Below are 288358 nucleotides of genomic sequence, written 5' to 3'. Positions count from 1 at the left end.
TGGCTCTCAAATTCACCAGACGCGAATACGATGGATTATTCTCTTTATGGTCCTTTACGGAGAGCAAGGTCCGAACTAAAAGATTTACCAGTCTCGAGGCGCTGAAAAAAGCCATTGTGCGCGAGTGGGCTAAAATAGTCGAGTGGGCAAGTCACATTCGGACAGCTTGCAATTCATTTCCGGACTTCCTCAAGGCCATAGTTAAGACAAAAAGTGGTCGTATCGAGCAAAAGTATATCGACGCTTAATTTCGTATTATTTTCACACATTTTTTACTTTGAATTGAATAAAAGTAATTTTCCAAACTAAATTTATGGCCTTTTTAAGTAGTTACACTTCGAGTGCCGGACCCTGTAAATAAATAAATAATTATACTCGTTGTTAGGCGTCCTTTTCAAGTCGTCACCTGTGTTTCAAAATTTCCCTCTTAGTTCTGAAATGGAAAGCTAGAAAAAAGATTTTTTTTTTAACTACTTCACATTTTCCCTGCTGGGATAAATATCTGCCTCTGGATTCAAATACAAATATCGCGACTGCCTTTTTATGCGCAATTTTTCTAGTTTATGTCAAATCCAAAGCGATTCATAAGCGTTGCTACAGTCATAACAATCCGCATTAATATGACATAATTTTGAGTGCTCCGCAAGTCTTTTACCCACATTTTTGTTTTTGTATTGCATAGATGTTTTTATATTTTTTCACAGCAAATTTTTACTATCCGCAAACGGAATGCGAAGTCATAAAGAATGCCTGGCCTTCGCAGAAATACTAAACGTGTATTTATGGCACTTAATAAAAATGTTTGTGAGCGAGACTTTAGTATGTACCTGAAATTCCGTTGATTGCTTATTTTCGCCAAATTTAATGAAGGTCATGTCAAAAGGCAATGAGTAAGCCATAATTTATTAGCATTCAACAATAACTCGCGTAATATATATTTGATCTTCGAAACGGGATAGAATATGAAATAATTATTTTTTATTTCAAATGATGAGCAAAGGCAGAAGTAACTCGAAAAGGGTTTGGAATTTGTGTTTATGGTTTGGATATGGTTTGATTTTATTACTTCTGATTTTTAATATTTCTTTTATGAATTTGCTAATATTTTTGCGTTGAGGCAGTGGTTTTTACGAAATGGGTAGCTTAAATTAAAGTGGTCGGCTAGATTCGTCATTGTACCTAATTCGATAAAACACGGATCCAGTTCTTCCTCTCATTTGAGCCAACGTGTGGAGTCGACGAATCTAAGTAATCGCCAGATCATCAATTTCGCTATATCACTCGGATTATTGTGAAAGATGCGTTTATGGCTAGCTTTATGGTGGCCGACGAAAATGCTACAGAATTGCTATTTCTTGCAGCTTCGTTCGCTAACTGGTGGCCTGTTAAACTGAAGTGCTTCTGTACTATTACCAGATGAAAAGCTTTTTGTTTAGGTCTCCCCTTAAGAACATCTTCGGCAGTCGCTGCACTTTTGCGGTTGTTTACAACAAAGCCAATCATATTCAAAGCTCCTAAACGCACTTAAGTTTAAGCTTCCTTCAAAGTTTATGAATGCTGAGTGCCCACATGAATTAGGTTCGTGGGAATGAGGCGGAAGTATGTTGTTGTTGTTGTTGCAGCAGCACAATCATTCCCCACACATTTACGGGGAGTGCTGCTGGAGTGACAGTCCTTGGCCGGATATATAGTAAATCCGGGTTCCTCCGGTAACGTAAAACCCACTGTACGCCGGAGTTATGAGAGCGCCTGCTTTTGGAAGTCCCAGAAAAGTTTTCCTTCTCATGCAAATATTATATGGACTGTAAACAACTGTATGGGATCTTTAAAATCAGGAAGAAATGGAAAACGGAAGAAATCTTTTGCTCGAAACGTATTTCCCGGGCTGCCTAGTAGGCTTCACTCGACCCGGCTGAGTTAATATCTCTCCTGAGAATATATGTCTGCCGAGAATAGCGAGAGGCCTCTTGTAAAGTTTATACCTGGGTGTACCTTTTTTTTTCATTTTGACGATTTTGCCTCTTGGCATCAGAGGATGTGGAAGTTTGTTTTAGATTTGATGGCATGCTGAGGCCCATAGCTTTGCCACCAACTGTCTCTTGACGAGAGCCCAAGAACTCATCCTCTGAGATAGTTTACAACTTCCTCAGTTTGCTAGTGTCGGTCAGTTTGGTATATTTTTCCATCCGTTTTGCCATTAAGTCCGTCGACTTGTCCATTCATTTTATATAATATATATGCCAGTCGTTTTGTAGGTCTGATTGTCTGTCTGTTTGCTGACGGTTGTTCATTTTTTTCTGTTTCTTACGTTCACCTGCTCCGCAGTCGAGCCTTGTGCGGTGACCAACGAGCATATCGGGGAAATAACCGGTCGACCATGATAGCGCCCCATATCATGGCAAGGCCTCTACTAGAACCTGAGGCGGCCTGGTAACATGAGGGCTCCGTTAGAAGACATCCTTATTAATCCTCCGGCTGCCAAATCCCTTCAATAGGCACGGGTCTCATCACATCTTACGTTAAGGGAGTTTTTTAAGGAAGTTTAAAACTTCGACCAGGTTCTAATGGAGTCTACATCTGTCTACTCAAGCGGGGAACCAAACATATAGCCCCGGTTTATGGTAGTCTAAGCTATATAGAGCGTCTCTACTGCTGGGTTACATACCCATCAAGTGGACAAAAATTAAGTTAGTATTTTTGCCGGAGGCGTGAAACCAGAGCAAATAACTTCATCCTTCTTTCTGTAAGGGATTGTGAAAATCTTGGATCAGAACATTAGAAAGGTAAATTTGAAGGACCCACCTCTGCGCATGAAAGAATTTGCCCATCATTTCGGCAGGGGTTGTGCTCTAGCATTTCATCATCCAGTTCGCAAAAACTGGAGCTGCTTTTTTCTACCAATTTTAATTTTCTGAAATAATAACGAAGGCTACAAAGGCTCCCTATAGAATTCAGTTAGAGTTCGTTAGTTCTCTCTAACCAGATTTAGGTGCCTTGTCGAGGCTTTTTTGAAGGGAAGGATAAACTGTCTCCCCTGCCTTTGTCCTGAACTCTACATCCAGTGTTTCGTGAGTTCCCTGTTTTCACAGTCTTTGATAATTTCCCTTACGCCGGCTTTGGTGGGCTCACAAAATGGCCAATGGAGTTTTCAAGTAATGACTGGGTTTACTAAGGCAGTCCGCCTGCTTATAGCTTTCATAATTTTCATATCCTGTTCCCCAAAAACGGTGTTCTTTGCTCCCAGGGTAGTGGTATAGTAAAGTATTCTTCGAAGGCATACCCTGCTACAAATTTCTATTCCACGGATCTCCGCTTGGGAGACTGTGGGATAACAGCTTATGTCTTAACCGTATAGATCTTTTAAAGTTCGGCCCAAAGACAACCCACTGGTTTTACCATCCGCAAGTTTCGACCTATTTGTGAGCGAGGTTTTCTTATAGTTCTTTAGTTTTTATTTTGTGTTTTCAAATTACGCCCGCGAATTGAGGAAATCATAGAAATCAAAAATCGAGGAAACGAGCTTTAAAGTTGTAGTCCGATCATCGTACTTGCCTGATGCTCATTTGCTTTTTAGATATGTATCAGTGGACACATTGACAATTAAAATCTGTAGCTCTGAGCGTGTATTCTCAAATATACTCAAAATTTTTAACTCCAATGTAAAGTCGACCTTACTTTATGGTTGTGAAACGTGAAATGCGACGCCAGCTGACACAAGCCTATTACAAGTTCTAGTAAACAGATGCCTTCGAAAAATTGTCAAGAAATTCTGCCCAAATATTACCTCAAAAGCTGACTTGTGGGCCAGAATCCAGCAGAATCTAATACTTTTAAAGATCCGAAAGAGAAAATGGAGCTGGACGGGCTGAGTTTTACGCAAAGGAAGTGGTGACTTAAAAAGACCGCCAGTGGCTGGAACCCTCAAGGAAGCCGAAGACATGGAAGACCAGTGAATACCTGGAAAAGACTGCTGGAGCCAGAAACCCGCGTCATGCAGCTTATCTGAAATGAAGTTAAGAGATTGGCGCAAAATAGACCCAAATGGAAGAAATTCATTGTGGCCCTATGTTCCACAATAGAACTCTTGGAATCTAGGATGATGATGAAATAAATTAAAATGTAATATTTAGAAAAATTGCATGGCTATCTCTTTGTGCTTAACTGACTGAACCCTGGTTGGAAAATATTAGAATAATGTGAGTGGAAGATGAGCTGCTTAAGATTATAAATTCCAGACTCTGCATATTCCTGAAATCCATTCAGTCGAAGCAAAAGCCCTGGAAGCGAGTAACGAGCACAACTATTTCACTTCGGGCCCATATCTTGCTCTCTTTCCACTAAGGCACCTTTGCTTCGTAACTGCATTCATTTCACAATTACTCATACTTACAAGCCTTACATACCTACCGCGTGTTGCAATTGCAGCCACTTGGCATAAGTTAATGAATTTCCATTTCGCATAATACATCTAACTAGCAATTGCGGCTGTGGTCATTGTTGTTATTGTACACGTACTGTTTGCGCTTTCTTGCTACAATTTTGCTACATGATTTTCTCTTTGTATGTGGCGTTGCAATTTATGAACCCAAGCAGGCGCTGAGGCAAAGTCAGCCCACATTTATTAGCGTTAAAATACGAGCGCGGCACAAAAGCGGCAACTACAACAGCAAATCAGTGCAGATTAGCAACAGCTGTTTGAAAGCATGCAACACAAAGCAAAATAAATAATAAATAAATGTAATTTAGGAAAAAACCACATTTGCAACACACTTGCACACAGGCCTACATACATATTTGCCTGCAACACAAATAACTTTGCATCTCCATTCGCAGTTACCACCACGAAGCGATTATGAAAGCGTAGAGCGCTGATTAGCCACAATGGCAGACCGATTTTATGCAAAAGTTGGAGAAATTAGTTGTGCAAGAAAAAAAAGGTGAATAATAAGAAATGTAGGAAAATTGCAAATGCATGGGAAAAATTTGAAATGCTCAGCATAGAAGAAAATTTCTTAAAGCGATATTTCTTTGGTTTCGATAGCGTCTCGCCTTAAATTTAGTAAAATGTATTAAATGCAATTATGTACTTTGTATTTCGATGTCAATGACACGCATCCACATGTATTTATGCGCTTATTTATTCATAGGCGCATGCAAGTGAGTTGAAGCCTCGCCGCTTGCGTGACAGTCAACCCCGCGATAGCGAGACAAAAAAGCCCGTAAAGGGTAGTTCAAACGCAAAATTGTTTTGCAAGAAAATATAAAATAAATGAAAAAGAAAAAATGATAAATAAATGAAGAAGGAAAAGAAAGAAATAATAAAACCACAAATAAAAAAAATACAAATAAAAAAATTTACAAACAAAACCATGAAAAAAACGAAAAAAAAAATTCAATTAAAAATTTTAAAAAATTTAAAAACCTCTAACTAAAACAAAAAAAAAATAAGAGAGAAAAAGAAATAAATAATAAAAATGTAAATACAAAAATTAAGAAAAAACATCTTCAAAGAAAAAATCGAGAAAAAAATTTCAATTAAAAGATTTAAAAAGAGTTAACTAAAGAAAACAACAATTAGAAAGAAAAAGAAAGAAATAAAAAAATAATAATAAAAAATCATGAAAAAAATTGTGAAAAAAATTCAATTAAAAATTCAAAATTTTTAAAGAGATTTAACTAAAGAAAAAAATGAGAAAGAAAAAGAAAGAAATAATAAAAATACAAAAACAAAACAAAAAATGATGAAAAAAATTGTGAAAAAATGCAATTAAAAAGTAAAACATTTTAAAGAGATTTAACTATTAAAAAAAATAAGAAAGTAAAAGAAGGAAATAATAAAAATACAAAAAAAAATTAAAAAAAAAATCATTAAAAAAATGTGAAAAAAATTCAATTAAAAATATAAAAAATTTTAAAGAGACAAAAACAATAATAATAATAAAAAAATTAAAAACAATATCATGAAAAATTTGTGAAAAAATTCAATTAAAAATTTAAAAATTTTAATGAGATTTAACTATAGAAGAAAAACAAATAAATAAAAAAATTAAATAAAGCAAAATGAAATAAAAAAAGAAGAAATATTTGGCGCGTACTCTTCTCTTAGGTGTTTGTCCGACCTCCTCCTCCTATTTGTGGTGCTTGTCGTGATGTTGTTTCACAGATGGGGGTACCTACAGTTTAATGTCGACTCCGAACGGTAAATGGTTTTTATAAGGAGCCTTTTCTTGGCAGAAATACACTCCGAGATTTGCCATTGCCTGTCGAGGGGCGACCGTTATTAGAAAAATTTTTATTTTTATTTTGATGTTTCATACAAAGAGACTCGAACCTATGTACTTCGAACCTATATACTCCCATTCGACTACGTAGGCTGCCCACAATTTACTCAAATCAAATAGCATTTGAATAAGTAAAGAAAGGATCTTCTTGTCTAATATCAATACCTATCTTATCGTATGTCAAACTCTAACCTAAGTTCAATTTCCTTGAGCTTCTTCTTGATCGGCACCGCTTAAGCACTTTTGGCCAATTTTAGAAGAGCACACTAGTCTTTTATTCCTCTTGCTAAACGGAGTCAGTCGGCCTTATTAGCGAAATGGTTGTTGCGTGACTTCTATATGGCAATACATGGGTCCGGAGCCTGCTATGTGAGCATGAAACACCAAAATGAAAGAAGATGTTTTTTTCTTGTAGTAGGTAATGAAAAACCTCTGATCTTATATGTGCCATGTAAAAGCTCTTCATAAACAAAAAAGTGTAGTGTTTGGTTTACTGGTCATCACCAATCTTGCCCAGCGCCCGTCGGTCATTCTGAGCCGTCTCGTCTTCTTTTGCGGCTGCTATAAGTAGCCGAGTATTTCGCACATTTCTCTTATGCTTTCATTTCTCACAAGATCACGTTTAGTACGACCGGTTATAGCACAAAGATTTTGCATATCGATAGTTGAGATAGTATGTAAGAGTCTTATATGTATTATTTTTATATTTTATATGATCGGGCTAGTTGGAAACATCAATTGAAACCAAGTTCTTTTTCACTTGATCTTTGCAACACCATGGGAGACCTCCTCTTTCTCAACTGCTCTTGCTTACAGCGCCCTCTGAGAGCAGAAGCGAGAGCCGAGTGGCGAATCTCTAGCCTCTGTGTTGTGATTCTAGATTTTCAGTATGAACATTCTTTGTGATATTAGAGTTTTGCTGCGCGGAGGTGTGGGCGCATCTTTTTGCAACAAAATAATGATTCAAGTCTATGTTGCATCCACTAAACTTACATACATCACGATTACTGGAAACGTAGAAACGTGTCTCACTTCTACCGCAACATGATCGATTGGTCTTCCGATTTCCAATCAAGGTACAACTTGACGGATTTTTTACGCTAAAAGCTGACGCTACAAATTATCATGTTTAAGTCCAAGACGAAATCGATCCGATTCTGTCCATTAACGAATATTTCGTCCAGCAGGCTTAATTTTCTATCTTTTGCACCAGAAATCTCTTACTTGGCCACTTTGGCATTGAAGTCGCCAAGCACGAGTTTTATGTCGTGATGGGGTGGCGCTTGTAAAAATGGTTTTGTCTCATCGTCCTTCTCTTCTGTTCAGGCGTGAGTATAAGTGAGCGAGATATTGTTGAATAATCTCTCTTTGACACGTATGACAGCGACTCGCTGTTCCAGAAGAAGGAACTAAAGTATTTCGGGGTGCGTTCTTCCAACAGAACCGATATTGAATTTTTACATGGCAGCTATAGTAGATGTCCCATAGTAAATTGGGTCGTCCATCAAGTTTTTCAAATGGTGGTGATTTCATCTTTTGCTCTTGCAAAACCTTCAACCAGTCCAACCGAAGCATCTTTTTTATTAAAGGACATTTCAGGTGCATCAAATCATAGTTCTTAAAACGCTTGTCATGGTCGTTATGAAAAGGAGTGTCTCATCCTAGATTTTTATTCTTATTTTCATTGTAAATTTGTTGTAAGTGTCGAGTCACTCTGAACGAATTAAATTGAGTCTACACAAAGCGGGCGGTTAGCTCGAAGGCTCCTAGTGAATAGGAGCTGCCTGCTCTAGTGGACCTTTAAATCGAGTACATGGGAGTGGCTCTGCTAAAGCTGTCTCTCTTTCTGCCGTGACTTGTGGATCCATGTGAGTTGATTTTCCCATCTCTCACAAAGGTTACTTACATTGCCCAAGGTTGCATGAACGTGGACCAAGAGTCGAGATTGAGTATAGTTTTGGAACTGTAACGGTATTCCCTGGATCATGACTATACTTCATTACACCTCAAGCTTCTTTGAAGCGACATACAAAATATAGACTACAGAGCCCATCTGTGGGCCCATAAGAACGGTGAAGAAACACCAATCCTCTCCTTTAAATGTACCAAGAGCGCCGCTCCGTGCAGAGTTACCTATATCCCATCAGACGCATCCCAAGGTGGTGAATAGGGGAATGTGCAAGGTAGGTGGTGAATAAAATACTATTCGCAGACCAAAACCGAAATGTGTAAGCACTTAATTTCAAAATCCCCTCAGCAACTGACTTTCCAGTGAGCGGCTATTGGGCCAGCGTCTGACTCTGAATGAGCGGCTGTATATGCATGGGCTTGGTAAATAACGCAAAAATCTAGGCGCGACGAACTCATAGTGATGGCTTTCTGGTCAGCGTCTGCTTCCGATATAAAGGGCGGCTGTTTCCGGGTTAAGCGAGAGTGATAACTCGCCGAAATGGCTAGTCGGCTAATTCCCTCAGTTGCCTTCGTCCTGATGAAATTTCAAACAATAACAGCATGCTGCCGGAAACGGCGAAGAACTGTCACAACGTAAACACCGGAGAGCTACCGGCATTGACATAGACTGACGATTTTGGTAAAAATGCTCGACAACGAGGGAGGAACAACCGTTCGCAAACATGTTTACGGATGTTTCATAGTTGGGTGGAAGAGTTGATGGCACAGTATTCTGCGAGGAGCTCCCATCAAGCTCAAATTTAGGCTTCCGGACCTCTGTAGTGTCTTCCAAGAGAATGTAGCCGCAATCGAATTCTTAACAATAATTCGAAAGGAAACTTGTATTTGTAATACCCTGTATTCGAATGCAACTTCAAGTTGATGCAACTTTGCTGCACACCGGCGACAGTGACAGTGACAGAAATGCATGAAATAGTTGGAAAAACACTTTGAAAACATGCAAGTGAATGTTGTGTAAGTGCGTGTTTGTGTGTGTGATAGGCGACGCATACGCATACAAATCTACACAATTGCACACTTAAATCTGAGGAATAAACAGGGATTGCAGCAGCTGTTGCTGCAACTTCGTAACGATTTTTCTCCCAATACAATTCCCACCACACTGGCTGGTGCAGCGCTTGTTACACGTCGGCGCTTCGTCATGCGATAATTTAGTTGCTCGTACATACATACATACACACGTATATGCCTACTGTACTGTAACTGCAACAACTGTGTTTTTATGTTCTCCATGCAGCTTTCTACTGCGTCAGTGGCCGCTGCGGCAGCAGTGCACTGGCCTCTTGATGGGAGCAGAGCGAATACTCACGTGCGTTACTGGTTGACTACGTCGAGTGTTTGCGCAAACATGCAAATACATAAGTGCACTCAAACTTAGTAACATACACACGCAACATATACATACATATGCACACATATACACACACACAATACGTGTACGCGCATTTGTAACTAGAATTATTCAGTGATGACAGTTAAATGGCCGCTAGAAAAATGTACAAATTCTGTGCTGTCTACCTTCCAACCAGCTCCTGTTGGGTGTGCGTGTGGGTGTGTTCCATGTGCATAAAATTCGCGCGAAAATATTGTCAACTGCCAACTGTGCAAGCCTACTGGCTGGCACGCAATGATTTGTGTGCGTGGGCGTTGCAAGTGGCACGTTTACCTGCAAATGCAGCAATGCACCGCATCGATGGGAGCAACAAGCACACGTACATACATACATACATACTCACATGCATACATACATACATATACATGTGCATTTCACTCCTCTGTCAAACTAAGCATGCAGGTTTGTTTATGAGCTTGTATCCGCGTGTGTTTATGTGTGTGTGCGTGGTTTTTACCGCTAAGTTACCGCATTGTTAGCGTGACCATCCCATCATTAGCCAGCGTAGTTGCGGAAATCAATGCAATCAGCAAAATGCCAAATATGTGGCAGTGGTGGTGGTAAGCGTTTTATTTTATTTACTCGCAGGCCTTGAGCTGTATGAGTTGGCGGAAAAGTCCAAGTCACTGAGCATTTGCATAAATTAATGACTTGACTAAAGTGCGTGAAGAATTAAATGACTGGTTGTTTTTGGGGCGTAAGAAAATAAAGTGATTTCCGTTAAACACGAGGTGTGGCTATTAAGTAGTAAAACTGTCGCTATGGAATATCGTATTTTGATTTCACACACACACAGGATTACCTCAAAAGTCGCTCTAGGTCCTGAGGGGAATTATTATTTGGACCATTACTGGTTATTCTTGTTATATTCTAAGAGGTACGGCCTCTACATGTACAGGCCTAGATGCATTTTGTGCCCCAGAAGGAGAAGTGCAACAGGGAGTAGAGAAAACACAAAGAAGATCAAACTGGGACCATCCACCGGGTTGATCGCAATCAAAATCAATGATGGGTAGCCTAAACCCAAACCAATTTAAGGGGTCCCGGTTGTCTAACATTTTCAACAAATTGATTCCTTTTTTTTTTGACATGTCGAAATTATGATATAGGTTTTCAAGAGTATACTGTCAAATTTTTGGAAGGATATTCCCAGTATTTTCGATTCTATAGCCGTTTTAGCAGATAGAGTCAGATTCGTCATGCGGCCACTCTCAAATCATTAAACTCAATTATCTCAAAACTACTTTTTTCGGCCTCGTGTTGTCAAAAAAAAACAAAACTATTCAACCGAATCGTCTGAAATTTTAATACGAGGCATGTTTTTAAAGTAAGTACTGTTTCGACATGGTTGGCTGGTTGGTTTAAGTGGTGATTCTTCCAGAATCCAACTAGCGCTTCCGCACCTTTTTGTTGCCACATCCTCGTTACCAACTTGTTTACCAGTTACATATTTACAGCATGATTATATCCAGTCTGTGCAGTTCAGGAACCTTATCAGGTTGTTGACATCTAAGCCAGACAGCTGTTCCAGACTCTCGAACAGCGGTTTACCCAGGGTTAACATTCTGTCGTTTCGACATAAAAAACAACAAGTAAGTTTTTTCCAAAAATTATTTATTCACTTGAAAGGCGATACTTTACTCGACTTTTCTACATAATTCCCATTACTATTGAGGCAGATCTTATCTTGGGACTAGCTTTTGTATGCCATCGTCAAAGAAGAGTGCCGCCTGATTAGACAATCACTGCTTCACAGTCGTTTTCACTTGGTCATTTTTGGCACCGAGCGTGAACACAATTTGCGATAATTTAACCGTTCGGACAAAATTTCGTAAAGAACACTTCTTGAGACAGCAGAAAACTTTTCAGCTAAGGACGAAATCGTGAGTCGCCTGTGCTCTTTAATTTTACAGTCCACTTGTTAAATCAGATCATCTGCAATGACTGAGGGTCTCCCACTTCGTTCCTTATCATGAATGTTTGTGTGCCCATATTTAAAGGCCCTAACCCATTTCTGCAGCATTTCATTACTCATAATGTTTTCACCATAAACTTCACTGATTTGGTGCTGAATGTCAACTGATTTGCAGCCGTGAGCACAGAGAAACCGTACGCACTTCACGGTCCCCGGGATTCTCAATAGGTGGAGGCATTTTAAAATCACGCAAACAGATGTAGACTCGATCGGATGGTTCCGTAATGGTGTCAGTGGCCTCCCAACAGATATAGCTACACGACGCGCATGCACTAAACGGCGTAATTTAAAAACTGTACTTACTTTAAAAACACGCCCCGTATGTTGTTTATATCATCAATGGCTATCGCTCGTACTAGACTCTTGTTATTATTTCAATTATTTCGTTTTTTTTTTTATTAAAAACGACAAAAAAGTGTGATTTATAGAGTGTCAAATTCCAAATCGTGCCATTTTGTCAATATTTTTTTTTTATTCTAGTAGCGAGGAATGATCGACTTACCTACATCAAACCTTATCATTTTAGTTCCTAGTCAATCAGCGATCGAGCAGCGATCAAGGCACTGGCCTCAACGCGCATCAATTCAAGATGTGTTAAAGAATGCAGAAGGCCGCTCTAGTTTATTCAACAACACAACACCACACTTTGTTGGGTTCCCGGCCACTCTGGAGTGGAGGGAAATGAAACAGCGAATGAGTGTGCAAAAAAAGGCTCCGAGCTAGACCTTCAGCGAGTGGTAGAGGACATAAGCATTTCTCTAAGCGACCTGTGCACTGCGACTGACTTGAGCATAATCGTGGAAGCCAATAAAAGGTAGTATCTGAGTACTAACTACAGGGTCTCAAAAGCGCTCTGGCCATAACTGAATCATAAGAGGACACCTCCTCTGTGAATGTCTTGCACTTCAAAGAAGCCGTACCAAATATGGTATACTGGCGATTATTTCTTCGAACACCTGGGAAATTTGCAAAATGTCTCACTGGAGGGATTAGTCACCTTCTTGAAGAAATCTACGTGGCTTAAGCAGATTAGTTAGGGGGTGGAAATCAAAGGCAGGTATATCAGGTCCACGGAGTGTCTTGTCTTAGACAAGCAACCTGGCTAACCTAACTTAACCTAACCTAACCTAAGAAAGTACTTGAATGAAACTTGCAGGATCTGTTTCTGTGCACTGAGTCATAAGCAGCACAAACATCTTGGCAAACAGAGGAGGAAACGAAACTTAATAAAAAGAGACAACTCTATGAAGGGGGCACAATAGATATTTCAGGCCGCTAAATTTCCTCAGAATAATAATAGTATTAGTAACAATATCCAAAGCACTGCCCAGAATATAGTATTCAGAAAATTCAAAATGAAAGTTTATTCCTCAAAAGTGGTTTTATCGCTTTCAAGGTGTTCCCCATCAACCGCAACGTACTTCTGCCAGCGTCTGATTGAGCTCTCGAAACATTTCTGCAACTCTATTTTCGATATAGCCATCAGATCCCTTTTCCATTTTTCCATTACTTCCTGTCGACTGTTAAAACGCGTTTCCCTTAGTGGTTTTTTGACTCGACCAAACAGTAAAAAAAAGTAATGCCCACGATTTTTATGGATTACAACGGTATCGTACACCATGAATTTTTGTCAGAAGATCAGGCAGCCAGTTAAGACAATTATTTGTGCGTTATGACACATTAACGTGAAGCAATTCGCAATGAAGAGATTTGTTGTGCCTTTATGAGCAGTCAATTTTTGTTCAAGAAGGAAATGAATACCATCCAACAGCCATGGAATTCACCTGATATGGCTCTCTGTGATTTTTTTCGTCTTGGTTCATTCGGATCTCTCCACCAACTCGCCTGATGTCTGTATTGCGTGTCGCACTCATAAACCCACAACTCGTCCCATTACTGGAGATGCATTTAGCCTTGGAAATTATAGAATATTATATCATTTTGGAAAGCTAAAGAGATGCCCCAGCTTTCAAAGTAGTTTGCAGAATAGCTTCCATGCAAAACAAAAAAAAATATGATGTCGAATAGGAAACACTTGTGACAAATCGGGAATTCAAAATTTTACCAAGCTGATATTTGTAGCTGTTCTTGGGTTTGGTTCAATTTTTATTGATGACCTTCAAAGGACCAAATTTGTCGCAAAACGACCTAAATAGTAACATCCTTAAATACCTAGTAGAACTTTTCCGGTGGCCCTGTATATTAGATAATAAATATAGATAATAAATGTACAGGGTATTAAAAAAGAATGTATGACATTGGAGAAGATAATAAGTGAACAAAAGCCAGGAAAAAAGTTTCAATAAACGCGAGATGTATGACAAGTTATTCCTTTTTTGGTTTCTAGCACAAATGTAAAGTACACCAAAAAACTTCGACGTCACAAATGTGTGAGCTACCGCATTCGAAAGAGAAGCCTTCATAACTGACGTTCGCTGGCATTTAGCGCGTGCATACTTCTTTCATAAATAGCAGCGTCATTCCAATTACTTGATAGTCACACCTCGTACGAAATAGCAAATAGCCAATCATGTTTGACGTAATTCTATTGAACTTGGGCGGAGCTCGTTGGCACAAATTACTTTAAGGCGCTGTATTGCATAAAAAAACCAGGTACTTGTAATATTTTGCGCAACAAAACAGTGCACGACCAAGTGGCCAAGTCAAAGGAAATTTAAAAGGGTGTGAACTATAATTTTGCTAAGTTAAATATACAGCTGCTAAATAGTTGCATGCACGCAATGCATACCTTCTGGTGCAAGTTCGTTAACAATTTTTTTTATGAATAGTAAAATTGCCTATGTTGCAGGCCTTACGATGGGTTTCTCTGTCATATCGATAAAGATTTTAGCGTACTCGTATGTTGCGTACTTATATATGTCCATTGGCTTTTTAGGTCTCACTTAAAATCTGCTGTTTTTTTGTAATGTATGTTTTTTCACCTTTTATTTTGAATATCAAAAATTAATATCAGTGCTAAATTTTGTAATAATCTGACCCTAAATTTCAGATGTAACCCTTTGCCTAACGTTTCCAAATACAACAGCTCGTCAACAACTACATCAAATTTTTGTATATACAGTTGTCGGAATCTATTGCTCAAATAAGTTAGTACTGTTCGTACTTTCCCTCCTTATTCTGTCATTAGTCTTTTTAACGAGTTCCATTTGCGCTGAGGCTTTTTCACTTGTGACTCTAAGAGCGAAAGAACTTCCTATCTCATCGAAAGTTACAGAAGCCCACTAGACGGAGGACAAGTTGACGATGTAAACAAATTTGAGTATCTAGGTAGCATCCTAACCCCCGATGGTGGTACAACGGCTGACATTCAGCGTAGGATATCCATAGCGACGAACACGTTTGCGGGGATGGCACGAGTGTGGTCTAACAAAGCGCTTAAAAGAGACACTAAAATCGGTATATTTAATGCTTGCGTAAAATCTGTGTTACTGTATGGTAGCGAAACGTGGCACATGAAACAAGACTCAACGAGAAAACTACAGGCATTCGTAAACAGATGCTTGCGACGCATTATCGGTACCTGGTGGCCACGTACTATATCTAACCCTCGCCTGTGGCAACTGACGAACCAAAAACCTATTGAAAAGGAAATAATGCACAGAAAGTACAAATGGATCGGGCACACCCTCCGAAAACAACCCGAGGAAATAGTCTACTCAGCCTTACAATGGAACCCGCAAGGCACTAGAAACAGAGGGCGTCCCAAAAAGACTTGGCGTAGATGCGTTAACCAGGAATCCAAAAAGTCATTCAATGAATTAAAATTCCTAGCCAGCAATCGGAATATGTGCAAATCTTTTGTAGATAGACTAAGTTCTTAGTACATATACCTATATGTATTGTAATACCTGAACATGTCAATAATAATAATAATACCTGGAACTTCACGGAATTTGGATATTTCGGGAATATTGTCCTTATCTTCCCAAATCCATTCTTCGGAAAGGTTACTTGAAGTATGAAAAACAACACTGTCACTGCACTTAGGCGTTTTGCGTGTTTTGTTCTGGAAACTATAATGGAAACTTCGCGATGTACATTACTATCATTTTGAGCATCCCATGAGTTCTTACTTTTAACTTCAAATTCATCTAATATACCTTTCACTTCACCCAAATCGCAGCCATCATCACGTTCTTGGGCAATTTTTAGAGTTTTTTCATGCGTTATTTATTTGTTATGTTTAGTGATATGAACTTAATAAAACAACCTCCCAAAAGGAGCAAAATGAATAGCTAAAAAACTACAGTACTATACAAAACTCACCCAAGAACTGAATAAGGAAAAATTGCAATTGTTTTCTTTAACAGTTACCTTTTCAGTTTCTCAGTAAAGAAAAAGGAAACTGAGATAATTTATAAATATCATAACGGTTGGTTTTAATTTCAAGTTTAATAAATTCACTAATACTACTATTGGAGCATTTAAATTTGCGACGGCCATAGCCAGTCAATGTCGAAATTTACATAGAAAATACTGGTGGGCGGCATCGCCGCTTAAGGAGTTTATAAAAAAAGCACAAAACCGTCTGTGAAAAATAAATGTTAATAATAATGCAATTTTTTCGCAACCTCAAACTTGCACCTTCTTGTATCAAAATGCAATGGGCTATAAAACTGATTTTTCTAGAAGTTTTTACTTAAAAAGTGTAAGTTTTCATGAAAAATTGTTGTAGTTTTTTTAAGTTTGTACGAGTACAACACTTGAAACTTAAAATTAATATGTTTTTTTGTTGCAGCATGAACTATGTATGTGTCAAGAAAAAAAAACAATTTTATAAGAAATTAATCATCTTCATATTCGCATTACAGTCCGGGGTAGATCATTGCCCTTTTACAATACGGCTCCATTCTTCTCGACATCCCGGCTTCCCTCTATGTTGTGGGGTTCTCATATTCCGTATGCCATCTTCTGCATCTTCTTCTCCTTCTTCGCTCTTCAGGATTTGCTTCAGAATCTTTTTTGTTCGCTCTTTCGCTGCTCATTCTTAGGACGTGTCCATACCACCGCAATCTTTGCGCGTTACATCTCAACCCGCGTTTAAAATACTGCGCTCGTGGTTTTACCCTATACGGTATGTACCGTTTTCTAATCATATAGAGCCGAGTATTTTTCTGAGAATTTTTCTTTCAAATCGCATCAGTAAATTCATGTCCATAACTTTAAGGGCCCATGTTTGACAGCCGTAGGTGAGAACCGGTCTTATTACGGTACACTAGACAAGGCTAGTTTACTGGGGCGGCAGCCCTTGGTCGGAAAAAAACCCAAGTCATTCCGGTAACGCAGAACCGGCTGCCATGGGAATGTATTTGAATGAAATTGAAACACCTGATCCCAGCCTCACACCAGCATGGCTTCCGAAAAGTGCACAGTACCACCAAAACATTACCGTCATAAATACTCAGATTAACGGGGGGCTCAACCAAAACTGCACCTGAGAGAGGACTGCCCTAGTAGCGTTGGACTTAAAAAAGCCTTGCAACATTCCAAACAGAGGAAAATAAAGTAAGGAGTTCCGCAGGGTGATGTCCTTTCACCCTTGATTTTTAGCTTCTAATATCTCGAAACTCCCCCAGCCTTTCAGAGGGAGTCTCCCTGGTCACCTACGCCGCCGACTGCACGATAATGGCTTTGGGCAATAACACTGATGGCCTGTGTGCCAAAGTAAACGAGTACCTCGCCAGCCTTTCTCGCTTCGTTACTGTGAGGAACCTACAACTTTCCACCACGAAGTCCCTGGCGACCCGCTTCACCACCTGGCCAAAGGAGGTCAAACTGCAACTTAAGGTAAAAGTCGATGACACACCAATACCGACAGTAAACAACCCCAAAATCTTGGGAGTTACCTTTGACAGTTTGCTCTCCTTCTCAGCGCATACAACCGCTATTGCCACTAAAGTCCATAATAAGGTCCTCAAGTTGCTTGCCGGCAGCACTTGAGGCAAAGACAAAGAAATGTTCCTATCGGCATTTAAGGTAATGGGCTGGCCAGCTTTAAACTATGCTGTGCCTATCTGGTCTCCTGGTGATTCGCAGGGGACGAAGCTACAGACTTGTCAAAACACTGCCATTAAGACTGCGATAGGATATCTTTTGATGTCAAAACCTCAACATCTACACGACGAGGCCCATATGCTCCCTGTAAAGGAGCATAGAAAACTACTCAGCAAGCAGTTCCTGTTATGGTATTACCGTAAGTCCCATCCATGCAGATACCTGCTCGAGCCTGAGCCGCGGACGAGATCCAGTACAAACTAACCGATAATTACTGGATCGGACAGTGTACAGACAGACAATTAATGATATTCATCAGGAGACTCTTACCACTTTCTTAAGCTCCCGATCACGGAATGCCATCATCGGAGTTCAACCATCACTCATTGCAGACGAAGAGCACCAACTTCCCTGAGAGCCCCGCGTAACCTTGGCACAATTAGGTTGTGGATACTGTAGTAGGTTAAACTCCTACCTATCCGGAATTGACCCCGACATACTAAACATGTGTTCGGCATGAGAAAGCATCGCGCACGACACTAACCACCCTTTCACATTCCCCATCAAACCCGCTCATCTAACGCCACTCTCCCTCTGGAACCAACTTGTCGAAACAGCAAGTTTTCTGGGCCTACCATTAGATGAGCTAGATGAAGATAATCGGTGATTTATACTACACTGACAGGGCAAAGTAAATTGCTACAATAACAGCAACAGCAATCGATCTTATTATAGTTTTGTACATCTGGAGCTTTCGTTCCTTTGATTTCAGAGAGGGCTTCATAAGTTTGATATGGCCAAAGTCTGCTCTGTTAGCTGCCTGAATGCGGTCATGCATTGATAAGGATGGATCATTATTTAGGCTGAGTACTACGTTCTACGTTTCAATTCTTGCATGAGCTCAAAAATATAGCTTCCGAGTCTGATGTGATTATTATGAAAGGATCAAACGCTTGTTTAAAGTCTATAAAGAAACAGTGTAGATTAATGTTGGACTCATAACATTTTTGGAATATCTGCGACATAATAAAATATTGACGTGTTGTCGAGCGTACAATCCTAAAACCACATTGAGAATCTTCTACCATCTCTTCTGCATAAAAGTTTAACTTCTCATATAGTATGTTTGATAGAATTTTGTAGCCCTCTATAATTTACACAATTTAATTTGTCTCCTTTTTCACAAATTGTATACCATTCTTCATGCATGTTTTCTGCGCTTCAAATTTCAAGTATTAATAAAGAAATTGAAAGTGGTCAAAATTTTGCAGTAAGTCGCACTGCAATTATTTTGGACACTACGAAAAGTGTTCGATATCAATAGCGCCGTTTTCGGCAAACAAATCGATAAACAACGGCGGCCACATTTTTTCTGTCAAAGCGACATTATATGAAATCACTCAGGCTGATAGCCAGGTTACTAGTGCCTTTCGTATTGTGATAAATTATTCATAATTATATTTCTGAAAAATAAACAAATAAATAAACTAAAAAAGGATCGAGATTTTCCATACCGAGTTTGAAACCTCTCATTCCAGCTTTTTGACCAGGACTTATCCACTGAAGCCGATTTGTCTAATCATTGTTTTGCAAATCTAAGGAAATCTTCTAAAGCAATGGATTATTCCCATAGAAAATATTTTACTAATATTTTCCAGCTATATGCCGGAATATACAAGTAACAACTACTTGTCGAACAGTAAATAAAAACAGAAAAAATTTAAAAAGTATACAAAATTTTTACACATAAATCAGAAACTTGAATAGAACAGAAAAAATTACAAAAAAAAAAAAAACAAAAACAAAAAACACATTATGCCATATTTCCGAGTTTTAAGTAGCTATTAAATGCAGCCCTAAATGGAGCGCACACACAAACGCACTACAACTCACGCACCGGTTAAGTAAATGCAAATCACAGATATTCATAAGACGTTTTCCAGCTGCTTACTAAACTACCTTTTGCATACATTTCCAGTACATTTTTGATTTCCTCTTTTTTCTCATTTCTCAACTTCATCCTCATATTTTTCATAACATTAACAGTTGTTATCTGTCACCAGACACAAGGACTTACTCAGGCTCACTATTGCCAGACTTTTATTTATTTATTTTTTCCCACAGATTTGCTTATTTGAAATACCTTAGCATGCATCAAGGCGCGTTGGGCAGCTGTACGGTTTACTTTTGCCGACTATAGGAACGGCTGCTCCTTTGAGCTAGGCTAAGTAACCAAGGAGATCCAAAGCAATAACAACAACAGCGGCAAGCGGTAAATAAACTAAAATAATGCGGGAAAAAAAACAAAAAAAAAATCAAAATAACGGCATAACAAAAGAAAGAAAGCAATAAAAAAATACCACAAAATATGAATGCGCACCGTGCGCGTACGTACGTGTATGTGTGTGTGTGTATGCTTGATTGTGCAGCACCTGTAAAAGTGGTGGAATAAAATGGCAAATGTGAAATATGAGAAGTTTGTTGACACGTCGGTATTTCCGTTGCGCCATCACTAACGCCTGTTTTGCACTTAGCTGCCGGTTCTTTTACGCTTTCGTGCATTTTTTAATCTTTTCGAGTTTTCTGTTTTTTTTTCGCACACTCGTAATTTTTTCGCTTTTACTCGTCGTTATGTAGACATATACAGGTATTTGTGTGTAAGTGTATGTGTGTGCATGTGTGTGTGTGTGGCTAGCCTTTGATTTGTATTTGCTTGTGCTTATCCTCGTCTATGGACAGAGAAAATGTGACGAGATATGAAAATGGCGCGGAGGCGGAAGAGAAGACGGAGGTGGATAGACAGTGGAAAGCAGTCGTAGGAATATTTGTAGCTCAGCTCTGTCAAATTCTTGTGTGAATCGCTATTCTTATATGTATGTGCATGTGTTGGTGCTGTGACGCAAGTGTTTGAATTACTTAAAGCGCAGAGTCATGCACACACACACGCACACTTACATATATATTTAAGTACACATATGCGCACATTCAGATGCTTAGTCAGTCACCGCCATAGCATTGCTGAGGTGTAAATAAAGCCTTACTAACCAACACATGCTCAACATTGTTTTTCCTCCTCCTCTCCTCTCCGCGCCGCGTCATATCCTTTTTCCTTTGCATCGGCGGCGGGCACTTCTGCTCAAGTTGTCTGCGCCGCTAGACCGTTTGAGTCTACATATCTCAGTGAAGGACACGTATGTATATGAGTATGTATGTAGGTGTGTGAGTATTTCCGTATGTGTGTGTGCGTATTTGCGTGTGTGTGTGTGTGTGCGGGTGTTTGTTTGCTTGTCACTTGCTTTCCTACAAAGTATCATTGCCGCCACTGCCAAAGCTGCCGTCATTCGTTTGTTGCTATTCAAGTGCCTCTTCCGCTTTTAGCCCTCAGTGTTGATTTCGCTCCCTCTTTGCTATCTGACGGCGGCGTGGCGGCAGTTACTTTTTCGTTGCCACTGTTTTTCATAGCCTGCTTTTAGTACGAATGCATGAAAATACAAGTAATCGTACCCTTTGCTTAACAATCATCCTTAAGAATATACAGTCAGCGTCATTGGTAGCACCGCATCATTTGAAACAACATTTTTTTCTTGCTCATGAGCGATCATATCTTGTAAGGGAATATTTTTAAGAACTTAGTTTTTCACACTTTCTCTTTCAAGTAGAAAAATAAATTTATACGAACATATGTATATATGTATATAGACCGTAACATTTCACAAAAAAAAAACAAAAACAAATGTTTTGATATACCTTTGAATCCAAAGTACTTTTGTGAGAAAACCTTGAACAAAAAAATGTTTTTTTGCCCAATTTTTTCTACATTTTTCAGCATGCCATCTTGATCAAAAAGTTCTTGGTATATATTGACCATCTGTGCGATCCTTCTGCCAGAAAAATGTGACACACAGATGGCGCTCGAAACAGTAATCTCCTACCCTGTCTCCCAAGTCTTGTCGTGGCCCTATGCACCCGAGAGGAGTGAACAAGGAAAAAATAAATCATATAGTACTCGACAGCAACTCCAATGCCAGTGTTTCATCCAACTCTCGAAACATTTCTGGAACTCTATTTTCGGTATAGCCATCAGAGCCGCCTTTGATTTCTTCATTACTTCCTTTCGGCTGTTAAAATGCCGAAGTGGTTCTCCGTAGTAGTTTTTTGACTCCAGATAAATTCGATGGCTGTTGGATGGTATTTGTTTTGTTTTTTTCTTAAAAATAAGCGAAGAATGATGGCACTGTGGGACGATGCGTTATTATGGTGCAAAATCCAAGAGTTGTTTCCCCGCAAACTCTTTCCTTTTTGGTGAATGGCTTCACATAGATCTCTCATAATGCCTTAAAAATAGTCCTAATTGTATTAACTGACTGATTTTCTGGCAAAAAATTGTGGTGTACAGTACCGTTGGAATCCATGAATACCGTGAGCATCGCTATCTTTTTGGACTGAAGCGACGTGGTTTTTTTGGTCTCCGTTCATTCGGAGCTCTCCACTCACTCGCCTGGTGTCTGGATTGTGTGTTGTACTCATAAAACCACGTATCGTCTCCAGTAAAACAAAAAATATAAGCGCCACATGGATGTTGTTCCAGAAAGTCATATCTTAGAGTATGATTTCTCGATGCTTTTGTCCCGGGGATACAATTTGTTTTTATTCAAATCCCTCCTTCTAGTGCTTTTCCACCAGTACTTCCAGATACCATCACTAACACCCACCTCTAGGCATTAACGAAGCAGATACCCGTTCATCTTGAAATCCGACGGCGAAAGTGGAATGGAGCGGTCAAACAATGCGAAAACCACATAGCAAAAACCACAAAAGCAACCCCAGACTAGAACTCGCAAGACAGTCGGAAATGAGGTGGGCCAACAGGTAACACGTGGAGACGACTAGTGGAAGCAGAAGCGCTACAAATAGGCCATAAAATTTATGGAAATAGAATTCAAACTCATTTTGCGTCCACCCTATTCTTCAGACTTTGCTCCCTCTGATCCCTCGGAGTTACTATGTGATCCCCAATTCGAGTTAAGGCTGGCGGGAAAAAGATTTTATTCAAACGCGGAGATGATGGCAGAGACGAATGGGAATTTTGCAAACTTTGACGAATCTTATTTTTCGGAAGTGATCAAAAACTAGAACGGCGTTTGCCGAAGTGTGTAAGCCTAAAAGAAGACCATGTCGACATATAAAAAAAGGTTAGCCCGAAACAATTAAGTAGTTTTTATTTTTTCACGGACTTTTAAAATGACCGTCGAGCATATTTTACAGTTTTGTAGGCATTTGGTAAGAATATATGAATGCAATTTTTTTTTAATTTAAGAGTTTTAAATAATCAATAACAAGTTTTCACCCATATAACTTTTTCAGCGAACTTCACCTGTTCTGTACGCGTATATGCAGAGAGTTATTGCAAAAAGAACAGGCGCGAAATAATTAAGAACTGGTGTGTGGGTGACTAATTGCAAATAAATAGTAAAATAGTTAAAAAACACTTTTTACTTTATTGCGTATTTCCAGACTACCTCGGGCGCGTAAAACTTAGTTGCAAAAAAAAAAAAAATTAAATCAAGGTGAACCGCTCGCAGTGTCGCCTAGCGTATTTCGTATTTACCTGCCACTGAGATTTGTTAACAGTTGTTTTGTCGTGTTTGTGTTGGCCGTTGTTAGGCCATTTCTCGTATGAAGTATTGGTGTATGTGCATGTGCAAGTATGCCATACGTAGCTTAAATTTAAATGTGTATGTTGTATATGTGTGTTTTTGTTTATATATGTATGTATATTTGTATATTTAACCAAACTTTATGTGCGGCGTAGCCAACTTTATTTGCCTTTCCATGGTTGGTGCGCACAGTTGGTTATTTATTTTCAAAATGTTTAAGTAGATATTTATTACATTTCGTTACACTTTGTTTTGGTGTTATTGTGGCATACAATAAAGTTAATACAAATATAAATTCAGTTTAATGTGCTGGGGTAACATTTTGCAGCGCACAAACAAGATTACGAATATTTCGCTAAATTTATTTTTACTTGTAAAACTTTTCTTGATAAAATTGATTAATTTTGATTTAATTTTGTTGTATTCAATAGCAGATTTTTACACATTTAGTTGTTTGCCTGCTTTAGGCTGATTAAATTCTCTATTTTTATGTAAAAAAAATAACCAAAATAATCTGAATACACAACCTGGTTGTCAAACATTGTTTTCGTGCCATCTGGAAATATATTTGATGCACCCTAACGGAAGATTTATAATTTTTGCTAATGGCGTCATACACCAATCATATTTGGCACTTGTGAACACAGCTGCAGCATACAAAGAAGCAATTGGGGGTGTTAAGATCAAAATAAAAATTTCCATCACTTAAAAAAATATTTGGGTTCGTAAACAAGTTATTCAAAATGGATGATTAATTTTGCGCCATCTTGTATTTTGTAAAAAAAATTTCTCAAAAAAAAACAAGTTGATAAAAAAATGCATACAAAATTAAAATTCAAAAGAAAAAAATTTAAAAAAAAATTTTAATTTATAGAAAAAATTGGTTTTTAATGAATTTAATTAAATTAAGTCGAATCGCAACGAATAAAGAAAGACATTATATAAAAACAATTTTCTCTGAAATAGTAAGGAAGTTATTCAAAATGGATGATTAATTTTGCGCCATCTCGTATTTTGTAAAAATATTTCTCAAAGACAAAAGCTTATAATTTTTTTTTTTAATTAAAATGTGAAAGAAAAAATTAGTAAAAAAAAATTTTGATTTAGAAGAAAAAAATGTTTTAATGAATTTAATTAAGTTTCAATTGTTTTGAAACAAAATTTTCTCAAAAAGTGTAAAAAAATTATTGAAAATGGATGATTAATTTTGCGCCATCTTGTATTTTGTAAAAAATTTTCTCAAAGAAAAAAAGTTTTTTTTATTAACAAATTAAAATTCAAAAGAAAAAAATTGAAAAAAAAAATTTAAATGTATAGAAAAAATTTGTTTTTGATGAATTTAGTTAAATTTAAGTCAAATCGGAACGAATACAGAAAGACATTTTTTACAAAATTTTCTCAAAACAAGTAAAAAGTTATTCAAAATGGATGATTCATTTTGCGCCATCTTGTATTTGTAAACAATTTTCCCAAAGAAAAAAAGTTGATAAAAAACATTTACAAAAAATAAAATGTAATAGAAAAAAATTAAAAAAAAATGTTTAATTAATAAAAACAAATTTTGATACAAAAAAATTATATTTAATTAATTAAAAAATTCATTAAAAGAAATATTTCAAATTTGATTTTATTAACTTTTTCTTTTTTAATTAAAATAAAAAAATCCTTTTTTCATTAAACATTTTTTTTAATGAATTAAATTAAATTAAGTCCCATCGAAAAGAATGCAGACAAAATTTTTTACAAAACAAACAAGAAAAACTAAAACTCAAAACAAACTTAATAAAAAAAAATGTTTGGTTTTAAATTCATATTTAATTATTTTCCTTTTAAAATAATAAAACAAAAAGTTTTTTTATGAATTAAGTAACATTTAAGTTACATTGGAACAAATAAAGATATTTAGTCGCTTGAAAATAAAAAGCTCTATTATATTTGGGTGCAACCCATCGCGTGCTTTCAGCAAATTTTTCAAGATTTTTTCCATCGTGGGATTTCTAGTCTCTGGAGATACGAAGATGTGCTGCTCCATTTAACTGCCCTTGCAAGATTGTTCTTCTTAAATCCCTCACTGTCCCTCATTTGATTTATATCAAATATTTTCCTTTTGTTTTCGTGCAAAATTTCTTTCCAGAGTCGTCAAAAACCATTGTTTTTGGCCAATAATTTAATTTTCAACTAAAAAAATTATTACTCAAAAATATTCTGCTCTCGATGTAAATTAAAACCTACGTTGCCCGGAAAGCTGGAAATTTTTTACCTACTTGATTAAAGCTGCAGAGGAAAATATTATATTATGATAAATTTACGTTTCGGTTGTAACCTGTTATTTGTTTTATTTAATAATTTTTTTGATCACCATGGAATAAAGTCATAAAGTAAGGAAGTTTATAGAAATCGGATACCAGTTTTCTTTAATCGCATGAATTTATAAAATTTTATCTTCAAATCGATCTCCTTTTTATTTCTTATTCATTTTCTTCTTATTCACTTTATCTTTCTTTATCGCGAGTTATTATGGGAACCGTTACTCGTATAGTTCATTAGTATTCATATTAGTATTCCGCTGTGTATCTCTTCGGACTTTATGGTGCAAATTATTTTATTTTTACTATTACCAAAGATTTCATTTCATCTGAACTTACTCAAAATCTTCTCCGAGGTCACCATTATAAAAAATAAACAAATTTTCTAAATTTAGTATAGTATATCTCTCAAGCCTCGAGGTATTATAGAGAAAAAAAGTTTAAAAGCCATGGGTTATATCTTTATATGTTAAAAATTTATATTTTAGATTGCGAATAAACGAATCTGAGCATGGTTTACAGAATAATATCTGATAATGAACTCAAAGGCTGCCGTCGTAATCGAATCGGTTGGAGTGTGACTAATATTTGGAAGTGCATAGATATGAAACCTAGGGCATAAAACACGAATGGATAGAAAAAAGTGTTGTCGACCTATCCGTTAGTTCCCTCAGAGTGTATTTCTGCTATGAAAAACCTATAGGTAGGTCTCTTACATGCATTCATATGAAAATCTCCAAAAAATTTAAAAAAAAATTGATATCTTAATTCCTCTTCAAACTATCTTTACGATGGGAAATAATTCATTTTTAAAAAATATCTCGCTTAAAAAACTTCAAAATTAAAAAAATTTAACTACCCTAACTCCCCTTAACCCTTTGGGGCACGAGTGTCGGCATATAGCCGCCCAAATAAGTTCATAGCTACAAGGCTCACGACGTCTGTCGATCTGAGCGATATGATACGCATATGTAGGTATAGTAAAAGAGGCACGTTTTCATTCAAAGACATTAGGGGACATAAGCGATGAAGTCTTATCTTCCTTATAATGTAAACTTGCGATGTGAGACGACGGTAAATCGTCCAGATCGAATTTCAGTTCTTCGATTCAGTCTGTCAGTCTCACTGCCAAAGAAACCAGCAGGCTTTTTATATATTTTATCCTATGCTTGAAGACAAAGCGATCTAGAGATGACTAGTTAGATAGTTAAAGTTCTGACAAATATTACTTTGAATCTGATAAGACGGAAGATGAGGGCATTATTTCATCAAGTGGAATTGAAAACCGTGCAATAAGGAATCCACTCAGGCATTTGAACATTAGCAGGGATAGCAATTTCTTTATAGTAATTTTGCTCGCCCGTTGAGCGACTCCGTCTCGAAAGGGGTAAAATAGAGTTAACGCCTGGAAATAATTCATTTTCAAAAAATATCGCAGAAGTTACTTGACGCAATATTTTTGAGATAACATTAAATTAAAAATTAAAAAAAAAATTTAATATCCCAATTCCTCTTCAAACTGAGTCTACGTTTGGAAATCATTCATTTTTAGAAAATATCTCACTTGAAAAACTTCAAAATTAAAAAAAATCAAATATCCTAACTCCCCTTAAAATGGAGTTACTGCTTGGAAATAAATGAAATAATATGCATTAATTTAAAAATCTCCAAAAAATTAAAAAAAAAAATTAAATATCTTCACTCGCCTTAAAACAAAGTTTACGCTTGGAAATAATTCATTTTTAAGAAATACCTCACAAATTTTTAAATTAAAAAATATGGCATTTCCTCCGCCGCTGCTTTACAGAAATATGAATCATGTACACATTACCACAATCAACAATTTTTCATGTTCTACTAAACAACATTCTACGATATAAATCAGAAAAAACGAAACACATCTCCACAAGAAATAACATTTTTATCATCATCAGCATTGAAACATTGTCATCATTATTATCTGCAAAGTCATCAGTGCTGTCAACGCCTTTATCAAGACGAAAAGCCATGCGACGAATAGCAGCAACAATGACAGCACAGCAAAACAAGACGCAAGCCGGTAAAAACAATAACAACACCAACGCCAACGACAGCATCAGCAACATTAGCAGCAAAGTTTTAAGCGAGCAGAAACGAGCTGAAAACAGCAATAATGTGAAAAAAGGAAAAATAAATAAATAAATAAAAAACTGTGACAACGACCACAACATGTCAACTATTACAGCCTGCGGTACATTCTACGAAACATCAAACTCAGCAATGCCGCCGCGCGAATGCTCAAAGTTAAGATAATTCCCAGCAAATGGGCGAGAATGAAATGCAAGGGAAAGGGTACATACACCAAGTACCTACAAGTGCTGGCGCATGTGTATGTGCATGTGTATGTGTGTATGTGCGTGTGTACCATATATAGGTACATCTTTGGTGCCTCTGTGTTGTACGGTAATATCGTCTTTGCACTCCTTTAAAGCTCCACAAACGAGCTGTAGCGACAGCCAATGTCGCCGCAGCTTCTTCTGTTCTTTCTGGTACTCGTACGCAATTTCGCCTGCAGCTGAAAGCGTAAATAATAATAAGGAGTGGTAAAATGCTGTTAAAATATGGCAAAGTATTATTTTGCGTAGCAAAAACTGAAAGAGAAAAATCAAAAAAGGAAACAGTAAAATGTAATGCGAAAGTGTTCGTGAAGAAGGCGTGTTCGTGAGCTGTTAAGAATAGGCAGGCAGGCTGACTGCTGGTTGCTGGCTTACAAGTTCTAGTTGAAAATATGATGCTCGTATATTTAAAGACGCAGCTGGATTTCAAAAGTCGCGGTTAAGCTGCAAGCGTGTGTGTGGGTGTGTGTGCACACAAATGGGATCTTTAGCAACTTTGCAGAACAGCCACCCACTTAAGTGCTTGGCGTAATAACCAGTCCATACTTATGGAATTCACGAAACCCCGCGTAACGCACACACACTTGCACATTTTTGATTTTGTCAAAAGAAAAGAAAAAATAATATAATAGTAATTTTTATTTCTATACTCTTCCAGAGCTCATTCATATCTATGATATATCACACCTAATTTCGTACTCGTCTAAAGAGCAACGTACACACACACCTACACTTACACACATGCACATTCATTCATATGCTTACATATATACACACTCACTCTATACGCTTTCCCATACTCATGCACACATGCAGTTGTTGCCGCTTTTAGTAATTCACCAAAAAATGTTAGCCTACATCTGGGCGTTGTTTTTTCCACTTTGCGCACACAGCAGCATAAATAAGGCAATCTCTCTCCAGCTATATTTGCTACTGTATCTTTTTGCAATTTATGAATGATTTCTGTTAGCGCACTTATTATTTTTTTCGTATTGTATTATGAAGCTAAAAAACAGCAACGGCAGCTGCGCCAGTTCAAATGAATCAAAGAGATTGCAAAAAATGCTATTTGCTTCTAATGGAAGTCGCTGGTAAATGACTAAGAAAAAGGTCTCGTAAAAAGTGATGCGTTGTGTGTTTTAGCTTTTTTTGTTACATTTTTATATATTTTTTATTGCTGTTTTTGCTTTTTCCTCGCCCTTCCGCAATTCTCTAGACGGCTTGCAGTAACGTTTTGGCTTGGAATTCGCTGCGTGAACGCTCAGTGGTCATTTGGCTTATCTTTGGCCCAGTTTTATCGCAAATCCATCACTGTCATTTTCGTTTATATCTTAACGGTTTTTTACATACATACATAGGTACATACACATGTGGGTTTGTAGCGGTGAAAGTATTTTTACTTATAAGATAACTTTTTGCTGGTCTTAAAGTCAAATGCTAGTACTGAACGTTTTTTGTCTGCATAAATTTAAGTAAAATTTTTGAATTTATTATCCTTAAATGAATTCCAAAGAAATACTAGAAAAACCATACGCACAATGAATAACTGCTTTATTCTTATGCTGAATAAATTTACTCAACCAACAGAAATCCTTTAATGCTCCACCTGCTGCTGTGCCATCTATGACGCGCCGATGTTTGAATAGCTTCGTATGATTCAGTGTACGAGTAACTGTAACTTCTTTTCCTATCATTAAAAGTGTAAAAGGTGTGCAAACTATAGAATAGATAGAAAAAGGTTTAAAACCCACAAGTCTTTCCATAGAAAAAAAAAGAAAATCATAACTGAATTGAGTGAAAAAAGGCATGAAAAGATGTGGATGAGTTGCGCAAATAATTAAATACAATCAAAGTGGTGGCAGGTGGCACAACAGCTGACATATTCAATACATGCATACCTACACCTGCAACAACAAATTTTGTTATAAATCGTTGATCCTGTAGGAAAATGAAACAGTTAATAGGTGAGGTGGCGTGAAATGATTAACAGCAGGAAAATTTATTTCGCTGCTTGGGGCTTAGTAAATTCGACAAATTTTATTACGAAAAAATACTTCTCAGTCCTATTTTTACTAAATATATTATCGACTGTGAGGGAGTTCTGACGCTTGAGACTTAATACAAATTTTTCACATACCTCAAATCTCAAATGCCGATACCAAAAATAGCAAAATCTCAAATATCTACGAGGTGCGTTCAAAAAATAAGGTGCATTTTCATTTTTCTTAAAAAATATTTATTTATTCATGAGTTTCTATTTTACCTCCTTGAAAGTAGTCCTTCTCACATATAATAAACTTGTGCCAGTGTTTGGTCCACCCCTCGAAGCACTTCTGATATGCGCTTTTTGTATGTCCTTGAGCTCTCTCAGCGATTCGGTTTTTATCTCCTCAATCGTCGCAAAACGCCATCCTTTCATTGGTCTTTTCAATCAGGAAGAAGTTGCAGGAGCCCAAATCTGGTGCATACTGTGGCTGAGGCATTATAACGTCAAATAATCTCTCACAAGCAATGGTGAGTGAGCAGCTGCATTATGATGATGCAAAAGCCATGGATTTTTTTCCACAATTCCGGGCGTTTTTTTTTTTGGATTGCTTCACGTAAACGGTAAGAACTCCTGATGCCCAACGCCATGGTAATCGAAGAAAATAGTGAGCAAGACCTTGACATTTGATCGAACTTGGCGTGCGTTTTTGGTCTTTGCTCTCCTGGACTCTTCCATTGGCGCGATTGGGCTTTGGTTTCGATGTTATAACCTTAGACCCATGATTCCTCATCAGTTATGACACTTTTAAGCAAATCTGGATCATCGTTCACGTCATTCAACAATTCCTGAGCGCTGCTCATGCGACGTTGTTTTTGGCAAAAATTCAGCAGCTTTTGAACGAACTTCGCTGCCACACGCTTCATGCCCAAAATTTCTGAAAAGATTGCATAGCATGAGCCAGCCGATATGCCGATTTGTCGACATTCTAAGCAACTTCTCTAATTGTTATTTGATGATTCTCCATTACAATTTTCTTCCTTTCCTCAAAATTTTCATCAGTTGTTGATGTGCTGAGACATTCAGAGCGAGCGTCGCCATTCACGTCTTCTCGATGTTCTGTGAAAAGCTTGTACTACTTGTAAGCATTTTTGTCACTCAGAGCACTCTCACCGTATGCCACTGTCAACATTTGAAGTATTTTTGAGCCTTAATTCAAATTTGATGCATGTTTTTTGATCCATGTTTTTCGATAACAGAAAATCGCCGAACACCCACTTGCCTTATTTATGCCTTTCATAAACAAACTAAACGTGCTATACTCGTATTGCTAAAACCGTGAACATATATTCGGGACGAGTGTACCAACATAAAAAATAAGCATCGAAAGTCGAAGGTATGTAGCCCGCAAAATTTGAAAATTCACCATATTTTTTGAATACACCCCGTACATCCTTTCAAAAATTGATAATTCCCAAATTTTTATCAAACTTCATTCTCCACTCGATCTCCAACTTTTTAAAAATATGCCTGTTATTCTCTAGTTGTTATCAAACAAATTTCTCAAATGCATCTCCAATCTATGAAAAATTTATAATTTTCAAGTTAATATTTTCCTCCACTTTTAACTGGATCTTAAACCTTTGAGAAATTTATAATTCCTAAGTTGATATTTCCCTTCATTCTCAACTGGATCTCCAACCTAGTTGATATTTTCTTCCTTCAGCCTTCCAACCTTTTAGAAGTTAATATCAAATAATTTTTATCTGGATCTCCTAACCTAGAAAGAGAGAGAGAGAGAGAGAGGGGGAGAGAGACAGAGATACTCATTAAGTTCATATCTGTCTCGTTCTTCAATTAACATCTAGGATTCATTTGCCAGCTGAGCAGAGGCTGAGGTAATAATAATTAATTTTCTCCAAGGTCCGTCACATTTGTTGTTGTAATATTATAATAAATATCCGTAGGTCTGATATCATGCGGCACTTTATATAATATATAGTATATATATTTTTTCCACCGTAGTTTTTAGGCGGAACAAAGCAGCTCAGTGATCTTTTTTTCATGATAAAGGCCGTCATCAGTTTATCGATTTTCTGGTTTTGCTTGTTTACTTTGGTTTCGGTAAGCAGAGTTTTAAGATGGGTAGATAATTGGTATTCCGCAACCGAACTTAGCTCTGAGATTGCCTACCATCCCTCCAAGCTGGCAAAGGGGGGCGAGGCATTTCCAATGATAAGGTTATAGCACCTTCTACTTGGGCAACAGAGCCTTCTACTTGGCCAATTAAACAGAGGACAAGTGAGTGAGGTTGTCAATTGAAAAGGAGTGGCTCCTCCACTTTATCACTTCCTTATTAGCCGGCAGACAGTATAGAACACGTTAAATTATTTGATTATTGAATGCTTCCTACAATAAGTCAATCATCTCGCATACAGTTTGTCTGGCTGAGGCATCTCATTGGAATACTGCACGTTTCCAACTCAGCTCCCTTCAATTTGGTGACAAAATAGTCAGTGCTAAAATCATAGATCTGCAGCGCTCTGTTTTGTTTGAAATGACATCTTCGGAAAAATGTGCGCCAATAGTCTTAATAGCCTTGGCTTCTCATTACTTTCAAACAATTTTGTATAGCTGTGAGTTCCAAGATGGAAATGAGAGCTAAAAATATTCATAAATTTGCAAGCGTTTTTCCATCGCAAGTCCATTTCTGGTGGCCCGACAAAACGTATTGGGCACAAAAAAGCTATCACCTGCCAAATTGACTGTCCTACTTACACTAGAAGTTATATTTGCCAAGTCGGAAAAGAAACCACTAAAAAAACACCCTTTACATATAAATCAAAATATCTCTACTACGCACATCAAAAAAAAAAAGAAAAAAACTCTTTTTTTCTGAAAATCTGTCGCCTTCCTTTGAAATCTTCTACAAACATACAAAATGCAACCCCTGCCGTGCAATGAGTTTAACTCCCAGCTTACTCGCAATCTGTGCACTTCCAACTAATGATGATTTTTGTGCTTTCGTGCTTTCGTTTGTGTTAGCGCCAAGCTTTCACACGCTAGCTCTGGCATCGCATTGCAAAGGCGGCCTAATGAAGTTTCTTTCAATTTGTAGTGTAAATTTCATAAAAGCAAACGGAGATAAGCATACAAAATGAAACACTGCCGTTGATTACAAAAAAGTTGCCAGATGGCGCGTTGGATGTTTTTTTTTTTAATTTGTATTTTTTTTAAGTAGCGGAGTACTAGTTTTAAATGTGTCCGTACCTGAAGTTGTTGGAGTTGAATTCGTTTGCTGTCATGCGAATTGTGGCAAATGGATTTGTGTATGAGCCCACTTGGAAATGAATGCAGGTGTGATTCAGTAGAATACTTTTACATATCTACCTAAGTCGAGCATTATTTCCATACAAATTTCTTCCTCATTGAGGGAAGTCGCTGAATTGCTTGTCAGATTTCTAGCACAATTTTTTCACTTCATTGAATTATTTTTTTTATGTTGCACGGCTCCTGAATCGTCAACAATTTGTAATATACATATTTTTTGTGTGCTGTTTTTGTTTTCTCCTCTTTTTTTTGTCTAAAAATTTTCTTTTCAGTTTTTCTTTGTGATGTTTACATGTGAAAACTACTGGGTTTTGAGCGAGTTTGAAACCCTTCTAGTTATACACCAGTAAGGCAGTTACATATATTAAGAGCAGATTTGCTTCTGAAATTAAATATTAATTATTTCTCATGTGAGGTCTTTACATTTTCTTCCTTTTTCATTGGTTTTTCATTGATTCAAATTTTGGGTGAATCGTATTGTTAGATTTTAGCTGTAACGATATATCTTAGATATATAAGTTTTTACTTCGGTATTTTTTTAGACCCGAAAATCTGGGTATTGTATTCAAATATTCGCCATATATTCGGGATTTGTAATTTTTAACAAATTACATAAAAGAGATGCAAAAGAATTCCATAGCAAAATTTTGAGACTGATCCCGATATTCCGGGATTGTAATAAAGAGGTCCCGAAAATCCCAAGATCGTGAAAATCGAAAAAATGTACACACATATTGCACTAAAATATTTTTCACTTCCACTGTTACCTTCAATCCGTTTCATGGAGTGGGGATCAAATAGATTCCGATTTGGGAAGGTTCTCAGAGTCTTCCATTTAAGGACGACCCAATAAACTGACGCCGAGGACTAAAGCTTCAAAAGATATTCTGCCGTACCTCTCACGAATATTCCAGGAGTCAGCGCATTGCCCTCGAGACGAACGTGAAAAAACTACAATATTATCTTTAGGGCTTGGACTTTGTTCGTCGAAGGAGTATTTTATAAGTACATCTTAAATGCCTATTCAGTCTAAAGTGTCAGTTGTTGATATGGTCGATATTGTTGGCAATTATACTAACGATTAAGTTCTGCTGCAAGAACTTTGTTCACAAAGATGGGTTTAAAAACATTCCACGATTCAGAGATAGATGCTTTCAATTTCAATGGAGCTGTGTGTGTATGAGGTAAAAGCCATTAAAAAATGGTCATTATTCGAGTCTTATCCACATCTTTAGAATTCTCATTTTATGTGGACCTCAACTGAGTTTCAATCGACAGAGGATTGGATTCAAGCACCATGGATGGACGCTGGACTAATTTTTCAAAGTTAGTGGTTCCAGTTTTGCATATTTTTGACTTATTTTGTATATTTCACAATTTTTTTACAAATATTCGGCTCAACAAATTTTTACTATCCACTACTACAACTGGCCCGTATCGGGGGCAAAGCTTTAGATGTTCTCAAATAAATGCAGTTTTGCCCGTTAGTCTTTTAATCAGAATTTTGGAATCATACTCAAGCTAATGGAATAGATAACGACACAAGTTTGGAATCAGGAATCAGACCAAGATTAGGATAGGTATCTCTGGCTGATCTAAATAGAACTCAAATAGACCACAAGGCTCTGTTGTGTTAAACATAGTTCGTGATATATGTCCTTCACGAGATCAAAAGTATACCGATCCTAGGCAGTTGTAAAAAGATATGCTTAGATCAGGACAGTAACAAAGGAGGTGTTCTAACATATCCCTTCCTTCACCGCATAAGCTACACGCGTCGTTGTGGACCATATCCCATTTTAGCTGCGTACTATGGAGTGAGAAACTATTCCGTCAGTACTCCAACCAATATTTTACATTCCTTTTTTGGGAGAGATAAAATAAAGTTGGATATTTTCGTAATGCAAGTTCGTAGCATTATTTTGGCAGTCCTAAGGGAAGTCAAGACCGCTCACTTAGTCTTTGATTTCAGAGTTAGTTCCTCGTCTAGTTCCGTCTTTAAAGCTGAGAGTGAGTGTATGTTCGGTGTACTCATCCTAGGCAAGCGGGTGCTTGCCTTAGCCAACTCGTCGAATCTCTCATTTCCCTCTATTTCCTTGTGTCCTGGTATCCAATAAATTGTGAATTGTCATTTCTCGCAGGCCTCTCCATTTTGGATCTACAGAGTTGTTAGCATTCCAAGCCAGTCATTATTGTTTCAATAGCCGCTTGACTATCGATGAAGATGTTTGTGCGAGTGTCGAGGGGAGTAAATTCTAAGGCTAATTAAAATAAAATAAGCTACAGTGATTATGAAGCCTGAAAGGCTTTTGGCGATGAAACTCCTTGCGTTATTTCAGATCCATCTTTAAAGAAATTGGCGCAAGACCAAACTTATCCGAAACTTTTTGAAGTGCTACATCTCAATCTCATATTTTTTCAAGTTACATTTTTTTAACTTTCATAATATAAGGACTTAAAAAAAATATCTCACGTTCTTGCATATCCTAAAATAAAGCCGAGAATTGCATTCTTGTTTTTTTGTTTGCACTTGACACCGAAGTATTTTCGGTGAAGTTTCTGCTGCAATTCAATGTATTCGAAAAAAGTTACTGTTGGTAGTTAACTAGATAGGTTGGGCGAAGAAGGAGCGAACACAGAACTCGGTTTCCTATCCATTACACCGTCCATCCATTAGCACAGTAGTTGGTACCATCACCAGGTACTGTCTAATAGTAAACCAAGGGAAGCGTAAGCGTCTTCAGTCTCATAACGTCTGTCACAGCGGTAGTGTAGGAGGAAGTGGGAAATGTGAAACACTTTGAGATAAAGACAATAGCAGATGTGCTGCTCTTCTCAAAACCTGACTTTACTGACTAAACTCTTACTCCTTTGGATGTGTGGCGACGTGGAATTTTCAACAATCGAAAATATTTCATCGCTATACAGAGGCGACTTATGCCCAAACCTGCGGTAACACAATGAGACTTTAGGCCTAAGTGGGCTTCTGTACATTTTTATGGAGAGCGACAACCACCACAACCAAACGTTACCTATCCTATTGTTAGTAGTAACAGATTTCTATGAACTACTGAACTACAACCGAGTGCTTAGAAAGCCACCTTTGTTTTTCCAAAGTCCATTCACCCAAGCCTTCCGGCACAACTTAATTTTCTTTCTACTCCTTTTTTATACCATTTATTGGTCTTATGTTCGACGTCCACTGAAAAAAAAATTTAACGATAGAAAATTGGGTTTCATTCAAACAATGGCAAACATTCACGTTAATTTCTTCCGCGCAGAGTTTCGCATTAAAACTTTCTGTCAAGACGTGGATTTTCTCAACGAATCAGTTTTTTTTTTTGGTCACTCTATGGCTGCGGTATCCAAAGGTCGGAGAATTTTGAAACGTCTGATACGAATGCCTTCTTAATTAAAAGTGCTCTAGAGGAGGAGGAGTGAGAGTCTACAGTCAGATCTGTGGAATGTTTATTGTGTATGCAGTATTTCGACGCTGGGTTTGCGTTCTTTGTAGCACAAACAGGCATGTGAATCTTGGGTTGATGACGTTGACAATCTTCCTATATATGCACACAAGCCTTCCGGCACAACTTAATTTTCTTTCTACTCCTTTTTTATACCATTTATTGGTCTTATGTTCGACGTCCACTGAAAAAAAAATTTAACGATAGAAAATTGGGTTTCATTCAAACAATGGCAAACATTCACGTTAATTTCTTCCGCGCAGAGTTTCGCATTAAAACTTTCTGTCAAAACGTGGATTTTCTCAACGAATCAGTTTTTTTTTTTGGTCACTCTATGGCTGCGGTATCCAAAGGTCGGAGAATTTTGAAACGTCTGATACGAATGCCTTCTTAATTAAAAGTGCTCTAGAGGAGGAGGAGTGAGAGTCTACAGTCAGATCTGTGGAATGTTTATTGTGTATGCAGTATTTCGACGCTGGGTTTGCGTTCTTTGTAGCACAAACAGGCATGTGAATCTTGGGTTGATGACGTTGACAATCTTCCTATATATGCACACATAATATTTGCTTATAACTAACACAAAAATATGTTTTTCGACAATCATAGTAGAATTGAAGAAGCTAGCGGTCAGACAAGGCTGGACCAGTAAAAATAAATAGTTTTAATCGAAAGAGGCTTGAGGCACGAGCCATTTCTCCAGCGACTGTTAAATTATGTGGTACCAAACGTGAAGAAGTCTCTTTGGCGGTCAAATATTGATGCAATATTGAACGTACAACACATATATAGGCAAGACTAATACCCACGTAGGCCTCAATACCAGGGTATATCACATGAAATATCAGTTCAAGGACAGCATCAAATTTCTGTCTAGAATGGTAATTTATCACCAAAAAGTGAAGCGAGTTTGACGGCACACGCAAACAAAGTACGCAAAGCAAATCATCTTGCCCCTTTTGTGCCATTGAACTGCTCTGTCCAAACATAGGTGTACCATTTTAGGTAGGCAATTTTTTAATGAATTGGCAGATCTCAGTACTGTGGAAATCAAGGATCTTTAAAAATTTGTGAAAAGGAGAGATAAGGACAACTTCCCCAAGCGGAATCACAATGGGGCATTAGCCTGAGTGTATCCCACAGGACAATCGCTTAATCTAACCTAAGCTTAACGCACACTGCTGTTGACGCATTGATAATTATCAATTATAATCTGCAAGATTATAATCTGCTTTGAAAGTCGTAGCAAATCGCTGCATGAAAATATGCACGATTTAATTTCATTTTCTGACCAAGTTAAATGTTTCAGGTACCTGTAAATTAGACAAATAGCGCTCGTATGACAAAACGTTCTGAGCACGATTACCATTAAAAATATCGAACTTTACAATGGCATTACCAAATTGGACATACTCACATTGGTGCTGCCATATTTCAGAGCTTAAGTAGCAACCTAAGTATGATACAGTTTTCACCCGCTAATCCGCTCAAATTATGTATGATTTCCAAAAGCAACTGTAATAATTTGTTTTCTGCATTTACTCCCCGGCCCAACTCAAGTTACTCACTACCTCTTTTTTGACAAAAAAATTCCATTTCTATGAGCGCGCAGTGTTGAAGTAACACAATAAAGCTGCCGCACGCCATCAAAGTGGCGGTTGATTCAAAGATTACGGAAATAACAAAAGCAACTGGGCTGCATTAAGCACAAGCACTGGGCTACTCTTGTTTCACCGCCTTGCGCTGTAATGGCAAATTGGTAACGTGAAAGTGGGTCGATTGGTCGTACAAATCTGCTAGTGAAATTTCTCGCCGCCAATAACAATAAAGGCCACCTACAATCGCTCAAGTGGCGGCAATTGTAACGAAGGAATGACTACTTACTTAGTTACTTGCTTACACATATTTACATACATACATACAGACATTCTTACTAATGCTAACAGGCTTACCCAGTTACTGTCACTGCCACATTTTTACCCAACCTGACGAGCCAGCGCGCAAATAAAGCCAAGTACTTGTGCACTTAGTGTTCGTTAGCGAACGATGCCACGTTTGCCATTTGGCCTGATTTTATAAGTGGTTAATTAACTTTTGGAACTATTTGATGCAAATGCCGCTACTCGCCACGAGAAGAAAAACGCAATTTGAATAAATAGAGTACATATTATTGTTGTAATTTCCACGCAAGGGATGAGGCTTGCGCTGGCATTTCGCTGAGTAAAACTTCTACCAGTTGGTTAATCCGCATGCCGCACGCATTCGCGTCTAACCCGACACCTCCACACCCGTGTGCGTTACCCTTCGAACACCGAAAACTTACTCAAGTATAAGAAGTCATGTTGCAAGCAGCATAAATTGTTGAGTGTGGCATGCACCAGTTAGCGCGCTACAACCGCCGCAGCTACCACACGGTTATTTATACGGCATAAGGCATACGGCATACTAAGTATGCTTATAAGTATGCATGCATGCACTTATAAGTGGTTGGATGTAAGTCCAAGTTGTTGGCACAAGCAGCGAGCTGTGAAATTCTCAAGCTAACAATTGTTTGCAGATTTTTCTCACGCGTTGGCTGCTTGAAAAAAAATACTACACAAAAAAAGAACGAATGGAAAAATATAATCTAGAATGAAATATCAACAAAAAGTTATTATGATTATACGCACAGCTAACGAAGGCGCGAAATAAGTGGGGGATTATTATAATAAGTATTTTATTTTTATTTTCATATTTTTTTATGTGGCTCTCAAGTACCACATTTTTGCACTCGCACGCCAAGTGGAGAGTAATTCTGTAGGCCAACAGAGTGGCATACCACGAGGGTGGGTCAGTAAGTTGCTGAAAATATGAACAGATGGCACTGCCAACTAAAATCCTATACTTTGCCTGTCTAGTTGCAGGGTGGTTTCATATGTAGAAGTCCATGCAAGTAGGGAAACTACCTAATTGCCATTCACTTGGGAGTGGTCAGGATGATTCATTTGGTTCAAGCAGCTCACAGCTTCCGAGATTAGCCCAAATATCCTCTGGGTAGCTTCCGAACACCCGTTTGAGAGCGAGCTAATGTGAAGAGGCGAACATCTCAGGATAGTTGGTTGTGCATTGGGTTCGGGACCAACCGCGTAAAAATCCCGGCCAGTGAAAAGGAAGCCCCGGATGAGAAGAACCGATACTGATGACAACGATTACGATTCCCGGTCCCTTAATAGGGAAGGTGCCTCCGTCCGACTAGTTGATATCCCCATGAGAGTAAAAGCTTACATCACGGCCTTTCAAGAGATGCGATGGACGGGCCAAGGCAAGAAGAGCAACGGACCTTGCGACGTCTACTACAGCTGCTTGTAAAGCAGCGCAAATTCAGCGTTGGATTTATAGTGAGAAAGAGACTTCGTCGCCAAGTACTTACGTTCACTCCGGTGAACGAGCGTCTTGCAATAATTCACATTAAAGCGAAGTTCTTCAATCTTTCGCTCATTTGCGGGCACGCTCCGATAGAAGAGAAAAAGGATGCGACCAAAGATTGCTTCTATGAGCGCTTGGAGCGGTCCTATGATCACTGCCTCCGCCATGACTTAGAAATCGTGCCAGTGACTTCAATGCTGGAGGCGACAAGGAGAGAATTTTTGGTCTATCAGATGGAAAATTCAGCCTGCACATTCGAACGCCCAACATCGACTTGGATCATTACCTAGTTGCAGCCAAAATACTCACACGCCTCTGGGCAGCAAAAAACGTATATCTAACTACACAAAGAATGCCCGACATCGGAAAGTTGCAATCGCAACAGACAGCCAGAAGATTCACCACCCACACTCCTGCTCTCGGATAGTACTAGGAATGAGCAATGAAGGCAGATTTCTCGTTCTTTACGTAACGTCCCTGAAGAAGAAATCGGATATCGGCGAGCCCGAAAAAACAATTGGAATGACGAGGAATGTCATGCTGCCGCAGAAGGAAAAGATGCCGCCTATAGAGCCACGCTGCGATCGGGTGCAACGCGAGCCATGTGGGATCGCTACAGAGAGCTTAGAAAGGAAGAGAGACGTATTATCCGAAAGAAGAAACGAAAGATCGAAATGCATGGCGGTGAGGTGCTTCAGATGCTGGACAATAGGAACAACGCCAAAAAATATTACCAACAAGTTCGGCGGCTTACAGAAGGTTTCAAGACCGGACCGTTTTTCTAAAAGAACAAAGACGGCGATCTGGTGACTAACATCCAAAGCATGCTCAAATTATGGAGGGAACACTTCTCGAACCTACTTAATAGTGACAGCTGCGCATGTCACAGAGAATGTGAAGATCCCGATACCCCAATCGTCGACGACAGAATTGAAGTTTCGCTACCAGATCATGACGAGGTGAGAATAGTGATAACACGGCTAAAGAACAACAAAGCCGCGGGCGCCCACGGACTGCCGACTGAACTATCCAAACATAGCGCCGAGGAGCTGGTAAGATGCATGCATCAGCTCCTTTGCAAAATATGGTCGGATGAAAGCATGCCTGCCGATTGGAATTTAAGTGTGCTCTGCCCAATCCATAAGAAGGGTGATCCTGCAATCTGTGCCAATTACCGTGGGATTAGTCTTCTAAATATCGGCTATAAGGTTCTAACGAGCGTATTGTGTGAAAGCATGAGGCCCACAATCAACCAACTGATTGGACCTTATCCGTGTGGCTTTAGACCTGGAAAGTCTACCATCAACCAGATATTTACAATACGCCAAATCTTGGGAAAACCCCACGAAAGGCGAATCGACATACACAATCTTTTTGTCGACTTTAAAGCTGTGTTCGACCGTACGAAAACGAGTTATCTGTATGCCGCGATATCTGAATTTCCAGCGGCTACGTTGACTGGGTCATGTCGTTCGAATGGATACAAATGCTCCGGCTCTGAAAGTATTCGATGTGGTACCACTTGGTGCTCTGCGTTCGAAAGATCAGTTAGAGAAGAACTTAGCTTCACTTGGTGTGTCCAACTGTCCCCGGTTAGCACGAGAAAGAAACGACTAGCGCGCTTATTTAAACGCGGCCAAAATCGCGTAAACGGTTATCGCGCCAAACAGTCAGTCAGTGCCAATTAGAGCATTCTCTACTTACATTTCAGCTAACTTATTGGACTACCCTCGTACTAAAAGTATGACATATAAAATTTACCTTAATTTTCGTGCCATAACAAATCAACACAATTTAAAAAAATTTACGTCTTACTTTTAAGTCTACTCTAAGTATTATAATAATACACAAATTGTTCTTTTCTGGGTGGGGTGAGAAAATTCTTGTAAATTTTTCACGCCACTAAATCAACACTTTTTGCGTTTTTATTAGGTACATAAGCATGGATTTGCTTTAGTACATATGGTGCTATAAGCACATTAGGGCGATCCAAAAAAAATAGTTTTTTCTTGATATTATCCCTAAGTTCGTTATGTGGGCGAAAAATGGAACACACCTTTTATTTATTTTTATTTTTTTTCAGTTTTCTTCACAAATGTCGAAACAATTATTTAAAAAAAATCTATAAGAAATGTAAATATCTTTTTATTTTAGTAAATTTTTAATTTTCTTGTATATTGGGGGGGTTAGGTTAGGTAAGGTTAGGTTAGGTAATGGTGGTAGTCGGTCCGTATGACGAACTTACTCACTTAGACCTTATAGGTCCATTATGATACCACTTTTCAACACGGGTACCTTGTTTATTTATTTTCATGAAACCATTTTGAGACTTTTTGAAGCGCAGGATTGGTCTAGTCCTCACGCCAGACAGTTCTGTAAGAGAATTGAAAAGGGAAGTGCTCAACTGTTTCTTCATTGACCTAATTTTGATTGATACCTCATTTTTATACCGAATTTACGTAAAAGTGCATTTTTGTTATGAAAATTAAAAAGTAATTTTCAAAGTAAAAAAAAAAAATTATTGAGTACCTCATTTTTTTCGGTCATAAGCATTTTTAAGGTGCGGCAGGAAAAAAAATGTATTAGTTTTTGGGTCGCCTTTATATATATTTGTACATGCATACATACTTATGTACATATATATATATATAGATGCCTAATACACATTTGTCAATATATATAAATATACAAACATACTTACACGCCTAATATAGTTTTAATTTCCTCACGCTTGTAGCTACAACTTCAATATCGGCCGCTATTCATGTTTGCTTTATTTATTTCAATTGTTTTCGAAAATTTATTTGTGGTGGGATTGGTCAAGTCATGTTTTTGAAGTTGTTTAGGTAAATTTTCAAACAATTGCCATTGAACAAATATTTGTGTAGTAGCCAATAAGCCAGATTAATTCATATTGCCTGAGTCTGGTAATGGGAATGAGAATGAACATTTTTTGATTTAGACGTTTTTTGCCAAGCGCACGCTGGATCACTAGGTCGCTGTAATATGTGTAGCTCTATTCACAAAAACTCTATTCTCATTAAGCTCATAACGGAATCGAGATACATATATACACATGCCTACCAAAATATGTAGACATGCAGAATGGAGCGATTCCATGACAATTTTTTCGCCTCCTTTATTAATTACGCCTGTCTTATGACACTAAGTCATTCTTTTTACAGCTTTTGGTTAAATATTTGTCTGAGCTTGCAATGTATTATATGTATATAACTTTAAATTTTTCTAGTTATGAGCTGATGAGTTAGTGCTGGCCGTTTTGCACGCCTGAAGTTTGCGCTTTCTGTTGATGGCAGTTGTCGCATGTTAGTATTCGAATGATTCGCTAAACGGGGAATGTGATTTGTGCTGCGTTTGGGGTGGATTTCTGCTACTGGATCGATTGAGGTCGCGATGGATATCTTCATTTGGGTCGTACGAAGAATTATTGGTTATTTTTCTGAGTATTTTCGATTGTAGTCGTTGGATAAATTTGATCTTAGTTTTACTTGCAGGCCCCCGATTTCTATGCCGTATGCCCAGATTTGCACGATCACAGTTTTGTATATAAGTATTTGATTCAGCCAATACAGCTTCGAGTGCCAGCCAAGAAGCCAATGTAGCTCTCGGAATCTATTTTTTACCCCGTTTCTTTTCAATTCGATATGTTCTTTCCAGAGAAGTTTGGAGTCAACAGTCAACCCAAGGTATCTCGTTTTCGTGTATATCGGGATTTGTGAATTGCTTAGTGTTAGATTCTTATGCCAAACTTTCTTGTTAGAGTAAATTACATGAATTATTTTGACACTACTAAAGCAACTACTAAAAAATTAATAAAAAAATGTAAACTTTTATAAAGGGTTTTCCAATAACAGGTGTTAGGTGTTAAACAGGAGAGATGATTAACGATTTTTTTATGGCCGGAATTGGATGGTATTGATCTCGACAACGTTTATTTTCAACAAGACGGTGCTACGTGTAACGAAACTATTGACCTTTTACGGGAAAAGTTTCCGGACGATGTTATCTCTCGAAGAGGTGATCACAATTGGCCACCAAGACCTTGTGATTTAACACCCTATGACTTTTTTCTTTGGGGCTACGTGAAAGAGAAAGTCTACACCAACAGCCCAGGGACGATTCAAGACCTCAAAGATGGAATTCATGAGGCTATCGAGAACATAGAGCAGCCACTTTGCAATTCAATGTTGAAAATTTTACTATACAGTTTTATAAGCTCAAATATCTTCGGCTCTTTCTAGCATCAAAATTTTTTTTTTCTTTTTAGGTTTTAGAAAGTTTTGTGTTCAAAAGTTTTGAAAAATGAGTTTTGTTGTCATTGTTAGAAAACAGCCTTCTCGCACTTTTTTCTCATCATTTAAATTTTTTTTTTAATATTTAGAAAAAAAGTTTTGTTTGGAAATTTTAAGAAATTTTTTTTTTTTTTAATAAAAATTTTTGTCAAAAAATTGTGGATAGAAGAAAATTCGTCGTCAAAAATTTGTTGTCATTTGTAGAGAATACCATTCTCAAATTATTTGCTCCGGTTATTTCTATCATTTAAGAATATTTTGTTTTTTTTTTTTAATTTTTAGAAACAATTTACTTTTGTCAAATAATTAAAAAAAATTATGTTGTCACTTTTAGAGAACAATTTTCGTACATTTCTTTCTTATCATTGTCATTGTTGGAGAACAGCTTTCTCACACTTTTTTCTCATCATTTAAAAATCACTTTTTTTTAATTTTTAGAAAAAAAAGTTTTTGTCAAAAATTTTGACTTAGAGAAAATTCCACATCATTTTTGCAGAACAACCTTCTCACACTATTTGCTTATCATTTCAAAATTGTTTCTTCTTTTAATTTTTAAAAACATTGTTAAAAATTTTTTTTTATTCAAAATAGTCAACATTTTTTCTTGTAATTTTGTTTAGCTTTTAGAAAGTTTTTTGTTCAAAAATTTTGAAAAACGAGTTTTGTTGTCATCGTTAGAGAACAGCCTTCTCACACCTTTTCCACATCATTTAAAAAATGTTTTTTTTTTAATTTTTAGAAAAAAAATGTCTATAAAAAAATGTGGGTGAAAGAAAACTCATCGTCATTTTCGAAGAACAAACTTTTCAATTCGTTTAAAAAAATCTTCTTTTTTTTAATTATAGAAACATTTTTTTTTGTTAAACATTTTTTTTTTTAAATTGTCAAAATTTTTAGTTGTTATTTTTGAAGAGCTATTTCCTTACACTTTTGTCTTATAATTTAAAAGTTGTATTTTTTAATTTTTATTTTATTTTCTAATTCTTAGAAACATTTTTTTTCGTTAAAAATTTTTAGCAAAAAAATTTTCTTGTCATTTGTAGAGAACACCTTTCTCAGAATATTTTCTCCAGTTCTTTCTATGATTTAAAAATATTTTTTTTTGTTGTCACTTTTAGAGAGCAATTTTTCTACACTTCTTTTTTGTCATTTAAAAATTGACTTTTAATTTTTAGAAATACATTTTTGTTATTATTTTTGGGAAAGGACTTTCTTAAACTTTTTACTTATCATTTAGAATTTTTGTTTTTATTATTGAGAAAATTTGTTTTTTTTGTTAAAAATTTTTTAAAACCTTTTTTTTTTGTTAATCTTTTTGGAGAACAACTTTCGTAAACTTTTTTCTTATCATTAAAACACTTTTTTTTTCGTAAAAATGTTTGTCATCGGTAGAGAAACACTATGTTGAATTGTTTCAAATTTCTTTTCCTTAATAGCTTAAACTGTGCTCAGTAATTCCGGAAAGTTTCGTAATGAAATTCTTATAATTTTTGGAGTCATATTCAAATACGTACAGTGAACCGATTTTTAGAAAAAATTTACGACAATTTCCAAAATACTTCGACCACTTCAGATGAAGTCGTGCAAGGATGATTTAGCAATGATTGCTCGTCCATCCAGATGTTTGTTTAGTAGAGAGCTCAATTAAAATCTCTAATCAAAATTAATTTAGAGAGCGCTCAACTGTCTAGCACATGGACTTATGTTATTGATAAGTTTATTTGTGCCACATTTAATTTTAATATTTTTTTATGAAATCCGGATATGCAGATTATATTCTATTGAATTTTGGTACAATAAGACGCAAATTTTACAAGGATGATAGATTACAAGGTTTGCTATTAATTGTAAAATTGTGAGGGGAGCTTTGACTGTCTCGTCACTTGGCAGATTCAGTAGCCGAATTCTGCACGATCATTTCATCCGCTTTCGCACAGTTGTTATTCAGATGGCAAGGAAATTTAATTTTTTGATTTTTTTCATGTATCGATAGATAAATTTTCCGAAGTGACGTCAGCCCATCGGCTGATTCTGTAAAATTCGTTCAGAGCCGAATAATGGTCTGCTGAATAGCACACTTCTAAACATGTTGCCACCAAGCAAATTTTTGAGTGTATGAAATGTTTTTTTGATTTTTGACAATTTTTTTTCTTCCACATAAAAATATTTCGAGCATTCGTTATATGGAAAATATCCACTATCTTACACAAAGTGAATCCTCATTTTCTTCTTCTATCTCGAGAAAGGCCTTGATGCCAAATTGTCACCGCGTTTTCTCTAACCTAAAGGCTTCTATAGAACTTTCCAATAAAGGCAGGACAAAAAAAGATATAAATCCATTTTTGAGGTATTAACGAAATAATTTTCTTACTTGAAATGCCACGTATGCCAATATGTATGGCAGCTGATATCATTCAAATGTCCGCCAGAGTTTTGGACTGTACCACAAATACGTGAAATCCAAATTTCAATAACTTCATTGCATGGATCCAGCTGAATTTGAGCAATGCCGAAGTGGCATGGTTGAGGAAAAAAAGGGATGCACATATGGCGATATTACTACTCGTCTCTCAGTCCGTTTGACGGAATCAAGTTTTGGGCTTATGTAATTATAGAGCTTTACAGTTATTTGAATTCAAACAACTTTTTCCTTTATACTCACTTTCCCGCCATCTTAAACTATATTAAGTACAAATCAAAAATTAATTGCAATTTTCTATATCTCATTTCAGATCAAGGCGTCATTGCTGGTTGTTGGAAGTTAAATAAAAAGTTTCAATAAAAGAAATGTGTATCAATAAAATTTAAAGTGAAATTCAGTTATGCAATGAGCGTACCGAACATGCACACTTATAAGTCTATATCTATGTAGTAGTAGCAATCAATCGATCATGAAAAGTTGTTGTTAGGTGGTGAAGAACTATAAAGGAAATATGTAGTGGTGATGCAAAAATATAATCCATTGGAAAAAAGTGTATCGAAGAAATGAAATAAAAATATTTATGTCAATAACTGCATTTGTGTGTGTATGTGTGTAGTAACGCAATAAAAGCTAATCAAAAGTGTTTTTTAGTCCAAATGTAGCAGCAATCGCGCTTTGTGTGTGTGTTTGGCTGTATTTGTGCATATGAAGTAAAAAGAGCAGCAAAGAGCGAGAAGTCAGCAGAAAAATGAATTGCCTCTGTCGACCATCGCGGATTATGTCCGTGCGGATTAATCTGCTGGACGAAACGGATTTCATACACGAAATAAAGGTGAGTACGCATAAAAAATGGTGCCTACCTAAGAGAAATGCTGGAGCTGTTTTAAACGGCCAAGTCGAACCTTGAAATATTGTGGAATACCGTTAAGTGTACAGCCTTAGAGATTGAAACTAGATTTTTTAACTTTGAAAAATTTTTTTTTAAATTAAGGCAAGGGCTGAAAAGTTCCGCGCCTAATGCATAAATGGCACTAGTTTTATTGCATTCACCTCTTTTTCATCTCTATTATTGTAGTACTAACCTTAAGAAGACAGCTGTTAAAATTTCATGATGTTCTATTATTAGTTTGTGAGTCATTGTGCTAAGAGTGACCCTACTTCTGTTATTCTCAAAACAATGGAACAAAAAGAATTTCGTGTTTTAATTTTACACTGCTTCTTGATAGCAAAAAATAGAAAAAAAGTACGTATAGCGAAGTACCTATAACAGAAGTGAAACTTTCAAGGCAACCAAAGAAAGAGGGAGAGACCCGAGAGAGAATGAGAGAGAGAGAGAGAGAGAGAGAAAGGATATATATCTAAATAAATTCACAACATTTGCAGAGAATACAAATACACAAAATTTACAAGGGTCGACCGGTGTAGGTAAATGCCGAACACAAACCGTTGCAACAACGCCCATTACTCCGAGCGTTTATCACTCACACAAACGCAGCGATTCCAGGACAGCAGCAATGGCACAAATTACCGCAAGGCAATACCAATAAATCCGACGCCGGAATGGATAGCACTTTATAGTAAGCAAAAGCACTAGCCAGGAAACGGAAATAGTCGTCAAAAAGTACGCACCACAAAAAAAACGCCAAAAAAATTGGGACCAAAAACGCCCCAAACAGTAGGCACCAAGAAAATATAACGCCCAAAAGTAGGCACCAATAAACAAGTGCCAAAAAGTAGACTGTTATTTCTCAGTAGAAATTAGCAACCACAAGGAAAAACTCAGGAAGAATAGCCTAAAGTGTATCTAAGATATATATAAGGTATAGCTCTCTCTCTCCTCTTCCTCTACGTTATATCTTTTTTCTCTCTCATGGAACGAAAATGCCCAAATGTTACAAGGCTTTGAAATTTTACTCTCCATTCTCGCTCTTCCATCGACGCTTTAGAAGTTTGACTTCGGAAATATTGTTCAAGCGAATCAACGGCTTAAAAAGTGTTAGGGGGCTCCGCTCCAACAGAAATAACAATAAAACGATGAATTGTAGAGACACCGATGATGCACAACGCAGGGGACGTCTAAATGAGGCAGCAAGCATCAAAAAAATTAACAAAATCGTTTCGAACGATCGTGAAGTGAAGTTGCGTGAGTGATCGTGAAGATATCAAAACAAGATCTTGGCTTTATATTCTATGAGCATTTGACTATGATAAAGCTCTGTTCAAAGTGGGTGCCGCGTTTGCTCACTGTTTTGTTTCATCAAGACAACGCACCGTGACACAAATCAATTCAAATAATGGCAAAACTACATGAATTGAACATCGAATTACTCACCAGATTTGGCTCCCAGCTACTACTGACTCTTCGCATACCTAAAAAATTGGTCGTTGGTTAGAAATTTCGCTCGAATAAAGAGGTCATCGCTGAAGCTGAGGCCTATTTTGAGGCAAAAAAAAATCGCTCTACGAAAGAGGTATATATTAAAGCGGCGGTGAAATGATTGAGTTGTTCTAGATGGAAATTACGTTGATGAATAAATGGATAAAGCGAATTTTGAGCAAAAGAACGTGCTTCCTTTGTTAGGACTTTTCAGCCCATGTGTTGAGATAAAATTAAACAAGAACTCTTCTAAAGTTGTCAAACGAGTTTTTTCGATATCATTTGTGGGTATCCCCTGCCTGCTATCATATTAGTAGCCTTCTCATGTCCTAATTTTTATGCAAAACTGAAGTTCACGCCCCTTTACTTCGATATCATCCCACGTGGACTTTATCAACATTTTCGAGTTGGCACCCTCAATTGACAGATCAGAAAGTTGAGAGCTGCTTTTACGCGTAAGATCGCACCGACATTGAGTAAATTGATGGCGACTGGTTCCTACCCATGATGAATGTTCAAGTAATAGTTTTCTGATTTGCTTGAAATTTGTTTTTACTCAAAAAATAGTGCGTTTACTGAGCAAATGCATTCTTGACTTTCATTTCTATAAAAATTCGAACAAATTTTATGAAATGAGTGAATTGCCATTCTAAGCGGCTGTTAGATGCTGTTATATTTTGAAGTAAAGTCTTTATTGATCCCTGAGTGCATCGAGAAATTCAACTTGCAAGGAATGGCAAATCGTATCTGGCTCATATGGGCTAAGATAAGTGAGTCGGCACCAAACAATGGGGCCACCAAACTATGGGCTATGATCAAAGGAGGTTCAGACAACTCATAACCCTCCTTGAAGATCAACTCAGCGTGCTCACGGGCATTCTCACAGGTCACGCCAGATCGCGTAGTCATCTGCATACGGTTGGAATATGACCCGCTACCTCCGGTCGTTCCTTTCACCAGTCCTCGGAGACTCCAGACATCTCGACTGAGCCACTATAGCGCAACTATAGGTTTATTAAAATAACTGAAAAGAAAATGCGTTCGCACTGAAAGTGACGGTCGCATACAGCGTTAAGTGGTGTGCCCACTAAAACAATCCTTCCTACGCTTCTGGGGAGACACCTTTCCCGGGACTACTTTCTGTATTACTTCTGCCTTACGACAGGGCCAGGAATGGCCAGCTTCATGCTATAGGCTCGCCTTCTTATGACTCTGTCTGTGAGACTTAGCTTTGTTTTATTGTAACGATATGTATCTTTTTCCCCGTAATAGGTCTTCAATGTATCCTTTAAACGCATTCCTGCTGCCCTCGCTTTTAGCCGTTTCGCTGTTTATATTGGGCGGCGCGATGTCACCAATCTGGTCGCTCAGAGTACCTCTTTCCATGTGTGATCCGCGTCATCGCTCGGTGCTTCGCAGTATATGCAACTGAGGTCGCTAACTCTACTCATGCGGTGTAGGTATTTCCGGAATTATCAGTGGCCGGAGAGAAACTTAATCATGCAATAGTTTAAGGAAATAGCCCGAAATTTCTTTGAGCTCATTTGCCTATTGTTGGAATAAGTCTCGCCGTCCATCTGTAACTGGATTCAGTGCCCCAGCGACTTTGTCCACGCTGCATGGTTTGACATCTCTGTTCCGCGACGCTAGTGTTAGCGTGTTTTTTCTTGATATCTAACGCATCCATTTGTTTCCGGGCCATAAAGTCGACAGTTATCTCCGCTGGTCACAAAAGCTGTTGCGCCCGAGACAGTGCTGAAGTAAGCTGAAGCAACTTTGAGTGCCGCTGTTCGTTATAGAGCTTCCACTGCTTTGCGCTTTGCTTGTAGTTTAGCGCATCTTCCCATATTTCACTGCCATACAAGAGTATTGCGTGTGAAGTCGCCATGATCAGCCTTGTTTTGCTATATCTTCCTCCACCGATGTTTGCCATTAGCCGCGACCTACGCTGCTGTGGTAACCACGTGCCGGACCTGGGCCCAGAAGATAAGCCTGCTATCAAGTTGAATGCCTCGGTATTTTACTAATTTTTGAGTCACTAGGTACGTGTCGTCTATTGGTAAGCTGACCTCGTATCAGCGGGATGACTCCGGTCTTATGTTTGGCGAGTTCCAGTCCTTAACAAGACTTGTTTCAGCATCCTCCTGGCGTCCTCGCTGCCTTGCGCTAATTCGCCCGCTGTATCGCCCGCATATCCCATGAAATATGTGTCTTCTAGCATTTCTACGCTCTAGGTCTCATTCTAGCTCAGTTTACAGAGATCGGGGCCAAGGGTAGATCCGTAAGCTGGGCCAGATGTTGCCGCTTTAGTTTTTTGACCATTTGGTGTATCTGACCGAAGTTAGCGCTCGCTCATGTACCTCAGAAGAATGCTTAGCAGGTACGCGGAAACTGAGTTTGTATGAAGTACTGCGATGAGTAGAAGGCAAAAAAAACCATGACGTCAAAGGGAAAACCTCATTTTGATTCATACATTCATTCAAGTTCCGTTATTCAAATGTTCAAAATTTTATAGTTTCAAACTTTTTTATTTTCATTTTAATGCCTTTGAATCACACAAAGCTGAATGCATGCAAATGTTAGCAGTATTTTATGTAACTTTTAATTAAACACAAGAAAATAGAGAGAAAAAGCAAACAAATCATTTGTAAACTTTTAAGTGTGTGAACTCAAAGTGTGAAAAATTATAGAAGCGATTTAAAAAAAGAAGAAAAAAACCCACATCAACCACAGACAAATACTCGTAATCAATAAATATTCAAACAAATAAGTCGGTGAACCGCAAAAACCCGCACGTAGACAGTCAGTTATATACATACACACATACATGTATACATATGTAACACTTATGGTGCATTAGGCAAGGGGTGCGCAGGTGTGTGGGTTACGGGCAGAAACATGTGCCTGGTTAATCACAAAATGAGCCCACAAAATTCGAGTTTGAAATAAATCGAAATGCCAAAATCAAATTTGTAGCAACTCACTTGGCTGGGGCTGCCTGGCTCTTTAGCTTGGCTGATTGGGCATCACCGCCTGTCAAGCACGCACACACACTCACACGCAATTGTAGCACCTATGTGTGTGTGCATGTATAGTATTTTGTTATTGCTGCCAGCTTGTTGTTATTATTGTTATGTATGTACACCCGTATGCCAAAGTTGCCTGCCGAAAATATGATTAAATTCCAATTTATTGCGTACACCCCATGCGGTCTGCCCCGGTCTGCGCGTCGTGGAGCCAAAGCGCTGCCTGCTGCCTACTGCCTACTGCCGAAGTGACCTACCAAAATACAATAATAATCTTTGAATTATGGTCGCAAATTGTGTTTCGTGCACCATTGATTCGGTGTGCAGGCAAGCATTGCTGCGAGTGTATGTGTGGGTTAGCTAGCTTACATAAATATAATCGATGGTATCAATGGTGTTTGATTGTGGTTTATGAAAATGAAATATTTTTGTTTCATTCTGTAAGCTCAACACACACACACAGATTTATTCACTCATTCATTCATTCATAAAAATAGGTGCAAGCAAATATACATACATACGCACTTATATTATATGTATGTGAGCATTTTTGTTCTATAAAATATGTGCCTTTATGTCAGCTCATTAGTGTGTGAATACCCACAGCCAACTCTATATTGAAAAATTCATCATCATTCAGGTGATTCGGTAAATGTTACTAAATTAGAATTCCAATCTCAATACCTGTTCAAAGTTCACAGTTAGACTGTCAGTAACTGGTGTGGTTAGTGACCCCGCCGTAGCTTTCCTTTGACCCCAGGCTACTTTGACTTCGCCCATGGCACAGTAGGAGCCGAATATATTTGCGGCAATGCGCATAAATTCATCAAATGAATGGCAAATTGTTAGGCTGCAACTGGCAATGAGTGTTGGTTGCTTGAAGCTAGTGACTTGGGGCTGGCTACCGATAATTGCTGTTCACCTGGCTGTGACATATGCAATCAAGACGCACAAATATTGAATTTCACTTAAATGGGGTAACAAACAAAAGAAGAGGGTGAAGGGAGTAGCTTAATCGAAAGGGGGTGCTTGGCATTTTATGCACTGAATTTACCTGTAAAATAACTATTCCAGCTACTGGGCCGATAATACAAGTATTTTTTATCAGATTTTCTTGATGAACTGATAGAAAAATTGCACAAAAACTTTCTTTAAGGTGGCGACTACATTATCGTCTGGATACAGTGTCTATTCTGCCAGGACAAGATCAGGTGACGACAGACGTATATATTTTTATTTTCCCATAGTTCCTAGATGAAACATAGAGCCTCAATAAACAAGTTATAATTCCGTTTGTTTAGAGCTGGATGTTTAATTTGACTCCAGAAACGGCAGGCTCTGTCCGCCTCTGCTGCTACTTATCGCCTCCATGTGTCGGCTGGTCTCCCGCATCTACGTCTTCCTTGCGGATTCCAGTCTAGCGCCTCCCTTACGATCTTATCTCGTGGTTTGCGCAATGTGTGTCCGATCCATTTCCACTTGCGACGCATAATTTCTTTGAGAACTGGTGTTTGCCCGGTAGCCGCCCAAAGATCATCGTTGCCTATAATATCAGGCCAGAATGTCTGCAATATCTTTCTTAGGCAACGGTTTAGGAAGAATTGCAATGATTGTGATATGCTTGCTGTTAAGTTCCATATTTCACATTCATTCAGAACTGCTTCACGTTGGCATCAAGTATTTTCAGTTTTGTGTGCCTGGAGATGTGGGTTGAACTCCTTACCTTGTCTAGCATGCCAAATGCAACGCATCCCTTAGATATTCGGTTGCGTATGTCAGTTGTTGATCTGCCGTTTTTTGACATATTCTACATCTTCAAGCGGCGTGATGGCAATTTGAAGGGCTTGCGTTTCGGTGGTGTTAGTCCGCATTACTTTGGCCTTTGCTATGCTAATTTTTAGACCTGTTTGTGCTATTGCATGGCATACTGCTTGTAGTTTAGCTGATGCATCTGAGTATTTGTGTGATAGTAAAAAAATGTCGTCGGCTAGGTCTTCAAGCCGGTCGCATAAGCCCCAGGAAATGCCCCTGGTGACCGCACACGCTTTTCGCATTGCTATGTCCAGAAGTATGTTGAACAAGAATGGAGATAGATAGAGGAGCTAGGCGACCGCTATTATAAACATGTTTTTCTTTATTCGATTCGAACTGATGTTCTCTCTGTGAAGTCTGAATGGTAGTCACGCACCAACCTATTCGGCTAGGGCGGCCGTCGGTCTGCTAATTAATTATCATAAAACCGTCGATAATTTAATTGCATCAATACAGAAAACGAATGGTATCTCAGCTTCAAAGGTATCTCATAACCATACCACCACTTCAAATAGCCACTCTCGTGAGTGAGTCTAGATGCTTTACTTTCTCAGCAATGAAAAGAATGGAAGTTGAATTTCCCAAACAGCAATGCTGCTATCCACAAAATCAGGGTAGAGTCCCGTAATTCCCAGAGGAAGTGACTGGAATTCTTGACAGACGTATTTGTTTCAGAATATTCAGAATAAAGTATAGTACTACTTTGCGTTTCACGTCAAATGGATGCCAAAATTCATACAAATTGCATTGCGTGAAATATGCATGAAATTTCGTATGTATCTCATTTATTCACACCTATTTGCGAGTGAAGTGTCTGAGTTTGAGTACTACGTAGACGTGGCATTTGTAAGCCCAACGCCTTCGTAAAGATTGTAAGTAAACCTTCTTTATATCTTTTTGTGTCAGTATATGTAGTTAGGTAGGTGAAATGGTTGAAGTGCAAGTCTGGTACTCCTCAAGTAGCACTAAAGCGTCATTTTGATACCATTATGAGATCCCACGCAGATATCTACTCCCAGCCAGAGGTGCTGATATAATGTAGAAGATTGGAGGGATTTCGGTTGGCGCTCTGATCCAGGCTGTCGAAGAACGGAGCTCCCAGTGATCTTAATCGTCTAGCTGCCAAACCCGGACATTTACAGAGAAATTGCGCAATATGTGTAATCTATGCAATTTTTAAAAATTCTTTTCTTACCAAAATTTGCCAATAGCTTCTGTGGTTTAGCCACGTCTGTTTGTACTCAGACGATTCTCAGTACACAAATCACTTTTGATCAGAAATTGCTTTTTTCTATGTTAGAAAGGGGGAAAAACGAATAGTGACTGTCATTTCAAATGGTGGTAAATTTTCGATATTTTTCAAAATGTTCAATTGATACATTTCTCCAATCGAGTTGTTCTATAAAATATGGTAACGAGAACGATCTTATAAATAGACTCAACTTTTTTATGTTCTTTTGATGGGAAAACTAGCTTCAAAAAAGTTCAACGATTCTGAGGGAATTTTCCTTTGAGCCGGCTAGTGAAAGATGGAAAAGCAACCACTTCCTGATGTGTATTCTCTATAATCTTACTATTCGGCATTATACTTATTTTTATAATTGCCTAGGGTTCCACAAGGGGCCACAACAATCTTTCTCCATTTGCCTCTGACATCGGCATCCCCCTGACAGTTGTTAAAAAGGAACTGCCCAAATTATTTCTCAGGAAAGCGCACAAAATATGGAGCTACATTTCTTCACGTGCTATTGCGAAAATCCTTTGGCCCCAGTACAATACCCGCAGGACTCAGAAAGTCCTAAGCACTCCTCGCCCTTCAATTTCCAAACTCGTAGCTATGTTTACTGGCCACTGGACGATCGACACACATGCGGAAGAGCTAGGTTTAGCATTTAGTCCCCATTGCAAAAGCTGTGGGGACCTTTCAGAGAAGGAGACTGTTGAGCACTTTCTGTGTTAATATCCGAGCTTAGCTGCAAGACGATTAAGGTCACTGGGTGCTCCTTTCTTTGACACCATGGGGCAGTGCCCCAACCTAAATCCCATCAATCTTCTCCATTATATCAACAGCTCTGGCTGCCTATTGAAGGTCTCGTAATGGTATCAAAACGGCGCTTTAGTGCTACTTGAAGAGTGCCAGACTGGCTTTTCAACCATTTGACCTAACTACCTCTGACAGAAGCATTATTTTTTTCTTTTTGATATTCTTTATGTCCGTTTCAAAACTTCTGCTGCAGGTCAGCGAGTGCCTACCTCTTCGTTGGTTTCTTTGTGAATACCAATCAATTGGAGTGCGTGTGATCCCACTTGATTCTCTTCTAAGAATGTGTCAGGGTCAACACTATTTTCTTTTCAGGACTTTTCAGATCGTTTGTGCTGGAGTTTGACTTGGTTTCCAAATAGAAATTTTTTTATATTGCTGTTTCCTGTGATTATAAATGAACGCCTGTTGTTTCTTAGGCCTGCTTGGCTTTTTTTATGTGATTCGTAACATCTTATTTTGAGCCACCTTTTGAGGATATTAGTGCTACCTAGAAAACCTAAACGAGAAATATGCAGAAACGCATATGCATGTTTTTTGAAGTTACACAGCATTAATGAGGAGGATACAACTCTTCATGTTCTCTGCTACGGCTCTTCTCTATCAACGATTAGAAGCACGCTTTGATACGAGTACATGGAAATACATTTCTTAGATGACACAGGCCCTCAAACATATTCAGAGATTCTTCGAGAAATATCTGATTAAAAGTCTAAAATGTCATACAAACTTTTTGCCAATATATTTTAGTACAACTATTTTCCTTCTAAATAATTTTTTATAAGAAACAACGATCTTTGTTTGTCTCCGAGATAGTCGGTGTTCAATTTGTAGACGGCATACTATATTTCATAAATGTTACTTACATTAACGGGGATATTAAGTGTTCAGATTCGAATTCAGCACGTCGAGAACCCTCGGAAAGTTTTAGTTTAGTTATCGGTTCTGAAAGTCAGGCAAACTTTGTCAGCCTGTGGAGTCTATGTAAGGTGGCGAATAGTAATTCAAAAGGCATGAAGAAAGTCATAAGGGATACAGATTGGGTCTGTAAGGGGACTACCAAGCCGTATTGCAGTACCAAAATAAACCTGCACCTTTATCCTAAGTGTATCACTGCCTTCGGTGACAGTCACTGCAGCTGACACTAACTAGTCTAGTGCGCCAATTTCGAGAATTTTGTAAAAGGAGAATTACTTTAAAGAAATTTTTCTTCATGTGTGCACGTGTGGCTTTTGGTATGTTGTAATCAAGAGTATCAACATCAAAAAATCATTATGCACTCAGTTATGCTCGTCACTGTAAATTCGCCTCCATCCTAAGTAGTTGAGGTGATTCCTTACCTGTTTGATACATTTTTTTATTAGTATTTTATTAATATTTTTTATGTTTAATCACTTAATTGATGACTATGGCTAAAATTTTGTTTAATTTAGTATTTTTTTAAGCAAAACATTGTTCCACCAGAATCACTAAGCCACATTTGTACATCGCCATTGTTTCTATTCGCAGTCTGAAAATTTAATGCTAAAACTGGTTTTGCGGTGACAATCAAAACTATACACCTACGCAATAACAACAAGCCCAGCAAATTAAATACCAATGAAAACAGTAAAGCACGCAACAACAAAAGCCAACCACAAAGCAGCCACAACAATTTTCGAAGCATTACAAAATAATTAATCTTAAGTCGCGTACGAAATTAAAAGCCAAGCATTAATTGGAATTAGCTATGGTTGTATTGTCACACCAAAAGCAACCATAAAAGCCACCAAAGGTTTACATATAAACGTGCGTGTACAACCTGCATACAAAGTGGCGGCCATACAAATGAGAACAGTTGGTAGGATTTGCGTTTGAAAGGTTATAGGGGCTACAAAATATTATATAATAATATATTATATAATTATATAATAAGATTCAGCGGGTGGACTACATTATAATTTTTAAATCATAAAACGTTTTTACCTTATTTTGATGCAAAATATATCAATTGTAATGAAAATTAATTGAAAATTTAATATTTTCGACTACAAATAAAAGTCAAAACAAATCAACAGTTCAAATTTTATATGCTACATTAACTCCGCTACAAACAGTAGCAAATCAAAATGTTGACCAGTTTTGACTTTTTGCGGAGAAAACTCGCAACATCGTCAGAGTAAAAAAATTATAAAAAACCCAACGAATCGGATGAATGTCAAGCAACAGGTCCTGCTTTGTATGTTAATGTAGCGGCTCTGCCAATTTTAACCCGGAGATGCCTATTTTAGTGGGAAGCTCTTCGCAAGAGCTATAATATCACTAAATTGGGGAAAGTGCAAAGGCCTGCATGCATTGGCATCACCTGATCATGTAAAACTTGCCCCTGTGCTGCAATGAATGTCGTTTGTGACTTACTGCCCATTGACTCTTACATTATATCCATCGAAGCTCAAAGTGCAATCCGGTTGAAAGAGGTTGGCCTCTGGAGGTAATCTCTCAAGGGACATGAAAACATTTTTAACAACGCTTTTCTCTGAACTTCGTACAGAGCTCTATATCCGCAAACTGGAGTCTGAGGGTTGTAACAGGGCAATCTTTCCAAGTAGGCAGAATATGAGAAGAAGGAATGAGGAGAAAATCTGTACCGAAGCTGGCATTTCTGTCTGTTCACTGACGGCTCCAATATGGAATTGGGAGTCAGAGTTGCAGTTTGCTCTAAATCAGCCAATTTATCTATTTCTTTAAAATGCCTAGAGTTTCTCAGGCGCAAGTCTTTGCGAACCCGCAGGCATGCAAAATGCTTAGGGAACGTTGAAGCAAGGGAGATATTAAAAATTTCTCCGATAGGCAAGTCGCGATTAAGGCTCTGACGACGCCAACGTGCAGATTCAAACTAGTTAACTTCTAAAAGAAGTAGATCAAAACTTTTCTCAAATTTTCTCTCTCAAAAGCCATCCTACTCGGTCATCGGCATCTCACTGACTGTTGGTAAAAGCAAACTCCGCAACTTACTTTTCAGTAAAGCGCAGAAGGCATAGAGCTGCATTTCTTCATGTGCTATTTCAAAAATCCTTTGACCCCAGTACAATAGACGGAAGACTCAGAAAGTCCTGAGGGCACGCCAAACTTTTAGCTGTGTTTACCGATCATTAGATGATTGGCACACACACGGAAAAGCTAGGGTTACCATTTAACCCGCATTGCAGAAGCTGTGGTTACCTTTCAGAGAAGGAGACTGTAGAGCACTTTCTTTGTAAATGTCCGGGCTTGACAACTAGACGATTAAGGTCACTGGGTGCTTGTTTCTTCGCCAGGCTGGGGCAGTTCGCCAACCTAAATCCCATCGATCTTCTCTATTATATCAACAGCTCTGGCTGGCTGCAGATATTTGCCTGTCGGAGGTCTCATAATGGTGTCAAAATGACGCTTTAGTGCTACTTGGGGAGCGCCAGAGTGGCACTTGAATCTTTTTTCACCTACCTACAAATTTTCAGTACTCAGACACGAATAGTTCGCGAAATGTGTGATTAAAAAATTGGTTTGTATGTGACGTGCCCCGCCCATTTATTTTAAATTAATTTTGCTATGCCTATATCTTTTCGCCAATTGCCAGCAATAAGTTTACAAAGTTTCATTGCAATCTGATGATTGGTTTATTTGCTTTTAAAATACGTACACACAAATAAGAGTTAATTTGTATATATAAGATTTATTTCGAACTGTTTTCTAACAACTTTAACAAACTATTCTAAAAGAAAAAGTAAAAAAAGTAAAAAAAGGTTTAAAAAAAAGTTAAAAAAAAATAAAAAAAAAAAAACCGCAAAATCTGCTAGTTGTGTGCTCACATTTTTATGTAATATAGCTGTATTTTTTTTTATAATTATATTGTATTACATTCAAACCACTGTACTTATAAATATGTTTGTATTCAAAGCATTGTTCTAAGTGGCGCAAAATTAATCACCCTATCGGAAGATTAATCATTTTGGCAAATGGTGTCGTGCTTCAATCAGATTTCACACTTGAGAACTGAAACAAGTAATAATAAAGGCCAAAATAAAGATTTCCATGATTCAAAATCATTTTTTTTTATTTAGTAAAAAAGTTACCAACAATATTAGGTGATTAATTTTGCGCCATCTTGTGTAACATTGTACACACACATACAGTAATATATACAAGCACATGTAAAAAAATAACAGTAAAATAATAGAAAACACTTGAAAGTACGCATTACAATACGAGTATTCCAAGATATTTATTTATAATAGAAATAGGAAATTGAACTACTTGATGACGCAATGATTTGCCAGCTAAGCCGCTGTCGATAACACATAACTGTTTGTATATATAAATGTACTGTAAATTTATATAAATGAATATGCCAAGCACCTGCGCGCATACCGCCCTCTTTGCACGCCTACATCAGTCCATCAACAAGAAAATATTTATAGACACATACATATAAATGCACGTACGTATGTATGTATGTACACCTAAGCTCTGCGCAGCTCCCTTGCATTTATTGAATTTCAAATTAGATTCAATTGGCCACAAAGTCTTGCGCCCAGCCACCTTTGCCTCTTGCCTGCGGTGCGGCTATTTTGTCTTTGTTCTGCGCGCAGAATTGCCGGGAGGGGGGCGCACTCTGATAATATTTATATATGTATGCATGCCCGCGGCAAGTCATATTTGAGTTTAGCCACCCAGGTACTTGACAAGTTCAAATGCCACTTAACTTCATTCAATGCCGGCAGTTAGGCGAGTTGAATGAATGCCAGTTGTGTTTCTTATTGCGGTTGTGCGTGTTTTTCATCCACCTCAAAGTTCAGCCTATGCGTGCGCTCTCATTTGTTTTTTTGTTTTTTGTTCTTTTTTTATTTGCCTTTTGGAGCTTATTCTTGTTAACTTATTTTATTCAATTGTTTGCAGCCGCTGATTTTCTCGGCCGCCTATTCCTAATTCCAACAGCTTTAAGATACGGAATGAGGTCTCCTGCCTGCCTGCCTGCCTACCTATCGCCGCATAATTATTTATTAACATGAAAAACACTTTGCACGTACCAGCTATTGTTGCCACAATGACAAGTTGCTATCGCTATAAAATATAGTGGTGTTGTTGTTGTTGCTTTGGTTGCCAGCTTGGTTTTTGTTCGTCTTGTGGCTAAACTGCCTAAAATGGCCTATCAGCATCACTTGAGCGCTTCTGGTCGTCGAAAAGGGTAACAAAGTCGAAAAGCACTTAGCTCATAGAGATGCTTATGCAACTACACATAGGAAATATGCAGATGTGTGCGTGTATACATTATATAAGTACATGCATGTGTGTGGGTACAATGCTTTGGTGCTCTTAAGGCGGATTTAGAGTGTTTACCTTTTTTTAGAGTGTTTTGCATTTAGCCAAATTTTCTCAGCGCTCAGGCGGGTACAAGGTGAGCTTGCTTGTGCTCCAAGCTTATCAAAACAAATGTTTGAAGGCTTACAAATATTTTCGTAAGATGTCGCAGAAACTGAATGTGTCTTTTTGGGACGTTAAATTAAGTACATGAACATATTATTTATTTTTTATTAGGAATTTCTGGTTTTAGTTATATATATATAGATATGCATACAGTGAGTCTTAATAGTGTTCATAAACAAACTAATTTCTCTTCTGTTTTTATTAAATTTTGTAAAATAATTTAGAGAAGCTAGGAAGGGACAGGTACCATTACTAAAGAAATAAAATTCTTTAAATAAATAATAGGGATAGTAGCATGTAATGTCGATATTTGATGATAAAGGAATAAGTAAAAAATTTGAGTTCATTTTTCGGTGTGTCCCCCCCGTTGGGAATAATTTCATATCTTTAACAAAATTTTTTTTTAAACATTTTTTTGTTTGTAATATTATTTTTTTGTAGTGTCTTTTTGTACTATATATATATATACAGGGTGATATGAAATGTTACCTATTCAAAACATCATAACTTTTTTGTGTGAAATTAGTTTTTATTGATTTCAAAGACAAAATGGTTCAAAAATGATTACAATTTTAACATATATTCACTTTAGCTCGATATGGCCACCTTTTGCTTTGACTATAGCCTTCAAACGGTCAAAAAAGGAGTTGTATGCTGCACGAATGTGATTTTGAGGTATTTTGGCCCATTCTCGTACTATATAATCGCTTTTTTCAGCGCATCCATACTGGCATATTTCTTAGTCCTCCCCCCGCTCTCCAAAATGGACCAGATGGAATAGTCCATCGGATTTGCGTCTGGTGAATTCGAAAGCCATTGTGTGGACGAAATGAAGTGTGGAACCTGATTTTTTAACCATTCTTGGTTCACACGAGCAGTTCTTTGGCCATTTTCCTTCCACTTCGACGTGGATTTCGTTCAAGTCGAGCTTTCACTTTCCGAACCATTTCTGGCGTTGTTGCGGTTTTTTTTTTGGTCCACCTCCATAGCGTTTTGCAATGCTACCAGTATCATTTTTGTTCACTTTGAATTGACTGAGCTCACGAACAATGGCTGGTTGTGATTTTCCAGCCAAATATTACACTATTTCGTTTGAATTCCATCACAGAAAAAAAATTCAATAAAACTGAGACGCAAATGCTTTTGATGGCTTATAAACAATATATTGAACTGTAATTAGAACAATTTGGACGTTGATGTCATGAGCTGTTTTACAGATACAAGCAGTGTAAAGTTGGTAACACTTCATATCGTTCACCCTGTATATATAATTGGAGCGTAGACCCTCCTGCTATTTGTAGTGTGTGTTTCGATGTTGTTCCACAAATGGACTACTACTTTGTACTACTTTTTTATTTTTTTAATAACACAATTTAAATTTTTTTTTTTTTGATAATATTAGAACTCCCGTTTGTGCAAGAAAGATATGGCATAGTTAGTCTGTTGATGCGCAATAAAAATCGCGTATGGAGTGGCTCATAATTTGCATCCAAACCTTACAGAGACTATTTTTCACAGTTTCTTTTGTCAGAAGTCATTACTAGTGCTGTTGACATACAGTTTTGCATAGAAATTTCATATGGAAATGACTGTAAGATCGCAATAAATAATAATAATAATATTCCGTATCTCTGGATATTTTAAACTCTGCATACATTTTTGATTTCGTAAACATAGAAAATAATCGGAATAGATAACAGATTATCAAATTTGTAAGGTCTAGACTCTTCATCACTTTTCTGCTAAGCGTAAAATTTTTTAAAGAATTTGAGTATCAAATTGAAGTTTTACCCTCATCATGATCTCTTTTGTTTTGTAAACACAAACGTTTTTTTTTTGAATACTTTAAGTTAAATGAATAAAAACTAATTTTAAACTTTTTTTAGATAAATATTTTTACTATTTTTCACAATATTCTATATCGGTATAAATTAGAGTCGGTTTCTGATTTTTTTAACGCAAAATGCTAAGAGAAATTTTAAAATTGACGATATTGCAAATATTTATAAAAACTAATTTTAAAGATTATTTGAGATCAACTATTTTTATTATAATACATATTTATAATACTCCACATTGCTAGAAATTTTGGACCACTCAACATTTTTTTTTTTCTCGCAAACAGAAAATTCTTAGAAATTTAAAAATTGACGATGGAAAGCGAACTGGATAAAAAACGCTAACTTAAAAAATGTTTAAAAACAAATATTTTTAGAAACTGGTAGAAACTCACATACCCATCCAAAAGACTTAAGACCGATATCTCTTTCTTCTTTCCTATTGAAAACTTTGGGGAGGTTGATAGAATTTCACTTAAGCCTAACTATAGATAGAAATCTTATCTTTACGTCACAACATGCCTACACGAAAGGGAAATCGGTAGAGACAGCTCTAAATAACCTTATTTACACGACAGAGAGTTCCCTGCACAAACAGGACTGTACTTTAGCTGCTTTTCTTGATATTGAAGGAGCCTTTAACAATGTTGAAGGGGGAGCAATTGCTTTTTGCATTTGGTATTTACATTGCTCTGATAAAAGAAAAATATATACGCGGCAGCTGCTGCCAAAACGGTCTAAACAAGTCATAATAAAAATCTCTCTCAACTCTCTCCCTCTTATCCACCTTTAACTCTGTCGAACTGCATTGTATCTACTACTTTCCTCAATCTTCGTAAAAGTAAGAAAGCGGTGTTTTCCTGTATTTCATTGAGACACTTAAAACTTTGAGCTTAAAACTAAGCCTCTAACAGCCTACCTGTGAAGCATAAACAGAAACGCTTACATAAGTAAGTAAAAAGTTAACTAAGTACTTACGAGCAAGCGATAGTTGAAAATTTGCTCTACTTTTTCCAACCAAAACAAGCAGGCTAACATACACGAATAAGTTAAGAATGCATGATAAATTCCCAGACGACTTGTGTTGCGACCCAATAAACAATTTTGTTTGGGATAAATATTCAAGGAAGGCGTGTTGCGAGTGCTACAGGTTACTCGATGCAGGAGAAGTGTAAGACCGCACTTCGCGATGAGTTGGGGTGTTTATTTATTCAGGTACAAGGTAGCCCAATTAACGGTTTATTTCTAGAAACTCAAAAATTAACGAAAACCAATTTTGTTCGATAAATTATAGGTTTATTCGAAGGAGCAAGGATTCTCATTTCTCATGGAATAAGACAGGCTCATTTACGAGCAATGCGCAGCCGCTTCGCCTCTAACTGACATAATAAAAAAAAATGCTCACATCTCTCCGGAAATTTGCAGGACTCATTTAAATAAATAAAAAAAAAATATTAAAAAATAAAAGTAAAATAGTTCTCTTTTAAGACAATCCAATATTTAATCTGATTTTAAACTTCTTCCAATGAAAAGCTTCTTTTTAGCGCTGTCCAGTAAGACATTGCCTCAAGGATTGAAGGAAGTAGCAATGGCTTGAAAATATGGCTTATATTTTTATTAATTATTTTTTATATTTTCAGTAAAATTATTATTTTTATTCAAAATGGAGGTTGGTGTTTTAATCGTATTTTTGAAAAATTCTCGTTTTGTTCGAAATTTTTTTTAATGTGCTGGGCTTGATAGAAATTGTTGCCCCTTTAATTTCGTGTGACGGGTTTTTGTTTCATTTCAATTACAGCAGCAACAATTCATTTACTTTTTTGTACCCAAAGGAGCCGCCCACAGCATTTTCAATACTTTCATTTGGTTGGGTGATTCATTGGTTCCAAATTATTCGTCTTAAACGCGAAGAATAATAAAATTGAAGATTACGCAGATTTTCTGATCTCCACAGATTGAAAAATAGAGAAAAATCCTAAAGTAGCAAATTTTTGTAAAAGAAAAATGCTGAGTTATGCTAGGTTAATATAAATGTTAATAAAAATAGAAGTAAAAAAACTTTTTTATTAACTGGAAAATGTATAAGTAGAAAAACCTTAATACTTTTTCAATGTCAGTAATTTGTGCCGTTTAGTCGTAACAAAATTTATGTGCTGTGCACCCTTAGTAGGTTCCTGTAAGTCAAACTATTAACGAGTATTACCATCGAGATCCCATGTGAAGTCATCTCAGTATTTTGAACGTTTTCGTAAATTTTTATCAAATTGGTTTTGCTTTCAAACTTGAGTGTAATAAGAAGTTTAATATAGAGTCCTTTAAAGAGATATACACATGTCTTGGATTCCTTTTAAAATGTTTTTAAAATTTTTTATTTTACTTCTCAGAATAAACTGTACCTTTTAAAAAACAATTTTTCGAAAAAAAATTAAATTTGTTCAAAATTTTTGTGAAAGAAAAAGTTTTTGTATTGTATGAAAACAAAGCCCATTTCAAACTTTTTATGTTAAACATTTTTGCGAAAAGAAATTATATCATCATTTGTGAAAAGCACCCCAATGCAGGGTTTTACTTTTTTTTTGTTTTTTGCTATAATACGTTATTACAAAATTCTGCGCTAGTGAAGCGCATAAGCGTCGCTACGTACATTAGAGAGCAGATTCAAAGTATGTTTCGCAAATTCGAGGTACGTATTTGCATATAACTCGAAAAATTATGGAATTCCCTATGAAACTTTCAGAGCTTACTGAGCGCAGTCTCAGCTACTATTGAAGCAAAGGGGGAAAAAAGAGAGAAATTTGAGAATTGTTTCTCAAAAATGCCAAAACACCATTACTTGCCAAAATAAAGAACGAAACTTAATTTTTTTCCAAATTTTCCAAAAAAAAAAAAATTTCCAAATCTTAAAAAAAAAAATTCCAAAATTCCAAACAATAAAATTTTTTCCCAAATTTTCCAAAACGAAAAAATATTTTATTTCAGTACCTTGTGTCTTAAGGAATCAAAAACTGTTTAAAATCAGAGAATTGTTTCTCGACAATGACAAAAAAAACATTCTTTCCCAAAAATTAATAGCAAAGTAAATAAATTTCCAAAAAAAATTTATTTCCAAATTTTCCCAAAAAAAAACAATTTTTTTTTTAATTATTTTGTGTCTTCATTAATTAAAAGAAGTCTTTCAAATGAGAGAGCCTCAAAAATGGCAAAAACAACATTCTTTTTCAAAATTAGAAAAAGTACAAAAAAAATCCAAAACAAAAAATGTGTTCTAAATTTTCCAGAAAAACAATTTTCCCAAATTTTTCAAAAAAAAAAAATTATTTAATTAGCTTGTGTCCTAAAGAATTAAAAAATTTAAAATTAGATAATTGTTTCTCAAACATGGCAAAAACAACATTATTTTCCAAAATTAAAAAACAGTAAAAAAAAAATCCAAAAAAAGAAATTTTTTCCAAATTTTCCAGAAAAAAAATTTTTCAAAACAAAATTTTCAAAAAAAAAATATTTAATTTAATTACCTTGTGTCTTAAGGAATTAAAACAATTTTAAATTTAGGGAATTGTTTCTCAAAATTGGTAAAAAAATATTCTTTCCCAAAATTAAAAAGGGTAAAAAAAACAAAATTTGCAAAAACAAAAAACTTTCCAAATTTTTCAGAAAAAACAACTTTCCAAAAAAAAATTATTTTACACTTACCTGGTCTCTTAAGGAATTAAAAAACCATTAAACTGAGAGAATTGTTTCTTAGAAATGGCAAAATCAAATATATTCTTTCCCACAAAGTATAAGAAAAGTAAATAAATTTTCAATAGAAAATTTTTTTCCCAAATTTTCCAAAAAAAAACATTATTTTTTAATTATCTTGAGTCTTAAGGAATTAAAAAAGTCTTTAAAATGAGGGGAGTTGTTTTTCAAAAACGACAAAAAAGAAAAAAAAATTCCAACAAAATTTTTCCAAAAAAAATTTTTTTTTTGTTCCAAATTTTACAAAAAAAATTCTTACTTTCAATTAACTCGTCTTTAATTATTCTATACCAAAATTTTCAACATTAAATAGATAACAAAATAATAAATTTTTTTAAAAATTTTTTCAATTTACTTCTTATTAGTCGCAAGCCTACAAATAAACCAATTTTCAGAAAAATTTGCAACAATGTCAAAAATATTTGGATCACTCGAATATTGGGATCGCTTTACTAAAAAAAAGAAAAATTAAAATTAATTAAAGAGCAAACATTTTTATCCTCAAATGGTCTTTCTGAAAGTTTTTGGGTACGAGGAATCTGCATCTTCAATTTATTGGGCGTTGTAGTGAAAAAAAGCATGAAATATTTCACATTTTAGTAGTTTTTTCAGCTAAGAGGGCCATAAAATTAGGTCATAAATACTCCAAATAAAAATATTAAAAAATACTCCAATTATTCCCGCAGCGGTACTTTCTATCTCGTTCCTTATCGCTCTATAAACCGTTATTTATTTTCAGTCTGCTGCTTGTTATGAGGAAATGATCTCTTTGAACAATAATTTCTACTTAAGAAAAATATAAAGTAAAATTTTCTGTCAAAACACTCGCTTTTGATACAAAATTCGTCATTTGAATTGAATTTCAATTACGTTGCAAATAATTTCATTGTTGAGTATTTCAATTCCCTGAAATTTAACTTATTATTATTGCCAAAAATATGCATATCCCTAATTGCAGCTATGACATGGAAATACTCCATCTCACATTTTTGTTATTTGGGTGATTTTACCCACTCAATAAGCGCCCTTTTCTGCGCTTAACGAGACTGAAGTACGCGAGTGATGTAATTCACTTGACTGCGTAACTTAGCACATAGGCGCAGCTATGCGTAGTTCATACCCTTCATGCGCCCTACAGTCAAACTCGCTATTTCTGAACTGCCTCATTGCCTGTTTGCCTTGCAGCCGAGGTAGCTCTTCTTTTAACTTTTTCAAATGCTAGCAACTGGTATACTTTAAGAAGTGTCAATTGGCAAAAAACGTCTAGTCCAATTTGTGATGTAATTGAAAAGTTTTTGATTAGTTGAAAAAATGAAATAAATAGTGGTAAATTATAGTTTTAAAAATATTTTATTATAAATTAAAATATTATACAAATCCAATTCAAGTTATTTTTTATTATTTTTATTTAATTTTTTTTATTTCATTTTATTTTAATTGAATTCTTTTTTCCACTTTTGATTTTTTATTATAAGTTTTTGATGCGCTGAAAATATTTGCACACGCATCTCTAAATCGCTCTTTTGCAACTGGTACCATTTTAGTCCCACTCGAACTAGTCTCGCTTCTGCCATCAAATACCAGTTCGTGAATTAGAATGCCTGAGGAAATGGCTTGATTTTTCACCGCAGCATAGATGTGGACGCCTATGTGGCGCTATGTCTACACCCACACATGAAAACTATTTTATGTAATATAGTTTTGCAACTTAAAGTGGATTAAATTGATTTAACGCGCCAAGCTCGCTGCTAAACTGAAGACGACTTGAGCATAGCGTTGCCGTAAGTGGCACATTGGAAAATTGTAATTTAGCGGAAATGCCAAAATACCTAAAGTAGGACGTTTAAGAAATCTTAGTCAGTATTTTTAGTCGCAAGCAAAATGTAATGCCTGCTGAGGTGCCGCAAAGCTTACGCATGAAAATTTTCTTTAGCGCTAAACTTTTTTTCTAAGAAAAATTCGCCAGCACTGAGAAAACCCATAAAAAGTAGAGAGACCGTTGAATTTCTTCTATATTTAAATGTAGTTACTTTGCATAACACGAGTACATAGTGCCTGTATTTATGTATAGGTATTTGTAAGCAATGAAATTACCATAAAAGCCCTCATAAAGATCTAATAAATGGAGAAGAGCAAACCTTTGAAGTTATCATTGCTTTCAGCGAAAATGAAAATCCTTTGAAGTCTTACAAGTGCGGCCGGTTGATGGGAGTTGTGCGCAGCTGTCTTTACGAGTTTGTCTTTGAAAACTCTCTCTCACACTCAGACACATATACACACAAACACACACGCACAAAGGCTAATATTCGCAGCATTCTTTTTTTTTTGTAATTGTTTTGCTCTTTCAACACAATCAAATTGAAAATGCAAAGTCTTAACTTTGCGCCACACCCACACGCGCACGCATACACACATACCCTCATTTTTCATACCTCAGCCCCAAATAGCAAACTGGTGTTTAGTGGGTTAATTATCAATGATGTAATTAACGAAAATGCGCGTTTGTTGTTGTGGGTTCGCTTAAATGCCTTTTGCTATTAAAATTCATTAAATTTTTTAATGCAGCGATGCGGGCGGTTTTTGCTTTTAATTTGATTTTTTTCTTGTTTTTTTTTTGTGCTGCAAACAGAGAAAACCAATAGGCAGTTAAATGTAATGAAACATTTGCATTTGTGTGAGTGCGTGTGTATGTGTTCGTGTACGCGTGGTTGCGTGTCGTTCACCTGTGCGTATACGCAACATTAAACTTTCTATGGTTTTATTTTTTTCCTTTTTTTGATGTTTTTTCTCTCTGCCTTTGGCACTCGTGTGCGCCGTTAATTACCTTGGTTTCACTCTTTTTAAATTAAGCATTTAATTGCCGCAAAATTTACTTTTTGCCGCGTAGAAAAAAAATAAACTCAAGCACTTTTAAGTGTGCGAAACGAGACATTAAATGCCTTCAATTAGCATTTCTTCAATGGTAAATTGTAGTATTTGTTTTTTTAATAATTTGTTTTTCAAGCGAAGCATTTTCAACTTTTTCCACTTCGCTTGTAACTTTCAATTTGCTGATTTCGTCAAAGAAAAGTCCAACTTATTCACAATCTTCAATGTCGTCTTTCATTTTGCGCTGCATAATTCGCTTTTTCACGATTTCTGCTTTTTGTTTGCTTTCGCCATCAAGTGACTGGGTTAAAGTCAACAGGATGCAAAGATAATTATAAGGAATTTAAAATAAACTTTCAAAGTATTCTCTCCAATTACTACTCTTTCAACTCTTACTCTCGCTGCCTTGGACATTTAATTTTTTGTTCTATTTTTTTTTTTCTTTCAAATAAATTCTTCCTTTATAAAATTCCTCATTTTCCCTTTTCTCCATTTACTTTCTCCTGCAGCTAATTAAATACAGCTTAGAAGTAATTTGAGAATAATATGAAAATATGCGCGCGTACCATAACCAGCATTGCGCCCGGAAGTATGCTACAAAGCTGAGAGTAAAGCAATCAGAAAAGGACGCCGTTGACCAAATTGTTGCTATTTTTAATTAGCAAAAATATTTTCAGCATTATCAGGCCAACTAAATACGAATGCAATCGATGTAGTCAAGTGGGTTTGTTTGTGACCAACATTTAGTGGGTCTCGAGTCCGATACTTAATGGAGAAGTGAAAGATAAATTAATGAAATTTTTTTTTTTTTTTTTCGAATATCAGTTTTGCTCTGGCAGGCAATTTCAAGTCAGCGCGAGTGATTAGCTCATGAAAAATCTGCTCGCTATAAAATATCTGTTGCACCAAATATTTATATGAATACATACACATAAACATATATATATATATAAATGCGAGCGCTAATAAATGATAAGAATGCACATAACTATTTCAAGTTGCTTTTGAAATTCTATGGCGTCAAAGAACTTCATTAACGAAAATGCAAAGCAGTCTGAGAGCATCATAGCGAGGGGTGGGTAGTGAAGTTGTGATGTTATGAACATTGCTGACTCAAAGATTGGTTGGAAAAAACGAGTTCTTAGGTACTCCTTTATACTCCATCTCATACTTAACCATCTGCTATACTTAAACACACACAAATTTTCATGGAGAATGGGCACCAGCTCTCCGGAAGCAGATGAGGAGCATTTGCCTACTTCCATTCCACGAGAAAAATACTTGGAATACTTTTTTCCTTTTTTTAAGTTTAGCTCATAACCAACTTTTGTTTTGGTTTATAGTTTTCAAATATTATACAATTGTTTGAAAAATTCCACGAACTCTATATCTTAATTCCACAATGTTTAGTAAGAGTTTTTAAAAGGATTTTTGGTATGCAGTTTTAAAACTCGATCAATTTTGGTATAATAAAGTTCAAGTTTGAAGTTGCCAAAAAATATATATTTAAGTTTTAATATTTTAAAATTTTTGCCTCATCGTTATCTATAGTTGTCCGCAAAAACAGCCAATACACCAATTGTGATACCATCACCATATTTACTTAATAGCGCATCTTTCTCCCTACCTACAATCAGCATCCGACTAAGAGAAAGAGTGAGTTAAGCATTTGAGGAAACATTTATGAAACTGTGAGCTCTATCCAAAATACTTCTTATGTTGCATTTTCTGTCTATTATCCATACTGGTGGAATAGCTAAATAAACTCTCCAAAGGAAGAAAAGCAGGCTGTTCTTTGACAGAGCGGCAAAAAGGGCTTTTGGCAAGTATTTGAGACTTCCCTGAGACCTTTGAAAAGGGGCATAAAAAAGTTCGAAAGAAATTCGCATTCTGTGACGGTACACCTGTCATTATAAGTCGGCTTAAATCTCTGGGTCCCTACACTTGCTGATCAAGGTCAAGATGCTTACCACAAATCGAATGCAAAGCTCGACCAAGCACCAAATAAAGGGTGTTTGGACGTAGCTTTCCATCTTGTTTATCAATGAAGTAAATGTTTTCGATATTGATTTAGATTTTAAATAAATTAATTTATTCTTTAAAGAGTAGATTCTAGAAAAAACTCTTGATATCAGTGATAGCTTTGCTACTAGTGACGATTATTAAGATTTTACTCTATGTAGAACCGCCTCAATATTTGGTAGAATATTTCCATCTATTGTTTCTTTTTAATACAACTAGAGTTTCAGAGATGAGTGAGCCTCTACCCTCGATATAAAACAGAAGCTAAACGAAAGGCCGAAGTCCGACTACCCTCAAATCTAAGGAAAAGTTTGGTTAGTCTGCCCTGATCCCAGTGGGCACAAAACTTTCGAAAAACGAAATCCTGCCGAACCAAATCCTGCGAATCCAGTTAAAGTATTCCACAAGAAAATATCTTATATCTTCATAACTAATATCCACTAGTATAAAGCACATTCTTTGAGATAAGTCGTATTATTTGTTTGTTGGAGGAATGCCATACTCTCTAGGTGATACCTGTTGTCAATCTCTAACTGACTATTAAAACTTTTTTTCCGAGAATCGAACATCACTACAACTACAAGATTAGACTGTTCAGAGACAGACATTAAATAACATTCAGCGCCGAATGCCGTCATCGAACTCCAACCACCATCAAACGCAGGCGAAGCGCTGTAGCTGACTCGTAAGATCCGTGCTGTTTTGGCAAAATTACATTCTGTAAATTGTAGACCCCGCCAAACTCAATACAAGTCTGGCAAGTGAAGGAATGGTGCGTGACTAACATTCGGTAGTGGCGAGGTTTAAAACTCCAGGCAGTAAGCACCACAATGAAGAAAAAGTTTTTTTTTATAGCGATGGCCCCTCGGCAGGACATGGCAAACCCCTGAGTTATTTGTCCCATGAGTTCGGAGTTCGGCGTGATACTAACTTCGTCCCATAAAGCCCACTGGCCTTACACTCCTCTTCCACTGCACACAACCCGTCGAAACAATATGTTTCCTAGGCTTAACGTTAAATGAGATGACGATGATGATCGGTAATTACGCCGTACTGGCAGAGCTTGATGTGCTTCTACAGCAACAACAAGAACATCAACTTCTTTTCCGAACTGAGATAATAGAAATTGAGAGCATACTTGAACACTTCACGAAATCAGGAGGCGGGTTTCATATTTTCGTACTCGTGTTTCATTATTTTATATCTATTTTTTTATAGTTTAATGCTTTTGTTACCATCTGAGAAAAAGATCCTAGAGAATTTTAAATTTTCTTGTACATTTTTTCATGTTTTCCTAGCATTTTGATCATTGCTCACTTTTCCTCTTTACAGTGCTACCAACTAGGACCAGAAAAGCATAAATTGGCAATAAAATAAATAAAAAATAAATAATTGGCGCGTATATTTTTGTCATAGGAATATAAAGGGTTAGATTAGATTAGATTAGATTTGGTGAGCTTCGGGCAAGTCCAAGCACTTAGTCAGTAGACCATTGTACTACACTCGGATAGAAATCAGTAGAAATAATAGAGATAGGAAAGATAAAAAGTGGATGGTAAGACGGATCAATTAGTCTGAGGTCACTCTTCCATAAATCCCCTTCATTGATGAGTTTTAAGAAATCCGGAAGAGGAAGAGTATGAACTTTATCCATACTCAGTATATCGCAACCCAATATTCTAAGTCTTATCTTCAAGACAGGATAGGCATATCGGGCTGTCTACGACCTCCATAGTAGCTACACGTTGACCACAGACGTTGTGCCCTGTGATAACACCCGCCAGTACTCTCAGGTCCTTCCTGCTGAGTTTTAGGAGAAAGGTCGCTGTTTTCCTGTTTGGTTCTTTCACAAAACACTTGCCCACTCTGCACGAGTTCAACTCAGGCCAACGACCTCTGTGGGTAGACCTCATAAAATCACCAATCCATAGTTGAATCGATGCGGAATTGACACCTAGAAAGGGTTCAGGGCCTAGTGGCATACTCACAGAGCCTTCATTTGCCAATTTATCAGCTAACTCGTTCCCTGTGATACCGCAAAGTTTTCCAGGCACCCAAATAAGACTAACTTTGTTGTGTTTTGCAACACTGTTCAGTTTTGTCTTAAATTCACTGACTAATTTCGAAGAGCAGCGTGGGTTAGTAAAGGATTTCAGTGAAACTTGACTGTCACTACAAATTCCAATACTATTGCCCCGCTACTTTTTCTCAATTAGCCAGTACGCCACATTCAAGACGGCATAGACTTCCGTAAGGAATACCCTGGCCATCTGTCCTGTGGCAAAAGAGTACTTAGTGTCTTTGTCTAAGTACCACACAGATCCGTTACCATTACTGATTTTGGATCCGTCGGTGTAAAAAGTGTGCTGATATCCCGTTAATAGGTTCTCTGGACTTAACCATTCATCTCTCTCTGGGAGCAAAACATCATACTTCTTACCGAAGCTAACGACAGGCACCCGATTGTCCACCGGCATCGAGAACAGTGTGCAGCGCTCCAACAACTGGTGGTATATCTGAAAGTGGCCAGTGCTTACTTCATTTCCCCAGACCCGTTTAACTTGAGCCTGTACCCCGCCTTCATTGCTTCCTTTCGAATTTGAAGATCCAGAGGTTGCAAGTTCAGGGTGGCATTAAGGGCATCACCAGATGTCATACTCATGGCACCTGTGATACCCAAGCTCACACTTTTCTGTAACAAAATTTTGCTTTTATACTTTGATCTTTCAAAATGGATCTGATTTAAAAAATCAAAAAAAAAAGAACATAGTTTTACGCCGACTCCGAACGGCAAATCATTTTTATAAGGAGCTTTTTCATGGCAGAAATCCACTCGGCGGTTTGCCGTTGCCTGCCGAGGGGCGACATCAATTAGCAATAGTTGATTGACTGCTGAGAGACAGGTTGCTTACTTTTCGAATTTTGTTTAAATGATCTAAAGTAACTACTTCAGGAATAAAGTTTTGCCTTATATTTTACTACTACCGTCCCGTTAGTTGTATCATCGTTAATAATTGGTATAAAAAAGTCATGTATTCGTATACATTTTTCATATCAATACTCTAATAATTTGCAGCTGTATGTATTGCATGTTAAGGGAAATTTGGTTCGAATTGAAGATGAGTGTTGATTCTTCATCAACTTTAAGCATTTGTTTTTCTTTATTCAGAACTTAGTTTTTACAGTGTTGCCATTGGGTTTATATTTGGTGTTTACCCCTTTACTCCATGAATTAATAAGGCGTTTGGAAAAAAAATTTTGCCCATGGCGGAAATAAAATCGTTTAGTTATGAGTATTAATTAGACGTATTAAAAGAAAAATATTGAACACGTTTTTTATTTTGGCTTTTGTTTAAGGATCCCTATATAAAAACTAGTTTTAAAGTATAGAAAGCAGTTAAAAAGCGGTCAAATTATTATCCGAAAGGAAAGATGACTGCATGAAAATTTTTTTGTTTTGCCAAACCCAACTTACGGTTTACTCTGTTTTATGTTTTACGCTATTTGAGAATGAATCACTAGCACTTTGATTCTGCTTTTTCACCCTCTTGCACAAAAGTGAGGTTATTTTGAAATGTCATAAAATCATAAAAAACTTTCAGTATTATATATTTGATGTACTTAAATAGTTTGAAATATTTTATAATTCTTAATTTGGAACTAAAATTCAAGAAAAACTGCAGTACTATAAATGGGCTCATATGCGTTAAAGGGTTAATAATTCCAAATTAATAGCTATCAAGTTAAAAAAAATTATAGTGCTTTAAGGGGTTAGGGGCATTTAGAGGTTCGCAAAAATGATGACTTTCAATAATGTATTTTTGCTAGTCAGTTGCTTTATTTTACAAAAATAAAAACATTGCATTAATACATCATATTTCGACTTGACTTCAGCAGAATTTCAAGAAAAAATATTAGGTGCGCAAATAAGTTCTCGCTGTCTTTTTTTTTTGATGAAAATACAACTTTATTCTGAAAAAATGGTTACAAGTGAATCATTGAAAGTATTACCCATCGCTGACTACTACTTTTTCTCATCTTTCTGGTAGATCTCGTATACCGTCGCGTTAAAATTGTTCACCTTCTGAGGCTATCCATGGATCAAGCAATTTTTTGATGACTTCTTATGAATGGAACTGCTGGTCAGCTAGAGCTTGGTTTATGATGTTTAGGTTAGGCTAGAATCGACTAGCACACTCTGCTGGCTGTATCTATTGACAAACAGCGAGCACTTAGTTGCGCATCTAATAGTAATTGTAAAAATTATCGCTGTTTGTGTGGAGTTCGTTTCTCCAGAAGTCCATTGCGGTGATCATCACAAGTCCTTGGAGATTCATCTAAAATAAATTGGGCAAGAGAAATTAGTTTTATAAATAGATAGTCTTTTGCTTGATCGAAGCTTTTAGCTTTTTTTCAAAACTAACAATATGCCGGCCTCAGGAAATATTTTTCAGATTTTCGAGAAAAAACCGACAGCTAATTGCTAAAAACAAATTGAAATTTGGAAATAAAAAATGCACGAGTTTTTTAAGTTTTTCTCGAGCAGTATACATATTATTAAAATCTACCAAGTGGTTTTTAAGTTACAGTGATCACGCATTTAAAGTTTTCCTATCGCTTTATGTAGAGGAGTTTAGAGAATTATTTAATTACTTATACTGTGCCATCTATTCCTGGGCCATATAAGGGTTCTTCAGCCGTCATAGCAGCTTCCAAAATATCGATTTGCTTTTGCCTACGTAGCATTCTACCTTCTCGATTGTTATCGTTAGCACACTTATCTGCCACTTTCATACGTGCAGCATACGAACGCTCCGGAGCGCCCGAGTGCCCTTTTGTTAATTGTTGAATAACTCGAAAAGTATTAGCCGGTTTGACTTCAAATATTCACACAATATTTTTAGAATATTATACTTTAAGAAAATTCAGAAAAGAAATCCAATTTTTTGAAAATTCTGCCTACCTCTCATCCCTTAAGAAAACAAATAACTACTGCCCGATATTAAATCATATTTCAATTTTAACACTTTAAGAAGAGACATGAAGAAAATTCTTGTTCAATGCATTGCAAATTTTTTACACAATTCCTTCTTTCTGTTTTCAACATTCTTGTTTTATATTGGCTTTTATTAATAGAAATACGTCATTTCGTATTACGGATGAATTCCTTATTTTTTTGTTTTTTTTTTCGTTTATGATTAATTCCTTTGATGTCTACACAAATACATGCACACGCATGTAAATAAATATATTGGAAATAATATTGATGTCTATGTCAGGCGAAAACGAATTAACGTCATTTAATGCTGCTTAAATGACGGCGTAAGTAAAATTAATCTTGCCGCGTGTTGTTGTTGTCCTTTTTGTTGCCCTTGTTGTTGCTCTCTGTGTACGGTCATTGGCGCTTAATGTGCGTTAATATCGTTTACGTGTACACAAATACACGCACACAAACACTTGTACACATGTACACAAACACACATACATGTGAGTACAACATTTTTAAATCAATTCAACTGCAAATAAAGTATTGAATGACACGCAACAAGCAAAGTTTCGTATAACACCGAGCGTGCGAGTGCGGTAAACGCGTGAAAATTTCAATTATGCATTAATTATGCGCAAGAACCGGAATATTGCATATTAAATGAGTTCTCCGCACTCTGCGAGGCAAAGCGTAATGGGCCCCGTGTACAGTGGCAGACGGTGGAGTAACCACAACAACAATACTAATAACAACAGTGACAACTACAACAAATGTATACGGTTGCAAATTAAATGCTGTAATTGAGCATAATTAATTTCTTCGATGTCCACTCTTTGGCAAACTCAGACTAATGGAAAATAAAAAATGAATGAAATATTGAGAATACCGACGAAAATTCATTGTGTCGTATTTTTTGTTGTTGTATATGTTTTGTTTTTTTGTATTCATGTATGCGTAAGCATACATTTCCTTAAATATTGATGTTACACGACATAAATTGCTTTATTTTATTCATGAAAATAAAAAATAAAAAAAAAGTTACATCGGTGCGTGAGCGTTAAAAATCTATGCCGTGCGCTGTGAGAAGTAACTTTACATGGAAAATAAGCCGATTCCTTTTGAATTCGCTAATAAAATTGTAATTAGATTTATTATTAGGTGGCTAAGAGGTCATCAGTGCTCATGGATTTTATTTATTACTTAGTACTAAAGTACTTATTTAGTACTAAATTTTATTATGTGTTATCGAGTGTACTCTGCCTCTTTTTGGTTCTAATTTTAGTACTAAATTTAACATATGAAAATTAGTACTAAATTTCTCTTTATACTAATTCCGAAACAATCAGGAGATGCCTTTCTCGAAAAAGGTGAATTTTTAACACCAACGACGATTTTGCCTGACTGCAGCTTTTTGAGCCAGTTTGGCCCTACTTATAGTACTAAATTCATCCAATAAAAATTAGTATTAAATGTTATACTAAATTTAGTACTAAATTTTATTAAATGTTGTCCGCCGAGTTTTTGTGCTAATTTTAGTACTAAGTTAAGCATACGAGTATTAGTACTAAATTTCCCTTTATGTTGATTTCGAAACTTTAACCAGAATCTTTTTGTGAACGAGGTGAATTTTTGACACCAACGACGATTTTTCCTTGTGCGTCCTTTTTGAGCTAGTTTAGAACTACTTATGCTACTAAATTGAACATATAAAAATTAGTACTAAACTTTACTAAATGTGGTCAAGTACACTCCGCCTCTTTTTTGTGCTCATTTTAGTACTAAAGTTAGCATATTAGAAGTAGTACTAAATTTTCTTAAGTTAGACCTGATATGCTCCACATTCCTTTAATGCTATTTGCAGAATAAATTTGAAAAACGAGAACTAGTACTAAATTGCGTTAGATGAGATCTGGTAAGCGCCACACCCTTTCAAATGTTGGCCTCATCTGCGTCATAGCGCCGTAATTCGGCCATCCGAATGACTCGATGAAAGGCTTCGGTTGGTATCTCGCGAATAAATTTTAGTAATGTTGGGTTCCAATACCACAATCGCAGCTGGTTTATCCACAAAGCATTTGGACTACACATACTCCCTCAAATAAAAGTCCACGATCACACGTCTTGTTGGAACTAAATGTTGTGGAGACCACGGCCTTCAATTTCCGGCATGAAGAAGTCGTTTATCATGGTGCGAAAACATTCGTCAGTCGAATGTTATATTGGCGCCAGCTTCGTCCTTGAAGAAATATCGACCGATGATTCCTCCAGTAGGCCGCACCAAACGGTTATTTTCAATGGCTGTAATGGCTGTTCTTTAGTGCCGTCGGGCTGCTCTTCCGCCCAATAAGCGCGCAATGAACACTTTCCACAGTATTGACATATTTTCTGTATCGTCTAGACGGCTGTAGCTAAATAATGTGTTGTAAAGAGTTATTTGGGCTACTTGACTCGTGCTGTTCCAAGGCTGATAGTACTTCATTAAGTCCTATGAAAATCATTAATTTCATTTTCGACCATCGAAGGCAGTTATGATCAGATACTTGAAGAAGAAGGGATTTGTAAAAGGCCATTTTGTACCCCTCCTCAAGACTTTGGTACCTTGTCGCGATGAGGGAGCTTAGTAAGAGCAATAATCCTGAGAGCAATGCCACTTGGTAGCATTTGAAATAGGTTAGGGGCGGCTACAGTGGGAACGTCTCAGTTTCTGTTGTTGTTGTAGCAGTTAACTTTGCCCTGCCAGTTTAGTGTAAATCACCAGTCATCTTCGTCTAGCTCATCTAACGATAGGCCCAGAAAACTTTCTGTTTCGACAGGTTGGGTCTAGAGGGAGAAGGGTGTTAGATGAGTGGGTTTGATGGGGAATGTGAAAAGGTGGTTAGTGTCGGGCGGGATGCTTTCACATGCCGGGCATATGTTTAGTATGTCGGGGTCAATTCTGACCAGGTAGGAGTTTAACCTGCTACAACATCCTAGATCGTAATTGTGCCAAAGTTACGCTCGACTCTCGGGGAAGATGGAGCTCTTCGTCTGCAATGGGTGATGGTTGGACTCCAATGACGGCATTCGGGGGTCGGGAGCTTAAGAAGGTGGTAAGAGTCTCCCGATGAATGGCGTTAATGGGCGGTCTGTACACTGTCCGATACAGTAAATTCGGTCGTTTTGTCCTATATCTCGTCCGCGTAATTGAGAAGATGCCCCCTGACGTGCCTGGGAGTGGGCTTTGGCTAAAGCAGGTGTCTGCATGGGGGTGCTTACGGTAATACCTTAATAGGAACTGCTGGCTGAGCAGTTTATTATGCTCCTTTACAGGGAGCATATTGACCTCGCCGTGTAGATGTTCAAGTTTGGACATCAAAGACATCCTATTGCAGGCTTAATGGCTTTGTTTTGACAAGTTGCGAATCAATGGTTCCAGGCAACACAGTTGCAGCATAGTTCAAAGCCGGTCAGCCTATTACCTTAAATGTCGATAGGAACATTTCTTTGCCTTTGTCCCAAGTGTTGCCGGCAAGCGGTTTGATGACCTTCTTGCGATTTTGGACTTTAATGGCAATAGGTTATATGCGTTAAGAAGGAGAGCAAACTGTCGAAGGTAACTCCCAAGATTTTGGGGTTGTTAACAGTCTGTATTGGTGTGTCGTCGACGTTACCGCGGCAGCCGGTTCTACGTTACCGGAATGACTCTGGGTTTTCCCCGACCAAAGGCTGCCGCCCCAGTAAACTAGCCGTGTTTAGTGTACCGTACCCCACCCCACATCTATCTCAGCTTCTGTTCATCAGGTTAGATACGGCTGAGATCGGTTGTCGGTCTTGAAGCATGCGACTAGCTATATAAACGTGGTTAAAAAGTAAAGACTAGTTGTCCGAAATTTTCACTACGTATCCCACTGACGCATAGGGGATTGTGGTGCAATAGTGGATATATACATATATTATTGGCACGTACACCCTTTCTGTTCGGGTGTTTGGCCGAATTACTTGGTGTTTAGTATGAATTACTCACCCAACTTCGCAAAGGAAAGAGGCATCTGGCAAAGTGTTTTTTGATCTGAATCCAAGCAAAGGGTTGCAGAGCCACAAAGGAAGAAGAATAGAAGAGAGTTGTTGTTGTTCTTCTTCTTCCTCCGTATCACCTTCTCTTTATTCTTCTGCATCTTCTTCTTCTTCCTCTTTCTTTGTGACTCTACAACCGCCGTCGCTTTGTGCTATACTCGCTTAATAAGCATCTTTAGGTTGTCTATCTTTTACCAACCAAGCCACATATCGTACACGTCCTGCTATTACATCAAATTCATTATTAATATTTGTATCACGAGTCAATCCATCAGCTGCGGCTAAGAAACGGTTATCTACATTATCCACTCCGCATCTGTGCGCTTACCATTTTTCAGACTGATCGAGTAATTTGTCAAATATTGCTGACGCCAAGCTTCGCTGTTTCACTGGAGCAGTTGCGGTACAGCGCCAGCATATCTGCCGTTTACTCTATGTATGAACGTATGTACAGGTATGTGTATGAATATCTATGCATGTTTGCCTATATCCGCAATATGCAGAAATTTTAAATTTCCAATAATGTAAAATTTATGCAAATATTTAACGGCCGCAATTTTTAGCTGATTTTTTTCGCATTTTTTTTTTTTAGAAATGATGGCAAGAAGAATGCAAACTACTTTGTTGTAATTCGAAATTCTTAGAAACCAATGGAAAATATAACCAATTAGGTGACGCCTTGTTAACAATACGGCAAATTCAAACTCATACCCATACACACAAACCCACTTACAGTCGTGGTGTATGCCACACCAAATATTGAATGCACGCTTAGATGTAGACCAGTGCTATTTATGTACTCTCCGTAATGACGGCTGCTACAAATCACGACAGTAGCTATTTTAGCCGGGGGCATCTATGTAGACGCCAACGACGGCACACATCGTAAATTTGCAATTATCAACCCTTCGAGCATTTCAGTGAAACTGGTAAACGAACCATAAGCAAACATGAGGTGGCCGACAAACTAGGCGCCTGCCAATGTTGGGATGCTTGCTCTCTTGCCCCTTTCGCACAATAACCGCAGTATGAAGTTGCACTTTGAAGCGGTGGTTTGTTGTTGTTTACTGCTGTTTCACTTACTAGCTGAAAAGTCAGTTATTTTTGCATTTCAACAATATGTGCGCACAAGTTGAAATCAACATAGCCGGCTAAGTCAACCAGTTCGTTGTTAGATGGAGAGACATGCAATAGGGGTGAAGACGGGATTTAATGTTGGGGCATGCATACACATGGCCAGCGAAAAGTCATGCTGCTCAGCACACATTCTATAGTTCACAAACTGGTATTTGATGGAAGAAGTCCTATTAGTAACAGAAGGACCAGACTTGTACCAGTTACAAAATGACCAATTAGAGGCGTATACAAAATAAATATTCTTATAATATGTTGTTGTTATGTTTTTACAGCTTTTATTTAGTTACAGACTAAATAAAGAATTTAAATTTGTAATTTTGGAGAATGAAATCCTTTTAGAAAGAAATTATTAGCGATGGGAAAAAAATGTGTGTGCTATTTCATTATTACATATAATTATTGTTTGCTTAAGTGCCGATTAAGATGCGCATTGTGCCAAGTGTCATATTTAAATTTATAATAAAATATTTAACTTTTACAATTCGTCGAAAATTGGCTATTGACGCCATAAATTGGACCAGATTTTTTTTTTATTTGTAATGAACTAGTTTCTTAATTGGTACTAATGCAAAGTTGGGTAGTTCCTGGATTGGTATTTCGTTAGAAGAAGTTAGACTAGTTCGAATGAGACTAGTATCGTACTAGTTGCAAAATGACCAATTAGAGCTGTAAGCGAAAAAAACCCGTCTTCAGTCGCCTAAGCATGTTTTAAATACTAAGAATGCAAGCAGTGAGCATTGGACGCATATAACTAAAATATTGATGGTGATTGTTATCTAAGCAGTTACTCCTCAAAATATCTAGGTATTGATTATTTAACTACTTAAAACCCAATAGATCGAAAGTTACCTATAAGATAACAGACTATTTAAAAGAGGTCATCATGCCATTACTATGAATAACATAACTGAAGCTTCATTAAATATATTATTCTAAAAATTAATATCATAGTATCATATTTCCAACAAAAGAAAAATAAACAAGAAACATTTCTAATGCTTTATTGCATAATGAAATATTTCTGGAATTAATATTTAATCTTTTAATAATTTTTTTTTACATCATCAACTCGTCGAAAACAGGTGTTTTTCGGACTAGCATTCCATGTGCCTACAACAAACTAGTTCCCTAACTGCTCTAACGCTGATGCATGCACTGATTTGTTGGTGAACTGTTATTTGATGAAAGAAGTCGTACTAGTTCAAAAGTAACTAGAGTTGGACTAGTTCCAAAATGTCCACTTAGAGTTTGTATGAAGATTAAATATGCTTCTTATTTAAGTCATGCAAAACTGATGATTTTTTCACACACATGCATTCGACTAAGAATTTTTTTGTCTTTTCATTAACTAGGCTCACTAGTTTAATAGCTGGTATAAGGCTGATGCGTAGACTGACATAAAAAAAATACAATTTCCAGTCTTTGAAAAAATATATAAGAAAAACTACTGCAGTTGCAACGCATTTCGGTAGTAATATAGCCCTGAGCTAGTAGGTTTGACTGCTGGGTTGCTTTTGCTGCATTTATGCTTACTTACTTCTATGCAAGTAACTAAGTACGTGCAAGCACATGCTGATGTTCTTGATTTAGTGGACGTGCTACAAAACCAAAATCACGTAAATTTGCGTTCTACCTCGACCAAACGTGTGAATGCGGCTGAGAAGCTGTGATTTTTCTAAGGTAGAAATATAATTTACTAGTATGTATGCATGTACGAGTAGTACGCGTAAAAGGTGTTTCACGTTCGTCAGTATATGGTTGCTGGCGTCATCTCTCAAATAAACATCCTGCCACGTCACCAACAATTGTTGACACTTCTACTTGAGTTTTTAAGAAGCATTCCATGGTAAAATAGGATTTAAATTTCGTTCTACTTACTGCAATTTTTGAGCATCTACCACCTGCACAGCTGGTAGTGAAATATAAAATTAGCCTAAAGTATGTATTAAAATGTATTTGGAGGAATGATTATAGTATATAAATATCCTTCATCATCATCATCATATCATTTACAGCACCTTTACTATTGCGCTCCATACGTCTTGGTTCAGTGTATGGCTTTTTCGTGCTTTCATGCTACTCAGGTAGTCCTCCACATCATCTGCCACCTTCGTGGTAACCGTCCACGTTTTGTGCTGCCCAAATTGGGAGAGTTAAAAGTCTTCTTTGGTCTTCTGTTTGCATCCAGGTCCTAGCCATCGAAGACGTTCTGCTTCACGAAGAGCACTATGTTTTTCTCATTTATAAGTTTTTCGATCTCATTGTTATGTTTTATGCGATAAGAGTGTTAAATAATGATTAGATAATGCTAATGATTGCTAATTAACCTTCTTTTGTGAAATTCTCTAATTCAGTAAACAATTAGAATTAGTTCAACTAATTCCCATTAGATAATTGAAATTTTTATTCCAATGGTAAAACTAATTGCAATTAGTTGCCATTAGCAAAAAAAATTGGTTAACCTTTACAATTAGAATTCTAATTGACTTCTGCTAATGCAATTAGATATTCAATTACCTCGAATTAGAATCAATTATTTTGATATTTTGAAAAACAAAAAAAAAACTGAAATATTCATAATATGAATTTCACACATAAATATATTACCTACTTATGTACATAATATGTACTACGTATATTACATACATGAACATCTATTTAGGGTATGCACTGTTTATAAACTAGAATGACCGGGTATATTCGCTTTCAGCAATACGAGCTTTTCAAAAGAAAAGTCAGTCAAGCGACTCCGCCTTGGACTATTAATAATGCCCGCAAAGGGAAATAGCCGCTCCACAGTGCCTGAAGACGTAAGCGGCATGTTGCAAAACAGTGCTAATGTGGGATATTTGGACCATACATTGGAAGTTTTATCATCATCATTCAAATATTGATGCATCATATTCGAAATAAAATGCATGCTTTCACCCTCCTCCAGTGACTTACATGATGTACGTTACATCATTATTCGTTCACTTTAATAATTCTTTGCAAAAAATTTATTTTTATCAAAATAATAAATTCTAATTCGAGCTAATTAAATATCTAATTGCATTAGCAGAAGTCAATTAGGTTTCTAATTGTGAAGGTAAACCAATTTTTTTTGCGAATGGCAACTAATTGCAATTAGTTTTACCATTGGAATAAAAATTTCAATTATCTAATGGGAATTAGTTGAACTCATTCTAATTGTTTGATGAATTAGAGAATATAAACCAATTGCACTATTGCTAATTCTAATTGGAATTTAACATGTCATAAGACCCATCAAGGAGAGATCTGCTGTACTGCTTAAGCTTACTCATAGGTACTTGAATTCTTCGTTTTTTACAATACGTGGGGCCAGACTTTCAAGTTAACCGTAACGACCATGGTTTCGCGATCTAACCAAGTATTTCGGCAAGATCGTCAGCATAATCACAGATCTGAATGCCATTAGAGATAAAAGTAGCGCCAGGGTCGATACCGTCGACAACAAAGTTCAAAACTAAGTTAAAATTAAAACATCGAAAGGGTCAAAGCTTTTTCTTTGTAACATCACTTTAGATATTACTGCTGTTAGAGTCATAGTAACTGACATTTTTACATATAGGCAAATAGTACAAAGTATTCAAAAGTACGATAGGAATCGATTTTTTCCATCCGCTTTTCTACTTGCAAATGATGAAGTTAAGTCTGTAAGAATTGAATACAAATATTCTTGCATTACGAAGTTCGTGCCAGATATAAAAGCCAAAATGTCCACATAACCATCCCAACTTAAGAAATAAAAGAAAATACAAATAATTCGCGCGTAGGTGTTTGGCCGAGCTCCTCCTCCTATTTGTGGCGTGCGTCTTGATGTTGTACCAAAAATGAACGGACCTACAGTTTTAAGCCGACTCCAAATGGCAGATATTTTTTATGAGGAGCTTTTTCATGACAGAATTCATCTGCAGGTTTATCCTTGCCGAGGGGCGACCGCTATTAGATAATATTTTTCTATCATTTGCTGTTTAATGCACGGAGATTCGGACCTACGCACTCCCGAATGGTAGTCAGGCACCAACCTATTCAGCTACGGCGGGGGCTTAACTATAGGGGTTTTCAGTAAGAGCACTTCAACTTTTGAACTTTTTTGAATAAAACACAAACGGTTTGACTTTTTTAACTAATTTTTTTTTTTATTATCGAGTTTGAACATATACATTTAAGTATGAAATTCGATTCCTTTTGCATGACCACCGCGTGCACGTTTTACGAAGTCCAATCGTTGAACCCAATTTTCGACCACTCTTTTGCATAAATCGGCCGAAATTCCAGCAATTTCGCGTTCAATATTGGCTCTGAGCTCACAAATCGTCGCCGGCTTGTTACAGTAGACCAATGACTTCACATAACCACAAAACGGGACGGCTTGTTAAATGGACCGTAAAATGGCCGTAATGCTCTTAAAGTAGCAGCAACAGAACGATTATTTTCATAAAAAATTTGCACGATTTGCAATCGTTGCTCAAGTGTGTAGAGTTCCATGATGAAATGTATACTAATGAAGTTTACAAATGACAAGTGAAAAATAAAAAATATTTCGTCGTTCGCCCTCCCTATTGGAAAAAAGTTGAAGCGCACCTATTGAATAACCCTATATTTTAACTCTAACTATTATTAAAACAAAAAAAATTTAATGTGATATTTTAGTAAAGGAAAACAAAATTTCAAAAACTTTTATAATAATGTAGACACCGCTTTCATGTTGAACTTGGTTTTGGTCTAATATTAGACTTTGTTTCCAGTCAAAATGTCTTGGTCTTTGTTTTTGTTCTTGTTCTTTGTTCTCGGCCCTGGTTTTGGTCTCGGTCACTGCTTAGATCTTCGTCTTGTACTTGGTCTTGGTCTTGGCTCGGCCCTTAAACTCAGTTCCAAAATTTGTTCTTGGTATTTTCTTAGTTCCATTGTTGTCAATCATGATATTGGTTTTGTCCTCCCTTGGACTCGATCTTGGACTATGGATTGAGTTCTGTTGTTTTTCTTAATAACGCCCTGTGACTTGTTCTTTGTATCTAGGTTTGGGGTTGGCCTCGATCAATTTTTGATCAAATTCTGTTCTTGATCATGGCTTAGCCTACGCCAATCTCTTGTATGCAATTTTTGTATGTTTCTGTACCAAGTCTTCGGCTTCTATTCTAGGACCTTGGACTATATTTTTGATCTGTTACTGTTAGTGATTATGGTTTTAGTGTTCATCTCCCTAACGGTTGTTGTTGTTGTTGTTGTTGTTGTTGTAGTAGCATAAATATTCCCCATACGTATACGGGGAATCCTGCTGAAGTGACAGTCGTTGGCCGAATATAAATTCGAGTCGTTCCGGTTACGAAGAACCAACTGTCGTGGGAACGCCCTTACGGTCTTCGATTTTGGTTTGATATCAGCTTGTTTTCCTCTGAGCTTAATTAGTTCTCGAACCATCTCGCTCCAATTTGGCCTAATTGTAGGATAAATGGTTGTATGCAAGAAAAAAGGCTAACTTGAAAGTTATTCTAATCCTTTCTTAGACCTTTGTCGAGTTATTCGGCTTGTGCTAGTCTTATTACCGGTTCATCTTATGTTTAGCAATATTTTATAGAAATTAAATACTAACTTGTCAAGGACCATTTAATGAAAAATTGTGCATTTTATTTATCTCGTTCTATAAGTCGAGCGCAATACAATTTTATGCCGCTTAGGAACGGGAGACGAATTTAAACGGATGATTTTTACGGAGCTTGTCTTTCACAGTCAAGAAAACTATACTGTTCTCTCTCGAAAACTTTTATTCAGCTGATGAACTTTTTTCTGCAGCGGAGTAGTTTTAGGTTTCAGAGCTTAGGAAACTCTTGACCCTCTTGGCTTAACGCTAGTAGCTTATAGGAAAACAGTAGTAAATGGAAAATACAAAAGTTAATGCCGTTCTTAAGATAAGATAACCAACCGCCGATAAATGTCAAAACAGCTCCAGCGTAGATCTTTAGCTTCTTCACTAAACAACGTACAGAGGAAATAATTTGTTTTCCCAATTTTTTTTGTGTAATAATTTCGCTCGGTTGAAATGTCTGTTAAAAAAAAAAACCGAAACAAAAGCCATTTTAAAAATTATCTGGTCAAAAATGTTATTGACTTTTGAACAAACCTATTCTCACACACTTAGGAAGTCCTATCAAAAGGTATAGTTTTTTAAATATCAATAAAACAACAATAAAACATGCTGCCATTCCACGTTTAGGTGTCATTTGTCATGAAATTAGCCAAAGAATGTAACTAAAAAGTTTTTATAGTTGGTAACAAAAAGTCCTATATACTCTAGCTAATGGCAGGTGGCGCAAGATTAATCATTCAATTTTATTTTTGAAAAACCTTTTCATCAAAATAAATAAAAAATCATATGATTTTGAGTGATGTTAATGTTTATTTGGGCTTCAGCATGTTAATCAAGCTAACCGGCGCTGTTAATTGAAATTAAAATTGCTGTGCGACAGACGGTTTTCACATGGATTAGTTAACGTTGATTTGCTTATTAGATAGTTTTGTCAGTAAAAAATGAACCCTAGGCAACAAATACGGATATTAGTTGCACTGATACTAAAAAATATTATTTATTAGGTGCGCAACTAAGTTGATGAAAATACAACTTCATTTTGAAAAAATGAATAATTGAAAGTATTGCCCTTCGCTGGCTACTACTTTTTCCCATCTTTCTGGTAGATCTCGTATACCATCGCGGTAAAACTGTTCATCGTTTGAGACTATCCATGGTTCAAGCCATTTTTTGATGTCTTCATATGAATAGAACTGCTGGTCAGCTAGACCATGTACCATCGATCCGAACAGGTGATAATCGGATCGCGCAATATCTGGAGAATATGGCGGGTGGGGTAGGATTTCCCATTTCAGTGTTTCCAGGTAGGTTTTAACGGGTTTGGCAAAGTGAGGCCGAGAGTTGTCATGCTGTAGAATCACTTTTTCATGCCTCCCCGCGTATTGAGGCCACTTCTCGCGCAGTGCTCGGCTCAATCGCATCAATTGAAGTCGATACCGATCCCCAGTGATAGTTACGCTTGGTTTCAACAGTTTATAATAAATAACACCAACTTGATCCCACCATACCCTTCGCAGCGTGAATATTCGGTCGATGCGACGACGTAGAAGCATGGCCGGGCAGTCCTCTTGACTTTCTTTTCTTTGGATTGCTGTAAAGAATCCATTTTTCATCACCCGTCACGATGCGATGAAGAACACCCTTCCTTTTTTCCCGCTGGAGCAGTTGTTCACAGACGAAAAAAACGATGTTCAACATCCCTTGGTTTTAACTCATAAGGAACTCAAGTTCCCTGTTTCTTAATCATTCCCAAAGCATGCAATCGCTTGGAAATGGATTGGCGGGTAACTTCTAATGCTGAAGCAAGCTGTTTTTGCGTTTGACACGGATCCTCATTCAGCAATGCCTCAAATTCAGCGTCTTCGAAGGGTTTTGGCCTTCCTTCACGCGGACGGTCGTCAACATTAAAATCACCGTGTTTGAAGCGACGGAACCAATATCGGCACGTTGTTTCACTTAAAGCAGCATCTCCATAAACTTTTTGTAGCTCTCGATGCGTGACGTTTAGGTTATGTTAGAATCAACTAGCACACACTGCTGGCGGCATCTATTGACAAACAGCGGGAACTTAGTTGCGCACCTAATACATTCCATCCAGTTGTTGTGGAACATTCCATGTGGACAAACTAAAGCCAAAGGTCTAACAAATGCACATAAAATATGTACATACATACGTGCACACACATACATACATACATACATACCATACAATACAAATACAAGCAATTGCACTCACAAAACGTAGAACTTGAAATTATTACCGGCACGAACCTTTCTGGCGGCAATTGCGCTCCTATCAACCAGCTGCGCCCTAAGCATACCGTATTGGGTGGCGCTACTCACATTATGATTGCCATTGTTGTTGTTGACTGCTGATTGCTGACGCCATGCAAGAGTTGAAACTCATTAATAGTGACCCAAGGGGTTAATGTCAAAAACGTTAAGCGACAGTAGGACAAGCGTGTGAGCCAATTTAACCGTACGTTAACACTATATATGTGTTTGTATGTATGCGTGATTGCATATATTTACACAAAATACAAATACACACATTTGCATGCCAACATTCAAACAAAGAATATATTTGATATTTTCTATTAAACACAACAAGCAGCCAAATATTCAGGTTTTGAAGTTAGTGCCAGCCTGAAGGCCTGAAGACCTGAAATGCCATTTAACTTACTAGATAATCCGTATAACATTTACGAGTAAACGCACACACTTACACTTCCTTGCATATTTCATACCTGCGTTGCCAACTCTGGCCCTTCTGCTTCTCCTCCAGCAGATTTCCGGGACATTTCTGTCAGACGCGACGCTCTTGCTTGATATTCACTTCCTTTCTCAAGCGCATTTCTCACTTGTCACTCAATGCGCTTCGCATACTCACCTTACATTTACCGATAGAAACTCCTGAAGCGGCGCATCATCTTTCATCTCTCTTCGACTTTTCTCCTTCTACTCCTTATGTATGCCCCTGAGTAAGTTTACTTTAAGCAGGAAGTTGCGTAGATTCAAATTAAATGGCAAGAAGCTGCCAATTTACGTTAAACGTTCACTTTATGTGCTCGTTGATATGCTCCATAAACACATGCCGTTAATACCCTAATACATATGTTTGTATGTATGTATACAAGCAGGAAAGAAACTCACTTCGCTTAGCTCGCTTATGTTGATGTGCCAAAGGCATTAAATTGGGTTGGGTATAAACCCATCCGCTTTACGCCGGAATCAAAGCAATTAATGCACTTTAAATACCAATTTCTATTCAAATAGGGAGTAAGTGATGAACGAAAAATGGAAATGTGTGGTAGTGAACTCTATCGTACAGCTCCAACCGTGAATTGTAATTGCTCTTGGCATAACACAACCGTAGCTCAATATTTTTGTTTGTTTGTCTAACAAAAAATTTTTTCTTAACGAAGTTGACCTTGTGAAATATTTTATTTTGGTTTTATTATTTCCAAATGCAACATATATCCCTTCTGCATGCCTTGAATGCTGTATTCCTCCAAAATATTGTTCGAAGTACACCTCTGTCAGAGTCCATGCGGCTTTTCTGACATAGCTTCAACGTGCTAGAATGCTAAACTGAGCTTAAAAGGAAATATATAAGCTTATAAGCGATATAAGCAGGTTTATTGTTATAAAGCAAAATCCTTGTCTTGACTTACCTCAACTCAAAAATACGTTTTCCTAATTTTTTCACGCAGGTCAACAAGCAGCATTCTAAGTCAATTACCATAGAACTTGCATTAGCTCTAATACTCAACCGGCGGTTGGGTTGACGACGATCACCATTTTTTTTTCACATAGCCACTGTAACGTGGGTGAGTAGCCTAGAAGTAACCTAGGAGCGGCACTTTGCTCTCATTGCCAGAGTATAACCTGGTGCCTTGCGTTAGCTTCGGTAGGAAGTATGATTTTGATTCCAGATAGAAACCAATGGTTAAGTCCAGGGAACCTATTAACTGATGGTAGCGGATCTGGATGGTACTTAGACGAAGACACTAAGTGTTTTTACGCTACAGGGCAGAAGGCTACGGAATTCCTGACGGAAGTATATGCTATCTTGAGTAGCATACTGGCTAATTGATAAAAAGTAACGTAGTAGTAGTATTGGATTATGTAGATACAGCCAAGCTGCACTAAAGCTGCCCTCGCTAACCCTCGCTGCGATTCGAAATTGGTCGGTAAAGATAAAACTGAACAGTATTGCAAAACACAACAAATGAAGGCTTTGCAAGCACATCACTGGCCCCTGAACCCTTCCCAGCGGTCAATTCTGCATCGATTCAACTGTGGATTGACGACTTCATGAGGTCTAATCATAGAAGACGTTGGTCTGAGTTGGACTCCTGCAGAGTAGCCGAATGATTTATGAAAGACCCAAATAAGAAGTTAGCGACCTTCCTTCTAGAACTTAATTCTTATTACCTGAGTGCATTGGTGGGTGTAATCAAAGAGCACAACGCGTAGGGTTAGCATATGACTACTATGGAAATCATTGGCGACCCAATATGGCGATTCTGTCTTGAGAATGAGGACACTGCCGAGCATTATCTCTGTAGCTGTCCGGCGTTGTCTAGAATCAGACTTAGACCGTTAGGATACGATGTACTGAGTATAGATAAAGCTCATATTCTTCTTCTTTCGGATCTCGTAATATTCATCTAGGAATCCTAAAGACTTGCAGACGAGTAGCCTCACACCAAATTTTCTGTCTCACCATCCATATTTTACTAATATATAACCTGTCTCTCTATTCTTTCCCCGGTGTATTACAATAGTCTTCCCGACAGAGTTCTTGGACTTATCCAACCGCCCACAAATCTAATTTAGTCTAAACCTAGGTCTAAGTCATTTTCAGAAAACGTTCCTAAAATGCTTAAATCACTCAAAATGCTTTTGTAATCTTCTTCTAAAGATGCACTTTTCTGTAACTGTCGATTTCTGCCTCACATTTGGAATTCTCTTATCTTGGAGGGTGCAAGGTATTGTTAGTTGAAGTATATGAAATTTTAATAACAATACCCCACCTATTCCCTTTTTACGACCGCATACCCATTACACTTTCCTTTGGCTTCAACTTGGCATTTACGCCAACATCTAAATAAAAATCCTACGACCGCGCCTTTGGCTATGCCAAAAATTATTCTATTAAGTTTTTTATCGCACTATTATTCCCCCCTTTCTGGGGCATATCCTTAACTCTGTCCTCTCCAAACCTCATATTTGTATGAGTATAAGCGAAATGTAGTTTTTTGGAGTCTATAGAAAACATATAAACGGAAATCTCGAGATTTGAGAAATCCGACCGCAAAACGATTATTCCAAATATCTCAACCCGAATGCTCTTATGAATAATAATGCGGAAAGCGGGACTGCTTCGGATGCTTATAGAAGTAGGAAGTAGGCTTTCATTACAGAAGAATGTTCCTTAAGAAGGAAGGATCCTACTCCATGACGTTTGGTAAAACAATACTAGGTTCGGTTAGGTTAAACTGGTTGACTTGCAGTCAGGTATAGCCTGGTTTAGTCCACAGCGATACCAAATGGAGTTCATTAGTAATGTGTGCTGAGGTAGTCCACCCGTGGTATATCCAGTGGTATCACAATGGGCCTGCGAAAGGTCTACCCGCGTGATGTCTGTTTCTATTCGGAATTTAAGGAGATTTTTCCAGCCCGCTGCTGAGATGTCTTCCAATCCATGAAACTGTGGTACCGCCAGATATTTTAAGAGTGTTTTGAATAACGCAGGGCATCCGCAAAGCCACACACAGGGCAATCCGAAGAGCCAGAGCCGTACTCGGTCCTGGTGCCATCCGTAAATATGCGAAAACAGTGTTTGCCGGGCTCCCTCACTGGGAATATTTGAAATAAATACCAAATTTAAAGCCGTAAAAAAATATCCATCTTTTAAATTCCAGTCAAATTAAATTAAATTATGCCTTTATAAATATTTCACCGCCAGTCGTTCAATCAGCAATTTGAACAAAATTAAAGTTCATTCAACCAAAAGGATTTTTTTTTTATTATATATTTTATTTCCACATTCTTCATTGAATTTAAAACTTTGTTTGTACAACCTTTTGCACGCCAATTTTCCGGTTGAAAAAATCAACTCAAACAAATACCTGGGTCACAATGTCATTTCAGGGCAATTCAATTCATTAAAACCTCAGCGGCTGCGAACTTTCAAACTAAATAACGAACGAAGTTGAGAAGTGCGTAATTTGCCACCTTTTTTCCTTTTTTCAGTTTTTCACTTTTAAAGTTTTATTTTTTAAGCAAAAGTAGATTTCCGTGTTGCAGTTATTCCATTTTAACTGGCAAAGTTGGCAAAGTTTAGAATCATAAACTGGACATGATTGTCAAGTGCAGCAGCCACCCGGAGCGTTTTCACTGTAAAGATAAGCGCAGTTGGAGTGCAGAAGTAGAAAACTGCAACATTGACTCTGTCTACAAAAATGCGTTGACAAGTAAGTAACTGCATACTTTTTTGCTTTACTGTGTGCCGCCGTAATAGTTTGCTGCGCTGCAAGGCATTTGATGCCGTTGTCGTTGGCCAAGGTAAGTAAATAGTGGCTCGACCGAAATGATATGGGGCGTCAGGAAATGGGCAAAGCGTTAGCGTGACCAGGTGGCTAAGGCCGTGGAGCTGGGTAACATGCGCCGAACTTGATGTATTGCGTGTATTCGCACTTCATATACTGCGCGTTTCCACTCCTTTTTTCGTTTTTGTTCCACTTTTTGCAGCTTTTCAATTTAAGTTTACTCTAATTAGTGGTTTCCTGTACTCTGTGACAAGCGCAACTTTGCGTGTATGCGGCAGGCTAGTTAATCATACGAGTATGCATACAAGTGTGTATGTATGTGTGTGAGTGCTGCAATATATGTTGCGACAAGCACTGTGATTAGAGTTGGTAACTTGATGAAATTATTATATGCTTTGCACGGCTAGCAAATAAGGCGTCATTAGGCAATGAGAATAGGGCGAAACGCTTCAATTTCATTGTTTCGCTTCCTAAGCGAAATGGGCGGATGCATGGTTTTGTGGTGTGTTGAAACGTGTTGCTGTTGTTGTTGTTGGCTGTGAGCGCACAGTGCTGTTAACACATGCTTACTAAAGCGTCTTCTACTCTTACGGGTTGTCTCAGGTGTGTTGCAGGACCTAAGCCAGCTGTGCCTAGAGCTCCGGTAGCAAATAAAAGCAGCAGGAGTTTTGTTACTGTGTGAAGTGCTAGGCAGTTAGTCCTCGTCGAGTTGTTTTGCAAACGCAAATCTTCTTAAGCTCACGTTTCTCCATCGCTAACCTTTTGTAATTCTACCTCATTTATTCTACTAAGCGTTGCTTCTGCTGTTTTGCTTTTAACGATTTTTCACTCGTTTGCATGTAGCTAAAAGCTGTACGCTCTAGAAACGACAAACGCGGTTGAGTCGCATGTGTGCAGGCGTAAATGTTGTGTAACAACAAGTAAAATGTCATCATCACTCAGATTAATGCAGCGAGTACCCTGCAGGAAAGGTTTTTTGTTATTGAATATGAAATGTCCGAAAGGTGGATTTCGAAATAAAATTCGAATAGCAAGCATTTATGCGAGAAAATATTCTGCAGTCACACAATTTACGGAATCGCTGCTTACTGATGGCGTTGCCTCAAGTGTAGTCCCTGAAGTTTTTGTAAAACTGAGCATCAACAAACTGAACAATTCGGTTATGGTCAGCCTGACGAACACTACAGGAAAAGTATTAGTCCGTCTCGCCTCTCTTTGACATTACCGGTGGAGTCAAACAAAGCGACTCTCTCTACAATCGTTTTCAACTTGCGACTGGATTGCCAATCTCTTTACCATAACTACTCAGGGCGATGGCAAAATAAAAAATATCCAACCGAACTTTTTCTCAACACCGAGAAAGGTGCTGAATTCGTAGAATTCACGCAAGGTGTAGAAAAGACAGCCAAAAGACGACGCCAATTGCGTTTACCGTTTCGAGGGCGTACAATCGTTTAAGTATCTGGGCATGAAGATACAAAACGATAATAGTAAACCAAGCAGGATTACAGAAGAAAACAGAGCATATTTTGCTCATACCAAACTATTAAAATCTAAACTTTTTATAAGAGATTGCAAACTACATCTGACCTACGTCAATCTTGTCGTACCACCCGGTAGCGTCTAAAGCACGAAGACGTCCAAGGGTTAACATAGTTTGAACCAGTTCTAATAGACCTGAGGACACTGGATGTTAGAAACTGGAGAACTGTTCCCGAGGATGGAGATGCATTGAAATTAAAGCTCCCCAGAGCTGTTAAGCTGCCCGATGATGATAATAGCGTGGCTAACAACAACTTCGTTAGTTTACCAAGCAATGAGCATAACGCCTGAAGCAGAATTGCAGCAGGTAGCGAGTAACGGTTTGATGGGTTATGAATAACTGATCTACTCCAGACGGGAATTCTGGTTGGTTAAACACAAATGCGACGGTGACTTTTTGTGGTTACAATAAAATTAGTTTTGTAGCGAAATCTTTTCGTTTGCTTTATTTGCGAAACAACTCGCTGAAGCAAAAACAAAAAAAACTTCTTGCTTAATTACTGATATTTTGCGGGTTTTCTTGTGCAAATTGAATATTATTTGCCTGCTGTTGCTTTTAAACAAAAAAATTGGCATAAAGTAATCAGAAAAGAGTCCACCATAGCCATATGGACTTGTGCGTGTATTTCTGCCTGAAAAAGTTTCTCATAAAAACCATAAGCCGTTCGGAGTCAGCTTAAAACTGAAGGTATCTCCATTTGTGGAACAACATTAAAATGCACGCTACAGTCAAACATCTAACAGAAGTGTACGCCCCATTTACTTTTTTTTACCAGAAAAGCAACCCTGTAACGTGAACTCGGCGTAAAAACAACCGGCGGCAAGAAAATCGCATCTGTTCTCATTTTGACAGCGGATACTGGTGTGTGTGTGTCCAACAATTTCACACACGTCTGGCTTACCAACGAGAGAGCATTGATGTTTTCGAGTTCAACTACTTAGCGTGATTTTGGGAACCCATTTTTGGTTACAAGTGCTTGCATTATTATTATTATTATGAGGAGAATTAGCGGTGCGCCCTTAAAGATCTATTGAAACCCCTTCATTTACTTACTGAAATACTCTGAGTATTTCTCTGAGCCCAACTTCCTCAAGAAAAGTTAGTACAATGAGGACAATGATCCCATAAGGACCAGGCCGTTTCTGTATCTGTTTTGCTCAGCCTGTTAGAGTTGAGTTAATCCTCATAACAAACAGGCTGAGGTGTGAATTTAGTTACCTCTTACGAATGGCATCCATTATAGCGGGCAAATTCTAAACACTTTATGCGCTAGGGGAAAGTGATTACATAAGTGGTTCAACTCCTCGGCTCGAAAATCCAATTCATAGAAGATTTGTTTCTAATAGCGGCCGCACTTCGGTAGGCAATGGCAAATCTCCGAGTGGATTTCTGCCATGAAAAAGCTCTTCATAAAAATCATCGCTCTTTCGGAGTCAGCATAAAACTGTGGGTCCTAATCTATAACTAACAATCTATTAATAAAAATCAATAGCTAATTACCAGTAACCAGTAACCAGTGACATTAGTCCATAATCGACATGCGGTCACTAACTTTTGTAGACTCGTAGTTGGATCGTAAAACTGCCTCAGCAGAAATTTTATTGTTTTTGGTGAGCTTCCATTTCTTGGCATTAAAGTAATATAGCATGTTAGGGTAGTAGGAACTGCGATCTGGTGGGTAACTACCAGCACTAGAGGAAAATAAAGTTTAAAACTAAAAAACAGAAATATCGATGATAAAATACTACACTTTCAGATTTGACTACAAATACCAAAGATATTGCGAAATACGTAACAAGGTGACCCCTACGTTCGCTCAGAATAAAAAAATAAAAAATTATTTGAACTCATGGGTGTGGCGAATTTTATTTTATTTTTTCGGTGCCTTCTACTCGTACACTGAAATAATGCTACCTGGTTCCTTGCAAATTTGATAGAATCAATTGCTGATCTAATTAGAGTTTTGTGTAAGGGGTTAGGGGTAGTGAGAATTTTCAAAAAATTGGATTTTTTGTTTTTACATTTTCTTAAACTATGATACCTTAAAAATACTGTGTGAAAATTTGACGTGAATCTGACACATACTTTTCGAGATATTCAACAATTAACAAAGGGCGTTCGGACGCTCCGGAGCAGATAGCAAAATTTTAAATACGTTTTTCTCAAAACTATGATTTTCGAACTGGTGATCAATGTAACTTAAAAACCGCTTAGTAGATTTCCATAAAATTATACTGCTTTTGAAAAACATGAAAAGCTCGCGCCTGATAAAAGGATTTTTTTTTCGAAAATTTCAATTTTTTTTTTTAATTAATTGTCGGCTTCTTTCTCGAAAATCTGAAAAATATTTCATGAGGCCGCCATATTGTTAATTTTGAAAAAAAGCTTCGATTAGGCGCAAGATTATCTATCAGCAAAACTAATTTCTCTTGTCCGATTGATTTTAGATGAATCTTCAAGAACTTGTGACTATCACCGCAAGGGAGTTCTGGAGAAACGGGCTCCACACAAACAGCGATAACTTTTACAATTATTAATTTTTTGAAAATTTCGCTAAAGTCAAGTCGAAACACGATGTATTAATGCTATGTTTTTATTTTTGTGAAATAAGGCAATTTACCAGCAAAAAAATATATTGAAAATCATAATTTTTTCGGGCCGCTGACTACCCCTAACCCTTTAAATATTTTGGTCAAGCTTTTCTCTCCTCTTAAATATTCACATTAATCCAACCTTTGTTTGAAAAAGTTCGTTATTTTGAGTTCTCATACCTCGTTCTGCGAGAAAGAGGCCATTCAAAACTACTACACGGGAAAATTACTCCCGAAATTCCAGCCAAGCTTGATGATTAACATGTACAGTTATTTAACCTACATCTTTATTTTTACATTTTCGCATTTTTTTTCATTTCCCCATAACTGGAACTTGCGCAAAACTACCAATAAAAATGTACAAGAAAAAATTCACCCAAGCAAACAATGCTGTTATCGAAAGAATTGCGCAATCTAAAGTTCATCGCATTTTTTTCTTTTATTTTTATTTTTAATTTTTTTTTTTTAATAAGAGGCATATCGAGCAAGTCACGATTTGAAAGAGGAAGCGTACTCGAATAATATTTTCTGGCAGGGCAGTGCACCATTACTTATGGGTCTTGTGCTTGCTCTTCTTTCACATCAACTTCAACTTGATGTTGCAGTCAGGCTAGCACTCGTCTCGTATGTGCCAAATCGTCCACTGACCTCTGACAGCAGCTAACGTTCTGCAAAAACTGCCGTGACAAATGCATCTGCGCAAAAAATTAAATGTAAACAAACCTTCAAAAGAAAGCAATAAAAGTGGACGAAAATAAAAACAAAGAACAAAAAAGCAGAAAAACAGAAACACAAAAAGCATCAACAACTGCAAAACAGTTAGTACCAAAGAAATAAAAGTATAAAGTACAACTTCTGCAACAACAATTTCCCACATATGGATGCAGCATCCACATCCAAGTACCAGCTACCAACTGCGATGCAGTCAACACTTGCAACTGCAGTGCCTTCCTCACTGTTTCACACAGTCGTTGCTGATGATGATATTATAAATATATACTAAATGCAACCTCTGTTAGAAAAAAACTCAAGTTTTTAAAAGAAGAAACAGCCAGTGTATATTTTGTGGTACATACTTTGTTTGGTCAATTCATATATTCATCTTCTGTTTCGATAAACAATCTTGAATGTTTTTTCAAGTTATCAACCGAGCTGTACATGACCTTTTTAGGCATTATTATCACAGCGCCATGAGTGCCTTCAATAGAGTCATGACACCTTCCTTTCATTGCCAAATGCAATTTCGGAAATATTAATAGTCACAGAACGCCAAATCGGGTGAAAATGGCGAATGGTGCAATTAATTTTTTTTGTTTGTTTTTTTTTTTTTTTTTTACGAGGAAAATGGCGAATGAAAATGAAAAAGCCAATGAATTTCTTTTAATTTGAGATTGTGAACTATCGCCATAAGATGCCAAATGGCGAATGATGCAATTATTTTTTATTTTTTCATTTTTTGCGAGGATCTCCTTACAACTTCTGATCGATGAGATCGTGGACTATCGCCATAGGATGCCAAATCAGGTGAAAATGGCGAATGGGGCAATGAATTTTTTTAACTTTTTGAGAAGAACTCCCTCGCAAATCTCGAGCGATGACATTGTGGCCTATTGTCATGGGATTTGCGCCACACAATCTAGTACTGAGTTAAGGAAGATCCGAAAACCAGATAGAAATAATGGATGTAAATCTACATTACTGATTTATTTGCCATTAATAAACTTGTGTGGCATAAATCTAAAAGACCTAAAGGCCCGGCCCAAATGCAATACATAGTTAGGTAAGGAACCCATCAGTTCATATTATCGATTTTCTCAGAAGATAAATTATTATTTAATTCAAGTTATTCACACTTGCACCTATTTGTAGTGGTAATTTACTCAGCAGACCATCTGTAATTTAATTGCCACTACGCGCAAATCAAATCGTTTGGGTCACTCTTAAATTTGCGTATGGGATTAACAAGCTTCAGACCCGATTCATTAGTATTATATCAGGGTGTTTTATTGTTATTAATATTATTTGCTAGAGTGCCGCCCAGGAGCGCAAAATACCGGCCAAACCAAAAATATTTTCTTTGGATTCCAAGCTGCTGGCTACTGGACTGATCACAGATTGCGGATGGTGAAGGACTTCTAGATATAGAGGTTAGCTGCGAATAAGTTAGAAATAGCAAATAAGCAATCTCGGACAAGCAGCTGCTCCTGCTTCAGACTGTAGTGGAAGTGTGAAGTGGGTTCTATACTTCTTTCATTTAAAAAACTTCATAAACAGCAGCGACAAGGCGAGAAGATACCGCCTTCAAATAAGCACCAAACCCAAAAACCTTCCGCAGCGTCTGTTCCATAGTGGGCGGCTGACTTGGAAATGTGGCTCCCTTTAGGTGAATCTAAGATGGCAACTCCACCAAATGGTTTAGGTCGCTAAGCCAACAACCTGTCGCTCCTGAAATGTAATTGTTAGTGAATCCATTTCGGTGTTTGGTGACTCGATAAATTTTCTAAAACTGAATTCTTTTCTGAATTTGTTTTTTGCTTTGAAAATTACACAAACTTAAATATCTGTCAACAAATCTTCATGCCGCTAATTAAATTTTACATTTACAGAACTCATTAAGGCCAAATAGGGGGATAAAATAAATATCATCATAAAACATTTGATGCAATACCGAGCTTTTTTGCAACTGTATCAGGCTTGCCACTTCGATAACTTGATTCTAATTTATTTGGTAGTTGGGGCATTTTACAAAAACAAGTATATGGAAGGTATTCTCGATTACCGAGTTGTAAGGTAGCAGAGCTCGTCATACATCTTTTTTAAGCAATCGGGGCATTTTGGTGAAATATTTACCAACTATAACACAGAAGTCAAGCGCCACTTTTTCTTTGACGCTCGTTTTCCGACCCCAATGAAAAACGTGAATGCAACAACACACAAATTTCACTTTTATTTTAAAGTGTGGCAATACTAATAACTACTCGTAGTCAAAAATTTAAAAAAAATTCTAAAAGATTACGCCATAATACCTTTATTTTTATACCTCTACATATGCATACGTATATGAAAACATGGAAAATGTCTTCGAAAAATGATCACATCCGATTTTATCATTTAACATCGTAGGAAAGCCTATGGTTCATAGACGGTTCATGTGCAACACTCAGTTTAGTAGGTTGTTACCACCTGTTTGTATATATAAATTATTTTAAAGAAAAATCTATTCCAGAAGAAATTTTTTTTAAGATTAATGTTTTCTTCTGGTACTGCCACATGATTTTAATAGCAAATTTAAAACCTTGTAACAAATTTTAATTGGATACTAAAATCTGGATATCAAATCAAATGTATTTAAGCAAGCTTCAGTAAAAAAATATTTTTATCTGGTGATGCCCCCTATTAAAAAGGAAAGCAATTTATGACAAATTTCAATTGAATAAAATATAGAGATCAGAAGAAAGACGCTTAAACAAGCTTTGGAAAAAATATTTAGCTAGTGATGCCACCTAATTCAAAAAAAAAATTAACATACATATATGAATACTTGTATATGGATATCAAATGAACAAACTTAAATGCAACAAAATTTTTTTGGTGCTGCCACATGATTTTAATTACAAAAGTTGCAATTTATTACAAATTTCGGGTGAATACTAAAATATAGACATCAGGAGAAAGATGTTTCAACAGAAAGAAAGAATTATTTTAGCTAGTGATGCCACCTAATAAAAAAAAAATTAAGAAATTGAAAATATATGAATACTTGTATATGGATATCAGTTGAACAAACTTTTGGAACAAATTTAAATACAATTTTTTTTTTGATGTTACCACATAATTTTAATATCAAAAATTGCAGTTTATAACAAATTTCGGCTGAATACTAAAATATATTGTAGTATAGACATCCGAAGAAAGATGTTTAAACAAGCTTTAGAAAACTTTATAAAAAAAAATATGTTTGGCTAGTGATGCCAACTTCTTTTTTAAGAAATTAACAATTTTTAAATATATACGGATGATGTTAGTTGAAAGGTTTTTAAGCAAACTGCAATAAACAAATGTTTTCATTTAATGTTGCAACATGATTTTTATTTGAAAAAAAGCAAATTATGACAAACTTCAATTGAAAACTAAAATCTGGATACTAGATGAAAGGCGTTAAAATAGTATTTAACAATAAGGTATTTATAGTTGGTGATGCCACCTGTTTTTATATAAATTAAAAAATTTAATTAATTTGAAATATGTATTTATAAATTAATATAAATGTAGGGATAGCTTTAATCCAATAATATTTATAAATAGCGTTTCCACTTAATTTAAAAGAATTTTTTTTGAAATTTTTAAGAGAGATATCAAACAAAAAGTGCTAAATCAAAGGAACCAAATTTTAAGCACAATTTTTTATGCACGGCGTTGTCACCTAACTCTTAAGGCGATCATAGTGCATAGCAGTGCAGAGTAATTAAGTATTATGAATCCTGTTCCACGCAAATAATGATTGAAAAAGTTTTGATAAGAAAAAAATATTTTTGAATGGTGTTGTTGATAATAAAACTAAAAATATTGAGTACCGACCAGCTCTTCGTTTGAAAAGTCTACCTGCACGCAATCGTAGCCGCGGACACCAGTTTATTAGATTTATAAAAAGTTTGGTTTCTTTTGGAACAGACAATGTTTGTCTGCATATGCACGTTGTTACTTGCGTCAATGGAACACTGCGCATTTCACACAATTTACGTATTTACATACAAATGTTTATGTGGCAGCCACTTCTTGCTGCTTTTCTATGCTCTTATAATTATTGTATGGTTTTTTATACTCGCCAACTAGACGCTTGCCACACATGTGGGCTTTCGTACGACAAGTCATATCTGCTCTGCTCTACTCGACGACAATTGCAAACGTTTGCTTTAATAACATTTAATGGCTCTTCCGTCGCACTTATATTTTCGCCTCTGCTGCATTTTTGCTTTCCTCGCTTGTTTGTTTACATTTTTGTTGGTGACATCACTGCCACATGTGCTGCATTTTGGTTTGTATTGTTGGAAAGCGTTGCTGGTTACATATTTGATATTGTTTTTTTTGTTGTTGTTGTTTTCTGTACACTTGAAATTTCTTTTTTGTGTTTGTCTTTTATAGAATCCAACTTTTGTTTTTATACTTGAGCGCGAAGAAATTACTTTTGCATTTTTTGAGAAGCCCGAGCGTATTGCAAAAACGGCTGATGGTTGTTAGGCTGATGCGCCATTTGCATATGTAAAGCGCACTTCATAACTGCATATAGACAGGGACAAGAACCATATAACCTCAAGTTTCAAACTTTGTGAAAATTTATAAAAAAAATTTAATAATTTATTTAAATTATTTCAAATTCAAAATTATCGAACAGAAGTTAAAAAAAAAAATTCACAAAAATAGAGGCCATTAAAGTTTAATTTTTAAGTGAATCGAAAACCGATTTGATTTTTAATAATATTACAATATATATAATACTTTTTACTTACTTTTTTGGGAAGTTTTCTTCCACATAAAAAATTGTATTTATTACATGGAATAAAAAAATATATTCACATATTATTGTCACATAATTTTAATTGCAAAAATATAAATTTATGACTAAAATCTCGAGACTAAATAAATTTTGTGATGGCACCTATTTTTATAGATATTAAAAAAAAAATATATATAATCATATATTAATCTAAAGTTAAATATATCTTTAATCCAATAATATATTTTAACCCTTAACGACCGAAGGGTCCCACTACGGGGACTTGAAAAGAATTCAGTTTTCATTTCATTTATTTTTTAGTTTTCTTTACATAATATTGCAACTTTATACATCCCTGATTTGTTGATCATATAAAATTATACATCAAGTAAATGTATTGAAGTCATATCTAACTAGATCAGTTTAAATGTTTAGTTTAAGTTTTCATCCTTAAAACGTTTTAGAATTTCACCTAATATTCCGTCGTCCTATCCGGCGAGTATTGCAAAAAAAGCTCTCGGCCGTTAACACTTAATTTTAAAGAAAAAAATTGCATTATTAACAGAGCCTACAGCTCGAAAATTTAGGGTATTTTCAGGAATTTTTTTTTAGAATGAAAAAAATGCAAAACGATATTTAAATTATAAATATTATTTTAAATAAAATAATAAAGAAAAAAAAATCGATATTTTGAAAATTCTATTCCCCCGCGACCCCTTAAGGAAACAATTTACCAAAAAGCAACGAAAATCCTTAGCTACTTCAAATTTTCGCTATGTAAACCAAAATTCAATGAGCAATAAATTTGTATACTCGAAAATTAAAAATTTTGAAATTTTGTTGAAAATTAGTAAGAGCAAATGGGTATGCCCAAATTTCTGTGGCCAATTTAGTTCACAATGATTTGGCTCTCTACAGATCGATTCCTGCATATGAATAAGAATATGGAATATATGGCTCTTATAAAATTTAAAACGACGTTTGCAATAACTCTGTGCCTGCATTTACAAGAAAACACTCAATACTCTTTTCCCGAAGCAAGTATTTTTTTTACTCGAAAAAAGGAACTTTGGTATTTGATATCAATAATTTTTTGTAGTATTTGCTATTAGCAACGCTATAACCTCAATCCTTATAAATTCGTTCTTTCCTTTCAAAGTAAGTCATGGTTATTAAAATTGGCGTAATTTTTTCGTGTTTGATTTTCTAGTAACTTTTGCGTGCAATGGATTTTACAAATTTCAAATTCTGCAATGCCTTCAATATCTTCCGCAAGCAGGAACTTTGAAAAAAATTACTTTCAGTAAACTTGCTCCGTATAAAATAGAAAGCAAGAAATATAACGATGGGAAAAAGGAGCCGCCTATCAGGCAGATATTTAGAGGAATTGATATCTTGTTTTCCTCAGTTAGTGGGAATGATTTTTTTGGGAAAAAGGAATCCGTTAATTTTTCGGTGCATGGCTGCAATGATCGATATATCGTTAGGAATATCTCCAATCTATGATATTATTAATATATGATAAATATAAAATTGAAAATTGTGTGCATTTCCTGTTGTAAAACTCAAGCAAATCACGAAGAATGTGTTTCCATTCAATAACGAAAATTAAAAAAAAATTGTCTGATTTTTATAATTTAAATCAGTAAAAGTATCGATATCGAGGTGATAGCTACTGATCACTAGGCAGAGGCTGTTTAAGCGTTTGTTACATAAAAAAAATTTTTTTGCCTGTTTATATACTGCAGCTGTCTACTTCACAAGTGTCGTTCTGTAGTTCAACCGGGTTCAGAGAAGCGTGGCCATAGCGCGAAGCATTGATGAGTAATCAGGTTCTGCTACAAAATGGAAAAGATGTGCGAAAAGATGTATTTCTATGATTTATCAAATATGAGAAAGCATTTGATAGAGTGCAAGACGATAAGCTAATTAACCTCTGTAAGCATTGATAGCAAAGATATCCGATGTATAAAGAATTTATATTGGAGCCACAACGCAGCTGTAAATTTTGGAAATATAAATACAGGGTGGGCCATATAGCGTTTGCTTTTTGAACCACCTATGTTTTTAAGAATGGTAACACAAATGACATGTCAAATGTGTTCATAATTTACTTAAAGGTTTGACATTTACGAAATGGGACGCTATACGCTTGAACAAAATTTGGAAATATTGAAAACCTATTTCCAAAGTGGTGAGTCTTCTTCTTCTTTTCTGATTTTCACATCGGTGGCTACGTCAATAAGCAAAATTGTCGGATTTGGGGCTCAGAAAATCCACACGTTACTGTAAAGAAGCAAATGCATCCACAACGAGTCACTGTTTGGTGCGGTTTTTGGTCCGGCGGCATCATCGGGCCATTTTTTTCCAAAAATGAGCGAGGAGCCGCGGTTACAGTAAATGGCGAGCGTTACCGTGACATGCTCAACGAGTTTTTGTTTCCAAAAATTGAAGAGGATGACATGGACGACATTGGGTTTCAATAGGACGGTGCAACTTGTCATACTGCCAAAGTTACACTCGAACTTTTGGCTACCGTTTTTGAATTCCGATATCAATTGGCCGCCTCGGAGCTGTGATTTAAGCCCGTTGGACTATTTTTTGTGGGGAGCCGTTAAGGACAAATGCTATGCGAACCATCCAGAGACGATTGATGCTTTAAAACACGAAATCGAAGTTGCCATTCATGAAATTGGAGCCCAAACAATCGAAAATGTGCTTAAAAATTGGGTTGATTGAATGGCCTATAAAACCAATCGTGGCAGTCATTTGACCGATATTATTTTTCATTCATAAATGACAATGTTCAATCTTCAAAATAAAAAAAAAATTTGAAAAAATATTGATTAGTTTTTTTTTCAAAAAGCAAATTTCACATGGCCCACCCTATACAAGCTGTATTGCACGGAGTTTGACAAGGCTGTATTTAATGTATATTTAGAGCTAATATTTCGAAAATTTAAAAGTTGGCTTTAAAATTATTGGTCAGCTTTAGAATAATATAAGTTACGCCAATGACACAACCCTTTCAGTCGACACTATAGAACATCTTCAGTTGCTGGTAGAAAAACTCAACTCAGTGAGTAATGAATTTGGCTTAAATATAATCGTAAAAAAGACAAAATACATGCAAATAAAGCGATAGAACATGTCGCTTAATTCAAATATGTTAGTTGTTGATTGAAAGAAAATTGGGCTTGTGAGAAGAAAATCCGTTGCCGAATTGAAATGGCTATAAATGCCTTTTTTAAATATCGCAGATTTTTAAATGTCCCGACTTAAAAGCTTAACTTCGAATATGGTTCTTCAAATGCTTTGTTTGACGCTGCTTTTATATGGAGTCAACCCACCTTGACTTATTAGAATCTTTAGAGATGCGGTGCTCCCAAACTCCTTCAATCTAATAGCGCTGTGAGCGGAAATAAGTTGAACTTGGAGATCAACGATTAGTGCAGAATGACGTTAAGGGCGGCAGAACAAGCACTCTTCATTGAGGACTGCGCTCTATCTAATTTAGTGGTGTTATATCCCTTTCGAGGCAAGGCAAAGTTGACCCCTGTCGCCCCTTCTCTTTGCTATCGTCCTTGATGCGGTCATGAGCCAACTGACCCTGCACAAAAAAGCCATCGTATGGGGAGCAAAATCAAAAACGCATCTATGTGAGAGAATTCGCAAATCTCCAAGCGCACTAAACTGCGAATATTCAGTTCATGCGTGAAGCGAAACATGGCTGGTCTCTAACACCATCACACAGACGGCTATAATCCTTCATCAGCAAATGCTTCCGCATCATCTGAATATTCTGGCCAAACACCATATGTAACGACGCACTGTGGAGATTAACGAACGAGGAATCCATCCGTACGCAAATCAAACGCAGAAAGTGGCGATGGATAGGTCACACATTGAGAAAACCACCAGATAGCATAACGAGAATGGCACTGGACTGGAACCCGCAAGAGAGCAGAGGTCGCGGTTGACCAAAAAACACTTGGAGAACGTCGATGTTGCACGAACCAGCAGGTGGCGCCCGCCAAACTAGGCAGCCATTTGTTAGAATTGACAGAACAACTAAGTTGTACATCCAAAGTACGACACTTGACTTCAGAACCCATGTTTTGCCGAACATAGATTTAAAGTAGTAGAAATTCGATTCTCGATGTGCAGCTACCAATGAAACTTGGGATCAAGGATTATTCCAAGATATTAGACCTCCGATGCGAGCAAATTCCCAAGTTAGTAAGAGCATAACTCAATCTGATATGCCTTGTTAGCATTCCTGTAATGATTCTTATTCGTATTTAATTCCTTACAATGTTTAAATCGGTTTAAGTTAAATTTACCTCTCATTGGTTTTGTTCGGGATAAGCGCGGTTGACTGTTCCAAAATGATCTTCCTTGTCTTTTCTCTACTTCCTAAATACGAGAGAAGAAGTTACTCTTGCCTACTACTCTTTTCTTGGCCCGTAGGGATCCACATTAACCTTAGCAAAGTCAGTCAAATGCGGAGATTTTCTCCCTGAAACGAGTAGCTCCTTGCACGATGTTCCACCAAATAATCCACTGCAACCTATATAGGCATCTTTGCACAGTTATGGGATGGACACATTTCGAGTATTGCAAATAAAAGCTTTCTCACTTTGCCTGCTGTCTTAGTAAATCACCGGACCATCTAAGCATGCCAATTTCGTAAAAGTAAATAAGAAAAATGCTGATTTCTAAACAATTTGCAACAATTCAATCAAAATTTGAATGCCTTCGCAATGGCAGCCGATCAGCGCCAATGCCAGATAATTCACTCACTTGTACCACAAGCAGCTGGCAACTTTGATGGAGGGTTCAATTCATACGACGACATTCAACAAATGGACGTCCAACGAAGCGTTTACGTTAGTGGCGCAGATGAACAACTTTGTATGCCACAAAAGGTAAACCGCAAATGTTTATTGTGATAAGAGCCAGTGAGATTTTGGTTCGAACAATATGCAAAAAGCTATAAAGCTGCCATGGCATGTCTCTCGATGGATTTGTGTACATAAATACAAATAGAATTGGACGAAACGTATGGCAATAAAAGCCAACTACTTTATTGTGTGTATGCCCACTGGGTGCTTAGACCAAATCCAGCGGAAGACACGCAAAGATATGGAAGCATTTCAAAAGTAGTGTAGCTTTAGAAATTAAAGCCGCTTCGGCATTTAAGCTGCCACATACGTATATACCTGGACGCGCCCTAATCCTCAGTGCTTTACTGCTCTAACTTTGCTAGGAATATGCGATTTTTGTTTTCCATTTTCCTTGCCGCACGCTTACCTACTTGTATTTGCCCTTCTTTCTTCCCCTACTCCTTCTACTCCTCTTTCTCTTTCGCTTGATGCGCAGCGCTGTCAAATCTTTGTAGGAATTCTATAAGATTCAAGGTGAGCTCTTTATTTATGTTTGGGATAAGCGGAAAAATATTTGCAGCTGCAAGCGACCAAGCAAATAACGAGAACAATGCCACACAATAAAGCCAGTCAGCAGCAAAAGCAATAGTAGCGGCGGCGGCGGCGGCAGCAACAGCAGCAGCAGCAGCAGCGACTGGCGCACTAAATGGCAACAATAATGGCAACTAACAAACCGCATTGAGACATGACTGTCTGCCAGCAAATGAACCATGCGCCTGCCTCTGCCGTCTGCCGTCTGCCCACCCAACCTCTGCCCAAGCTCTTTCCGTAAATCGTGTCTTAAGACATGGATCTTTCGACTGGCTGGCCTGCTGTGTGTGTGGTTTCGAAAATGCAAGTGAAACGCAGCCAAACACACATGCGAACTAAGAAAGCAACAGATAGACAGACGGATTTGTATGTACATACATGCAGATATGCATACATACAAGCAAGCAGAGTAGTCAGATAAATAGTGAATTGTACAAAGCCGCACAGACAGCTGGCAGCTGAAGCGCCGAGAAGCCACTCAACGCGCCATGGACGTAGGCGATGCGCCTAGACAGCAAGACTGCCAGTGAGATACACATACGAGCGCACACGTACATATGTATGCAAGTATGTATATGCGCTTACAACTGAATGGTCGGACAAGCTGGAGACGGGCCGCTAGATAACATCAAATACTGTCTAACGCCATTCAACACGCAGCAAATGCTCGTACACTCACCAACCTCCAATGTGAGCCAATATGAATCAAATGGTGGAAACCGAGCGGCACAACTTAGCTTCCTTTTCTCTACTGACGAGTGCTCCTCACCACTTCTATGGCCTATATGGCTCTATGGCTGGCTGGCCATATTTATTCACGCTCGTGTGGATGTGCGATTCCTATTCAATCTTTCTATGTCAATATTAAATGAATATATAGATTTGCGATAGACAGCAGCGAGGCGTAGCGTAATGTCTGAAATCTGCCGATCACCTATTTGGGTTGCTGCCTGACTGACTGGCTAGCTAACGACGATTGGCTATTGGCGTCTGCCGGTGGTTTATGGCTGCGCGGCGGCAGTGCTCTAAGCTGGCATGCAAGGCTGAGAATTCTTTGTGTGAGTTGTGAGTGAGTGCACTCAAGCTTATCAGATTTGCCGTAGCTTATTTAAGAGGGGGAAACAAAAACGATAATGCACATATTTGGTAAATTTTGCTATTTAACAGTGAATAGGAGATTTGAATAGACAGCATAAGTTTGAGGAGGATATATTGATTTTTTGTTTGTTGCGAATAAAGGAAAAAATATAAAAGAATAAAAAAATTAAAGAAATATGCAGAATTCCATTTAAAGTTTTATGGTAGAAATGTGAAGATTTAATAAACTCAGAATTCATGCATACGAGGTGGATCTATTAAGTAACGAAATTGGCGTCACTGTAGAAATGTGAAGACTTAATAAACTTAGAATTCATGTTTACGGGGTGAGGCTTTTAAATAATGAGACTGTCAGCTGATTGGCGTAAAGACTTCCCTTTCGAATGTAAAAAATTAAATATAGCTATAGAATTTACGGCGGCCATAGCCAAATGGATTGGTGCAAAATGATAGAAAATTGCGCAGCACGCAATGGTAAATCTTTTAGTGTATTTCTATCATGAAAAATCTCCTCATAAAAAACCAAAAAAGCCGTTCGGAGTCGGCTTAAAACTGTAGATCCCTCCATTTGTGGAACATCATCAAGACGCACGCCACAAATAGGTGTAGAGGCTTGGCCAAACACCTAACATAAGTTTACGCGGCAACTATTTATTTATCGAATTTTCTCTTTTTCGAGTATTATTATTGTTTTTCCTTTTTTTTTTTGCCTCGCCGCAAAACTGTTAAGTGCAAAATTAAGCAAGCATAATTTATAATTTTGAGATTTCTTTAATGTTGAAAATTTTGGAATAGAGTATTTCAATGTGAAAAACCTTCGGTTCTTTTTAGAATAAAAAAAAGGAAACATTTTTTATATAATTTTGAAGTTAAAATTAGCATTTTTAAAGTTTGATTTAAAAAATATTTTTTTATGAATGGATGTACTTCTTAACAAAAATATTTTTCGGGAAAAAATTTAATTTCTTTATTCAAAGTATCTTTCGTTCTTTTTAAGATATAAACAAATTTGTTTTTTAAAATTTTTAAATTTCTTTTTTTAATATATTTTTTTTCTTTTGATAAATATACTTGTTAAAAAATTATTTTCGGAACAAATTCAATTTTTTTGTTCGAAAGTTTATAAAAAAAAAAATTTTTTTTTGGACTTTTGGAAAAAAAAAATTTTTAGTGTTCTTAATTGTAGCAGAGACAACGTCCAGTAATTGTTGCAAGTTTCATAATAAGATTTTCATGACTTTTCGAGCTATATTCAAATACGTACAGTGAATCAGCGAAAAATACTGGTCTATCGAAGCGCTCGATTTCATGCTTAATACTCCGCCCGTTTACAAATCGATCGATGCGTCGCTACGTACATTAGGAAGAAAATTAAAAAAAAAAAATTTAATGAATAAAATGTAAAAAATAAGAAATCTAAGTTTCTTCAAAAAATATAATTTCTTTCTAAAACAAATTTTACAAGAAAATAGAACTTGTCCAAAAAAATGTTAACAAAACAATAGAAATTGTTTCTAAATATTTTTTTAAAACACTTCAATGTTTTATTTAAAAACTAAAAAACATGTATCAAAAAATTAAGAAAACCTATCATATTTCTTAAAAAATCCTAAGTAAATTAGTAAGGAAATGCAAAAAAATGTAAAGCCAAATTTCTAACAAAAAATAAAAACTTTTTCGAAAAAAAATTGTATAATAAATAGCATTGAAACATGAATTCTTTTTCTAAAAATTAAAAATTAAATTGTAAAACTTAGTAGGTAGGTTTGGCAGCCGCATCGCACATAGAGACAACGATGCCACTTAGACCACGGAATGGGTCCGTTGTGAGCCGCGGGGGCTGGGCTACATTTCCCTTTCCATATTGAACCATCCTGAGCTTTTGACAAAGCGTAAAAGGTTGTTGATACCTAAAGTGTATAGATTATTTATGTTCGTTAAGAAGTACGATTTTAAAAATCGGTTTCTGCTTCTGGATAGAGCCGGGCATGTGCAAAAGAGGTGTTGAATTGTTTCCAATTCCTCCTCATTTCTGCAGATACGACAGAAATCATGCGTGTATACGCCTAATCTCCTTGCATGATTTCCTATGAGACAATGTCCTGTGAGGGCCCCTACTAAGGTCCTGATTTGAAGTCTACTCAGTTTTATAATACTCTTGGACAGACGTAAATTAAGCCTTGGCCATGTTTGCCTAGCAATTTCGCAGGTGTTAGCGCTAATCCATCTCTGATTTGCAGAATTGATTAGTGCGTCCTTAATGAGAAGCTTACAAGTTGCGAGAGGTATCTCCATAAAATTACTTATGTCTGGCCTGGGACCCAGCATATGATAATACGATATTGTTTGGCCATCTCATTTAGAGATTGGCGACAACGTAAGACACTCCTTGATGTTGTTTGGAATGCATCCAGGGCTCGTAGGGCAGCTTGGCTGTCTGATAGAATGCAGTAACAAAATAAAAAATATGCAAAACAAAAATGGCGAAAACAAATTTTTGCCAAAAATAATGTTTACCAAAAATGTTGTAACAAAAAATAAAAAAAGTTTCAGAAAACAAATTAAAAAACAAAATGTTAACAAACATTTTTTAATAAAAACCTAAATTTTTGGTAAAAAAATGTTTATCAAAAGTTTTGTAACAAGAAATAAAATATTTTTCGACAAACAAATTTTACAAAGAATAGAAATTTTTTTTTAAGAGTTTTAACAAAAAGAAGTAAAAAACTATTTACCCTCAAAAATTAAAAAAAAAGGTTTTAAATTGTTAAAAAAAAACCGAACATTTTTCTTAAAAAAAATATATCTACAAAAGAAATATTTTCAAAATTGAATAAATCACAAAATTCTTAATTCTTTGTTTTTTCAATTTCTTCATTTTAGCCTTGCGCCGTATGCTTTGACCAAGAGCGATAGCATGTGCAGAAAATTTTTTTTTTTTAATAGTCGTTCTTTAGTTCTTCTTAAACATGAAACAAGAAATATGTTACTCAAGTCTACAAGTAAACCAATTCTCAGAATATTTTACGACAATGTCCAAAATACTCCGATCTCTTGACATAAAATCGCTTCACGACAAAATAGAAATTCTCCCAAAGCAAGCTTTCACCACATTTTCGCGAGTCTCAGCCATTGACTCACAAATGGCAACTTCAATTTCATGTTGCAACTCTTGACACGTCCCTAGATTGTCAACGTAATAACTAATGTTTTTGTTTATCGAGTAAAGGGTGCATATCTCTTACGCCAGCATCCACTTACCTACTGCATTTTTCATATTCTTCAGCTTTTTAATCACTCAGAAGAAAACTAGTGACAGAAGTAATCCTTTTATCGCTTCAAATTAATTTAGTGGCATAAAAGTGGTATTATCCATAAATGCTGAAAATCGAAAATAAATAGATGTGAAGGTTTTTTCTAAAGTCACGGTGTAAGTGGGAAAAGAGAGGACATATTCGGATTATGTAAGAATCAGCAGAACTCGCATAATTTTTAAGTCTAATATTAATCACCAACTTACTGATGATGTATGAAGAAATCTAATTATTGTTGAAACTTGTTTAAAGCAGTTAAATGATTCTACAATGCGCTTACGACTTCCAAGCGTGCACTGTCCCCACCTACTCTACGAGAATAATATCCAATATGTAAATATAAGTATATTTCTAATTGAAAAATGTAGCTGACCTCCACACATCGGATTCATTCTTGATAGAGCTGAACTACTGCAGTCATATCGCAGCTTCTAGGCGACCAACTGGCATCACCTTTTCGTGTTTTATTTAATTGTCATTCTGAAAGGCTATCCATTTTGTAAACATCTAAACATAAACTGAAATTCTGCGCAGTAAGGCAGCTACTTTGGCTGTCAAAGTCCAAAAAATCGATACTTCAAATACCAAACGCTTTACGTACTTGGAATGCTGAAAGAATGGACAGATATCACTAGAATAAAGATTAGATCTTTCATCACTAAGAAATCAGAATTAATACAGCTTCATTTAATTATGCCACGTATAAAATCCTCATTTGTGGCCCAACATCTACGCGAAGAACACAATTTGCAGGAGAAGCTCAGCTAAGCATCGAAGCCATCAAAAGGATGTAGACAGAATTATATATACACTAATGTTCAAATAATTAAGTCACTTCGTTTTTTACAATATGCGTAAATTTTCATGCGAAATTTTCTTCCATATAACCCCTGTTTTTAACCCTTCTGTAACATCCTGCTTCACAATCCTTCCATTGGCATCCTTTGTGCAGCTGTATTTTGTATTTGTATTTTGCACTGTTAATTTTGTACTGAAAGTGTGGTATATTAAATAAGATTTGTTAAGTCTCTATATGTTTGCTATGCTGAGCACATAAAGAATCACCTCAGTTCCAGTGCGTCTGACGTGCCTTGCAATATCTTTCATCGTGAATCACACACAGCTAGCAAGAGCCCTTTACTGCAATTTGGACAAACAATGATGAGTGTACTTCACGGCATCTATTTGATCGAAGTTCTTCCAGAACGCAAGTCTTATTATTTCGTAAGGTTTGTAAGGCTAAACTGTAGGACATGAGATGAGTGGAAGCGATTTTACAAAATTATCCCCACAACTGCTCGACCTGACATTTCTCTGTTGCTGAACTCCTGGTTGAATACCGGTGTAAAGCTCGGCTTACAAAGGAAATTTATTAATCCCATCGCAGGCCAAAAATATTTTAATACTTTGCCGGTTTACTTGGGATATGCTGTGTGGAACACATGGAACCTCTGCTTGGATACAATTGTTCATCTACAGTTGTGACTGTCTCTTTACTTCGATAAAAATTCATATTTAGCATAGTGAACACATCACTTAGCGCAGTATCCTTGTTAGTTGATTCTCTGTGGTACTACAATCCAATCTGTTTTGCACAGCTCAGCGGAATGCTGATAATTTAATTTTGTGGCACCTGCGGCAATCAGAAAGACTTAAGAAAGCATTCATTAGGTTGGGGAATAAGTTAGTAATGTTTTTAACGAATACTTTTATTCAAACAAAAAACGATAATTATATCAAGAAGTTAATCAATTATTTATTCGCTGTTGCTATTTACAACCTCTTCCCACCTCTCGACCAACTTGTTGATGCCGTTCCGCCAAAAATCGCCTGGTCTGGTGTCAAAGAAGTTGTTGAGCCAGTTTTTAAGGACCTCTTTGTTATCGAAGGTAACGCCCTTCATATAGTTTGACAGGGAGCAGGGAACGGAATAGATGCTAAATGGTCAGTGCAGGAGGAGGACCTCCCATTCGAGCTCTTGGAGTACGGCTTTGACAACTTGTGCAACATGGTGCCTGGCGTTGTCGTTAAGGAGTATGGTTTGACCATGTCCATCAGATCTTTTCAGTCGAATATCTTCATTTACGCGATGTAGCTGGGCAATGTAGAGCTCCTTGCTAACCGTGACATTCTTTTCGAGCATATCCCAGTGCACCATATCCTCCCATCTTTGGATGAAGTTCCGATTTGGCACTCGGCTTTGGCGCATTCCTTGGAGTCGCCTACTCCTTCCTTTGCTTCGTATTGATGTATAGGCTTTATTTCTCGTCTTCCGTGACGATTCGGTACAAAAAAGCACTGTTTATGACTGCGTATAGCTCGATGGCGGGCGAAATGCTGAGAAGCAATGCGAAGTCGACGTTCTCTGTTTTTTTCCTAGAGCTCGTGAGGCACCCAGGCTCTCAATTTTTCAGTAAATCCCATTGAATGAAGTTGGTTGAGAATCATTTTATGATCCGGTTCATATTTTTGCCAATTCACGACTGGTTTGGCGATCGCCAAAATTCGGTTGGTACAGCTGAACCAAGAATGTCACGGAAGGGCAAAAGGAGAAAATCCTCAACATCATATGCAAAAAAAAATTGTATTAAATCATCGGTTAATTATTCTATAATTAAAAGGGCACTAAAACTACGTACCCAGAATTCCTTTTTTAAATTTTGGCTAAAAAATTAAAAATTGTGATAAAGTTTATTATATTTAAAACTTGCCAAATTTTTCTGAGTTTTATACAAATCTAGATTTTTGATTTCCATGGTTTTTGTTATAAGATGAACTATGTTTTTATATACAATTAAAAAAATTGAGCACAAATAACATTGCGAATATTATAAAAGATGAGCTGCCTTAATTATGTGGCCGCAAGTGTAGATAAAATCTCCCCCTACAACTCCAAGTTAATTTAAGAAAGTTAGGCCCATCAAAAACTGTGAATTAATTTCCTCACCACTCAAGTTGCCTAATAAGGCAAGACAGGCTACCGAACAATAAACTCTTACACTAAACACTTTCAGTTCAGTCAAAGCTTCTTAACGCTAAAGAGCTGCCCAACTGCATTCAGGCATTCAGACATCCAACGATCAAGCAGACAGACAGCTCAACAGGCAAAGCAGCAATTCAATGATTCAATGATTTTAATCAATTAATCCTTGAAATAGTATCTCTATGCAATTGTGTGGTTCATTACCGTGGCTGAATGAGACTGAATTAGTGGCGGCAAGGCGCAGCCGTAAGAGTTCATGCAGTCGGCCGGCCAGTCTTCCAACGTCTATGGCTCATTTAGCTACCTGGCATTGAAAATGTTTGGCCAATGACTAATGGCAAATAATTAATCAATTTTACCAAATCTTTATTAAGTTGTACTGCTTTCGTGCATCCCCTTCACTACCTTTTCGACTGCTTGCACGATAAATCAGAGAAATATGTAGTAAGTTGGCTTCGGACTAAATGGAAATATTAATGGTCCTACTGCTGGCAATTACACGGCTGCTGCTGCAGGTAAAATATAATAGTTCAAGGGCTATGCCTACATAGAGATTTGCTGAAATATAGATACACACCTAAGCGTAGCATAAACCAAAACCTACTAACTACTCAACTCTTTGCAAGAACCCAACGCAATTGTAGCAAATTAAGATTATAATGGTGATGATAGAAATGGAAATGAAAATGGTAATGAGAATGAAGATGAAGATGAAGATGAAGATGAAGATGAAGATGAAGATTAAGATGTGTATGCAGAGATGAAAATGTGCCGAGAGTTGTATGTATGCATACACAAAAGTATATGAAGAAAAGTTGTGCTTGTGAAAATGGAGATGCGGCTAAAGCTGTTGACCCAATGTTGGTTAGTTAGTCTGCTTTGTTGTCGGCATTCCTGCTGTAGCTGTTGACCGTCTTTCTGCGCTTCTCTGTTTTCTGCAAAGTACGCGGTCAAGTTGGTTAGGTGCTACTTTGCTTGGGATGTCTTAATTTAATTATGCCAAGAAAAATACTCTTATAATATAACATTAACCGCCACGCGGCACCACAAAAGCAACGCGAAAGTGGTGAAGTGAATAGTGCGGCCAAAAGTACCCAGCGGGAAAATCTATTGGTTTTGAGCTGGTGGCTTTGTAATGGATGCGAAACTATATGTGGTGTGCAATCGAAATGAGTGATGGATTTGTGAATTTTATGCACTTGAAAGCTTCAGTGAGTGTGTCTTTTTTTTTTCAAAAGCTCTGAAGTAAAACCAAATTTGGTATATGAAGAAGATGTATGAGAAGATGTTGAAGCCCTACAAGTTTTTTCACTGTTTCTCGCTACAAATCAGTTCGACAATTTGTATAACATTATAAATATATACAGTTCGCTATGAAGCTCTTCTCCTTGAACTTTTTGATGGGTTTTCTTTGGATTTTTGTGACTGATTTGAACTTTCCGGTGATGTGCTCAACATTTATAAATGGGAAAGTAGATGCGTGTTTTATGGTCGTTCTTTAGCTCCTACGCTACGGTCAACTTCGCTTAATTCTGTGATTTTATTGGCATTTTCGATGACAGGTCAGCCTGTGCGAGGTGCTTCTGTGACATGAAAAACGTCTGAACAAAATCGAGTAAAACAAATTTTTTCGTGTGAAACAGCCTACTTTTCCAACTAATATATAAATGGCCGTTACGCCCCTTCATTAAGTATTTGGCTATTTTTTCTATTTATGGTGTGCGTCTTGATATTTTGTCCGCATCGGAAGGGGCTACAATTTCATGCCACCTCCGCACAGCAGATGATTTTTCATGACGAGCTTTTTCTTGGCAGACATACACTTGGAGGCCTGCCAAGGGGCGGACCTTGGTACGAAAAAAGTTTTCTAACATTTGATGTTACATGCACCAACCTAATACCGATAATTAGTCGATTTTAATCTTCCTTAAATAGGTGAAGGTCTAATCAGGCGTTAAATAACTCTTAATTTTTCCCCCATTTCCAATTTTTCGACTTTCAATTCATCAAAGCTTTTGACGCTGGTATTTATATAAAGTAAACGAGAAAATCATCACAGATACTTAATTTGGCCATTTCTGACTAATTTGATTATATGGAAAAAATTTTTTCCATAATTTTGGTGTTTCATGACCAAGACTTCGACTCTGGGCGTAACCGAATGATAGTCACGCACCAACCGATTTACCTGCAGCTGCTGCCCATTAATTACATGCCTTTATATTGCTCAAAAATAGCATTGCCATATTTTGGCTCCTTATGAACTAGTTACGGTCTAGTCCCTGACGCACTACTTCACACTTTTCATACTATTGGCACCCAACTACAATTTTTCACTAATTTAAAATTTCTTACAGGGTAGTTGCGCACGCATACATATATATCTATCTATGTGAGAATCTGTATATTTAGGCACAAAGCAGAGCTAAATGAGTTCAAGCAACCGCATAGAGGCACACTCGCAATAAGAACTAAGCTACTGTTTCAAAGGTAGATAGTGGCTTTCATTAAGACAGAAGAAGAAGAAGAAAGAAATTAAATCTGAGTAGTTGAAAAATACAAAATTAAGGCGAAATTATGGAAAGGATAGAAGAAAAGTTGCTTAGTTTAACGCATTAAAAAATCTTTAGAACTTTGTGGCAATTTGGAAAGTATTACAGAGCCAGGGCTGCAGATAGATTTTATTTCACTTTCATATTTGGTATTCTTTAAAGGGATACCTAAGTTTTATTTCACTTTCATATTTGGTATTTTTTAAACGGTTGCTAAACTTTAAAGAGGAATTACGAATGAAAAGATGTTGCGGTTTTAAGGGAACATATTTCAAATCGTGTTTTTATTTAATGGGTAAAATAAATCTTGGTTTATTATTAAAACTTCTTCAAAGTTCAATTACAACTGAAAAATTGAGAATTGAGATTTTGAATTAAGCCCAGAAATATAAACCAAATATAAAACGATTGTTTTTCTTTCTGTAAAGATTTATCTAAATGATTTATTTGCAAATGATTTATGCACAGAACCGCTGTCATTAATTTAGTAGTGCATCCTAATTTCCTATGCCCTCTTGAGGCTTACTGTAAGGTGGCACAAAATTAGTCACCCTAACGTAAGACTTATAATTTTCGCTAATTGCTTCGTAAGTCAGTCATATTTGTCACTTGTGAATTAAAAACTTGCAGTTACAAACAGAAAAACAATGAAGCACGAAAACAAATTTCCATATCAGAAAAATATTATTATTTTTTAGTTTAGTAAACAAGTTTTTCAAAAAAAAAAAGGACGTGTAGCGTAGTTCACATAACAGAAGTGAAACTTTCAAGGCAGACAAAGAAAGATAGAAAGACCCGAGGGAGAATGAGAGAGGGAGAGAAAGAGAGAGAGAGAGAGAGAGAGAATATATATCTAAATAAATTTACAACATTTGCAGAGAATTCAAATAGACAAAATTTACAAAAAGCGAAGAAGGTGTAGGTAAAAACCGGACACAAACTGTGGCAACAACGCCCACTACTCCAAACGTTTATCACTCGCACAAGCGATTCCATAACCGCAACAACGGTTTAATCCACTGCAAGGCAATCCCAATAAGTCCGACGCCGGAATGGATAGCACTTTATAGTACACGCAAGCACTAGCCAGAAAACGGAAATAAGTAGGCACCAAAAAAAACGCCAAAAAAATTTTGACCAAGAAACGCCCCAAACAGTAGGCACCAAGGAAATATAACGCCAGAAAGAAGGCGCCAAAAATAGATTTCCTACAAGTTTGCATCAACAAACAAGCGCCAAAAAGTAGGCAGTGTTATTTCTGACTAGAAATTAGCAACCACAAGAAAAAACTCAGGAAAAATAGCCTAAAGTGTATCTATGATATATAATATATAAGGTATAGCTCTTTCTCTCCTTTTCCTTTACGTTCTATCTTTTTTCTCTCTCTCGGAACGAAAATGCCTAAAACGTTGCATAGCCTTGAAATTTTACTCTCCATTCTCGCTCGTCCGTCGACGTCTAAGAATTTTCACATCAAAAATTATTAAGGACGATGATTAATGATTAATTTTGCGCCACATAACACAAGCAAATCAATGGTCGTCTGATATTGCTTTGGGAGTAATTTGAAAGAAATTAATAAATCTAAATAAATATTCATGCATCGATTATTCATAGTCAATTCAAATTAAATTTTAAACGATAGATGGACCACCCTATAAATATGTGTTTTCTCCCACTTACTTACTTTTGCTTTCAACTATTCGCAACAGTTTAACCTAAGAGGCATAAAAACAGAAAATATCAGTAATTCGAAAACATAAATTTGAGCGAAATCGAAAAACTGTTTTTGGCTTTGTCTACTTTTGCGTTCACTAACAGCTTTCGGCACAAAGCCAAATTGAATGTTGCCAATCGCCGCAGGAAATAAAGCTACGAGTATTTTCTACACAATAAATCCATTCCATTTTTACTATTAATTCCTGTTTTTTTTTTCTAAAAATATTCAAATGCTTTACATTTTTTCATATTGCTAGAATTTTAGTGCAATTTAGTAGAAAGGAAAACCATTTAGGCGTAAAAGATGAAAAAGAACAAACTTAAAAAACGCCTCTGGGTTCTATGAGAGCGATTTTAATTGCTTTTCAGCAAACTAAATTTGAATGCCGTTAAAAACTTTTGCGAATACGATTTTTTTTACCCGATTAAATGTAAAAAAAGCTTTGAGAATAAATTCTATTGCAGAAAAACTGTCAATTTTGACTTCACACAAGGGGCGGTTAATAAGTTCGCAACCTAATTCGCGACAAATTTAGTTCATTTAATATCCGTTGTGGTAAGATAAGATGTGCTTGTGATTTATTCTCGTAAGTGTCGAACGCTTTTTCATTAAAGATAAAATTTCCATTTATTTTGCCATTCACTCCTCGAAAGTATCAGTGCTTTTGGAAATTATCTCCATGATTGATCTGCTGTATGGCATACGAATCATTACGCTGAAGCCGAGTATCGTCTAATTTCATATCTTCAATTTGAATAATTTGTATCTTTAATTGAAATGTTTATAGCATCTCCCGTTCGGAGACTGCATAAAACTATAAGTCCCTCTATTTGTGGAAAAATATCAAGATCCATACCACATGTAGAAGCAAGGGGTATAAGCGAGAGTACTCTAGATAGTGCGCTTTTATATTGGACACTTCCCATAAGCGAACACTTTTTACAGTACATACCACAAATATTTAAGATTATTTTATTATTTATTTATTATTTCTCATGGGGAAGAACCTAAGCAAATTAATCAATATTTTCCATTTGTTGGTTTTTTATTGGACTATAATAAATGATTGAAAAAACTTTACTGTAAACAATCTCTTCTCAACAGCAGGTGAAAGAAGCTTGCTTTCTATAATAGGATCGCTGGCGCTCAAAAATATAAATCAATGACAGCGAAGCGAATGACCACTAGTCTTCCTCTCCAAAATCTGCTAAAAAGAACTTAATCATTACTATAAGCGAGGGAAATATAGGGCGGTCCATCTAGCGTTTGGAATTCTATTTTGCTTTTTTTTAAATATCGGTTCTTTGTATGTACTTCCATAACTAAAAACATATTCATGATGTACCAGAAATTTAGTTTTTGTTTAGGCTTTTGGATCGCTTACGCTATTGCAAAATTAATAAATATTAAAATTGAATATCAAAATTCGAGTAATCACTCAAAAAGGCGACTTAACGTTATTGAACTAATTTGTAGCGAGCCGTTAGGAGTAAATGTTAGGCTATTCATCCAAAGACGACTCAAGAGCTCAAACATGAAATCGAAGAGTGTGTTGGAGAGATAAGTACCAAGGCTGGCGAAAATATTGCGAAAAATTCAATTGAGAGATTGGTTCAAATTACCACAATCCCTTCATTTGCTTATACAAAAATACCTAATAGTTAATACACTAACAAAAGCTCGTCTACCGAAGTAGCCAAATAACACTGAAAGAAAATTGAAAAAAAAATATTAAAGAAATAGTTGGCTGACTGAATGCAGACTGCCTGCAATCGGGGTAGGGGACGCACTAGAATTCTAAAAAAATTTGAACCAATTTAATAAAACTGTGAGAAATGCAGCAACGAAATAAGAATGGCTCGACAGGAAAAGTGAAGAATAAAAACGAAAACAAAAAAACGCAAAATCAAATAAAATAAACGGTTTAGGACTACACTCAAGGTGAGATACACTAAGGCTGCCATGGATAACTTGGAACATGGACCTGCAGTACGGTGAAGCTCTGGGTGCGAGACACTAAATTAGGAGAGGTTTTAAGTGGTACAAGATGAGTTGTTCGAAAATGCTGGAATGTGCTCAATTTCTTAACATAATATATACTGGCCGCATCTGGTCTAACTTTTTTCCTCCATTATACTTTTTCGTTTCTTCCTTTTCTATATAATTTTTCTTTTGCTTTTGTTTTAGCTAGCTCTCTTTTGTGAAATTTTTGGCTGTGATTTCATGGATATTTTCTTTAAGATGAAAAATTGCTCAACGGAATCGACAAAACCAAAATTGCACATATTTAACTTAATTTCGAAAAAGTATCAAAAGCTATGACAACATTTTTTTTATTTTAAGTTTTTTTAATAATTTTTTTTATACTCATTTTATAATTTATACTGCTTACCGTCCACGCCATTAAGCATTGTCCATTTGAAAATAAACTATATGTGAATTTTCTCCACACACGCACTCATTTACTTGCACTTTCATAAAGTTTTGTTTGATAAATGAATGAATATTAAGCGGTAAGCTTTTACATTTGTTAGTGTCTCTTTAGTGTAAAAGGTGAACAAATTATCAAATTTAACAAACCGAAAAGTGTCCCTTGGTGAGTGTAGAAGGACAAAATACTACAATAACAAACATTTGAAAAACACCAACACCCTCAGGCTTTCCAAATAGCCGCCCTTTGCTGTCTGTGCTGCGCTCAGCCGTGCGGTTTCACCACTGCATGCGTGCGTAAATAAATAAACACATATGTATGTACACACACACACACATACAAATACATACATACCCAAATGCTTTGTTACACATACGGCTATTTGAAGCAATTTTCCTTTTTGTTCGTTGCGTTTGAAGGGACATGTAAGTAAACACTCCCTTGAAACACTGCCATGAGTAATGACTTTGGTTACCCCTTTGTTGATTACAAACATACAAGTACGAAAATATATTGTAGATACAAACGTTTTTTATTACAATTCGTGTTTTTTTTATTTCACTAGCCTTTTCATTACACGCCACCTTCATGCAATTTCACCACAAGTAATTTTTTTTTTTTTCACTCTCTCCCCGAAGCCACTTCAAAGGTCTGTTGGCATATAACTAAAATGTCCACCCACAATACTACTTACATATTTTACTAAAACAGCCACTGCCATTATGTTGGGCTTGATTGTTTTTGTACTTTCGCTTCCGTTTATTTATTGTGGTTGCTATTATCGTTGCTGTTGTTATTGCTGCTGTTGGCATTGCGTGCATGCGATCAGTCGCAAAATTATTCCGGCTGTCACAAAAGGCAATGCCAGGTATTTATTCAAACGAGTCTTGGCGATATCCTGCGGCCGCTGTGTGTTGCTTGTATCGTTGGTCATACGCCGTGTTGTTTGTACAGCTGTCGCAGCAGCGATGTGAAAAATTTACCAATAAATTTATAGCGGTGATATTTCTTGCATATTTTGTGGCTTTTCTTCTTCTCTTTTGATTTTAATAATCCCATATGTAAATACTTGAACACAAATTCGCAAGTCGCAGAAATATTTACATAATATACAGCGAGGGATATTATTTGGAGGAATATACAGTATTTGAATAAATGAAATAAAAGGAAAAAAACATCAGTTCTTTGAGTTTATCTGTAAGCCTTTGTTAGTATTAACTTGTGACACATACATATTGCTTGTCTGTTGCCACGTTTTTAATAAAAAAAATTAGAGTAGCGCACGTCTGTTCAGTCGCACATTTTGGACGAGTTACAAATTTTTCTTGACAAGGGTGAGACATCCCTTACCTAGCTTTTCTCAATCATCTGATCCTGCTGGTCATTCACTGATTCACTCTAAGCTGACATTTAATGTTGGATTTTGCAAACTGCATTATAACTTTTGCGGAAGTAAGTAAGAGACTAATAGATCCTAATAAGCAAAAGTCGAATTGTCTACTTTTCCGTTAAACCCAGTCTTTTCTGGGTACTCTCGCCACCAAAATGACTACTGAGAGCTGCTTGAAATTCAGAATGAATATTTTATACTATTGTATTTGTACTATATGCTCAACGATATCAATCTGTGCTAAACTGAGCCCATACAGTCATATCATATCAAGAAAACTGCACCATTTGCTAAAATGAAAAATCCACACTATTTTGAAAACATTTGAAACTTAAACTCTTTTATAATATACTAAAACCCAATGAGTTGTAAAATTGCATATTCTAAATTATGTGAAAAATTCTGGAGTTAAAAATTCTGAAGTTCGAAATTCTCGTAAGTATTATTTGAAGTTTTTTTGAAATTGCACATAGTTGGAAACTTGAGTTTACATGGTTTTTGTAATTAAATAAATTATATTTAAAAAATTGCAAAAATTGAATAAAAAATTATCGCAACTTCTCAACAAGTCCTTGTGATATGTTAATGGACGCACTGTAGACGCATGTAGGTAGCGCAAAATTAATCATCCATTTATTTGTTGTTTTTGTTTTTTTTTTGTTCTTTTGATTTACTTTTTTACTAAATAAAAACAAACTGATTTTGAGTGATGGAAATCTATACTTTTACTTTTACGCGCTCCATTGCTTGTCCGTTTGAATGCTGCATCAGCCTGGTTCACAAATCTTAAATATGATTGACGTACGACGCCATATGCAGGAATTGAAAATCTTGCCATAGGGTGACTAATTTTGCGCCACCTTTTAAATGCATTTTTCACACATGCCTAGTTACAGCGACAGTCAAATAAAAGCTCGACATTTTTTTGTGTAGAAGAAAATACGAAACACGACGCGAACTTTAAACGACTTTAAACTGACACAAGTAAATTATTTCAAAAACATTTTTTTCTATTTTTATTTAATTTCTGAATTTTGATAAAATTGTTATATAATTTCTAAATTTTGATAAAATTAAAAAAAAAAATTTATATTGTTCATGTTTAAAAAAAAATTTAATATTTAAAAAAACAATTTAATATTTTTAATATTTAAAAAAAAAAGTTGTATCATTTTGGCCTTTTTAATTTTTTTTTTTTAATTTTTAAATATTTTGTTTTTGTATTTTTTTAAATTTTGTGAAATTTTTATAGTTAAACTTTAAAATTCAGCACGAACTTTGAGCGACTTTATACTGACACAACTAAATTATTCTTTTTTCTTTCTTTTATTTTATTTATTATTATTATATAGGCCACAGAATTTTTCTATTTTTATTTAATTTCTCAATTTTGATAAAACTAAAAATTTTTTTTTAATAATTATTTTTATATTGAATTTTTTTTAATTATTTTTTAAAACATTTTGAACCCTTTTAATTTTTTTAATGTTTAAATATTTTTTTCTTTTGTATTTTGTTAAATTTTGTTAACTTTTTATATTTTGCATAAAAAATATGCCCCATCTTGTTTAAAAAGCGTTGAGGTACGTCTAGTTTACGTAAGGGGATCTAATTTTTAAAATTTTTGAATATTTAAAAATTTTGCAACTTCCTTATATTTTTTTTTTATTTTTTGAAAATTCTTAATTTTTGTTAATTTTTTGATTTTTTCAGATTTTATCAAGCTTTTGGAACTCTCATAAATTTTTAAAAATTTTTTGAGCTTTCTAAATCTTTTTAAATTTTTTTGCCACCTTCTATGAGAAGAGTTAAAACGCGTATAGTTTGGGTGAAAGAAGAAACATATTTTTTTTTAGTTTTCTGACTATTTTAAAATTTTTAAACTTGTTTACATTTTTTTAAACCTTTTGAAGTTTCAGATTTTTTTTTTAATTATTTGATTTTTGTTCTTCATTTTTTTGGATCTTGTCAAAACTTTTTGAACTTTCTTAAACTTTTTAAAACTTTTTGAACTTTCCGAAATTTTTTTAAATTTTGTGCCATCTTCTATGAGAAGAGTTAAAGTGCGTCTAAGTTAGGTGAGGGGTTCATTTTTTTTAAGTTTCTGAATATTTTCAAGTTTTTTAACTTCTTCATATTTTTTTAAACTATTTGAAGTTTATTAATTTTTGTAAATTATTTGATTTTTTTAGATTTTCTCAAGCTTTTTGAAATTTTGTAAAGGTTTTTAAATTTTTTGAACCTTATAAATTTTTTTTTCTTCTATGAGAAGAAGTAAACTGCGTTTAGTTTAGGTGAGGGGTGTAACATATATAAATAATTAATTTCTGAATATTTTAAAAGTTTTAAACTTTTTTAAAACTTTTTGAACTTTTTTAATTTTTTATTAGTTTTTGCATTTTTTATAGTATTTTTGAACTTTCTTAAATATTTTAAATTATTAAATTTTTTTGCAGTATCTTAAAACTTTTAAATTTTTTTTTGATTTGGCCCCTTCTTGTGTAAGACATTTTTAGAACTTTTTATATCTTCTTAATTTTTTTTAATAATTATTTTTGTTTTTTAATTTTTGAACTTTGGCAATTTTTTTAAATTTTTTTTTTAATCTTTTCAAACTTTCTTAAATTTTTTATCTTAAATTATTTTATTTTTAAACTTTTTGAACTTTCTTAAATTATGGTAAGAAGAGTTCAGCTGCGTCTAGTTTAGGTGAGGGCAGTTAACGTTAGCAACGCGGACTTCAAATGAGATGATTTGAGATGAGTTTAGGTGAGGTGTGCGTTTTGAGTTTTCGATCTGCGAAAGAAAAAAAAATTGAATAAAAAATAAAAATAAAAGTAAACAAATAATTGTTGTGGCGAGAAAAAAAAACGCTCACAAAATAGCTGTTATTACCCATCTAAAAAATTAAAGTTCGAAAAGTATTTAGTGTTAAAAAATTTAGTGTTATTAAAAGTGTTGAACAATTAAAACTTCTGATAAAAAAATGGTCCATGATATATTCATTATTTCAAAGCAGAAAAATCACGCCCGAAAAATGGAATTTATTTTTCATCAAAAAATATAATTCGATGTCTGATAATATTGTCCGAACAATACAACAGAACTCAGAAATTTATCATTATTATTGGTTGCAAATTTTAAAATACCAAGAGGGAAAAGTATGATACTATACAGGTCAAGCGGTGTCGTCGATGTCTATATCAGAGCCAAAGTCAAAACCATGCCGCAAGAAAGATCATAACAGAGCATATATACAACAGCGATAAGAGCTGGTGATGTACCGCTATCCTTGTCCTGGCTTCTTTTTTTTTTAACTTTTATTATTATTCTTACTTCGAAAGATGCGTAAACGTCCATTTTATCAGTTTTTCATCAAATCTCTTGAACTTGTTGCTATGTGTGCTCTTTCGTCTACATAAATCCATAAATATATGAAAGTGCGCATTTTTCGTAAATCTCATGATATTTTTCATAATTTCTGTGTAGAACAAAATATAAAAAATTTGTCTAAAATTGAGTCCTTCTTACCAAAGATTCTTTATATACGAATATATATTTGTTTTACGCAACTTTTCTGTTCTTTTAATTTTTTCAGAAACTTTTGCTTGTATATAGAAAAAACACATACCTACTTGCTTTCATAAAATTATTATATAAAAATCTGTTTATTTGTTCTTATTTGCTTTACTTATACACAATTTTTCCACTTCTTTACTTGCAGGATGATTTACCAGGCCAAGCGCTGCTGGATGTTGTTTTTGCCAGACTTAATTTAATCGAAACTTCATATTTTGGCATTCGCTATATTGACGAAGAAAATCAGACGGTAAGTGAAAGTGTATTGAAGTAGAAATAGCATACAAACACATCGACATAGAAATGAAATGAAATTTTTTTTGCCTTGCCAGCTGCAAGCAACGCACGCAAACCAATAACAAAATCATCACAGGCTTCACGTTGTTTCACCAAAAAAATATCGAAGCATACCTTTCGGGGTGAAAATACCAACAGTGTAACGAACGAGCACTCTAAGGTAGTAATTCAGTTTCTGTCTCCTTTTCGTGGGCGGCATTCGTTGCGCCGTAAAGATGGAATAAAGTGAAAAGCTGCGTTTGTCTTTATGATAAAGTTTCGCAGCGGAAACAAAATATAGCAGATAATTACGCGAAACTGTTTGTGACGCGCGATATGCCTACACTCACCTGTTTGCCCTTGGCGTAGAGTTATAAAATAAATTTCACTTTCCATTTCCTCCTTCCACCACGCAACACATAAACAAGCGCACATTCTTTGGAGGATTCGCATGTACTTACTAACCGGACGGCAAGACCTTGAAATTGTGTCACATGCAGTCGAGAACTAAGTAATTTGCGAGTATTCACGCCACTTGCAAGGCTCGTAATGTTTTTTTTTTGCTTTTTTTATCTACTCTAAGTTTAGTAAGAGTTATAATGCCGTTGATGGCGAAATGTCACACAACGGGGTGCAGTAGTAGTTAGTGGAAGTCAAGAAAAGTTCTACAGACTGCCAGACGACACCGAAGCTCTAACTAAATGCGTTAGCAGCAAGAAGGTACGTAGATATTTTCGTCCTTGGAAATGCTTTTGCCTCGCGCTCTGCTCACAAATCAACGTGGCGCGCATAGTTTTTGTTAAGAGCTGACACATGTTTTTAACTGTACGTACACCACAGATTTATGCAAGCACACACATACTTATGCATACATATATACACTTATACATACGTATCCATTCATACACACATGCATTAAATATTTGCGTATTCAAAGTTTATGGCCTTGCGCTGGCTTTAATTTGATATTTCCTCAGCCAACGCTTCGCGTGCTTTGCAGTCCTTTTCGTTGTACTTTTCGCAGCACATTTCGCTGAGACTCATATTTCGCAGCAACCTTTTCTGCGCAATCGTTTTTATGTTTATATTATGCATTCACATTTCGGTAACGTAAGAAGAAAAACAACAACCAAGAAGTCAACAAACGCTGACTAATCAAATAGTTTATTGCCTTTTAGTGCAGTGCGGCGCGTATATCAACCTTATACGAGTATTAATTTGCGACTATATTTAGCTAGTTTCTGCTATACATTTCATTGGGCTCTGAACATTCCTTCCCCATTATATTTCCACACATTTTTGTGCCACTCTCTCACTTACCTACTTTGTTATTATTTAATTTTCTTTTGTATGATTTATTGACATTTCCCTTATTTTCTCATTTCCTTTTAGCACTGGCTTGATCCAGCGTCTCGCATATCACGCCAACTCAAACCCAAATCGGATCCATACGATTTGTACTTTGGTGTTAAATTCTATGCAGCTGATCCATGTAAACTGCTTGAGGAAATTACAAGGTATGTATGTGTGGGTAGCTGATGATTTCACTATTGTGGGTATGGTAAAAAGTAATAAAATTAAGAAAGTAAAAAAGCGCTAAATTTAAATTTGCTATGATTTGCTAATTTGATTTAATAAGAAATCAAATTATTTGCTTACAACATTCACTCATTTCACTGGGATAACTTGAATTCATTAGTTTTAGAAATATAAAATTTTTGCTATTATTGAAAAAAAATGTTGCTAAATTGGAAAAATATTGAATGAATTACTGAATAACACTTTTTTTGTCGAAATCCGATCCAAAAATAAGTCTGGCCAAGTTTGTCAATGTTCCCCCGAAACCGAGTCGAATTGAGTACTGAAGGTGGGGCCATTCAAAAAGAGTGGCGTCAGTTCACTTCGCAATACAAAACAAACGAACAAAACAAACAAAAGCAGGAGAAATTACAATTGTGAAAATTCAGTGAATGGCTTGATAGTATTATGATTTGTGAGATTTAAGCTAAACTAATGAAAACAAAGTGCCGCATGTTAAATTTTTAAAGCATAAATGAATATAAAGCTTCGCGTTTTTATGCGAAAGAAGCTGTAGCTAGAAACTATGCGTGTGTACGTATAATTTCTTGTGCTTGGTTGTTTTCATTGCCATTTCACCTAGTCTTCCTCTTCACCAACAAGCAATTCCCCTTCCTTTTGTTTATTTATGGATGGATTCTTACGACCATGTGAACTCGGAAGGCGCCATTTTCTTCTCTATCATTCTTGATCGAGCATTTTGTTGTTCTCTCTTTTCTATGGAATATGCAGAACCAATTTGTCTGTGTGGAGAATTCTTAGTAAATTAGTTAATATTTAGTTAATATAATTTGCTACTGGTGTTTGTCAGCAGTAATCATTTTCGGCTCCATTGCGCTAGACAAAACCAAAATGAGGTTCGAAAACTTTCCATGCTGTTTAAGATGATGCTAAAAATTATGCAATTATACGCATTTACTAACAGTAATGCCTGTAAGTTTCATAGTGGGATTCTACTAACTTTTCGAGTTATATTCCCCAAGTGACGTGGCGGCCAAAGTTCCCTTCACACTTTTCTTTTTCACAATCTTTCTCTTTCAAAAAGCAAACCTGGTAAGTCTATCATCCTTGGTACGGTCTACCTTCCCATGCCAAACATACCTATGTGTGTTGAGTATGTCGGATTTAATTCTCGGTAGACGGATTTCAACCTACTACAATATCTTGAACATATTTAGGCAAATATACCGCAGAAAGCTTTCTGGGATTACTCAGGTCTACTACTTAGCCTCAGCGAAATATTAATACGACAGAAGAAATAAGGAATGTCTGAGGAAGCGTGTTTCCCCTACATGACGAAGAAAAAATTGTTCCTAAAAGCTTTGAACAAAAATTTAACTAAAAAAAAATTTTTTTTTATATACATATTTCCTAAAAAGTAAAAAAAATGTTTAAGTGCTAATAATATTTACAGGAATTGAAGATATTTCACTTTAAAAAACTAGATTCTTTCTTTTAATTTGTTTTCCTAAAAATTTTGAAAACAAATATGTATTTATTTTTTCCCCAAAAAAAACATTGTTTTTAAATATATATTTTCTTCTAAAAAACTAAAAAAAAATTATACAAATTTGAACCAAATTCAATATATTTCACTTTAAAAACTTTATTAAAAATAATAAATAAAATTTAAGCCAAATATTCTGAGCAGAAATATATAGGCTTTTCCCCAAACAAACTTTCTTCAAATTGAATTTTATCCTAAAAAATTAACAAAAACAATGTGTAAAAATTTTAAGACAGAGAACTGTATTCTGTTTTCGCAAAGTTACAGAAAAAAATATTCCCAAAAGTTTCTAACAAAAACGTGTATTTTTCCCCCAACATTAAAATATATTTTACTCTAAAACATTAAAAAAACATAATTATAACAATATTAAAAGCAATCGAATATATTTCGCCTTAAAACTCCATGCTGTTTCATTAAAATGATAACAAAGTTTTCTTCAAAAATGTAGAAGAAAACATATACATTATAATTTTTTCCTCGAATAAACTTTTTTTTGTATATTTCAACTCAAAAAATTTAAAAACATTTATAAAAAAGCTAAAAAGTGTCGCAAAAATTTCACCTTGAAAATTCTAGTCCGTTTTAAAAATCTCAAAATTATTAAAGTTTTTTCAGAACTGTGTAAGTTTTTCTTTTTCTTAATTGGCGCGATAACCGCTTACGCGATTTTGGCCGAGTTTAACAAAGCGCGCCAGTCGTTTCTCTTTCGTGCTAACCGGCGCCAGTTGGACGCACTAAGTGAAGCCAAGTCCTTCTCCACCTGATCTTTCCAACGTAGAGCAGGCCTTCCTCTTCCTCTGCTACCACCAGCTGGTACCGCATCGAATACTTTCAGAGCCGTAGCGTTTGTATCCATTCGGACGACTTTACCTAGCCAACCTAGCTGCTGGATATTTATTCGCTGCGCTATGTCTATGCTGTCGTAAAGCTCATAGAGCTCATCGTTCCATCGCCTGCGATATTCGTCGTTGCCAACGTGCAAAGGTCCACAAATCTTGCGCAGAATCTGTATAAGTTTGCGTCTTATTATATTCCAACCTACAAAAAAATAAATTTTTAAGGAAATGAAAACAAGGCCCAAAATATGGTGATCATTTAACTTGGTTCGCGTACCTATCAAGTTTAAAATTTATGATACAAAATTAATAGTGATCTGTCTGTTATGTTGTGTGAACGCTGCTAAATGTTGTATGTTCAAATTCTGCTAAGTCGTATGTAAAGATGTAAAAGGCCCTAGCCCTTTTGGATTGGTACATCCGCCTTCCTGGCCATTAACAAAATTAAAAATTTACTCTTCATTGTAGGTAATTAGTTAATCTGTTGTGATTATTTTATGAACGTAATACTATTATATCTGCTGCGTTTACGCCACGTTACGAGGTATGATGAGATGATTTATGCTGAATATAAGTTTGCCCCTTTTCACATATTCTGAAACATTTTATAATAAACTTGATTGGAAATCGGTCAAAAATATGAAGGTGGCAAATTATTTTAATATAAGATTGTAATTGTTTGTTGAAGTATATGTTATTGTTCTTGTTATTTTTGTCTTAGTTGTGCAAAAAAATTTAAAACAAGATATGAAATGTTGCCATTGCCTTGATTAGCAAAAGTTTAAATTATTCAGCTCTGAATATCTCAGCTACTGATATCTGTCACATCAAATTTTAGTTTAAGCTGTTTTTATTGGAATGCTGAAATAATACGAAATTACTATATTTTCAAGCATACGGCTTAAGAACTTAAAACAAATTTTAATATTAAAATTGAAAAGAGAATATTTTAGGGTATCAACCTTAGAATTCTGAATTTCGCAGCTGAATTTCCTTTTTTTGTTGCTGCTTGCGGAGCTAACTAAAAGTGCATAGACTAGTTCAGGATTTACGAATAATTGACAGTTTGAAAAATAATTTACATTTCGTCTAAAGTCACAAACCACAATGCAAAATATTTATGTCCTTTGATAAGAAGAAATTTGCATTATGAAAATGCAATCAGGTTTAGCTAAAAGTAATGCAACAAATTAATTATTATAAGTAATCTGCGCACGCACATATCTACGCAATGTGAATATTTTTGTAAAATGCATTACATTTAATCGCTTATTCCTTCATAGCAAGAAAATCGGACTGAAAATATTTATTATTATTATTGTATAATCTCATTCATGCAAAGCAGAAAATTTCACAAACAATTTTCACATACTTTGAGCACCGTAATACGCTTATGGAAATAGCAATTAAACAAATAAATATATCCGATTGACGTGCAATCAAGTGCGTTGATAAATATTTTTGAGACACAATCGATTGTCATTGAAAGCGGAGCGTTCGACGGCAACAACTGCGCAAACATTAACTCAAAGGAAGCCTTACAAGTGCCAGCGCATATTTATACGCCTATACACACATGCATATGCATAGACATACACACTTATACATGCATGTATATATGCATGTAAATGTTCAATGCTCAAACGACAACTAACTGATTAAACATTAACGGATAAATTCATACAAATAATAAAAAAGTTCATTAAACATGTATGAGTGTGTGTGTGTGTGTGTATCTCCAATATATGTGTAGTTTAAAAAGCACTTATAAATGCAATTCATCGACTAGCCATTTGCAAATTCTGAATATTTACTGTCTGCTGCGAATTTAGACTCACACGGATGTGCATAAGTGTGTGTGTGTGTGTGTATGTAAAATATTTGCACGATATCAAACACAATCCAATCAAGTGTCGACTATGTCGTCAGCTATACGTCTATATGCCACACATAAATGTATTAATTTACGCAGAATATTGTTATAGCCTGTCAGTTGAAGTTTATCGCAAGCACAAGCAAATAATTGCCGGCTAACTAAGGCTCTCGAGCCGCTGGGTGTGGCATGTTGCAACATTATAATGCAGATGAATAAACATGTTGTCGGTTGTTCGTATGTATGTGTCTGTGCCTATGCATATTTGTAGGTGCATATGTGTTTAAGTAAGAGTTAATATACTTAGTTTACCTGTAGGAAAATCTAAAATAGAGGCACTCATTTTCAATTGCGCTGCTGCTACAGCCATTTTTCGATGGTTCAAATTTCATCATCATCATTATTTGGCGCTAAAGCTCAGTGTCAGTTTTAGCCTGCTGCACAAAAAATATCTCCATTTATCCCGATCCTTGGTTGTTTCTCTCCAATTGCTGACCCACGAGTTTCCCCATGTCGTCTTCTAGTTCGTCAATCCATCTTGATCTTGGTCTGCCTCTTGCTTTCGTTGCAAACGTTTTAGCGTCAATTAATTTTCGTTGAGCTCTCGTGGGGTCCATCCTCATGGTATGGCCTAGCCATCTTAGTCTTTCAGCTTTGATGAGTCGCACAACATTTCTCCTCTTATAAGTTGGTCCGGTTCATGGTTCCATCTCATACGCCACTCGCCCTTGTCTTTGACTGCACCGAAGATTTGCCTCAAAATCGGACTATCCGATATATAGGAATTAAAAGAGTTTAATGTGAGTAGAATGCTTTATTTGCTGCTTGTATTCTGCCGTCGATTGTAATGATCATTGCGTTGTCGTGGCTTAGTTTAAGGTACCAGGTATCAGATCGTTTTTTCTGGACATCACCTTATATTTTGGTGTTTGCTGGTTAATTTCAATCCATTTTCCCGGTTGCCTTTTCTAGGTTTTTGCTGATCATCCCAGTCACATCCGCGTACCCAATTCTTTTTGCTTCAACGTGTCACTTTGCCTAACTCCAGTCTGTATTTGAAAGGCCTCAGATATACAGTCTTGTACCAAAACTCTCGATTCGATATTGCGCAGAGTCATCATTGCCATCGGCGTAAATTTTTTGGGGACTCCACATTGTTGAAATATTACAGGTATATTCATTCTGTTAATGCTGTCAAATGCTTGCTTAAAACCAATAATCAGCATGTGTTGGTTGATGTTGTGCTCATAGCACTTTTCCATAGACTGTTTTGGACAGAATATTTGATCCGTCGTCGCTCTTCCACGTCTGAAACCGCATTGGTATTCTGGTAAAACTTTTTTAGCATAACTAATAAGCCTTTTGTTAACGATTTTTGCTAGTATTTGATATGTTGTATTGGGAAGCGATATTCCGCGGTAGTTTTTACACTTAGTTTTATCCCCTTTTTTAAAGTTATAAGTGCCGTGTTCCATTCACTAGGCATCATATCATCTTTTCATATCAGCGTCGTCAGATGATGAAAATTTTCCATAAATACCACGCTTTCATTTTTCAAGAGCTCGCACGCAATCTCGCCTTCTCCAGGGGATTTAAAGTTCTACTTGTACTATCTCAGTTAATGTCTGAAGGTCCTGACCTTCTTCTATCATGCTCAGCCAACGACTGCCTACATGTGAAACGCCTTCATTTGCAGGTGTAACTGCTCCAGTTTTCGCTGAGTTTTTCTTTTTCACTGTTTTTCCAATTGTTATTGATGCAGCAGATGTGATTGAGCTTTTCAAAACCCTCCACACTTCCTCTATATTGTCGGATAAATTATTTTTGTTTATTATTTTGTCGGTTTCCTTTTGGAACGTTAATATTGATGTCTTTTAGATTATCAGTTTTCCATTTGTTCCTTTTCAAACCTCTGGCTTTAGCCACGTTTGTGAGTTTTTGACAAAAGTTAGCTTTTACCACGCAGTTTGGTCCTCTGAGGCTTCGAACGTCAGTTACATTACTTCTTGTGCTGATGTTGATGATTACGTAACGAATTTGGTTTACGTTATTTGTTCCTGGTATTCGCCATGTTCCTTTATGTATGTCCTCATGAAAAAACGCTGTGCTCGCGATAAAGGTAGAGGTTGCGCTTACGAAATTACACAGCCGTTTCCACGACAGGTGTCAAAGTGCACGGAGCTTGAGTACTTGCCTCAGCTAATGCTTCGGCTTTCTTCGCCTTCTGTTTTCTTCGTTTAATCTCCCTTGAGGATAGACCAGCACCTGCGTTCGAATCTCGAATAACTTCAGTCTTTTTGCCGATACTTACCTGATTCGCACTAGGTTTGGTCATTGTCAAAGACTTACTTGGTACCAGAGATCCATCTGAGTCTACTGAGAGATTGTCCGCCATCTTAACATCCTCAAAAACTTGTTCAGTTGCTTCAGATCGTTTCGACGTCGGTGTATCGCTCTCACCCACTCGGCTCTCCATTGACATAGAAAATATGTTATTTTTCACCACTGTAGTGCGCTTCCTCCGGAACCCTGGGTGTCAGTCCCGGTCATAAGGGGATGTGGGGTTCGGGCTTGGGAGGATTTCCCAAAAGTGGGTTACCTCGTACACAAATATCCTCAGTTAACCTCAACATTACAGAAAATAAATGCATTTTATACATCCTGCCAGGTTGTCGGTACGGTATTCTCCGTACTTGGCACTTGGGTGGCCACCAGTTCCGCTGTTCCGCGAATGGGTGGATACCCAATTCTTATATGGAGCTGCCCTCTTAGTTCGTGGTAAGTTAATCTCCACAACATGGAGTTAAATCACCACTTGAGTCTCATCCCTGCGACAAGGAGACCGACACGATAAGGTTCCAAGATCCAACCTTCCAATCTTTTTTCCGTGTTCCATTCGCAAAGTCGTCAACATTTTTGGTTCGTTCCGAGGCTTTTGTTTAGCTTTCATGACATGATTATTTCGTAGTGTAGGTTTTCGGCCTTACATCAGCTAGACAGATTTCTCTTACTGCCGTCAGCTCGTATGATTTGCGTCAGACTAATGGGTTACCAATATCCGTTTCGAGATTTGGTGTCAGATAGGGTTATCTCTATCCGATAGGGTCATCCCGCCCATGTTCCGTCGTCATTGCCTCTTTGGTTATCGACAGAGTGTGCCGACGAGTAGGTGAGCTTGACATTTGAATAGGAGAGGCTATGTATTCGCGTCACTACCCCATTAACAATGCAATTAGATGATTTGTAAACGTTGTTGAGGCGTAAATCTTTCCATGGTGAAATGTCAATGTCGAATACTGAAAACAAATTTTGTACTTAGTCTGACAAGAGTCACCTTTAATCCATCAAAAAATCCTATAGGGAAAAGTACCTCCAATCTGATCACCCTTTATAGATTAGAGTACAAGTTTAGATAAGATAAAAAATTATCATTTTTCATTTTTAAATTTATTGATTACAATTAATTTATTAAAAGTTTCAATTAATGCCCGGTTTCACCAATCAATTTAAAATTTATCGGCCTATTAAAATTTAACAACACAAAATTTCGTATTGAAATTATTTTTCTTATTATTTGCTTTGATTCAAGGCAAGAACAGAGGGTATTGAAATTGATTTAAATTTAAAATTTTTTTATCTTTAACAGCTTCATAAATGTGGAATTAGTGAAGCCGTGCATGAGCCTTTAAAAGCAGTAGAAATGATTGAAAATAGTAAAGAGATAATACTATAATCAATACTAATATAGGAAACAAGTATAATACATAAAACATAGTTAGCGAAAGTATTTGATCAGACCGCTTGCTGTTTGTGTGCGAACTGAAATAGCCACAAGTCCGTTGGGGTTTTCTTCCCTCAAGAACTGATTGGAATAAAGAATTTAGCATTTCTGTTAAAAAAAATGGTTTTGCGGAACTTGTTGCTATTCTTACCGGATGCAGGAGAGGTAGTTCAGTATTGCTTAAGCAATAATTGTAGCTTTAGAAACTGCAGGGCAGAAAAAGTAATAGAAGGCAATTGAGAATAACGAAATGGAAGGACATTTTGGGAGCCTTTGAGTGCAAGACTCAGTAGTAGTAAAAAAAAATAATTCTAACGGAATTTTATTCCATTTAAAAGTATATATCGACATGGATCATAAAAGACTTCCTGTACCAAAATTCATATTACATATTTCTTCGCTACCTTTGACTTTCCCTACTGGGCTTTCATGTATCTCCGCACGTGCGTGTGTTCGGTTTTAGGCCTATTAGCGTTTATGGCGATTTGGCTGGATGGTAAATTGATTATGCTTTGCGATTATACGTTTATGCGTGCTTGGAGTGTTGGCATTGCACTTCAATTGCACAACAACAACAACAAAAACAATAAGCCTAAAATACCTATACATTCTTAAACGGCGGCTGTGCATTCAGCTGTTAGCGTTTCATTTCACATTGGTTATGGGTACAATAAAAGCATTCGTATTTAAAATTTTAATATGCAAAACATTTTTATACTGAGTTGTGTAATATTGGAAAATTTTAAAATTCCATTCGATTTACGTTTCCATTGAAAACTAATAAAAACTCTGCTTGAGTTGATCCACCTCCAAAAGAGGTTTGTTTTTTTTTTTTGCATATAAAATTTAACCGCCGTTAAAAGCTTAAGTGAGCCGGCTATGTTTTGTGCTAAACTCAAGCATCATTTGGCAAAAACAATAAGTATGTTTGTGGAAGGTATGCTTGCCAAATTATCCAGAATTTCTCAATTAAGTGGTAATACTAAAAAATTTCAAAGGATCGTTTTTGCTTTTGCTACCTAAAAAATGTCGTCATACCTAAGGAAAGTCAAACTATAAGAACCAAAGTGGTAGAAATGTCTAAATATTTCCACTTTGAATTACAGTGGCACTCTCTTTGTACGATGTAGGTAATTTTTTTTTAAACAAACATAGGAAGATTTTGTTTGTCCACCGTTTTTGGACAATCATACTTGAGAAGCGTACTGTGTTTGATAATTTGCGCATTCTTCCGGTTGATCATGAAAGAGGAAAATCAAGACTTCTCGCAAATGACGATTATTCGGCACAAAATCAGACATTTTCACAAAACCAAAAGTATTGATACCGAAACAAAATCACTAATGTGTCGAAGCAGTTTGTTTACCATATGTCTAAGCTTGGTTTATGACGTTTAGGTTATGTTAGAATCGAGTAGCACACACTGCTGGCGGTATCTATATATTGACAAACAGCGAGAACTTAGTTGCGCACCTAGTATATTAATTAAGGTTAGGTTAAGAAGCAGTTAAATCGCGGCCGTCGTAGCCAAATGTGTTGGCAAGACTACGATTCGAAAGCTCTCAGGATCGAAACCCTGGTCACGAAACACCAATTGATAGAAAATGTTTTTTCTAATAACAATCGCCTCTCGGTATGCAGTGGCAAGTCTCTGAGTGTATTTGTGCCATGAAGAAGCTCCTCATAAGAAATCATTTGTCGCCCGAGTCGACTTCAAACTGTAGGCCCCTCCTTTTGCTGAACAGCTTCAGGTGGAAATTTGAGGAAATCTGAGGAATACTCGGAGTTGACCGGCATGTTAGTAGTCGTAGCATAGTTCAGGAGCTAAAGATCAACCATAAAACAGTTTCAAATCATTTGCGCAAAACTTGTACGCAAAAATAATGAAATTCTTTTGTTCTACAACTATGGTAGCGTCCATTTTGAAGGTAATTTCGTAGTTCCTTTATAGGTAAAAAAAACTTAAAGAACCCATTTTCACAAGTCTCTCTATTGGCCATAAGAGCCAGTTTCTCAACATCAAGAAAATTTCGAAATTTTTTGAAAAAGTAATAATTTCTTGGGCAAATCTTCTTGGGCATTAGTGCGGACGATCCTTTGGCCGGTTTAAAATCATTGTTTTGGATGGTATTCTTATAAGTGGTCCATTTTTCACCACTAGTTAGCATTCAATTGGTTTTTATGGGAGAAAAAGGGGGAAAGAAGGATTGGGTGGGGAGAGGATGACAACCGAACCATGATTGAATAGGATTCGCGTTAACTGCTTCAAACTGCTGATCCTACAAGCCCACCAGGTGTTTGATATCGAAATTTGGATGAATCTCTGGTAACCCCAATCCTTCAAGGGAACCCCAATTTTCCTTTTCGTATGAAAGACAGCGGGAGGGTCCTCTGCTCAAAATGCTCAATACTCAAAACTTTTGTAAATATACTTCAGAAATCACAGGCTGAAGAAAAAAAATTCCTAAACAATTTTTGTAAAATTATTTCTGTCCATAAGGGTGTTTTTAATTAAAGTTAGCTCATATATTTCTCTAGAGAATATTCATTTTTAAATTTGTTTTTTAAGTCCGCAATAAAAATATATTTATTTTAACTAAAATGTTCCTCATTCCAGATATCAACTGTTTTTACAAGTAAAGCAAGATGTATTACAGGGCAGATTGCCCGTGGCGTTCGAATTGGCTGCGGAGCTTGGCGCATTCGTCGTGCAATGTGAGTAGTGGATTTTTTTATACCTTAACTGCATACAAATTTTTGTAATTAAATATAAAATTATAATAATTATTAAATTTCGCTTAGCAGCAACTAATCAGCAATATTTTTTCTTCCACATAAAAAAATTCGTACTTCTATTTTGTATGGAAGAATAGGCAGGACCCATCCGCAAAAAAAAATTTCAAAAATCAACGGTATTTTGTAGTCACTTGTAAATTATACTTTGTCAAACTAAAATTCAACGGGGTATAAAACTGCATAACCAGAAAATTTCTAGAAATTGAAGAAATTGTGGTGGGTACGTGAAATGGTTGAAGTGCTGGTCTGGCACTCCTCAAGTAGCACTAAAGCGCTGTTTTGAAACCCTTATGAGACCTCCAACAGGCAGATATCTACAGCCAGCCAGAACTGTTGATATAATGGAGGAGATTGATTGAATTTAGGTTGGCGCACTGGCCTAAGCTGTTGAAGAAAGTAGCACCCAGTGACCTTAGTCATCTAGCTGCCAAGCCCGAACATTTACAGAGAAAATGCGCTACAGTCTCCTTCTCTGAAGTATCCCCACACCCTCTTGGCGTCGTCAGAGCCTTAATCGCGACTTGACTATCTGAGAAAATCTTAATATCTCTCCCGCTCCCGCGTTCCCTAAGTAAATATTTTTAAAGTTTTGAACAATGTTCGAAACTTTGTATTATATGGTTTTTGTTGTAGAATGAACCATAATTTTATAAAAAAAATAGTGGTGTATTTATAATTTTCCAACGCGAATGAAGAAGGCGTAGGTGTAACAAAATAGTCAAAGCCCAGATGTCTAAATCGTTACCCGATGAGAGCAGGGCAGCCGCGAAGAAGGTACTGAGATGATTCGGCTTCATCCTCCAAACAGCTTCTGCAGAAAGTAATTGAAGCAATGCCAAATCTCACCGCATGGACACCTAACAAACAATGTCCGGTAAGAATACCTACCAAATTCTAGAGCTACGAATTGATTAGACTGACTCGCTAACTAAGCTGACGCGAGGCTCACCTTTCCAGTAGCAGGCTGCAGTTTCTTAAGGGAACCCCAATCCTCTCGTTTTGCGATGAAACCGTCTCCAGGGTCGCCTATCTCGCCAGCCCATCAACCCAGCAGATCCCACATGAGCCTTATATCAAAGGATTCGGATGCAGTCGATAGAGAAGTAATTCATTCCCCGACTATCTTCGAACACACAAGCAACGAGCCCAAACCCACTAATTGACGATTAGCTGTCAGAGTATATCTTTACGTCCGTTACAGTAATTACAAAAGTAAACAACCAATCCACTGCTTCCACTACAGTAGTCCGGAAGCCCTAATTTGAGCTTGATGTGGAGCTCCTCGCCGAATACTCCTCCACCAAATTTTCCGGCCAACTCCGAGCCATCGGTAAACATGTTTGCCATGCCCTCTCTCCAAACTTTGCATACCGTCCTCTCCTCTCTTTAGGAAGCATGAATGAAAAAAATATCGCTCAGATCAGGCGAGAGTGTACAATGATACAGTATCATGGAGATGAACTAAAAGTTTTTCAGAAAAGTAGAGTGTCCGTAGCTTAAGTTTAGCTTATGGCCCCAATACCTCAATCTCATTGCGACGCCTACAGTTGAAGTTTTCCTTGCGATGTCTCCGGGTACCAAATTCAGCATAGCGTTAAGCGCTAGAGTGGGAGTAGTCCAAAGCGCCCCACTAATTCCAATGAGGGCAGACTTTTGGACCCACTCCAGCTTCTTAACTGATGTCGTCCTTTTCAGCGAGTTCCACCAGACGAAAACTATCTGTTGTACACATGTTTTTCTTCAATTCCTAGTGGATCATAGGACGTGTGGGGTTGCCTCTCTCCCACTCGTTCGCATCCACAGGTGGTGGATAGGGGAACACTCCGTAAATGTGCAGGGTAGGTTGGGAAATAAAAACCACTCGCGAACCAAAATGGGCAATACCTTGGAAATGGAGGTATTTTTCATCTGTCACCAAGCTAGGATAAGCGGGCTAGCAACCTACTTTCTCCAATCTTAATTGCTACCGAATCGCCAAATTCTCAGCATCGTATAAATAATTGAAAATCCTCGTTGAGAAATTTAGGCTTTCGTATAAAGACAAAGACTGGTTTTTGGAATACAAAAAGGATAAGAGACAACGACTGTGTCGAACTCACGTCTTCTGCAAGTGGAACGTGAAATGAAGCGCTATAGCATTTCAATACTTTGTTTAAACGACCGGATCAAGAGTACCCAAATGACGGGTCTTCTCTACTCTGGAAAGACTCACGGAAGTAGTCATGAGTCCGGTGTTGCAATTGTTTTGAGCACCGGAGCCAAACGTTGCTTGTTGCTCTGGAAGCCTGTGTTCCACAGACTTATTTGAACACACTTCAAGTGTACGGTTAGAAACTGTTGGGTAGCACCAAGGAAATCAATTGATTTGTACGTGATGTTTAAAGTTTTTTCATGTTCAGTGTTGAGGAACGTCCTTTATTATAGAATATTTTTTCCTATATAATACCTCGTTACCACGCGAATACTTTGGAAAGTACCAACCGCTTTAGTTACCGGTAGTCCTAATTTCCACCCTTAAGCATCAACATTTCAGATTAAATTTTATATCAAAAAGATTCTAGCAAATTCCGCATTTATCATTAAATTCCATTCATGCTCATCATGCCAAATAATAATAAGTAGCAATTGACTTAACAAATTTGTTGTAATTTATTAAAATCGCTTAATGAGGCGCGCGGAAGTAAAGTAAGCACCAGGGACGCTCCAGTAGTTGCTCATCAACATTTTCAGCTCATTTTTGCCACTGAAGCGTATGAGCTGGAATCATTTTCAGGTTCATTTAGCATAGAATGAGTATTTTTGGAGCGAGAAGAGGAGGGAATTTGTGAATAGTTGTAAACAATTATTTTATTTTGAGCTGAATTAGACAGTGCGACAAATTTTTAGCTTTTTCCTCACAGAGGAGAAAATCGATAAATGCACTATACCATAACTAAATGGTAATAAATCTGCGCACATACCAATTAAAGGATCCCACTAAATTTTTGTAGGATGCTAAAGCATTTTCCAAATTTTTTGGCAAAAAAATATATTTTTTTAATTTTCTTAACATTTTTTCTTTATTAGGTACCCATACGTCTGTGCCATATAATTTTGAGGATCAAGATTGTTTTTTATTGATGGATCATAACTAGAAGTTTTAATTCTGACGTGACGCTGAAGAACTACAAATGTAGATTTACTGCCATTGAGCAATAGTACAGGGTGACGCAAAATTAGTTACGCCATCGGAAGATTTTTAATTTTTGCAAATAACGTCAAACGTGAATCACATTCGACACTTGTCAACTAGACAGCTTCAATATACAAACAGCTACAATATACAAAGAGACAAGCAATATAGCAAGCCGATAAAGATTAAAGGAAAAATTTCAGTCACTTAAAATATTTAATTTTATTTAGTAAAAAAGTGATTCAAGCACAATTTTGGGGATGATGATTAAAATAGGTTAGGTTGACCAGGCTGGCTGAAAGCCTTCACATAGACCTATGGGCCCTAGTGGTACCAGATAGAGCTTGAACCTTACGTTTCCTTGCAGTAGGTTTCTTGTAATAAGTCTGCGTCTTTTGCGAATCTAAGTAAACTCTGAAGCTCTAACCTCGAGAGGCTTTCTAACTCGTCATATTGTAGAGCTCCTAAGCATTTCATTCGTGTTCTGACTAACGCAGGACAAGAACATATAAGGTGTTCTAACATTTCCTTCTCTTCCAGTTCATTGAAAAATTGCAAATTCCTATCTTGTCTGCCTGTGCCGCTAGCAAATTGTGGACTGTCAGTATACCTACGGTAGGTCTGCTTTCTTTTCTAGAGGCTAGATTGTACCACCTCATGTCTATTCGTCCTTTCATGTCCTCACCAATTCCATTGTAGATCATCTTTATAGGTTTTAATATTATTTTTTCTTGTTGCTCCAATGGCATGTAAGCTGTGCTCGTCGCAATCTCATCTACAATTTCATTTCCAGGAATGTCCTTATGTCAGGGTACCCAATAGATGTGCAGCCGTATGTCTACAGTCAATCTATTTATGGCTTCTGTGCTTTTGAGAACGTTTTTAGATGAAATTTCATATGAACTTTATGCTTTTTTCGCATCTTGGCTGTCAACGTATATATTTATTTTGGAGTTGCTTGATGTCTTTGGGAATTGTAATTCTGTAGCCTTTCCTACAGCAAAGACTTCTGCTTGAAAGCTACTGCAGTGGTCGGAGAGCTTAAATGGCTGCCTGATGCCTAGCACTGCGCAATAGATCCATGTCCCTACTTGGATGATTAAGAGTAATGAGCGCATATCGATTTTCTCATGTGTGAAGAGTACTGTTTCACGGTATTGTATTTGGTTGGTTACATACATAAAGGGTATTTCAACTACATGTCACAAGTGAATAATAAATAATAAGAGCCGTATTTTCAAGTATAGTGAAGTCTGAAGTAATGTAAATGTTTACATTTTTTATTTTAAAACAACAATTCTTTTGAAATACCCTTTATGTGGATAACTACAATACATATATACAGTCAAATTTATAAAAAATAAATTGGAAATCATTTAATATCCATTTTAATTTTTACGAATAAGTATAAGTGTATTATTTACATTTATGTATGTAAGTACGCATATTTATATACATATTTTTTTTATTGAAAATATTTTGGCAATTTTATAGTGATGCATGTACTTATGTATATGGACTATATGCAACACCGATCAGCTAACTAGAAATCCGAAAAAAATAACTGGCATTCGCTATTTGTAGAAAATGCGTAACTCCGACAAGGAAGAAACTATCAAAAATGACCAGGAGTTGCGAGCCTTACACTAAAATATCATGGGCTTTAAAATGCTTGGGTTTGTTGGTTGATTCAGGTCGTCATTCATCCAGAATGGAACTATCGCTTCCGCACCATTTTGTTGTCACATCCTCGTTACCAACTTGTTTAACGGTTTTATAAAGCAAGACTATATATGTACAGTCTGTAAGGTTTAAGAACCTCATTAGATTGTTGACGTGTAAGCCAGGGTTGTCAATTGTGACAGTGTGCGTTGTGAGGAATTACCATTTTGGCTACCTGCTCTCCTATAGACTAGAAGCCAATTATGACTGCGGTGAGTCTTCAACCGTCGCGTCGTTTCATGTTTACCAATAATGAGATTTATGTGAGATTGTAGATGGGTCATAAAGTTCTGCTAATTCTGCACGTCGTCTGGTCTCTCCATCTACATAGCGTTTAAACTTAGGCCACAGCCTGTGATCCCAAGTTGTATTAAAATGTTGCTAATCACATATTACCAAAGAAGTGGAGATAATACTCCCCACTGTGGAGTACCCCTATGACACTCAGACATTAATTAAGTCCATTGTAGTACACTTAGATTTCCTTTTCATTTTCATTTAATCTACCCGATCTCCGAAGAAATCGGAGTAGATCTTGTGGTGCCAAGGAGCCAAAATGGTCACTTCTTAACATATCAGTGCCAAAGACTTCAAACCTGTGCTTCGCCCAGTCCAACCAGCCGTCATCAGTCCAACCAGCTGTCTGCACTCCCTTCTGCTTAATGACAGAAGGGTTTGCGACAGTCGATCGGACATGACAGGTAACATCAGTTTAGTTCATTTGCAGCCTCTCTCAGCCTGCCAAGCTCGCTTGTGGGTTGTAGTTACCCATTTGCTAACCGTGGCTTTGATGGCCGCAGAAGGGAGTGGCAAAACGGGCTCTGAGTCAAAGAAGTTGGCCTCAGAGCCCATCTTAGCTAAGGAGTCAGAGGTCGCATTACCCGCGATACCCACCCATCAGGCTATGATGTCTACCAACATAGTTCAGCCTGGATTTACAGGACTCGACTACCCCTGATGTGGTTGGGGAGCTGTCTAGGGCCCTAAGCGCAGCTTGACTGTCACTGCAGCCACATAGAAATCTGCCGCTCCATCGGTTTTCCACAACAAAGTTCATCGCTTCTTGAACTGAGTAGACTATGTTTCTTCACCAGAGAGCACTCTATTGTTCGGATTACCTCATGAAGGGCTGTCGCCGTAGATTTGCCTTTGAGGTAAGCGTCTTGTGCCGTTGATATACTAAAGTTCTCCAGCGAACTTCTTATGTGTACTATGTCTAGAACTGCTTACTTAATTTGTTTCTTTTACTTCTGATTAAAAGGTTTGAAATGTTGATGAAAATATGTTGAATTTACAGAAATTGCAACTTTATTAAAAAAAATTTATTTCTAAAAAAATGCATGAAAATTAACGAAAAAATAGTAGTCAAAACTGCTCAAAATGTCGCGCTTCAAATAAACTGACCAGGAGTGAATATATGGCTATTTATGTGTACATATCCTATATTTACTTACTCATACATATACAAATGTACAAAGCTCATCCATCTCAATCGGTTCATAGGTATGTCATATTGTTCGTATATCACAAATTCTCCATCTGCATATGTATATTTATTTTCTACTTCCCTCACTAATTCTTCTTCACTTAAAAATTCCGTTTTCATTTGCAGCTGAGCTGGGCGATTATGACCAACGACGTCACTCTAAAGGCTATGTGTCCGAGTTTCGTTTGCTGCCAAATCAGAGCAGCGAACTGGAAGCACGTGTCGCCGAGCTTCATCAGCAATTAAAGGGCATGTCACCGGCGACGGCAGAGCTGAATTATTTAGACAAAGTCAAATGGCACGACATGTACGGCGTGGATTTGCATCCGGTGTTGGTGAGTGAAAATGTTAATTGGAACGAAAGGAAGATCGATTAATAAGCGGATGTGAAAAAGCATTGCTTTGATGTTCTTAGATGTATTTTTTATAGAAAGGACATCAAAGCGCGCTGAAACTTTTTTATACCTCACTTTTTTTTCGTAACATCCACCTTTAAAGTGATATTTACTAATAAGTATTTGGTACGATTAATCATTTACGAGTATTTGATAAATTTGTACTTAGATTTAGTGCATAGTAAATTGAATGATATTCGATAAAACTATGCAGAAGCCAAAAAAGGACAAAAATGCGACTCAAATTGATCTGCTAGGCCTACACTCCGAAAGAGTAACTGTTTGATTCGGAGATGTCATCGAATATTCCATCGCAGAAGCACAAGGAGCTAAGTCCACACTCAAGGATTGTCATCCAAACGAGATCCACAGAATGAGTTTTGACATGTCTACATTTCGCCCATCCATATTAAATATTTACTTATAGTTGCACAAGAAGCTTCATATACCATTAAAATAAATTCAAAAAAGCGCACCCCGGCCACTTTTCACTTTTTTCCGGGGCTAAGAGTCGCTATCCTGCGCTTATGCCTTTACTTTTTTTAACTCGATATTTCAAATTCGGAAACCCGAAATTTTTGGGACTTGATCCCTTTCGGGACTATCATCCCTAGCATAGTGTACGCTTTCAACTTACGATTTCATAAATCCTTTGGTAAAAAGTATATACCTTCAAAATCAGTTCAAAAGAACGAACCACGCCCACTTTTCCATTTTTTTCCGGGGTTAGGAGTCGCTGTTATCGCGCTTATGCTTTTATTTTGTTAAATTTGACATTTATAATTCGGGACTCACAGTGTACGCTTTCATTGGATATTGTACATTGGAACACCAACTTTTCTACTGCCCTGCTCTTTGTAGGACTCGACAAATTTGCCTAGCATCGACATATTTGTCATCCCTGAAGGCTGAACGGCTTGTTAAAACTCGCGAAGACTTACATGAAATATTCTTCTTCTTCTAAGCATTACAGCCCTTGGTGAACCATTCCTTCACTCACAGCCTTGCGCTTTTTGTATCTATCTAAGGCTGCCTCCTTCCACCGCCGCGCGTTCAGCTTTTCAAGGTTAACTTCCACGACTTCGAGCCATCTCTTTCTGGGGCGTTCTCTTCTTTGGCCTCCAACAGGGCGTAATTGAAATGCCTTTCGAGTTGTTCTCTCCTTGGGCATTCTAAACACTTGTCCGAGCCATCTTATCCTCTGAAATTTTATGAATCTTATCACAGTTTCGTTTTTGGCTAATAGTTCCAGCTCATTCTTTAATTATATCTAATTCGATGGGTACCGTCTCGCAGTCTTGCAGGTCCATATATTTTTCGGAATATTTCTCTTTCAAATACCATTAGCTGATTAATGCAGTAGTTTTTAGCGTCCATAGTACGCAAACATAAGTAAGCATGGGGCAGGGTGAAGGTTTTGTATATCCTTAAATTTTGGTCGCGAGATAATAATAATAGACTTAAGATTCAAATTAGAAAAGTAAGACTTATGTGCTGCTAAAACTAATACCATTTATTCTCAACGATGTTTCCTTATAATATATAAAATAATATCTTGAACTCCAAATGCATTTCACTGGTAACACAATGGACCCTAGAGGTTAGGTTATGTTAGAATGTATGCGCAAGTAGTAGGCACACTTAAACGAAGAAAACAAATTCGTCCTTTGTGATACCATTGTGAAGGAAGTAAGGTGGAGGAAGGCCGATGAGACGAAAGGAAAGGGCGAAGAGAGGTGGGGGGTGGGGTGATTATAAGGATGTGTAGATTAAGTATGAGCCAAGATGCCTAATTCTTAACCCGCGAGAGCAGGGCAGCTAAGAAGAAGATGCTAAGATGATTTCACTTCATCCTTCTTACATCCGACGCAAAAAGGACTCGAGGTAATTCCAAGCCTCACAGCAAGCACATCTTGCGGATAGTGATTTGTGAGAAAACCCACAACGATAAACAGCTCAGATTTTGTCAACCTTAGACACCGACCCACACGTGGGCAGAAGTGTTACGCGAACTTACAAGTTTGTTTACTTGCACAGCTCTCGCTGAGTTGGCGTGAAGCCCAGCTTTCCAGGAGCAGACCGCAAGTGGTCAAGAGAATCCCCATTATCTGCCTTCGCAGGGAAATCACCTCACATGTCCCTTGTCTGGCCAGATCATCCTCTTCACAGTTTTTAGATGAACCTTACGCTGGAGAATTGGGACGCAATCGGCTGTGAAGCCAGGCATTCCCTGACCAGTTTCGAATGCACCATCAATGACCCCAGTCGAAGTAAACATTTACTTTCTTGACTGTTAGTAGCTACAAGTAACAGTTTTCAAATATCGAAAGAAGAAAAATCTAAAATTATCAGCAGCGCATTAAAGCAAACCTCATCAGCAAGCCTGCCTCTTATTTATGAAAACTGAAATTATAAAATTACCAACCCAATAATTTGTGATTTGCTTCCTTTCTTAAAGTCACAAAAACGTATTTGCCGGCATTTCATGCGCCACATGTTTGCATTTCACAGCCTGTTCATATCATAACAGCCATCAGACAATAAAACATCACGACACCCACAATGACCCACCTACTCGTGCGCCACCCAGCCCAGCCCCCAGTCTCAGATAAGTGGTAACCGTAAGCCGTCACAAGCCCATTCATTTATTCATTCATACATTTCGACACTTGGTCATTTGTCACTATTTTGGCACTCATTGTCGCCGACAGTGCCGGCCGTCTGTTCAACCAATTTGGTCGGTTTTCCTTCCTTGATTTCATTATCCTTACACCGGACCACATCAATTACGTTTTCCGCCATTTGCATACACATACATGCTTACATTACAGAAGAAGGGGAAGGGCAGGGGAAGCGAAAAAAACGGGAAAATTTGTGTTTCGTGTTTGCGTACTACGACCTTTCTTGCTATGCATGTGTGTGTGTGTATGTGAGCCATTGGCATTTTTACTTTGTCCTTTTATTTTTCATTTTTATGCTTTTGCGTAAATTTTCGCTTCATTTACATTTTTTATGGTACTTTTTGATATCATGGCCAAATAAATCACCTTCACTCGCGCATTTGCTTGTTGGCATAAAAAAACTTACTGCCGCTACAAAGCATGCTGATAGTTGATATACGTTCGTGTATGCGTAAATATGTATGTACGTAAGTGTGTATGTATTTGGTGATAGCAACTTTATTGGTTATATTGGCGGCTACAAGCGACGTATAGCCAAACTACGCTGCGAACACCACCAAACTTCCTGGCTGTCGTACAACATTTCAAGCACGAAGAGTCACATGACTTTGTACTGCCACTAACCTAATTGCCACTCCTCCTTCTCCCCATCCATTTCTCTTTATTTCCACTCGCCCTTGCATGTTTTTCCCCCGGTTCCTGTGTTCCAATGCTTTATGTGCGTGTACTTTTTTTTCTGCCCTCTCCACCACCCAGTTATCGCAACATTACCATCGACTTTTATTATTTTAGTGTTTTAATAAATAAGCGAACGAAATTTTTATGGCGTCTATAATCTTCTTTTAACTTAAATACATTTCTCAAATGAAAATTTATTAACTCGTAATACTCCAACTATCGTAGTATTTTATATGGTTTATGTGCAAATGGAATTTATTAGCGCCAATTCGGAGTTGCTCTTTAGCACTTTTGCGTCGCCTGCGTGCGTGGCTTTATTACAATGGATTTTTTAATTGTTTGTAGTTATTTTATAGCGGTGCCATACAATTTTCCCACATTTTTTTCGTAATTATTTAATTAAATTTTCATGTCTTTATTTTAATAAGTTTATGAAGAGTTGCAACACGCCTTGCTATAACCACAAAGCGCTAGTATGGCCCTGCCTAATCGATGAGATCACCGTCTGGTTTCGTAATAGTAAAGTAATACTAACGCTTACTCACTCTTAAAAAGGCGCATGAAGCTCCATTAAATCTTATTCCATTAAATCTCTGTGGCAAATTTCAGGCTGGCTACAATTATACCAGACTGAAACGCACTCAGGTTTCTCAGGTGCCATTCTGGGAGACTTAAAATTGTTAGTCCTCTACATATCTTTCTTTCTTAACAACAATATTTTCACAAGAACACTAGAAAATAGCAAATGAGGAAAGTTCACAGATTCAAGTTCCGCAGCTTTAGTTACAGATTATACAGGTTATAGCCTAAAAGGCATTCTTGGTACTGGCACCCTCCCACACGATCTCTTACGCCACCATAGCCATTTAAAATTTGGCCACTGCACCGTAGGTTACCTGAAAGGGATATCTACGGAACCAGCCTTACATGAGGATGTAGGGACTGTGGAAGAATATCTAGAGAGAAAACAATTCACTTTAGCGGCCTTTATAGATATAAAGGCTGCTTTTAATAACATGAGGGCGGAGTTGGAGGGAGGTGGAAAAACCCATCTGTCTCTGGATCTCGTACCTGCTTGGCTGCAGGGAAGTTAGTGCGGTAGCAAGAGGGGCTAAAGTCACTAGATTCGTGCACAGGGGGACGCCGCGCGGTGGTGCCCTTTCATCCCTATTTTGGCTAGTTGCTATTGACAAAGTTCTGAAAATATTAAATAAGGTTGGGGTTAAGGTAGTAGCATACGCCAATGGTATCCGGACCATTTCCCTCGTCATGGCTGAAATTTTAGAAAGGTCTCTGACTGCACTTAGACGCTGCACTGCTGTTTACTGCCTCAGAGTCAAATTTGATAAAATCGAGCATGTAAAATTTGCCCCAGTGCTGCCCTGAATGTCGTTTTGCACTTACTTGCCATCGACTTTTACTTTATTTCAATCAGGTTAAAGGAGGTTGGCCTCTGGAGACAATCTTTAAAAGGAAATTATCAGGATTAGATCGAGGGGAAAATCTGCACTGAAGCTTGCACCTCCGTCTTCACTTACGGTTCCAAGATGGAATTGGGAGTTGGCGCAGAGGTTTTCTCTAAATCAGCCAGTTTACCTATCTCCTTTAAACTGCCGAATACTGCTAGAGTTTTTCAGGCACAAGTCTCTGCAGGATCGCAAAGATGCTGAGAAAACATGGGAGCGAGAGAGATATTAAGATTTTCTCCGATAGTTAAGCCGCAATCACGGCTCTAACAACGCTATGGTGCAGAATCAAACTAGTATACTCCTGTAAGAAGGAAATCAAATATCTTCTGAAATCTTTTCTCTCAAACCTCTGATCTGGATTCCAAGACATAGAAACATAGAGGGAAATGAAATTGCTGATGAGCTTGCCCGGAAGAGGACTGAATTGATCTCCCTGACATCCTACCCGGCCATCGGCACCCCCCAACTGTTTTTAAAGGGAAACTTCACATCTTATTTCTGAGGAAATCGCAGAAAAGATGGAGATCTATTTCTTCAAGTGATATTTCGAAAACCCTTTGGCCCCAGTAAAATATACGGAGGACACAAAAAGTTCTTTGGACTCCTCGCCATTCAATTTCCAAACTCGCAGCTGTGTTTACCGATCTGTGTTTACCGATCATTGTACGATCGGCACTCACGCGAAAAAGCTAGATTTACATTTTAACCTCCATCGCAGAAACTGTGGTGACCTTTCAGAGAAGGAGACTTTAATGCACTTTCTTTGTAAATGTCCGCGTTCGACAACTAGACGATTAAGGTGACTGGGCGCTCCTTTCTTCGACAGCTTAAGGTAATGCGCCCTCCTAAATTCCATCAATCTTCTCCATTATATCAACAGCTTTGGCTGGCTGCAGATATTTTCCTGTTGGAAGTCTCATAATGGTATCAAAACGGCACTTTAGTGCTACTTGGGAAGTGTCAGAGTGATGCTTCAACCATTTCACATAACTTCTTGCAGCAGGTTAGATGTGATAAAATTTACTTTTAAATTAGCAAATTATAAAATTATCAACCTAGTGCTAGCTCTTGTTTACCACTTTTCCTGTGCGACACTAATGACAGCCGCATATCCCTACTCTGCTGACATTCACATACCTTAAAAAACAGGAAACCCTCAAAGTCTTGTTTACTTGGACTTGGGCTTGCCTCAGACGCTTTTCCATCCCATTCGCTTGTTTGCTCATTTCTAACAGTTCTATTGCTGGTTCAAGTATGATACAAACTGGAGTCGAGGTTATTTGACACTTCGGCATTAGTTGGCGCTTTTCAAGCTAATTGCTAATTGATGAAATAAAGGACTTAAAAAACAGCAACCTGGAGATGGGGGAGTCCTACGAAAAACAGATTGTGGCTTGAAAAATTCTATTCAGAAATCGCTAACCATTCCCTCATTTGCTCTAAGCTCATTTGCGCTCATTGCTCTAACCTATCCTCTCATTTTGCCAGAAAACGACGTCACATCTTGATTCAATGTCAAATTCTGTGCTGCCTGTGGAAAAAGAAATGTCGTCAGCGCTTAGACATCAGATTTCTTGATAGATTTAAATACATTTAAAAACATAAGTTCGATTGATATCTAAAACGAAAGTTCGGATTCCATTGAAACTGAGCACTAAAGAGACACTTAAGCGTGCACTTGCGTGGGAGCCACCTACCGGGTTTTACTATAAAGTAAAAAAAACAATTTGTTCATATAAAATACTTCTCGCGCTAGCGATATTTTAGTGAGAATTATCTTTGAAGCAAGCAAAAGAAAGAGTCGTACATCGCAGCAAACACAAAAAAGTGCGCTCAAACCAGCAGAAAGTGTCAAAAAGAATTCGAAAGTAAATTCACGGAAAATTATCGCCGGTAACAGTAACTACTTGGCAGGTCTTACGGCATTCACTTGTTTATTTGTCTGCTTGGCGAAAGGTCAAACTGCATACTAAAGAAGAAGAAGAAGAAGAAAAGAAGAAGAAAAAAAAAGAAGATGAAAAAAAGAAGATGAAAAAAAGAAGAAAAACTCAAAGAGGGAATTATGTAAGGAGACGCAAAAACTTTGTCACAAAATGTAGTGATAATGACCGTCATCAGACTCTTCCCGTTGAATGGTGGTAGGAGCGGTGTTGGCCGGCGAAGTGGCGCGTGCAACATAGCTAATAACTTTATTGAATTTTAATAACCTCTTTACAAAACTTGGCACGCTTCGGTGATGTAAAAGTTTTCAGCGCGCTTTTCAACGATGCGTTCAGCCTTTTTTAAGTTTTATGTTTAGTTGCTTTACAGGATACGCGCGATTGTTTCGGGTTTAATGGTGTTTTGTTTTTTGTATTTTTTTTTCAATACTTTTTTTTGTATTTCTTATGCTTTCCCTTGAATTCATAGCGAACATTTTTGTTGCTATTTAAGTTATATGGAAGTAGTGGACTTTTTTTTTTATATATTCACAGCTTTCTCATGCTTCTTTTTCTCTTTTCTTTCAACAGGGCGAGGACAGCGTCGAGTATTTTCTGGGTCTGACGCCAAGTGGCATTGTGGTGCTGCGCAACAAGACGACAGTGGCTCATTACTATTGGCCGCGTATTGCCAAAGTTTACTACAAAGGACGCTACTTCATGCTGCGGATAAGCGATAAAAATGTAAATGCGCCAACAGTTTTTTGCAAAAAAAAGCAAAAAAAAAATACAAATATAAATAAATAAAAAATATTCATTGCATCCATACCCACATACACGCACATAACTATACATTTACACACACATGCCCACAAACGCTATTTAAAGTAGTTCCACTTATAAATTCAATTTCTTTATGGCACTCCTTGAAACGCTCAATGCGGCTTGGCTTACTTTGCGAAATTCTTCTTTTTTGCGATATACAAAAAAAAAAATACAAAAACAAAACAGAAGCACGAAAGAAAGAAACAACAAAATATCAACGCATTTACGAGTATATTAAATGCGTCTCCGGCTTTGCCAAAGTGTCAAGGCATTTCACGCTCGACATAATGCGCTGAAAAGCCCTAAAAGCGCGCTGTTTACACCACTGGAGGTGCGTACCACCAATCTGAAGGCTGCGTGAAATGCGAATATCCTCAGCATTTGCTTGACTTTACATCTCAAACGGAGAAGTACTTGAAAAATATTTCTTGAATGGGATTTCTTTGCGCCAAAAGCATTCATTTTGAATTGCTCAAAAGGAAAAAAATTGAATTGAAAAGCTTAGCTGGCTGAGCCCATACAAGAAGTAACGCACACACTCACACCTACTTATTTGAAAGCTGTGGAGATTTAATATGCACTCATCCAGTTATTTACATGCATAGGCGAAATGTGGGTTGCCTGAAAGGCACTCAGAATTTGTAAATGCATCGAGGGAGGCGCGCACATACCTCAAAAGCTATTGAAAATTTGACTCTTATTTTGTGTAAATCCGTTAGACTAATATGTACGAGGGCTGCCTTGTATATTTTGAATCGAATAATGAAAATTCAGTAAAATAATAAAGAAAATTGCTTTAATGTGAGTCAAAATATTATACTGCTCCTTGGAAGTCAATGCACTTCCGCATTCGCTTGAACCAATTTTCAAATCACTTTTGCCACGCAGAAGTGGATATCTGCAAAATGAGATATTTAAAGGCTTCAACAGCTACTTTAGGTGACCCATTGGAATCATTGGGGCGCTTTTCGAACCACTCCTACTCTAGCGCTTAATGTAATGTTAAATGTGGTATCTGTAAACGCCACGGGCAAAACTGCGGCTGTATGTACCGCAATCGGGACGAGAGTCTCGGGCTTCAGGCTGGACCTCACTTACGAACACTCAAGTACCCTAAAAAATTTTGGGTTCATCATCCGGACAACGGATGAGTGTACATATACCCACGTTTAGTCCAAACGAAAATTTCGCCACTCACATTCCATCAAAAGACGAGTGGACGGGTTGCACGCCCGGGACCAGAACTTGGTGAGCCTGTTCACGGATGGCTCGAAGTTGGACGGAAGTGTTTGTGGAGGAGTATTCTGCGAAGAGCCCCCACCAGACACAAACTCAGGTTACCGTAGTGTGTTCCAAGCAGAGTTAGCCCCAATCAAAGAAGCAGCTGATTGATTGATTAAGAAAGTAAATATTTACTCCGCGAGTCAAGCGGCATTTAAGATCCTGTGCTCAATTATGGTGCATTCGAAAAGGGTCAGAGTTTCACTTTCGATTGCATCCAAATTCTTTGACATAAGACTCATCTGGGTTCCTGGTCACAGCAACATTGCGAGAAACTGCAAAGCAGACGAGCTGGCTAGACAAAGGACCGCGAAAGGTTATCCCCTTGACATCCCGCGCTCTACTCCTGGCTTCGAGTCAACTCAGTGGGCGCTGGACAAGTACACAAACTTTTAAGGTCACGAAATCCTTCCGGCCAGGTGTAGATCGGAGGCGTTCGAGGAATATTCCGAGAATAACAAAACCTCAGTGCTCAAGCTTCGTGGATATCCTCATGGGGCATTACCCGCGAGGTATGCATGCCGTGAGGCCTGGAATTACTTCAAGTCCTTTTTGCGTCTGCTGTATGGAGAATAGGTGGAATCATCTCCGTACAAAGCGGCTAGTATAACCGCAGATTGGTACCGCTCATAATCCACAAATACTCAAGCACATCCTCCTTCCCCCCACCGTCTACTACTTTTTTCCTACCGGTTTCCTTCACCTCTTTCCCTTGCAATAGTATCAGAAAGAATGAAATAAAATTCTTCGTCCAAATGGATCAACTTTCTTGTCAACCATTATAACGTAACCTAATTTAGGTGCTGATGTTGACCTCGCGTTTTATTTTTGCAGTTCGGGAACAAAAAGAATACATTGGTCGGTTGACCCATTAATTCGATATATTAGGTGCTTTAAAACTCTCTTCTGTGAGCCAATAAGTGAGAGCTCGTATAGCCTTGGTGAAGGATGATTCGTCTTCGGCGATTGGGTTTACTTAATTAACCAAAAACTTCGGTTAAACAAATGGTTGTGTACCACTCAGAATTGACTATTTTAAGTTTATCTAGTGGCAAATTTGCGGCATGACCAGATTTTCCGGAAAAAATCGGCGACCATTAGTTTTGAGGTGCCTCCTCCACGAACAACTTTGGTTGGACTAAGCTCGTTTTGGAATGATTGCTGTTTTGTTTCCGCTTATTTGCATTCATCCGAAATTCGGCCCCTTCAAGCTAAAGCTTCTTTACACTAAACTCGATTGGGCTATAAAACAAGATTTTTGGAAAAATTCTGTTTAATTTTTTTTTTTTAATTTTCAATGAAAACTTGTTAAATTGTAATGAATCCTTTTATTTAATTTTAATAAAAATGTATTTAATTTATTTAATACACTCATACACTCCTTTCTGAAACAATCATTTACCTCTCCTCTCAACAACTTTTCCTTTTGCTCTTTCTCCCCTCACAGAACGAGCTCAGCACTTATGGCTTTGAGACGCCGCGCAAATCCGCCTGCAAACATTTGTGGCGCTGCTGTGTAGAGCATCACGCCTTCTTTCGCATGGTACGCATTGCTCCATTACCAAATTCGCAGTCGAATAATTCGGATTTATTTCAACTTGGTTCACGTTTGCGTTACAGGTGAGTGATAAATAGTCTGGCACGATTACAGCTAAAGGCAGCCTTGGCAAATGCATTTACAAGATAAGTTGCAAGTATTTATTGGTATTTACTAAGTAGTTAATGGTATGTACGTTGACAAGCTGCCAGTAAGGTGGCGCTTAATAGAATGAAATGAGTCATTACATGGATTATACAGAAAATACTTTTACTCAAAGCTTTTGAAGAGCATTACTTTCTAATGATGGAGCAAAAGTTCTCAATTAAATATTAAATTACAGTGGCAAAAAATTGCAATAGATAATCATTCACTGCAAGCAACTACTTTCATTTCTACTTTGTATGTATATATAATATGATTTCTAAAGCTTTTCGTACAATAAAAAAAATTATATTGTGCGAGAAAAAAATTGTGTTAATGTGGTCGCCCATCAACGTCTTCAACGGATGAAAACGTCGACAAAGTCAAGGAAATGGTGCTGGAAAACTATGATTTAAGTTTGAGACAGGTAACTCGTGACCTTAGCGTGTCTGACGAATTAATTCGCAACATTTTACACCATCAATTGGGCATGAGACGCGTGGCTGCTCGACTCGTTCCAAGAGAGTTGAATTTCTTAAAAAAAATTCATCGCAAGAAGGTGGCTGAAGACATGCCTGAGCAAGTGGATTCAGACCCAACGTTAACAGGTGATGGGACGTAGGTATATGAGCTTGACATGCAAACCAACCAACAGACACTGAATGGCGCTATCCACATGAGCCAACTCCCAAGAAACCACATCAAAGTCGGTCAAAAGTGAAAGTCATGCTACTCGTTTTCTTTGATTATCATTTCATTGTGCACTCGGAATTAATTCCAAATGATTCTACGATAAATAAAAAATATTATTTGGAAGTTATGCGGCGTTTGAGAGGGAATTGTGAACTCTTTTTTTGACCAAAAATTCGAAAAATATCACCGAACAACCACCGTATTTATCGGATTTAGTCCCCTGTGCCTTTTTTCTTTTCTCAAAACTTAAATTACCACTCCGCGGACACCGCTTTGAGTCGATAGAGGCCATTAAGGAGACTTCACTGAAGGAGCTGAACGAGTCCTCTTCAAACGCGTTTAAAAGGTGCTTTGCTGACTGGACTAATCGTTGGCATATATGTATTGTTTTGAATGGAGCCCATTTTGAAGGCGCCAAAATAAAATTTAATGATTAAACAATTATTTTGCGTTTTATTCAATAATTCCCATACTTTTTTGACAGTCAAGTAGACAAGAACTGGGTATTCGTAATTTTGTTTTAACTCTCAAAAATGTTGCTTAGGCCGAAAAATCAATTTGTTAAGCATATACTTGTAGCTTTATACTTATTTATTTAGTAAAAGAGTTGTAAAATGTGGCGCAAAATTAACCACCTTATCATAGGACCCAAATTGGGGAACATCAGAATTCGTTTTAGAGGTATGGTTCCTTCGGCAAAGCTTCTTATTTTGATCCCTAGAATATGATTTTCACAGAGCAATGGGCGATTTTTTTGCCCCACAAATCGGCCCGGCCTACTGCTGATATATTAGCTGCTGGCCTTGATATAAGCCGCTTGCTGAATCAATTTGACCTAACCTTACCTAGTTTTTTAAGTTTAAAAAGTTTCTTCAATGTTATCAATTTTTAAGTGAACCTCTAAAATGTAGTTCTTTAACTGAAGTTTTATTACCACCTACCTAATTAGTAAATTTTATGATTAACATAAATTCATATCTCAAGCGAATGTGCTACTAAGTATGTAGAAACACTTGAGAAGTTTCCATCCTGTCCACTCAAACGTAGCCAAGTCATAAAAAGAAGTTGCCATCCCAACAAGCAGCCTCCTGGATAGCAGCTCATCAACGATTTTAATTTGATCGTTGCCCTGTGCCGGCAAATATACGCTAGTTTTATTACCAATACACACACATGACCGATTACAATTGCATATATATAGACATATATCTCGGCATGGTTGTATGTAACCATATTTATTTAGGTGGCTGTAATGCGGGTCTGTTATCAAATTGCCTCTCCATACAAACTCGTAGTTGAACATGTGAACAGCCTCACTCATTAAAACTGTATAGAAAGTCGAAATAATTAAAAAAATTACAAATGAGCCAATTAACAACTCCATCATACATACGTGTAGCTATACACAGTGAACACACATACACACACACACTCCCTATCGCTTTCATCTTTAGAGGCATTAAAAAATCTTAGCTCGTCCACTCAGCTCCGCCATAACGACTCGGACTTCAGCACAATCGTTCGAATAGAGCCTTCATTAATGACCTTCATTTCGCAGAACTAACCAAGTGCAAGCAAACTTCTGCTCACAAACATACAGCCACTTACACATATGCGTTATGTATTATATATGTAAATGTTGATACGAACATTTGATGATGAATTGAGTGGGTAAAAATGTTTGCAAACTCGTTTTTTATTCATCTTTCAATTCTGCGTGGCAAATGCTTGCATGTAGCCTACATCCTCAGACTAATTATAGAAGAGTCTAATAAAAATGTGTGTGTGTGGCTACACCTATGAGTGTTTCTGTGCCACTTGAGACCATAGCTCACCACTACCATAACGATGGCGGGTGGCGCAAGAAGGTGGAGGAGAGCAATAAATTTGTTGGCAACAACGTTGGCGCTGAACTTTATGATTTTACACTTGGCTAACAAATTTAGCCAACTAATAAAAGAATCTGCGAAGGAACGTGCAAGTACGTCATAAAAGAGGAAATAATGAAAAAAGAGATTGTAAAGTAAAAGTAATGCAGAATAATAAAAATGTGAGACGACAATAGCACCAACCGAAGCAGGAGTAGAACTAAAGAGCACCAAATAAAAGAGTAGAAGTATTCTAACTTATAAAAATAATTTTACAGATAGATGTGGAGTTTCAGGAACTCCATGAACTATTACAATTTTTTCTGGCAATATAAAATCCATGGCCACCATAGTTGGGTAAGCCTAGCCGAGTGATTAAGATTTGGCAGGTAACAAATTCGATACCCGCTAAGGGCATCAAACACTAAATGAGCATCAGCAGGCAAACGCAAACCTCTGAGCCAATGTCTACCATATTATTTCAAATTCCGGCCGGATCTCTTGCCGCATTTCAAGTCGACTGCAAACTGGTTGAGGAAAAAATATTACCTCCTTTACCTTTGCGTGCACCACTAAGGCGAGATGCGCACCTATCCAATAGCTGCGTTGGAGCGGGTTCTCGAACCAGCACCACTTCTTACAGTTATTTAGTAGTCAGCCAAGCATTCCTTATTTAAAATGACTAAAGAAGACTTTCTTCTCCGTGCATAGAACATCAATATGAAATAAAATAATTCTAATAGCGGTCGCCCCTCGACAGTCAATGGCAAACCACCCTGTCATGAGAAAGCTCCTCATGTTCGGAGTCAGCTTAAAACTGTAGGTCCCTTCATTTTTGTGGAACAACATCAAGATGCGTGCCACAAACAGCAGGAAGAGGAGGTCGTCCAAGTGCCCAAAAAGTGTGTAGCGCCAATTATATAAATGAAAGATGGTTTTGGAAATAGTAAAATGATATCATCCAAAAATAGGGTATCGTTGAGCTGCAGCAGCCGCTTATCCAACTCTCCAGAGATTACATCACAAGGGTTATAGTATTTGAGAAGAGATTCAGAATTCAAATAGACTTCAAGGTGAATTGGAGTACCGCTTTCTTTGAAATGAAACTCCAAAAGTGTATTCGGAACTGATATATTGACGGCTCGAAAATATTCCAAGGCATAGATGCTAAGATTTATGGTCCCTAAGCAAAGCTGGCCGCCGTAGCCGAATGGGTTGGTGCGTGATTACCATTCGGAATTCACAGAGAGATCGTTGGTTCGAATCTCGGTGAAAGATCAAAAATTAAGAAAAAGCGGTCGCCCCTCGGCAGGCAATGGCAAACCTCCGAGTGTCTGGAGGACGTCGTGAGTAATAAGTTCAATTGCCAGTTACATTTGTCTGCTGTTCGTCTTGCTGCATTTTATCAATGCGCTATTTATTCTTGCTGTTGTGCTCGTCTAGCATCTTTGCAGCGCCTGCAATCAATGTTGCGAAGTTCCAAGATAATCCGTGTTGCAAAGTTTGCACCGCTCTCCACTTTTCATCCAATTCAAACATGTGTGGGAGTAGATTATTGGGTGTTACAAAGTCACAAGTTTTGTTTGCTAGGCTGAAAAAAAAAATCGATGACACATTCTTAATTAATATGAATGTCATTATCGTATGACGCAGAAAGAAAAAATTGAGCTCGATTTTTCCCTAATTTTTAAGCTTTCTCGAATTGTTTCCACATATTAAAAAATTGAAATTTCCAGTTTTTCGTGCTTCATCCAATAGAGATACTCGTATATTTAAAGAATATTCATGATAAACTTCAAGAAAATCGGTAGATTAGAACTTGAGATATCGTGCCGACCGCATCGAAAGAAGTAGTTTCGAGAAAAACCGTTTAAAGTTCGCCGTCCGCTCAAACCAGTCTAGCGGTTGTGTCACTAAAATAATTTTGAAAAATCTATTTAAGGAGATATTTTTGAATACTTAAACTATCGAATTTTGAAAAAAAAATGTTTCGATATTTATAAATTTCTAGACTAGAATAGGAGGTATTCTACAGCAGATCCTACTGCCCTGAAACCAGGCCTAAAATCTTAATGCACTTAATGGCTAATATTGCACAACTAAAGTCCTGCACATTGTCGTTTTCATTGGGGAAGGATTTTTACGTGGCGGGTCTCAAACCCAGCGCACAACCAGATACTTCGCATTCCACTTCCGTTAGCTCGCTGTTCGCAAGAGGATACTTGGACTAAGGCCGGAAGTTGTGAGTTGCTTGAACCGTATGCAGAAGAATTGTCCTGGCCACTCGCCTAGGGACTGGCACACGAAACCTTCACCCAAAGAAGGAAACGACTGGTTTGTTTGTTAAACTCGGCCGAAATCGCGTAAATGGGTAGCGCGCCAATCAAGAACAAGAAAAGGGTCCTGCGAATTTATGTGGTAGTAAAATTAGATTCACAATTTCCTTTTTGCTAAACCTTAAACATTAAAATTATCATATAAACTAAAAAGAAACTCTGCACTGGCATCAGAACCTTCCGGCTGGTATAATTATTATTTAGCTTTTGCGCGTTCTATGCAAATATTTTAGAAAATTAGGCGGAAACCACTTAAATAGCGACATTGGCTAAAATAATTTCGTATTTTTCCCCACTTTGCGATTTTTGCGGTTTACTCAACTGTAGTCCTAACAAAGAAAAATTTGTTGTTATACAAATATTTATAATTTCAGTTGTTGCACAAACCTGAGGTTTTCGCTTCATTGCCACTTCAAGGTAGAAGGGCAAACTAATTTTGAAAATAAAACAAAAATAAGAGAATTAGTGTTGAAGCTTTTATGGGTGCACACAAAAGTAAAAACTTACGAGCCATTGTAAATACATGCACACACACATACTAGTATATGTGCATTAAGCCAAGTAGTATACGCCGCGCCATGATGAATGCCTGTCCCAAGCCCTATGGCAATTTTCTATGCTGATTTGATTTGCTGCACTTCCTCTGATTCTCTGATGCCTGGCACACACACGCACGCACACACAAATACTCGTAAAACGGGCGTTTGGACCAAAGATGAATAGCTTTGGCTGACTAAGTGGCAATAAGCCAAGAGGGGCATTCTTTAATTTTTTTCTTTTCTATTTTTTTAGCGCTGGCTTGTGTTCGTTGATTGTTTGTGGCTTTTTACGACATTCGCCACGACAAGGTTACTTGGGGTGCGACTCATTTGTCTGCAGCCACGGGCGTGCACTCAGCAGATACCGGGAGTGCTGACTCGCCTGATGGCTTAGCGTCCAAGTTTTTACGATCGCAAACATTATATGTTTTTGCCTTGTTTTATTGTCATGCGGATTGTTTCGCGTTCATTACGTTTCAGTTCCTTCAAAAATATAAAAAAATAATAATAATAAGAAAAAGTACAACAAATCAAAAAGTAAACGCTTTAGAACATTTTCTAGCTCAAAAACCATGTGATGTGTAGACGTACATAGATACATTCTCGTGATTACAGTTTGTGAAAAAAAATCGTATAAGGTGAACGCATTTTGTTTGACGCTTTCGTAAATAAATAAATAAATAAATAAATTGCTGGCTTAATTTTTTTAATCAATTTTAATTAACGATATACCGAGTTTAAAAAATTCAGATGGGAGTATTTATTATTATTAAATATAAAATGGCTATTTGTACACTACGACCTAAAAAGATATACTGTGCAGCCACGTACCCTACTCAAAGGGCTTTAAACTATTAATAAATCCTAAAACTGCTGTAGGTTTCATTTCTACCAGGAGGTTTGGATCTATAACTCCGCTGCCCAGATAATTTAGTCTGCGTTGTGCCACTGCTGGGCAGTCGCATAGAAAATGTTCTGGTGTTTCTTGCACCTCTTTACAGAGTCTACAAGAATCACATTCTACCAGAACAATTTTTTTTATGTGGAAAATAAGTATACAATGTCCTGTTCCCGGTCACAGCGGCATAGAGGGAAACCGCTGGGCCGATGAGTTGGCCAGATAGGGAACCCTTGAGACGGCTTCATCGCAATATGAAACGATTGGAGTTCCCATAAAACCTTTGATCTGCTACTGGAAAGATGGGCCTCGCGACAACTCAGCGAGCACGCGGCTAGTGCGCAAACATGCAAAGTCGCGAGGTCCTTCTGGCCGCGGTTAGAGCGGGGGCCAAAGCCACAGCTATCGAATTTTGTAGGTATCCTCACCGGACACTGTCCGTTAGGTGTTCATGCGGGGGGGCTTGGCATTGCGTCAAGCCCTTTTCGCAGAAGCTGGACGAGATGGAATCATCTCAGCACCTTCTCTTCAGCTGCCCTGCTCTCATCGGGCCAAGGTTTAAACATCTGGGCTCTCACTTTTTCGCTACACCAGCGGATATTGCGGGCTTAAATATCACACATCTGGTGAAAATTATCAGCACCTTGAAGCGGTTGACATAAAGATAAATCGCCACTCGGTGGTAGTAATTCTCATATTATCTAACCCAAGCCCTGAATTCTGTTTCGTTCCTTCCCCTTTCCTGTTTCCCTCCCCTCCTCCTGTATGGTATGGACAAATTGGTTCCTCGCAAGGGCAGCCATTTAACCTAACCTGTTAAGAGTTCAGGGTAAAATTTTATGTAATTTTTGCTGAGGCTTAGGATTGCCTCCACCTTTATGTGTTCTGGATCAATGAGTCTTTCCCATTTGGGCTCTTCAGTACTCGATTAAGCCTCGTTGTTTCCGCTCTCATAAAAAGACACTTTAGAAGCTGTTGTTTACCCCCCTACTTGATGCTAGATTTTCGACAATTTTAAAACACTCTCAGATCAAACTTAATTAATATGAAAAGCTATCTAGGGATTTTCCAGCTGCCTGACTGTCAAAGAGAATGTTGATATTGACACCGCGTGTGACTCTACGAAAACAGGATCTGGCACATAGTTTTAAGACTCCTGAAAACTCGGAGTCGTTTTTCTCATTGCAACTGTCTTCTTGAAGTGTGGTCCGCTCCGACACTGTAGTCTTCTATTTCGGGCCCATCAATAAGCCACACCTATGCGTCATTATTTCTCCACACTGAGCGTTCACTGATGACTAACTTGAAATTCTTGGAGAATTTTAGTTTTCTTTCCACCTTATCACAGACCGTCAGGCTCGGAGAATTCAGGATTGAGCCCAGAACTCTTACATACCCTGTAAGATTGCCTTCTTTAAGATGAAATTGATTAGGAAGCCTTATGACTGCACTAACTGCCGACCGTTTGGCTACAAGATGGACTAGAATGAGTCCAGTGACCATTCCTAAATCCATTGTGGGGCAAGTTCGCATTGCTCCCATTGCGCTCAGACAGGCTATTCTGTATGCCTTGTTACTTTTGGCCACTATACCAAAGCGGCGTACGGGATCATTGACACTATTTGTGTCTTATAAGGTGAGAGTATTTTTCATTTTCGTTTCAAATTGTCCGGAAAGTATTTTTTCCCACTGCCTCTAGTTGGTTCTGGGAATCCATGTTTTAACATTTATTAATTTGCTTAATACTTAAGGGCGAAAATCGGTACCATGCTTTTTACAGCCGGACATTAGCGCAACATAAGTTAAGACTGCAGATTCTACAACCGAATGACTCCTTTTCAGGTGATCCTAGTCATCATAATCATCATAGCAATTACAGCTCGCGGTGAGCCAGTTCTTCCTTCACAATCACGCTCCATACGACTCGGTTCATTGTGTCGCTTCTGATAAGGCGTAAATCTGCATCAACATCTTCTGCCCATATTCCAGGTGGTCTTCCACGCTTTCCACTGCCCATAATAAGAGAGTTGAAGGTATTTTTTGTATTTCTATTGTCGTGAATTCTGAATAAGTATCCAAACCATCTCAGCCGCTAAGTTTTAGCGAAACGCGCAATATTTCGACCGGATATCAGCTGTTCGATTTCATCAATGTATCTGCCTCTGTAAGATCCACCAGCTTCCCTTACCGATTGAAATATGCTTCTGAGGATTGATGCTTAAGCGGAGAAGGTAGTTATTTACACTAGATTTTCATATTCATTTTTGAAAAATACCTCAGATTTTTAGTATTTTACTTTCCTTTTAATTGCATAAACTATACTCAGTAATGCCTGCTAGTTTCATAATGGGATTCCCACCACATTTCGAGTTACAGTGAAACCTCCATATAACGGATGTGGGTATATGTAGAATTTAGGGGTCGGCTTTTCAAATTTTTCGTCATATCCTCGGTATTTACTGTCGGATCTTAAAACCTAATATGCAGATGTTTTTGTTCCGAGTAGGTACACTTTTTGTTTGTTCCAAAAATCATTGACCTCAAGCAGGTTTCTCATTTTAGTATACGGCGTACTTTTCTTGTTAGGAGAAGCCTAATCCACATAAATCTCTTAGAGGTTAACATGATGTGATCTTAAAAAGTCCAAATAAGTAAATGCTTCATTTTTCATTGGGAAGGGTTTTTACGTCCCAAACCTAGCCCAAGCCAGATATCTTGTTTTGTTTTGCCTTCTCACATTAACTCGCTCTCAAACGGATATTCGGGAGCTGGCCAGAAGGTACTTGAACTAATCCCAAAAATTATGAGCTCATTGAACCGTATGCAGAAAGATCGTCTCGGCCATTTCCAAGTAAATGGATATCAAATACTTTCACCACTTGTGTGGACTGCTACACACAGAGCCATCTTGTATCTCGACGAACAAAACCAACACTTTATGAGGCTATCCTCATGCACGTCTTATCGTATGGCGTAGAAGCTTGGACGATGACAACATCCGATGAAGCGTTCCTTGAAGTGTTTCAGAGAAAGATACTGCGGAAGACTTTTACGTTGGTGACGATACTCGTCGGCAATGGAACAATAACATAAGCAGTACGAGTTTTACGGCGACGTAGGCATAGCGCAACGAATAAACATCCAGCGGCTTCGATGGCTAAGTCTTATCGTCCGAATGGATACAAACATTCCAACTCTGAAAATGTTCAATGCGGTACCAGCCAGTGGTAGCAGAGGAAGACTAGGACCTCCTCTGCGTTGGAAAGATCAGGTAGAGAAGGATTTGGCTTCCCTTGGTGTTTCCAACTGATTAGGATGAGAAAGAAACGACTGGCGCGCTTTGTTAAACTTGGTCGAAATCGCTTAAGCGGTTATCGCGCAAATCAACAAGAAGAAGATAAATAAATGTATGACCTCATTTGAGAAATATAACTAAATTTGACAAGGTCCTACCATATCAGGGCTTATATGTATCTCGTAATAGAATGTCATAGGCTAACCTCCTCCTAATATTTATTGTGTGAGTCTTGATGTTTCTCCTTCTCAAATGAAGCGACCTACAGTTTTATGCCGCCTCCGAAGGAAAGATAGATTTTTGTAGGGAGCTTTTTCATGGCGAAAATACAAAAATAGTAATTAAAAATACACTGACTAGAAAAGAAAAATTTTCCATCATTCGGTGTTTCTTGCACAGGGTTTGACACGCGTGCACGCCCGAATGATAGTCACGCATCAACCCTTTTGGCTACGGCAGCCGCAAATTTTCTGTGTAATAAATAAAAATATTTCTATTATAGAGGAAGGATTACAATTTCAGCCATGCCTGAATATGGGACACATTTTTGAGAAGAAGAAAAAATTTACAAATTAAAATTCTGCATTATGATTAATTACAAAAAATAGTATTTTTAATAAGCCAGCAAAACTATTCGCAAACGAAAGCGTATACGAAATTTGTGCACTTGTAAAAATACTTTCTTGATCTACTGTGCATATGCCTAGGCATAAACTGTATGTTGAATTGTTATTTCATTTATTTTTATAGTTTATTTTCCTAAATTTTTCACCCAACCTCATTTATTTCGTTCTATGTACTTCAACATGATGCCGCACTCATACTCCTGCATTTGCCAATCAACCCAACCCGTAACAAATATGGATTGATTTGTTTTTATTTTCAACCAACCATTCGCCCAACCACTACCAACCAACAAACCCATCAAACAACCACTCAACCAACCAACCAACTTGCCAACTTATCATTTGTCCACCACGTTCAGCAACCGTTCGGAGAAGCAACCATCGTCTAAGGATGCCCTCGGTTTGGGTCGCATACCGCCGGCATTCACACGTGTCCCTTCGAAACGCCAGCCAAGACGCTTGATTGATGACTTTCTGAGCGGCAGTAAAAGCGCCAATAATACACAGAACGGCATAGGGATCGGTCATAACAGCAGCAGCGTCACCGACGGCGGTGGCTGCGGCAACCACAATGGTGTTGGCGTTGGAGCGGGAATGCAAACAGCCAGCTTGATGCCAAAGTAAGTTTATCCTATGCACCTAGCACACAAACGCGCGCACACGTATGCACTCGCACACATACCTATGTATGTATATTCACGTATATGCATGTGAAAGTGTGGTTCAAATATTTTTAGCCCTTTTACATAACTGTTTTTATTGCACATTTATTTATTTATTTGCGATTTTGAACTTTTTTTTTCTTCGCTTTTATTGAATTATTGTATCCTTTTTCTACTGATTTCCGGCGGATGCGTCTTTATTGCGGTTCCAGCAGCAAACTTTGAGCTACACATATTCTTACACACACACACTTGCAGCATAATTTATTTTACTTTTTCGCTGTCCGCGCGAAACCACCAATAAAATAGTCGTTTGATTTATTTTTCAACGCCGCCGTTGCCGCAAAGTGTGATTTCGATGTGGTTTTGATTTTACGCTTTTTTGGTATTTCATTACCATCGCCATTGCAATCAAATATGTTCCAAGTTGACTGGCTGCTTTGCTGCCAACTAATGGTGGCACATTTGTCATGCAGACAGTTCCGATCGATCTCAGATCCCATGCGCCATTGCATGTGCGATACAATTTGTTGCTTTCGCTTTTTATTTTCGCATTCAATGAACTTTGTTATTGCTATTGTTGTTTCTGTTTTTTCCTCTGCCACTTTGCCACTTTGCCGCTTTTGTGTATTTTGCCTTTTCATTAGCGAAGAAATCAAGTGCAGTTCTTGACTTTTGATACGTTTTGATATGGCGGAAAAGAAGTAGAAGAAGCGGAGGAAATATGCAACACATATGAATGATTGCCAAAAAATTGAAGGGGTTAAGACGTACGAGCGCATATTGTGGAATTAAGTGGTGTTTTTTCTTGGTTGTATTGTGGCTGGTGCTTTTGCTTTCATGTGAAGTGGACGCACCCGCTACGCTCCCAACTCGACGTGCAAATCCATTCAAATTCAATTAAAGACAATTGCTTCGTCTAGACGTTTGCTAACTATTGTTTAGTGCGGGTAATTTATCATAGACCAATTTGGATTGTACGTTAGCAAAAAAGGCAGTTTTTAAATGCTTGTGAATCACTGGAGTCCCAGTCGCAAAATAAGAGAACTTTTGTTTTACGGTAGGGTAGAGTGGTGCCATACCGACCGCTGAAATGGTAAAAGCTATAGAGGTGCCGAAAATCACTTTTTTTTTTGGAGGGAGTGCAAAATTTTAGCCTCTCGAGAGACAATTTCACTGCGCTTCAAGCTCGTTAGTGAGGTTCGCGAGTGTTGCTGACTGAGCGATGCTTGGAGAAAGTAAAAGTCATGTATGGATTTTTTAATCGATTGTATGTAAAATGCGGGGCGACCGCCGTAACCGAATGGGTTGGTACGTGACTACCAATCGGGAGTGCGAAAGTTCGAAACTTTGTGCATGAAACAACAAAATGCTAGATGAACTTTTTTCTAAGAGCGATTGCCCCTCGGCAGGCAATGACAAATCTGCGAGTGTATTTCTTCCATGAAGAAGCCTATCATAAAAAACCATTATCCTCCCATATATTTAAGAATGCTTAAGGACATTACTATTTGGGTCAATGGATCCTCATTTGTGGTGTCAAATTAAATAATTTATTTACAATGAACTCACACCTACCGGTAATGTGGATATGCTGCGATAAAATGTACTTGACACGGCTGACGAAATGAGACAGCATCTAAGGGCAAGCGTCATAAATATTAGTTCAAGGAAGAATATGAGAATTGGTATTAGGAATAGGGGCGGTCATTTCGAAAATGAATTTAAATGAATAAAGGATTATTAATTTTAATTTTTTTAAATTTTAGACTGTTGCGTTTTTGTTTTTTTTTTTATTTATTTACGTATGTGTACAATTTTGTCCTTAGGTTAGGGCAGGTTTGGCAGACGCATTGCACATAGAGACAGCGATGCCACTTAGACCACGATATGGGTCCGTTGTGAGCGGCAGGTGCTGCCCATTTCCTTTTCCAGATTGAACCATCTTGAGTTTTGTGCAAAGCGTAAAAGGTTGATGATACCTAAAGTGTATAGATTGTCTATATTAATTAAGAAGTAGGATCTCAAGTATCGGCTCCTGCTTCTCGCTAGAGCCGCGTATGTGCAAAAAAGGTGTTGAATTGTTTCTAACTCAGACATGAGGCAGCTACGATAGAAATCATGCATGTAAACGCTTAATCCCCTTACATGATTTCCTATGAGACAATGTGTTGTGAGGCCCCTACTAAGGTCCTAATTTAAAGTCTACTCTATTTCATAATATTCTTGGATATACGTAGATTTAGCCTTGGCCATGTTTGCCTAAAAATTTCACAGGTATTGACACTAATCCATCTTCGATTTACGGAGTTGATTAGTGCGTCCATAACAAAAAGTTGCCAGAGGTACCTCCATAAAATTATTTATGTTTGGCATACAGGTACCTTCTCTTGCAAGTTGGTCAGCCATACAGCTCTCTGGTATATCTCTGCGGCCTGGAACCCAACATAAGAGAATACAATATTGTTTGGCCATCTCATTAAGAGATTGGCGACAATGTAACCCATTCCTTGATAGAATGCAGATATCTGTTAATGATATTCTGTTTATCTCTAACCATTTTAAGGTTTCATGAATAGCGTTTATTTCCGCTTGAAAAACGCTACAGTGATCCCGTAGTTTAAAAGACTCACTGATAAAAAGTTCTTGGCAATATAACTCTGATGCTACACCGTTGTTCAATTTAGACCCGTCCGTGTAGATCTTAACGGGTGTGTTGGGTGTTGGATCTTCTTCAAGCCATTCCAGTCTAGAAGGGGTTTTCATTAGGAAATTCCTTTCGAAGCAAAGAATGGGAGGGTGATAATCACAGCCACTGGGTATATCCGTGTAGATGTAAAATGATGTCCAAAGCCATGGATGGCGTGGTTTTCATGGCGCCACATATTGCTAATTCCGCTGCGCCTACCTTAAAAAATATTTTGGAAAAGGTTTTTTGTTTTTGCAAAACCCACCACCAGACAATATTTCCATAGAGAAGAATGGGTTTGACGACAGCAGTTTAAAGCCATTGAGCAACCTTAGGTTTAATTCCCCAGGACTCCACCTTGCGATGTACCTCTACTCACCAATCTCCTGAGTACCGATTCTCCTAGATTCGCTTCAATGATTCTGCTATTTAGCATTTTTTAAATTAAGTTTACCAAGCCCGGTTCTACCTCAAGATCAGTGAGTGCTGCAATGATTGCCTCCCCTTCAACATTGTTAAAGTCCCCTTCAATATCAAGAAAAGCAGCTAAAGTAAATGCAATCCAGCAATTAATTTAATTTCTGTATCATACACTTTTGGATAGCTAAAAAGACGTAATATTTTTGTAAATAATTTGCAGAATTATTCCTATAAAAACTTTTTTTTATGATGTGCAGTAGGAAACTTCTTCTTCGTAAGTTGCGCTACAACTGTATGTCGGTTTTGGTCGAATCCAAAACGGGGCGTCAGCTATTTCTGTTCTGCACACACTGAGGCTGGTTAGAAACGTGAAGAGCTGACAGATGTTGCAGCACTTGGTGTTTCCAATGGAAATGTGGTCTTCCTCTACTTCCTTTTTGGGCACCGTCTCGTAGATTCGTCTTGCTGGAGCATCTTTTTTCATATGGTCGGCGCTGTATTTTTACACGCTTAACTATGTATCCCTATATAGCTCATACTCTTCAAGCGACCGGGGAAAGGGACCAAAGATCTTCCCGATAGTTCTTCTCTCGAAGGCTCCCAAAACTTTCTCATCTGCTGTTCACAGTGTCCATGCTTCTCGGCCATGTAGCAGGACGGGAATTATGAATGTTTTTGTAGAGTGTCAGTTTGGTCTTTAGAGGGAGAGAACTCTATTACTCAGTTGCCTACTGAGCCCAAAGTAACACCTGTTGGCAAGAGTTACTCTCCGTTTGATCCCGCGACTGACGTCATTTTTTTTGTTGATGCTGGTAGACAAAGTCCTTCACAACTTCGAATTGTTGGTTGTCCAAGACGCGAAAACTCCCTCATTCACCTCATGCCCACATTGCTCGCCTCTCACTTTAAACTGAAGTAGGCCGAGCATACAACGCGGTTGTTTTCGCCCAAAATGTCGATGTCTTCGGCATATGCTAGTAGCATAACACTCTTGTGGAAGATAGTATCAGTGAGGTTTAGCTCGTCCGCGTGAAAGAGTTTTTCCAGTAAGAAGTTGAAAACGTCAAAAGATCACCTCGTCTGACGGGAACGGGAAGTACGAAGCACTTAGTGAAAAATCGTAAAATCAAAACTTTATCAAACAGGCATTTTTAACTGGCTAGGTGCTGGGAGCAACTGTCACAAAAGAATTAATGAAGGAATTAGTTGCAAGTCACATCACATAAATGTCAGATGCACAATGCTTGGTTTGCTTTGTTAGTCTTAACAGCTCCTTCGAGGGTCTCCAAGTACAACTTTTCTAGGCTCAAGTGAGATGAAGCCAAAGAAACTCCAATTCTCTCCTTGTGGCACTTTTATTTCGAGCTTCTCCTTGCAGCCAGCTGTATTTCAGTACCTGGTCAAGGGAATAAGTGCCCAAAGGCCGGTTTAATTCCACAACTTCCAAGAGTTTATCGACATTTTCGATGGCAGGCCTACTTTAGGATGCCTCATTTTCGATGTCCATCGACGTCGATCAGAACGGAATAGCTGGAACCAGCGCTTTGCTCTTGCATTCAGTAATGTATAGGAGCATAAATAGTACAATTTTTTCGTTCATCTGCTCCGACTTTTTATCGTGGTCGTGGGGCTTTAAAGAATGCATCGATTATTACCTTTTTAGAGCGCTGTAATGCGCAACTGGATTATTAACAATGCGGAAAACAGGTGGAGAGGTAGATCTGTTAGTGTCTGCAGCGACAGTAAAGCTGCGTTCATGGCCTTAGAGAGCCCCCAACCACTTCAAAGGTAGTTGAGCCTAGTAAATCCCAGCTTAGCTATGTCGGTAGACATAATATCTTGAGGCTAATAGGGTCCCGGAACGCGTAGGTATCGCGGGTAACGATACTTCGGTTTCTTTAGCTAAGATGGGCTCTGAGATTAACTTCTTTGGCCCGGAGCAAGTTCTGTCATTCCCTTCCGCAGCTGTCAAAGTCACGGTCAGCAAACGAGCTACTTTAACCCAGGCTTGGCTGAAAGAGGCTGCAGATGGACAAAACAGGTAGACAGGTTGTTGTTACTTGTAAGAGCGTTCGACTGCTGACGGGCCACTTTCTATAGGCGAAGCATATGGAAAAGGTCTTAGACTGTGCACTCAGCCTGGCATGTGGAGAGGAGGATGAGACGGCTGTGCGTCTGCCCTGCCTTCGCTTGAATCAGGTTTGAGGTCCTTGGCACTGATGTGCTAAGAAGCGACCACCTTGGCTCGTTGGCACCACAAGTTGTAGTCAGACATCTTCGGAAGTCGGATAGATTTAAAGAAAGCTAAAAAGGTACCCGAGTGCAGTACAATGCACTTGATGTTTTCTGAGTGCTGTACTTGATAGTTATCCCGACAAAAACAAAAATATATATCGAAGTTTATTAAAAAACACAAAAAAATTGTCAGATAAAACTTGTCGGAAAAAAAATGTAATTGTACTTAAGTACTCCTATTATTTGGTTTAGATGTTGATTTCATCGATCACCATTAAGTTACTCGACACAGCACACACCAGCGGGGGCAATTACTCAATTTGTCAGAGCTTGAAAATTGAGCTTCACTGCCAAGCCATCCAAATTATGCGAATGCCACGCAAAACACACAAATCGATATTTATTGCACTGCGTGCATGTATGTCCTATATGTTAGCATGGGTGCGTATGTATGTGCGTGAACATGTGTTCACGCTTACGCGCTCACGCCTACTCACGTGCGCATCAAGTATCTGCGTGACGTGTGTAATCAGCCGCGCATATCCACAAACATGGCGATGTGTGTGCAACTCTTTTCATGTATCCCAAGCCTACGTTGCATGGAAGCAGCCACATCATAGTGGCATAGGCACGCAAAACTTAAGTATGCCACAATTTGCTCTACACCTCAATTACAGCGCTGCGCGCGGCTAAGTGCAATACCTTCAAGTGTACACACACACAAACGCCTTTATAGTGCATTCATGCACTCGTGCACTCGTATGTCTACCATATACCATATATGTATGTAAATATATTCGCATATTTCTCAGCATCTTACCACTTAAGTTCTTTTCTGATATTCATTCTCCTTGCCGCTCTCTTCTTTTTGGCCACAGCAACTACGAAAGCCCCTACCGCTCCACCTACAGCATACCAACGAGCCTCGGCATACGTCCGTATCATCAACAGTCGCATTTTGGTAACAACGGTGGCGGCAGCGATTGCAATAGTAATTTGCAGACACCTGATTCGCCGCGCAGCACGCGCAGCGCTCCATGGCCACGCTCCCAACAGCGTTCGCTATTCGGCAATAATCCCTCAAGTCCGCGTTCGGTGCGTTCAGCGATCGCCACAAGTGGCGGTGGCGGTGGCTCGCATCATCATCATCAACATCAACACCACCACCATCATCACCAGTCCTCTGGTACGTCAACGCAGCATCGACAGTCGTCGCATTCAGCGCATCGAGATCGAGATCGCGATCACGTTTCTTCATCTTCAGCATCGGCTCATCAGCAACGTTATCGTTCAAGTTCGGTAGAGAGTCATTCATCAAATGATTCGCGTTCGACGCGCAGGTGAGTGCAACAACAACAAGAACGTGCAACGTATTAAATATGTATTGCAGCAGTTGGCGTGGGTCATTCGTTCTCGCAGCGCGTTTGTCGGTTGCCGGGCTGAGCGCACGTACGATCGCATTACTGCCAACTGCTTAGTTAAAATATGTTTTTGATAACCAATAATTTGGCGTAATATTGACTTTAAGTTCAATTACATTTGCAACCTTTGATCTCACTTGAATATTGCAATTGCAATTTCAATTTTATTTTTAATATTTTGTTTTCATTCCTTTTTGTTTTACTTGCTGCCTTTCAACTCGCTTACAGGCACAAACATCGCCATCGGCGTACCTCCGATAATGAGAGTGAATTATCGCGTGGTTCTGGACGTTCAGGTCGTTCGCATCATCGCAAGCATCGTCGCTCGCGTCACCGTCGCGACTCAGCTGGCTCGGATCATGAGAGCGCGCGCGGTCGCAGCTATTCGGGGCATCGTTCGTCATCGGTGCGCAGCGGTTCAGCGGAGTTAATCGATTCCACATCACAGTGGCGCGAGGTGCAACGCCGTCAAGCCGAAGCTAGTCTGGGTCAAAGTTCCGTACAGCAGGCATCCGTCTCGAAGAGTAGCATGGTGGCGCGCAGTTTGCACAGCAACGACAGTCATTCGGATACACATTCGCACCACAAATCGCGGCGACATCGCAAGAATAAGTAAGTGCCATCAACAAGCAAGTGGGAAAAAAGTGACGATATTTATTTTTTTTTTGTACGCTTCTCTCTTTCCTCCGTATGCAACAGATCTCCTTCCGATTCGCGCAATCGCATCTGGTCAAGCGAACTGGCGAAACACTTGCAATTCGATCTGGTCGATACGACTGGCATGACTGAGGATCAACTACGCGAAATACCCTACACAGTCGTTGAGACGAACTCGAAACGTTCGACAATGAATATGAAGATTCACAAGAGCGGCAGCAAGGGCAGTGTGGGTGGCAAGAGTACTGGCTCGGGCAATACAATAACGAATGGCAGTAGTTCGACTGGTGGACAGGGCAAGAATCGTGTCGACCGCATTAGAGGGTAAGTTGATTTCATAAACTTGAGTGAAGAAAGTAGAATAAGTCTCGTAGATTGGCAATTACGGTACCTAAGGAATTATATTGTATTTGACGGACTTTACACTGAGAAATATAAGATACCAGCTGTTTGTCTAAATCGACCAAGAAATCAAAAGTGCGCTTCTTAATTGTTGCAAATATCTTAGAAGTATTTACAGATGTATTTACATACTTTGAAATAAGATGATTTAATGATTTATTTATTTATTTAGGCCTTTACTGTCGTCTCTCTTGACTAACCAAATTACACAAATGCTTCTCTGTTGTCCCACAAATCAAGTAAGCACAAGATTATCGAAACTGGATAAAGTAGCTCAATAAGAGCACCTAACCCCTTTACCAACACCCATAAAGACGTCTTCCTTTTAACTAGGCTAGGTCAGGGTAGGTTAGGTTTCGGTGGTTGCCACTCTCTATTAATGGTTTCAGAGGCCACTTAGACTTATAAGCTAATTGTGTTACCACTGGTTTGGCTTTAAGTTCCCCTTTTAATTCCCAGGGTTGTGCAACCACTTCGTCCTTCTAATAAGCAATGAAATATTGTGAATAGCTGCGGGTTCTTAGTCTGCCAAAAATCCAAAAAATTAAATATTTAGGCAACGATATTGCCTTCAAACAAAGCGAAATAGTTAAGAGGTAGTATTAAAGACCTTTAAACACCTCACCTAAACTCGCTTCCAGTCATCTAAAACAAAATGATAGCATATCAACATTTTGAGCAGTTTTGACCACTTTTTTTTTAACTTTCATTATATTTGCACAAAATTGTAACTCATTATCTAACAAAGACCTTAGAAATCTAACTCATCTATTCAAACATTATAAAATTTCCACAAACTTGAAATCCTAATCCACAGTTTTGAATTCGAATTTTTAAAGAAATTTTTGGTATTAGAGTTGCTGCCGTTGCCTTTTTTTTTAGTTTTTTACACCCATCGTTTCTTTGAAATAACAAATGAATACACAATATTTGTATGAAGAAAATGCGTCAGAAAAGTGGCTCAAAAGCTTTAATAAATTATTTATGTATTAACTTATGAGCTGAAAACGAAAGCCCTGACAAAGAAAACATGTTTTTTATTCGAAATTAACTATTTACATCAACGTAATTTCCATCAAGAACAACTCGATCAAACCAACCAACCGCTCTAGGTGAAGCGCCATTTTTGGTACACAGTGAGCAAACGCGGCACCCACTTTGAACAGAATCTTCTCATGGTTAAATTTTCATGCAATATAAAGCCAACAGATTCTTTTGATATCTTTACGATATCAGCTAACTCATGAAACTTCACTTTTCGATCATTCAAATCGTGTTTGTAGATTTTTTTGATGGAAAGTTGTTACCGGCTCATTTGAGCATCATCGGTGTCTCTACGACCACGTTTGAAGTCAGCAAACCACGGCTTTATTCTTATTTCTAATGAAGCGGAAGCCCTATAACACCTTTCAAGCCATTGATTTGCTTGAACGGTATTTTTTCTCATCAATAAGTAATATTAAAAAACGAAATTCCTTTCGATCCATCGGTTTGAAAATAGCAAAAGTATCGTCACTCTTAGCACAATAACGCACGAACTAACGAATAGAATGTCATGAAGTACTAACAGCTTCCTGTGTTAAGTTAACAAATGCATAAATGTTTTTTTTATATGGAAAAAACGCGTCAAAGAAAATATTATCAAAATTAAACGAGAGTTTAGAGGCCCTTTAACACTATTGTACTAGAAAATTTTTAGAATTTTTTCCCCCTTTTCTTTGTAATTTACACAAAGTTGGAAACTTGGATGTATATTGTTTCTGTAGTACAATGTGGCGCAAAATTAATCAGCCTATCCGAAGCGAACAATTTAAAAAAAAGCGTCATACGTAAATCATATTTGACACTTATGAACTAGACAACAGTAGTTTACAATGCAATGGAGTATCCAATGGTCTAAATAAAGATTTCCCTCACTCAAAATCAGATTTTTTTATTAAAACAGTAAATTTATTAAAATAAAATATTCAAAACCAAAATTAGATGATTAATTTTGCGCCACTTTGTAGAATGAACTATATTTTCATAGAGGAAACTTGAGAAGTGAAAACTCGCAATGAGTTCCTTTGTCACAGTTATGAAACGCGCTTAAAATAAATTTTATTTTTTATCAAAATATTACAGCTCGGCATATGATTGAATTTTCTGGGCGCTTAATTCAAATTTGGAATGTCTGTCTTAATAATATTTAAATCGTAAAAGATTCATAAAGATAATCAAAAACTATGCATCTGGCCTTACAAATTCGAAACTGGTCTGTGTTAACGACTTTTTTCTTTAAAAATTTTGAAATAATGATTATTTTTTGTCCCTGGTTTCAACAGTAGGTTAGTCATTATTGCCTTAAACCCATACAAAAGGTAGAATAATAGCTGGTTACTTTTTCGAAATACTAAAAGGAAAAAAGCACTGTGCATATTTTGCTTCATTAGAAAAAAATAAATAAATTTGCATTTGCGCCTTCCACATTGATTAAGCATTTAACGGAGCTCATACCCCTTTTTTTAGTGTGCCTACAATTTTGGTTGACCTACAAATGTCCGGATCTACTTGAGCAGTTTTATGCCACCTCGCAACAGAAAAGGGTTTCTATAAGATTTTTTTTTTATGCACAAGTTTAACCGAAAGCTCGGTATTATCTACCGAAGGGTGACCGCTATTGTAACCCTGTAAGATTGCAGCTACTTGAAGGTGAATTAACTTTTCCAAAACAGCTTATGGTGCTACATATTGTCGAGCTTAATGAACAAAAGATCGATTGCTGTAGTTTTTCGCTAAAATCGTAACTCACCAATATTTAATTAATCCATGTTTGGTCAAAAAAGCCAACATGTCTCTGCAGGGCTATTCGTTGATTAGTTTCTCAATGCCTACGCGTGGGATTTCCTAATACGAAATGCGAGCATGATGCAAACTGAGCTTCATCTTCATGGACTAGTTTTGAGAAAAAATCGTTATTTTCCATCTGCTTCATTAAAGAAGCAGTATTGGAGAGTATAAATAGTTATTTGAACTCAAATTATTTGAATCTTGTAAGGTTTTATGCTTAACACTTCGCTAATATTGAGCTGATGAAGTCTTTACCGTTGTAACATCAGCTCGGTTGAGCAGGCCAGCCACGACGATGTACGGGCTGTTTGTAAGAGAGTTTGGTAAAAACTAAGATTTAATTGGTCTTATAGGAAAAAATCTACGCAGTCGTTGAACAACTCCATTGCTGTCAGAATAACGACTGATTAGCGGATCGTAGGAATGCGTGCAAAATTAACGGGCACAATTGTGCTATCAACGCCTTTATGCCGTAGCAGCCAAAGATACTCTAACAATTTTGCTTCGAATGTTCAAATCTTATAATCTATCGTTTTCGACCAACCATATAAAATTTTTCTTTTGAACTTCAAACTATTTCGGCAATAATTTAGATGTATGTACATAAGTAATGCTCAGCTTCAGCCATTTTTTCAGCAGCACCAAGCAACCTTCGATTTATACTGAAACTAGTCGATGCCACATCCTTTATTATTAATTTCACAATGCAAAAACCTTTATGTATAAGTCAGGGTTATTCAAATTTCAAACTTAATGCTCATTTTCTAATTAAATTTTCCTAGAAAATGTGAACCTGGTCAACCAAGCACCAACAGTGAACGAATCAGGTGAGCTTTTCAATTAAAATTGAGCAACGAAAAAAAAACTAATAATTTGAAATTTGTTAAATCTATGTTCGCTTGGTATTATTTCTGAGCCACAACATTCTTATAAATGGGGTTAGAAAGTAATCGACTGGATAAAATTATAAAAATTTCAAGCATAAAAGATATTTTTTTAATTGGTTGTTTTATTTTAATGTTGTTGTAAATGTTGTATCAGTTTATAGGGCCAGGTGTGTTTTTCTGTTATTGTTGTTGATGCCAAATAAGGCAAGCACCGCAAAAGAAATTGTTTTAGGTTGAGGATGAGTTGGCTTGAGGTGGCAAGTTAAGTAATTATTAGAGTCAGGCAAGATTAGTCCAATGGCGGATATGTTTTCAATTCTGGGTAGTGGTTTAGCTTGGTGTAATTTTCACAATGTGCGTGTAATACTGCCATTGAAGTTCGAATCTCACGAGCAAGTTGGCTAAGCTTAGTTGTTGTTTTTTTTTCTTTTGGTTGTGTATAAAAGCGGAAAATTTTTTCTCCACTTTATTAAAACTTTGATTTGAACCTCTAAATATTACATAATAAATAATTCCAAACGTCTCTAAAAATACCTAAAGGGTTTTCCAATAAGAGGTTCTATTCCCGTAAAAGATCAATGGTTTCGTTGCTTGTGTGGCACATAGTGCCGTCTTGTTGAAAATAAACGTTGTCCAGATCAATACCATCCAATTCTGGCCATAAGAAATCGTTCACCATCTCTCGATAGGGCAATCCATTCACCGTAACTGCTGATCCAGCTTCATTTTCGAAAAAGTAAGGGCCAATGACTCCGCCGGACCATAAACCGCACCAAACAGTCGCACTTTGAGGATAGAGAGGCCTTTCAACAATAACTCTTAGATTTTTTCAGCCCCAGATCTGACAATTTTACTTGTTGACGAAGCCACTGAGATGGAAATGATGAATCAAGATGTTTTTTCGATTGGAATTCCGGATCATTTTCATGCATTTCAACGACCCAATCAGCAAAGACACGACGCTGTTAATGATCGGCCGGCTTGAGTTCTTTTGTTAACTGGACTTTATAAGCCTTAAGACCCAAATCTTTATGCAAAATATGGTGTAATGACGTTTGTGGAATGCCTAATTCCAATGAAGGACGAGAAATGGACAAACCTGCTTTTTCTTCAACACTTTCGGCTACAACAGCAATATTTTCGGCTGTTCGGCTGTTCTTGAGCGACGTGCACGGGTTTTATTCTTTACATCAGTAACTTGCCCCAACAGCTCGAATTCTTTCACCAATTTCTGTATTGCGACAAGGTGCTTCACCATGACCGAAAAATATTCCAGTATTACGAACAGTCTCTGCCAAATTTTTACCCTTTAATAGTGAATTTTAATAATTTTGTGCGTTGTTTAAGCGTTTATTGTTCCATTTTTATTAATGGCGTAGTTTGTACTTGTCAAATAGCAAAAAATGACAGCTTCAAAAGTGGCATCTACCGAAATAGCGGGCTATTCAAAATAACACCTGTTATTAAAAAATCCTTTATATACTATGTCGCATCTAAATGCCCCATCTCTCTCTTTAGTTTAAATACTTTGCTTGATATATTTCCCTTTTGAGAGACCAACCGTAATCTACTGGCACTCAATGACACACCTATTTATGTTAGGCACTTCATTAGGCGCACATGAGCGGTCCAATGCCGAAGTTTTTGTGTCAGGTATATCTTGAAAATCTATGTTCAACCTAGGAACCATGGGGAAATATAAACATAGGTGTAAACTTCCCAACAGGTTATTCTCAGAACGTGTTTGTACTAAATCGACTTCAATGACAATAATGCAATTTACTTGAATTTTGTCTCATCCAAAAAAAAAAGTAGTTTTCTTTGAGTTGATCAATATACGAAACCCGAGGCAGGCATAGATGAAAAAAGCAAACCTTCATAATTCTTTTAACGATATTCGCAACAGATTCGAAATGAGTCTAATAAATGGCCGAGAAATACTTTTGGTGTAAATACTAGACTTAACTTAACTGACCTATAGAAACATTTCATATTTTTGTGGGTAGTGAGACTTTCTCAAACTTTAGAAATGACGCTAAATTATTTAAATTGTTGTTTTTTGCTTAAAAATATTTAAATTTTTTTTATTATTATTAGTACAACTAACTAAAGTAAAAATGTTTTCATTTTATTGCATTATTTTTCCCAATGCGTTTTTTCTTTCTCAGGCTATATTTCCAAAACTCAAATGGGGCAGACAATGTAAGTGGTCGAAATGGATCCATACGCTCCGCCAGCACAATATCTTCGAGAGAGTGCGAACGAAATAGTGGATTAGTCAGGTAATTTATGAAGATTTATTAACAAGTTTCATCTTTCGAAGCATTTAATGAGTCTGGGAAAAATGTGAAGCTTCTTTTTTTAGAATACCAAATATTTTGTTATTATATATTATTTTATTTATTTACTTTTTTATTTTTAATTTTTTATTTTTTAATTTTTTCATTTTTTTTTTTTTTTTGTAGCTCTCCACTTTATTTTTATTTTTTTAATTTTTAATTTTTTATTTTTTTACAATTTTTATATTTTTATTTATTTTTGAAAGTCGTACAGAGCAAGACTTACGTCTCTTAACAGTACGTCAAAATTCTTATATGCAGCTGGAATGATTTTAATATCAAAATTTCTTAATCTAAATTTTCACGAATTCACTAAGAAATCAATAAATTGCAACTTAACAAAAATAACAAAATACGGCTTTTGATAATAGAAAAATAAAAGATATTATTATTTTTTAAATCCACTTTTTACAGCCGAACAATAAGTTTTAAACTCTATCAACTAATTTGTACTAGAATCCAGAAAAAACCCTTCGATCGCTCTTTAGAAGACTGGTAAATCTTTTTTTCGCAGAGGGCAACGGCTTGTTGTATTAAATAAGACCTTTGCCAGTGGGTTTGGGTGCTTTTGTAGTTGAACAAAGTATTTTTCTGTACTATCTTCTACCTCGGTCTTAACCATAGGTATTTCAAATCTCTGAGAATTTTTATTTTATTTATTAATTCAAGAAGCCAAGAAGAAATGATTTCAAACTGGCCACCAAAACTAAAACCCGAACCGATACCATTCGTACCTCACAGCTTAATGCTATATGTACATCCAAATTCGTTTTATAACAGGAGTCAAAGTGCTCGAAGCTCAATGCCGATTTCTTATTTTGAAGCCAGCTAAAACTGGCTGCTCTTAGCCTCGTTTCCAATAGTATTGCTGAAATATGTCCTTTCCAAGTGCGACATCTGTACGAGTGTACTTACAGCCTGTTTTTGTTGGTGGCTGAGGTAGGATTCAAAATGCTTTCGCACGTACAGCGAGCGTCATCTACTGCTTCGAGTGATGTGGCCACTAAAACAATCCCTCCTCTTCTTCTGGGGAAACACCCTTCCTGAAACTACTTTCTGCATTGTTTCGAAAGAGCTCAGAATAACGTCCATGAAATGAACCAGTTCTATCCACGCACGTCTGGGCCCGCCATGCTTGTAGCCAGCTTCATGCTATTAGCTCGTCTTCTTATGTCTCTATCTGTGAGGCTTCACTTTGTCGTATTGCGTCGCGGTTTATTTTTTTTTTCTCCGTAATTCATCTTGAACGTATCTTTTAACCGCATTCCAATTGTCCTCGCATTCAAGCATCTTATCGATCACATTACTCGGCGCGATGTCACCAATTTGCTCCCTCAGAGCTAAACTAAAGAATATGTGTTCGGCGTCATCGCTCGGTGCTTCACGTTACATGCACTCGAGGTCACTTACCTTACTCATGCAGCAGAGGTATTTCGGGAAGTATCCGCGGCCCGAGAGGAACTGAGTCATGAAATGGCTCACTTCGCTGAAGTTCCCTTGGATACATTTGCCTATAGATGGAATCAGCTTCGCCGTCCATCTGCCACTCGATTCAGTGTCCTATCGGCTTTGCAACCTCTGCATGGTTGGGCATCTCAGTTCCGCGCCGTTAGTGGTGGCGTGTTTTTTCCTGGGATCCCACGCATACATTCGTTATCGGGCCATGAGGTCGATAGGTATCTCCCCACGGATCACAAAAACTGCTGCGCTTTAGACAGCCGGTAGGCTGAAGCAACTCGGAGTGTCGCTTTTCGTTATACGGCTCCAGTGCTTTTTACTTGGTTTTGTAGTTTAGCGCATCTCCACGCTGCCGTACAGTGGTATTACGTTTGTGGTCTCTACGATCAGCCTTCTTTTACACTGAGTTGCTCCAACGATGTTCACCATTAATCTGCTCAGCATTCCCGTGGTCTTCGCTGCTTTAGTAGTCACGACACACAAGAATTTGTAAAACAGGAATTTTTAAAATACCAACACTAACTTACAGCCAAACCTCCAAGAACAATATAAAAGGTTTCCTGTGCAAACCCGGTTGCTAAATCGGAATACCTTTGTAATTTTTCATATACATTTTTATCGCCATTTTTTACATAATAAATTAATAAGAATGCCTAAAACTTTTCCCGAAGTTTCTTTTTGCTTACGTTTTGTTCATATTTTCAATATTTTATTTGCATTCTTTTCCCAGAATGATGTCCAGTATGAGCATGGGTGACTTCATTTCGCCAACAGGCTCTAATCTTAGCCCATTAGAGAACTCTGCGCTGCGAGTATCACACGAACACACCGATTCTGGTCTCGGTGCCGATCAAGACTACGCTTATTCCTCGGAAAGGTAAGCTTTGCACATTCCACATTTCTCTTCAATTTTTTTATGCAAAAGTGAAAAAAACAAAAATAGAAATAGAAAACAATTTGCCCACCTCATTTGCTGCCCCACATGACGCGCCTCTCCATCCTATTCACTATTTTTAGATCTAGCGATAGTACCCGCTATGGAACTAACAAATCTTCGGGCGCCTCCAGTGGCAGCCATCGCAAATCAATTGGCGGCGGCGGCGGCGGTGGAGGAGGAGGCAGTGGCGGTGGCGGTGGCGGCACATCTACTTACAACATCTTAATGCAACAAACTGTGAGTAATCAGCAAATGCAACACCAACAACAACAACAACAAGCTCCGCCTCGCCAAACTTCATGCTTTGCACAACGCCAACAACAACCATCGCAATCGAAACCCATTTATAACAATCCCAACTCACACACCAGCCACGCCTATCAAATGGGCAAATCGTTGGCGCCCATACACACCTCATCCAATACCCATGGTCCCTCGTCCCTTGCTTCCTCCCACCATTCGGCAACTAACCTTACTAATACTAATGAGAAATGCATTTCAAAAGCCGCAATTCCAAACTCAAACGCAAACTCGAATAACAACTCCAACACCAACAACAAATCGAACAATAGCAACAGTAGCAGTGGTGTTGGCAATCGTCTACTGAACTACACCACATTCGAGAATAATCAATACAAGTTCAGTTTGAATAATGTTTTCGGCAAAGCGACTGGCGCGGCAGCTGCCACCGGCCATAATGTTAGTAGTGGTAATGGCAGTAGCGGTAATATTACAGGTGGTGGTGCTGGCAGTAGTAATGCTTATGGTTGTGGTAGTAATTTAAGTTCTAGCACCAATCGTATGGATAGTTTCGTCGAATGGCCAAATACGCCGGCGGCGCCCTACTACTATCAGGGTCCCCCATCGGTCGCGGGGCTGCACATCAAGAAGCGCGATGCCAAGTCCGACATCGGCGTACCCACACGACGTTACTCCGGGCAGGCTATTACCAAAACCCAACTACTTACAGGCCAATTGCCGGGAGCCAGCTATTATCACACACCAGCGCCCATACACACAGCTGGCATGGGTGGCTTCGATTCGCGTCTACACCCAGCCAAGTCCGATCTCTTTCTATCCTATATCCATCACGGCACGGGCGGGTCATCGGCACTTGGCGCCGAGTACGAACGTCCATACATTTACAACTACAAAATGCCACAAATGCCCGATTTTCTACGTGGCACAGGGCAACAGCAGCAGCAACAGCAAAATGCACCAACGGAGGGGCATCAACAAATGTCAGCTTACCACATTTCAGGCGCACAAACCGCCGATCCACCACCACCGCAGCCAACGCTCTATAAACCTACATACGGCGGCGGCGGCGGCGGCGGTGGTGAAAGTAGTGGTAGTGGAGTTGGTGTGGAGAGTGCAATGCTATATGGCGGTGCTGCACCTGCCACCGATGTACTCTACTACCAGTTCGACAACGGTAAGCCGCCCATCGTGCAACAACCAAAATCTTTGCTGCACAAGGCCGCAAACAACACAGGTAGCGGTGGTGGTGGTGGTGGCACAGGTGCAGTGGTAGGGCCTTTAGTATTCTTGCAACATGCCAGTGTTGCGTCATCATCAACGTCAGCGCAGCAGCCACAAACTGTAAGTAAAATCGCCCAAAAATGAGGCTCATCAAATCGAAAACCGTATTGGAAATTGAAAGCGTCTTTTGCATGCGGCATGCAGCATGTGGCATGTGGCGTTAAATGTGGCATGACCAGCTCGTTGCACGTTGCACGTTGTTTTGTTTTCCTGTTTTTTGTTTTGTTTTTGTAATACGTGTATGCGTGCTACTAAGTACAGATTTTCTTGTGTTTTTTTTCGTTTTGTTTTGTTTTTGCGTCGCACCCCTCGTTTGTTTTGTTTGTTAACTCTGGAGCATCGACGCACAAACACACACGCACACGCGTACAAATGAAGTGCTCCACTCTGTGGGAACTCTGTTAGCTGGTAATTACTTTTTGCTTTGCCGATTTTCCAAATATGCGTAAATGTGCGTGCGTGCGTGTGTGTGTGTGTGGCGGTTTGGTGCAAGTGTTTGTGTTTGTTTGCAACCATTGTTTTTGTTATTGTTGTTTTATTTATATGTTTAACATTTCATTGCATTCCTTAATTTGCTATTTTATATTCGTTAAATAATTTTCAGCATAATTTTTGTTTTTGTAAATTACACATATATGTGTGTATGTTTATGTAAGAGCACGCATTAGCACTTATCCTGTATACGAGGCTAAAAATTGCCCACACCATTATTAGTAATGAATATTTCCTTATAACTTACGCGAATAAGCGGATGAGACATTTTTACATTTATTTAACATTCAAAAACGTTGGTTGTCTTTACATTTTGTCAAAAAAGTACCGGGAATTGTTCAATAAAACGCCACACAATTGTTTTATCATTAAAATGTATTTTGTCGCCATCAAAATGGGCTCCATTCGAAGCAATACATATAGCCCCTCAGTCTGATTGCGGTACGTGTAGCGGCAATTCTGCCTGCGATGTCTATAGGTTCCACATTTAGCATTGCGTTGAGCGCCAGTGTAGGAGTCGTTCGAAGCGCCCCACTGATTCCAATGAGTGCAGACCTTTGAATTCTCTCTAGCCTTTTAAATGATGTCATCATCTCCAGTGAGTTCCACCAGACAACGACTCCATATAACAAGACTGGCTTTATTATGGTGTTAAAGAGCCAAAATACAACTCTAGGCGAGAGGCCCCATCTTTTGGCAATTGTGCCCTTGTATCCATGCTATTGTTGCCTCCCTTACTCTCTCCTCAATGATGGGCTTCCACGTTAACTTACTGTCAAGGATTAGACCTAGGTACTTCACCTTGTCAGAAAGCAGCAACGGAGCGCCCCTCATCGAGGGGAGTTGGGCTCTAGGTATTTTATATTTCCTCGTGAAAAGGACGAGCTGCATCTTAAGAGGATTCACCCATAAGCCGCAGTCCGCTGCCCATCGAACAACTACGTTCAGATATCCCTGCATTAAATCTTACAGGGTATCTATAAACTTTCCTCTAACATTTAATGCCACATCATCCGCGTAGGCAATCACTCTACAGCCCCTCTTCACCAGCTCCTCCAGCAACTCACTTGCCGGCGGAGAGAGACGCCTCCCACTCTGCCACGACCGTTCTCACTGATCTGCCTTTGCAGTAAGCATGTTGGGTATGCGACAAACGCCCCCGAGGAATTTCGCTTCTTATGGGTAGGTCAAAGCTCTCAAGGGTTTTCAGTAAGAAAGGTGAGAGACTGATTCTCCTAAAATCCTTAGGGGAGACATGTGAGCTCTTGCCAGTCTTGGGTATGAACAGAACCCTCACAGCCCTCCAAGATCCCGGTATATAGCCCCTGGCTACGTAGCTCGCATATATAGGGCTCAGCCAACGGCATGACACCTCCGCAGATTTATGCAGTTGGGTAGGTATGATGCCATCAGGGCCAGACGACTTGAAGGGCCCGAAGGAGCCAATGGCCCAAGCCAGTGAATACCGTGGTTGTTCGATGATATTTGTCGAGTTTTTGGTGAAAAAAGTGTTCACAATATGAGCCTTGTCAGACGGTGCGTTTTCATGGTGCAAGATCCATGAGTTTTCTTTCCACAAATTAGGTTGTTTCCTACGCACATTCTCACTCAAACGTCGCAAAACTTCCAAATAATATTCTTTATTTACCGCAGAACCATTTGGAATGAATTCCGATTGCAGGATAATCAAAGAAAACGAGTAGTATGACTTTCACTTTTGACCGACTTTGATGTGGTTTCTTGGGTTTCGGCTCATGTGGATAGCGCCATTCAGCTGACTGTTGACTGTTTTTGATGTCAAGCTCATATACTCACGTCTCATCATATATTATGATGCGCTGAAGCGCTGGATAAACGTTGGGTCCGAATTCTCTTGCTCAAGCATGTCTTCAGCCACCATCTTCCGATGAATTTTTTGCAAAAATTTCAAGTCGGTTGGAACGAGTCGAGCAGCCACGCGTCTCCTGCCCAATTGATGGTGTAAAATATTACGAATTGATTCGTGAGACATGAACTGCCTCCTTCAAACTTAAATGAGGGTTTTGCAGCACCATTTCGTTGACTTTGTCGACGATTTCATCCGTCGAAGACGTTAATGGGCGACGAGATCGGGGCAAATCTTCCAGGACTTCTCGGCCCTCTGCAAAGGCCTTATACCACTCGCTGACCCGTGTTTTTGATAATAACCGCCATAACCTTTCGGCAATATTTTTAACGATTCGGCACACGAAATCCCGTTAGGAACACGAAATCACAAAATTTAAGACAAATTCTTTGCTCGATATTTTTATCCATAGTGAAAATCGCAGAGCTCACCTGCGTTTGACTGATATAATTAAATGTCAAAAACAAGCTAATTGACTGATCACTCAAACTCTGCGACACTATAGAGGACAGTTGGACATAGTCTCCTTTTAGGTTCGTACACTTCGTCCAACGCTGTTCCAGTTTGTTGTTCACTTTCGCCTAATAGAATTTGTGAAAGTCTGAAAAGTAGACGTTTGCATAAAATCTTTTTCCCGCTAGCCATTTTTCCAAATTGGGCAATATATCCTAGTGCGAGGGATCCAGGTTAACCAAGTCAGAAGAATATGGGGGGATGTGAAATGTGTTTCAATCCTATTTCCATTAATTTTACAATCACAACTGCTAAGGCCTTTGCGTGCGTTGTCGTGATATAAAAGGAAAAATACTCGACTTCCTCGATTCAAATGAATGCCAAACACAAAGAAATATACCGATCTGGTGGAAACTTGGTGGGTGATCTTCGTTATATGCTGGCCGTGTCATCTCCCTGCCTTTGCACGAGCTTTTCAAACGACCCTCTTACACTTGCAATGGAACAACAAATCGGTGACCTTAATCGTTCTTTTGCAATATGCTGAATATAAGTGCCTGCAATGCTTTTATACTTTTAACGAAATGGACCCTAAGTTGAATGAAAATAAAAAATTTAAACGCCGCATATTCATTAAAGGGCTTGGAAATGAATTTCTTTCTTTGGAAACACACACACACCTTTATTAATGAAGTTTATATTTATTGAATAAACAAATTATATAATACTTGAATTATTATCAAAATATTTTCGTTCATATCTATATTAGGCAATATTGACCCATATAGGTTTTTTATGAGTGCAGAATACGGGTTAACTGATTTTGTGATTACCGTTTTTGTTGTGTTTTCTATACTTAATTATGTATAATTGTGAAAATACTAAACTACATAACTGCTTAGGCTAAATTGTGCTAAACTTTATGTCTATAACTTTACATATCCATATATTTGATAAGCGTAACTATTTTTATATCTATTACACATGAAGAATTTAAGGAAATTATTTCCAAAAAATTAACAACTTATTTTTTGGTTAAAAAATTAATAAGGATGAGACCATATGGGAAACAGCCATTGTTGTACGCTTTCGTGCCACGTGGCACTCCGTGGTACAAAAACGTGCAACATGGCAATCAATGTGTTAATTAAAAAAATAACTTACCGAATTTGCCTAACTTACTTCCATTTCATTTATGAATTCTCCGATTACTTAAAGTGATTATCGTCTGGTACTCGTGGAAATTCGATACATTTCTAAAATCTTCGTGCTCAACTACTGGCAAACTTATCATAGAGTAAAGGATCAAAATGAGGCCATGAATGCATGAATGAAGCCATATATGGAGGATTTCTGCATAATTTTAATAAAACTATTTGTGCCCTTTGAGGTTTTCTATTTTTTCAAAGCATTCACTCAAATTTTTGCAGTCAAAGTGGTCGAGCAAATAACTACGTTGCCTTGTGGCAAATAATGGCATACTCATCTGAGCCGAAAAGGCTCTAATTGTACGAGTATGCGATTTTTATTCCAGCCTTATTAGAATTGCTGAGAACTTGACTCGCTCTAGAGTTACTCAACTTCTCTAAACATTCAAGTTATGTATGTAGGTATGTATGTCCATCAGTCGATTTTGGACATATTTTAAAATTTGAGTTAGAGCGATTCCTTGTCGCGTGATCTTGGTGTTTTGGATATTCTCGTAAATTTTTCTAAAAATTGTTTTCTTTTGCAGCTCAGGGTATAACAAGAACTGAAGTGGAGAAAATTTAATTTAATGATTGATGATGAAATGAAACGTTTTTTTAAATTAAATAACTTTTTAAAATTTTTTTTTGTTTAATTTTAGGGTAAGAAATAATTTTTACAAAAAAAATTTTTTAGAAAAAAATTCCCATTTTTGGAAAAAAGTATCCATTTTTTTGTTAAATATTTTTCGGAATACATTTTTGTCATTTTAGGAAAACACCAGGATTCTAGTGTTTTGGACAATTCTTCTAAAAACTGTTATAGCTCAGAGTAAAGCAACACATGAATTGGAAAAATATTTAGAAAACATTTAATAATTTTCATATTTAATCAGTGCTGAAAATGGTATAGATTTTTTTTAAATGAAACATCTTCGGTTCTTTTTAACATTTGGAAATTTTTTTGCATTTTAGGATAAAAAATACATTTAAAAGAAAAATGTTTAACAAAAAATATAATTAAATAAAAATACAAAAAAATAAAAAAATATTTTTTGAAATAAAATTTTTTTATAAACTTTTTTTTTTTAATAAAAAAAAATTAAAAAATATATTTTGAAATAAAATTTTTTATACATTTTTGTTTTTATTTTATTTGTTTTTTTTTTTCATATACAAATTTTTTTATACATTGTTTTATACATTTTTTTTATACATTTTTTTATACATTTTTTTTATTTAAAAAATAATTTTTTTTTGTATTTTTGAACTAAATTTTTTTTATTTTATTTTTTTTTTTTTGAACTTTTTTTTTGTTATACAGTTTTTTATTAAACATTTTTTTTAACATATTTTTTATCTTAAAATGAAAAAAAGTACAAATTTTCAAAAGAACCGATGTTTCTTTTCAAAAAAATTATTGTTTGAAATAAAGTTTTTTTATAAACTTTTTTTTCTTTTCTTTTTTGTTAAAAACATTTTTTTATAATTTTGTTTTTATTTCAAAAACTAATTTTTTGTTAAAATTTTTTTTAAATGTATTTATTTTTATAAATTTTTTTGTTTTTTCAAAAAATAATTTTTTTTTTATTTCAAAAAATAATTGGTTTTTATTTCAAAAATCAATTTTTTGTTAAAAAAATTTTTTAATATTTTTTTTCGAAATAAAAATATGTTTTTGTTACAAATTTTGTATAATAATTTTATTTTGGTTATTTTTGAAAAACACCTCAACAGCAGCCCTAAGAATTTTTTTTCGTATTTTTATAGCTTTGATAGCTCTGATCGATTGCAATGGGTTTTTGCCAAACAACCTACGAGGCAGAAATACAGGCCATTGAGATATGTGTAAGAGAATGTCTCCGTAGAATAGTGAGATGAGCCCATATAAACATCAATTCAATATTATTAGGTTGGACTCCTGAACACGAGGGGCATGAAGGAAATGTTAATGGGGGCCATCTTGCTAAATAAGGGCGCAAACATGCCTTGAATTGATCTAGAGCCTATCTGTGGACTTGAAAAAGGCCACATTAGCGAATTTCTCAGGAAGTGGGACGAGAAGAAATTCTTTGAACACTGCATTAATATCTAAATAACGAATCTAAGCCTGCACTCACGGGATCTCAGTATTATAATATTGACATTCGAATAACCCCGGAATAGTAAAAATCGAAAAAAATTACATCCCTAGTATGTATGTACAAACGATTCGCAATTTAGTCCAGAATTTCAGTTTGCAAAAAATTCGCTTATCTCTTAGTAGACCATTTCACGCTTCTCCTTGTATATTCGATTAAAATTAATTTTCTGTAACGAATTTGATTAAATTTCTTTCCATGAAAAATACTCAAATTTAGTAATTTTCTTAAATGTATTTAATTTTTATTTTAGTGAACGAACATTTGGAGAATTTTTTATCGGTTTGTTAACATAAAATCAGTTATTAGAGATTCATGCATACATACCTACACGCAGCTCTTGTTTACGAAAATCGGCGAAATGTAGTACAAAGTATTTATATATCAGCACCAGCCATATCCATATTTCCTCTAATGTGAGCAATAAAAAATAGGTCCCACTCTTTCGGTCTTATCGCACAGTCATAAAAGATAACAACAACACTAACTAAATACAACTTTCTATTATCACTCAAAATTCAATAAGTCCCATAATATGGTATTTATTATTTACCAATTTTATTAATCCGATATTTTATTGTCTACAACAAAACATTGAGAAAAACAGTAAAATCAAAGAAAATGGCAAGCCCAATAAAAAAAAAGATAAGCATACTTACAGGCTACTACATACCATAAACAGTCGACATGATTTGGCGTGTTTTTCTCCAGCCAGACATGGACATGGATTTTGTGCGTACAGGACAGGCGGCAAAAGCTTATCAACCACAAACACACACTCACACAAGCAAACACGCCCTACAATAACATTTATACGCACACATGCCTGCATTGCATACGTGCCTATCAAATCACATACACACACACATAGCCACACCTACATATGTACACATTCGCAGTGCACGCTTGCTGTGTATTGAGTTGCTGCCATTAAACCAGCAAATTTATTGACTTCCGCCCGAAGTGTGGAGAATTTTTGTTTGTCATAATTTTTGATTTGCCTCTGCCAGGGTCATTCAAGTTCGTATACACACAATTCGCTCTTGGCAGCTTGGTTTGTTTCTTTAGTTTCCTTACTTTGCAGATTTTCGCTTCGAATGGCACATTGACTGGCTACTTTTGCTGTCGATTACATTCTGCTTTGCTCTACTCTCCACTCCGTTGGCGTATGATGAACCCAACTTAAGGGAAAACATTTCGCACAATTTATTTTTATTGGAAAATTATGCCAAAGATTTTCCTTCCTTGAATGACACATACGCACACACACCTACGCAATTACCCTGTAGGGAAATGCATTTGTCTGAAATTGATTCTTCAACTACTCTTTTTATTTATCACCTTACGAGTGGTCCAAAAACGAGTATATGCTTCAATCGTACATTATTTTGGTACTGGCGAACTTTCTTCTCCTTTCAAAGTATCGCCTGAGGAATGACATACATGACTTTATATTACTTCCTAGTAAGTGTTCTGCCAATGCATTTAACGGGGAGTCCAATACATTGTCCATACTTTGCCTATTGCTAGGATACATACCTACGAAATGAACTGCGGTAAAGGTTGTATTTATTCCAAAGGTAGGGAAAAAACTCGAACAATTGCCTAAGTCATACATACCAATTAACCTTAGCTCATTTTTCCTGGAAACTATGGAAAAAATTTTGGATCAGCACATAAGGGAGAGCAACCTATTTAGTTTCCCAAGGCATCAACTTCATTTTGTCTACTAACAAGTTAAATATACTGAGACTGCAATACACAGTCGTGTAACTATTATTGAAAAGTAGTGCCGTCCACTAGGAAAAGGAATACCAAGATTAAATGTCCTGTCCTAAATGAATCCACTCTTTAACTCTCCACAGCAGCGAACTATTTCGATATCAACCGTGACAAAACGCTCCTTTGGAACTCTCATCTTGAAAAAGTTAATGCAAAAGCCACAAGAACATTCTATGCCCGCACAAGGCTTTTTTGGAAAACATGGGCACTCAGCCCCAGTAATCACTGCAGTTGTTAAATCCCTAGTCACTTCTGCAGCCCTAGCATTGTGGTCTAAACTTAAGCAACGAAACGCGGTAAATTATCTCAACAAATTGTACCGCCTGATCTGCGTCGGTATAACAGGATCAATGAAAACACGCCCAACTAACGCATGGTGTGCTTCTATGTATACCATCGCTTCCCATCTTAATTGCTAACGAACCATGTTTGAGCGCCTTAAGTCTAAACGGCAACTCCGACCAAAAAAGTGGATATATGAAAGGGCATATAAAGATCTTAGAAGTCCTCCGACATACTCCTATTCTTTAAAGGGTGGATATATTATCTTGATTTCTCTTCAGAAACTTCCAAGTTCTCATTGAAGAACGTACGGCCTGGTAAAATAATTCTATCACATACAAATTTATCCGATTGAAATATGCGTGAGGAAATGTCTCCGTAGAAAAATGAGAGGAACTCACATTTAAAACTTTCAGATAGTCAGGTGAGTTTGAAAGCCCTACCCTATCAACTACAATCCCCTCAAAAATGGTACATGACTGCCTGAACCTTCACAACATCTTAGGGAACTTCACCTCATTATTATTAGGTTGGGCTCCTGGACACGAAGGACACGAGGGATATGAAATAGCGGACCATCTGTGGACTTACAAAGGGCCACATCAACGAAATTCTCAGGAGGTGGGAGGTGAAGAAGTTCGTTGAACACTGGCGAAACTCTATCGGTCAGCGACAAGTGAAACAATTCCTTACAGAGGAATTTCTGATAAGCCACTTTGACTTAGCAGAGTAGAGACTTAAGACTTGTAAGTGGGTATTTAAAAGGCCACTGTAGCCTGAGATACCACTTAAACAAAATTGGGCTCTCTGAAACCAACATCTGTCGATTCTGTGAAATGGACACTGAAACTTCAGAACAAACTCTCTATAAACAACAACAAACAAACTCTTTATAAAAGCTGCAGCACCTTGGTGGTACTGCCGTCTCTCCATATAAACTATGGAAAAATAAACGCCAAAATGTGGTAAAATTTTCAAAAAGTCTTAAAATATAGGGTACCTCTGCAGACTTTGCACAATAGATCTATTTTGGTCACAGTGCACAGTAGCCTAATATTAATAAAGCAACGTCCAAATTGGATGGAAAACAATCTTTATGACAAGGAGGCTATGCCGGAAGGCAATATGCCCATATAGTGAATTTTTTTCGAAAATACCGCTGAAAACACCATTTTGGCTACAAATCATTTATGACAAACATTTTGTGTGCTTAAATAGAAGATATAAACTTGGAATAGTTCTAGGTTTAGTAGAATAGTTAGTATGTTACCTAGTCCACCAAGCAATTTATTAATTATTTTAGTAATGTAAATGGACTCCGGGACCTTATTCTATATTAACTATCTGCTGTCACTTATGATTATCATAGACAGTAGAAACCCCATATGTGGACTAGTTTTATGCATACTTTTAACTCCTCTTATGCACCTAGTTTGACCTTGTCAATTGAAAAGCCATTTCCACACTAGTTTTAAAGTGGTCCATATAGGCATTCTAAATTACACAAACTTCCACTTAAGCGCCTCATGAATTCGAAGCTAAGTGCACAGGCTCACTGAAACCATTCCATTCCAATTTACAGTACTGACCTCTTATACCAACAATTCATCGCTCCGCTCACCTAGCCTGCTAGATATTTCTAGCAACGTTTGCAATCATTCCTCTCGGTACGCTTGTTTTACCTAATATTGTTTTATTGCGAGCAGGGCAAATAAAAAACGGAAATTGTTTTTAGCCGTAGATGACCTTAGAATTTACGATTAGCTGGCAACGTTTAAGCTACAAGCTGCATACACATACATATACACTTACATACTTACGTATGTATGTACTTATATAAGTCTTCTCCTTCAACAAACACAAATATACAAATGTGCAGCCAACTACTCAGCTTTGGCGAATAATTAAGATGAGCTTCTAATTTTCGACAACTTGAGAAAAGTTCATTTTACCCCCCAGCTGTAACAGAAAGTTTGTGAATACTTCAGATCATCTCATGAATAGCTGAATTCAGCGTGGAATTCTGCTGAGAATTGTAATTTTGCAAATCAAGGCAATTCTTGATGACTTTCGAGTTTTCGCTGGATTTTGAGCTGCGAGCGAGGGCAATTCATTTGCTACAAGATTAGCTACATCTTCGGACTGACAAAATCACTTTTAATTGTTATTTACTTGCATAGAAATTGGATATTTGTAATATTTGCTTTACCCTCGGGGAAATCGATTGGAAAGTAGTTAAGGCTATGAAGTGTTTGTAAGTCTAGAATACGAAATCGAGAAAATTAAGTTTTGTTTTGTTACAGCAACGCCAGCAGGAAGGTTAATACGTAGTAGGAGGAGGAGGAGTAAGCTGATGATAAATTCTGGCAATGTAAAACAATTTTTAGTTTCGACAGAGAAAAAATTGGTGCAATTAATGTTTTAATGCGTCTTTTGTTTTATTAAAGTTTTTAAATTTTTATCTACGCATGAAAAATATTTTGGTATATAACTTGAATTAAGAGGTAAGGGGTAGTCAGAGGCCCGAAAAAATGATGATTTTAAATAACTTTTTTTGCTAGTCAATTGCCTTATTTTACAAAAATAAAATCATATTAGTATCAGTCTTTCGACTTGACTTTAGCAAAATTTCAAAAACAAAAATTAATAATTGTAAAAGTTATCGCTGTTTGTTCTCGTGATCACCACAAGTTCTTGGAGAGTCATCTAAAATCAATCGGACAAGCGAAATTAGTTTTATTAGTTTGTTGTGCCTAATCGAAGCTTTTTTTCGAAATGTATAGGGTGGGCCATGTAAAATTTGGTTTTTGAATCGGCTATGAAAAAAACACTAATCAATATTTTTTCAAACTTTTTTTTTCATTTTAAAGATTGAACATTGTCATTTTTGAATGAAAAATAATATCGTTCAAATGACCGCCACGACTGGCTTTACAGTAGGCCATTCGATCAACCCAATTTTTAAGCACATTTTCGATTGTTTGGGCTCCAATTTCATGAATGGCAACTTGGATTTCGTGTTTTAAAGCATCAATCGTCTCTGGATGGTTCGCATAGCATTTGTCCTTAACGGCTTCCCACAAAAAATAGTCCAATCACAGCTCCGAGGCGGCCAATTGATATCGGAACTTCGGCTGATTATTCGGTTTTCAAAAACGGTAGCTAAAAGTTCGAGTGGAACTTTGGCAGTGTGACAAGTTGCACCGTCCGGTTGAAATCAAATGTCGTTGAGCATGTCACGGTAACGCTCGCCCTTTACTGTAACCGCGGAAGAAGAAGAAGACTCACCACTTTGGAAATAGGTTTTCAATATTTCCCAATTTTGTTCAAGGGTATAGCGTCCCATTTCGTAAATGTCAAACCTTTAAGTAAACTATGAACACATTTGACATGTCATTTGTGTTACCAAAGCAAACGCTATATGGCCCACCCTGTAGGAGACAGATACCTGTAAACGGCCATATTTTCCCTGATTTTCATTAAAATTATTTAAAATGAAAAAGTCAATATATTTTTTTCAAAATTGGCATACAGTTTATTTATACACTATAATAATATAATTTTTTTTTTTATTTTAATCATTTAAAATGGATGTACACTCAATTCTTCCAGGAAGGTCGTAGCGGGGCTTCTTAATCGCCGGACATTGTAGCATCGGCGTCAGTGATCTGAATGCAAAAAACCAAAACTTTTTTTGTTTATTAATGTCATAATTTAATTAAAAATTCGCGGAATAAAATGCTTGAAAAAAATGAAGTTTGTTTCCCTGTGTACTATTTTTGCTTCGAAAAAATAATTTTTTTGAAAAATTTTCGAAATTGTAAATTCACATAGAAAGGAATATCATAAAAAATATGTATGCAAAATCTCAGGGAGATCGCTCAATAACTTTTCGAGTAATCGTGTACGCCAATTCGAAAAATATAGTTTTGAGAAAAACGCGTCTAAAGTTTGAATACAACGTGACTATACCTCTCCCAGCGCTCGAACGCAAAGAATAGAGTCGTCACGGTTGATGATCTATAATATAAGAAATACTTCAATTTACGTTCTAAAAGTTTTGTAACATATTCCTTAAGGATATATATAAAAAAAAATTGTTTTCGAAGTTTTACAGGTATCTGTCCCCTTAACAATATGGCGGTTTTCAAGGAAGAAACCGACAACTAATTGTTTAAAAAAAATCGAAATTTTGAAATAAAAAATAAAAAATCGACAAGGTACAAGTTTTTTATGTTTTTCTAAAGCAGTATAAAATTTATTGAAATCTACCAAGCCATTTTTAAGTGACAGTGATCACCAGTTCAAAAAACATAGTTTTGAGAAAAACGCTCCGAGCTCCCTTTGTTAATTGTTGAATAACTCGAAAAGTATTTGTCGGATTCATTTCAAATTTTCACACAATATTTTTTAGAATAATACTTTAAGAAAATGGTTACCTAAAAGCTGATTACTTCTCTGGGCATTTAGTTCGTCAAGTTCTCGTATACCATCCTTCCTCGAGGATCTAATCTAACACAGCTTGAATTATATCTTAAAAGGGGGCTTACGGGAATAAACTAAAATTATTATAATACTAAAATAATTTGCTTGAACTATGGGCATACCACCCACCTTTGCTTCTAACGGCTCAAAATTATTTGATAATTATTGAATGATTATTTTCATTGCAAATGGCCTCGATACACTGTTTTACGTGATCTGAACGCCTTTCGAAAGAGTGTTTGAGGTCATTGACCGGAATCCGGAATGTTCTTCAGCATGTCGGTACAAGCCTCCTGAATGGCACAAAAGGGCGCAAAACGTTTCCCTTACCATTTCGCATAGGTAGAAGTTACAGGGAGCCTTATCAGGTGAATACGGTGAGTGATTGATGGTCAAAATGCGATTTCTAGTCAAAAAATCAGTCAAAAGAGTGAATCGATGGGATGGTGCATTATCATGCAATAAGCGCCAGTTTCCTCCTTCGCGGTATTCAGGACGAATTCGACGAATGCAATGCAACAAATGCTTCAAAACGCCAAGATAGAAAATTGTATTACCGATTTACCCATTGATACGACCTCCTTGTAGACAATTTCCTTGGAATCGTAAAAACAAATACGCATCGAAATGATTTTTGACTTCTCCAAACGTCAGTTTTTTGGGTGCTGGCTGGTCTGGGGCCTTACATTCGGCATTTTGACCCTTAGTTACAGGTTTATGTTGGAAACACCTCGTTTTCTCTCCAGTTACAATGTTGTTAAGGAAGTTGTCGTCCTTTCTCGCCTCTTTAATGAGGCCTTTCGAATATTGAATTCTGAGCAATTTTTGGTCCTCAGTTAACTTGTGCGGAATGAAACGTGCACAGACCTTTCGTAAGCCCAAATGATCAGTTAAAATGTGATGAATCGATGTTTTGGAGAAATTCAACTCCGATTCCATGAATTTCAACTATGGTTTCGGTTCATTTTTGGCAAATTTACGAACAATTTCGATGCAGTTTTCGGTGATTACTGATTTTAGGTGGCCCGTATATTTATTGTCATTTATATCCTCACAACCATCTCTGAATCGTGTAAACCACTCATGAACTCTGGCACGAGATAGACAATCATCGCCATGAGCTTTTTCTATCAATTCTAATGTTTCGGTAAACGTTTTACCGATTTTAAAACAAAATTTTATATTAGCTCTTGGTCGAAACTCATTTTTGTACCGATGACACAAACATACTGACACTTTAGACGCAATAACTTCGCTTCCACTGAACCGAATATCGCCAAGGTTTTATTGGAACCAAGCTAGGGATGTAACTTCCATCGCACTGACTCATTAAAAAGATGGCACCATCAAAGACATTTTCAAGACGTACATCTTGTTTATTTTGGACTTCATCTTGTATACCAGTTATTCGAATTAAAGGTCATCTACAAGTGATTTTTTACTTTATTTTTTCGACAAACCAATATTAGTCAGCCTAAACAAACTTACCTTACGGTCATTTACCTTATGTGATAATAAAAAAAATATTTCAAAGCAGTTGGCAACGGAGAGCAAAGATTATAAGTGAATAAATAATTCTGTAATACACATCAATAATGCTGAGGTCCTTCCTGTTGTGGAGCAACATCAAGACGCACACCACAAATAGGAGGAGTAGCTCGGCCAAACACCCAAAAAGGGTGTACGCGTCAATTATATATACACATATATATATATATATATCAATAAAGCTGTGTTGTTGCAATTTTTAAAGTGCTGGCACTAAGTAAATATAGACATTATTAACTGCGCATGTATGTATGTATGTGTGTAATTATGTAAACTTGCATATTTAAAAAAAGGCATCTCTATGCACGTCGATGTTAAAAAACAAATATGTACAATTTGGTGAGTGTTTGAATAAAGCCGAAAATAAATTGAAGTTAATTAAATTCTTGTTAGGCTTCTTGTTTCAGCACACACACACACATACATATATACAGCTTTGTATGTCAGTGTGCGTGCTTTTTGTTGATGAAAAGGTTGAGGGTAGTATGCCAATCATGCCAATGCAAACAGATTCCAATACTTTTATACAGGCATACATTTATTTACTTACGCCGCAGCACGCAGACAATGTAATGTACACAAAACAAACAACAAACTCACACAACTCATCCACTCATCATACGCACCTCAATCACAATCTCCAACGCCTGCACTGCCTGTAACTACCCAATGAACAATGAACGCTTGAGTTCAACTTGTTGATTCTCGAAAAAGATGGAAATAAGAAGAGGAGGCTTTGGATTAGTGGATGACGACCAACAGTCGCTAATTACGTTCGTATTAACCGCCGCTGCAAGCTATTGATGAATTTTATGAGATGTATGATATTTGAACCCGTGAGAGCCCAGATGTCAGATGAAGCAATAATAAGTCTCATCCCATAAACACCTAACGGACAATGTCCCGTAAGGATACCTACCAAATTCGAGAGCTGCGGCTTTTATAGCCTTCGAAGTTCCCTCGGGCTAACTCGATCTACCCGTGACCAGAAAGATCTCGCGATTTTGCACATTTGCGTACTAGTTCATCACTCGCTGGGTTGTCGCGAGGCCCATCTTTCCTGGACTAGACTACAGGTTCTCAAGAGAACCCCAATCCTCCTGCTTAGCGATGAAACCGTATCCAGGATCTCTTGTCTAGCCAGCTCATCAGCTCAGCAGTTTGCCTCTATGCCGCTGTGGCCAGGGACCCAAATAAGCCTAATATCGAAGTATTTGGATGCAATCGAGAGAATTAGTCTAGTCTGAGCGCAATCTTACTAACGCTCATTAAGTGCTTTCACGCCAGACATTACAGGCTAATTTATTTATGTTGCTTGCGTCATATATTCGCCACTCGCTAACGCATCGCTCTCATGTCCCTTCTTGTTGGGTGTTTCGCTGAGCTCCTTAAAGTTTTTCCTCAAACAGAAAGACTCACAGTTTTATGCCACTTGCGAACGGCAGATGATTTTTAATGAAGGAGCAAATACCTTCTAAGAGCCGACAGCTAGTCAATCGAACAGTAGGGGTCTATCGAAGCCACCACTCAACATTCAATGTCAGTTTGATAATTACTACAGTCACTCACTTTATGGATTGTCAAAAACAACTTCACATCGTCCACAAACATTAAACATTTCACGTTAAGAATGTGAATTGGTAAATCATTAATAAAAATGAGAAATAACAGTTGACTGCAGTGCGTCCCCTGAGGTATACCAGCGCACGCGTTTACTATTACGGATGATTTCGCAATACCCATTTCTACAAAAAGCTTTCTCAGTAATTAAAAAAATTACTGAACAATTTTGAAAGCGTTCCTTTAATTCCGAAGGCAGAGAGCTTATTCATAGGAATAGTTTGATCAACCTTGTCGAAGGCTTTTGAAAAATGTGTATAAATAACATCAAGTTATGCTTGATCTTCAAATGCATTGATAATTTTATTGGAAACTAGCAAAAGAATGGTGCAGGTAGATTTTAGTGGCATAAAAGCATGCTGGCATTTCGATATTGAGAAATATACCTAATTAAAAAGTTTTTTTTTAAGCACTACTTGTAAATCAAATAACTTCGAAAAAGTACGATGGGTTTCACGACGGATCTGTAATTGCTTATACTTTATAATATTATTATCATCGCCTGAATAGCTTCACATTCAAGTCAAAATTCCTAATAGAGTGTAACAATGCACTCAACAAACTGGCCACTCATAATCAGATTTCATAGACATGAAGGACTCGAAGGAAACGAGAAGGAAGACTTTTATGCCAAAAAAGGGGCAGAAGTACTATTTATGCGACCAACCCCATTCTTCGGCTTTAACATAATTAATATGAAACAGGAAACCTAAAAATGGATCCAAACTAAAATCACAGAACACTGGAACGGCACAAGCGGTCTTAATCACTACATAAAAATTTTTGAACTTCAATGCCAACAGAGCAAAATCTACTTCAACTCTAGATAAGAAGGGCCTCAGATTACCCTGTGGAGCACTTACAGGTCACTTTGCCTGTTAAAAACATTTTAAACACAATAGGGTTATCTGGTACAAGATCATGCAGGTTCTGCTGTGATAAAGAGGAGTCTATGGAACACTTAATCACGAACTGCGAGACATTAGGCCACAGGAGACACAGAATCCTAGGCTCGTACCTACTATAGAGTAGGAAGTCCTATAATTGCTCCCTCCTAAGGAGCTGGTTCGATTCCTCGGTATACTAAATAATTATAATTAAGTAATTAGTGGCGCACAACAGATCAAACTCGTCGGAGTGCATAAAGGCCTTAGCCTAACCCGTACAATCATTACCATTACCATTGTCGCCTGATCAATGAATAGCAGCAATTGAACAAAATTTCCAAAGATCCAAACAAACTCCGATTGTTATATATTTATTGAAAAGTTTAGCTGTTGGGATAGGTATGAAAGTTGAATGTAATTAAAAAAAATGGATGCAAAAGCCTCTTTGGTTTTTAATGTCAACTTAGAACCTGTAATTGAAGATACACTGGGGGAATGACCTTTGATGCCATTTTAGAGTGATCTAACATCAACTTGACAATTACAAATACCTCAAAGTTTTTTGGAACAATTTTTCGGTGCTTGCTGGGTATACATGCATATGTGGGCATACGTGTATATATGCGTTATTATGTTTGCAAAAATCCACAGGACGTGTTGCCCAAATAGCAGCAACACAAAAGGCGTCAGCCAGACATCAACGGCACAAAGTGAAAATCTCAAATTTGATTTGAATGCTGCGGTGGCAAGCACAAACACACTCCCACACACACACGCACACACAAGTAAACAAGTAATCAAGTGTGCCGCATATAGTGAATGCTGTGCGATTATAAGTGCTTTGCGTCAAGTAAGTCAGTTAAATAACCAAGTAATCAGCCAAGTTATCCATCAACATGGCGGCCTTTCGTCGCAGGCGTCAGCACTCGGGTGGGTTTTACCTGTGCGTATGTGTGTGTGTGGGTGTGTGCGTGTATTTGCGTTTCATCACGTTCATAAGCGTCTAAGAGCTGCTTTGTAAATATCCGCATCGAGAATTAGCTGCCACTGCTGCTACTTTTCGTCTACCTCCGCAGCTTAAGCTGCGGCGGATGTGCAACATGTAACAAATTAACTGCAGCTTTTGGTACACGTAGTGCCACACTTGCCACATTTAAGGCACACAACTAGCAATTTAAAATGTGCAGGTGTGTGTTTGACTTGCTGTACATTTCAATGGAAATATTTATATTATATTGAAACAGATACTAACTGTGGGCTTGTGTGTGTGTTTGTGCTGAAAGCATTTTATAAATTACTCAATATTCGCTACTTTGGCCCATTCGTTGCATTTCATTTGCAAAAAGATTAAATGGGAATTTGTAAAAGCTTTTACAACGCATCGGGCTTACCTTTCAAATGGCGGTAATTAAATTGCGGTATCAGTAAACAACAAACTTTTCGCATTCGCTTAGTGCATGAATTAAATGGAATTTCGTTTAAAAAATCCCGTGAGCAACTGAAGGCAAAGTAACGAAAATTTTATTATTTCAACAGTAAAAGAGAACACATCTCCTTTTTAGGGGGCAACTCATACTTTTGAATGCAATTACTATAGGGAAGATATTAGGAAAAGCACGAACTTTTGATGTGCATCTAAGCAACTAAGAGATTTCGTTGGCACCCTTCTTTCATTTGTGCAACAACATCAAGACGCTCACCGCAATATAGGAAGAGAAACCAGGCTAACGGAAGCACCTAACGGAAGTGCACATGCCAATTATTATTTTTGAAGTGAAACTTCTTAGGCGTCGATGGACGAGCGAGAATGGAGATAAAAATTTCAAGGTCATGCAACGTTTCGGGCATTTTCGTTCCGCGAGAAAGAAAAAAGATATAACGTAGAGGAAAAGGAGAGAGAGAGCTATACCTTATATTTATATATCTTAGATACACTTTAGGCTATTTTTGCTGAGTGTTTCCTTGTGGTTGCTAATATCTAGTGAGAAATAACACTGTCTAGTTTTTGGTGCCTACTTTTTGGCGTTATATTTCCTTAGTGCATACTGTTTGGGGCGTTTTCTGGTCCCAATTTTTTTGGGGCTTTTTTGGTTTGGTGACTACTTTTTGGCACTTATTTCCATTTCCTGGCTAGTGCTTGTGCGTACTATAAAGTGCTATCCATTCCGGCGTCGGATTTATTCGTATTGCCTTGCGGTAATTTGTGCCGTTGTTGCGGTCCTGGAATCGCTGCGTTTGTGCGGGTGATAAGCGGTCGAAGTAGTGCACGTTGTTGCAACGGTTTGTGCCCGGCGTTTACCTACACCGATCGACCCTTCTCCGGTTTTTGTAAATTTTGTCTATTTGTATTCTCTGTAAATGTTGTGAATTTATTTAGATATAAGGGTGATGTTTTAAGAGCTATAGGAAACTTTTTCAAAAAAACACACGTAAAATTCAGAAAAATGCATGAAATTTTTATTTAAATCGAGAGTGCAGTCCATATAATTTTATGTTTGAAGATTATTTCGTGCAAATGTTGACCGCGACTGCGCTCCAAATGGTCCATCCGCTTAGTCCAATTTTGGCATACTCTTTCCAATGTTTCGGCCGGTATCTCACATATAAATGCTTTAATGTTGTCTTCCAATGCGTTAATTGAAGCAGGCTTTTCTGAATAGACATGAGCTTTAACATAGCCCCACAAAAAATAATCTAAAGGCGTTATATCGCACGATCTGGGTGGCCAATTGACAGGTGAACGCACGTGAAATAAAATGTTCACCGAACTCGCCTCCCAACAAGTCCATTGTTACGCGTGCTGTGTGGCATGTGGCACTATCTTGCTGAAACCACATGTGTCATGCAAGTCAAGCTCTTGCATTTTGGGCAAAAAAAGTTGGATATAATTTCACGGTAGCGCTCACCATTCACAGTTACGTTACGGTTCGCAGCATCTTTAAAGAAGTATGGTCCAATGATACCTCCAGCCCATAAACCGCACCAAACTTTGACCTTTTCTGGATACATTGGTAGCTCTTCGAATTCTTCTGGCTGATCTTCACTCCGAAATCGACAATTCTGCTTATTTACGTACCCATTGATCCAAAAATGAGCTTCATGGCTGAACACAATTTTTCGATAAAAAAATGGATCTTAAACTTTCTTAACAGAACACGCATTTTTAGAATAAAATTCAATGATTTGCAAGCGTTGTTCGTTTGTGAGACGATTCTTGGTTAAATTATAGACCAAACTGAAGATGTTTCACAGTGAAACAAAACACGAAACGTGCGTCAGCTATTTAAACCAACTGTTTAAAAAGATAATAGCTAAAAAGTCACCCGTTACCATCTGTTATTCAGCATTTGTGCAGCAACATCCAGAAGCATACCACAAATTGTAGCAGAAGCTAAGAACAGATGACAGTCAATGATTTAAAAAACCTGATAAAATTCATTAGAGACACCAGTTGAAATAGTAAGGGAAGAAGCCTCTAAAATCTTGTAATGGCTCTACTTTTGGCGTGAATATGCCACGGTCTTCGGTGACCGGAAATTCAAGCCAGGATTTTCATTCTAAGAGAATGCTTTAAAAAATATTTAAATATTAAAATATTCGTTTTGAAGAAAATTTTAAATACGCAAAACAAAATTTTACTTTTTTACCAATATAAAATTTTCCCATGAAAACTTCTAAATTTGATTCACTCTTCATTTCTTATTTACAAATATCGCATTACTGCCTTCGTATCCTTACAACTCTGCACACTCACACCATCACCTTGAGACCCTAAAGCCGTCATATATTATCTACACACATTTAATTTAAATTTACGTTCGACCAGAATATTCATCATCATAAAATAAATAAAAAGGCAGAAACAGAAATTTGGCACAGCTTGCGACCAAATGTAGGCAGAAGACGAAAGAAGTGATTTAAATACAATATGAATAGGAATTTGTGAATATTTAAATATGCTTGAGTGTGTGTGTGTGTGAGCAACACAAGCGTATTTTGCCTTTACATGAGTATCTAGCGCAATGAAAGCTCGAGGCATTGTCGTTTCCTCCACACACACACACACACTTTTATGGCAGTTTTGGGCTTTCACTACTTTGCATAGTAACTCCATTTCCATCTCGTTCTCAAATTTATGTTACTCCCATCAGCAGTCAACAGTCACTCAATCTTTGCAAAGCACTTTGGCGTTCTCACAAAGCAAATGCTTGCAGACGGCTTTTTCCGCCACAAAGGCCTTTAAATAACAAACAAAAACCAAATCATATCGCATGTATGTATATATGTGTGTGGATGGCGAAAGCCAAAAATATGAGTTATTTATTGCAACAAATGAAAATATTTTGGATTTCCGCCGCAATCCTATCTATTTATACCGTTTTGGCTGATGGGTGCGCGATGGCATGAAAAGTGAGTAGGAAGTTTGGAAAGTGTGCAAATTGACAAACGGACCGCTTTGGCGTAAATGCCTGCTGTCGTGAACGTAAATATGTGTACGAGTATATACTTCCTTACATATCCCCCTTTAAGGATAATCAAATGCAAGTAAATACAAATATTCATAAATTAAGTGTCTTTTTATGCTTTCTCTTTTCTGCATTACCCGAGAGTTTGCCATCGTCAAATAAGTGTCGCTCAGTAGCACATAAGTGGACTCTGCATTTGAACGAAAGCGAGTCATAAGTACAATTTTTCGAAATATATCGATACGCGCGCTTCCTGGCGGTCCAACTTGTAGCATCTGCTATGAATTCATACCCTACGATTTCTGCTCATATTACACCTCTTTGCAGAATTATAAGCGCATCACATCGGCACATTCCACACCCAGCCGGTACTCTAACAAATTATAATAAAAATAATAACTATTTTTTTTTTTATAAATTTTAATTTTAGCATAACAAAGTGCAAGTTTTAAGTAACTCAAAAATACTGCAATTTATTGGCAAATTTTTGGCGGTGCTAAGTTTTTTTCATAAAAAAAAGTTGGAGCATTAATTTGTATGGGAGTAGAAATCTTAGGTGCACGAATTAAGAGCGAATAGGTTAATCTGCGCTTATACTAAATTGGATCAACAGCAAAATTTTTCGAACTAACTCGAGCCGAGCGCCATCTATTGGATTAAGGTGTTAAACATTTGCCAATCCGATCAAGAATAAGACTTTTAGAAGCATTTCGACGCCAGTGCTTACTGTAAGGTAATATTTTCCGGATAAAAAGTAGCCTAAGTTAGGTTAGCTTGTACTGGCTGGCCGAAACCACGCAGAGACCATTTTGGTTCATAGCGAAAGCAAATCAAAGTACTCAATATGCGCATACTCCTCGCAAATTTTAGGAGTCGCTCAAGCTCCAGTTCAGGGATACTTTCTTGTCTTTCAAAGCTGTGAGCACCCAGCTGTGAGCAGATCCGGACAGTAGCATAAAAGATGCTCCAGGGTTTCTCTTGAACCCAGCTCAATACATTTTCTAAAAGCATCGATAAGAGTTAGATTTAGCTTGTAAGCATGCGCTGCAACTAGGCAGTGCCCTGTTAGCACACCAATTAAAGTTCTATAGTTTCTTCTATCGAACGATATAACCGACCAGCACATAGGTATGGTATATATAATTGGCACGTACACCCTTTTCGCGTGTTTGGCCGAATTCCTCCTCCTAGTTGTGGCGTGCATCTTGATGTTGTACCAGCCATGCAGGGACCTACAGTTTCAAGCTGACTCCGAGCGGCTGATATTTTTTATGAAGAGCTTTTTCATGGCACAAATACACTCGGAGGCTTGCCATTATCTGCCGAGGGGCGACCGCTATCAGAAAAATGTTTTTCTTAATTTTGGTGTTTCACCGAGATTCGAACCGACGTTCTTTCTGTGAATTGCGAATTGTAGTCATGCACCAACCCATTCGGCTACGACGGCATACTTATCATCATAGCCGCGTTTAATGATCCCAGCAACTTAGCAATTGGTTCCACTAAGCCATCTGCCTTTCACCTTGCTTAACATGTGCTCCTCTCTGACAAGTCTCGCACCTTCTCTAGCTATTTCATCCACTGTCCCATTTTCCTACATGCCTTTGTGGCCTGGAACCCAATAAACACAAAGCCTGCGGTTACAAGCGAGCTTTTTGATTGCTTCCTTGCATTCAAGGACATTTTTGGATGATACACAGAACAATTTTATCGCTTTTATAGCCGCTTGGCTATCGACGAAGAAGATTTTTGCGCAGTTAATTATTGCGTCTGTACATACAAGCTCTGCTGCTTTCTTTACTGCAAATATCTCAGCTTGATACACAGTACAACAGTTAGGGAGTTTAAAAGACCTTTTTGATGATAAATTTCGCTCAATATATACCAGCGCCAACCCCCTCTTCCATTTTTGATCCATCAGTGAATACATTAATGGTGTTACTCCTGGGAACCAAACCTTTGTGCCATTCACCGTCTTCAAAAATGGTCTTTAGTGGTCTTCCAAAACTCATAACAGGTTCTAGAGGTAAGCTGTTCGGTTGCTTGTAGCTTCCCAGCTGAGTTTTCAGCCCGATTTTCCGCCTAGAGATCAATCTTTGTTAGGTTGAGGACAGCCTCGAGAGTTGCTTTTGGAGTTGATTTCATAGCTTCCGTAATGCAAAGCGCAGAGAGTCGTTGAACTTTTACCAATGCCCTGAGATATGTTTTCTTCCTTACCGACTTCCACCACACCAATATGCCATACAGAAGTATAAGTCTAATAAATGCAATGGATAAGAGCGGGTGATAGCCCCATGTGCTTTCAAGCATCCTCTTACAAGTATGTCAACCATTCGTTGCCTTCTTCACCCTCTCCTCAACATTGGATTTCTACGTCAATTTATTGTCCACTGTTACTGCTAGGTACTTTGTGCAGGATCTCAGCAATAGAGAGTTGCCATCGAGCGAGGGTAGAGTTCATGCTGGTACTTTGTACTTCTTTGTTAAAGGTAGTAAGTCCGTTTTTTCAGCATTGACACTCAGTCCAGCATTCCTAGTCCAGTTGAGTATTGTTTAAGAACGTCGCTCATTAAAGCGCTTAGCGTAGATAGGCTCCTTCCTGTAATAACTACAGCAATGTCATCTGCACATGCAATCAGTTTTGAGCTCTACCTTCAAATCGAGTGAGTATTTGGCTTACGACAAGCAACCAGAGAAGTGACGATAAGATACCCTCTTGAGAGGTCCCTCTACGTGCTTCCCTCGTTAAAATAGTCTCATTTCATTCCGCCACAATGCGTCTGCAGTTCAGGAGACTTGCAATCCAGTGATATATGGCAGGATCCATTTCTACACCATTAAGGCTAAAGTAGCCTATAATCCACTCAGTATGAAATGCTTTCAAATTCTATTCAAACGTTTCAGAGATTAGCGCATTCTAACAGGCAAAGAGACTTAAATTAAATGTATATGTCTATGTATGTACATGTTGGTATTAATTCTTATTTTCATTACATTTTGCATACAGAGAACTTTATTAACTGGTAAACAGAATTTAATTTTATTCAAGTAAACAAAAGCATCAACATTTTAATGGAGTCTGTGGCCTAGCCTGCAGCAATACGTCATTTATAAGTATGTGCGCATATACAAATAAACAAAGTATTATATTTATTATGTTCCCGGCAAATACGATCAGTTAACTAAAGAATTCAAAAGCTACAAAATACCCACAATTTCATTGCTTTGCTGTGTATTATGTATTTTATTGTAAAATACAATGCGCCAAGCTTTCATAAAAACATGTATACGCACACACTCACACACACAAGTATATGTGAAACTCGCAGATACTATGCATTGAAAGGCCAAACAGCTCAATAAAAATATTGGTTCAGGAAGTGATATTTGATGGAAGAAGGCGTACCAGTTCGAAAGGGACTCGAAATGTACCAGTTGGAAAAAGAACAATTGGAGCCGTTTGCAAAATAAATATTTCTCTATTATGTTTGCTGTTTTTATTGTTGCTGAGTTTTTAAACAGTAATACTAATACTAATAAATTTTATTTGAAATTCCTTTCATTAAGTTTCAGTTTAAATAAATAAATGGAATGTGAAATTTGAAGTCAGATAATGGAATCATTGTAAGGGGTATTCTGGTCTAGACGTCTTAATTTTAGGTATTTTTAAAACTAAGATAAAGAAACAGTGAAAAACATTTTTACTATCCATTTTTTTCATAGTTTTTACTAATATTGGAAAAGTATAAAAAAAATTAATAAAAACAAAAATTTAAAAATCGTGGAACTACAGGCCATGGTTGACAAGATTCCAACTCTTGTAGTGATCTAAACAAAAACCAATTAAAAAAATTCTTCTTCAGTTAGGATGTCGCTATCGGATTACGCCAAATCAAAGAAAAAAAATTCACAAAATGGCGTCAATTTGAAAAAAAAAACAAAAAGTTCACCCTCTTTTTTTTACCTTTTCAAATTTTTTAAAAATACTTCAAACTTAAATTTTTCAAAATCCGAGGCAGGCGCGATAGACAGATGTATTTATAATAAAAAATTCTTATCAAACTTCAAAGCGATCGGTAAAGTAGAACTTGAGATATCATGCCGACCAACTCAAAAAAAGTAGTTTTGAGAAAATCGCGTTTGAAGTTTGACCAACAATTCCAATAGAATAACTTAGATCATAATATTTACTACTCACTCTGGATTAATCGGCGATATATTTCCAGGTATATATTATAGAAGTATAAAGTATATATATATGTATAGATTTTCTGGAAAGAACAAGTCCTCAAGTCGACCGGTAACATTTGCCGTTCATTGTGCGATTCGCTCCACTCTGCCGGCTTAGGCGCCACGTCACAAAATCCGCTGTATCTCCGAAAAGAATTCGAATTTTGAAAATTCCGTTAAAGGGCATATTTTTAAAGGTCTAAACTTTGCAAATATGCAAAAAAAAATCAATTTTTTCTTAATTTCTAGACCAGAATACCCCTTTAAATCAACCAAAAGTTAGGAGATGAGAAAGTTTATAATAATTCATAATTCATAATAAGATACCCTACAAGACAATGCTGAGCACTTTTGGCAAGAATTCCAACACATTTATAAGTATTTTGTTAGTCTCTAATGGGTGGTTAAATTTCAAGGGCCGGTGTTCATTTTGAATAAAATACAATTTTTTAGAAAATTATTATCATTTCTCTTTATTATGATAATATTGGTACGGCCCAATTATGTATGGAATAAAATATCAGCCAAATAGCCCCAATTATCTCATCCTTTAGCTCTTTAGTGCTCAACTGTTTCTTCCTCTTCCTCATCTCTACAACTTCTACATTATTCATGGGAGAAAACACCTAGTCTCGAGGAATGCCTGCCAAATAGCCAATGGCCGGTTAATCAAGCCACCACTTTCGAGATATTATCTCTTGAGAGACTAAGCACTTCTTTTGTTCTTTTCTTGTTTATTTGCGACCATAGTAGCCTAGCTGGTACACATTTATCTTAATTTCTCCATGACCTATTGGCCTCTTGGCCTAATTTTGTTTTTTATTATTAGTTTACTCGTGGCCAAAAGTACTCCAATGATACTTTTGTCACTGAGCAGTTGAAGAGCAGTACCGTTTTTGGCTAGCTCATCGGCTTTATAATTTCCCTCAATATCTCTGTGCCCCGGTACACAAATAAGGCTGACCTTGAATACGACACTAATATCTTTTAGGGCTGCCCGGCATTCCTGCGCAACCTTCAATCGAGAATAAATTTATAGTCGTTTTTGTTACGGCATGCGTATTTAGGCGCAAGTCAGAGCTAGTAATGCTGCCTGCTGGGTATACATATACGTCTACATGTGCTTGTATAGTGAATACAAGCACACAAATCGAAAGTTGTTTAGCTGGCGGTGCGCCCTCGAGAGAAACTTTTCAATCAGATTCAATTTACATTACTTGCCTTTGTCTGTAGCAATTACTTACACATGCATGGAATAGTATGCGCTTAAAAGCATGCATCTCAAAAGGAGGAAGTGTGCGTGGGCAGAAGTATATTCAAAATTCGACGATGCTTATAACCCCTCAAGCTGTGTGTGTGTGTTTATTTTTTTTTTCTTTTGAAAACAACTAAACTATTTTTATTCCATGCATATTTTTTATAATTTATTACCTATCGTTAATTACATTCAATTACTGAAGTGTTCATTTGTGAATTTTCATTTTATAATAATTATTATTTGCACCTTTGTCACCGATTGCAAATATGTTTTTAATATTTATTTTTAATTTTGCCAGCAAACAGTGTGAGTTGCAAATATATTGCATTGTAAAAGTACTTTGTATTTGTATTTGCATGGTTTGAAAATTGCTCAGCGATGCAGAAACATATTTTTTACAATTTGCAAAGCATCTTTTTTCCATTGAAAGCACCGGCCTGTGAGCTGAACTATGAACTGAAGAGAATGTGTGAAAATGGCGTGAAATTGAAATTACTTCACAAAGGCGACAGACATTTATGAGCATCATAAATATTTATCTACGTTTTTGTTATGTGTAAATTATAACAAAAGTAATATAATAAAAGTAGATATGTAAAATACATAAACAGGTTGCGTATTGAAAACCATTACTGTAAATTTTTATGCGAGTTATGAATAGTTTGCAAATTTTCAGGTTGAAAACTTCAGTGGCATTTATATATCACTATACAATATTCCTTTATGATTACCTCACGCACTAAGTACTCAGTACACATTTTAAACTTTAAATCCTTTGCATAAGTTGGATATTTTTCTATCACCGAATTAATATTTTGCCCATCTGTAATATTTGAGTTGTATATTTACTTTTTTTTTGGGTTTTTTTTTTCATTCCCTCCCTAAATTTATTAATTACTAATTGAAATGATTCCAAAGGGAGTTCGAAACTATGACTAGACCGCGGGCCTTCTAGTTTGCTTATAGAAGATGATCAGGACTTACGCTTTGGTAGAAATAACGCCTAACTAAATGTACCCTGCATAATAAAGTCCCTTTACCTTTTTCCAACATTCCAACTTCTCGAATACAAAATTTTCTTTCATTGATTTTTTATGAAAATGTACAAAATAATATAAATTTAAGGGGGACGCCACTGTGGGGGGTCAAAAAATAGTCGGTTTTTGGGATTGTTTTTTGTAATTAGGAATGATTATTCGAGGATCGGACAAAAGCAATTTATATATATTATATATGTATTAAGCTATGTTGATGTAAATTTTTATTAAAAAATATGGAAAATTTACAAATTTATGTTAATAAACGTAACGAGTTAAAAAAAATTGCGTCATCTGGTGGCAGCGATACAGCAATGAATAATCATCTGAAATCAAAAAACCCAAAAATTTTATTCAAATCTACACAATAGTGGCTATCGTTGTACGTAGCCGTTTTTTTGTTTGTTTTTTTTTTAACCAAATGGTGGTGATCTGAATCTCGATGTGTGTTTCTCACCATTTTTTTGATTTTCAACAGGCCCAAAAAAATAGTTATTTTCAAAATTTTGAAAATCGGCTACGTACAACGATACCTAATGCGATAACAAATTTTTTTTTTAAAAAGAAAGTTACAATCGGTTCTTTAGTATTCGAGAAATCGTTGCCACCTATCAAAAAATCGTCGTTTCGAGAAAAACGCGTTTGAAATAAAGCATCGTATCGTAAGTGCTACGGGGCCTAACCAACGAGTGCTCACTTAAGTGCGCATAGAATCGGGAATAAAGCGAATTCCGGCTTAAAATTTTTACCACATTTTCTTGAGTAGTTATACTAACAATTTATGCAAGCAAAAAAAAAATCGATTTTTTTGAATTTTCACAGTGGCGTTCCCCCTTAAATGTAATACCAAAACCTTATAAATAAAAATCCAAAACATTATACAAAATCCACGAAAATTTAACAAACTTCAACAAATTACCATTAAAATTTTGAACTTCTTAAAAAGTTTTTCCGGATACTGGCTATAAAATATTATAATAAAGTGAAGTTAAAATCGCTCAAAATTCGCCTTGATTTTTGAGATGTTTTTTGCATGCGGTGTTGAGAGTTTTCTGTCATATAAAAGACTTCCATAGATGTGCTTCCTAAAAAATATTGAGATTGTTGTAAATTGACTTTCTTATGTAAGCACAAATGTATGTATTTATTAGAAAATTTCGCCAGCTGCTAAAATCTTGCGTTGATAGTTCACTAGGGCTTGGTTAAAAAAATGCCGAGATGTCTGAATCAAAGCCTCACTGAAACAAGGCAGCTGGGTAGTAGATGCTGAAACGACTTCATCAACCTCTAACCAGCTACGACAATTGATTTCCACCAGATAGTACTCTGGCAAGACGGTCCCTAACTATTGAGAGTTGCCGTTTTTTAAGCCTTAAAAGCGCTCTGAAATGCGTCCTGTGACATGCAAAAGAATGTGCACTGAGGTAATTTTTGCTGACTCGGAGCAATTGTTAATACTTTTTTATAATGATAAACCCCTTCATAAACACCAAGATTATAAGTTGAAAAATGTTTGTTTTTTTTAAGTCACAATTTGTTTTTGTTTTTTATACATAATTTTTTTAGTTAAACCCTGCCATTACTGAAAATTTCAGTAAATTACGTTAAAATTTTTATAAATTTTTTTTTTTTTTCTTATTTGATTTAAAAAAATCTCAGAAAACTTCCAAACACTTTTTTTTAACTGCGACGCACACTGAAATCTTCTTAGAAGTACCAGGAATTAAGAAATTCTTATAATTTTAAAAATTCAATATTTCATTTATTCATTAAATTCATTTTTTTTTTAATATAAAAATATTTAAGCGATATTTTTTGTCGAATCATAGCACAAGCGAAATTTTCCAAATTGCTATGCCTCTTTTTTCACTATATTTTTCACTAAGATTGGATGTTGGTAAAACAAACTTTATTTATAATACATTTTTTATAAAAAAAATATTTTTTTTTCATTCAAAAACACAAAAGCTATACAATTTTTCTCAAGTTATATTTTGTTAAATTTTTTGTTTTTTCTAGGAAATCATTTGGTGATGTCTAAACAAAGATATTTTATGTTGAAAATACGCGCTGAGAAAAATTTTGTAGACCAGTCTTAGTACTTCCGAAAATATTTCAGTGAGCGCCGCGCGTACACCCTTTTTGGGTATTTGGCCGAGCTCCTCCACCTATTTGTGGTGCGCGTTTTGATGTTGTTCCACAAATGGAGGGACCTACAGTTTCAAGCCGACTCCGAACGGCAGATATTTTTATGAGGAGCTTTTTCATGGCAGAAATACACTCGGAGGTTTGCCATTGCCTGCCGAGGAGCGAACGCTATTAGAAAAATGTTTTTTCTTAATTTTGGTGTTTCACCGAGATTCGAACCAACGATCTCGCTGTGAATTCCGAATGGTAGTCATGCACCAACCCATTCGGCTACGGCGGCCGCCATAGTAGGAGAAAAAAATACCTATTTGTAAATTTTTTGTAGAATCAGAACACAAAATATTTCAATAGGAGCAGAAAAATTTGGAAAATTTTTTCTTGTGTCCTGATTGTAAAAAAATTTTCCAAATTTGTCTCCTACTCTGGCGCTCCCTGAAATATTTTCAGAAGTACTAAGAGTGGATGTTCATCATAAAATCCTAGAGTTCCAGTGTGCAACATGAGGTCACAAAGTTTGAATATTGATAAAACTTTGTTTTTTTCATTATTATCATTATTATTACCTTATTACTTACTTATATTGCCTAATCAAGGATCACAACCCGTCACCAGGTGTCTCTGCTTTGCGCGCGGCTTCTTCAATTTGTTACATCAAGCGATGATAGGGCTCCCTCAACTTAGTCTTTCCATCGGTGGCATGGTCTTCCCCAACGTCGTTATCCTCTAACTTGCCATATGAACACCTTCTTTGCTGAAGCTTCTGCATCCATACACTCGACGTGGCCTAGCCAGCTCAAGTGCTAAATATTGATTTGCTTAACTATATCCACATCGTCATAGAGCTCAAGCAGCTCCTGGTTCATTCGGCGATAATAGTTATCGCCAACACGAAAAGGACCGCAGATTTTTTATCTTTTTTTTATCTTTCTCTCGCATAACCCAAGAGCGGCTGCATTAGTCTGCGACACAACGCATGCTTCGCGCTTAGAATACCACGAAAAGATGTGCGTCTGAAGAGTGTTAGTTTTGTCGGGAGAGAGGTCTCAGCTACACATTTATATACTGAGACCGTAGCAACACCTATTAGAAAGCTATATTTGTCAGTTCATCCCCAAGCTGACATCGTTTACTGTTGCGGTGGCGGTACCAAGATATATAAATTCCCTGAAAATTACAAAATTTGCTTTTTTGAGGTTGTTATTTTTCTTTCTATTTTTGGAATTTTTTGTTTTTTTTTTCAAATATTTTTTTGTCAAAGTATTTTTGTATGATCATGATTCAATTATAGAAGGTTAGGTAAGTAATGACAAGAGCGCTTTGACACTCCCTTATTTTAGGGCTGCATTTACGAAGGATGGGGAAAGAGGGAAAAATGTGTTCCCCTTCTTGCCTAAAGGTAGTGAAAAAGTATGTAAAGTACATAATTAGTCCTGTACTTGTAATAAGAGAAAAACAAAAATATCCATTATTTAATCTACATTAAAACAAAACAACGGAAAAATATTAGTTTTTTCTTTCAGCAAATATAATATTTATTTAGAATATTTTCGATGTTTATCTAACACAAGAGCACGCAGAACTATGTCATGTTACTAATGTATGTATTTTATGTTAGCTCGTAGTTGTAAACCAAATATTAGTTAGATGTGAAAAGAGACAAAAGTAAAAAAAGGAGTCTCTAAAGGAGTACTTTCATTACATTAAAAAGGAAATGCTGCTGGTAAACAAAATTATTTTGGAAAATTAGTTCACTCTTATAAATGCATACATAGCTATGTTTAGTAACCTTTGCATTACGAGATGTGGCAAATTTGCTCATTTCAGTATCGTACGAACGTAAATGTACGTTTCATAACTGTTTTTACAAACTTGTATTCTTGAAATAAATACTGACTTTTAGTATCCTTTATATGTTATATTATGCATTGAGAGCTTGAACATGTTAAACCATTGAATTTGATATAGATTTGGCTGCCAGGAATATTTCCGATGAACATTTTAAGAATCTAATCTCGCAATAGATTTGTATCTATTTTGTGGGAAAGAACAAAAAATAGTCATAATAAAGGAATATAATGTGTTAAATTTATTACAAGAATATTTGCCACAAAATACCATAATACTACAAGTCCTATAATACACCAAAGATCAAAATATACTTAAACGACAGTAATGGGATAAAACAGAAAATTTAATTTCGTATTTCGTGCATAACAATACATGTACATATGTTGCCGTAAAGACATTGCGAAAGCAGAAGCTCAGTCGATCATTTTCAAACATAAGAAAAAAATTGGAGTTAGAAGAGTTAAAATTGTTTGCAACAAAAATTACAAATTTACTAGTTTATAGTCTAAAATTTGTCTACATTAATATAATTGGCGTCCTTAATGTTAGTAAGAGTTAGGAAAATGCATTCGTATGGTCTAAAACTAAAACATCGAAAAATTTTATATATTTCTAATATAATCCAATTTTAGTAATTGTGATTGTTTGTAAATTTACGTTGATCAATGCAACGCGTTGCAGCAATGAATCGGAGCGGAAATATGAGGAGAGTGGGTGCACTTGCTCGTAAAGGTGTTGGAATGCTGCACTTGTTCGGGCAGAAATAAAACCCTGTAAACCAAAAATCTTAAAAATTGTTAACTCACAAATATATCACTACAACTTACGTGTAGTTGTAGACGTAAAGCGTGAGGACTTGCTCGTGTAGGTGTTGCGCATGCATCTACGCACTGCATATTGTTCTAGACCGGGTAAGATATCGACGTGGACAGCCAGTTCGGAAGTCAAATTTGATTTCAGTGGTAGCAACACTAGGCCGTCACATGTCAAACACTTAGCTAGGTATTTGCACCATCATATACAGCACGATCAATGTCATCTATGAAATTGCCCGTAGAACTACATGTGATAATGGTAGAAATACGCGCATACTTGACTTTGTTTCTAAAACCCACAATACTTGTGTCACCTAGCTCTTCAACACACACCTTCCTCTGCACTTGCCCGTCTATGAAGTCCTATAAATAAAAACTTTTAAAAACAATTTAATAGCAAATATTCTAACAGAACTGACTAACTGTAGTTAGTATGTAAGGCGGTCCCTATTATATTTGTAAAAACGCTGTTCTAAAAACCTATGACTGAAAAAGTTTAATAAGAATTTTTACAAATGTCTGATCTGGGCTTACGTGTATGAAAATTCACATGCCGGGGGTTTTCTCCAGCAGAAAGCCGACTCCAAATAATCGACTACCACCATATGTAAGACATAATCGACCTAAATAGTGAAAAACGACCTTAATTTACAAAATAATTAGCTTTTATTATTATACTTACTTGAACGTTTACAAACAGATAAATGATTTTCAATATAAGAAGACAAAGCGTCAAAGTGGAAACGGTGTTGCCGACCATATAATTTGCACCAAAAGTTTAATTTTTACTACAATTTAAAAGTTTTTTCATAAAACATGTACGTATATTTGTAAAGAAACAACATGTTTTCAAATAAGGAAGCCTAATTGTCAAGAGGGAACGAAAAAGCTGCTTACTTACCTAACCTTCTATAATTGAATTGTATGATAATATCTAAAAGGTGTCAGGAATACTGACAATTCGAAGTAAGAAGTATATTTAAAATTAAAACAAAATGATTGTTTAAATATTCATAAACTATTGGGCATGGGAATAAGTGCCCGCCCATTCTTAGCCAAAGTTACGAATTATTTAAGCAATTAAATAATACACCAACCACATTATGTAAAGTATCAGGCATTGAAAGCTACAAATGTACTTCACCATAGCATACGGATTCCTCTGACGATAAATTCCAATTCTTTTGACTTGATTTGTTCATTGAGCCACTTTGCAATGCTCTGGTAAGAAGGGAACCGCTCTCCAATAATGGTAATCCGAAGGTGCAATGTCTGGGGAATAAGGCGGGTGGGGCCAGATTTCCCAATTCAATCCCTGCAAATATTTCTGGACCGATGTAGCAACGTGTGGCGTGGCGCTTTTCTTTGACAGCTCGATTCAAATGCATTTGCTGAAGTCGGTAACGATCGCCAGTAATGGTTTCAGATGGTTTAGGGAGTCCATAATATTTAGATGACACTCTTCGGATCCCACCAGATGCACAACATAATCTTTGAAGCATGAACATTTGTTTTCGCTGACGATGGGTACGCTCCAACATTTTCGACGCTTACGGTTATCATAATAGATCCATTTTTCATCGCCAGTGACGATGCAATGCAGAAAACCTTTTCTTTTCTGCCGGTCAAGAAGCATCTCACACATCACCAAACGTCTCTCGATATTCCTCTCCTTTCATTGATGTGGCCCCCAGTTGTCTGCCTTCTGGACCATTCCAATCGCATGCAAACGTTTACCGGCGGTTGATCTGCCAACATCCGACTCTTTAGACATATCATTAAAGGTTCGGCATGCATATTCATCCAATAATTGTTGTGTTGAGTATCTTCGAATTTTTTCAGTACCCCTTGGGTATCTTTATCACTTACATCGAAATCGCCACTTTGGAAGCGTCGAAACCATTCTTTACTAATTGTATTGATGGAGCGTGACTACCGTAAATATTGATCAATATACGACACGTTTCAGCTGCACTTTTCTTTAAAAGGTAATAACGAAGCATGACTTCCCGCAAATGCTGTTTTTTTTGGACAAACGTAGACGTTTTTGACGTCAGATAAAAAAGGATATTTACGCTTCAAACGAATGTCAACTACAGCGATCGAGACCTCACATTTACACCTTCATATCACCAGTAGTAGCATTAGAGCCAACATAATAATTGTAGTATCACCAGCGACAGCTCTTTTACGAGGGCGGAAACTTATTCCCATACCCAATAAAATCTTTTCTAAGTTATAATTTTTTAAGGTATATAATGATATGTCGACCTTTTAGAAATTTCCCCAAGATCGGTCTACTCATTAGAAGGTAATGAATTATTTTCGATTTTCCAAAAACAGATACTCTAATCCCAAAAATTAATTATTTTTAAGAGCTCACATTTAAAGAACTATAGTGTTAAATAGCAATCACCAAAAAAAAATCAGCTTGATCCGTGTAAAGTGCACTTTCTCCATTACAGTAACCGCAATCTAGTAATATCTGTTGCTGTTCAAGCATAAAGCTAGCCATTTCGCACCACGGAGATGTCACGCAGAGTTTCTGCCCTTTTGCGAGTCGATGGCTCATACACAAGCAATCATTGGCCAAAAGCCAAACAATTTCAGCTATTATTGCCTGTAAAGAACAAACACAAATTAACAAACAAAAATTATGTGAACTTCAAGTGTAGCAAATAATTGCAGCAATTACCAATTTCCCCATGGCTATACTAGCCAGGCTTCACAAATTAAATTAAAATTTATTAAATTAATTGCTTTTAATTTATATAGAAATTAATCTCGCGCTAATCGACAAACACATTTGCGAGTATTTTTCTCATTTATTAGCATTTCTACACTTCATCAACCAACATCCGACAATGACATTATTCCACTTGATTTATTATTAACGCATAAATTTCCGTTTAATTTAAATAGTTACGGTGCCCCGAGGCTGCATAATTTATATCGAGTGCATTAGACCATATTAAAGTGTCATGCAGAAGCATTAAATTTTCGCTTTAATTACACCAACACATACTCGCTTACACGCACACCTATTTAGCTGTTTGCATTTACACACACCCACAAGCACGAGTACATTTACATGTATTTGTAATATAATAGAAAATTCAACAATGGAAATATCCACTTGTTTGCTCATTTTAGCTAAAGCCAAATTTCGTCCCTAAATTATTATTATAATTATGCAATTAATTAAGTGAAGCGCGTGATTGTGTATTTGTTGCCATTGTTTCTATGAACAACGAAATTGTGAGGGTCAACGGTGCGTATGAGCAATTAATTTCAACATGCAAAATATCAAAAATGATTTGAGGGCTCCAACACTGAATGGGGCTACTCACTGAATATCATATTACGTCCCATTACAACGAGACAAATAGCAGATAAAAGTGTATCCGTTGAAATAATCGCACACATTTGGCTGCAATTAAAAGAAGTAAGAATAATAATATAATATCAACATTTTTTTGAACAGCAATTGAACGCACTAGGGATGACATTCCCGAAATGAAGGTATTTTGCTGATGACGAAAATTCTGTGTTTATTTTTAATTATTAATCCTGAAATATTATGAATGTTGACTTGAAGAACTAAAAACTGGTTTATTACAAAATTTGATTACAACAAAACTTTTTCCAAGAAACTGGTTTTCTTTCATTTATACAGTATGACGTGGATTGGTTTGAATTGAAACCTGTTTTAATATTTAATTTATTTTATTATTATTATTTATTTATTCTTCCCTACAGATAAATCAATGCTTTCAGCCCGCTCAGACTTTTGTTATTCACAAACTTTCACAAATCAAAGTAAAAATCAAACCATTTACCAAGACTGAAATAGGTTCTTGATCCAATGGGGGAGCCTGCTTTAGAGGCTTAAAAAACTCGATTTTTTTTTGCACAAATGTCTTTCTAAACTATCCAAGAATGTGTCCTCAACATTTCAGAAGCAAATTCAAAATATTTTCGGAGTTACAGAAAAAATTGTGAGCAGGTATACGAGCGGCCGGATCGCTCAAAGTGCGACTTCTCGATTTTTTATTTTTACGATTTTTCCTAATTGGCGGGAAATATAGGGAAAAATTTAACGTCCTATCGAAACGAGATAACATTGACTGTACTCGGAATTAAATTCTCTTCAAGTTGAACCTAAAAAACCTTAAGAAAGTTATGATTAACCCACTTTTTAAACAATCTCAAGTGAATTTGTTTTTCCAAAAAAATTATTTTTTTTAATCAGCGAAAAATTGTTGAATTCCTCACTTTTTTTAATTTACTTGGTTTAACTAGAAGCTATACTATATTAAAATACAATTTTTTTTGGATTTTTGGTTTCAGATGAAAATTGCGACCTGCATCTTTCCCGCCGCACGATACAGGCACACCCGAGGCACCTCGGCAAAATGCTTGTACCAGGCATAATATGACATATATTTTATTGAAAAAATTTAAGAAGACTGTTGAAATATATTGAAATATATAACAATAAAACCAGAATGTTTCGTTTCAATCGAACATTTCTTTCCTTCCCAAAAAAATCCACGAAAAAATCGATTTTTTGAAGCCCCTAAAGCAGGCTCCCCCATTAAACGATAGTAATCAAGTATCACTAAGCTATGAGATGAAAGGCAACTATTTTCCAAACGGAAATGTTTGCCTTTCTGAGAAAGATAATTGAAAGGATATGGAGCGGGAAGCAGATTGGAGTCTTTAGTGGCAGTCAGGCTGCACTAAAGGCCCTGGAGAACGCAAAGCAAAACTTAAAGATTGTTCAAGAATGTAAGAAAAAGCTTAATTCTGTGGCTAGACAGAACAGGCTTGTACTTTAAGGGGTTCCAGGACACTCCGGTGTTCAAGTGAATGAAATTGTTGGTGAATTGGCCAACTGTGGATCAGCGGTTCGCCAATAATCGGAATCAAATCTGCAGGAATCATGAAGTGGAGCAGCGATTAAGTATGGAATCTACATCAAAAGTGATGGTCCGATCTAGAACCCTGCAGAACTACAAATTGTTCTCTGACAAGCCCGAACAAAAAACTGTCAAATATTCTTCTAAAACTTAGAAGACAAGACATGCGGTTGACGGTCGCTATTATTACAGCACACAACCCATGGCGTCAGCATAAGATAACCAATTTTTACCACCATTGGAATCATTGAGGACACAATTTGCCCGTCTTGCTTAGAGGAGGAGATAGCATTGAATATTTTCTCTGAGAATGTTCTGCCTTTGCTTGAACAAAACTACGAATTTTGAGTTCTTCTCAAACTGGAGGAAAACTCCCACAGTACTACCTACCTCTGCCTTTATTCTATTATATTTCTCTCTCTCTCTGCCACTTCCCTCCTTTCCTTTTTCTTTCCAGAGCTTTTAGTACAATGGGCTTTTCAGCCTAAGTTTTTTAGGAGTTGCAAACTCTCAGTGCTTCTTGGCTCGACTATTTAATATTAAAAAAAATTTCAAGGTGACGCCCACATGCCAGTAGTGAATAATTCCTAAGCGATACCTCTCTTTATGTCAGTTTTGTCATGTTATTGATATGTTGCTCTTAAGACATATCGCAAAATTTGTAATTTTTTTGATGAAAATAGTCGTCCAAATGAGTCGAGAAGTGAAAGGATAGTGAAAAAATGAAGAAACTGCTTCTGTCGAGGATAGAAAAGGACTGGCTGGCCAGACGGGAAAGTAAAGTCTATATAAGTCTAAATAAGTCAATAACGATTTCAGACCTGAAGCACAACGCTCGCATCAGGTTGCTGAATTCAGTGCAATAAAATAGGAGAGAGTCCTTCAAAATTTTCATTACCGCTTTACAGCCTACAGTCTAAGTTGTGGGCATTTAAATTACGTAATTTTTTGCATATAATTGTTAAGAGCCGTATTTTTAATAAAAGGAACCTTAAGTTTTACAAGTACAATAAGTTTTGCGGTTCGATAGGAAAAACACAATGTCCTGGTCCACTTTAATATTCTGTATGCGCTCCCTGAATAGCATTACACTGGTTCCACCGAGATTCCAATTCATGAATTCCATTCCTGTAGTGAGAATCTGGAAAAGCTGCTTCCACAGCTGTTATGGCCCCGTCATTTGACGAAAAACGCTCTTCCACTGGGTCTTTTTAACGATTTTTTCTTAAGCTGATCCAAGAGGTAACAAACATATTCAGTTTGATTGTTGTTATTATTATTGTTTTATCAGCTTGAAAGTAATCCACAAACAAAATCCCTTTCGCATCCCAAAAAACTGATCCTAAAACCTTAGATGATCTTAGCCGATTTCTGGACACGAACTCATTTCGGAGCCGAAGAACCAGTTTCACACCACTCTTAAGCCTCTTGTTGCGATTTCGGACGATAATAATAGATCCAAGTCTAATCCAAAGTGATGAATCGATGCACAAAATCCACTCTACCCTTTCGAAAACGCTCTGAGTGGCACGTTGCTGAGAAAGTCGCATTCGAATGTGGCACACAACTTTCTGAAACGCAATACTTTAGTCAAAATATTGCTTACACTGCCCAATGAGATGCCGAGGCCTTCTACTAAATCTCTTCCAGTCACTCGATGATTTTCCAACACGGTTTCCGGTATTTTTTCTACGATTTCTATTTCTATTCAAAACACCATAATTTTTTTGTGTGAAATTAGTTTTTATTGATTTCAAAGACAAAATTGTTCAAAAATGATTACGATTTTAACATATATTAAAATTTTCCTATTTATATTTATTCATATATTCATTATAGCCTTCAAACGGTCAAAAAATGCGCTTTTTTCAGCGCATCCCTACTGGCATATTTTTTAGTCCTCACCTTGCTCTCCAAAATTGACTAGATGGAAAAGTCCATCGGATTTGCGTCTCGCGAATTCAAAAGCCATTGTGTGGACGAAATAAAGTGTGGAACTTGATTTTTTAACCGTTCTTGGTTCACACGAGCTTTATGAGACGGTGCCTCATGAGACGAGTCCTGTTGGAACGTCCATGGTCTACGACCGAAACGTTTGCGAATCCACGTCTCTAAAGCAGATTCTAAAACATTTTCCCGATAATAAGTCGCATTCACTTTGACACCAGGCTCAATACAAACGATTGGAGAGCGTCCATCAGCGGTTACTGCGGCCCAAACTATTACTTGCGATGGAAAATTGCTTCGATTGGCCGTACGTAGTCTCAAATTCTCGTATGAACGTTCGGCCAAGTAAACACAATCGTTTTGAGTGTTTATGGACTGCTCAATTGGGAAATTTTTTTCATCAGAAAACACAATGTTAGGAAATTCGCCACGTTCGTGCAAGCGCAACACCTCCTTTGCTCTTTCGCACCAAACTCTTTTTTCCTGGGATGAAAGATCGTGTGCTTTTTGGAACTTGTAAGCCTTGACCTCGTGCTCATTTTTCAATATGCGTCGAATGCTGTCATGCGATATATTCAGTTCTTTGGTTATTTTTCTTCCACTTGGACGTGGACTTCGTTCAAGTCGAGCCTTCACTTTCCGAACCATTTCTGGCGCTGTTGCGGTTTTTTTTGGTTCACCTCCATACCGTTTTGTAATGCTACCAGTATCATTGTAACGTTTGATAGTGCGATACACAACCATTTTATTCACTTCGAGGTGACTGAGCTCACGAACATTGGCTGGTTGTGATTTTCTAGCCAAATATAACGCATTCACACTATTACGTTTGAGTTCCATCGCAGAAAAAAAAATTCAACAAAACTGAGACGCAAATGCTTTTGATGGCTTATAAACAATATATTGAACTATCATTAGAACAATTTTGACGATGGTTTACACATACAAGCAGTGTGAAGTTGGTAACACTTCATATCGTTCACCGTAGTAGCAACGCCATCTCTTATCGAACCGCAAAACTTATTGAACAACCTAGTATTTATATATGAAAATAATTTCAAAATCTATTAAGACCAGCTAATTTAAAAATATTTTAGTCTAGGGTGTCATGAAAATAAAGATCTCTCCATTTATATGGCAACGTCAAATTAGAGGAGAAATTCGACCCAAACCTACTAACGGGTGTACGCGCCACTAACATAACATCACCACGTATAACTACTCATATATAGCCATGTAACTCCGTGCCACCAATATCCAAAATGCAAAAATTTAAATCTATTCCACAGTTCATTGCCTCGGCAAACATAAATTTTAACACCCGCTTACTCCTCGCTCTTACCTACGATATGCTGATCTGCAACCACATGCACCTGTTGTATGCAACTCATGCCGTGTTGCATGCTACAGCAAAATTACTAAGTGTGCGTATGCTACATTCTAGTAAGTGTGCGTGTGTGTGTAGGCATCGTGTTTGTCGTAGCAAAAACACATCATACTAATTTATTATGCACAGTGTCATATAGGCAAGCGAACATAAATATGTATTGGTATGTACGTATGTATGTGCTGATATATGTGATTTCAATGTATCGGATACCCGGCTGAGAAATCCACAATTTCGGCGCTTTGGTTTTTGCGGCGAGTTCGGAATAATGTTCAGCTCGCCTTTGGACACATTTCAGTGAAAAAAAATAATTTAAATATAAACCTTTATACCTATTCTATCCCAACTGCTTTGTGGTTTCTTTAGTTGATAATCTCATTTTTCTACACTTTTACTATTAAATACTGTAAATTTGTATTTTTAGTTCTGTTGTATCTTTGAGGTCTTGAATCGACCTTGGGCTGTTGGCGTAGACCTTTTCTTCCACGTGGCCCCAAAGAAAAAAGTCACAAGGTGTTAAATCACAAGATCTCGGTGGCCAATTGTGATCACATCTTCGAGAGATAACACGGTCCTTAAACTATTCCCGTAAAAGATTAATGGTTCCGTTGCTTGTTTGGAACGTAGCGCCGTCTTGTTGAAAATAAACGTTTTCCAGATTAATACCATCCAATTCCGACCATAAAAAATCGTTAATGATCTCTCGATAGCGATAGATAATACCTGTTATTGGAAAACCCCAATATAAAGAGGTTGCAAAACTACTTTAATAAAACTTCGTTGAACCCTCTGAATTATAAATCTTGCGATAGGATGATTCATTTTGCGCCACCTTTTATATACTTACGCATATTTGTAGTTGTAAATAAAAATAGTTCTCACTAGCTCATTTTTTCCTACATGGCACGCTCTCATATGCACATATGCACATATCTATGTGCGTCGCATTTCATTCCAGCTGACTTGTTTTGGCTATTGTTTCATTATCTATTAATGCAGTGTAATTGAAAATTGGTGGTGAGCCTGCCTGCAATAGATGTATAGTAGGTACTTTTTATTTGCTAAGTACAGTGCAATCGGCTGGTTTCGCGGAATTATTGAGTTTCTAATGACGCGGATATCAATCGATTGAACTTTAATTTGTCAAAAATTAAATCGAAATTTTGAACGTCACGTTCGTTCTGATCTCCTGAAAGTTATTAGAGGAATTTTTTAAAATCACACACAGATGGCTTTCGCCGAAAACGCATCTATTTGTCCCCCTAAAATTATAAAATAATGAAAAATAAGTCACGTATTCGAGAGTTTGGAAACATTTTCAATTAACCTTTGTTAAAAGTGCGTAGAGCACGAACGGAAAATGTTTCATTTAAACACACAAATTCTCCTACAAATATTTCTAATTAATCTATTTCTCATATAATCTTCTACAGCCGCTCACTCATGCCCGAAAACTTACCACAATTTGAGAACTTTTTTAATAAATAACTATGTTTGGCTCTATTATTTTGATTCGCATTATATGCGTTCGACCAACCATTACCTCTACATACAATATTTATGTATGTATGTATATTTGCATGATATATTCACATACCTACCTGCGTAATGTATGAAATTTGCGAGGCCGTGGGGGCGTCATTTTTAGTCTAGACGCTTAGTCGTTGAAAATCTGCAACATGAATACACCTGGCAGAGCACACACACACACACATATACACATTGACATGTAGTATCGCACTACTTTGTTTCATTAATTAAATATTTGACATGGTTGCTAATGCAGTTTTTGGTGAGCAAATCTCCTGTGTACATACATAAATTATGCAGAAGTTTAGAGAAGTTTACAACACCATTTTTTTTTTTTCAAAATTCAATAGCTTACGGGAGTGAGATAGCAGCATTTTTTGGTGGGTTTTTGAAGTTTTTCTCTTCAATTTTTTGCTTCTGGAACAGAAAATAATTGTAAAAATTGCCTTTAATAGGAAATTTTTGCTTCCAGCTTCTGTGGTGTATTTTGATATATTTACGCAGGTCCGACAGATTGGAGTTAAATAAATTCACATGCCTCGTAATGCTTAGAATGTGCTTCTGATAAAATTTTGTGTTTCACAACTAATTTTAAAAATAATTCAACAAACAGTATAACATGTAAAATTGAAATGCTTACTATCCGCGCATATTAAACAAATTGGCGCAAAATATTTCAACTGAATTTTTTGATTGTTTTGAAATAACATTTTTACTAAGTAAAAACAAAAATTTCTGTTTAATGGAAATCTTTACTTTGACTTTTCCCGGCTCCATTGATTGTCTGTCTGCAGCAGTCAAATATGGTTGACGTATGACGCCATTTACAAAAACTAAAAATACTCATACAGGGTAATTAATTTTGTGCCACTTGCATGTGTCAAATAAGAAGTCCAAAGGATCCCAAATTATATGTCAAAGTGAAAGTTTACAAATATTTAGAAAAATTTGTTGGTGCTTGCACAAGGAACTATGAAATGCATACAGGAAATAATTCAAACGGCTTTCGAATAGTGTTTTAAAATGTATTAAAATTAAAGGAACAGTATATTGTAAAAAAATTAAGTTTATGCTTACATTTATTAAATCCAGTTGCAGATTAATTTATAAACAATTTTATAAAAATTTTAATTATTTCGAAGATTAATAACTCGTTAGAGCGGAGTTCGAAAATCCATAATGAATCCAAGATAAACTTTTTGACTCGACCTTTCGCCGTATTTTCCATTCTTGAATTTCTATCTGGAAATTTCTTAGCTTTGACTTGTAAAAGCCACAGAGCCAATTTTTTTTTAAATTGGAGTTCTTTTGACTTGATCCATTCATTCTAAATATTTTAGGACCTATTTAGCAACGTGTGGCCTGGCTTTTTTTGTTTTTTTTTGAGAGCTCGCTTCAACCGCATTACCTGCAGTCGATAATAATCGCCAGTGATGGTTGCAGATGGTTTAAGGAGTTCATAATAGATGAAGGATCAGAAGACTCCCACAAGATGTACAACATAACCTTTGAAACACAAATTTTTTATTTTGCTCTTGATGGGTCTGGTTCACCTGGCAGGCTCCATCATTTTTGACGCTTAGGGTTGTCACAATAGATCTATTTTTCATCGCCAGTGACGATGCGATGCAGAAAACATTTTCTTTTCTGCAGCATCTCACAAGTCACCAGACGCCTTTCGATATCCCTCCCCTTCAATTGATGTGGCACCTGTTACCTGCTTTCTGGACCATTCTCATCGCGTGTAGACGTTTATCGACGATTGATCTGTCAACATCCAACACTTTAGACACATTATCAAAGGCGCGTCATGCATCTTCATTCAATAATTGTTCTAGCTGGTTGGTTGGTTGGTTGGTTAGAGTGGTGATTCATCCAGAATCCAACTAGCGCTTCCGCACCATTTTGTTGCCACATGCTCGTTACCAAATTGTTTACCAGTTATTTGCAGCAGGACTATATCCAGTCTGTGCGGTTTAGGAACCTTATTAGGTTGTTGACGTCTAAGCCAGACAGTTGCTCGAGACTCTCGAACAGCGGTTTGCCCAGGGTTGACATTCTGTCCTTCCATAGGGCAGGGCATTCACAGAGAAAATGGAAGATTGTTTCTTTTTTCTCCGGTTGTTTACAACTATGACAGTATGTGTTGTGAGGGATGCCCATTTTGGCGGCTTGTTCTCCGATAGACCAGAAGCCAGTTATGACTGCCGTAAGTCTACAGGTGTCCCGTCGTTTCATATTTATTAATGTCGACGATTGCTTGAGGTTGTAGGTGGGCCATAACGTTCTGCTGATTTTGCATTTCGTCTGGTCTCTCCATCTACACTCTGCAATTTGAAGGTATTTTAGGGAAATTGCATTCTTGACCGCACCTAGTGGGGTGAGTACTGGTACTGCAAGAGCGCTATTCATGGCAGATCCCCCTCTTGCCAGTTCATCAGCTTTTTCGTTACCTTCTATGTTCCGGTGTCCCGGGACCCAAATTAAGGTTACTCTATGGTTTTCACTCAAGTTGGTGAGGCTATTCCTACTTTGCTCCAGCACTTTAGAGGTTGTTATAGTCGCATCCAGCGCCTGTATTGCAGCTTGGCTATCCGAAAGAATAGCGATATTGCCCTTGAAAGAGAAATCTGCGATTAGTAACCTACAGGCTTCCCCAATTGCTAGTACTTCCGCTTGGAAGACGCTACTGGTATTAGGGAGACGCACAGATTTTTCAATTCCAAGTCTCTGAGAATATATACCAGCTCCGACACCACAATCCATTTTACTGCCATCTGTATAGACTGTGGTATCGAAGGTGTTTAGAGAGAATCCCTTATTCCATTCTTTTTTAGATGGAAATAGTGTGGCAAAATTCCTGTTGAACGTTGCCATCGGGACGATGTAGTCAGTCCTCACCGAGTTTAACTGAGTTTGTCGCAATAATAGACTAGCGTGACCATAAGTTTTTTCTTTCCAGCGACCCGCTTCATTTAACCTAAATGCACTCATGGTTGCCGTCTTCTTTATATGTAGGTCTATTGGAATAACGTGTGTCAGTGCATTGAGAGCCTCTCTAGCACATGATCTGATTGCACCGACCGTTATTGCACAGGCTGATCTTTGTATTCTGCCGAGTAATTTGGTATTGTACTCTCTCTCCAGAGCTTTCCACCAAACTACCGAGCCATACGTTAAAATTGGCCGTATAACCGCCTTATACAGCCATAATGTATGCTTAGGTTCTAGCTGAGTTTCTTCAAATTTTTTTGGTGCCCCTTTGCGATCTTTATTGCCTCTTTGGGAGCGTCGAAACCACTCTTTGCACGTTGTATTTGATGGACCATGATTACCGTAAATATTGATCAATATACGAACGGTTTCTGCTGCACTTTTCTTAAAAAAGTAATTATGAAGCATAACTTCCCGTAAACGCTGTTTTTTTCGCGACGAACGTAGACATATTTGACGTCAGATAAACAGAGATCTTTACGCTTTAAATGAATGATACACCTTCAAATCACCAGTATATTACTACAGCGAACACAGAAATAAAGCCTAATTTTTTAAGAGCTATAGGAAAGTTTTTCAAAAAAACACACGTAAAATTCAGAAAAATGCATGAAATTATTATTATTTAAATCTATAGTACAGTCCATATAAGCTTTACCCTACCAAATATTAATGGACAAACCCTCTCACTTTCACCCAGTGCAAAGTACTTAGGGGTAATTTTGGACTCCAAACTTAGCTGGAAATTAAACGTCGAAAAACGGGTAAGGAAAGCTGAAATTGCTCTATATGCCTGTAAACGTATGCTTGGAAGAAGATGGGGTCTTCAACCTAAGCATACATTATGGTTGTACAAGGCGGTTATACGACCAATTTTATCGTATGGTTCGGTAGTTTGGTGGAAAGCTCTAGGGAGAGATTACAACATCAAATTACTCGGCAGAATATAAAGATCAGCCTGTGCAATAACGATCGGCGCAATCAGATCATGTCCTAGGGAGGCTCTGAACGCACTGACACACGTTATTCCAATAGACCTACATATTAAGAAGACGGCAACCATGAGTGCATTTAGGTTAAACGAAGCGGGCCGCTGGAAAGAAAACACTTATGGTCATGCCAGTCTACTATTGCGGCCAACTCAGTTAACCTCGGTGAGGACTGACTACATCGTCCCGACGGTAACATTCAATAGGAATTTTGCCACTCTCTTTCCATCTAAGGAAGAGTGGAATAAGGGATTCTCATTAAACAACTTCGACACTACAATCTATACAGATGGTTCTAAAATGGATTGTGGTGTTGGAGCTGGTATATATTCTCATAGACTTAAAATTGAAAAATCTGTGCTCCTCCCCAATACCTGCAGTGTCTTCCAGGCGGAAGTACTGGCAATTGGGGAAGCTTGTAGGTTACTAATCACATTTCTCTTTTAAGAGCAATATCGCTATTCTCTCGGATAGCCAAGCTGCAATCCAGGCAGTGGATTCAGCGACTACAACCTCAATGGTGGTGGATCAAAGTAGGAATAGCCTTTCCACCTTGAGCGAAAAACATAATGTTACCTTAATCTGGGTCCCAGGACATCGGAATATTGAAGGTAACGAAAAAGCAGATGAACTGGCAAGAGGGGGATCTGCCATGAATAACGCTCTTGCAGAACCGGTATTCACACCATTAGGTGCAGTCAAGAGTACAATTTCCCTAAAATACCTCCGAATGGCGGAGTGTAGATGGAGGGGCCAGACGAAATGCAAAATCAGCAGAACGTTATGGCCCACCTACAACCTTAAACAATCATCAATATTGTTAAACATGAAACGACGGGATGCCTGGAGACTAACGGCAGTCATAACTGGCTTTTGGTCTGTCGGAGAACAGGCAGCCAAAATGGGCATCCCTCACAACACATACTGTCACAGTTGCAAACAACCGGAGAAAAAGGAAACAATCTTCCATTTCCTCTGTGAATGCCCTGCCCTATGGAAGGACAGAATGTTAACCCTGGGCAAACCGCTGTTCGAGGAGCTCGAACAACTGTCTGGCTTAGATGTCAACAACCTAATAAGGTTCCTGAACCGCACAGACTGGGTATAGTCATGCCGTAAATAACAAGTTGGTAACGAGGATGTGGCAACAAAATGGTGCGGAAGCGCTAGTTGGATTCAGGATGAATCACCACTCTAACCAACCAACCAACCAACAGTCCATATAATTTAATGTTTGAAGATTATTTCATGCAAATGTTGACCGCGACTGCGCTTCAAATGGTCCATCCGCTTAGTCCAATTTTGGCATACTCTTCCCAATGTTTCGGCCGGTATCTCACATATAAATGGTTTAGTGTTGTCCTCCTATGCGTTAATTGAAGCAGGCTGGTCTGAATAGACATGAGCTTTAACATAGCCCAACAAAAAATAATCTAAAGGCGTTATATCGCACGATCTGGGTGGGCGATTGACAGGTCCCGAACGTGAAATAAAATGTTCACCGAACTCGCCTCTCAACATGTCCATTGCTACGCGTGCTGTGTGGCATGTGGCACTATCTTGCTGAAACCACACGTCATGCAAGTCAAGCTCTTGCATTTTGGGCAAAAAGAATCTGAATATCATTTCACGGTAGCGCTCACCATTCACAGTTACGTTACGATTCGCAGCATCTTTAAAGAAGTATGGTCCAATGATACCTCCAGCCCATAAACCGCACCAAACTGTGGCCTTTTCTGGATACATTGGTAGCTCTTGCAATTCTTCTGGCTGATCTTCACTCCAAAATCGACAATTCTGCTTATTTACGTACCCATTGATCCAAAAATGAGCTTCGTCGCTGAACACAATTTTTCGACTTTAAACTTTCTTAATAGAACACGCATTTTTATAATAAAATTCAATGACTTGCAAGCGTTGTTCGTTTGTTAGACCATTCATGGACCAAACTGAAGATGTTTGACAGTGAAACAAAACATGAAACGTGCGTCAGCTTTTTAAACCAAATGTTTAAAAAGATAATAACTAAAAAATCACCCTTTAGTATCAGCACCTCTTTTACGAGGGCAGAAACTCATCCAATAAAACAACAAAAAATCAATAAGTAAATAATAAATAAACAGACTAAATAAGAAGCAAATGTAAAAGTGCAAGTAAATAAAATAATAAAAATTAAGTTAAATAAAGAAAAAATACTAAGTAAATAATGAAGCATAAATAAAAAAATTGCATAAAAGTAATAAGTAATAAAAAATAAGTACAATAAATGAAATAATAAATTTAAATTTAGTAAAGAAACCAAAAATTAATAAGTAAATAATAAATCATATTTTGAACACCTGTGTATGCAATTTCCCACATTTTATAATATATTTTCCAACATTTATATGTATTTCATGTTATGTTCTCCTATAATATTTGTACGTAATTGAATTAAAAAACAATAATGTCTCTGTAATATTAAATATTTCCATACTTTCTGAAGTCAATTATCGCATGTCGCCCAATACAAATTTACTGCATATGAATTTTTCTTTTTAAGAATAAATTTAAGTTATCCTTAAGTATGTGTTTGTACCAATGTATGTACATATATAAAAATACATATACGTCGCATGTGAATGTTTTTGTGTTCTAATCAAATTGTTTTGCCTCGCCTGTTTATGCAATGTACTCCTTCCTATCTGTATGTAATGCTCGTGGAATGCGCTGTGAAAAAGTAAAAGTCTTAATTATGTATTTCAACTCCTATTTGATATTCAATGATTCAACAGTCAACCCTTTCCCATTGTGTTTTCTTTTCACCGCGTTCGTATTTATTTTACCAACCACAACAAATTCGAACTAAAAAAACCAACAAAAAATCGAAAACAAAAACCAAAATTTCCAAAACTAAAATATATATAGTGCACCAATACCAATCAATCCAACACAACAACAACAACAACCAGCACAACACAATCCTCAACATGCAGTGAAGGCAGCATCGAGGAGTATAACGAAGAAGAACTGGAAGACGTACAAGAAGTAGAGGAGGAAGAGGACGAAGCACGGCAAACGCATGACGACGCTTGCACCGACCAAGCAAATGCTTACAACAACGATGGGCTCATATTGAATAATGAGGTGCTAGCAATATCGCCTGCCGGTAGTGGCAACAACAACTATGGCTGCAGCAATGACGCTCTGGAATCCACTGACTGTGATTGCGATTGTGATTCCCTTACGGCCAATTGCAATCTGGATAATTGCAATGCCAACAACAATGCCGACAGCAGCAATGCGAATATCAATGCCAATGTGAATGTGAATGCTGCAAATGTGCATACCAATACCAACAACACATTGCAAACGAACAACCCCCGCACAACCAGCAACAACACGCCCCCATCCAATCGTAGTGTCCCCAATGCCAATTCGACGCTTAATCGCAATCGTTCCAATAACTCACAACCAAATCTAAATTCGAATCAAAATCAAAATCAATATCAATACCAAAATCCAAATCTTATTTCGAATTCGAATCAAAATCTGATAGCACAAAATCACAATCAAATTTCAATGCAAAATTCCAATACAAATGTGAGCACACTTCAAAATCAAATGAATCCAAATATTTCCTCCAGTCTTGAGATTATTCTTTCGCCAATTATACAAAGTAGTCGACGGTAAGTTAACCTCAAAAAATGATAACAAATTTATATTCATGTATGTTTGTATTCGTATATGTTTTATATATGTAGCGCAGCGTGATTATACCTCCTAGAATAGCATAAATATTTACACCGTTATATATTATCATATAATATACAATATGTATGTATTTAATAGAGTTTAGTTACCCTTTACATAGAGTTTAGTTACTTTACATTCTCTTGTTGCAATAGATCCCCTTTAGTTCGAAGAAATTTCGAACAATTCATTAAATTGATTTTAGTACTTTTTTAAAGTTGAGTTCAAATGAAGAAAATTTCAAAATATTACACAAATATTTTGCATGCTACAACATAGTCATTTAAGATAAAAGGTAACTAAATACGAAAATTTATTTATTTACATATAAATCTTAGGCACAAAATCGCTTAGGCGGTTATCGCGCCAATGACGAAAAAGATAACTTCTATGAAATTTTATAAAAAGTATTGCATATAGTAGTTGACACTGAGCCCAATTTTCGAAAGCAAATTTTAATTACTGGCGAGGTACATTTAACCTCTCTGGCAGCGTGAATAAACAAGCTTGCCACATTTGGGGAACTGAGAATCCACACGAGATTCATGAAACGCCATTGCATGACCGGAAAGTAACTGTTTGGGCTGGTATTTGCGCCAAAACCATCCGCCAACCATTGGGCCATATTTTTACCAAAAAAACGAAACGGTCGATGGAAACCGATATCGATGGATGTTGGCTCATTATGTCTGCCCGCAAATGCGTGAGAAACGTTTAGACAGTTACTGGTTTCAAAAAGACGGTGCGCCATGCCACACTGCGAATACAACAATTGAATTTCTGCAACGAAAACTCCCGGGACGTCTAGTGCCAAAAAGAGGCGACATCGACTGACCGCCCAGACCACCTGTCTTAACCCCCCCGGACTTCTTTTTGTGGGCATATTTCAAAGAAAATGTATATATATATTTACTACATATATACTTGTTTTAAATACATATTTAAAGCAAAGTAATATATAATAATTTACTGAGTAAAATTTTTTGTTTGTAAAATATTCAAATATTTTTTTAATCGAATTTACTTTAGTGAAAAAAAGCAAAGACTAGTTATGCTGGATATGCTAGAGACCTTAATCAAAAAGTTCCCGAATTATATTCAGAAAATCCTAAATAGAAGTTTACTAGCTGGGCAAAAAGTAAGGTGAATTTGGTTGTAAAATGAAAAATCTTTATTTATTCTTGTAAATCAATTTCATCCCCTTCAAAATAATCCCCTCTCGATGAAATACACTTATGCCAACGATTTTTCCAATCCCCGAAACATGCCAAATAGTCCATTTCCGGTATAGCCATCAGCACCTTCTTCGATTCAGCTTTTATCTCCTCAATCGACTCGAAACGCGTTCCCCGGAGTGGTCTCTTGAGTTTTGGGAATAGCTGGAAGTCACACGGAGCCAAATCAGGCGAATACGGTGGTTGCGGAACGATATCCGTGGAATTTTTGGCGAAATGGTCACGAAAGACGAGTGCAGTGTGAGACGGTGCATTATCGTGATGCAAAAACCAAGAGTTGTTGGCCCATAATTCTGGTCTTTTTAGACGAATTACTTCACGTAAACAACACATAACCTTCAAATAATATTCCTTATTAATAGTTTGGCCAGGTGGAAGGAATTCATAGTGCACCACACCACGAAAATCGAAATTATTTTTGAACGACTTTGACGTGCTCTTTTCGGTCTGACCTCGCCTTTAGCACGATATTCGCTTGATTGGTCGGTTGTTTCAGGGTCGTAAGCATAAATCTAAGTCTCATCTCCCGTAATGATACATTTGAGCTTGTCCTGATAGTCTGAAAGCATTGTTTCACACACATCAACGCGACGACTTATTTCCAAAAATTGAGAGTTTTCGGTACCAAACGAGATTTTACTTTTCGTAGGCCCAAATGGTCTTTCAAAATGGTTTTCACAGATCCTTCTGATATTCCGATCACATCAGTAAGGTCTTTAACAGTCAACCGACGATTTTTGAGCACTAACTCCTTCACTCTATTGACGTGTTGGTCATCTGTCGATGGTCGTCCGGAGCGCTCCAAGTCATCAACACGCAGTCATCATCCGCAGCCGAAATTTCATTGCGCAAACAAAATTTGATGGCACTTCGCTGCTCAATCAAATCAGACATTTTAAAAATCGAAAAATGCACTCTTGGTCGTTTGGTAAACACAAGCGTAAATATATTACTGACAATGACATTCACATGAAAGTTGGCCCAGATGTTATTAACAGTGCTGCCAACTCATGAAAAAAATAACTAGAGCAAAATTTTAATCCCGCAAAGTTTGACAAATAAATTCACCTTACTTTTTGCCCACAGTAGTATTCATCAAAAGTGATATTATCGCCTTCAAAGCACTCCCCATCAACGGCAACGCACTTATTCCAGCGTTTAATTCAGCTCTCGAAACATTTACGGAACCATATTCTAGGTAGAGCCATGAGAGGCTGTTAAAACGCGTTCCCCATATTGGGGAAACAGAAAAATCGCTGGGAGTCATATCATATGAATTCGAAGACTCTTGGATGGTATTCGTTTCGGTCAAAAATTCGCAGATATTGATGGTACTGTGCGATGGTGCGTTGCCTTTTTTTTTTGGCGAATTGCTTGATGCAAACGTCTCATAATGCCCAAAAAATAGTCCTTATTAACTGTCTGACCTTCTAGCAAAAATTTGTGGTGGACGTATACAATACCTTTGTAAACCATAAAAACCATGCGCATCGCTTTCTCTTTTGATTAAAAATGGGATATTTGTTATTTGATCTCAGTTGATTCGGAACTCTTCAGTCACTCGCCTTATGTCTACTCAACTACAAGCCCACATCTCGTCTCAAGTAATGATACGTTTCATGAAGGTCGGTTGAATGGGTTAGATTAAAAATCATGCCTTTAGCTATAATATGTTACCGCGGTGTATTTTTTGTAGGAAATTCAGGTTCTTTGAGACCAACTTTACAGCAACACGGCGCAGAGCCAAAAGTCTTCTGCCAGCTCACTGATGGTTAATTTGCGGTTATTTGATGTTTTCATCAGTTTTTAATGTCTATGGCCTGCCACTACATTCTTCATTCTCGATGGACTTACGGCCTCTTTTAAAGCGTTCACGACACTCGTTAGCAGCTGTTTTCTTTAGAATATCATTACCGAATCACCGAAACAGTTTCCCAACATTTCTAAGGTTTTCGTACCATTGAATCAATTTTTAATGCGGAATTTAACACAAACTCGTTGCTGCAAATTCAAATCCATTTTTAAATTGGTAGAAAATCGAAAACACGTGCAGGGAGGGACTTACTCAAGGCGGCGTAACTTTAACAAATGTCCAGCAATGACTAAAAAAATTTAGGTAAAGGTATTAATCACAGATGTGGCAGTCTACCAAAACAAAAAAGTAGGGCTAAAATCAGTTGACTTAGAACATCACTTGGCGGTAGTTCTAAGAAACTTTTAGTCAAGTTGGTACCTACTTTTCATATTTAAAATAATTTTTTTAAAGACTAATGCTTTGAAATACGAAAATTCCTCAAAAAAAATTTAATTTATGAAAACATTAAAAACTGAGTTTGCAGGATTGCTCCATAAAATTCATAGTTTCTCAGGAATAAGTAATTTTTTCTGAATATATAAAAAATATAAAATTATTTCATTCTACTAATTCTAGCATCACGATCACTTCACTTGTGCAAATCCCGCATCATAAGAACTAAATTTATTTCTTTTTTATGCACAAATTCTCTAACAACGGCCTCAAATATGTAAACGAACATCAACTCTTTTTACATTTAAATAAGCCCAAAACAGATTGATGCTCTCTAAACTGGCCAAAGCTTTACGCGACCTTAAACTTTCACTGAAAAACAGTTCTGCACTTTAGACTTAGTTTATATTTAAAGTCGAATTAAGTAAACTTAGTTTGACGATAATTGAACTTTGCACTGCATAACTGGCAACAAAGGGCAGATATTTATTATTTCGCTCGCCCGTAAGTATGCTATAACCTACAGAAAGCTGTGCTTATAATTTCATTCAAATAGCAGCCATCTGCACTTCTCAGCCGGCATATGCAATTTGTGGTATATAAAAAGCGCACATAGCTCAAAAATAAATAAATAGAGGCGGCCGCTATTAAAAATCTTTTTCTATCATTTTGCTATTTCACGCACGGAGATTTGCTCACTGCTGACATACCAAAAAAATGCTTATTGTATAATCTCCTACCCTCTTAAAATCAAGGCTTTTCTCAGAGCCTCCGAGTTGCAAGACTGAACATTTTTGAACTAAATGGTAGTAAGCCACTCTATAGGTGCTCCTTGTGAATTTTTCCTGATACGCATCCTATCGATTTAAAACCATAAGGCACTTACTTGTTTTGCGCACTGAAATTGTATTTTTGCCATTTTAATAAATTCAACAGCATTAATTTCATATTGAATGTACGTATTCATATATGGTGCAAATGTGTGGGTGCGTGAATACGTGGGTTGCTGAATTTCCACAGAAGGCATTCATTTCTGATTTTGCTGCCATATTTTTATGTACCAGTTAGAGTATTTATTTAAACAGTAAACAGCAGAATCTCCAGAGGCTTTAAACATCAAACAACTCGAACTGGAATGCAAAGATTCATATAGCACAACAATAATTTGCAAAATTAATGACAAATGCAAAAATCATAAAAGCAAAAACATAAAACATAAAACAAGAAATCGAAGAAACAAAGAAAAAAAATAAAAAACAGCAAATGAATTGAAATGAAAAGCGCCAAGAATAAGGCGCAGAAAAAGTTGCAAATATTTGTGTAATGCATAAAATATTAATATTCATAAAAACTGGAAAAGTTTAAGCCATAAAAAAGGCTGCCAACAACACAAAAAAAGAACAACAAGCAAAAGCAAAGAAATTTGGCGCACAACGAGAATCAAACGAAAATATGTCTGTATGTAGAAGAGCGAGGCATACATACAGCCGTTGAAAAATACTTGAGAACACTGCATAGGCAAACATATGTGGGAATCTTTTCTGAAGTACAGTGCCACAATGGTACTTTTTGAGCTTGAATATATTTGCTGTGATCAAATTTTTTGAAATGCGTTCATTTTTCGATTCCTCTTGAAAGTTTCGAATTGATTTTTTTCGTTTTAGTAGGAGCAGGGTAATTTTTGTCAAAAAAGTACGTAAGAACGATTCGGTCTTCGTCAGAAATTTTGTAAATTGTTTGCTGTTTTATATTATAACTGGCAAGTAAGTAAAACATAAAGTCTCTGTAGTATTCTTACAGAGCTTTACTGTAGTTGAAACGATTCAATAATGTCGAGAGAGAAAAATTGCACTCCAGCTCTTCGAAAAGCAACTTAAAATTGCAAAAGACCAGGTTCCTCTCTCCTTCTCTCTCTTTGCCTTGTCTCTATTTGGGGTCTGCCCTCCTCATCCTCTTGCGACAGGTTCCTCTGTATGTCCCTTTGTATCGCATTTAGCAAGGTCGATTTTGATCTTTGTCTAGTACTTATTGGCTCAGTTATGTTCGTGGCATGTGGCCACGCGCGTTATTCCTGCTGCCCAGAGAAGAATTTTAATTTTTGTCTCACGCAGGTTTTATACACCTTTCCCTTCATCTTTAATGCTAGTTTTCTGTCTCATAAGACGCCTGTCAGGCTGCGTCACTTTAACCACGCCGCGTTAACTTTGTGTGTCACATCTTCGTCTATGTTTCCATTTTCACTCAGGATCGATTCCCGGTACTTGAAACATGTTGTTACTGTTATTGGTCTCTGTTCCCTCTTCGCCATATTCGCCTTCATATTTATGCCCATTCCACTACTTGTAAATATTTCATTCCAAGTGTTGAGTTTTCTCTCCAGACAAGCCAGGTCCTCTTTAATTCAGACTACATAGTCCGCGTTAAGGATATTCCATGGCACTTTGTCTTGAACCTTATCTATCAGATGATCCATAACGAAGATAAAATCAATGAACCTTGGTAAAACCGGGAACAGCCATCGCATTAAATATGACGTTCAGATACTTCAAAATAAAATGCTACGTTATGCGGAAGAGAATTTACCAGGGGTTTGGAAATTGCAACAAGACAATGAGCCGAAGCACACTTCTCTTGTGGCAAACCGAAGACAATCTGATCACTGTTCTGAATTCGGTATCTTCGGTTGACGAATTAAATTCAATATCAAATTCAAATTCGAATCAAATTCAATTCACATATTTGGAAAGAGGTAAAAAATTAACTCAATACACAGAGTATCACAAATTCGTATAAGTTATGTCAACAGATTGAGGCAGCTTGGAAATCCATTCTTATTGAACATCGCAGAGATTTAATAATGTCAATGTAAGGGCGAAGTCCAGCAATAATAAAGCAGAATGGGTTTTTAGCAAAATATTATTGTCTACTTTTCAGTCTCCCCTGCATGTTTTATGACTTCACTATTATTTTACTGCGTTCCTAAGTATTTTTCTCCAAGGAATTTCGCTTTGAATTAACTTCGGTGCATAATTAAAAAAAATATGTTTTCCTTAGACAAAAGGACTCATACAGCTTGAAAATATTTTAAATGTAAGTGATTTTATTAAAAAAAAAAGTCTTAAATGGAGAGAACTACGCATCGTTCTTAAGTATTTTTCAACGGCTGTATATATAAATATATTGAAGAAAGCTGCCAGCGCCACATGGCCTAAAACGCAAACATAAGTGGGAAATGATGCAAAGTAAATACAAATAACAAGAAGGGAAATTTTATAAAAAAAAGAAAAGACAATAACACCACAGGGAAATGTTGATTTCCGCGCTGGCAGTCGACAACAGCGCAGTGCTTAATGTGGCTGTCGAGCTGAGCAACACACATACATTCGAATGCATCGAAAAGTGTGCGTGTACAGTTCGCGAAAAAAATATGGAACCTCAATATTTTGACTATTTATTTATTTATTTTTTTACTTAAAATTTAATTTCAGGTCAAGTTTGAAGTTGCGAGAAAATCCCGTTGATTTTTGATCATTTTTTTAATTGATGGTCTCGCATAGTTTCTCCATATAAAAAAAAATACCAGTCTAACGGTTAGACTTGATAGAAGTGAAATCTTCCGTAAAACAAACTGAGAGAGAATAAGACGAAAGCAGCATTAGGAGCGGGATAATTATAGGTTCATTATAATATTGCTATAAAGTTCATATTTTATTTTCTTCATTTTATCATTATTCATCCTCAATGTTTTCAATTTCAACAAATGATACGAGTGGCTTATGATAGATAAAATATGATACAAATGCTTTGGTTTCGATGTTGTCAAAAAAAATACCCAAACGGACCGAAGAAACAGACCTATAAATTTCTTCCATTTTCGTCTACTTGTATTCATATAAAAATTTATGTCTCTTCCCACCAAAGCTAAATGTATTAGTATATTTTTTCTTGTATTTATTCAAAGCCGAAATCCCGGCGGTACTGCAATACCGGGTCAACCCGTGGCAGAGAAAGAGCAAGCCCCTAAAACACTCCGCCCATTTCCAAAAATCAGTTTAACATCTGATAGATCCTCCATCGGAGGACAACAAATGTTAAACTGGTAACCACACTACCTAGTCAATACATTTTAAATAATAAACCTAATAAAACTTTTGAGAATTACACGCTCACAAAAATTATTTATATCAACATATAATATAACGCTTCGTAACTAAATAACTTTTAGGCCAGCGACGACAGCATGGCGCGGTAGCCGAGCGACTAGCAATGTGAGATTCCGATCCAAAATCCTTGGTTCGAATCACAAGAAAAAATAAAAGTTATTTTTATTTAGTTCGTCGCTACTTTTATATCAACATATAATATAACGCTTCGTAGCCAAGTTGGTCGCTTTTTTCGTTTCACTTTTCCTCAAATCACTCCAAACGATTCTAAAGAAGTTTTCACTTCAAAAATATGGTGGGCGTATTATATGGAAAAAATGCGCAACACCGCCAAGAAAAAAAATTATCAAAGATCAAAGTCATTTAAGTTCTGATTAAAAAGTTTGAAATTTTGGTAAATGGTTTTTCCAATTTTTTCAAGAGTTTGAAATTTTGGTGAACATTTTTCGAATCTGTCAAATTTGAATAAAAGGTTTGTATTTTTGATGAAAATTTTTCGAATTAAAAAAAAAAATGTTACAAAGTTAAAGCTTTTCATCTAAATTTTCCCATTTTTCTAATTTTTTTATAAAGTTTGAAATTTCGATAAAAAATTTTTCCAATTTTCAAATTCTAAAATAAAGTTTGAATTTTTGATCAAATTTTTCCAATTTTTCTAAGTTTAGTGTAAAGTTTGGCATTTTGATTAAATTTTTGTCAAATTTTTCTTTTAGTGAAAAGTTTGATGAAAACTTTTCAAAATTTTCTAATTTTTAATAAAAAGTTTGTATTTTTGATGAAAATTTTTCGAATTAAAAAAAAAAATGTTACATAGTTAAAGCTTTTCATCTAAATTTTCCCATTTTTATAATTTTTTCATAAAGATTAAAATTTAGCTAATTTTTTAAATTTTAGTATAATATAAAGTTTGAAATTTTAATGATTCTAATTTTCGTATAAAGTTTTAATTGGAAAACGAGCTCATTTCCATAAAGAAATAAAAATCATTAAAACATTTATAAATGTTGAGGTACTATATGTCTTTCGCGAGTTGTACTTACATGGAGTCAAGTGATTTCGCGATTTCACTCGCAATTTTCGCAGAGCCTCGCCTTTGTCTGATTGTCTGTTTTATGCATGAGAAAGTAAGAAGCTCGCAAATATTTATAGGGCTTGCATTCGCGCACTCACCCAACCCCACGAAAGCACACAAATACGCAAACATGCAGACATTGATTCAGAAAAGAAAATGCGACATTCAAATGCGACCAACAAAACAATACAAAATCAACTTTCAATTCCAACTGCCTCGCAGGCTTTACCGCCTACCCACCCACAGCAGTACATTTCGCCACAGCAGATATTATTTGGCAAGCAGAAAAGAAAACTAACGGTTCCAAATTTCGACTTCAGTGCGTCTTTTACTTTTGCTTTCTGTAGACATAAACGCAGACAATCGCGAAACTGAAAACTTACGTTGGTAATGAAGATTGAAATTGAAGTGCCGCTTTACGCCACTCAGCCCGCAGAGGAGAATTGATTTAAAAATCGAAAATTTCAACAAACGTAAAAACAATGGCAAATGGTGAATGGTAAATGTGCCAGGCAACAGGAAGAAACCAGTTGTATTGTAAATAATTTACTTAGGATTTCACATTGTGAAGGGCAATTGACTGAAGCTTTCGCTGCTATTGACAATGACTTGGCGTCTTGGATGAGCATTTTCACGGTTACTAACGACGTAAATTCAATTTATTAATGACTTCGGTTATGCGGCAAAATAGGCGGAAAGTGAAAGCATCCACAATTCCTTTTCGTTCTTTTTTTCGTGGCGGCGGGAGTGCACTGGCGCTGCTCGTGTTGAGTCAAGCAAAATTATGCAAATTCTGAAGGGAAATAAATATTTTGTTTAACTTTAAATAAGCACCAGTGGGTGCGGAAACCATTTAGAGCAACATTGTCGTATTTGTTTTTAAAGTGGAAGGAAAGAATTTGTTTAAATGTCCAACTGCCTGCTAGGAATTTAAATAAAAAATAAAATTTTCAAGAAATTTTCAAATTAATCATCATTATTATTTTTTACATTTGTGTTTTTTTACGATAAATCTGGTTGAATCAGTAAAACTCATTCTTTCATAGCACATCTGCTTTTGTTTCCTTCTTAACTCCTCTCGGGAGCATAGGGCCCCGACCAGACTGTTGCATCGTTCTGTGCCGTTGTTTTTGCAACGTCCCATGAGATGTCGGCATCTGCTAGTTTGCGCAGCATCGACCTTCTCCAAGTGTTTTTTGATCGACCTCTCCCTTGCGGGTTCCAGTCCAGTTCCATTCTCGCGTTTTTATTTGGTGGTTTTCTAAGCGTGTGATCTATCCATCGCCTCTTTCTACGTTTGATTTCCCTAAGGATGGATTTCTCATTCGTTAATCTCCACATAGCGTAATTACCGATGGGTTTTGGCCAGAATATAGTGCAGATGATGTGGAGGCATTTGTTGCTGAAGGATTGTAGCCTCTGTGTGATGTTTTTAGAGACCAGCCATGTTTCGTTTCCGTACAGTAAATACTGACTTCACACATCAGCTGAATATTCTCTCTTGAGTGGCCCTGGAGATTTGTGAACTCGCCCGAATGCCATCCTTGCTTTGTTTAGCCTCCAGTTGGCATCTTCATCTGCTCCACCATTTGACGTAATGATGCAGCCGAGGTAGCAGAAGCTTTCGAGGAACTCCACCGGGCATCCGTTAACCAATATCTGCCTTACGTTATCATTGGCAATGTTGACCTCCAGTCCGACAGCGCGTGCCAGCGCGATTAGTTTGTCCACCTTCGCCTGCATGTCAGATAGTTTCTGAGAGAGGAGGCAAATGTCATCTACAAAGTCCAGGTCGTCAAGATGTCTGGTGAAACTCCATACGCTGCCTTTTTTGTGTAGGGTCAGCTGGAACATGATGTCATCAAGGACGACGGCGAAGAGAAGTTGGTAGTGAATGGAGCGCTGATATCGCCTTTGTGAAGCACTGCAAGTTCGGAGTTCTCGTAGAGGGCTATGATGAGGCAGATTATCTTGGCGGGAACTCCCTTTCTACTCAGTGCCAGCTATATTGCGTCTCGTTTAATAGTGTCGAATGCCTTCATAAAGTCTACGAGCAACATGTAGAGCGAGAAGCGCCACTCATTTGATTGTTCTACTACAATCCGAAATGTGTTGGCTTAATCAACACAGCTTCAGTGAGGGCGAAATTCAGCTAGTTTGTCTCTTATGGAGCGTTCGATATCTTTGAACCTGCTTTATATAATCACTGCTACAATTTTGTAGATGGTGTTAAGTAGGGTTATTCCTCGTCAGTTGCCGCAGTCGCGCAGGTCGCCTTTCTGGGCAGCTTCACTATGATGCATTTTGTCCAGGACGGAGGCAGCTTTTCATTACTCCAGACGGCGGTGATGTGGGGATGAAGGATTTCCGCTGATATTTGCGGGTCGGCTGTCATTAGTTCAGGCAGTATGCCATCCACACCCGTTACTTTGTTGTGCTTCAGCTTCTTAATTGCATCCCTAAGGCAGGATGTTGAAGAAGGATGTTGAGGCAGGGTGTTGTTATTTTATTGCTGCTTGTTGTTGTGCTGCCCACTTCAAAGCTAGCTATACTGCTGAGCGTAATGTTGCTAGTTGCCTCTAAGTGTTTCTTCCATCTACAGATCTGGTCATCATTGGAAGTCGGCAAAGCAACATTGAGATCTCTGATCTGCTGGTTGCTGTTACTCCGCTAGTTGGTTAGGCTTCCAACTATATGCAGCTGTCTCTGTTCTTTACTCCTGCTGCCGCTTCGGCAACGCTAGCAAGATCTTCAGTTGACTTTCTCTTATCGTTTCTGGCGGATTTCTTTACTTGCTTCGCCGCCTCCTTGTAGGCTCACCGAAGGGCGCCATCGCTGATAAGTTGCCTTTTAAGTTTATTTCTGCGCTGAGTGATGCCCCAAGTGGTGTCAGAGATCCATGGTTTGCCGTTAGTGGTCTTTATTGTACCAAGTGTTTTCTGAGCGTTCTGTCTGAGCGTGGCGTTTATAACTTCCCAATCAGTGTTGTTGTGGTTGGTGAACAGCTTCTCGCGAAATGCGCTAGTTGTTTCTTTTTTGGTTGCAGGATCGCGCAACAATTGGTCGTTGAGTCGCTTATGCCTGCGTGGTGTGTAGTTTTTCTTACTGCATTTCAGTTTCATCTTGACGTTGCCTGTAATTACCTCGTGGTCGGTGTTTATATCGGCTCCCCGTCTGTTCCTCACATCAAGTAACGAACCTCTCCACTTACGACTCACGCAAATATAGTATATCTGATTACGAGTCGTCCCACTGGGTGAGGTCCAAGTTTATTTATGAATTTCTTAGTGGGGAAAGATTGCGCCACCAATGATAAGCTGAAACGTCTGGCACACATCTACATGCACTAAATTACAAAATTATTATTTAATTAATTAGTAACTATTATTAAAAAGTAAAGTTCTTCGAAAAAAATTGTAAACTACGAAAAAAAAATATTCAAAAAAAAAAACAAAAACAGCAAAGCATTGTGATGAACTTAAATCGAATTAGTTGATTTTCTCTCACTCTGCTTTTTGCCAGTTTTGCGAATTTTTTTTTTTTAACTTCAGAACTAAAAGTAGTTCAAAACACTCCAAAATGCGCATTTATATAAGTTTTGTCAAAATTGTACTCGCTCAAATTATTCCATCAATAAATTAAGTTGCTTGATTTTACCAAACCCTGCCATTGAAAGCTTTGGCAAAGCACTTGAGCGACACCTTTACCACATAAAACACTTCCTGTGGTACGTTTAATCAACCACGACCTTTCACATACCGAACAAGTCATTTCACAGACGTTTTGACCCCTTAAACACACAATGGGCCCATCGTTTATTTTCAATACCCAAAATTCAAAGCACAATTATTTTATTGCTTTTGTCAAAATATCGCCATTCGAATGCCCGCAATAAAGCACACCTCACTGCACTAAGGCTACAAACTACACACAATATGGATGTAACAAATAAATGTGACAACAACGTTTCTACCTCATTGGCGGTGGGAGCAAATTGGGTACGACATGGCGTATAAGTGCAATTCGAACAATTTTCAACGCCATTCAAGGTCACTCATACGCAATGTATGACATGGAAATGCCATTTATCGATAAACAAAAACAGAGTTGTATTAAACAAAACTTATCAAACATTAACAAATATACAACTTTGTAGTGTTTATGATAAAGTGATAAAAACGCAAACGACAGACAAAATGGGCAACCCTTTTTCAAAGCACATACACACATCTACGCATAGACATACAGCAAAAATTGGGGTGCGTGGATGGAATGTAAAACGGCTTGTTTTGATAGTCGAACTTTCATGTGAATGACCATGTTTTTCATACTTTTGAATGCGAGGGTGATGAAATATAAAAGTTAGAAAAATGAGCTGAGGCTATGGGCGCTGGGGAAAACGATTTACCAAAATGGCAGACACAAATTTAAATGAGCAGACATTTGTATATGCGGGCAAACAATTTATACTTATAATAGATATAATACATAGATATGTATGAGTGTATGCGTTTTTTGTTTTAAATGGACCTATGGTAAAGTGTCCCACACCCATTCATACACAAGGATGTATGGATGGCTGTAAGTATGGATGTGTGCATGTATGTATGTATGTATATCTGTATATATGTATGCATGTATGTATGTATGTATGTTTATAAATACTTTTATAGACCATAAAAACATGAATGAATGTTTTAAATAAATGACCTACAAAAAACTAAACAATGCCAACAATGCCTCCAGGCAGCAGTCATAAAGGCAGTAACAACAGTAACAACGATACTTACAAAAAGAGTAAAAGCCGCCACCAGTCGTGGCAGATAAGCTAAAAGAGCAACAAAAGTGTCTGTATGCAAACCCAAAGGCACATAAAAATATTTTTATGAATAGACGGACTAAACTGGCATCTGAAAATCCATAGAAAGGCGCATAGAAACTCACATGAAATGTGATGAGTTATGAAAAAATGTTTAGAAAAAATACTTAAATAAAACATAGAAAAAAGCGAATAGAATGCATAGCTGATAGAACGATAATAGAAGCACAGGAATATGGCACACTGTAACAATTCATGGAACTCCATAGGAACAAGAGCAGTTTGCCAGTGGGGCATGCGGGCCTAGAGCGCATGAACAAGAAGAAAAACGCTGGGCTAACAAGTACACAAACACGCGCACGCATACGCACATACTAACTAATATATAAGAAATTCCAAACACGTTTGGCTTTAAGAATTTGTGACTACGAAGTGCCAGTAAGACGACAACTGGGATAGTGAAAAACTATCAGTAAAATAAAATGAGAAAAAAACAACGAGAATTACAAAAATACTTTAAAAATCGTGCATCTATCTTTCCCACAAAATAGGTCACCCCTCTGAAAAACGTGAACCTATCTTCCCCACAAAATAGGTCACCCCATAGAAAATGCTCGCGAAAAGCAGGTGGTAAAATCAAATCATGCCGCTGTTGCAGCAACAACATGGCTAACAACAATTACAACGTCACAGCACTAAAAATTGCTGCCGAGTAGCGCAAAAGGCACACAAAATTGAATAATTGGAGCCAGCGATACGAAACACAACGCGAATGCAGCTACTTCTCAATGCAACACAATTCAACGCGTCGCAATGGAAATGAACTGCGAAAGTTCCGCTCGCAAAGTAAAGTAAATGGCACAGCCGATGAATTGCAAACAAATAAATAAATAAAATGGAGGTAACCTAGAATGAAGCAAAGGGAAGAATTGACAAAGCCATTCAACGACGGAACTATACCAAAAAAAAAAAAAAAAATGCAAAAAAACACACAAAAAATAGAATACAAAATTTAAAAAAACTTTGCAGTTTCACACACCTTTTTTAAGGTAGTGTGGGTGTGACACGAAAAAGATCGTAATAGTTGAGGAAGGCGCAAAAGCGGAACAGAGAAAGCGCGAAGTTCAAGCTGGCTAAGCGGCGCTGCACTATCTAGCACAGCGCTCTATTTATTTATTGACAATAAGAAATATATTTTTCCGATGCTGAAAAGCTGCGCTAAAATAAATTTTCTAGGAAACTGGAGTGGGTCAACATTCGTAAAGAAAACTTATTCTAAGCAAATAGCACAATTTGCACGCAGTTTTCTGTACGTTTTAACTTCAATGAAGGGTTCTTCTTTAATTTTAAAAATTGAACTTGCTTTAGTGTGATTTAATCCTACTCAAAGCGCAAATCAAATAGTCACGGAGAGTTTTTGCGATGAGTAAAAAACTAACACAATTTGCAAATTATTTTATTAAGCCTTTTAGCTTAATTTGTTGTTAGATAAAAGGTAGTCCGTTTAGCGTTTGATGTTAGTGATAGTTAATTTTTTTGGGTTTGAGACATAATTTATTGTTAGAGGGGTGTCTTTCTGCTGGAACAAATTCCAATTCCTATAAACTCGATCACTGAATCCGAGCATTAGTTTCCTTTTGCTCGTTAAGTTTTCGTGATATCGCCATGTCTTGGTTTAAATAAGAAAAGGTGAAATGTAATGGTTGCAGTGCCACTCTGGCACTTCCCAAGTAACACTAAAGCGCCGATTTGAAGAAAGGTAGATTATAAAAAAATTCTTTCTGAAGAGACCGCTAACCGATCGATACCTGTTAAGTATCAAAGTAAGGGTAATGCAATTTTGTATATTCTTTTTCTGCTAAGTTTACTCGTATAATAAAAGTTAAACAGTTATAAGATATTTATCAATTTTTGAAAAAAAGACGTTGAGAAGAAAAAAATTTCAGAAAAAAAAAATTTTAGAAAAACAAATGTCTAAGATATTTATAAATTTTTGAGAAAACAAAATTTGAGAAAAAAAAATTTGGCAAAAACATTTTAGAATTTTTTTTTTTCTGCTAATTTTATAATAAAAATTAAACAGTTTTAAGATATTTATAAATTTTTGAGAAAAAAAATTTGAGAAAAAGAAAATTTGAGAAAAAAAATTTGAGAAAAAAATTTTAGAAAACAAATTTGAGAAAAAAAATTTAACAAAACAAAATGGTTTTTTCGTAAAAAACACGAGGTGCCACAAAATTAATCATCAATTTTGTTTTCGAATAACTTTTTTACTACATAAAACAAAAATTATTTTGCATGACTGAGAAACAAAATTTGGGAAGAAAAAAATTTTTAAAAAAATTCTGAGAAAAAGAAAGTTTTGAAAAAAAAATTGAGAAAAAAAGATTGCAAAATATAAATTTTTTTTAAGATATTTATAAATTTTTGAAAAAAAATATTTTTGAAAAAAAAAAAATTTAGAAAAAAAATGTAGAAAAATAAATTTAGAAAAAAAAATTTAGAAAAAAAAATTATAGAAAAAAAAAAAAATTCGTAAAAAATACGAGGTTGCACAAAATTAATCATCAATCTTGGTTTCCAATAACTTGTTTACTACATAAAACCAAAATTATTTTGAATGAGGGAAACAAATTTTTTTAAAATTTTTTTAAATTTTGAAAAAAAACGTTTAAAAAAAAAATACGAGGTGGCACAAAATCAATCATCAATTTTGTTGTCAAATAACTTTTTTACTACATAAAAGCAAAATTATTTTGAATGGCGGAAAAAAAAAAATTGTTTAAAATATTTATAAAAAAAATTTAGAAAAAACTATTTGAAAAAAAAATTTATGAGAAAAAAAAATTTAGAAAAAACAATTTGAGAAAAAAAAATTTCAGAAAAAAAATTTGAGGAAAAAAAATTTTAGAAAAAAAAAAATTTGAGAAAAAAAATTTTTTTTCGTAAAAACTACGAGGTGTCACAAAATTAATCATCAATTTTGTTTTCGAATAACTTTTTCAACCAAAACTATTTTCAACTTAAGCCAAAAACTATTTTGCATGACTGAAATCTTTACTTTGACCTTTATGCACCCCCTTGCCTGTTTGTATTGGGTCAGCTGGTGTAATTATGAATTACATATCCAACACTAGCAGCTATTAGAAGCCTCTCATCCATGCAGAATTATGGAAAGTCACCTAAATCGAATGTTTGATTACCTGACTCATTCTGTGAGTTTCATTTGGTTTCAAGTTGCAGTTAAGTGGCCTTAAATGCGTGTTGATAATAACTCCATTTGTTCATATTTGCCCCAGTGTCTTTGGGGTACTCATGAACATGGATTCTGGTCTTGGGATGAAATACTTAAAACCCAAGAGTAGTTGCACTCCACGGTTACAACAACAAGTAATACATGCTGAAATACGGATTTTTATTAGGATAATACAAAAAAAGAGAAGCGCAGAAACATTGATTTTTTATTGCACATTAATGCAAGTACTGAAGATCAAATCATACATTTTCGTAAATACCAGGTTAATGGGACGGTCAAACAACGACAACTTTTCATCAAGTCATTTTTCTTTCACATTCATACTGCCCTTGGAAACATCTTTTATTGTCGACTTAATCCTTGTTGGAGAGGAAAGAATCACTTTTACTTCCCTTTTGGTGGTACCGAATTCGTCTCCCTTCACAAAAATGAATTAAGTTTTGTTCTGACCCACATTTATCATCCCATGCCCAGATATACCTTCGCCCGCGTTGAGTCATTCAATACTCAAGTCCAATGAAACATCAGCATAATTTTTTGAGGGAATTCTTTTTTCTATTTAGTAGGTAGCTATCGTTCCCCTGCTTACTGGAGGATCGTTTTCATGCTCATCGATCTGATTGTGTGTTTGTCGTTGAATATTTTGCTGCATAATGACTTTCCATTGTTTGCACTGGGCCAGGTCATGTGGATCAAAGTGATGTTCGGGCATCTTACTTTTAACCCACTTAACTTGAAGGGTTTTGAAAAACCTTTACTAAGGTAGCCTTGAAGCCTTTAATAATGTTGTTCACTTTTATTTTATTCCCAATCGACCCCAGTAATGCGGAAAATTCGTTTTTTTTCAAATGAGAAGGCTCTAATCCAATTTTTGTTTTGGTGGTAATCGCATCGTGCCAGGTCCGGATTAAATTGTGGATACATTAAATCTTCCCAACCAAGGACAGGGAGTTTTTGGCGAGTCACTACAGACGTGTGTGACCTTGCGTTGTCCTGATGGAACACAACACTTCTTCTAATGGTAGCTTCTGGCCATTTCTGGTCAATCGCTAGCTTTATGCGGTCCTGTTGTTGACAATAGAAATCTGAATTTAGTGTTTAGCTATAAGGAAGCATCCCCAAATAAAATACTCCTTTCATGTCCCACCTAATGCCCAATGGAACCGCCTTGGCTGTTAGTCTTGGTTTGGCCACCGTTTGAGCTGCTTCATCACGCTTTGACCACGATAGTTTTCGCACACTGATGTCATATGTGACTCATTTCTCATTCCCAGTCACTGTCCGTTTAAGAAATAGCTCAATTTCATTCTTTTTCTTTTATTTTTTTTTTTTCTTTTTTTTTCTTTTATTTTATGGTCGATCTTTAGCTTCTATGCAATACTGCGACTACTCAAATGCCTGGGCTTCTGTGATTTTATTGACATTTTCTTTAGCATCGAAAATGCCTGAACGGAATCGGTGAAACCAAAATAAAAAAATAAATACCCTCCATAATTTCAGCGTCCTAGCTTCCTTTTTCTCTTTTACCAAGGAAAAACTGTGACAACCATCTACCAAGAAAAGGATTTATTTTTTCCTAACCTAATATATATATTTCTCAGTTCACAATGTGATGGACTTGGATATAATTCTTGACCTACGCTCTTGAAACTTCATATCAACTCAAGAAGTGAAGCCTCTTGAAGGTTTCAAGTGTCAAAATTTCGCAAAGGATGCTCAAGAATAATATGAAATATGCTGTTGCGCTAACATTTCGGTGTATTTATGCACCTGAAAGAGTAGTGAAAAACTGGCTCTAATTACGCTGATATCGAAATCATTATGTAATGCACTCCACTAGGCTCTTCCTGTAAGCTAAAATATCATGGCAACAGTCTTCCGAGCCACGAAACTCAATCATTGAATAAAGTGAAGAAAGACGCATTAATAGTAGTAGTAGTAGTAGGAATTCTATCTGATTTAATTTATACATTAATTTATTTAATATATTAAAGTAAATAAAGAAATAAATAAAAATGTTTGTGGCAATAGCGATCTTGCCAGTCCGTAGCAATTATACTTTCTTCAAGCTTTAGGCCGAACTCCATACCTAAGTCATTGAGTTGCTTGAGCCAAACATTTTTTTTTTTTCGTAAAATACGCTGTGTATAGTAGATAGTTTTCCAAATGTATTTCATATGTAGTTCTAACGAATATAGGTAGCTATCTTCTACGTTTGTTTTCTAGCATTATTGCAAAATTTGGGGTGAAGTCAGGTAATTTGAAAACTCTTTTAATAAAATAACGCTGAAGTTTATTCACTTCTTCAAACAGCGTATGACGCCAGATTTGAGCGGCGTATGTTTGTATAGCTCTGCACACAGCTTGAAACAGCTTCCATTTAGCCTTGAATGAAATGTATGGCTTAGCTAAGAAATTGTTCCATGTTCAATTAAGACTAGCTTTTGCTGAACTATTTCTAGCTTGCACAGGTTTAGCAAACACCATTTTGGAAGTGAGAATGACACCAAGATATTTATGGTACCATTTTTATTTCCTCGCCTTTGTACCACCAATTTTCTGCCTTAGCTAGTTGACCACCTTTTCTAAAGACCATCATCTCGGATTTCATTAAATATACTTCCATGTTCCACTCAGCGCAATATATTTCTAGTTTTTTTAATCATAGATTGCATGACGTTAGGATTATCCGCCAAGAGAACAATAACATCGGCATAAAGAAGACGGCGTACATTTATTTTATAAATCAGTAGACCACCTTTCAAACAGTCATGTAGATCATTGAGGTATAATGCGCAGCGCAAAGGTGATAACGGACAACCTTTTTTCCACCCCTTTACAGGTTTCAAAGTAATCTCATACTTCCCTTCCTGTCCAAACTGCTGTTCTCTTATTCGAATATATATTTTCAATCATATAGATGCGCGTATAGTTTTTAATATAGTTTTTTCTAAAGTTTGTAAGTCTTGCATTAATCAATCCCATTAAAACTTTTGCGATACAGTTCATAATTATTTGCTGTATTTGCATTTCCTTTTTTAAAAATTGGAAAACTATTGTTTTAAAAAATGTTTCGAGGATTCTTCCGGTCTCGAAGATGATGTTGTACAATTTCGTTATCTCCACGATAAATTCTGTTGAGGCAGCCTTTAGTAGCTCATAAGGTCCCATCTTCCCCAGGTGTTTCGTTTGTTTTGGCATTTCCAATTATTTGTTCGATTTTGCTTATTGTTACATCTTAATTTGTATGCAAAGCAGCTGCATAATGAATATCTTTTGTTAACTGAAGCTGACTTAGTAAGCCTTTAAAATAGTTTTTAAGCCCCGATGTCGTATTAACTGCACCAACTTTAAATGATTATCCTCTTATTTCTTTGGCAAGGCTCCAGCATTCTTTTGAATTTGCGGTTTTATAGATTTTTTTTTCAGGTCTTTCAAAATAATCCTTCTTCGCTTTCTCGCATGTGTTCCTAAACAATTGCCTTACACGCAAATATTTTTGCTTTTCTTCTGCTTTGTTGAATCTTCTGAGATCATTCAAATATTTAAAGGAAAGCTCCCTTGCGTTCAAACATTTCATATTAAACCAAGCGCTTTTGAAAATGATTTTAGAGTTTTTTGCTGTTATCTTCGGCGCAGACGCACTAATATTGGTGTGCATTAGCTCGCCATAGCACCTAAACAAAACCGAAAACGAGCTCATTCTGAAGCTCAGGTGATGCTACTGCTACACTCGGTTCCCCGTCTCTTACTAAGCTTGTCACCAATTGAGCGCTGCAAGCGTGACACGAAATTCATATGAGCTTTATTATCATTTCATATCATATTTCATTCTAGTTGCATATGCAAAGCTGTACTGAATTCTGTAATTAAATCCAACATCTCCATTTTATGGGCAATGAATTGCAGATAACTCCTTTTTCCATATTAACTATAAAATGGTTGTGTGCCTAATGCGAAATCTGGCAAAATCAGTCTGTTATAAAATTGTGTAGTTTTAACTTAATGCAAATCATTTATATATTTCACAAAACTCATCACTGCCGCTACTACTCGCCAATATCGAAAGGTTTGACTTTATGCCATTGGCGGCGCTTTTGATATACGACACTTTTCTTTCGGTATTTTTGCTCCGATAACACTTTAAGTTGCCTAATAAATCCAAACATTCTGACAGCGAACAGGACAAAAGTAAAATGCACGCGGCAGCAAATGTAACAAAAACACATTTAAAATGAATGTGAAAGTAAGCAAATGTGATAAATTCAAAAGGCTAAACAGTCCAAATACTCAGAAAAACAAAATCAAAGGCAGCCATCAGCGTTCGCTTGAAGGAGTTTGATGTCTCAGCGCGCGTTTTTGTTTTCCATTTTTGTAGTCTGCCGGTCGCTTGAATATATAATATTTATTTATTTATTTGTGCTTGCGTACGCACATTTAAAATATGGGTCTGCGCACTTCCTGCCCACCCTCAGCCGCGCTTGCTTATTTATTAAATTAAGTAATTACATTAGTGCCGCCATAAATTTCTTTGCGCCTTCAACTTTACTTTGCTTTGCAACTCCAGCGGCAGACTCTAACTCTGACTGCTTTCAACAGACTTTCGAGTTTCAAATTGTTGATGCGGCAATATTTTGTTAACATGCGCGCCTATATTTCCCTACCAGCTGACTATGTTGACCTTCCTTTGCTAGCCGTTCTTCTCCCTCCACAGCGCCACTTTCCCACTCTCCATTTTTGTATGGTTGTCTGTTTATTGGACGAACTTTTGCGTTTGCCTTTTTGCACGCAGCCTTTTCAAAGTAACTACTTTTTTATTTATTTTTACTTTTTTATAAATGAATAAAGCTCACAAGGACTTGAATTATTTTCGTTTGTTTCCATTTTAGTCTCAGTTGTGGATATTCTCTTGCGTGTTTGTTTACGTTTTATTGCCTTTGTTACTTTTTATTGCTTCGACCGCCAGTCGCGTTTTATGCAATATTTATTATTTATTATATTTGCTCACACTTAATAAAATTTCTGTAAAAACTCATCAGGCGGCAATTCAGCAAAATAAAGATAATAAACGACCAATCAGTTATGAGAAAAAAAAATTCAATAAAAACAAATATTTGTGTAAATATGCCAAATACTATTGCTCAGTATTTCAGGCAGCATTGTGCGCTTGCATACTGTTTGCCCACACTCTAGTAGTTTAAATGAAAAATTCGTGTTTATTAAAATAAAATTGATTTTTTTATTCACGAACTTCCCAGCAGGTTACATGCAGGTACATATTTACGTCTGAGCGTATGGTGGCAGTCCCGTGAAGAGTGCAAATCTTCGCTTAACAGGGTTTTCCTGATATGAAAGCGCCACTTCAGTGCTACTTCTGGGTCCATGAATAAAACTAGACTAGAATTTTATAATACAGATTTTTAGCAGCCAGAATTTTACTTACAAAATACTAAGTGCATCATCGGTGAGGTAGGCAGCAGCACGGTAAAACGCTCTGTTAACAGGAGAACCCCTCAGGAAGGAGTCTTATCCCCTCTGTTGTGGTTATTAGTTGTCAACAATATCCTCACCAAATTCAACTGAAAGGGAATTAAAGTACTGGCGTACGCGGATGACATAGTGCTCCTGGTTTCAGGAATGTTTCCAACCAGAATCGGTGAAATTAAGGAAGGAGCTCTGGTATTACTCAGCACTTGGGCCGCCACAGACTGTGTAAACCCGAGCACAACCGAACTTTAATCCTCAAAAACTAAACGGCGTTAGTTTTATTCGAACCGAACTGGCGAAATACTTAGGTGTTATCTTAGCCCCCAAACTCAGCTCGAAGTCCAAAATAGAGTACAGGGTAAAGAAAGCGAGAATGTTGGGTAAAAAATGGCGACTCCAAAAAAAACTATCCAATTGGTTCTACACATCCACTGTAAGGCCAATACTAACATATGCGGCACTAGTCTGGTGGCCCGCAACAGAAAAGAAATACAACCAAACCAAGCTGAACAAGATACAAAGAACAGCATGCATCTTAACTGCAGGGGCGCTTGGCACCAGTCCTACTGAAGCGCTTAAGGGGTTAGGGGTAGTCAGAATTTTCAAAAAATTGATTTTTTTTTTGCATTTTCTTAAAGTATAATGTTTTAAAAATATTGTGTAAAAATTTGAAGTGAATCCGACAAATACTTTTCAAGTTATTCAACAATTAACAAAGGGCGCTCGGCCGCTCCGGAGCCGATAGCAAAACTTTAAATGCGTTTTTCTCAAAACTATGTTTTTCAAACTGGTGAACACTGTAACTTAAAAACCGCTACGTAGATTTCAATAAAATTTATACAGCTTTTGAAAAACATAAAAAACTTGTGCCTGATCGAAGGATTTTTGTTTTTTTCAAAAATTTCGATTTTTTTTTAACAATTAACTGTTGATTTTTTGCTCTAAAATCTGGAAAAAATTTTCTGAGCCCGCCATTTTGTTCATTTTGAAAAAAAAAAAAGCTTCGATCAGGCACAAGATTATCTATTAATAAAACTAATTTTTCTTGTCCGATTGGTTTTAGATGAATCTGCAAGGACTTGTAATGTTCACCGCAAGGGACTTCTGGAGAAACGGGCTTCACACAAACAGCGATAACTTTTGCAATTATTAATTTTTTTTTTTGAAATTTTGGTGAAGTCAAGTTAAAACATGATGTTTTTATGCTATGTTTTTATTTTTGTTAAATAAATTAATTAAGTAGCAAAAAAAAATTCGTGAAAATCATCATTTTTTCGGGCCTCTGACTACCCCTAACCCCTTAACACAGTAACACATCTATTACCATTGGGCTTACGCATAAAGACAATCGCAACATGCAGCGCGAAGAGACTCAGAGACATGGAAAGCTGGACAATAAGGTCGTGTGGTCACAGCTCCTCCTACAGAGACCCTCGCTGCTCAAAAACAAATCAGACTTCACAATCCACGACCTTAATTTCAAGAAAGACTTTACGGTACGTTTTCCAACGAGAGCCGAATCGAGAATCGAGAAATGGAAAGGTGATTGGAAGATACGATATCGAAATCTATACTGACGGTTCTTAGATGAACTGTGGTGTGGGAGCTGGCTTCCATTCGGCGCTACTCAATCTATCTCAGTCAATTCGACTTCCTCACTATGCTAGCGTATTCCAGGCAGAACTTTTAGCAATCAGCGAAGAATGCAAATCACTAAAACTCTACAAGGAAGTTGGTGCAAGAGTAGCTATCTTCTCAGACAGTCAAGCAGCTATCAAGGCCTTAGACTCTCACTCCATTTCACGCAAACTAGTCGTACAGTGTGGAGAGGAACTAAAATTACTTAGTCATTGGCTCGAAATCCCTCTGATATGGGTTCCCGATCACAGAAACATACGGGGTAATGAGATCGCGGTTGAGCTAGCAAGAAAGGTTCAACACTAGAAATAGCAGAGGCGGTGACAGTCTCCACCCCACTCAACACATTAAAAGCATCCATTGCTTCACACTATCATCCTTCAGCCGAAAAAGGATGGAAGCAATTAACTACATGTATTACAACAAAAAACACATGGCCGTCGTACAAAATCCAAAGGACGAATCACTTGTTAGGATGTTCTCAACCTAATATTTCACGCATCACTGCTACCCTTACAGGAGGTCAGTGGAATGTAGGGAATCATGCAGCCAGACTCAACCTCCACTTCAATCGCATCTGCAGAAGCTGTCAAGCGGAAGGGGTGAAGGAAAGGCTTTTCCACTACTTATGTGAATGTCCAAGGCTAGCTAGGGCACGACTCCGCTCCCTCGGTAAGCCTTTCATACAGCAAATTAATGAGATCTCAGACATCGAGATAAAGAATTTGCTGTTTTACTTGCCTTGACCTTACTAAATGGATCGGACTAGGAACAAAAAAAAAAAACAAAACGACTTCATCACACGAGGACAGTGATAGTAAAACGGTGCTGGTCGCTAATTAGGATTATTTCAGTGGAAATACTCAACCACTTCAACAGCAACAACATCAACTAAGTGTGCCATAAAAAAATGTTGAACTGAAACTGTTTTTATTTTGTATTTGTGAAACGCCGTATAAAAAAAAATATAGTTTGGGTACATAGAATAACCATAATAATGGTGTGCCATCAAGATTATCGATTTAAGAAACAAATCACTGTCTGTAAAAAGTTTACATAGTGAGCTAATAACTTTTTGCCAACACTGTATATATAATATTATATTATATATTTTTTAATTTATAAGAAATATCACATATTCGTTAATTTTTACAAATATTCCATATAATCATATATTTAAGAATCATTGTACATACATAGATTCACCCGTAGTACACTCGCATATTACTCATACGCACTGGCCCCCAATCATGCAGAAAGTTTAAGTAAATATCCACATAATCGTTTCTTAGTTCAAAAATCATATATCATATAAACACATTAACAGCACATATTTTCCATATTTAACTATTTTATATATCTATTGACTCTATAAATTTGATCCCTTCGACATGCCAATCAATTTGATACTCCACCACTAGCAAATATCACTCATACGCAGTGGCAAATAAATGTACCTGCAGACTATAGCATCTAATTCACTTGAAACACAGATATTGTATACGCATATTAACAGTTATATTGTAATTGCAGTAACGCATTTAACACATACCCACACACACACACTTAGACAGTAACAATTTTATAAATCACAATTTTCACCATATAGAATTCTAAACATACGCAAATCAACGCTTTCTAGTGAAAACCAATTGCTTTCTACAAATTAGTTCTACTCGATTTATTTAAGCAAAATCCTCTGCTTAATTCGTTAATTAAAAATTTTTCCACTTACTCATCTTCCAGGGCGCAATAGTCGGTGAAATGAGCACGGAATTATGAGAATTAGCGAAATTCAATAGACGTCAATAGCCGAATGGAGAGCAGCAAGTGCCAACGGCGACAGCTACGGACGTAAAATATAGTAAATTAAACGAAATAGAAGGCAGCATACTTGCAGAGGAACAACAATTTAAGGGCGATTTCATGGAACAACTACAATGGCAACAATATCAACTTGAATTACAGCAGCAGCAACAGCAACAGCCACAAGCGCCACCACCGACAGCATTTTGCAAACACTGGCTGCAGCAGCAACAGCAACTACAACAGCAGCAACACAAACTGCAGCAGCACCAACAACAACAACAACAAAAGCATACGCTTGACTAACAAGCACAACTACAACTAGAGCTGTAGCCGAAGTTGTCCTCACAATAGTGGTGCTGTGCTCGTTTCAGCTGAAATATTAACTGGGGCGGCAACAAGTAGGTAACGGGAAGGCGGAAAACATGAGTGCAACAGCAACAGCAGCAGCCAAAATGAACAAAAAAAAGTTACTAAAACATAAGTAGTTGAAGTAAGTGTAGTTGAATAGTTTCGTTCCAGCTGCCACATGGTTGTGGTTGCGCCAAAGCATACGAATGTGTGTGGCTGCTCGCCTGTGGGTTGCACGGCTAGCATGTTTAAGAAGTACACACACACACACATTTATATAAATATATAAGCGCATTTGTATGTGGACATATAAATTTATATTCAAACACAAAACATTAACAATCTGTAATTTTACTCAAATTTTTAATGCAACAACAACGAGTCTAAAAACTTGTGCGTGTATATACCGCTACACACTTTTATATGTATGTACCCAAGCATAACTTTGTTGAGCTGTAAGTGATAGAAGCTCGGAAAGCAGCTACTTCATATTTTATGTGTGAGTGGCTGTGTAGTGAAGCATATTTCGAGGCGACTGGTCGAATACGAGTTGTATTCCAGCTACTTAACTTATATCAAATGATGTTAGACAAAACGAAAACAAACGAATATAAAGTGAATGCCGTGTATTTGTGTATTTGTATGGGAGAGTATGGTAGATAAAAGCAGAATAATTGTAAATGTGTTTTAACTTTTGCCTTTGAGCAAAATCGCAAATCAAACAGAATTTTCTAAAATACAACATGCCTTTTATATGTTTTACGTTACATACATACGTCAGTACATAGTACATATTTCATGGCTACTCCACGTTGAGGCAACAGCTTCTGACTGCACTCAAAATATACAGGGTTAACGGGAAAGGCGTTTATTAGGCGGATATTATTGTTACCGCATTTAAGGACCTTATTTTTCATTATTAATTTTAAAATATACTTTTTAGCCAAAAAGATATACTAATTTTTGCAATAATTAACCGAACAGCTTCCATGTAAACATTTTTTTAATAACGTGAAGTAGGAAAAACTTTGTGAAAAATCGTAAATTCAAAATTTTCTCCAGCAGTCCTTTTTAATTGTCAGTGCGCTATTCAAATTTTATTGCTGGCTTTTATACAATAAAAGTGGAACAAAATTACATCAAACTTATTAGAAGAAGTGGATGTACCAGCAAAAACAAAAATCTTAAAAAAAATATTTTAAAAAATATTAAAAAAATTATAATTATTATTAAAGTCGATTACCTCACAAAATAATTATAAATTGTAATTAAATAATAATTAAATTTTTGACATCGTCTGATATGAAGAAATTAACTAAATAATAATTTTTTTCTAAAATCCATTACATCCACTCACTAAAATTAAAAAACAGTGGACGTGCCAACGAAAGCAAAAACTACAAAAACATTTGATCCACTTTTAGAAAAAAAAATTTCACCAAAATTTAAAAAAGAAGTGGACGTACAAAAAAAAACAAAAATTAAAAACAATTTTATCCACTTTTAGAAAAAAAAATTACACTAAAATTTAAAAAAAGTGGACGTACCAACAAAAACAAAAATTAAAAAAAATTTACAAATATTTACTAAAATTTAAAAATGAGTGGACGTACCAACAAAAAAAACTAAAAAAAGAAAATGTTTACATTTTTGTTTTAATTTTTAATAATTTTAATAATTAGTTTTTTCTAAAATCCATTACATCCACTTTTAGAAAAAAAAATTAGACTAAAATTTATAAAAAGTAGACGTACCAACAAAAAAAAAATTTAAAAAAAAACATAAAAAAAGTTTACTAAAATTTAAAAAAGTGGGCGTACCAACAAAACAAAATATAAAAAAAAATCAATGTTGACATTTTTGTTTTAATTTTTAATGATTTTAACATTTTTTTTTTTCTAAAATCCATTACATCCACTTTTAGAAAAAAAAAATTAGACTAAAATTTAAAATTTTAATTAAAAAAAATATTTTTACATATTTATTTTTTAATTTCTAAGACGTACCAACAAAACCAAAAATAAAAAAAACAAATTTGGATTATGGAAAAAAAATATTAAAAATTTAGAAAAAAATGTTAATTTTTTTTCTAATGTTTGTTTTGTTTTTTTTTGGTACGCATTAAAATTAAAATTTTTTTTTAATTTTTTAATACTTTTTAAAATCGAAAATACTTATGTTTTTGACGTCATCTTATATGAAGTTACCTAAAATTATAATAAAAAAAGGGGGCGTACCAACAAAAACAACAATTAAAAAAAAAATGTTGGATTTTAGAAAATAGGAATTATTAAAATTATTAAAAATTAAAAAAAAAATGTAAACATTTTTGTTTTTTATTTAAAATTTTTTTTTTTAATTAAAAAATTTTTTTCTATAATTTTTTAATAATTTTTAAAATCGAATTTCTGGCAAACGCTTATATTTTTGACCTAAAATTAAAAAAAAGTGGGCGTACCAACAAAAATAAAAATGTTGGATTGTAGAAAAAAAAATTAGTAAAATTATTAAAAATTAAAAGAAAAATGTCAAAAATTTTTTTTTTAAATTAAAATCATTTTTTTTTAATTTGTTATAATTCTTTAAGTCGAATATCTCGAAAACGCTTGTGTTTTTGACGTCATCATATGAAATTACCTAACCAACAATATCCTTAAGCATAAAAGGCCACTTTCCCGGTCAGCCTGTATGTACGAGAGTAGCTCGAGAAGTTCAAGAAAAAAAGATAGCGGCGCGATATTAAATATGAATTTATTTCCAGCTATTCTCCATTAACACTGAATGCATTTCCCAAATCGCTCATTTATTTTATCACTTTTATAACCAAAAAACTATTGTATAGGACCTCAAAATAGTCACAAATAGACAGCTAGACAGAATTAGCGGCAGTAAAAATTTTCCTCGAAACTCTTTGTTTCATTTTTGGATATAAATAAGAAGTTATGCCTTCTCATATCTTAGACAGACGGTGGGATTAATGACTTAATTCAGAATTATCTTCGAAATTAAGTGCAACTAATGCGGATGGACTTGCAGCTGGACTTAATTCTCATAATTTAAGCGAAATAAAGAAATTTTTCTATAGCAGCTTTGCCGAAAAATGTCTGTAAATATTTATTGTGAATGAAAATTAATGATCCCTTTTAAAGAGAAGAACAAGAAAGGCTGGATGCAATGCTAGTTTGCACTAACACGTGCGAATTTCATTAATGGTTTTGATAATTCGCAGAAGTGTGAGACATAGCAATTTAAAATATTTTTAAATGAATAACTATTTTTCATTATCAAGTCATCTTTCGATCCATTTTTTAATGGCAAAACTATCAAATAAATAAACCAGCTATTCACTAAGTAACTGCGCCGGTAGTCCCCATTAGTGCCGCGGTCTGTTTAAGTTATAAGTCTCGATTATAGAGAGAGCTTCTGACCATTTAAGGGCACAATTCAGTTTTGCAAAAGAAGCGCTGCCGAGCCTATTTTCTGCTTCATTCCTTAAAAGATTTTTTTAATTTTTCTAAAAATATAACACAGTATTCTACTATAATAATGACTCAACTCTTTGTCCTTTATAATCGACTATAGACGCAATATAATTTTTTGTAGCAAAGTTCCGATATGACGATATTCGGTGTTTCGGACTTTTTTCTACTTCTCTCATTGTGAATTGTTTTCGGAGGCCTTTTAGAAAAATTTTTCGATTTTGGCCGAGTGTTATAAAGCGCGTCAGTCGTTTCTTTCTCGTACTAACCGGCGCCAGTTGGATACCCCAGGCAAAGCCCAGTCGATCTCTCCCAAGTCAGAGTATATCTGACTGTTGTTTCGCCTTCTCACATTAGCTCGCTCTGAAACGGATGATCGCAAGCTACCTAGAGGATTCTTAGTCGAAGCCCAGTAGTTGTGAGCTGCTTGGGTTATATACGTATGTTTGGACCTCAAGTTAATAGCGTCCACAAACTTTACACCCTTACGTGGACGGCAACATGAAACCATCCTCCAGCGTTTATACACCCAACATCTTGTTCATGGTATCTAAGTTTTCTTTTGTGCTATTTTATTACTGAATTACGGTAGGTTTTTTCATTGAGTCAGAAGATTCTCATTCTGAGAGTGAAGGATTGATAACATATTTATCGCTTTACTTTTCTTATGCACATACGAACTCATTAAAATGTTATCCTTGAATAGCGAAACTGGTAAGAATATTTCCCTAGAGATCGTTGCCTTCTTTTCGGATGGAATATACGGTCTCTATTTCTTTAAAGTTCCAACTCCAGACAATGGGGAAGGCTTTAGGAATGGTTCCTCTATCCAATCTCTGCATTTCGTAAACTTGTTGACCTTCCCTTGTACGATTCACTTATATTATCTAAATATCTGAAACGTACCGTGTACCGTTACACATTGCCGCACTTGCACCGGAAATTCTTGGCGCTTTTAGCAACGAAAGCAAAGTGAAATCATTGGCATTACGGCAGCGAAAGTAAAGCAAATACAAAGGGAAGAAAAACAAATACAATTAAAGGGACTAAAAGCTGTACTAACATACGCTAAAACTTTTTAGATGTAGACGCATTAGGATGGGTCGGAGAAAATCAATGCAGTGGAAGAAAAGAGGAAACAAAAATATATTTTATAAAAAGAAATCGGAGAAAAGAAATGCAAAGGAAGAAAAGAGGAAACGAAAATATATTTTGTAAAAAACAATCGGAGATGATTTATTCACAGATTGGTGATAATTTTACCTAGCACAGAAGTACTTGTAATTTTCAGCCATAGTAGGTATCAAATTCCGCATTTACATTTCCATATCCGCATTTCTCTTCCTCCATACTTTAGCCCACCCATCACTCCCAAACATATTCAACTTCGATTCGTCAGCAAATAAAACTTTGGACCAGAAATCCATTCCCTTACCAATATGTGCCCGTGCACACTTATGCCGAAGGCCACGATTTTTTGTCTAAAATCGGTGACTTTTTACGCGATGTCCTGCTGAAATATTCGCCATCCGCTTAAGGTATATTTTAATAGTTCTTGGATGAACACTTTTTTCGGAGGTCTCGACGATATGTTGCACCAATTTCTGGGCACTATTTCTCGGATTTTCGTCTACACCCTTTAAATGGAGCTTACATGTCTTCTGGATAGCTTCTTGATCATAGGGTACCTTCTGTGAAATAAGAAAATATGCTGCTGCATGTAGACTTAAGTTCTTCACTATAGATTTAAGCAACTAATTTTCCATAATAAGCTCCACCGTACCCAACGTAAGTATGACTAAAGAAGTAGACCCAACTGACATCAACCACATCCCCAGACAAGTTGCTTTAAAAGTTCTCTTCTAGCATCGATTAGCGAAAATTCAGTGCAATAGTTTTATAACTTAAGCAATGAAGCAAGAAAAAAAGGTTCCGCCCTAATATTTACACTTACAAGTATTAAATGTTAGCTGAGATGCCGGGCTCCTGTGTAACAGCTGAACGTTTTTCTAATATAAACTTTGCTAATTAGTACTGATTCCTGTTTAACTTCAGGCAAAATTTCTACTACTCTTTCTGTTTTGTGCTCTAAAACTTGTTTCGTTCTTTTAAAATAATTTAGCTACTAACAGATAAATACAGCAAAGCAAAAGCACGGGAATTTGATGCCTTGCAACGCGAGTGCCGACTTCGATATAAGCGAAACAAAGAGAAATGCACTCATCTACTATACGAAAGTTGAAAAGTTTTATTAAAGCAAGAAGAATGAAAAAGAAATGGACTTACGCTACTTTTGGGTTGAACGATTTAGCGATGCGCGTTACAATAACAGAAATCTAGGTGTCAGTGCCGAAAAATGTATGGAGCTTTGCAGCCAAGCAGGCGCTCAGAAAGAGCCTAGCTTCTATAGAAAAAAGCGTGACTTTAACCCTCCGTTGAACACCTTTCTTAAAAACCTTCGGTTAGGCATCCGGGTCAAGCCTTTTTTCGTACTGATCCAGGATTCTTTCTAAAAGAGTATAGCCATAAATCGTTAAAAAATTAAATTTTAGGAAACTCAAGTCGTTAGCTATAATAGAAATATTTTAAATTCATGTCCAAAGTCGAAAAAGTCAGCCTGGCCAGACCCAGGTGCCGCATGGAGGCTTATTTTGAATGAATTTACAATGAAAAATGCACACAGACCGAAGTGGAATTTTGGAAATAATTTCGCTATTGCGTGATTCTAGCTAGTCACTCTTACAGAACCAGTCAGAGAACCCCCTCAATTTGTTAGCAGATACATTTAAGTGCAAACTTCCTAAGCAACTGCCAAGCAAAGTCACAAATGACTTCATCATCTTCCTCAGTTCACTCTGCCTTTCTTTGCTATATTCAAACCCATCTAAGCAAAATTTACACACCATTTTAACGATGCTACGCGGCATAGCATGACGCAGATCTCCATTAAATGCAAAGGAAATTGATTTTTTATGAAATTTCGGATGCGTGGCGCTTAAATATTTATACGCGACTTTCCTCAACCTCATGGGGCACACCCAGGCGTACTTGCACTTGAGTTTTTATGTTTATTGAAAGAACATAAAAAATTAAAAGCTCTAAAGAAAATGATGGTATGCTGTGTGAGTATATGTGTGTGTGTTTGTGTATATGTGTATGCGTGTCTACTTTGAATGTACCCTGCAGAAATGTCCGCTGCTGTTGCGTTGCTCTGCTCTTGTGAGTGCGAACGGAACTGTGACTAATTGCCATTTGTGGAGCATCTCAACTGTCCTCTAACTGCTTCCCTTCTGTAGTAGGTCACTACCAGTGCCAAATTCGACAGAGTATAAAATCCTTGTTTCATTGTCTTAAGGGCTGCAGTCTTCTACGGTAAATACGCACACATTTTCCATTTAATACAATTGAATTTACAAAAAACTTTCGAATGAACAAACGAATAAGTCGTAAATTTCTCATCGAGCTGGTTAGTATGGCATGTTTAATTTCAATTTACCTGGCAAGTTACATTGTTCAGCACTTTTTTTTTGCCATTTATGCAACTATTTTGCTACATAACAACAACTGAAATGTGACCAGATAGAAATTTCAAAGGAAAAGAAAACACCAGAAATGTTCCGCAGGTTGAAGTAAGGCGAAGTAAGTGAGAGAAAGAGATGGATAGTCGCTCTAAATAAATAAAAACGAATTATCAACCATCTCATTATATAACTTGTTTAAGGATTGTAATGGTAAAAGTAATGGTTGTACGGGTTAGGCTAAAGCCTTTGTACACTGCGACCAGATTTATCTACTGTGCGCCCAAAGTGCGTAATTATAATTATTTAGTACACCGCGGAATCGAACGAGCTCCTTAGGAGGGAGTAATTGTAGGTCTTCCTCCTCTACTAGCTCTACTAGGTACGCGTCTGTGTCTCCTGTGACCTAATGCCTCACAGTTGGTGATTAAGTGTTCCATAGACTCCTCTTTATTCATCTGAATTATTAGATCGGAGGCGTCTTTTTCAGCGCTGTGGACGGTTTCTATTTCACTTGCGGTCGCGGTGGTAGAGCCTCTAGCGGCTGTCATTGTTCTGGATGTATCGGTTGCTCCCTCACTAGCCGTTTCTGTATCGGAATCTCTGACACTAGTCAACACATGAAGTCCTGTTGTGTCCTGTTTTCGACATTTGATCCTGGATAGGGCATCTGCCACATAGTTTGATTTACCGGGTGTGTAGATTAACTCGTGGTTGTATTCCTCTATCCGGGCCTTCCATCGCTTTAACTTCGCGTTATGGTTTCGGTTTTCTAGAGCGAAAGTCAGCGGCTGATGATCGGTATAAATTTTAATTTTCTTTGCGCCATATAAGTAGGAACGCAGGTTATCCAATGCCCATACAATGACCAGCATTTCCTTCCGAGAAAGCCGAAAGGAGTAGCTCCTTTAGATCAGCAAACGCATTCAACGCAGCGGATTCGAGCTTGATTTTTACCTTTCTCGACTGGTTAGCCTTTATTTTGGCGTTTTCTCCTCGGGTTAGACTTGTCAATGGCTTAGCCACCTTTGCATAGTCCCAAATGAATTTTCGGTAGCACGACGTCATTCCTAGGAAACGCTTCAGATTCTTAAGCGTTTCGGGAGGATCCAATTCCTGAATGGCTCTTACTTTTTTTGCATCGGGCCTAATCCCGTCAGGAGTGATGACATAACCAAGGAATTCTACGCTAGCCTTCATGAAATTGGTTTTTTCCAGATTAACTTGTAGGTTTGCACTCAGAAGCCTTGCAAAGATCGTGCTAACATTTTCTAGATGCTCTTCTTCACTTTTGCCAAAAACTATAATATCATCAATATACACGTAGCAGATCTTCCCAATATATTCTTTGAGAACATCGTCTATTATGCGTTGAAAAATGGCAGGGGCGTTCTTTAATCCGAATGGAAGCCTAAGAAATGCAAATTTTCCATTCATCCTTGAGAACGCAGTTTTTGGGACGTCACACTCTTTCAATGGAACCTGGTGGAACCCGGAAGTTAAATCAATCGTTTTAAAGTATTTTGCAGCGCCTAAGCTGGCAAGAGTTGCATTTATATCTGGTATGGGGTATGTGTCAGCAATTGTAACGGCGTTTAGGCGCTTGAAGTCAACCACCATTCTATATTGCCTTTCTCCCGAAGGTTTTGGTTTTTTGGGGACAATCCAGATTGGGGAATTGTATGGACTTTTCGAAGGACGAATAATGCCTTCCTCAAACAATTCCTCGACCTGCCTTTCAACCTCCTCCCTCATACAGGCAGGATATGGGTAACTCTTAGTGTAAATTGCCTCTGCCGTTGTCGTTCTAATCTCCGCTCTCACTGTAGTATAGACCATTTCCTTGTCACTTATTGGATCAAAAAGTTTTTCGTGATTTTTAATGATTTGTTGCAGTTTTTCCTGTGCCCTAGTTGAAATGTTACTATCGGAAATTTGGTTAATTTGTCCGGAAGGTTTTTCTAAAAGGGGAATTCTAATATTAGGTTTCAAAATGAGCAAATTTTCCTTTCGGTCTATTATAGCCTCCGACGAGTTTGTGCAGAAGGATCTACTTCCATTTTTTCCCCTGTTCGATACATTTCCGGTTTTCGGGTAAATGTGCGGTTCTGGAAGGTACCACTCCGCGGCCTAAATCCGAACTTATAATCATTTCCTGCGGGCCGAAAGTTACCGCTAAACTTCGCAACAGATGTATGAGGCTTCGAGTCCCCACTCATGGTATTCATGGGAACAGTCTCCGTATTTCTATTTACCCCTCCATGCACAGGTTGATTCCTGAAATTCAAATTTTGTATGTCCAAACAAGCCGTGTACGCCTCAGGTAGCGATCGCGGTTTTTGAACTATTATCATACGAGAAAGGTCGCCATTTAACCCTCTTATGAAGATATCCAGCGCTCGATTCCGGTACGTTTCCATTAAAGCACCCACAGTTTCCGCAGAATAATTTTCAGTTTTTAATTTGTTAATAATTAAAGAAAATTGATGGTTCACGCGGGCATAAAATTCATCTAACCTGAGACCACCTTGCGTCAACTGGCCCAGCTGGTGCTCCAAGGTGCGTATGTCCCTTTTATATGCATAATGTAGCGACAGGCAGTTTTTTTCCCTCGACCTCGGAAATATTGTGCGAAATTAGAGCAGGTTCAGCGTTTCCCCTAACTTTCCCTCTAATGCTTTTAAGGATGGCCCTATATAGAGGTCTTGCCTTGATGATTTTATAATCATCAAGGATTCCCTCCACTGATGTCACCCAGGACACGTATTGGGAAGGGTTTCCCTCGAACACCTGAATATCCCTAACTGAATACGGTAATCTACCAATCTCCTTTAAGTCGTCCTCATTCACCGGCCCCCGTAGAAGAATTTCAATTGAATGCCCCCGCGGACGCTGCCTCAAGCTGGCAAATGCGGTATTCGGCTTTTTTCAGCTCAGTCGCCCACGGAGCCATTTAACTCAGTAACCGATTGGGTCAAGGAATCCATAATAAAGTAAATTGACTCACCGACTTTTAGTTTCACTCCTTTTAAAACCTTTTCCTTCTCCTTCGCTGCTTCTGTCACTTGTTATTCTCTTTCGCTTATTTCTAACGCACTTGTTATTCCCTTTTGTTTATTTCAACTCACAGGCTGATTGGTTGCATCGAGATATTCGGGTAACTCCAAAATGTTGAGCTAGAAATGCGGAAAGTTTTAGTATTTTGTCAATTATTTTTCTAAAATTTTTCTTTATTTTATTGGTTAAGGTCACGGAAGGGACGCGGGAACCCTTTTTAGTCGTCCTACAATCAGATTGCAGGCAACCTATTTAGGACGCTTCCTTCACACGATTCTCGGAAGCCTAAACAACTTCTAATTTAGCTGCCAGAGGCCAGAAATAGTTGGCGTGTTCCCATGTGAACGACAACGTGCACCCAGATAGGGCGTATCCAGTCACTTGGCTGCAGCTGCTTTATCAAGTCGAGATCGTTGACGTTACCCAATTTATTTATGAACATGGCGGTAATTACACTAGCAAATTAACCTTTTCCTTTTTTCTTGATATTTACGAATTCGCGCAAGGAGTCGAACCTTGTGCAAATGGCACCCACCAATTCGCCACAGATTTAAAATACGTAATTTTTCTCAAGCATCTTTTTGCATTCTTTTTTGTTTTTTGACAAATATGTGTTATTTCCTTCTGACAAGGAGTCGAACCTTGCACTATGAATTTTTCACGGTGCCCACCAATTTGTGAGGGATTTTAGTACGATTCTCTGCGTAATAGAGAATTATTTTAAATTTGTTTACTATTGCAGCGTTTTTATAAAACAAGGCATTTAATTTTTCACTTCATTGCCTTTCAGGCTCTTTTTCGTTTTTTTTTCGCATTATGAGATTCTTTTATGGCCTGCCTCCTTTAAGGCAGGCCCCTGCTCGGGCGCCAGTTAACGTGTCCCGCAAGACAACGTTTAAAAAATTAAAGTTGCAGGCCAACCACTTGGTCCGTTAGGTTATACTCACTTTCGGGATCCTGGAATTAATTCTCCCTTAAATATGTTTGAACAGTACACTTTATTAGATTTTGTATAACAAGCCACTTAACTGGTTGAAGACTACTCGCGCAGCGCCACACTCAGAACCTTTTATACTTAAGCTAGCCTAATTCCTACCCTAACACTGCTGACATAGCGGTTCCCACGATGTTGTGTATTCCAGGTGAAGTTACTGTCTGCCGGATGCGCGTGTGTATCACGTTGCATTAGGCAGACGCACTGTTGTCAGCATATTTCAATAGACATGTGTGCTTCTGCTGCAGGTGAGCGAGTTAACTGTAACACCACTTAAATTTTATTGTTTTTCTACACTGGAGAATGTCGAATTTGCTTTGGTAATTCATCATTCAACATTCACTTCGGAATCGACTTCTGAGATGGTCATGCAAAATCAAGGTCAAGGTAGCAAAATCTATCAACGTTTTTAAATTGCAGCGCACCCACTACCAACGGCTCCCATACAGTGCTACCAGTGCTACTAAGGTATACGACTTTAGTCGCGCTTTTGTTTCCTCAACATTTACTTTGAGGTTGGTTGTTTTTGACTTCTTCTGCCTGGTTTAAGTTAATATAATAACTTCAGGTCGCAAAGCTGGTATGAAAGCAGGCATATTAAACTCAAGTTCATATTAATTTTAATTGAAAATTTTGCTATATGGTGATTAATTTTGCGCCAACTTAGTACAGCTAAATATTAACAATCTCAAGCATGAATTTACTATTTTAAGAGAGGAAGATGCCCAACTTTTCAGTACTTTAAGCGGAAAATGCTTATTAAAGAGAGCCTTATATTTGAGTTTTGTATATATTTAAATAGGTAAAATTTTGTCATAGTTGTGCTATTGCTTTTAAGCAAAAAATACTATAGTAGTTCACACAAATTGAAGTAGAGAAATAATCTCAACTTTGCGTAACGCAATTACATGTGAGATGGGCTAGATCTCGCATAGAAGAGAGTATGAAAATAAATAGGTTTGTAAACAGAAATAAAATGCCGGTTAAGTTAATATAAAAAAGGAAAAGAATGAAAAAAGGAAGACAAGAGGAAGAAAAAGGGTAAAAAAAAATTAAACCAAAGTCTAAAATTACTCCAGTTCAGAGATTGGTTATGTTGAACTTACTGAGAGCCGAGTAGCGGTACCAAACTATACGCAGCCAATGATTCAATAATAAAAGGTTTGCTCAGTAAGCAGCTTTCTCGTTCCATCTTGACAAATCAGCTCTCTCAGCAAGACACTGGGTTGCTAGCTTTAGAAATGTTTAGTAAAAGTGGAGGAAAAGTAAAATTTGTAGAAAAAACATTTTATTTTCAAAATGGTCTGCTTACCAGCAACAACCTGCTGAAGAGTTTTTATCGGTACGTCCAGGACTATGGTATTATAGTATGACATGAAGTACATACTGCTTCAGTCAGGACACGATAGAGTAATTCAGTCAATCCGAGATCGATAAAAGGATAATTTAAAAAGCTTTATTTCTTAGGATGTGGTGTTTTAGAAGGAATTCATGTATTGAAAAGAGCATTTCCCAAAGTGTTACGGCTGGGAGAATAATGGGATAGTGCCGACGCAATCGATAACATTGCAGACCTCATTAGAAGAAAGTTGATATTGACCAATGGATAGATGAAGTGTCCAGAGGAGGCTTAGCGAAGTACAGTGCAAGCATGAAAAAGCTTCTCATAAAAACCATCCGCCTTACGGATTCAGCTTTAAACTGTAGGTCCCTCCATTTGTGGAACAACAAAACGCATGCCACAAATAGGAGGAGGATCTCGGCCAAACACCTAAGAGAATTGTACGTGCCAATTATTTATTTACTTTTAACGAAATAATTGCATATTGGCGAAACTTTACAACTTTGCGATCGGTTTTAAAATTAAAAATTAATTCACAAAATAAAATCTTGGTTTAAGGGAAAAAATTTCTTGTTTTACTATCAGACTTAAATTCAAATATTAATTAAAATTTATTTTTTAAAGCGTTCGTTGTTTGCTTCCATTTAAGTAAAAAAATACTTTTTTGCTACCATTTTTACCAAAAAGGATTTAATTTGTTCCCCCTTTATTCACCTTCTTACATACAACCTTTTGTAAGGGAGTGTCAAAAATCGAATGTAACTAGTGAGCAAACCTTTAATAATTGAATCATGTGCGCAGCCTAGCTCTCAACTGTGCTCTCAACTACTCTCTTAACTATTCTGTTAACTATTCTCTCAACTATTCTCCCAACTGTTGTCTTTCTGTGACTAGTCACTACCTTACTCCTATGTGTGTGTGCGTGTGTGTATTTGCCGTATCTGACGTCGTTAGTAACTAGCAGCTTTCTACTATATAACATAATTCATATTTTCCCTGCTGCAGCTTAACATACGCCATTAAATTAACATTTGCATGTTTACAAGAGACTCTAAATGTTAAATGATGTTAAATGCATAAAGTGTGTGTTTAAGTGTGCGAGTCTGTGTGCAATAAATTACAATTAAACAAATATAAAAGTGTAAAAGTGAATACAAATTAATTATATGCATTTACAGTGTGTACGTATTTTATGACAACTGCCAACCACAACCGACCATAAATTGCTGCTTATTAAAAATTACTTATGTAATTTCTCTGTTGCATTGAAAAATAAGCTTCCTATATTTGTTTAAGCAAAAAATGCGGTAATTTGTAATTCTAATTATAGATAAAAGAAAATATTTGGAAAGTCAGGATAAAAAATAAAAAAAAAGATTTTAAAGAAATTCCAATTAAAGACATAACTCAATGTAAATCTTTTATTATACTTAAGTTACAATCTACAAATATTGCTGAGCACTGCCATTAATAATTTTAAAATAAGTAAAATAAAAAAAATAATAATTTTAATGTAATCAAAATGCAATCAACTGCAGAAACCGAAATCAAATTAACTGAGAATAATTTTTGGGCATTAAAAGCGTAAAATCATATTATTAGTAATTTAAGTAATTCAAAAATCAATAACAACTAAATCATGACTAACTACGAACGAGTAGTTTTCCAATCAAAAGTGTGTTCATTCACCACTACTTACTAATTAGCGTTAAGGCAAAATTAAATTTAGTGTGTATAAACTCCAGTAAACAGTTATTCAATTACTCTTACATAAATGTCATAAGATTCTAGCAAAAAAAGAACAGAAAATCAAATAAAATACTATTTATAAGAAAACTCGAATTATAAATCAAAACAAATGTTTGTAATCAAATGCGCTATTCGCACTGATGAATTTTATTACCCATACTAAATAAATAAATACATACACACATATGCTTACACATTCATAGACAATTTCATGGTTTTTGTTTCACGAATTTCGAACGATCTATGCTAATCATTTACTCCTACTAACACTCTGACATACATACACACATACATCCACACATTTATAACTACATCTAAGCAATTAAGTAAGTTTGTAATTGTGCTCGTTTATATGTGTGTTTGTGTAAGTGCATACCTATTCACGTATTGTGTTTGCGTATAACTATGTGTAAGTCAATAATGGAATACCGAGTATGTATTTTTTACTGTGTAGTGTACTAAATATATATATAAATGTAACTTTTACTTGAACACGATAAACGAGTTTAAATAAACGTCTTTTATACAAATAAAATGTGTATTGGCTTTTAATTGGAATTCTGGGTTCGTGGGTTTTCTTACAGGTCACTATGCGCGAGGAATGCATGCTGTGAGACTTGGAATTACCTCAAGTCCTTTTTGCGCTGGATGTATGGAGGATGAGGTAGAATCTTCTCATCACCTGCTCCTCAGCTGCCCTGCTCTAGCGGGGCTAAGATGCAGGCATTTTGGCTCTTACTTCTTTGCTACGCCTGCTGATGTAGCTTTTGGCGTTGACATCAAAAACCTGATGAATTTCATCAGCAGCACAAAGCGGTTGATGCAAACACAGCACAGTTATCGTTCTTAATCGACACACTCTAAACTCACCCTCCTAACCATCCCAGCACCACCTCTCCCTACCCTCTCCCTGCATCCCATCGATCCTTCTGTTTCACCTCACCTCCTTCATAATGGTATCACAAAGGAAGAAACCGCTTTTCTTCGTCCAAGTGTGCTCATTCCTTAGGCAACCATACCCACCCAACCTACCCTAAGCCTGTTTGTAGACAAAACTTAAATTTTTCGAATTTTTTTTCTCTCGTCTAGAATATTTTAGTATTCTATGGAAGTACCATTTTCTTTAGCGACACAAAATAACCTTGTTTTCATCGATTCTGCAAACCTTTTAGTGCCTAATATACCCCAAATGTTTTCCATTGGGTTTCGATCCGGAGAACACGCCGACTAGTCCATAGTTTCTATGGAACAATTGGTGAAATACTACCTTGTTTCCCTGCTTACGTGGATTCGGGCGTTGTCTTGCTGAAAAATGAAAGGCACTTCACGAATATCCTGAATAAAAGGCAGGAGACTATTTTCCAAAACGTTTTAGTAGTCCCCACTATTCATTCGCGATTATGTAAACTACCAACAGTTGCTTTCGATGTAAATGCACCCCAAACTATAACAGAACCTCCACCGAAGTTGCGCTTGGAAAATAAGAGGGAGCTCTTGCGCAAATCTCTCAAGTAATTGGAAAAACTATCGGGCCCATCAAGGTTCCATTTTTTTTTTCTTCCGAAAATATAACCTTTTTAGAAAATAATATGAAATTGGGCAACATTAAAAATATTCCAAATATCTACTATCTGCAAACTGAAGGCGCGCCAGCTTGTGCCGTGGCATAAGATTCTTTGGTTCTTTTCTTGTTTTTGATAATTTAAAAGATTTCACCTCTGCAATGTGCGCCAAACTATTGTTTCTGAAACCTTGTTTTGAACAACAGCGGCCAAGTTGGCGCAAGACTTAGTCGAGTGAGAAGCTTTTCTTATGATTGCTCGCTGTTCTCGACTTAGATTAGGTTAGGTTATGGTAGTAGTCGATCTGCACGACCAACTCACTTAGACCTTACAGGTCCGCTGTGAAACCACTGTGCTACACGGGAACCTCATTTACCTTCCTTCGCAGTTCCATTTTATGGTAAGTAAAAAAGTATTTGCCTAGGCAATCTGCTCTGATTTTAGCTAAAGCTAGACAATTGCAAAGGAAGTGCCCGACTGTTTCTTCCTCTTCCTCATCTCTGCAATTTCTGCAATATTCATGGCAGAAAACTTCTAGTGTTGAGAAATGCCTGCCAAATAGCCAATAGCCGGATAAACAAGCAACGACCTTCGAGATATTATCTCTTGAGAGGCTAAGCAATTCCTTTGTTCTTTTCTTGTTTATTTGCAGCCATAGTAGCCTAGCTGTTACGCATCTATCTTCTTCTTCCCTTGACCTAGTGGCCTCTTGGATAATGTTGTTTTTTACTATTAATTTACTCGTGGCCAAAGGTATTCCAATGGTACTTTTATCACTAAGCAGTTGAAGAGCAGTACCTTTTCTGGCTAGCTCATCAGCTTTACAGTTTCCCTCAATATCTCTGTGTCCCGGAACCCAAATAAGGCTGACCTTGAATACGATGCTAATATCATTTAGGGCTGCTCACCATTCCTGTGCAACCTTTAATCTTAGTATAGCCGCATTCATTGATTTAAATCCGCTTGGCTATCCGAGAATATATTTATAGTCATTATTGTTACGGCATGCGTATTTAGATATGTAGCCACTTCTTTTATAGCTAGAACCTCTGCCTGGTAGACGCTGCAGTAGCCTGGTAGTCGAACGCATAGTTCCAGTCCTAATTCTTTCGAAAATACTGCATAGTCAACCTTATGGTCTAGCTTGGAACCATCTGTATAAACATTTAATTCCCCTCTTCTCCCATGGTGTCTTCCACTCCCTTTTTCCCGGTATACTCGTCTTGAAGAGCCTTTCAAAGGTGAGTCTAGGTATAGAGTAGTCTATTTTTTGTTTTTGACTATTCAGAGAGTACAAAATAGAAGTGTGGCCAAACCACCGGTTTTTCCATAGCGCCATACTTTTGAGTCTGAGCGCCGATGCGGCGGTCACGTGTTTCCCTACCAGATTTAGGGCAAGTATTGTAAGTTGATTAGCACTTCCAGGGTTTTGTTTGGGATAGCCCTTAAAGCGCCAGAGATGCATAAAAAAGCTGTCGTTTGGACCTTACTCATCATTTTAGCATAACTCGCCTTTTGAGCAAATGGCTACCATACAGGTATTCCATACATTAAGATTGGCCTAACTACAGAAGTATAGAGCCAGTGCGTAACACGAGGTGTTCTCGATTTGATGGTGATAATTTTCTTCCAACGGGCTTCAAAATGTTGTAATTCTCAGGACTCCATAAAAAATTCCATATATAACAACGACTTCTGCCTGTTCTTTTTGCAATTAATTTGATTGACAAGCCTGAATCCTAATTAAAGTCATCCAAAACAACAATCAGCACCTTCTATCTCTTCAGAAGCTCGTTTTCGACCAGTGTCTTATCATTATGAAACGCCGAAAAGACTAGCAAAAGCGCAGCTTCTTGAAAAAAATATAGGTTCAACAAAATAGAGCTAGCTTTCGCACTAGAAACAATTTATGGAAGTCTTAAGTCTATAACTGTTAAAATGATGCCAAATAAAAGCTGCTCCGGAAAGTAAAAGCGAGCTTTTGGTAGTTCAAAAATTGTCGACCAGAGGTGTCTTTTTATTATGAAACGCACCTTATATTACACTTATCCGAATCCACGAGGAAGTGATACCCAGCAAATGTGAATTGTCTTCCCAGTGGTATTGGATATTCGCATCAAAAATCCTGAATGGGTTGTGATTTCCTCTAATCTCGCCTACTATTTGATCTTTTTATTCCTTTACGGAACATAGGGCCTCAACAAATTGTTTTCACTGGTCCCGATTTTGCGCTAATAATTTAATTTCATTCCATATTCTTTTCCATCTCCATCTCTATCATCCTTCTCCATGCGTTTGACGGCCTTCCTCTACGGCGGCTGCCATGCGGGTTCCATTCAACTGCATTTCTGGTGATGGCGTTATTTGATCTGCGTAAGCAGTGGCCAAGCCAGTTCCACTTACGTTTAGTGATTTCAATTTGAATCGTTTTTTGCTTTGTGGTTTGCTAGCGCACGGTGTTTTGAATTATATGTCGCCAGAATACGTGCATGGCTTTGCGCGGTTTACAAATCTTTCAAGTGCTTGCGCATTTTCTTGCAACAAGTTCCGCGTTTCACAGTCGGTCATCCTGACTTTACGCTGGCCTCAAATATTCGTAGTTCGGTATTACAGATTATTTGGTAGATTATATTCCTAGTTTGCGAGCGTCATATGGGGCTTAGTTTTCTGAACGCTGTTTGTGCTTTCTTTTATCGCTCTTTAATATCTGCACTGGATCCTCCTTTTGCCGCGATAACACTGCCGAGGTAAGTAAAGAATTAACTTGGTATATTCGCAGATCCGTTTACGGTGAACTAACTTTCAAAGCCTAGGTTTTTGCGGTATTTATTTTCAGACCCGTTTTGCTTGCATATTGAGAGACTGAGTCCAGATTCGCTTGCGTGTCAGTATGATTATGCGGCAGTAAACAGATATCGTCTGCATAATCTGAGTCTTCTAGACGACCTGTTAAGCCCCAGCGATTCTTATTTGTGGAGGTTGTAATAATGTTGAGTTTAAAGTGGGCAGGTTATGGGCCTACCGCACCCGAGTCTAAGTGCTGGGGCGGCCAGCTGCGCCCTCAGACAGGATTTGACGGTCTTGCAGATATATTGGGTTGGCCACTAATAGATGGCTTCAGTTAAACTTTTAGGTTTGCAGACGTAGTACAAATGCAAAATACATTCTGTTATTTGATAGTTAGCAATTCAGCTGTCATACAGTAAAAAAAGTTTTTTGATCGGCTGCGTAGTTTTCTTTTGGGGTTCGTTGAAAAATGGAAAACCAAAAACGACACTTTCGACATATTTTGCTCTTTTATTTCCGCAAAGGAAAAACCGCATCGCAAGCTCATACAAAGTTATGCGCTGTTTATGGTGACGAAGCCTTAAAAGAATGGCAGTGTCAAAATTAGTTTGCCAAATTTCGTTCTGTTGAGTTTTCATTCAAAGATGAAAAACGCTCTGGTCATTCAGTTGAAGTTGATGACGCCCTAATCAAAACAATAATCGATTCGGATCGTCACAGTACAACACGTGAGATTCCAGAGAAGCTTCATGTATCACATATCTGCATTGAAAGTCACTTCAAACAACTTGGCTATCTTCAAAAACTCGATACACGAGTTCCTCACGATCTGAAAGAAACGCATTAACAGCTGCGATTTGCTAAAGAAACTTAATGAAAACGATACATTTTTAAAACGACTGATAACTGGCAATAAAAAATGGGTTGTTTACAACAATATCAAGCGCAAAAGATCGTGGAGCAGGCCAGGTGAACCAACTCAAACAGCATCAAGAGCTGATATTCATCAAAAGAAGGTTTTATTATCAGTTTGGTGGGAGTACAAAGGAGTTTTCCACTTTGAATTCTTACCACACAATCAATTCTGATGTCTACATTGAGCAACCAACGAAATTGATAAATCGAATAGGTATAGTATTCTAGCATGACAATGCAACGCCACACACATCTTTGGCCACTCGGCAAAAATTATTGGAGCTTGGCTGGAATGTTTTACTACATCCACCATATAGTCCTGACCTGGCACCATCTGACTGCTCTTTGATTCGATCTTTACAAAACTCCTTGAATGGTAAAAATTTCAATAATGATGATGATGATAAATCGTACCTGATTGTGAATGTGGGATTATGATGCTGCCTGAAAGATGGCAAAAGGTCATTGATCAAAATGCGCCATACATTACAGAATAAAGATATTTAGTTCCATAAAAAACTGTCTTTGATTTTCTAAAAAAAATCAGTAATTACTTAGTTACCAACCCAATATTTATAATTTTGCAATGGGGTGTATATGAGAATAAATCGTAGGTGTAATTAGCATTGCTTAGGGTAAGTGGAACAGTCAGTTTGTTGTACTTTTTTCCAAAAAAATATTTGTTTAAGAAAATTACAAGCAGAAAAGCCACACTCTCCTGCTTTTGCAAGCTTATGCTTGTGAGTGGCACTACTTCAACTCCACTTTAGTAGTAAGCGGTACGTTAAGTAAGCTCATGGCAAACCTTGGGGGACCAACGCAGAACAAGCGAAAACTTTTAATGGACACGACGAACTCGATTCTCTTATATGGATGCGAAATATGGGCAGATTCGCTAAAAGTGCAACGCCGGCAGAAAGCTCTGCAATCAGTGCAGCGCACCTGCGCTCTGCGATTGGCTTCTTCATAAAGAACAGTATCTGAAGCAGCAGTTTTAATTATCAGCGGAACCATCCCTATAAATAATCTAGCACAAAAGAGCAAACAAAGATGTGAGCAAAAATCTCAGGAATCCCAGTACCACGGTTCTCCGATATTAGAATTCAAACGCTCACACTTTGGCAGGCAAGATGGAACTCTGAACGGTACGGTAGATGGACAGCGAGACTAATACCCGATCTAAAAAAGTGAGTAGAAAGAAAGCGCGATGATGTTAACTATTACCTCACACAGTTTTTTGTCCGGACATGGGTCCTTTCGCAAGTATTTGTGGCGAATGGGAAAACTGGGCCTACTAAACTGCATACATGGAGATACTGAGTATGATGATGCGGAGCACACCTTCTTTAAATGCGAGAGGTGGAACATAAAGAGAACAGCTCTGCAACGAGCTATTGGTGTATTTACACCTGAAGAATAGATAATAGAGAAAATTATGATAGACGAATATAAATGGAATGTCGTCGCAAATTTCATGGAGGATATTATTCGAAAAAAGAAGCGTGAAATGGAAAGTTATGCTGAAGAACATTGAGCATAGGTTTCTCAAAACAGGCGACCCTGCACGCAGGGGTGATACCCTCTTAGGACGCCGACTCTACCGCGAAGCAATGCGGAAGCAGTCCCGGGGTGGAGGGGAAAATCCAAGAGAAGAGGAGAGATATTTTTAGTGGAATCACCACACATGCAATAGCGACGGTTACTATATGGTGCGAAGGCATTTTTAACCCAACCTCACCGCCTAAAACAAAAAAACTTTCACTCCACTTTACTTCCCAGGCCACTCTCATCCTCTTACTCGTTTCTATTCAAATTCGATTATTGTTTTTTGTTTTAATTTGCCTTACAGTACGTAGCGATTTTTTGGTGTCAACATTGTCTTTAATAGATTTCCTCTTTAGTTATGAACTTTCTTGGCATTGCTACTTGGCCGCTCGCTTGCTAAGTGGATTTGCAGCTTGTTTAGCTGAAACTAAGTAGACTTCCTTCACTACTCTTCACTTATTTGCCAACAACATCGTAGCGTTCCGAGCTTTCAATGCGCATTACGCTCCTCGCTCACAATGTAGAGCTCGCTTTGAGCCAGCACAAGCATGTCGCAATTTTTCAGAAAACTTTGTAGTGCGAGCCCCCGCGTACGTACTCCGGCCACTGTGACAGCGCCAGTCCGGTAATAACCCATTCATATTCTGTAAGGAAAACAAGTTTAAGTTGCGCCAGCTTTGCTGTTTCCTTTATTTGATACTCGGTTTTTCTTTTGCCATTTTGGCAACTCCTCAGCCGGTTGAGCTGGCTCAACTGTCGTTGACTTTATAGCCGCTTCACAACAATGTCCTAGTCAGCATTATCCTTTTTGGCATTGTCATTTCGCATAAGTATTGTCTCTGGTCGCCTTGGCCTTCCGTTTAGTTTCGAGTTCATTTCTTTTCCATTTTTTTTTCTGAGTGTTTTGGTATTTGTTTGTATTATTGCTGGAGTGCCGTATCATTGTTTCTGGCTGTTGTTGTATCAGCCAAAGTTACTAAGAAACTGTGAAATCAGTAAATTCTCTGGGGGTGCATTGGCATTGCCATTCAGCTGCCAACAACACTTTGCTAACTCCAGCCTTTCGCACTCCACTTACATGACATTTTCACTTCACTTTACAAGGCACTTCTTGCGTCATTGGCATGCCCGTTGTTTTCGGCGTTGTGGGTTTGGTGGCTAGAATTTAGAAGAAATCTCTTGCGTCATTGGCATTCCCGTTGTTTTCGGCGTTGTAGATTTGCTGGCCCAACATCTACACCTACACTCAAACACACATTTACCAGATTCTGAATATGTTCTTGCCATTATTACTTGAATGTTTCGCAAACATTTTTATCATTGTTTATGTCATTTTAGTTTTTGCTCTGTTGTAGTTGTTTTGTCATCTTGTAAATGCTGTTTGTTGTTCTTATTGTTGAGTTTGTATTTTATTGCCGCTCTGTTGTTTGGCTACGCTTCGCTACATACATACAAATGTACATTCTATGCGTTTACACTTTGTACATGCCAATATTGTTGTTGTTTTTGTTGTTGTTGAACTTTGAGTTTTCATAAAGTTTCACACTTTACGAAAAGCAACAAATGTTGCATCAATTCAGTCGCAAGCACCACTGAACCATTTTATGACCATCTGCTTAGTTTAATGCGAGTCGCAATACTCCTACGCACACAAGTGATGGGCCAATAGACCCATACACACACACATGCATGTGTGTTTAGTTGAGCAGCCTAAGATTTCTTGGAGCTTAAAATATTTTCAAAAGATTTTGTGGGTAAGTTATATGATTTTGTAGTAAAATTTATTCGTAAACACATACAGTTTGTCAAGGAAGTGTTTTGACATCTACGAATCTTGCAAAATTAGTTAAGAAAATATGTATTTTTACCTGGTTTTCTTTCAAACTTTGGGTATGTTTGACTAATATAAGCAATTAATAAGCCAATAGTAGAAAGTACAGTTATTCAGTTAAAAAATAACACAAAAATTAAAAGCAAAAACTATGCACACTTCAAACAAAGGTATCAAGGCAGCTTTTTTTTATATTTGCCGTTAATAGCTTTAAGGGATTATATAGAGGTTTTCTTTTGACGTGATAACGTCTTATAATTCGATTTAGCCGGCTGCACGCACGAAAAAATGTGTCGTTATCTTGCTTAATGGTCGTTACCTTGCTTGAACTGCAAGCGAAACGAACGACAAAGAGCACAATCGGCCCCCGCATTCAGCAACGTTCGACATCTGGCTCTCTCCTACTGTGGGCAAAAAGTAAGGTGAATTTGGTTGTAAAATGAAAAGTCTTTATTTATTCTTGTAAATCAACTTCATCCACTTCGAAATAATCCCCTCTCGATGAAATACACTTATGCCAACGATTTTTCCAATCCCCGAAACATGCCAAATAGTCCATTTCTCTCTTCTTTTATCTCCTCAATCGACTCGAAACGCATCCCGGAGTGGTCCCTTGAGTTTTGGGGATAGCCAGAAGTCACACGGAGCCAAATCAGGCGAACACGATGGTTGCGGAACGATACGCGTGGAATTTTTGGCGAAATGGTCACGTAGAACGAGTGCAGTGTGAGACGGTGCATTATCGTGATGCAAGAACCAAGAGTTGTTGGCCCATAATTCCGGTCTTCTTAGATGAATTGCTACACGTAAACGATGCATAACGCTCAAATAATATTCCTTGTTAACAGTTTGGCCAGGTGGAAGGAATTCATAGTGCACCACACCACGAAAATCGAAAAAAACTGTCATCATGACCTTTATTTTTGAACGACTTTGACGTGCTGTTTTCGGTGTGGCCTCGCCTTTAGCACGATATTCGCTTGATTGGTCGGTTGTTTCTGGGTCGTAAGCATAAATCTAAGTCTCATCTCCCATAATGATGCATTTGAGCTTGTCCTGATAATCTGAAAGCATTGTTTCACACACATCAACGCGACGACTTTTTTCCAAGAACTGAGAGTTTTGGGTACCAAACGAGATTTGACTTTTCGTAGGCCCAAATGGTCTTTCAAAATGGTTTTCACAGATCCTTCTGATATTCCGATCATATCAGTAAGGTCTTTAACAGTCAACCGACGATTTTTGACGTGTTGGTCATCTGTTGACGTCGATGGTCGTCCGGAGCGTTCCAAGTCATCAACACGTTCTCGACCCTCTTTGAAGTCTTTGTACCACTTATAAACATTTTTCTGCGACATGGTCGAATCACCAAATGCCTTCTGCAACATGCTAAACGTTTCCGCAGTCGAAATTTCATTCCGCAAACAAAATTTGATGGCACTTCTCTGCTCAATCAAATCAGACATTGTAAAAATCGAAAAATGCACTCTTGGTCGTTTGGTAAACACAAGCGTAAATATATTACTGATAATGACATTCACATGAAAGTTGGCCCAGATGTTATTAACAGTGCTGCCAACTCATGAAAAAAATAACTAGAGCGAAATTTTAATCCCGCGAAGTTTGACAAATAAATTCACCTTACTTTTTGCCCACAGAGTATAGAGCTCTTTTTTTGTTTTTTTTTTCTTCTTCCTTACATTATGGCCAGTGCCAAGACCAATACAGCGATTACATTTTAGGAAAACAATTACATTTTACATAGAACAGTTATTTTAGCATACGAGAGTTAATATTTCATTTAATAGGTCAATTGGTTGGTTTCTCTTCAGACGTCGTAAAGTTCTTTTTTCAAGTTATGGGAGTGTATTGACTTCTCTATTTTTGTGCTGGTTTAATTCGTTAAAAAAAATTGTTGATATCGCTTTTATTTCTTCGTCGATTAATGGTATGTTGAACGTAGTATGGATGTCATAATTTGTTGTGTACCTGTCGGACATTGTTATTATACGTAAGATTTTTGATTGTTGTCGCTGTACTTTGTTTATGTGAGTTCTTTTTGCAGTTCCCCACACTTGAAGTCCGTGTATCCAGATTCGTTTGATGACCGCCTTGTATACTAAAAGTTTGTTGGAAATGCTGAGCTTAGAATTTCTACCTACTAGCCAATGCAAT

The 288358-nt window shown here is 37.0% G+C and overlaps 2 protein-coding genes and 1 pseudogene across 2 annotated transcripts; 2 read left to right on the top strand and 1 right to left on the bottom strand.

The window, feature by feature from the left end:
• Positions 1-47514: 47514 nt before the first annotated feature.
• On the top strand, positions 47515-237269 carry LOC129239263 (hornerin). The gene is made up of 16 exons (XM_054874635.1): positions 47515-47720; positions 128718-128822; positions 130241-130365; positions 141044-141141; positions 147729-147937; positions 155336-155488; positions 158298-158470; positions 169146-169406; positions 175671-176132; positions 176442-176825; positions 176913-177194; positions 180884-180928; positions 183157-183270; positions 185516-185662; positions 185803-187324; positions 236505-237269. Exons 1-16 carry the CDS (start codon positions 47637-47639, stop codon positions 237267-237269), a joined length of 4929 nt encoding a protein of 1642 aa, XP_054730610.1. The 5' UTR covers positions 47515-47636.
• On the top strand, positions 237185-263627 carry LOC129239270 (vacuolar protein-sorting-associated protein 36-like). The gene is made up of 2 exons (XM_054874650.1): positions 237185-237265; positions 262994-263627. Exon 2 carries the CDS (start codon positions 263174-263176, stop codon positions 263357-263359), a length of 186 nt encoding a protein of 61 aa, XP_054730625.1. The 5' UTR covers positions 237185-237265; positions 262994-263173; the 3' UTR covers positions 263360-263627.
• LOC129236605 (U2 spliceosomal RNA) lies at positions 244764-244947 on the bottom strand (annotated as a pseudogene).
• Positions 263628-288358: the final 24731 nt, after the last annotated feature.

This window comes from Anastrepha obliqua, chromosome 1 (assembly GCF_027943255.1).
Source record: "Anastrepha obliqua isolate idAnaObli1 chromosome 1, idAnaObli1_1.0, whole genome shotgun sequence".
Lineage (NCBI taxonomy): Eukaryota > Metazoa > Arthropoda > Insecta > Diptera > Tephritidae > Anastrepha > Anastrepha obliqua.
This window is presented reverse-complemented; position numbering and strand designations above follow the sequence as displayed.

Bases quoted from the DNA above. Each gene is read 5' to 3' on its own strand.
- LOC129239263 (XM_054874635.1), top strand. From the start codon at position 47,637: ATGAATTGCCTCTGTCGACCATCGCGGATTATGTCCGTGCGGATTAAT. The intron at 176,133-176,441 runs GTGAGTGCAACA...ACTCGCTTACAG, and splicing joins GATTCGCGTTCGACGCGCAG to GCACAAACATCGCCATCGGC. The intron at 187,325-236,504 runs GTAAGTAAAATC...AAATATATATAG, and splicing joins CAGCGCAGCAGCCACAAACT to TGCACCAATACCAATCAATC.
- LOC129239270 (XM_054874650.1), top strand. From the start codon at position 263,174: ATGGAACAACTACAATGGCAACAATATCAACTTGAATTACAGCAGCAG.